The sequence below is a fragment of the Podarcis muralis genome, chromosome 13, assembly GCF_964188315.1.
Source record: "Podarcis muralis chromosome 13, rPodMur119.hap1.1, whole genome shotgun sequence".
Classification (NCBI taxonomy): Eukaryota; Metazoa; Chordata; class Lepidosauria; order Squamata; family Lacertidae; genus Podarcis; species Podarcis muralis.
In genome coordinates, this window is record NC_135667.1 from 38583494 (window position 1) to 38822771 (window position 239278).

Genomic DNA, 239278 nt, shown 5'->3' on the forward strand with positions numbered 1-239278 from the left:
GGTTACTGGGCCCTGGGGAAGGCTCACCTGTAGCCACTGAGTCTTCCAGCACCTCTGGGGCCAGAATGGTTTCACCTGGTGCCTGCTCTTGAGTTTCCTCAGCATCTAGGCCTTGCCCCAGTTCAGCCGGCCCTGGAGGCGGGGACTCCTGTGCCGGCTGGGATTCCTCCGGATCGCTCTCAGACTCGGAATCCCAGGCCATCACACCGATGAAAATAGGGATGCCCTATCCTATTATTGTAGGGACACGAGTGGCACTGTGGGTTAAACCACAGAGCCTAGGACTTGTCGATCAGAAGGTTGGTGGTTCAAATCCCCGCGACAGGGTGAGCTCCCGTTGCTTGGTCCCTGCTCCTGCCCACCTATCAGTTCAAAAGCACGTCAAAGCGCAAGTAGATAAATAGGTACTGCTCCGGCGGGAAGGTAAACGGCGCTTCCATGTGCTGCTCTGGTTCGCCAGAAGCAGCTTAGTCATGCTGGCCACATGACCCGGAAGCTGTACACCGGCTCCCTCAGCCAATAAAGCGAGATGAGCGTGGCAACCCCAGAGTCGGGTCCCTTTACCTTTATCCTATTATTATTATTATTATTATTATTATTATTATTATTCCCTGCCCATTTGACTGGGTTGCCCCAGCCATTCTGGGTGGTTTTCAACATATATAAAAACATAAAAACTAAAACATAAAAACCTCACCTATACAGGACTGCCTTCAGATGTCTTCTAAAGGTTGTGTAGTTACTTATCTCCTTGGCTCGGGGGGGGGGGGGTCACATAACTCTGTACCTGCCAACATTTCTCTGGTGAAAATAGGGACATCCTAAGGAAATGTGGGACATTCCGGGATCAAATCAGAACAACTTCCGTAAATCCTTGGAAAATAGGGGCACTTGGAGGGTTTAGGGTTGCAGGAGGAGAGGCGGAGCAATGCCACTCAACGTCAGATGTCCAAAAATCAAAGGGGACCAGCCTTTTGATGCTTGACTGACAGCCGCTCTCTAGGGTTTCAGACCAGGGACCGACTCAGTCCTACCCAGAGACACCGAGGACTGAACCTGGGACCTTCTGCGTGCAAAGGAATTGCTTCCCCGTTCCTCTTCTGCTGTATTTGTGGGGGAAATCCTGTGCTCCGAAGCCGGCATGCGTATTAGACAGAAAAGCCCAATTGACACCAACAGGGGATTCCACCCCTCCTTCCCATCCCATTGCAAATAACTGAACAGAATTTTCCCAGGAGTGCAGCAGATGAGGAAAAGGTTAATCCCCCCCCATCTGTGATCTCAATTATTATTAGCCCACCTCTGATTATTCTAGGAAGAAAAATAACACCAGCTGTGGTTGGGTCCTCCGTTTCAAATGGCATAGACTTCCCCATGTCCCTTGTAGCTGGAGGAGAAGAGAACAGCAACGATTTCATGCCAGCATCGCAAACCTTTGGCATCACCCTGTGTTCAGGTGCCACCATTACACCTATGAAATGTAAGCCCTTTGCAAGCATTATTTATTAGTGTTTCTAGCCCGCCTTTCTCCCAGCGACCCCAAGGTGGCAAACATGGTTCTCTCCTGCCTCTCTCTACTTCATCCTGCCCAGAAAGGTAGGCTAGGCTGAGAGACAGGAACTGGCCCAAGATCACCCAGTGAGCATCATGACCTAGAATCATAGAATCATAGAGTTGGAATAGACCACAAGGGCCATCGAGTCCAACCCCCTGCCAAGCAGGAAACACCATCAGAGCACTCCTGACATATGGTTGTCAAGCCTCTGCTTAAAGACCTCCAAAGAAGGAGACTCCACCACACTCCTTGGCAGCAAATTCCACTGTCGAACAGCTCTTACTGTCAGGAAGTTCTTCCTAATGTTTAGGTGGAATCTTCTTTCTTGTAGTTTGGATCCATTGCTCCGTGTCTGCTTCTCTGGAGCAGCAGAAAACAACCTTTCTCCCTCCTCTAGATGACATCCTTTTATATATTTGAACATGGCTATCATATCACCCCTTAACCTCCTCTTCTCCAGGCTAAACATGCCCAGCTCCCTTAGCCTTTCCTCATAAGGCCTCATTGGGATTTGAACTCTGCTCTTCCAGGCCTTAGTCCAACACTGCAACCACTACTCCACACTGCCTGGTGCCACGTACAAAGGAGAAGGCCACACTTGCTAGCCCTGCCCCCAGTGTCCCCATGGGTACCACCTGCATTTCTGAGCTTCCCACATGGAGCAGGAACGTCTCTGGAGACTACAGTTCAAGAAGGATGTTGACAAGCTGGAACGTGTGCAGAGGAGGGCAACCAAGATGATCAAGGGTCTGGAAACCATGCCCTATGAGGAGCGGTTGAGGGATTTTGGTATGCTTAGCCTGGAAAAGAGGAGACTGAGAGGAGATCCGATAGCCACCTTCAAATACCTTAAAGGCTGTAACATGGAAGAGGGAACCAGCTTGTTTTCTCCTGCTCTAGAGGGTAGGACTCGAACCCATGGCTTCACGTTACAAGAAAGCAGATTACAACTAAATATCAGGAAGAACCTTCTGATGGTAAGATCTGTTCAACAGTGGAACGGTCTCCCTAGGGAGGTTGCGGACTCTCCTTCTTTGTGTGGGATGTGAAACACAAGAGCAGTCAAGTACAACATTCCTAGAGTGAACATGTTTACACATGGGGAGGAATGTTTGTCCAGTCAGCAGGTAAACTTCCTGTTTCCTTCTGGGCTGGGACACACTTTCTCCTCATGTGACTAGAGGTGGGTGTGGCCTCACCTGTGCAGGTAATGACAAAAGCACAGGGCAAGGCAGCCATCTCCCTCTCTCTATGACTACTTTCCTTGAAGAAGCAACACCTGCTTAGCCAAAGATGCTCTCTTGGCCTCCAGCCATGAGAGGACAAAGGGACTGTCTCTTTATGGGATAGTTTCCAGGTGTATGTAACTTTTCTAAGCTAAGTCTGCCTTCTGGGATCTGATGGTGAACAGAATGTGAGTAAACTCTTTTTATACTTTTATAGAAGACTGTGCCTGTTATCTTTTATGAGGGAATAAGGGGGAAATACCAGAACAGTTATTATAGAGGTTTTAGCGAACCTGAACAAACACATCCGCTGTGTGTTTAAAAAGGGGAATGTTACTCTGCTAAATTGTGAACTTGTTAACACAAGTTGGAAAGGCTATAATCAAACAATATATCCTCTCCTGCATCCCTGAACATTCCCACACCTTGGAGGTTTTTCAGCAGAGGTTGTGTGGCCATCTGTCATGGATGCTTTAGCTGAGATTCCTGCATTGCAGGGGGTTGGACTAGATGACCATTGACGTCTCATCCAACTCTACAATTCTGTGATTCTACGGACACAGGAATAAGCTTCCCTGCGCTTGGGAACCTTGATATTGCATGGAGGCTCCTAAATGTATTCAGCTGAACAGGTAAATACATTCCTGCTCAATGTGGCAATGGTGGAATAGGAGCTGGCATGCATAGTGGAGTTGAAGGGAGAGCTGGCATGTGCTTTTCTCTACGCAGGTTTGGGCAAGGACACCTGAATAGGGACCTGGATTCCCTGTTAATTCGTCCACTCATTCCTTTTCTCAGAAAGTTCAGTCTGCTTGATCCCATCCCACTTTCGGAGCAAACTTTTTCCGTGTGCTGCAGCCAATTTATCGGTTGTCTGTGAGTTCACCGGGGCAAATGTGCAAATTCAGCATTTGTCGAGCGTTTGGGCGGGGGATGAAGAAGCAAAAACGCAAGTTTGCAAGTGTAGGAGGAAGAGGGATAAATGAAGGGGAAACAGGCCAAGGCTTATACCAGGACAGAGAGGGACAATAGTCAACAGAAACATTATTCATCTGAACTAGCAGTCATTTCAAGCACGGCCCAAAACACAACGGGAACCTCAAACGACACAATCAACATCACATCTGGTTTGTCCCTTAGCTGAAACTGGAAGAGTGTTTGTGGATGTGAGCGAATGCTAGGGTTGGATAGACCTGTCAATTTCAGTTCCACTGTTTCTTATTTTTTTCAGTCTTCAGTTCAGCTTGCCCCATGTCCACATCACTTTGCAGAAAATAAAAATCCTCATGAGAATTCACCAGTGCTTTGGCGCATGTTTTTTCCAAATAAACAGCTTAGCAAGCAATTTATCTTAATATAAAGCATTTTTATATGCTATGCTCACTATTTTTTTTAAATGCAAACTTTCCCCCTGATATTCATTTGTGTACATGTTGTCAGGTCCAAGAAGTGCAGATTTTGAAGAATAGCTATGTTTTGGTTCATGTATTTTTTTTTGCGGAACTGCCAATTGAATAGGTAAAGGGACCCCTGACCATTAGGTCCAGTCGCGGCCGACTCTGGGGTTGCGGCGCTCATCTCGCTTTATTGGCCGAGGGAGCCGGCGTACAGCTTCCGGGTCATGTGGCCAGCATGACTAAGCCGCTTCTGGCGAACCAGAGCAGCGCACGGAAACACCATTTACCTTCCTGCTGGAGCGGTACCTATTTATCTACTTGCACTTTGACGTGCTTCCGAACTGCTAGGTTGGCAGGAGCAGGGACCGAGCAACGGGAGCTCACCCCGTTGCAGGGATTTGAACCGCTGACTTTCTGATCAGCAAGTCCTAGGCTCTGTGGTTTAACCCACAGCGCCACCCGCATCCCTTTGCTAATTGAATAGGTTCTCATTAAAATGTGAAATGAGCGATACTTCTCCCCCTGTCTTTAGTGAATACACAAGAAGCTGCTCCTCTTTTACAAATATAATTTTTATAAAGCCCCTAACAAAACACAAAGCTGAAATCCTACACACGCGTAGCTGGGAGCAAGTCCGACTGATCTCAGTGGGACTTCTTCCGAGCAGACATGAATAAGATTGCACTGCCAGCCCTAAAGTGATGCCCCTGGAACATTGCAGTACTTGGAAGTGCAAGGAGCGTGTAATGACAACATAAAAATGCTACCTGTGGCAATTAATCTGTGACGACGCATTCACATATCCAAGTCATTATTTGATGCTATATAGCCAAGAAGCAGCTCGGCAGAGTTTATGAGGGAATTTCACTAGCTGTCTTCTAACTAATGCCTGCCTGCCTGCCAACAACCCATTCTCTGGGGAATTGCAGGCCCCAGGCTAATAATTAACATCCTCCAGGGATTAATTGACCAAAGGGCACCAATACAAATAAGTCCTCTGTTTTGTGCTGGTATCCTGCAGCTGCCTGAGTGCCAGAGAATCAGTGCAACCGACTCAGGTGAGTCAGTTCAAAAAGTGGAGGGGTTTGGGGGCCTATAGGTATGGGGCTGGTGGAAGGTGAGATATAAAGTCTATTTCGGATGGTGAGTTATTAACTAACTGGAAGGATAAGACAAAGAAATAAAGAGAGATGAGTGGTAGCTAATACAGACATTCCTAGACTACAACACCCATCATCTCTGACAACATATGGATGGCAAATGGGTAAGGATGGAAGGATTAGTCAATTTCGCTCACATTTCCAATCTTAAACTCAGTTTTTCACATTTCTGCAGCAAGTGGTGGATTTTAGTACGGATTTTAGTACGGATTTCTTCTGATGAACACAAGTTTGCATGCAGTTTTGACTAATTTTTGCGAGCAATTTCCTGTAATATAATGAATTTCTGTATGTTGTTTTAATGAATGCATTCATTTTAAACACACTTGCCCCCTTAATATATACATTGTTGTAAACCTTGGGTGGTTAGAGAAATGTATCGCAACATTCAGATAAATGCAAATTTCGAAAGATGGGGGCGTTTCGGTTCTCATATTGTTTTGGAAAGTGTGATAGATTCAGTTTTAAATGCAAAGGCAATGTTTTAATGGAAAGAAGGAGAAGTCCCAATGAAAGAAGAATGGATACAAAAACAAAAATGGCAAAACTTACTGGAAAAATAAGAACTCAAGATAACAAACTTCTTATAAAAGAATGGAAATGGTTTATTGGATATTTACAAACAAACTGTGAACAGATAAGAACAGTGGCAGGCTTAATGTAATAACCTGCAGTTTTATAAGAGTATACATTTAAAGTAGATGAATAAATGTTTAAGTTAATTTGGAATATGCAGGAAATATAAAAAATAAATTTTAGGAACCACAGGAAGAGGGGGAAGGAAGTCGAGTTTAGAAATGTTAAAATTATTGTAAAATTATTGAAATGTATAAAATAGAATATATATATATATATATATATATATATATATATATATATATATATAATGAAAACTGAATAAAAAATCTGCTCTACGCCAAACCATAGGTTCCTCACCCTTGATATAGAGGCAGGCGGTGTCAATGGTGGCAGAAGTGGAACAAAATGTAAAAGAGAAGAAACAGGGATGCACTATTCAAAGGATGAACAGGGAAGGAAAGACAGGCATATTTTCTCAGGGCTCCTTCACACGCATGCCAATCACGTGACGAAGCAACATCCACTGATGTCTTGCAGGCGCTATCATACCATCTCAAAACATAAATGCTTTTCAGCGGAATCCATTCACACAGATCCAGCTGCGGCTGATCAATTAAATGAGTAATGAGAAATCTAGGGGGTGTGAAGGTGAAGAATTGGCTCTTAAATTCAAATAGCTGCTCACTCTGAAGTGTCAAACGGCACAGGAGCTCTTTCTCTCTTTGTACATCTTTTTATATGTGCGCACACAGAGAGCGCTGCAGGCGGATGCTTAACCTGTACAAACATGCAATCCACTTTAAAATTTACAATGGGTTTTCATATTTGCTTTATGCAAATATTATTGCTACAATTAATATTTTTCGCCTTGGGAATCAAAATGAAGATGGAGCAGTGAGTGTTTTGCCCAGTGGTGAATTTGGGGTGCAATCCTGCATATCAACGATGGCCCTCAAATATTACTGGACTACAACTCCCATCGTCCCTGACCATTGGGCATGGTGACGGGGCCTGATGGGTGTTGGGATCCAGCAATGACTGGAGGGCCAGAAGTTGCTCTGCTGTGTACACTTATGTACCTTCAAGTAAATACCACTAAACTCTAGGGGCCTCAAGTTTCTAGAAGACACGTATAGGATTTCACTGTTAGATCTGTGGCATAAATATGGGTAGGCAGTCAAACCCTTTCAGTCCCTGATCCATGCTTCTCTGCAGTGAACAATATCACATATCTGTTGTTTTCTTAAACCAGGACAGGCAGAATGTCTGGGGACCTAAGGAGAAGACGGGTTGGAATTGTGGGCTATGGGCATCTAGGTAGGTGGTGTTTCTTGACAATTTCCTTCCTCTGTCCATCTGATTCTTAAGATGGCTTTCCTAGGCAATGTGTTTTCTCCCTTTGTTGAGTACCTTTTCTCACTGTCCAGTCCTCTATTATGTCTTTTATTTCAAAATAAAATTTAAAACACACACACACAATGTGTTTCATAAAACAATTTATCCTGTCTTGGTTTGGAAAAGACCTGATGATTCTCAGAATACTTGTTATATTGCCATGTCCATGTAACATTTGGAGGTGTGGCCCACAAACTTGATGATAAGAGTCTTCTGTACCAGTGAGTTTGTGGGCCAGAGTGGCTGAGAAACTGAGAGACCTGATGGATCCTTCCACCCATGCCTCACCATTGACTACCCTGGCTGGGGCTGATGGCAGTCCGACAACATTGGGAAGGGTGCAAGTTCCTCATTCCTGCTAAATTATTTGTTTCTCTGTGTGGCCCTGCCATTGATTTGTGCTGGAGGTGAAAGCTATTGGGGAAGTTTTCTACTTCTAAATGTACAGATACGCGGGTGGCGCTGTGGTCTAAACCACTGAGCCTCTTGGGCTTGTCAATCAGAAGGTTGGCGGTTCGAATCCCTGCAATGGGGTGAGCTCCTGTTGCTCTGTCCCAGCTCCTGCCAACCTAGCAGACACCAGTACAAGTAGATAAACAGGTACTGCTGTGGCGAGAAGGTAAACGGAGTTTCTGTGTGCTCTGGTTTCCATCATGGTGTTCCGTTGTGCCAGAAGCGGTTTAGTCATGCTGGCCACATGATCTGGAAAGCTGTCTATGGGCAAACGCCGGCTCCCTTTGCCTGAAAGCGAGATGGGCGCTGCAACCCTATTGTCGCCTTTGACTAGACTTAACCATCCAGGGGTCCTTTACCTTTACAGTCATACCTTGGGTTGAATGTGCTTCAGGTTGAGTGCTTTCGGGTTGCTCTCCGCGGCAACCCAGAAGTAACGGAGCACGTTACTTCCGGGTTTCACCACACACCCATGCGCAGACGCTCAAAATGATGTCATGCACGGAAGTGGCAAAACACGACCCGCGCAGATGCGCTGTCGCATCTTACGTTCTATTCAGGATGTGAATGTGACTCCGGAACGGATCCCGTTCGCATCCTGAGGTACCACTGTACTTCTGAATGTATTACTTCTTTAAGAAGAAAATAATTGCTTTGCAGGATCAGAATAATATCTTCCTGTTTTCCCACTGTGTCCAGACAGATCCTTCTTGGCGCTCACAAAACAGGGCATGGAAACTGATTCCTTCTCTGGGAACTCGAAAAGATGCCACCCAAAGGACAAAAATGAGCTCTGCATCCTAAGAGAACACCATTTCTCTCTCTCTCTCTCTGTCTTTGTTGTGATGTTAGTCTGTGTCAGAGTTTGAGAAATCCTGGGAAATAATGCCAGGATTTAGTAGATGGGCATTCGTGCCCCAGCAAGAAACAGATTTGATGGGGCAGCAGGTGTTTGAAACACAGAGCCAAGTTCCTGGATCTGTGATACTTTTCTGTTCCACTTTCTGTCTCCAGGCCAGTACCTGGTAAAACGGCTGCAAGATGACGGACTCCGACATGGGCTGGAGCTGGCCTTTGTTTGGAACCGGGACGCCAGGAAGCTGGTGGGGACAGTGCCAGAGGAGCTGCAGCTGGGGAAGCTGACGGACTTCTTGGAGCGGTGAGCAAGCAAGCCCAGCCAGGACCTGGCTGCTTTCACACATGTGTGTAATGGTGGAGGATAAAGAAAATGAACCACCATGAACCATGGGTGTAGCCAAGGAGGAGGAAGGGAGGGGCAGCTGCCCCCCCAATAGATAAAAATACATAGCCGAGGTTCTGCTCCCCTAACAAAAGGCCTGCCCCCCCATACAAAAATCTTGGCTATTCCCATGCCACAATACTTTGAGATAAACACTCAGCCTGCAATCCCCTGTACACCTACCTGGGAGTAAGTCTCATCAATCTCACTGGCACTTGCATCCAAGTAAGGGGGAATTTATCTGTCCATTTCACTTTTTGCAATCTTAAATTTTGGTTCCCCCACCTTTCTGCATCAGCCTGTGATATATATACAGTTGTACCTTGGTTGTCAAACGCTTTGGAACTTGGACGTTTTGGCTCCCAAATGATCGAAACCCGGAAGTGACTGCTTTCGAACGTTCTTTTGGAAGCCGAACATCTGGCTGGGCTTCTGATCAGCTGCAGGAGCTTCCTGCAGCCAATCAGAAGCCACAATATGGAAGTCAAATGCTTTGGAAGTCCAACAGACTTCCAGAACGGATTCCATTTGACTTCCAAGATATGACTGTATATGTTTTAAGTCCTCATGAAAATTCACCAGCATTTTAGTACAATTTCTTCTAACAGACAATATAATTTTTTGTATGATATATACATTTTTGCAACAAAGCATCCCCTAATATATTTTTATATGTTATTTTCATATTTTCATACACATCACTTACCTGGAGAACTGCGTCGCAAAATTCAGAGGAGTGTGAATTTCAAAGGATGCGTTTCAGTTCATATATCATTTTGGAAAGTGTGAATTATGTAGGTTTACCTTAAAATGTGAATTGAGTCTCATTTCTCCCCCATCTCTGCATCCACGTAAGCAGTCCTAGGATTGCACTGACCATTCACAATGTTGCCATAGATCATTGACAGAGCAGATACTTTGCATGCCAAAGGTTTTGTTGTTGCTGTTGTTGGTACCCCACCCATCTGACTAGGTTGCCCCAGCCACTCTGGGTGGTTTCCAACATTATATATATATACATACATACACACATACACACACACACACACATTTAACATTAAAAAAAAACTTCCCTATACAGGGCTGCCTTCAGATATCTTCTAAAGGTTATCTCCCTGATATCTGATGGGAGGGTGTTCCACGGGGTGGGTGCCACTACCGAGAAGGCCCTCTGCCTGGTTCCCTGTAACGTCACTTTTTGCAGTGAGGGAACTGCCAGAACGCCCTCGGAGCTGGACCTCAGTGTGCGGGCTGAGTGATGGGGTGGAGACACTCCTTCAGGTTTACAGGCCCGAGGCCTTTTAGGGCTTAAAAGGTCAGCACCAACACTTTGAATTGTGCTTGGAAACGTGCTGGAAGCCAATGTAGGTCTTTCAGGACCAGTGTTATATGGTCTCGGAAGCCGCTACCAGTCACCAGTCTCGCTGCCGCATTCTGGATTAGTTATAGTTTCCAAGTCTCCGGGTTTCAAAGGAAGCAGCTCCTCTCCCTCCCTCCCTCCCTGCCGGTCAGGGAGGAGGGAGGCTCCAACTGTGTTGCTTGGCTGCATTGCTCACCCAATAAGGAGTCTAAGAAGGACTGGGGGGGTGGAGCTTGCATGCTTTGTGCCGATCAAATTGGCCGCATTGCCTGGGGACTCGCCTTTGCTCAGCGCTTCCCAGCGGAGAGGTGAAAGTGGTTTTCCTTGCTGCATCCCCTTTGCCGGGTTGCTGCGCTGTGGGAACCACTGCCTGAGGCTTTGTTTGGCTGCTGGCTGGGCTTTCTGCCTTTGGCTCGGAGGTTGAACATACCTGTGTTCTGAAAATCCCTTATTTTGGCTGCTGATCCCTTATTTTCGAGTCTGCTGGTCCCTTATTTTCAAATCTGTAAGTTGACAGCTATGGTGGGGGACCAGATTGCCATTCCCCACACTTGCCACTAAGGTTTGGCTTGGACCCTCATCCAGAGTGTCCTTGGCACAATTACAAATCCAGCCATCTTACCATGCCTCTCTCCTCTCTCCAAAGGCGGGCTGACGTCATCATTGAAGTGGCCCATCCCTGCATTGTCCAAGATCACGGGGAGTCCTTTCTGAAAGCTGCAGATTTCATGGTAAGGGCTGCAGGTGCCTTCAGAAAGAGGCATCTGGCACCAGGACACCCCCTTCAAGGTGTGGTTAGTTAGATCGCCTTTCTGACCTTGGCTTGGTTCAATGAGAATCATTGTTCTCCCCCCCACACACACACACTTCTACCCTGCCCCAAACACATTTTTATTCTTCCCATCAACACAATCCCCTGGGTGATATACAAAACGTGTCCCCCCCACAAGGTAGAATAGAAAATAGAATCCAAATAAAGCAAACGCCAGTATTAAACAAATATCTCCTCCGTCAACAAAATCAGCATAAAATCCACATGACATAGCCTAAAACCCAGCATCAAAAGATCTAAATTGCATGATACAGGTAGTATTGAAAGAGCTAGGAGAATAAAAAGGGTCTTCGCTTGACACAGAAAAGGTGTTATTGCAGTTGCCAGGTGAGTCAGTCTGGGGGGAGTGTTCCATAACTTTCCCCCGCCCCAGGGGCCACCTGCATCCAGAGAAGTGCTTCTTGCCTCAATCATAGAACCACAGAATTGTACAGCTGGAAGGGACCTCTAAGGGCCATCTAGTCCAACCCTCTGCAATGGAGGAATCACAGCTAAAGAATCTCTAACGCAGGCTTCCTCAAACTTGGCCCTCCCGATGTTTTTGGCCTACAACTCCCATGATCCCTAGCTAGCAGGACCAGTAGTCAGGGATGATGGGAATTGTAGTCTCAAAACATCTGGAGGGCTGAGGTTGAGGAAGCCTGCTATAACAAATGCCCACCTAACCTGTCTCAAAACTTCCAAAGGAGGAGAGTCCGCCATCTTCCGAGGTGGCCTGTTCAGAATGCTCTCCCTAAAGTTTTCTCGGGTTGCGTGGCAAGTCCCCTCCCCCATGTGAAATGAAGACACTGGACACATTATTTTAAGGTTAATGGGCATGAAAAGGCCACAACTTTATTGATTACAGAATTGAAAGGTATTGGCCTTAGGCATTGGCTCCTATCGACTACCCGGCATGGAGACCGGGAAGGGTTATCCACAAGCCGTGGGAGACCTGTTGAAGTACGCCAACTAGGATCCCACGGGTGTCACCGCTCGGGGGCGTGCCGGCGGCCCTTACCTCCCTAGGTTTTGGACAAGGCAACGCCCCCCCGGAGTCCTCTACCGGACTACCCTTTACCTTGGGGGAAGGTGATGGCGCTTCCTTCCCCCCATCCATTTGCATAACAATTAACCCCTGCCAATGCCTAACCGCCAATCCCGTGGAAGTTGTGACGTTTGCTACGAGGTAGGCGAAAAAACCAAAAGGCTGGAAGTGCGCCAAATTGGAAAAATTCCTACCAGGCCCCTTGTGGCGACCAACCGGAGTCCATAGCAAGGTCATAGCTAGCTAGGCCTAAGGGTGGGTGGGCTGGGAAAACCGCTCAGCTGGAAAAGGGGAAAGAGGGCGGTCCCCGGGCGTGCCTGGCCTTAAGTAGGCAAAGCCACACCTCCCCAGCCCGCCGATTGGCGGGCCGGGCCGAAGGCTCGCCCAGGGATTCCCTGGGTCTCGCGGGGGCAAAAGGCCAGCCCCCGCGCGTGTGGGAGGGGTTAGCCCGCAACCCCCTCCCCTCCCAAGCTCGGAAATGGCTTTCTCCTTTCTTCTCATTTTCATGCATTGGTTTGAGTCCTCCCTTCTGGAGTAGCAGAAAACAAGCTTCCTCCATCTTCCATGTAATAGCCCTTCAGATATTGGAAGGTGGCTACCATGTCACTTCTCAATCTTCTCTTCTTCAGGCTGAACATACCCAACTCCCTCAACCGTTCCTCATCAGGCTTCCAGACCCTTTATCATGTTGGCCACCTTCCCCTGCACACTTTCCAGCTTGTCAATATCCAAGTCACCTGGAAGCAAATGAACCTAGCCATGTGTTGGCAGCTGGCTTCATTTTCGTTTATTTTTTAATGTTCTGGGCTGGCAGATTGTAAGTGAGGCTGTTCTGATGCTGTTTGTATAACAAAAACTGTCCTGCAGATTTTGCCCTTTCTTTACATTTGTCAATGGTTCTGCACTGTGCAATAGTGTCGTTGTGAACCAGTTTTACTGTGACCAGCCATTGGCAGTGTGTGTGTGTGTGTGTGTGTGTGTGTGTGTGTGTGAGAGAGAGAGAGAGAGAGAGAGAGAGAGAGAGAGAGAGATTTCTCTCACCTATTTATTTTGTAAAGCTTTGTTTTGTTCTGCTAACAGCCTAGTTCTGGTCTAGAGCTCAGAAATTTATAAAAATAACCACAGGAGCATTTAAACATCACACAGTTTTATTTATAGGGACCAGACAAAACACAAGAACCTCCGAACACTCCAGACGATTTCTGGTGTCCAGACAGAAGGCCTGCAATAAACAGAGACAATTTGGGCTTGTCCTATTAAGGAAACATGCGTGTTCCTTTTCATTCAGCCTCCCTCCACCCCTCGCCCACGATTCAAACCTCACAAATCTAGCATCTGTCTTTCTCCGCTTCTGCCGGCAAAGTTTCTCATCTCAGCATTGACCGTGTTGTGCAAATAGATTTTTCTTTTGTCTTCCTATATGCTCTTGTGGTTAAAGCCTGCACAATAAAAAATAAAAAAAACCCAAACAGTTCTGCAGCTGCTCCAAATCACTTAAAAATAAACAACCCCCCAAATTAACTTTTGGCTCAATAGATGATGTTGATGGTTCTGTTGCCTTTGGGAGATGCCTGTGAAATGGGAGGCAGGAATCGAACCACACAACAGTCGCAGGTGGTGCTTCCTTGCCTCTTCAAAAGAGAGGGTGGAGAGTGATTTCGACTAGTACGCTTTGCATGGTTGTCCATCGCTTGGATGCTGAATCTCAACAGGTGGCAAATGGACCAGATCCGAGGTCCTGAGGGCTCCCCTTCCTGCTTTGCATTTTCTTTCCACACCTAGGAAGCTGCCTGATGTTTAATCAGGGCACTCACTGATTCCCCCTTGCGCAGTACTAACTAGACTGGGGGTGGCTGACGTGGTGTCTTCCAGACTTTGGTTATGCCACAGAAATATCTCTGTTCCCGCCTCTCTCCTCCTAAGACCTCCCCTTCTTAAATCCCTTGCCCCTGTCAGGAGGTCCTACACACGAGTAGGAGTCCGGCAGAGACACATGCCCGACTGGCATGTTCTCTCCCTCCTGGTCGTTCATTTGGGAGATTCAAAAGCTTTCTCCAGCCCAAACATCACAGCGACTGATACCTAAGGGACATCAGCACACTTTAGGATCAGCAGAGTATAGTTAGTCAGCGTTCAGATTCAGTAGCGCAGCAATTTAGCTGAACTATGTTTATTTACATATATACACTTGGAGCATCATAACCCAGCTACTTCCTCTTCGGCATCAGACAGCAAAGAGAAAGGACAAAGGACAAACGTCCTACATCACGGAAACACAGTAATACAAACATCCTGTCTCCGTCACTTCCCACAACGTGGAATGAAAACATACACTGTCATGTGGTATAAACAATCCCATGACTGCAACACGGGAAAAGAATCCTAACAGGCCCACCCCCCCACCCCCCCGCTTATCCCACTGAAAATGAACTTCCAACCCCACTGCTCTGGTCAGATGCTAATCTCTCCCACATCCTGTCTGTATCCAACAAAATAAATTATTTGCCATTAAATACAGTGGTGCCTCGCAAGACGAAAAGAATCCGTTCCGCGAGTCTCTTCGTCTTGTGGTTTTTTTGTCTTGCGAAGCAAGCCCATTAGCGGCTTAGCGCTATTAGCGGCTTAGCGGGCTTAGCGGATCAGCTGATAAGCGGCTTAGCGGCTTAGCGGATCAGCTGTTAAGCGGCTTAGCGGATCAGCTGATAAGCGGCTTAGTGATCAGCTCTTAAGCGGCTTAGCGGCTTAGCAGATCAGCTGTTAAGCGGCTTAGCGGATCAGCTGATAAGCGGCTTAGCGGCTTAGCAGATCAGCTGTTAAGCGGCTTAGCGGATCAGCTGATAAGCGGCTTAGCGGATCAGCTGATAAGCGGCTTAGCGATCAGCTGTTAAGCGGCTTAGCGGCTTAGCTGTTAAGCGGCTTAGCGGATCAGCTGATAAGCGGCTTAGCGGCTTGGGAAAAAGGGGGGGGAGGGAAAAAACCCTGCAGGAACTCGCAAGACATTTTCGTCTTGTGAAGCAAGCCCATAGGAAATTCGTTTTGTGAAGCACCTCCAAAACGGAAAACCCTTTCGTCTAGCGGGTTTTCCGTGTTGCGAGGCATTCGTCTTGCGGGGCACCACTGTAAATGGGGAGGAGTAGCCAGTCTCCACCCAAATCAGCATTCTTCCTCTAGCTTCCCAACACCAGCAGCTGCAAAATAAATGTTTCTATATTCTCCTAGGTGGGATCGCCAACGGCCTTGGCAGATTTAGACACCGAGCTTAAATTACGCAAAGCTTCAAGAGAGGCCGGGCACACCCTCTATATCCCCAGTGGGGCTCTATGGGGTGGACAAGACATCCAGAGGTTGGATGACGGAGGGTTACTTCAGGTAAGATCCTATAGGGGGGCATCACATTGGCAGTGCGGGTAGGTAAATGGGAAGACTGGAAAGAGGAAGGAGTGTGTGGCAGTATATTGACTACCAGAATTGATTTGCCTGATTGCAGATTTATAAACCACTTCATCAAAAAAGGTCTTCAAGCAGTGTAAAAACATACGTTTTTTGTTTACATTGTAATCCTGGCTTTATTCCATGACAGAACTAGGTGGTGATGCCCAACTGCATCACATACTCTTAAATCATGCCCTATTATGAAATATTGCTAATCCAGAATTTAGCAAATAAATAAGCAACGATTTGACTTTTAGAAGACCTCTGAAGGCAGCCCTGTTCAGGGAAGTTTTTAATGGGTGATACTGTAGATAGCCGTGTTGGTCTGCCGTCGTTGAAACAAAATAAAAAAAATCCTTCCAGGTATCTGAAGAAGTGTGCATGCACACGAAAGCTCATACCAATAACAAACTTAGTTGGTCTGTAAGGTGTTACTGGAAGGAATTTTTTTTTATTTAATGGGTGATGTTTTATTGTGCTTTTAATATTTTGTTGGAAGCTGCCCAGAGTGGCTTGGGCAACCATGTCAGATGGGCTGCATATTATTATTATTATTATTATTATTATTATTATTATTATTACTACTACTACTACTACTACCACCACCACAGTGGTACCTCAGGTTGAATATGCTTCAGGTTACATACGCTTCAGGTTACAGACTCCGCTAACCCAGAAATAGTACCTCGGGTTAAGAACTTTGCTTTAGGATGAGAACAGAAATTGTGCTCCGGCGGCACGGCGGCAGTGGGAGGCCCCATTAGCTAAAGTGGTGCTTCAGGTTAAGAACAGCTTCAGGTTAAGAACGGACCTCTGGAACTAATTAAGTACTTAACCCGAGGTATCAATTTATTATTATTATTATCTACACTGAAATGTTTTAACTGTTTCTGTGAAGGTTCCTTAAATCTTCCTGTCACACTTGCCATCCTCTTCTGTCACACCACACCCCTTGAAAACCTCTGTTATAAGTGGCTGGAAGGCAAATTCTCTGACTCTTATCCTTCCATCTTCTAGGCACTGACTGTTACAATGGTGAAACACCCCAGCAGCTTCCGACTGGGTGGGCACCTGGGGGAGCTTGCGAAAGGTGCCCAGCAGGAACGCGTGGTCCTCTATGACGGCCCTGTGCGGAGATTGTGTCCCTTGGCTCCCAACAACGTCAACACCATGGCAGCAGCCTGCATGGCCGCACCCAGCCTGGGCTTTGACGGCGTGAAAGGCTGTCTTATAGCTGACCCCAAGTGAGTCCCTGGTCTCTGCCTGCCGGGTGGGTGGGTGGGAATGTTGGCAAACTGATGGCGACTGCCACCATCCTACTTTAAAGCTCCAGTCTAACTGACCGCTCTTCCCCAACACAGCCTCCCCGATTACCACGTGGTGGAGATCGAGGCCACTGGACAAGGCGGCTTCTCCGTCAGCACAAAGCGCAAGAACCCAGCTGCCTGTGGGGCCGTCACAGGGGCAGCCACTTTTGCCGCTTTCTGGAGCAGCCTGTTAGGTGAGGATGAAACCCCCTAGTCCAGCATCCTCTTCTCAGGGAGGGGAGTCAAGCGTCAACGGGAAGCTTGCAAGCGAGATCTGAGTGCGACAGCAACCTCCCCACTTCCTAATTCTCCAATATGATGGCGCCACATTTTGCTCTGATCATGACTCTTAATGCTAACTGCATCCTTCTACCCTCCAACACTTCTCCGATGAAAATAGGGATGTCTTAATCAATAATAAAAGGGACGCAGGTGGCGCTGTGGGTTGAACCACAGAGCCTAGGACTTACCGATTAGAAGGTCGGCGGTTCGAATCCCCGCAACGGGGTGAGCTCCTGTTGCTCGGTCCCTGCTCCTGCCAACCTAGCAGTTCAAAAGCACGTCAAAGTGCAAGTAGATAAATAGGTACCACTCCGGCGGGAAGGTAAACGGCGTTTCCGTGCACTGCTCTGGTTCGCCGGAAGCTGTATGCCGGCTCCCTTGGCCAATAAAGCGAGATGAGCGCCGCAACCCGAGAGTTGGCCACGATTGGACCTAATGGTCAGGGGTCCCTTTTCCTTTACTTTAATCAATAATAATAATAATAATTTTACTATTTACTATTTACACTATTGCATAAAGGTAAAGGTACCCCTGCCCGTACGCGCCAGTCTTGACAGACTCTGGGGTTGTGCGCCCATCTCACTTAAGAGGCCGGGGGCCAGCGCTGTCCGCAGACACTTCCAGGTCACGTGGCCAGCGTGACAAGCTGCATCTGGCGAGCCAGCGCAGCACACGGAAACGCCGTTTACCTTCCCGCTGGTAAGCGGTCCCTATTTATCTACTTGCACCCGGGGGTGCTTTCGAGCTGCTAGGTTGGCAGGCGCTGGGACCGAGCAACGGGAGCGCACCCCGCCGCGGGGATTCGAACCGCCAACCTTTAGATCGGCAAGCCCTAGGCGCTGAGGCTTTTACCCACAGCGCCACCCGCGTCCCTACACTATTGCATACCTTCCAACATTTCTCCAATGAAAATAGGGAAGTCATATTCAAGAATAAGAATAATACCCCACCCATCTGACTGTGTTGCCCCAGCCATGCTGGGTGGTTTCCAACATACATAAAAACCTAATAAAACACTAAACATTTAAAACAACTTCTCTTTGGGTGGCTCGGGCGTTGCATACCCTCCAACATTTCTCTGGTGCAAATAGGAAAGTCCTAAGGAAAAGCAGGACATTGTGGGATCAAATCAGAAACCGGGATGGCATCTGTAAATCCAGGACTGTCCCTGGAAAATAGGGACACTTGGAGCGTCTGCTCTTAATGCCAACTGCATCCTCAATCCATTGCTGTAGCATCGTACAGAGCCAGTTTCCGGCTCTTTCCGTTGCAGAGATCTAAGGGAAAGTATGCAGGTGGTATTCTGTCCCGGGGTGGGGATCCTGGGACCTTGGAGGCCAAATGCTTGTCTGCACACCTCACTTGATGCTCTCCCAGCCCACACCTCCTCCCCTGGCCACAGCTTGCATTGTCCCTGCTCCACAACCTCTAGAACAGCGGTTCTCAACCTGTGGGTCCCCAGAAGATGTTGGACTACAAATCCCATCATCCCTGAGCTCTGGCCTTGCTAGGTAGGGGTGATGGGAGTTGTAGTTCAGCAACATCTGGGGACACACAGGTTGAGAAAGGCTGCTCTAGAATGTCTTCTTCAACTGTGATGACACCCCTTCCTTGCCTGGATTGGAGGGCTTTGTGTTTAGAAACAGATGACTTCTGCATGGCTGGAAAACGTTCCCCACCCCTGTTATATATGAATAGCAAACTCATTCTCCATGTTGTGAAGCTTATGTAGCCAAAGCAGAACCCTCCGTGCACAAAAAAGGGAGGTATATGCAGGCTTGGGGGAACCCCAAGATTTGCAGCACCCATCATCATCATTTTTAGTGGGGGAAAGCCCTAAGGGGGGGGGGATTCACCCTCAAAAGCAGCCCATAGAAGACTGAGCATGGGAACAGCAAACTCCATTCACTCACCTGGAAGCAAACTCCATTGAACACAATAGGACTTACTTCTGGGTAGAAGTGTATAGAATTGCCCGGTTCATCTTGTGTTGTCTATCGTGATGTCTTGAGTGGCCCTGTTGGGCGATGGGGTTTGGCAGTTCTTTGGGCTCTGACTTTTCTTTTCCTTTCCACAGTGTGCCAGGGCCACGGAGGCCGAGTCTATCTCTGCTGAGCTTTATTGCATCTGTTCTCTAGAGGATTCACAGACGAGCTCCGTGGGTGCCAGAGGTTCGGCTGCAGGGAGCTGAGAAGGCCAGGAAAGAAAAGAGAAATACCAGCTTCAAACCCAGCTGAATGCCTTTAATCCATCAACTCTATAAACATCCATCTGTCTCTGCCTTCTTCCATTTCCAGCAGCCTTCTTGTCTCGCACCCGCCGTCCACAAGCAATCTGAATTCTGCAGTCCTGTGTACACTTACTTAGGAGCAAGTCCCATTTGGCCTATTAGAGAGATGCCCTCAAGAGTCTTTCATATGATTCAAGGGTGTTTTAGAGGAACAGGGAAGGGCTCTTCCAAGTGCCACTCACGGCAATATTGCTGCAACACTGGCGAGTTAAAATATCCCCTGGTGATTGAGGAGCAGACGGAACACATATTATTGTCAATTAGAGAAAATGGAAGAGATGTGGGGAAAGACCAGGGGAGATAATCTGACTGGCCTTCCTCAACCGTTATACTAAATATCTAATTATAAGAATATATGAGTAAAGAAGCCTCTTAACCTGGCTCGTTTCCCCCCTCTTTCCCCTTCCCTTAAAAAAAAAAAAATACTCATTAATACTTCAATTTCTCTCTTTTTTTTACTTGGCACTGTTTATTATTGATTAGAGGCTACCACCCAACTGAGGAAGACTTGCATTACAATTCTAAACAGGCTTACAGAGGAATAAGGCCCACTGAATTCAATGGCACTTACTCCCAGAATAAAATATGCTTAGGCTCACGCTGTTAGTTTATTGGCAGGGTCCAGGGTATCGTCTGAAGGCACATGAGACCATCTTGTTGAAGATAAGTGGTCTGGGTTTGATCAATGGCTGGATGGGTCACTAGCAGGGAACCAAATAAATAATATTATTATTAAAAATATGGGATGTAACCTGATTCATCAGTTAAGACTGCCTCACATTTGTACAGTCATACCTTGGGTTGAAGTAGCTTCGGGATAAGTATTTTCGGGTTGTGCACTGCGGCGACCCGGAAGTAACGGAGCGTGTTACTTCTGGGTTTCACCGCATGCGCAGATGGTCAAAATGACGTCACATGCATAGAAGTGGTGAATCGCAACCCACACACGCGCAGACATGGGTAGCGTTCGCTTCTAGATGCGAACGGGGCTCCGGAATGGATCCCGTTCGCATTCAGAGGTACCACTGAATGACATCTGAAGAGAAGACACTAAAACGAATGACTGAAAATGGCCATTGAAATATATTGGCTGCCCCTGAACAGCCACATCGGGGTACACTAAATTTCAGAATGGGCCTTGTTAAGAGTGCAGTTTGAAGAGCGCTTGGCTGAATACACAGCGGGTGGTGGGGCTCTGTGTCTACAAATGGCCGAGGAAAAATGGGATGGTCATCTTGAGTGGTCATTAGAACACACACCTGGAGAACTGTCACAAAGACAAAAGCAGAACTAGATCAAATGGACTTAAATTACAGGAGGATAGGTTTTGTAGGAATGTAGGAATCTGCCTTGTACCAAGCTAGAGAGCTCTGTCCCATCTATCTGAATCTTGAGACTGAACCTGCTCAGAGTGGTGGAGATGCTGGAGATCTTCAAACATTGTTTGGGGGGTACGCTAGCTCTGCGACAGTGGAGTAGCCAAAATGGGGTATTTTAGATGTTGTGGGATCCAGCTTGGCAGGGTTAGCCAAAATAGGGTATTTTAGATGTTGTGGAATCCAGCTCTTATCAGCCACAGACAACATGGTGAATAGTTAGGAATGATGGGAGTTGTAGTCCAAAAATCCGGAGACACCGTGTTGGCTGCCCCTGCTGTAAGACATATTATTATTCTGATAATACGTATGTATGTTACATGCTATGCTAATGTGTTAAAAATTAAACAAATTGCAGTTGAATAGAATGAAGAATTGGATTAACAGAGAAGATGCTGGAGGAAAAAAATCAATGTAAGGACCCACAAAGGAGAGAAGTCCATGGGAATTTATGGAATTCCCTTTATGTTTTGTTGGCGATTGTTTGCAAATTTATGTCGGACACTGCAATGCACAGCCAGGAAGCAATGACTGAGGAAAGTAAGAAGCGTGCCTGCTAGTTCCTTCTTGCTAAATCCACACCATATAGCTGGCAGTAATCTCAGATGTTAGGAAGACGTGCCTCAATTTTGGCCTTTCAGAGCTCTATGAAAGTTTTAAGTGTTGCCGCCTTTCCAGACAGGTGCCCACCAACAGTCAGCTTCTGCTAACAAAGGTGCAGCGGTAACATGAGCTGCACCTGTGGAACTTCTGTCTGTCAGAGCTCTTGAAAAGCATGAGATTTCTGCTAAAGGTAAAGGGACCCCTGACCATTAGGTCCAGTTGTGACCGACTCTGGGGTTGCGGCGCTCATCTCGCTTTATTGGCCGATGGAACCGGCCTACAGCTTCCGGGTCATGTGGCCAGCATGACTAAGCCGCTTCTGGCGAACCAGAGCAGCGCACGAAAACGCCGTTTAGCTTCCCACCAGAGTGGTACCTATTTATCTACTTGCACTTTGACGTGCTTTCGAACTGCTAGGTTGGCAGGAGCAGGGACTGAACAATGGGAGCTCACCCCATCACGGGGATTCGAACCACCAACCTGATCGGTAAGTCCTAGGCTCTGTGGTTTAACCCACAGCACCACCCGCGCCCTGAGATTTCTGCTAGTGGGCTGGAAATTGCACAAAGGAAGATTCCGTTCCAGGAACGTGTTATTAGGATGGGCAGATGGGCAGAAGGAGGACAAGGGCTCCTAATATACAAACAGCTGCATAGAAAAGGGAATTTAAGTAGGAGAGGCTCCAAAACTGCTACTGACAATCACCTTTATCTTGGAGACCAGTGTCAGCAGATGAAAACACTAGCGGGATTGCAATAACACTTGTAATGTAGCTAGTACTGTGGAGATAATGGAGTTCTATCAAATATGGTCTATTAAAAAAATATGCAGTAGAAAAGGTTAATAATAGGACCCACAGTGGGGAAGGTGGGAAGTCCAGAGGTTCGAAGGAATCTTTATTTTTTATTAAGTTCTGTTTTGCATACATCCATATACATTTTCCATCCTTAATTTGAGCTACGCCTAGGAATAAACAGTTACATAAGAAAAGAGATAAAGAAAAAATTGCATAGCCACTAAATATCTTTCCCACCACCCGTTCCCCATACTTATTATATTTAATTATCAAACCTTAAATATTCTAATCTTTTGGGTTCGCTTCCACCACCTCAATTTGAGTCAATTTTTCCTTTTCCTTAACTGCCTTCTTTAGATGTTTTCCGTTTCTTGGTATTAGCTTGTTTGGTTATAACGAGTGTTTTTGTCTTTTGCAGAAATTAATCAAAGCATAATAAAGGTTTTATTTGAGAACAATGTTTTTCTAGATAAGTTTTTATAGCACTCCCATTCCTTAGTGAACTTTTGGCTTGTTCTGTTCCTAATTGTTACTGTCAGAGGCAGGGCCAGATTTAGGTTTGATGAGGCCCTAAGCTACTGAAGGTAATGGGGCCCTTTATATGTCCAGCTGTCCTTTGTCAACAACAAATTGCCACTGTTTTCTGTGTTGAATATATGCTATAGGTATCTAAAGCCATTTGCACATAACAAAATATGTATTTTATCAAAGTAATTGTTGAACTGAAATACAACTACAGTGGTACCTCTGGTTAAGAACTTAATTCGTTCTGGAGGTCTGTTCTTAACCTGAAACTGTTCTTAACCTGAGGTACCACTTTAGTTAATGGGGCTTCTCACTGCCGCCGCGCTGCCAGAGCACGATTTCTGTTCTCATCCTGAAGCAAAGTTCTTAACCTGAGGTACTATTTCTGGGTTAGCAGAGTCTGTAACCTGAAGCGTCTGTAACCCAAGGTACCACTGTAAGAAGTATATTAGTAGTGAAATAATTATTAAGCTCTAACTTAAAATGATATTTTATTCATAACAAACTTAATAATGCAAACACACTGGCATTTGGCAATAACAAAAGTTCCTTTAGAAACACAATTTACAAAGACTCATAATTTTTTGGGGGGGCCCCAAGAGAGTGCGGCCCTAAGCTATAGCTTGTTTATCTTATACGTAAATCCGGCACTGACTGAGGAATCTTTAAATGTGGATGTATATGGTCGTATTAAATCAAATAAAAATTATTTCAACCCGCGCCCCCCCCCGTTTTATTGGTTTTTAAACAAACACAATAACCATTAAGCACTGATCCAGCACATAGCTGTCGACGTTTTCCTTTTTTAAAGGGAAATTCCCTTATTCCGAATAGGATTCCTTGCAAGAAAAGGGAAAAGTTGACAGCTATGATCCAACAGCGCACCTGACGGTTTGCATTAACCACTGTCTCTACGGACATGCACCTGCGCAAGCTATTTCCAAATGAGGAATTTGCAAGGTAAATTCAAAGTTGCTCGTAGCGGACGACGCAGGAGCCCTGCCCTTCTGCCCCTGACCGCCCTGCCCGGGCTTTGACTCTCTTCACTCTCCTAGACTATATTAGTATTATTATTAATTTTATTTTCATTTTCACATTTGCTTGGCCTTACTGGCCATTCAACTGCATTGCCACCCCGTTGCCATAGCGCGCTTTGTGGCTTCTGCGCGTACCGCGCCTGCAGTTCGTCTCCGCCCACACGACGCTACGTCACCGGCGCAGATCTGGGGGGGGGGGGGGGAGGGCGGTTTCGCCGCGTTCCTTCCGGCCGGCGCCGCGAGGCATGCCGGGAGTTGAAGTCCCGCCGCCCTCGCCCGGTGCTCGCTGGGAATGGTAGTTCTCCGCCCACGCCCTTTGCACTGTCAGCCTGGCCTTGAAAGGAAGCGGCTCCCGGGGATGGGCACGGCGCGGAGTTTTAGTTGCTGGAGTCCCAGCTTCGCGAGGGTAAGATGCTTTTATTGTTATTATTATTGTTATTTTTCTCCTCCTGGGAAGTCTGGGTATTGTTGGCCAGGCTATTAAGCTGGCTGGGGAAGGGGATTTAACAACAACAACACAACAACAACAACATCAACAACAACAGGGGAGGGCTTCTTTTAAGACTGGGGGCTCTACCATTAACTAAAACAACTGCGCTTTAGAGCATGTACAGAGTGCTGCCAGCCTGCTAGGGAAGGATCAGCAGCTCCCCCCAGTGCAGCAGCCTATTAAATTGCGATTAGGGAAAGTTTTCTAGCGAAAAGGAAAGGACTGTGAGCTGTAAGCTCTCTCTCTGGTTTTTTTAAAAATATATACAAAAGTAATATGGTTGTATCTATGATTGGGATTAGGAAAAATTTCCTGGTGAAATAGAAGACTATGAGCTGCCAGCTGGCCTGTAGGCCTCTAGACTTTTTAATAATATGTTTATAATTGCTTTTGGAAACACACTCTGGGCATGGGGAATTACCGGTAACTCTCCTGTCCAGGCGGTTCGATGTTGTTTGTTTGTTTTATTCGTTTAGTTAGCTAAAAATCTATACGCTGCTTGCTTTCAAAGAAAAACAGCAGCCCTCAAAGTGCTTTGCAAGAAGATCAGGCGATAAAATCCAGGCGCTTTGAAACGTAACGAAAGTTAAAATGCTAAAACAGGTTCGGATTATCTCAGCTTCCTATTTATTTACTACATTTGGATGCCGTCCTTCGTTTGTAGATTTCAGGGCGGTTTACAACATAAAAATACAAGGTGGAAACACAAAATACACAACGAAATGAACCAATATACCTCCCTGCCCCATGCTAGTCTTCACTCAGAGTAGGACCACTGGAATTAAAAGGCAGGAGTAACTTGGGGGTTCCTTGGTTTCTGTGGATCTGCTTTCTCAGTTTGAATGCAGCAGCGCTGTGTCTTTCTTCTTAGTATGTACACTGGTAGCTACTATATTTTAGGGGACCTTTTTAAAAAGCCAGTACAGTTGCGACATAAATTGGCACTGCTTTGCGGACATTACCTTGCTTGCCTGGGGAACTTAGTTAGTGAGGACTGGTTTGGACAATTATAGTTATAGCAAATTGCAGTAGAGCTCTTCTGTTCCTGTTAAAACAAAATAAAGCAGGGTGGAAGGGGGAAAACGGTTTTGATCTTTAAACGTTAAGTGCCTTTAGTCTGCAATCCTAACACTACTTACCCAGGATTATTGAATTCAATAAGACTTGCATCAGAATAGACAGGGTTCTGCAGTACAGTATATTGTGGAGGAATGACTGTTTTTAGACCTAATGGTTCAAAACGCTTTCGGTGAAGTCAGTTTTAATGCTGCAGCTACATTAATTGCGTGAATTTTATGTGAATTTTGATCGTAACGATTGTATCACGTATTATATTTTGTTGTTTGTAAATTAGTTGTACGCTGTCCTGTGACTGCGTTGAAGGGCGGTATAAAAATACATCAATAAATAATAAATTTCACCAATAAATAGATCTTGGTGGTGATTTCTTTAAGCACTCTTTCTTTTTTACTACTCTAGTGGCTAAAATATTTGATTTCTGTGTGGTTTAGTATTATGCGTTTTGATTCTTTCTCTTCCATCTCTTAGACTTTAGGAATATTTATTTATGTGGGATCATGTTATTTGTTGCATTCAGATACTGCCTTTGTGCCATGGAAATTTACATTTGTCATTATGCACTTGTGGCTTCTGTGGTGCTGTTGATGATGGTCGAAGTCTCAGCAGTGATTGGTTGGGACTTCCCTGATGCTGAGGTCAGGTGGGAGCAGGCAGGAGAGTCTCTGGCTGCCATTGGCTGAGCTGCTGTGATGCAAGAGAGGGGACGTGGCAGGTAGGAATGCCTTGGAGATGAGTAGAAGAGAAGGCAGGTGACTTGAGAAGGTGTTAGGCCTAGGGCAACTTAAAAGAGGTTAAGAGTAAGCAAAGGGGTAGCCGAGAAGACTAAAGGAAGCCGCTTGAGAGGGTAAGGGAAATGATGAGACAGAATGGGCAAAGAGGAAAGGGGCCAATGTGAGAAAGGCCAAGGAACACATAGTTGATGTGAAACTACCAGCCAGGCAGTAGCTCACTAATGCAATTGCATTGATTTCCCTGCCTTCTCTGTCTTCTGTGATTTCATCATTGGACTTTCTTTCCAGGGCTGATCTCTTGCAGGAAGAACCTCTTGGACCTGCGTAGATGTGATGTCCGGGTCCGGACGAAACGAAGCTCCTGGGGTGTACCATGAGCGGCAGCGGCTGGAGCTGTGTGCCGTCCATGCCCTCAACAACGTCCTGCAGGAACGAATTTTCACGCAAGAGGCGGCGGATGAGATCTGCAAGAAGTGAGTGGCTGGAACGTCTTGTGCTTTCGCCTCTCGCTAATACCTCTGTATCTGCTTTCAAGATTCCCAGAGGAGACTTTTCTCTGCATGCAGGATCCTTTTATCAATGCCCTAACAGCCTTTCAGCTCTGTAAATCGCTTATTACAGTCGCCTTTTAAAATTCCCCGACAGTCAATTGTTTTTTCAAGGAGGGGGGAGGGAGAGGAAAGCGAAGGCTGTATCTCCTTCATATTTCCTGCTGTGCCCCCCAAATCTGGCAGCCTTGAGGACTAAAACCTCCAGGCTGACTGCTGGAGAACCCCCATAGACAGCCCCCACAGTACCATGAAATGCATATGAGCAGTGTAGGAAACTCAGATATACAGTGGTACCTCGGGCTATAGACGCTTCAAGTTACAGACGCTTCAGGTTACAGATGCTTCAAGTTACAGACTCCACAAACCCAGAAATAGTACCTTGGGTTAAGAACTTTGCTTCAGGATGAGAACAGAAATCGTGTGGCGGCAGTGCAGCGGCAGCAGGAGGCCCCATTAGCTAAAGTGGGACCTCAGGTTAAGAACAGACCTCTGGAACGAATTAAGTTCTTAACCCGAAGTACCACTGTATAAGCTAGGCGCCAAACAGCTCTTTAAACCAAAGTTACAGTTGCCATAATGAAATGTCTCATTGCCATTTTGGGGCAGGACGTCTCTAAAGTCTTATTTTTCAAATGATGGACTGACTGTGATTGATTCTCAGTTATAGATCTGCTAGATCAGATGACAACCTTGAGCTAGGTTAAGAGCTTTGAGAACTTAAAGAAGAAAAGTACCTTGATGCAGGGACAGTCCACACACACACACACACACACACACACACACACACACATAAGGTAAAGAGACCCCTGACCATTAGGTCCAGTCGTGACCGACTCTAGGGTTGCGGCGCTCATCTCGCTTTATTGGCTGAGGGAGCCGGCGTACAGCTTCCAGGTCATGTGGCCAGCATGACTAAGCCGCTTCTGGCGAACCAGAGCAGCACACGGAAACGCCGTTTACCTTCCCGCCTATTTATCTACTTGCACTTTGACGTGCTTTCGAACTGCTAGGTTGGCAGGAGCAGGGACCGAGAAATGGGCGCTCACCCTGTCATGGGGATTCAAACCGCTGACCTTCTGATCAGCAAGTCCTAGGCTCTGTGGTTTAACCCACAGCGCCACCCGTGACCCTATATATATATATATATATATATATATATATATATAGGCTGATTCCAACCTCTTTCTTGATGGTAACTGCTCCTGCCCAGGCTACCCAGAAAAAGCATTTTGGTTCCAGAAATTCATTCTGATTGTGCGGATAAAATACAACTAATGGAATTCTACGGGATGGGGCATTAGTGGGTGAAAGAAACAGTCCAGCTCCAATGATCCCCAGGCATGCGCCTCCAGATGGTGGAAATGTCAGGCATCATCCTGGCTCCCAGGCATCTTCTCCGAGTCAAAAGTGGTCGAAAGCCATGGCTAATTTTGAACACTGCGTGTGAGGTTTGGCATAACTTGTGCTTAACTGGCTTTCAGTGAATCATCTTTAAAACACAGTTCTGCATCGGCACATGGTGGCACATCACCCCTTCCGCTTGGCGTGGACCTGCCCGTCTCTTCTCGTGCGCCTTTAAATTCAGGAGCGCTGCACTAGGGTAGGGCACTAATTCTGCATGCCTGTCACCGAAGGGATGGTCCTCCCGTGTCTTTGACAGTTGATGGATGGACTGGGCAACTCCCAAGGTGTTTTCCTTTAGTCACTTAAATCCACTGGTCATCGTGGTACTTTAATTAGCACAGTGCAGATATATATCTTGCACTCAGCAGCCACTCCAGCGGATGGAACAGGTGTGAAGTCAGCATCTGAAATACTGCTTCTTTTGCCGTATAGATCTGTTGATTGATTGTTCATTTTTATACAGCGTTGTTCGGGGCAAGCACGCCTCCCTGGGGTATAATATTTCTCCGGAAAAGCAGAGGAGGCAGTTGAATAGAAAGATGTACACATCCTTTATTCTCGATATATTTTGAGGGTGACTCTCTCCGGGGACAAGTTTCTACAAACTTGAAACGGGCAGAAACAGAACAGGATGTGTGAAACGCACATATTTTATTCGGCACAAACTTAGGAGAAGCAAAAATCTGCAGGTTGATAATAAATGAGTAAATTTGCAGGATGATAAAAAAGAAATAACAACAGCTACATAGTAACATCATTGGGTTGGTGCTTTTACAGAATAGAAGAAAGAAAGGACTATCTCTTGGAGAATACAATATAGCATTTGACAGAGGAAGATGGAAATGGGGCTGGGGGAGTTTGCAATGCAATTCAGTAATGATGTACAGTGGTACCTCGGATTAAGTACTTAATTCGTTCCGGAGGTCCGTACTTAACCTGAAACTGTTCTTAACCTGAAGCACCACTTTAGCTAATGGGGCCTCCTGCTGCTGCCGCACTGCCGGAGTACGATTTCTGTTCTCATCCTGAAGCAAAGTTCTTAACCTGAAGCACTATTTCTGAGTTAGCGGAGTCTGTAACCTGAAGCGTATGTAACCTGAAGCGTATGTAACCCGAGGTACCACTGTACTTAGGTTAAATCATACATACGGACTAAGGGGTTGTGCTGACCACAGAAGGTGGGTATTGAGGAGAGACAACATGATGTGGTTAAAGCCCTAAATGCCCTCAGCCCTGTATACCTGAAGGAGCATCTCCACCCCCATCGCTCAACCCAGACACTAAGGTTCAGCTTCAAAGGCCTTCTGGCGGTTCCCTCATTGCGATAAGTGAAGTTACAGGGAACCAGGCAGAGGGCCTTTGTGGTAGTGGCATCTGTCCTGTTCTGCCATCAGACGTTAAGGAGTTGAGTAATTACAGTGGTACCTCGGGTTACATACGCTTCAGGTTACAGACTCTGCTAACCCAGAAATAGTGCTTCAGGTTAAGAACTTTGCTTCAGGATGAGAACAGAAATCGTGCAGCGGCGGCAGCGGGAGGCCCCATTAGCTAAAGTGGTGCTTCAGGTTAAGAACAGTTTCAGGTTAAGCACGGACCTCTGGAACGAATTAAGCACATAACCAGAGGTACCACTGTGTAGTGGTACCTCAGGATGCGAACGGGATCCGTTTGCATCCTGAATGGAAAATAAGACGTGTGTGTGCGGGTCGCGTTTGCCGCTTCTGCGCATGTACATGACATCATTTTGACTGACTGCACATGCGAGAGCAGTGAAACCCGGAAGTAACACACTCCGTTACTTCCGGGTCGCTGCAGAGCGCAACCCGAAAGCGCTCAACCCAAAGCGTATTTATCCCGAGGTATGACTGTATATAACATTTTGGAAATATCTGAAGGCAACCCTGTGTAGGGAAGCTTTTAATGTTTTACTATGTTTTTATATATGATGGAAGCCGGCCCAGTCAGATGGGTGGGGTACACAATAATAATTCGAAACAGTAATTCTCGGATTGGGGTCCTACGCTGATCCCAAGAATTTCCCTGTGCCTTATTCTTTCACTGGTGTCCAGCCCTCTGATTCTTACAGTGAGTCCTTCCTTCCTTCCTTCCAACAGGCTGGCCCCAGATGCCAGGTGGAACCCGCACCGCAGCTTTCTGGGAACCGGGAACTATGATGTCAACGTCATCATGGCAGCTCTTCAGAGTGTGGGTCTAGAAGCCATCTGGTGGGACAAACGGAGGTGAGGAGAGCAGCAACCTTTGCCTGGTGTTGTGCATCACCCTGGCGCAGGCGACTTTGCAGGCTCCCCATCATCTCCCGGCTTGCCATTGCTACGGTGGCCCTCCCATTGGCAGATCCTCTTCTACCTTCCTCTTTTAGCTTCTTTCTTTATTATGTTTATGGGATGCCTTTCTGCCGAATTGCTGGGGGCCACGGCTGACAATCTAAGGTGCAATTCTATTATACGAAAGGAAAACAGAATGAGAAGTGAAGGGAGAGGCGGGGGGAAGGGAACTAAGCAGAGTTGCATAGCATCTTCAGATCTAATAACCGGATGGAGTGGCCACTGCAGTGAGAGCGTCTGGAGAGAAAGAGGGCAGCCAATTGGCGTCTAGTCCCAGCTGAGTTCATGGAGGGGTCTTGCTGGCTCAAGGCGGCAGGAAGTGTCCCCGTTTCACCTCTCCATGTTACGCTGTGCACATGGAGATGAATTGCGAGCATCCGAGGTGAATTGGTCTGCACTGCAATGTTGAGTAAGGCAGGCCAAAGTCTCATGGAACTAGAGGCAGCGCTGAAATCTCCCACCATTTGTCCTTTTGATATGATTGCAGTCCCCATAGGGTAGGCATCTCCAACAGGTCAACCACAATCTACCGGTCGATCGTGGGGCGTCCCTGGTCATCTTCTCCCCAAAAAATCTCAGCGACTTTGGTCAATCCAATGAGTAGATCACTGCCAGTTTTATTATAGTGGGAGTAGATCGCAGTCTCTTGGGAGTTGGACATGCCTGCCATAGGGTGTTTTTGTTGTTGTCCTCTACCGTGAATTGGACCTGGAATTCTGGAGAATGTGGAAGTGACATTTTGCTCCCAGATAATCTCCTCCTTTCCCAAGGACTGACTGTGTTGAGACCAGGGTGGGTTAAAAAAAGAGAAAAAATCAGATTTTTGAAATAAAATGCTTTTGGAGGAAAAATCTTTCTAAAGATAGTTTTCTATTTAAGTTACATTATAGTCCAAAGGCTATTCATCAGGAAATAAGGATACGTTTTAAGTTTTTCATATGTGCTAAAACTCAGTCTAAGTTTTTTTTTTAAATTGTTTAACCACATCAGTTAACAAACATGGATACATGTGCTATAATGTTATTGTTTTAGTGAAATAAATCGTTTACATTGTTATTAAGGAAATGATTATTTTTCTTCTTCCAATAAAGTACGGCAGAAAAGTTGTCCAGATATAAACAGTTAACTTATTAAACCTCACAATAATTTTGTAATTATCGGTCTATGTAGTTCTAATCAGTAATTTTTGATATAACTGCAAAAACTACTCTGAAAAATTATTTTTTCCAAAAACGAAACCTCCATTTGGTTGTAAATATTAAGATTATAATAGCAAGAATGAGTCTTTCTGTAAAAAAATAAAATAAAAAAAGATTTAAATCAAGTCTTACTGACTAGTGATTTAAATCAAATCCACCCTGGTTGAGACCTGCTTTAGCTTCTTAACAGCTCAACACCGTTGAGTTTCTACGAGTCACTTCAGAAATCTGTGTCTCTCTCTAGAATCCTCTTTGACCAGTCTCATCTCCCTTTGTGCCTTAGGCCCCTAGAGCAGCTCTCCCTGGAGGAGGTTCTTGGCTTCATCATCAACGTCCCGTCCAACGTGTGTCTGGGCTTCCTGTCCCTCCCAGTGAGGCGCCGCCACTGGATCGCCGTGCGCCAGCTTGACGGCACCTACTACAACCTTGACTCCAAGCTGAAGGGTCCGGCTCCAATCGGTGGTGAATCTGACCTCAGGTACTGCTCCTGTGGCTGGTTTGGGGACGACTACTGTGTAGTCCCAGGGACGCAGGTGGCGCTGTGGGTTAAACCACAGAGCCTAGGACTTGCCGATCAGAAGGTCGGCGGTTCGAATCCCCGCAACAGGGTGAGCTCCCGTTGCTCGGTCCCTGCTCCTGCCCACCTAGCAGTTTGAAAGCACGTCAAAGTGCAAGTAGATAAATAGGTACCACTCCGGTGGGAAGGTAAACAGCGTTTCCGTGCGCTGCTCTGGTTCGCCAGAAGCGGCTTAGTCATGCTGGCCACATGACCTGGAAGCTGTACACCGGCTCCCTCGGCCAATAAGGCGAGATAAGCGCCGCAACCCCAGAGTCAGTCATGACTGGACCTAATGGTCAGGGGTCCCTTTACCTTTATTGTGTAGTCCCAGTGATTTATTTTTAAATACTTTATATCCTGCCTCCTTTATCCTCCTCGCGCCCCAAAGCGAATTAGAGTTGGCTTACACCAAAGCAGATTGTGCAGTGGAATAGAATTTATAGTGTGAGAAAGAAGACCTCAAAGCTCATTTTGCTGATTTAAAGGAATCCACTGTGATAGCATTCCTGCTAGATGGCTATTCGGCAATGAATAAGAAACACATTATAACCTTACTGGAAAACCAAACACCATCAGTTTTGGAGGTTAACGTTGCTTAAATAACAAGCGCATCAGAAAACTCGGTTAAAAGACTTCTGGGATAGTCTTGCCTTCTCTTTGCCAGGCCTCTAGAAGAGTATGAAGTGTTGGGTCCTGACAAGCTTCCCTTGGAAGATTATTCATAGAATCACAAAATTGTAGAGTTGGAAAGGGACCCCAAGGGTCATGTAGTCGAACCCCTTGCAATGCAGGGAACTTGGCTAAAGCCTTCATGGCAGATGCCCAAACAATCTATGCTTAAAAACCACCAGCGAAGGAGAGTCCATAGGTAGGTGCTGTTATCAAAAAAGCCTGGCTTCTAGTAGCTGTTCATGGTATGTCATTCGGCAATGGGAGAGAGCAAAGGTGGAGATGGAGAAGGAATATAAAGGAGGAGCCTGAAGATACACGGGTCCCAAGAATACTCGAGGTGGTAAAAAGAAGTTTGTGTAGTTTTAATCTCGCCACTGCCAACATGTAAAGGAGCGTCTCCACCCCCGTTCTGCCAGGACACTGAGGTCCAGCTCCAAGGGCCTTGTGGCGGTTCCTTCACTGCGAGAAGTGAGGTTAACAGGGAACCAGGCAGAGGGCCTTCTTAGTAGCGGCGCCCGCCCTGTGGAACGCCCTCCCATCAGATGTCAAGGAAATAAACAACTACAGCGGACGCTCGGGTTGCGAACGTGATCCATGCGGGATGCACGTTCGCAACCCACAGCATTCGCAACCCGCGTCTGCTTTTGTGCGGGTTGCGATTTTGTGCTTCTGTGCATGCGCAAAGTGTGATTTAGCGCTTCTGCGCATGCACGATCGCTAAAACCCAGAAGTAACCCGTTCCGGTAATTCCGGGTTTCGGCGGTCCGCAACCTAAAAAAACGCAACCTGAAGCGGCTGTAACCCGAGGTATGACTGTATCTGACTTTTAGAAGACATCTGAAGGCAGCCCTGTTTAGGGAAGTTTTTAATGTTTGATGTTTTATCGTGCTTTTAATCTTCTGTTGGGAGCCGCCCAGAGTGGCTGGGGAAACCCAGCCAGATGGGCGAGGTAGAAATAATACATTATATAATAAATTTATCATTACTATTATGGTTTTGTTACTCTGAGCTGACAGCATGAGAGACGTATTTGAGAGAGATACATTTGGGAGATGTTACTGCCACCACCTCTGTAGCCCCCCCCCCCATTCCTGAGCTCAGAGGAAACTGACGTTGTTCTCTGGACATCTTTGGGATTCACAAAGACACGAGCCAAACAGCCCACTCGCTGCCTTTTGAGTTACACAAGGGAACTCGGCAGCGTGTGACAAAGCAGGCGGGTATGGGATTCAGAACCAAGTTCACTTTTTGCAGCTGTGCAAGGATAAACGCAATGCTTTATTCAGAAGGTTGCAGGTGTTCCCCCTCCCCCACACACTTATGCGGGATTTATGTTCTGGGCTTATGCGGGATTTATGTTCAGGATTTAAGTGAAATTGCATAAAGTGGGGAACCACCCCACTTCAAAAGGGGAGGAGAGAGAGAAGGAGACTCATATACACCGCTGCAGCTGTTGCCTGGAAGTTGCTCGGGGTCGCTGCCCAGCCTGTCCCGAGTCTTCCCATATTGAAGGCCGCTGCCCGGCACACCTTTCCCCGCTCATTTCTGAGCAGCAGCCCTGAGCAAGAGAGGACCAATTAATTTATTAATTACGCGGCGACCCATGTAAGCATGGTTGCATGCAAGTGGAGTGTATAACATAAGCGTAAGAACCCTTTGCCGATAAAATACAGGCTTAACAGTATATGGTGTATTTGGGAACTGGGAGTACAGAACAGAAAATGGCAAAGCCAGCTTGCCTCATGCTAATACCAACCATTAGAGTCACACACCTCACTAGCAGATTTCATCCAGGCATGTATGGTTTTTGCAGTTTACGATGCTTCAGCCAAATTGGAGCTGTTAGACCCAGGCCAAAAACCAGTTTAAATAAATAAATAAATTTTATTTATTAAATAAATAAATAACTGCCCGGATACAGAAGGGTAGATTTTCCGTCAGCCGGTCGGGTCCCGGGAACATATCCCCCCCCCCAGTTCTGGAGGGTTATGTGCTGGAATATGTGCTCAGTGGATTTCTGCACAGTCACTGTGACCTTGACGTAGTCTTGCATCAGACACGCAGTGTCAGGGAACTGCCATCGGAAGGACAGGAGGTGCAAAGGCTCCCTCAGGTTGAAAGAGACGGAGCAGCTGAAGAGGGAACCAGTAGGGGGCGAGCAGGAACTTCCAGGGAAAGTGAGTCGGAGGGGTGGCTCAGAGACGTTTCCAGCGAAAACAGTGGAGAGGTCTCAGGACCTCCTATAGGGACACCCACGCCTCGCCGGAAACTGTCACGCAGAGAGTCCAGAAGACGTGTTTCCGTGAAAGAGCTTTTATGTTGGAAACGTTTCCGAAAGCAACCACTTTCGGATTCTACTAGCGATTGACGCAGCCATGCCGGAGGGGCTCCGTCACAGGCAGAGGTTTGAAAACCTGATCAAACTCTGAGGGACTTGCATTTTACGCACAAGCAGCTCATCATCCCACCACAGCAATCCGAAAGTCCCTGAAAGCCAGCTTGTGCAAGCAGCGGCATCATGAGCGACCCAGCCGGAACCGGAGGAGCAGGAGCAGCTGGAGGAGGTCCAAGCCTGGAAGAAAGGTACAGGGCGTTGGAGATCCAGCTGGCCATGCAAACGGCGAGGCTTGAGGAGAGGAGGGCTCAGGATGCAGAAAAGGGAAAGGAGAAAACCACCCCGATAGCCAGAAAGGTGCCAGGATTGGTGCAGAAATTCGGGGGAGATCCCAGAAACTATCATGCCTTTAGAACTGAGATGCAATACGCTCTCAACCTGCAGTATGATGACTTCCCCGACGAGGAATCGCGAGTGGCTTTTGTAATTGGCCATCTCGAAGGGGGGGCGAAGGATTGGGTTCGACCCCTGATGGCAGTGAATAATGAGATACTAAAGGACACGAGGAAGTTTTTTCGTGCCATGGACCTGATGTTTTCCAGTGACATTGAGCAGGGGGTGGTACGAAGGCAGTTAATGGCTTGCAAACAGGGGAGCAGATCTGTCCGTGAGTACTGGACTGAGTTTACTATGCTGATTCATAAATTGGGGTGGGACCTATCGGCGGAACCCATCCAAATGCTTTTTGAAGAGGGGCTTTCTTCGGCCGTTAAAGATGAACTTTCCCGGGGGCCAAGGGCGGAGTCTATGGATCAGCTGACCAAATCCGCGCTGGCCATAGGAGCGCGCCAGGAAGCGAGAGCTTTGGAAAGGCGGGAAGGGAAAGGAGAACGTTGGAGGGAACTGCGCATTCCGGACATTCCAGAGCCACCTTTCCCGCCGGCAGAGCCGATGGAAGTTGGAACAGCGCGGGCGCGCGCAGTTTCAAATCCCAGTGAAGGGCGGAAGAAGGAGGGAAAGAGCGCCAAGAAATGTTATCTCTGCCAACAGCCAGGGCACTTTGCCAGAGTCTGCCCACAAAGAAAGGAATGGCAAGGGATGGCAGGAGCTGTGGGGGAAAGGGAGGAGGAAAACAAGGAGCAAGTAAAAGCCAACGCCTGGCTGCCACCGTCGGGGCACAGCAGCCAGGCCAAAGAGCAGTGAAAGTGCCCACGCCAGAACCACCCAGACCTGCTTTAGTGATAGAAGTGTCACTAGAGCTGCCAAATGGACACCCCCTACAGGTCAAGGCGCTTTTGGATTCAGGCAGCTCCTGTAATTTTATGAGTAAGGAGTTTGCAGCTGAGCACCAGATACAGACCATCCCTTTAAGTAATCCCTTGCAGGTGACCACGATTGATGGCAGAGAGCTGTTGGGAGGAGAAGTTAGCCAACAGACTGTCCCGATGATAATGAGGGTGGCAAGGCACACTGAACGGATAGCGTTTAATGTGGCCACCTTGGGAGGAGCTCCCATCATTTTGGGGATGAGCTGGCTGGCGCTACACGATCCGCTAGTGGGCTGGCATCAGAGGGTGGTCTCCTTTGGGTCAGCGCATTGCCTAGAACACTGCAAGCAGGGGAAGGTTCAGGGCGGAGACAGAGTCACCCTAGCCGGGATGGAAGTAATGGGCAGAGGGAAGGTGCCCCCGCAATACGCAGATCTGAGCAACGTATTCAGCGAAAGGGAAGCAGACAAACTGCCGCCGCATAGACCCTTTGACTGTCAAATCAACCTACTCCCTGGGGCCCAACTCCCAGTGGGCAAGCTGTACGCCATGTCCGACAGGGAGATGCAGGAGCTGAGGGAGTTCATTGACAAAAACCTGAAGCGAGGTTTCATCAGAGAGTCCCGAGCGGTGGGGGGCAGCCCAGTGTTTTTTGTGGACAAAAAAAACACAGATAAGCCGAGACTTGTGTGTGACTTCAGGGCCTTGAATGCAGTGTCGGAACCCCTGGCTTTCCCTATGCCCCGAATTGATGACATTTTGACCAGGGTAAGGAAGGGAAAGATTTTTACAAAGCTGGACCTGCGGGGGGCGTACAATCTGATACGCATAAGGAAGGGAGATGAATGGAAGACCACCATGTTCACCCCTTTGGGAGCCTTTGAATACCTCGTTATGCCCTTCGGTCTACAAGGAGGCTCCGCGTGCTTTCAAGCGTTTATTAACCACGTTCTGGGGCCTTTGCTCTACAAGAACTGTGTGGCCTTTTTAGACGACGTGTTGGTGTATTCGGAGGATGAGGAGCAGCATGTGAGGGACGTTCGAGAAGTGTTGGGCAGGCTGCAAGCCAACCAGCTGTGGGTGAAACTGGAGAAGTGCCAGTTTCATACCAAGGAGGTGGAATTCCTGGGGTACCGCTTGTCAGACAAGGGATTGGCCATGGATCCAGGCAAGGTCCAAGCGGTACTGGAATGGAAGACACCGAAGACCAAGAAGGATGTGCAAAGATTCTTGGGGTTTGGGAACTTTTATCGGAAGTTCATCAAGAACTTTGCCCACTTGACGGCGCCCATCACCGACTGCCTCAGCAGCAAGAAGAAATTTGTTTGGACGGCGGAGGCGGAGCGAGCATTTGAAGAACTGAAAAGGGCTTTCGCCTCGGAAGAACAACTTCTGCATGTGGATTTACGAAAACCCATGAGAGTGGAAACCGATGCGTCCGACCGGGCGGTAGGGGCGGTACTTCTTCAACCGGGGAGGAGTATGTCAGAGTGGAGACCGTGTGCCTTCTTCTCGCGGAAGCTGAATAAATCCGAGAGGAACTACACGGTGTATGACAGGGAACTACTTGCCATTCACGAAGCGTTCCGGAGGTGGAGACATTTATTAATTGGGGCACAACACAAGGTGCAAGTGTGCACCGACCACAAGAATTTAGAGTATTGGAGAACAGCTCGAGTGCTCAACCAACGACAAGTGAGATGGGCACAGGAATTCTCTAAATTCAACTTTGAAATTTGTTATGTGCCAGGTCCAGAAAACGTCAGGGCGGACGCTCTCTCCCGCAAACCAGAGTATTGGGAGGGGGAGGGGGCGATTGAAGAGAGACATGTCATCCCTGAGGACCGCTGGGTGTGTGGGGCGGCGCTGGTGGGGCAACGAGAACTGGTAGAGGAAACGGAAAATGATGAATATGCCCAGGATAAGCTCAGAGGACTCAGGGGGGAGGGCGAGAGCCCCGAAGGTTTTGAGGAAAGAAATGGGGCATTGTATTACAAAGGGGCACTGTATATACCCGAAGGTGAATTGAGGGGGAGAGTACTCAAGCAGTTGCACGATAGCCCCACGGCGGGACATTTTGGGCAACACAAGACCATGTGGTTGGTTACCAGGGAATTCTGGTGGCCCAAGGTGAGGGAAGATGTAAGGGAGTATGTAAGAGGGTGTGACCAATGTCAGCGAGCCAAAGGGGAAAGACGGGCGCCGGCAGGGTTATTAGAACCATTACCCACACCAGAACGGCCTTGGGAAGCGGTATCAATAGATTTTATGACGGATCTGCCGAAGTCCAAGGGGAAAACAGCCATCATGGTAGTAGTAGACCTGTTAACAAAGATGTGCCACTTTGTAGCATGCTCACATGCAGTCACAGCGGAAGAAACAGCGAAGTTGTTTGTAGAACACATCTTTAGGTTGCACGGGGCTCCCTTGAGGGTGATCTCAGACCGCGGCAAACAATTTACTTCCAGGTTCTGGAGGAAGCTCATGAGCTTGTTGCACGTGGAAGTCAATTTTTCAACGGCCCGGCACCCTGAAACCAACGGGCAGGCGGAAAGAGCAAATGGCATTCTTCAACAATATCTGAGGTGTTATGTCAATGACAGAGAGAACGATTGGGTCGAAAAGTTGGCGCTGGCAGAATTTGCCTACAATAATGCGGAGAATGTGTCCACAGGGATGAGCCCCTTTTTGGCTAATTACGGGTGTCACCCCAGGGCATTTCCAGGGGAGGGAGGGGAGAGATGGAGCGTTCCAGCGGCTGAACATTTTGTAGAAGAGATGGAAGCGATCCATCATCAGCTCCAGCTCAACTTAGAAAGGGCCAAGGCACAATATAAGAAGCAGGCAGACAAGAACAGAAGGGAAGGTGAAACCATAAGGGTGGGGGATCAAGTGTGGCTGTCAACCCAAGGGTTGCCGTTCAAAGGGGGTTGTAAGAAATTGAGGCCCAGAAGATTGGGACCCTTTGAGGTCATTCAGCAGGTCAACCCGGTGGCTTTCAAACTCCGGTTACCCAACCACATGAAATTGCACCCAGTGTTCCACAGGTCGTTACTGTCACCATACAGGGGGGGACGTGAAGGGGAGCACGTCAGGGGACCAGCCTTGGAAGAGAGGGAACGCAGCAACCATGTAGCGGAAATCCTCGATTCCAGGTGGAAGGGAAATCAGGTAGAGTATTTGGTGGCGTGGGAAGGGGAACCGGAGTCAGAAAACACCTGGGTGACTGCAGGGGAGGTCAATGACGAGGTTTTAACAGAAACGTTCCACCAAAGATTCCCTAGGAAACCACAGCCGGTAGAAAGGTTTAGGAGGGAGTACTTCGGCACCACCGACGAGGAACAGGAAATGGAAGGATTCACGGAGTCGGAGTTGGAAGAGGGAATAGACTCCGAAGACGAGGAGTATCGAGAGACGAGGGACAGTAGCAGGTGGAGGGAAGTGTTCGAAACTTCGGACGATGAGGAAGGTTCTTTCAGGGGTTTTACTTCCTCCCAGCCCGGAGGGGAGGAGACGGGAGGGGGTGAAGGGGGCCCTGGAGGGGAGGTGGATGTCAGGGAACTGCCATCGGAAGGACAGGAGGTGCAAAGGCTCCCTCAGGTTGAAAGAGACGGAGCAGCTGAAGAGGGAACCAGTAGGGGGCGAGCAGGAACTTCCAGGGAAAGTGAGTCGGAGGGGTGGCTCAGAGACGTTTCCAGCGAAAACAGTGGAGAGGTCTCAGGACCTCCTATAGGGACACCCACGCCTCGCCGGAAACTGTCACGCAGAGAGTCCAGAAGACGTGTTTCCGTGAAAGAGCTTTTATGTTGGAAACGTTTCCGAAAGCAACCACTTTCGGATTCTACTAGCGATTGACGCAGCCATGCCGGAGGGGCTCCGTCACAGGCAGAGGTTTGAAAACCTGATCAAACTCTGAGGGACTTGCATTTTACGCACAAGCAGCTCATCATCCCACCACACGCAGGTGGCAAGATGAACTGATTTAATGAAATGTCTTCCTCCGTGAAGACTGCGCCCAGAATCCTGAGCAAAAAGCCATTTTAAAATGAGGCTGAAAAGTAGGGTTCCTTTGCAGGAGGGGCAGGCAGAAGCCAGCCCCGAGGTACTTTGCAAAGTCTTGCTCTGGAAAGCAGTCGGGTCTCTTCCAGTCCCCATTTGCGTATCTGTCTGATTATATCCTTTGCATGATGGGTTAAGCTAGAGTTATACTGGGGAAATGGACCAGAGGGACCGTAATGTTGCCCCCTTTTTCTATTTGCAACTACTGATGCTGCAGAAGAGGTGCTTCTGTTTCTGCCACTGATGAGAGGCAAAGCCTGAAACCAGCTCAGAATAGTATCTGAAGAATGCTCCGCCCCCATTGTTCAGCCAGGACACTGAGGTCCAGCTCTGAGGACCTTCTGGTGGTTCTCTCATTGCGAGATGTGAAGCTACAGGGAACCTGGCAGAGGGCCTTCTTGGTAGTGGCACCTGCCCTGTGGAATGCCCAACTGACTGAACTTTGGAAGACATCTGAAGGCAGATCTAGTCCTGTTCAGGGAAGTTTATAATGGCTTTTTGGAAGTTTTAATGAAGTTTTTTTGTTGGGTGCCACCCCGAGTGGCTGGGGCAACCCTGTCAGATGGGCAGGGTTGTTGTTACTGTATTATTATTATTATTACAGTAGTACCTCGGGTTACAGACGCTTCAGGTTACAGACTCCGCAAACCAGAAATAGTACCTCAGGTTAAGAACTTTGCTTCAGGATGAGAACCGAAATTGCGCAGTGGCAGCAGGAGACCCCATTAGCTAAAGTGGTACCTCAGGTTAAGAACTGTTTCAGGTTAAGAACGGACCTCCAGAACAAATTAAGTTCTTAACCCGTGATACCACATTATTATTATTATTATTATTATTATTATTATTAGGAACCACCTTCTCCTGTAGGAACTTGCCCTTTCCCTGAGGTCCTCACTGAGGCTGTTTTCCAGGTTCCTCTTCCTTTGGGGAGGATATATGGGTGGTCACTGGAGATAAATTGTCTTCATGCTACTGCCCCAGCTTAGGGGATATTCTTTCCAGCGAGTCTTTTGGCAACCATCCTCCCAGTTTGCAGACACCGTGTTAAAACTCAGGCTGCTAAAGAGTTCTGAGGGTGCAGTCCTTTTGTGTCCTTACTTGTGAGCAGCACCAGCTGAGCACAGTGTTACTCGCTTCCGAGTTAGGGGCAGGCTAGCATATGGATTCCAGTTGCTCATGAGGAAATAGCAGCAGCCCTGCAGTGCTTCGTTTTACAAGGTGATGCATGGATGTGTCACAGAGCAGGCATTTGCTCTTCTCGGACAGCAGGTAATTGCTTTAAAGGTGGCATTTGCCACCCACGATTTTTATACGTATTAAAAATGGTAAAGAAAAGAAATCTGACAGAGTGGAAGCCCTTGGCTTTTCAAGAGGATAAGATGTCAGTCCAGCAGCGACTTAAAAACAATTTCGTTCTGCTGAACTTTTGACAGCTTATAATAATGTGATAAGTCATTTGTTTCCTGCCTGTTACAATCACAGGCAGTTGCCTTGCACCAAGTAAGAGCTTTGGTCCATGTAACTAAGTACACTTTTGCACTGGATCTGTTCCAGAGCTCCGGTCGGATCCCGAGGAATTCACAACCGGAGGTGCCTGTTCTGAGCATGCACATGCGCAGTAGAGCGCTTCTGCGCATGCGCACCTGGCGAAACCCGGGTTTGCCACGTGCATAACCCGAAGAATACGCAACCAGAGGTGTGCGTATCCAGAGGTACCACTGTATCGTCTACACCAGGAATGGGGACACCGTGACCCTCCAGAATGTTGGACTTCAACTCCCATCAACCCAGTCGTCTGGGATCATGGGAGTTGTAGTCCAGCAACAATCTGGAGGGCCACAGGTTCCCCCTTCCCAGCCTTCACTGACCACCAGAAGCTCTCCAGGATTTCAGAGAAAGATATCTTCCACTACAGTGGTACCCTGGGTTAAGACCTTAATTCGTTCCGGAGGTCTGTTCTTAACCTGAAACTGTTCTTAACCTGAAGCACCACTTTAGCTAATGGGGCCTCCCGCTGCTGCTGTGCCGCCAGAGCACAATTTCTGTTCTCATCCTGAAGCAAAGTTCTTAACCTGAGGTACTATTTCTAGGTTAGCAGAGTCTGTAACCTGAAGCGTATGTAACCCGAGGTACCACTGTACTTACCTGGATATTCTGGGAATTGAACCTAAAGGCCCTTCTGCAAGCAGTGCATGTGTTCTGTCACTAGGCTGTGGCGCTGCTGGTTCCGTTGCTGTGTGTCCCACTTTCAGAATGTATGTGCCTGACTTTGGGTTGTAAGTTGCGTTGAAAACGTGATGGTGCAAAGGCAAGTCATTAAAGAGGAACAAAATTGAGAAAACCAGACCGACTTCTTGTAGCCAGAGATCGTGCAGGCAATATTTTGTTTTCATTCTTTCATCGGATTCATGAAATAGAGTGTTAAAATTGAGGTGTGCACTGGGCAAAAGGGTCATTGCAGGATCAACCAAGCAAACCACGTGAGGAGGCACAAGATGGTAGGAACGTGGAGAACACAGCCTGGTCATCTGGGGGCGTGAGACATGAATGTCATCCATAATCTAAACAGCTGCTACAGCATCAAAGCATATAACCTCTTGTCCTCAAAAGCCATGGTAAGGCAGCTACTCCCCAGAGACGCTGCAGTGCCTTTTTGCCTTTGATAAAGACCAGCCCAGTAACTCTCCTGGAATTTTGTTCCTCCTCTTGAAACGCTACACCCCACTTGGAAGTCCTACTAGTGCCAGGCAAAATGAGCAATTTCCTTCTGGTGTGAGCTGGCAGCAGGGCAAGGGTGAAGTTTGGTAAACAGCCACGGCTATTTTGTGCTGCGACGGTTCTGCAACTGGATTTCTGTCAATGGGTGTTTGGAGCTCGCTTTGGGAGACCCTGCGAGATCCTGTTTGGGGAAGAACCTTTGACCACATGCCTTCTGTGCAGAATATCCCAGAATATTCAATTGCTGGTGTCTCCAGCAATCGCCCCCTGCACAAAACCCCCAAATTGCTACTGCTAGTCAAGAGTAATAATAATAATAATAATAATAATAATAATAATAATAATAATAATAATAATTTATTTATACCCCACCCATCTGGCTGGGTTTCTTCAGCTACTCTGGGCGGCTCCCAACAGAATATTAAAAACACGATAAAACAAACATTAAAAACTTTCCTAAACAGGGCTGTCTTCAGATGTCTTAGAAGTCGTGTGCCTTTTAGAAATCAAATACAGTGGTACCTCTAGATGTGAACGGGATCCGTTCTGGAGCCCCGTTCGCATCTAGAAGCAAACGTAACCCATGTCCGTGCATCTGCACGTGTGCGGGTCACGTTTCGGTGCTTCTACGCATGTGCATGACGTCATTTTGAGCGTCTGCGCAAGCGGCGAAACCCGAAAGTAACACGCTCTGTTACTTCCGGGTTGCTGCGGAGCGCAATTCGAACGCGCTCATCTCAAAGCACGTTCAACCGGAGGTATGACTGTACAGTCAAGCCTCTTCTTACGTCCGCCTCCGCTTGCGTCCATTTCGCCCAACATCCGTGGCAAACTCGGAAGTAACCGGCGGGTTTGCCGCCGTTCACACATGCGCTGGAGTGTCGGTCGCCATTCACACATGCGCAGAAGCGGCAATTGCTGTTCGCACATGTGCAAGAGCATCGATTGCTGTTTGCACATGCGCAGAAGCGGACAGTCGTCGCCTGCGCACAACAGCGCCTCTCCCAGCAACCCGTTTCGACTTCCAGACGGGCCTCCAGAACGGATTGTGGTCATAAGTAGAGGTTCCATCATAGTTGTTTATTTCCTTGACATCTGATGGGAGGGCGTTCCACAAGGCGGGTGCCACTACTGAGAAGGCCCTCGGCCTGGTTCCCTGCAACCTCACTTCTCACAGTGAGGGAACCACCAGAAGGCCCTTGGAGCTGGACCTCAGTATCCGGGCTGAACGATGGGGGTGGAGACACTCCTTCAGGTATAGACAATACTGAGCTAGATGGACCAATGGCAGCTTTCTACCTTCCTGTCCGTGACCTCTTCTTCCTTCCCTCTTCTTCACCACAGGGTGTTCCTGCAGGAAATACTGTCCCAGGGCCCTTGCGAGCTGCTGCTGGTTGTGCCCCATGAGTCGAGCGAAGCTGGGAACTGGCTGAGCACAGTCAGGTGACCCCTGGCGCCTGTGGATCCACGTTGGGGCCTGCCCTGAAGCACTCTGCCCCACCCTGTTGTGCTGGCTGCTGCATGCGTTGTGGGGGAGGAAGAAGCTGCACGTCCTCCCGTTTCTACACTGCCAGTCTGGGAGTGACAGTACGAGATCCGTCCTCCTCCCCTCTCCAGGAAATAGGAGCCCCCAGCTTCCCCCTTGCTTTTTAAAGACTTGGTCTGTCCTGGGACAGTGTGGAATAAAGGATGCAGTGCCCAAATGGTGGCAGGTCTCCTGGCGCGACCAGTTAAGACCTTTGAGATGAGTCATGCTATGTCTTCCAACAGCGACCAACCAGATCTTTGAAGGGTGTGTGTGTGTGTATATGTGTCTAGCTCTACAGGCAGGCTATGATGGTTCTGTCCAACCCTTGTGCGTTTCCTGGCATGTGGCAGTCGGTGATATAAATGTGTCTGACTACCCGGTTCTGCTTCCAGCCACTGTGGCATAGCAGACCTCTCTTCTCTGCTTATACGTGATCCCTTTCGTGGAAAGCCATTTCTGCTAGTGTATCACAGCGAGTTCCTTGGGCTAAGTGAGGACTTCCTTTGCCTTTTGCCTTAAATCTGCTGCCTCTTCATTTTGGGGCGATCGCTTCTCGGCCTTTTGGCTAAGATCAAGTGTAGTTTCATTTTGGGGCGAGGTGTTGGGTGCCTCCAAAAGGGTCCACTCTGGAGGATATTGGAAGGGGCAGTTTGCAGGACATCTCATTTTCTTTTTTTTTTTCCCTGCAGAAGGCCGTAGGAATGATATCTGGGGTTAAGAACTCTCGAGTTGGCTGTCTTGACGAGCGAAGTTGGGAAAGAGGGAGAAAAGGAGTGTGAAAGTGCAATTTTGCTAGCACGTCCGGGGAACCGGGGTGAAGTTGGCTAGAGGAATTATTGGGCTGGAGTCACAGATTGGCTTGCACACAGATGCAAGGCTGCAAGCACTTAACTCCTGGGCCCGTAATTGCTGGCTAACATAAATTCAACCAGGAAGCTTCTCCCAACAATGTTAGGTGTTGGGGAAAATCTGTCTGTCTGTTGGATTTCTATCTGTTCCAAAACACAGGTTGGATTGGGGTAGGGGGATAAGGTAGGTTTTTGTTTTTATTTTTGTGGGTGGAGGGAGTCTTCTTAAAGGAAAAGGTGTGTTTCTCATCCTCCAGGAGGAAAATTGCAAAGGGGTACATGACATTCCTTGCAGTAGGTCAGAAATGAGTGGGAGCTGCGCAGCTTTTCCGCAGCGGTCAGGAAGTGAGGCTAGTACCTTGCCCAGCTCTCTCTCGCCTCCCCCCCCACCCCGGTAATAATCCTTCCAGTCTTTATGCTTTGTGTGCTGTCCTTTTCCTGACAAGGAAAATACCCCCCCCCCCTCTTCCAAAACACAAGAACCCTTTTAAGTTCTCGGAAAACCGAAAAAGAAGGAAGAAAATAAACGATGCAAAACCAATAAAATGTGTGCTGGAGTTTGTGATTGTTCGGCGTGGAATTTATTTTTCTTCTTCCCTGGAATGGGCGGAGGGAGTCACACCTTCTTGCATAGGGAGAGTCAGCCTCTTGTTTTGGAAGAGTCACTGTGACTGTGTCGGGGAATGCATGAGTGGAGTGGGAAAGGTTGCCTATTGCAGGTAAGAAACCAGTTCTGTGTCGCTAATTACATTAGTGAGTGAGTGTTTCTGTGTCCTCACCGCTTCACAGATGAAAACAGAGACACTCTTTTCGTCTGCTGGTGCTAGCCCTCTTTTTTCATCAAAGTATATTTATTCATGTACTTTTGGGCTGCCATATTTCAAACAGTGAAAATCCGGACAGAAAAGTTGTTGAGCTTTTTCTTTTTTTTGGGGGGGGGGGCGCAAAATCACTTTTTAAAAATGCCGCTTTTGAGCTATTTTTATGGATAAATGGCAAAACCCTCACTGCAGACATGGGCTGCCAAAATCCAGACGTATGGCAACCCTATGTATCTTTATTAAAATATCTATATCACTCTTCCTCTAAGGACGTCAGGTCAGTTTTCAATACAAAAACGCTTAAATATAAAAAAAACCCCACACCCCCATTTTAAAAGACCATTGATTGTTCAATTAGCCAAATGTCTAGAAGAAGAAGAATGTTTTTGCTTGGTGCCTAAATATCTGTAATGAAGGCGCCGGGCGAGCCTCCCTGAGGAGACCATTTCACAAGCAGGGAGCCACCACAGAAAAGGCCCGTTCTCCAGACCTGTTGCGGAAGAGGCACATGAGGAAGGGCCTCAGGTGATGATCGTGGGGGTCCTGGTTGCTACCATTGGCTTAGCCCATTCCTGCCCTCCCTTATCTATTGCATTTGTTTATTAAACTGAAGAGCTACTATACAGAAGAGGTCAAAGGCTGGCTCTCTGCTTTTCCAGAAGGCAAAGCTAGGGTCACATTCATGCCATGCATTTAAGGCACTGTGATATCACTTTATAAACAGGCATGGCTTCTCCTGAAGGATTGTGGGAGCTGTAGTTTGTTAAGGATGCTGAGAGTTGTTGGGTGGCCCCTATTCCTCTTCTAGAGCTTTGATTCTCAGAGAAGAGGAATTGATTGTTACACCACCCTGGAATTTGGAGCTCTGCCAGGGAATAAGGGTCACCCAACAACTCTTAAAGGGTAAAGGTAAAGGGACCCCTGACCATTAGGTCCAGTCGCAGATGACTCTGGGGTTGCGGCGCTCATCTTGTTTTACTGGCCAAGGGAGCCGGCGTACAGCTTCTGGGTCATGTGGCCAGCATGACTAAACCGCTTCTGGCGAACCAAAGCAGCGCATGGAAATGCCGTTTACCTTCCCACCAGAGCGGTACCTATTTATCTACTTGCACATTGTGCTTTTGAACTGCTAGGTTGGCAGGAGCAGGGACCGAGCAACGGGAGCTCACCCCGTCATGGGGATTCGAACCGCCGACCTTCCGACCGGCAAGCCCTAGCCTCTGTGGTTTAGACCACAGCGCCACCCGCGTCCTAACAACTCTTAAGCACCTTGAACAAACTACATCTCACAAATGTAGGGCCATATCTTCCAACATTCCTCAGGTGAAAATAGGGACATTTCTCAGTCTTCTCCTCGCCTGCTCTCCAGCAGCTGTTACAACCTTCCCAAGGGAGGAGGCTGGCAGCAGAGGCTGTGCAATTACGAGATTGTCCCCGGAAAATCGTGATGCTTGGAGGGTATCCTGGCATGAATGTGGCCTAGATCTTATGGGCTTAAGTTACAGCAGTGCAGATTTTGAATGACCATTGGGAGAAATGCTCTTAACTGGGAAGAGCAGTTTTACAGTGAAACAAGAGGGGTGTCTGGAGGTGTTTTGGCAAAGTCTGGGCAGCTATATGTCCAGGAGGAGGTTCAACTGGATGGCCCCCAATAAGGATGGGGACCTTTTTGGGGTCACAGGCCAGATATTTATGAGGCTCCCCCCTTCCACTGCCTATCAATCGCCTGGTGGCATCAGGGGATTTGGTGCTTTGAAGTCCCAAAGAGGTTTTGCCTTGAAACAGCTGCGAAAGCGAAGACACTTTTTATTTTGCTGCCTCTGAGCTGCTTTGAAGTCCAAACTCACTTTAATCCCTCGGTTTTGGTAGGATTTAGTGCAAGCCCCTTGCCGGTGGAGGAAGGGGTTTTGTGCTGAAACTGCTTCTGAAATGGAAAGGCGGCGGGGAGGGAACTTTGCTCTAACGGGGGTTTCCATTCCGCTTAGACCCGGGTTTGGGTTTGTGAGAGTTCCACGCTTTATGTTGAGTGCCTGGTGAGAGGGCCTGCCTTGCCTGGGACAGCCTCACTGGCCAAATTTGGTGTGAGGGGCCAGAGTTTCCCCACTTTTTAAAAAAAATGTTTTAATTTTTTTTTTTTTTTTAGGTAAAGGTAAAGGTACCCCTGCCCGTACGGGCCAGTCTTGACAGACTCTAGGGTTGTGCGCCCATCTCACTCAAGAGGCCGGGGGCCAGCGCTGTCCGGAGACACTTCCGGGTCACGTGGCCAGCGTGACATCGCTGCTCTGGCGAGCCAGAGCCACACACGGAAACGCCGTTTACCTTCCCGCCAGTAAGCGGTCCCTATTTATCTACTTGCACCCGGGGGTGCTTTCGAACTGCTAGGTTGGCAGGCGCTGGGACCGAGCAGCGGGAGCGCACCCCACCGCGGGGATTCGAACCGCCGACCTTTCGATCGGCAAGCCCTAAGCACTGAGGCTTTTACCCACAGCGCCACCCGCGTCCCATGCGTCACCCGCGTCCCATTATTTTTTTTTACCAACACCCAAAACACAAACTGTGAAAACCCCCCATGCGGCTGGTACATTGGGCATACATCATCAATAATAACATCTTCAAATCAACCATATGTACAATTTTATATACGTTAACACTACTCCATCCACAAGGTTTATTTAACTTTTAACATTTTAATTGCCCCAAATTGTTCAAACCTACCCAAATAATTCAATATCTTCTCAAACCAAACTTCCTCTTTCTCACTGACCTTAAACCCTTTCATTCTGTGTATCTTTGCAGTTAGATATTCTAAAATTATAATAATATTCAGTTTTTCCTCCATTGGTTCACCCCTAACTCTTCTGCATTTTTCCAATTACTCGCTATCACCTATCTGGCTGCAGTTACCATCAATTTTACCCATTTACATTCCTCTTTTGTTTTTAACTCGGTACTACTCAGACTAATAAGAACCATTAATTTAGATATTCCCACCTTCCTACTCACAATTCCCGATATTTGTATACCAATCTGCTTCCAAAATTCATTAACTAATGGACAATCCCACCACATATGACTGTATGTTCCCATCTCGCCACTTAAGGCTCTATGAGGGCGCTTCCAACTCTGTTGTGGTGCAGTGGGTCAGTGGATCTGGTTGTTAAGCAGAAGGTTGGTGGTTTGAGCTCACCCAGGGACGGCTGTGGGCTGCATTGCCGGGGGTTGGACTAATGACCCTCAGAGTCCCTTTCCAACTCAACGATTCCATGATTCTGCGGTAGCCTCTTCTGCCCTTCCTCCTCCTGTGTTGTGTAGGAGCAAGGTGACCATAAAAGGTAAAGGTAAAGGTACCCCTGCCCGTACGGGCCAGTCTTGACAGACTCTGGGGTTGTGCGCTCATCTCACTCTATAGGCCGGGAGCCAGCGCTGTCCACAGACACTTCCGGGTCACGTGGCCAGCGTGACATCGCTGCTCTGGCGAGCCAGAGCCGCACACGGAAACGCCGTTTACCTTCCCGCTAGTAAGCGGTCCCTATTTATCTACTTGCACCCAGGGGTGCTTTCGAACTGCTAGGTTGGCAGGCGCTGGGACTGAACAACGGGAGCGCACTCCGCCGCAGGGATTCGAACCGCCGACCATGCGATCGGCAAGTCCTAGGCGCTGAGGTTTAACCCACAGCGCCACCCGCGTCCCTAATGCAGTTAAGGTGACCATAACTGCATCCTAATATAGGAACACTTTAATCACTCGCTGAATCTGTTTATACACGTAATTGCAAAACGCTACAGTTCTAACATCCAGCAATATGTTAGAATTGGGGACAGATGGCTATGGCTGGCGAGGGGGCAGGGTAATTTCATTCCGTTCTCATTTAAAGGCGAACCCACCTCATTCACCGTTTTCAAAACAAGATGTAATTTGAAACATGACCGTCCTTCACAATGTGTGGTTTTCCAAAGTTTGCAATGCGGTTCCCCAGCCAAGTAATGTGCACACAAATACACAGAATCAGGTCACATGAAAATGCATCTGTTCGTGAAAGTAACATCTAAAAAGCATTATTGCCCCAAGCTGTGCGGCAAATTAAAAAAATTGTATATTAGTCAAAATTGCATGCAGTGGTATAAAGAGAAATTCGTATGAAACTGCTTCTGAAGTTTCATGAAGGTTTTTCTTTTTTAAAAAAGGCAAATTGATGTGGAGAACTGAATTTAAGATGGGAAAAATGGGAAACACAGAACCCGCAAATTTACATGTTCCTCTATCATGGTGGAAGGGAGCAGATCTGTGTCCCTATGCACCAATTTACATGTGGCGAATGTTGAGAGGCCAAGGTATGTCTGCCCTCTTCCATCAGCTGCTTAACTTTTTGAAAACACAGAAGGTTGGATTCTTGACTAACTTGAATGAATGCTCGTTGTTATGTACTGATGTTCTCACCCTGGGCCAGCAGGGGGATACTGTAGATAGTTATGCAAATGAAGGATCGAAAAGTGACGTTCAGTGATTGGATAGTTTTAGAAAATGGCAACAGTTACATTGTTCTGGAGCTCTATATAAGCAGGCTGACTGAGCCCCTCAGTTTAGTTCTGTTCTGGCATCTGAATAAAGAAGAGCTGTTTGAAGAATTGCTGTGTTGTCTGATATGTTTGCCCACAACTTAACACTCGTGGTCGTCGTTTTTGAAAAAGGAAATGATCTCTTTTAGCTTCTGCCTTCTGGAAGAAGGTATAGGGTTATAAAGGCCAGGACTAGCCGCCTGAGAAACAATTTCTATGCAAATGCAATTCTGGTTCTAAACGCAGCATAAGGGGGTTCTATAGTATAGTGTATTTTAAAATGTGGTTTTAGAGTTTTTAGGGGGTTTTGAATGTTTTATGTAGTTTTTATGTAGTTTTATGTAGTTTTTCAATTTCATTGTCCTGCATGGGACAGTGACAATAAAGATATATCGTATATCGTATCTTCCCCAGAAGGCAAAATGAACAAAACTGAGAGGGATTTTTCCAGCCACAAGTATCAAGAAACAGAAATTTCCCCTATTTATGAAAGGGTCACTTGGAGTACCTGGGTGTTTTGATTGGTGTGGTGATGCTGGTGGGGTCAGCAGCAGGTGGGTAGCAAGTTGCACACATTCAGTGTTTCTTACCAGGTCAAAAGAAAGGCGAATAACGCTGTTAGTGTCTTAACCTCTTCGCAGAACCGGGCCCCCAGGCTGGTAACAAGAAGGACCAAACAAACTGGAGTTTCTTTAGGTCCTCAAGGCTCTTTGGTCTTCTCCGGAGACCTGTGTTGCTAGTTTGTCTTGCTCTGCACCTCGCAAAAGTGGGCCTTGGGTACTGGCAAATGTGGGCCATGGGGTATTGGGGGAAGGAGGGACTTTGCATGCGCAGCCACTCTTGTCAGGGTCGCCTGCAGCCGGTAAAACAAAACACAAAAAGACAAAAAACAAAACCTTTCACCGATGAAGCAGTAAAGCTGCCTTCTCCTGCAAGCAAGTAAGAGAAACAGGTAGGCCTCATACCCTCCAACATTTCTCCGATGAAAACAGGGACATCCTAAGGGAAAGCGGGACATTCTGGGGTCAATTAGAAACTGGGATGGCTTCTGTGCATCTGGGACTGCCTCCTGGAAAATAGGGACACTTGGAGGGTCTGCTAGCTGTAGAGATCTTCAGTCTTCGGACTAGAAGGGGCAGAGAAGGACAGAGACATCTGGTTGACGTCAGCCATGAACTCTGCATTTTTAGTCTCCATTATTAAGACTGTGCAGAAGGGACACGGGTGGTGCTGTGGGTTAAACCACAGAGGCTAGGATCAGAAGGTCGGCGGTTTGAATGCCCGTGACGGGGTGAGCTCCCATTGCTTGGTCCCTGCTCCTGCCCACCTAGCAGTTCGAAAGCACGTCAAAGTGCAAGTAGATAAATAGGTACCGCTCCGGTGGGAAGGTAAACAGCGTTTCCGTGCACTGCTCTGGTTCGCCAGAAGCAGCTTAGTCATGCTGGCCACATGACCCGGAAGCTGTACGCTCCCTCGGCCAATAAAGTGAGATGAGCGCCGCAACCCCAGAGTCGGCCACGACTGGACCTAATGGTCAGGGGTCCCTTTACCTTTACCTTTATTAAGACTGTGACGACTCTGTGGCAGGCATAGGCAAACTCTGCCCTCTGGGTTTTTTTGGGGACTACAATTCCCATCATCCCTGACCACTGGTCCTCTTAGCTAGGGATCATGGGAGTTGTAGTCCCAAAACAGCTGGAGGGCGGAGTTTGCCTATGCCTGCCTGTGACTTCAACATCACCATATTTTTCTCTCTCCTTGCCCTGCTTAGCACCCAGCATGAGGAAGAACCCGAAGCCTTGCTCATTATTTTTTGACATTTTGCTTGACCCTCCAAAAAGAGAGGACAGCTTCCTTTGCTTTCTTATGAACTTATTAGTATCCGTGTTAGACTTGAGGTGGCAGCAGAGAGTCGTGCTGATTGATTTCCTGGCCACACATTTCACCACCACCTGGAGAGTGGAACAAAGGGTTAGATACAAAGATCTCTTAAAAGAAAAAGTGGAAACCCTTGTACAGCTATTACGGTGTTAGCTGTCCTGAATGGCTTGTTTGTTTTAGGCAATTTTTAGCCTGCTTTTTCACTCCAACAGCTTCCCAAACGGGGTGCAATTAACAATACAGATAAAATCAGGCAGTGATAAAACAGCAAATAAAACAACAGTAACAAACCCCAGACCTGGCATTAAAGCAGCAGCGATAAAGCAGATAAGAATAATGGAAAGCTTGTGGAGAGGGAGGGGAAAGCCTTAACTGTTCTCTTTCAAAAGAAGCAAACAAGCCCCCAGATCTCCCAGGAGTGCAAAGAAGCATATTCAGCAGTGGCTGCCAGCATGCCAGATGGAAGATTTTCGTCACCAGATTTTAGAGTGGGAAGGTATATATATAATGAGGAGATGGACTAAAAATAAATAAAAGGGTGGGGTAGAATCAATGAGTTGGAAAGGACTTTAGACGTCATCTTGTCCAACGCTGCCCCCACTTTATGTGGGGAATCTGCTCCTAAAGGACCCATGAGAGGTGACTTTTCCAGCCTCTGCTTAGAAGCCACCAACAAAGGGGAATCCGTCATCTTCTGCAAGAGCCTATTCCACTTGCATGGCGCCCTCCATTTCTTGGATAATAAAACACACGGACACCAGTATTTTGGGTTTATGGGATAAAGGTGCCAAGGTCAGTTCACTCAGCTTCTCATTTTCTTTTTTTTAAAATTAATAATATTTATTACTTTTACAACAATTTAAACACTACAAAAAAAAAACACAAAGAAAAAACAGTACATTACAATACAAAACACTACATAACACTAAAACATTAAACTAACAAGACAAAACAAAAACAATTAAAAACACAAGGGTGATATGATAGCCATGTTCGGGTGATATGATAGCCATGTTCAAATATATAAAAGGATGTCACATAGAGGAGGGAGAAAGGTTCTTTTCTGCTGCTCCAGAGAAGCGAACACGGAGCAATGGATCCAAACTACAAGAAAGAAGATTCCACCTAAACATTAGGAAGAACTTCCTGACAGTAAGAGCTGTTCGACAGTGGAATTTGCTGCCAAGGAGTGTGGTGGAGTCTCCGTCTTTGGAGGTCTTTAAGCAGAGGCTTGACAACCATATGTCAGGAGTGCTCTGATGGTGTTTCCTGCTTGGCAGGGGGTTGGACTCGATGGCCCTTGTGGTCTCTTCCAACTCTATGATTTTATGATTCTATGATTCTACATCAAAAAAAGAAGAAAAATTCAATATCTTATCTTTCTTTCACATATTTCAACGACCTCCTCACACCTCCCTTTTTGTATTCCACTTCTGTTTATTATTTCAGCAATTCCTTTCCATCTTCCCCTGTTTTCTAACCTATAATTATCTTAACACAAACTAACCTTATTTTTTCCTTTAATGTTCTATTAATCTATTTATACTTATAAATACTTATACTTATACTTATAACCTTTCTACTAAAGCCATATAACTTCATTCCAACATTCTTCTAACATTCATTAATTTTACAATATTTCTGTAAATAGTCTTTAAACTTTTTCCAGTCTTCTTCCACCAACTCTTCTCCCTGGTCTCGGATTCTGCCAGTCATTTCCGCCAGTTCCATATAGTCCATCAACTTCATCTGCCATTCTTCCCTGGTGGGTAAATCTTGTGTCTTCCAATATTTCGCGATGAGTATTTTTGCTGCTGTTGTTGCATACATAAAAAAAGTTCTATCCTTCTTTAATACCAATTGGCTGACCATGCCCAGGAGAAAGGCCTCTGGTTTCTTCAAGAAGGTATATTTAAATTTCCGCCCCAATCTTAAAACTGGTTCTCCACAGTTATTTATTTTTTATTTATTTGTATTTATTAAATTTGTAGACCGCCCTTCATCCAAAGATCGCAGGGCATATAAAAATACAAAAAGATACCATACAATGCATAACAGAAGAACAGAAATACAAACCTATAACCTGCCTCCCACAAACACACTTTTAAAGGCCATAGATTGTTTAGTCATCCAAAGGCCTGGTTTAGAGAAACGTTCTCGCTTCTCACCTAAATATATGTAATGAAGGCGCCAGGTATGCTTCTCTAAGGAAATCATTCCACACATGGGGAGCCACTGAAGAAACATTCTGCAGCAATTTGTTGATATATATTTTTTGTAGATACTCATGAAAATTTGCTAGCATTTTAGTGTGGATTTCCCTTAAAACGCATTTTTTTACATGCAGTTTTGACTAATGTACATGTCTTTGCAAGAAATTTCCCCTAATATAATATATTTCAGTGACTAATCTATTCATTTTTTTAACGCACATTCTCCCCTAATGTATGATTTTTTGTCAACTTTGGTTACTTGGAGAAGTGCATCACAAAATTGGCATTAGTATTTTCAATTTTTAAGGAGGGCTGTGTTTCAGTTCTCATGATGTTTTGGAAAGTGCAGATTTGATAGATTCGGTTTTAAATGCTAACTGAATCAAATTCCCACTCAGAGGTATAGTAAGCCCTACTGAGCACAGCGGTCTTCCGAATAGAGGTTCATTTGTAGAATCATTCTGTATTATTTTCTATTTTATGCTTTTTGAACTTCAGTTTTGTTGTACAGCACCATGATACTTTGTATGAAGGGTGGTCTATAAATAATTCTATAAATAAATAAAACAAAAAGAATTGAGCTGTGTGTCCCAGTGATTTCAAAGGCTGACATTTATGCAAGAGTCTGAGGCTTACGTTGGAATTGGAGGCCCTTAAGCATTTTCAAGTGTCCCTATTTTCATCGGAGAAACGTTGGAGGGTATGGACTTATGTAGGGCTGCCATATTTCAAGCTTTTTTGGCAAAGATGTTAAGCTTTTTTGGGAAAATTACAAAAAAGGCAATTTTTTACCTATTTTTATGGAAAAGCGGCAAAAGTGGCTCTGCCAACATAGGCTGCTATATGTCGAGACATTTTTGCAGATTTACACCAGAATAGGTTTGGGAAATTACAGATGTATTGCAACCCTAATTTCATGTGACTCCTGAGCCAAGGAGATAAGTAACTAGACAACCTTTAGAAGACAACTGAAGGCAGCCCTGTATAGGGAAGTTTTTAAATGTTTAATGTTCTATTATGTTTTTATACATGTTGGAAGCCGCCCAGAGTGGCTGGGACAACCCAGTCAGATGGGAGGGGTATAAATAATAAAATTATCACCACCACCACCATGGAATAGGACCCTATTTTCATTGGAGAAATGTTGGAGGGTATGTTGTCTGAATCATGCCTTGTGGAACACCCTCCCAGCAGATGTAAAGGCAATAAACTATTTTACTTTTAAAAAACAACTGTTTAGAGAAGTTTTTAATGTCCGATGCTGTACTGTTTTAAATATTCAGTGGAAGCCATCCAGAATGGCTGGGGAAACCCAGCCAGATGGGCGGGGTATAAATAAATTACTACTACTACTACTACTACTACTACAAACTGCAAATGAATCCCAATCCTTCCTCCCTTCCTTCCTTTCTTCCTCCAAGCCTTTAATAGGCATTACAGATAAAGACAATCTTAAAACATCCAAATACAGTGGTACCTCGGGTTACATATGCTTCAGGTTACATACGCTTCAGGTTACAGACTCTGCTTACCCAGAAATAGTGCTTCAGGTTAAGAACTTTGCTTCAGGATGAGCACAGAAATCACACGGTTGCAGCAGGAGGCCCCATTAGCTAAAGTGGTGCTTCAGGTTAAGAACAGTTTCAGGTTAAGAATGGACCTCTGGAACGAATTAAGTACTTAACCTGAGGTACCACTGTATGGTGAAACCTCGTATCCTGAACGCCTCTGTTTTGAAACGTTTCAGCTCCCAAATGATGAAATGCTCCATTTTTCAAACATTTTTTGGAAGCCCAACGTCCGATGCGGCTTCCGCTTGAGTGCAGGAAGCTCCTGCAGCCAATCGGAAGCCACACCTCAGTTGTCAAACGTTTCGGAAGCTGAACGGGCTTCCGGAACGGATTAAGTTTGACAACCAAGGTTTGACTGTACAATTTCTAAAAACATATATACAAAGAAACAGCCGTATAAGCTATATAGTAACAGGAGTTTTCATTGGAGTGTCTTCCTGCTAAACAGTGCCACTCTAAGAGATACTATTGACAGAAACTCAGCCACCCTTGCAATTACCTCCAGGTTAACATCACACAGGTAGAATCTGATATTATCATTGTGCCATGGTGTTAAACTACCCAAAGTGGGAAGGGTAACATGTGTTTACGTAGCTGGTTATACAGTGGACAGTCGAAAAGAATAGGTTCTACAGCATGGGTAGGCAAACTAAGGCCCGGGGGGCGGAACTGGCCCAATCGCCTTCTCAATCCGGCCCGCGGACGGTCCGGGAATCAGCGTGTTTTTACATGAGTAGAATATGTCCTTTAATTTAAAATGCATCTCTGGGTTATTTGTGGGGAATAGGAATTCGTTCATTATTTCCCCCCAAAAAATATAGTCCTGCCCCCCACAAGGTCTGAGGGACATTGGACTGGCTCCCTGCTGAAAAAGTTTGCCGACCCCTGGCCTAAGGCATGGGTAAGCAAACTAAGGCCTGGGGTCCGGGTCCGGTCCAATAGCCTTCTAAATCCGGCCTGCTAACGGTCTGGGATTCAGCATGTTTTTACATGAGTAGAATGTGTCCTTTTATTTAAAAATGCATCTCTGGGTTATTTGTGGGGCATGGGAATTTGTTCATTTTTTCCCCTTCAAAATATATTACTGCCCCCCACAAGGTCTGAGGGACAGTGCTGCTGAAAACGTTTGCTGACCCCTGTTCTACAGTGTCCAGCATATCCCAAAACATCCCAATACAGTGGTACCTCAGGTTACATACGCTCCAGGTTACATACGCTTCAGGTTATAGACTCCGCTAACCCAGAAATAGTGCTTCAGGTTAAGAACTTTGCTTCAGGAGGAGAACAGAAATTGCGCTGCGGTGGCACGGCAGCAGCAGGAGGCCCCATTAGCTAAAGTGGTGCTTCAGGTTAAGAGCAGTTTCAGGTTAAGGACGGACCTCCCGAACGAATTAAGTACTTAACCTGGGGTACCGCTGTACAAATGACCCATAAGCAACCCCTCCAAAACTTGACAAATCAAGTGGCACTTGCAGCATCGGCGTGGCTGAGCGACACATAAATGGAAAGGCCATGTTTGCCTCCGTACCTCGTGTTGACTTTGTGCCTCGTAAAATTGCACGTCCCTGGCGAGACCGTATCCCAGGGCAGATCCTTTTTGCCCAGGCAGTTTGTGACGGGAGCTTGTGTTCTCAACAGCTGTTGGCGTCTCTCAATGGCACCGTCCCATCTGCCACTCAGCACTCCCTCAGCTGGTGCCAAAGCCGTTTGGACAGAGGTGCTTTTGACTCCTTTTGGGACTGGGTGGTTGGGCCCTGACTTTATTATGTGCCATGCTCTCCCCTCCAGCTGTGGTTTTGCACCCCTACAGCCTGCCTGTCTACCCGCCGGCACCCCAGTGTTACTCCGGGCTGGTTCAGGTACGAATGTTTGCCTTCCTATCTATGCATGCAAGTGTGTTTGTGTGTGAGAGAGAAAGGGAGCAAGATTTGTGTCATTGACAGGGCCCAGCTGCGGCTGGCTGGTGGTCTTGAGGGGGGACAGCTGATAAAGTCTCCCGCAACGATAAATCCCTTCGTTCCCGGCGAGTTATTTTTACAGAATTGCTCAGAGAAAGAGAGAGAAAGTCCTTTCCTTGTAAGGGGAGAGAGATTCATGGCTCCGGTGGGAAACGCGGAGATCAGTCCATTTTGTACCTGATTCCGTGGGTTCTGTAGAGCAGATGGACTCTGTCAGCGGGAAGGCCCTGCAAACCTAATGGGAGAAGTCTCCGCGGATTTAAATTATGTGCCGGTTTAAAATGGTGGTGTCATAAAACAGCCTCTGACTTTGGTGGACGCAGCCAGATAAATCCGAAAGGAGAGGAAGACCTTACATGTGAATAAAGAGAAGGGACAAACTCTGGCAACTGGCTCTCTCTTGGGGGCTCACTGCCTTCTGGTTATGTCCACAAGCCTTTAAGCCCCCTAAGCTGACGGTGGCTTCCAGGTTCTTTATAATGTCATGCCATATCTGAGTCCTTCTGAGTGAAGGGTCATTTCTGGTACAGTGGTGCCTCAGTTTAAGAACAGCCCTGTTTACAAACGATTCTGTTTACGAACTCCGCAAAACTGGAAGTAGTGTCCTGGTTTGTGAACTTTACCTCGGTCTAAGAACAGAATCCGAATGGTGGAAGGGCACCGGCAGCGGGAGGCGAGGCCCCATTAGGGAAAGCGCACCTCGGTTTAAGAATGGTTTTGGTTTAAGAACAGACTTCTGGAACGGATTAAGTTCGTAAACCGAGGTACCACTGTATTCTTGTAGGAAACAATACACAGGTTAACATGAATGCTCTAATCTCCCTCATAGGCTGGGTACAGAGCATACATTTAAAGCTCCCCCCCCCCACACTAATCCTGGGAACTGTAGTTTACAGAGCTACAATTCCCAGAACCCTGGATTCTTTGGGGGGCAAATGTGCTTTAAATGTGTGGTGTGTAGTAAGCAGCCAGAGACTTTATACCTGCTCAGGCTGAATATATTGGAAGAAAGGTGGGACACGTGTGAATAATAATAATAATAATAATAATAATAATAATAATAATAATAATAATTTTACGGAGCAAATGAAGTGGCATTTGCAGGCCTAGTAAAAGATATTTTGACACCTGGTTGGTTTCACCACATGGGTGGTGCTCCTTAAGATTCCACATGGTTATGCTGAGGTGCAACCACATGAACTTTGAGCTACTTCACTGGTGCCCTTAACAACATGGCTGCCCTCAGCAACTACATGAACTGCTGGGCAGGCCCTCTGTATTTTGCACACTGAGAGGAATGACACAGCTTCCATATTTTCGCTACTTCTTTCCCCTCTGTGTTTTTGATTTTTGTGTGCATTATGAACGTTGGTGCACAAGGGACAAAGGATTTAAAGGTGCGTGGCCAAAATGACAAAGCTGAGGTTCCTGCAGAATGATTTGTGGCTGACAGTTTCTCTCTGTGACCCTCATCTGCTGAACAGTGCAGCCGAACTCCCAGTTTATTTTCTTAGATAATTTTTATTGAGGTTTTCAGGTTTTACATTTCCACATGAACATCTTTCATGATACACATACATTCCCTCCTTCTCCTTCCAAGGTTCTTTTAATTTACCCATAATTCCTGCATATTCTTGTATATCCATCTAAATCATTACCCCATTTTACATCCCTTTTAAATATGTTAAGTTGCTGAATTTACCTTTTATTTATTTATTTATTTATTTACGGCTATTAGCCCATAAAGCTGAATTTACCTTAATACTGCCAGCGTTTTCAACTGTGTACTTACTAAAAATAAAATAAAATTCCACCCCTCTTTAAATACCTGTTCTTCTTGCTCTCTTATTCTGCTAACTCTACATATTCTATCATATTAAGTTGCCAATCCTCCTTACTAGGGACCTCATTCACCCTCCATTTTTGGGCTAACAATATCCGAGCCGCTGTTGTCGTTCCTAGCAGGAATGCCTGTTTTTTGGGGGGCACATTGTTTTAAACAATTTTTTCATCTCATTATATATCATCTCCCAATATTCTTTAACTTTTTCTGCATGTCCACCACATGTGAAAGAAGTTTAAACTCCCAAGTTTATTTTCTTTTATTTTTGTAACCAGGGGCACCAACTATAGGGGGGGGGGAGGGACTCTGGCCCCCTCAATATTTTTGGGCAGGGGGCTGAGCCTCCCCCGCCACCGACAGGCGGGGGCTCGTGCGCTTGAGGGGGTGGGATTCTGGGCTGCCTCAATGTGGCGTGCAAGTCGGTGCCCCTTTTTGTAACTATGTTTTTTTAGCCCACCTTTTCCACCGCAACTGTAATAAGTGCTCAAAGTCACACACAGAAGTGACTTGTTTCGCGAGCAACCTTGAACACTAGACGGTAGTAGATTCAAACCCATGAAAAGACACAACTTAAAAAATGAGACAACAAAACTACGAGTCACGAGTCAACAAAAGCAGAATATGAATGTCTCTTTGGAACAGCAGCAATGATAAACTGTGGCGCAACGGAGGCATTTTGGTGTCTGAGGCAAAACAACAACACCACCAAAATGGCTGATGGCAATCAATGCCACAATTGATAATTGATCAATAATTGACTACAGTAAAACCTTGGTTCCTGAACTTAATCTGTTCTGGGAGTCTATTCAACTTCTGCAATGGTTTGGGGACCAAGGCGCGGCTTCCGATTGGCTGCAGGAGCTTCCTGCAGCCAATCGGAACCCACGCCAGATGTTTGGCTTCCAAAGAATGTTCAAAAATCAGAACAATCACTTCTGGTTTTCGATTGTTCGGGAGTTGGAACGTTTGCCTCCCAAGGTGTTCAGGAGCCGAGGTTCCACTGTATTTGCTGCCAGTAACCCCCCTCCCCAAAAGACCTGACCTGTGCCATTAAAAGTTTACAAATGATCAGTTGTTGCTTTAGTATAGGCAGAGGGACAGGACACCCGCTTTGTGATTTTCTGCCTCATGCATTCATAAAATCTCAGACGGCCCTAATTGCCAACCGAAAAGCTGGCAGAACAGAGAATCTTGACAAGCTTTCTAAATATTTGCATCTGTCATTTCACACATATTGTGAGAGGTGCGAAAATATTCAGGGGAAAAATTGCAGGGGAAATCCTACTGAAGTATATTTGGCAAGGGATAAGCTGATACAAACATCAGTGCTCATCCGTGGCTGGAATAAAAAGTGTTCCAGATGATATGCAGGCTGGGGCTTTGTCAAAAAGAAGGAAATCTAACAGCTTGGTGGAACCTCTGCACATATGGATCTGGCATGAACAAGGCATGATCACAAGCTGTAGAAATCAAAGTGGGACTGCTGTATTTATTTCTTTATTATCTTTGAAACTGCTTAACATTTCAAAAAACTTGGATTAATACACACACACACACACACACACACATATACACACACTGAAAACCAACGACTATATCGTCAAAAGTATTAAAACACAACCTAAAACAAATTAAGACAACAATTTACAAATACATACATATATGCTGTAAGCTGCCCAGAATGGCTGGGGAAACCCAGCCAGATGGGCGGGGTATGATGATGATGGTGATGATGATGATGATGATGATTTCACATGAGATCATCTGCAGGAGTATCTTTGCTCATTCCCTGAATTGGTGAAGCTCCTTTGACAACAATGAGAAACTGAGCCTTTAGTGTCATTGGCCCAGTCCTGTGGAACACACTGCCACTTGAAATTCAGTGGGTGCCCCCTGTGCCAACTTGTAAACACCTGCTGAAAACTTTCCTATTCTGCCAGGCCTATGCAGGCAATTAAGAGTACATCCCCCCACAGATGTCGATTGCTGTTTGCGTTTAATTTCTTTCTGCTTTTAATTTGTTCTTTTTCACTTCCTATGATTTTATTGTCTGGTTTCATGTTTTTATAGTGTTGCAAACTGCTGTGATATATATATATATATATATATATATATATATATATATATATATATGAGATACAGTGGAATAGAAGTATTTCTTATAGATAAATAAAATAAATGCAAATAAAAAGGAAACCAGAGGGTTCTAACATGTAGATCCGGGGCCAAGCCTGCCTGAGCAAAAGGGCAAGCCTTCACAAGACTTCTCAAGGAAGCAACTAATGATTGCTGCTTCATGTATAGCAAATAAAGGACTTTATGCGAACAAGACTGGTGGCTTCCCTTTAGCAGGGGTGCCCAAACTTTTTTCAAAGAGGGCCAGATTTGATTAAGTGAACGTGCGTGAGGGCTGACCGAAGTTGTTGAGCGCTTTTTAGGATTTGACCCCAATAAAGAAACTGCCACAGGGGCCGGATAAAACCTGCCAGGGGGCCGAATTAGCCCCCCAAAACGGACTTTGGACATGCCTGCTTTAAGGTCTTCCATATTCCCCTGGTGTGGCTGTGAGGAACAGCTCAGAAAATTCCCCTTCTGGTTTGATTCACTGCATATTAATTCCAGAGCCTTTTTGCTGGTCAAGTGAGTAGTCTGAAGACAAACGTTGAGTTAGTATCAGTTGGCTGAGCCCTTACTTTGTAGGCTAGCAGCCACACCAAAAGCAAGGCTACCTCTTCTCCTTCCTTTCTTAGGGCACAGAAAACATACTAAAGCCCTGAACCTCAATAGTTTGGGACCAGGTCTCTTGTAAGCTGAATAACTGAAACTGGGACAAATACTACCCTCCCCGCCACCAAATCCTGCAACTTACCATATTTGTCCATGACAGGAGTCTAAGTGGGGTTACTATATTTTCCCCAGGTGATTTAAGTACTGGATGGTGTGGCAAAAAATTTTTATCTCGACGTTATTTCTATGTCAGCCCCAATGTATTGGCTGGATTACTGAAATGTGCACCAGTTGTGACAGGCTCTAGTTGCAGCTAACATGTCAAGAGGCGAGGAGTCACCACCCAGGTGTGCCCAGTTCTATGTCTGCAGATCCACTGCAAAAGTCATATTAAAATAACAGTAATTTTCATGTGAACATAACCTGCTGCTCCTTTTTAAAGCTGTTGACAGTTCGTGGGAGACCCTGTTCACTTTTTAGCATCACGGTACATAGGAAGTTGCCTTTAGCTCAACAAATATTGTCCACTCTGACTGGCAACAGCAGCTGTCCAGGGTTTCAGAGAGAAGGATATTTCCCATTGCCTGCTATCTGAGTCTTTTAATCAGTGGTGTTGAACCTGGGAAATTCTGCATGCAAAGTATATGCTCTGTCGCAGAGCTGTGGCCCTTTTCATAGGCCCCAAACCCATAAACCTTCTGCCATGGGGGAAAATCTTACGTTTTAAGTTCCCCCTCTGGACACTGAGATCCAGCTCCAAGGGCCTTCTGGCGGTTCCCTTATTGCAATAAGTGAAGCTACAGGAAACCAGGCAGAGGGCCTTCTCGGTGGTGGCCCCTGCCCTGTGGAACGCCCTCCGATCAGATGTCAAGGAAATAAAAAAACTATCTGATTTTTAGAAGACATCTGAAGGCAGCCCTGCATAGGGAAGTCTTTTAACGTGTAATGTTTTATTATGTTTTCACAGTGGTACCTCAGGTTAAGAACTTAATTCGTTCTGGAGGTCCGTTCTTAACCTGAAACTGTTCTTAACCTGAGGTACCACTTTAGCTAATGGGGTCTCCTGCTGCCGCCATGCAATTTCTGTTCTCATCCTGAAGCAAAGTTATTTACCCGAGGTACTATTTCTGGGTTAGCGGAGTCTGTAACCTGAAGCGTCTGTAACCCAAGGTACCACTGTATATATGTTGGAAGCTGCCCAGAGTGGCTGGGGCAACCCAGTCAGATGGGTTGGGTACAAATAATAGCATTATCCTCCTTCTCCTCCTCCTCATTATTATTACTCTTATTTTTTATTAACTTCAGAGAAACTCAAAAGTGGCTTGCATTGTATTTGGTTCCCCGTCATTGGGATGGGGGCTAGAGGAGAAACTATCTACAGAAGTTTTTATTTTGTTTTGTTTTTAAAATACAAGGCTAACCTGGCTTCCTGCCAAAGGCACCTCAGCAATTCCTGGGCCTCAGAAAGATCCCTTGGGACTGGAGAGTAAATCTATTTATGATCCACCCCCCAATTCGGGCCCCTCTTGGGCTGTGACTGACAAGAAGGTGCTGTTTATGAAGTGGAGCTATTTATAAGACCTGGAAGTGGAGCCAGCATTGATAAGCAATGGCCTCCCGGGTGCTGCTTAAACCACCCAGTGGTGGTGACGAGTGTCTGTGATTTGCGCAGTGACGGGACAGGACGGTAGCACATAAACCCAGGGAACAGGCTGGAAGGCTGGAAAATTTCAGCTGGTTATTTACTCCCTTTGTTTCCTAAATGAGGAAAAGAACTTCATAGGAGACAGGTGGCTTTTTAAAGCGCCTGACTCTCTCTCTCTCTCACACACACACACACATGAGTAATCTGTTCCTCAGATTAGAAGCACTCTCTCTGACATGTCTTCTCATGCCTTTAGCTCCGAAGGGAAGAAAAAAATATTTTGCACTCAGGTTTTTAGTGAAGGGCACCCAGTCTTGGAAACTTTCACAAAACTGTCAGAGGTGTCCTAATTATTGCAATGCTAGATGGCATAGGATGCCCTAAGCTCCTTCAGCTGTGAGGAGGGGAATTCATGGCGAGGGGAGATTTATCTCTTGATGCTACCGAACTCTATGCTGTTCAAGGGAGCTGGACATATGCCCTCCCATTCAGTGTGTTTAAGGCAATTTTAAAGCAGGGGTTGATAACTTGTCCTTCCAAGGCTGTTGGGCTCCAACTCCATCAGCCCCAACTAGCATAGCCCTACAGGTTAACCACTCCTGTTTCAAAGCATCAGCCTGGGTGGGAAAGCCTAAAACAATATGTGAAAAGTGGCCCGTGATTTTAGAATATTAATGAAGGATGGAAAGCGAAAGAACAAAGGGAAAGTGCACTCCAAGTAATGTAAAAACTGCAGAGTTGTGGGTGTGAGAGGAGGCAAGGATTAACACACAGCCTCCCCTGGCTGCTATTTACCCTACAGGAGGAAAAACATAAGATACAGGCAAGTGTAGTTTGGCCCGATAGTGATACAGCTGAGGCACCAGTTAGTTTCTCACACAAATGGAAATTCTGGAGTCCCATCTATCTTGCAAGTTATTCCCTCTTCAGAAGAACAGCAGAATGCTCATTTTCACCTATATTTACAGTGGTACCTCGGGTTAAGTACTTAATTCGTTCCGGAGGTCCGTTCTTAACCTGAAACTGTTCTTAACCTGAAGCACCACTTTAGCTAATGGGGCCTCCTGCTGCCACCGCGCCGCCGCTGCACAATTTCTGTTCTCATCCTGAAGCAAAGTTCTTAACCTGAAGTACTATTTCTGGGTTGGTGGAGTCTGTAACCTGAAGCGTATATAACCTGAAGCGTATGTAACCTGAGGTACCACTGTATAAGGTAAAGGTACCCCTGCCCGTACGGGCCAGTCTTGACAGACTCTAGGGTTGTGCGCCCATCTCACTCAAGAGGCCGGGGGCCAGCGCTGTCCAGAGACACTTCCGGGTCACGTGGCCAGCGTGACATCGCTGCTCTGGCGAGCCAGAGCCGCACACGGAAACGCCGTTTACCTTCCCACTAGTAAGCGGTCCCTATTTATCTACTTGCACCCGGGAGTGCTTTCGAACTGCTAGGTTGGCAGGTGCTGGGACCGAACAACGGGAGCGCACCCCGCCGCGGGGATTCGAACCGCCGACCTTTCGATCGGCAAGCCCTAGGCGCTGAGGCTTTTACCCACCACTGTATATGGTTCTTTAATTTAGCACTTCTCCTGAACTCTTGGGCCTGACATCTCTTTCTGAAGCTGTAACCAAAGTCCCACAAAATGCATGGGCTGGAACTTTTGTTTTCTTTTCATCTGGAGAGTATATTGCTTCGGTCAATGGGCAAAGAGCCCCCCTTTTAAAAATGCCTCCCCTTCTGCTTTCTATATAACTTGTTTTATTATTACAAGATCTCTCTGATACCGAACACGCCCTCCAACATTTCTCCGATGAAGATAGGGATGTCCCGTTCCTTAACGATAATTTCACTATGTATACCCCACACATTTTACTGGGTTGCCGCAGCCATTCTGGGCAGCTTCCAACTTATATAAAAACATAGGTAAAGGTAAAGGTACCCCTGCCCGTACAGGCCAGTCTTGACAGACTCTAGGGTTGTGCGCCCATCTCACTTAAGAGGCCGGGGGCTAGCGCTGTCCGGAGACACTTCCGGGTCACGTGGCCAGTGTGACGAAGCTGCATCTGGCGAGGCAGTGCAGCACACGGAAACGCCGTTTACCTTCCCACCAGTAAGCGGTCCCTATTTATCTACTTGCACCCGGGGGTGCTTTCGAACTGCTAGGTTGGCAGGCGCTGGGACCGAGCAATGGGAGCGCACCCTGCCGCGGGGATTCGAACCGCCGACCTTTCGATCGGCAAGTCCTAGGCGCTGAGGCTTTTACCCACAGCGCCACCCGCGTCCCTACCATATAAAAACATAATAAAACATTAAACATTTTTTTAAAAAACCTTCCCTATACAGGATTGTCTTCAGACAGCTCATTGAGGGGCAGGAGCTTGGATGACTCCATACCCTCCAACATTTCCCCAAAGAAAATAGGGACATCCTAAGGAAAATTGGGACATTCCGGGATCAAATCAGAAACTGGGATGGCTTCTCTAAATCAGGGATGTCCCTGGAAAATAGCGACACTCGGAGGGTCTGATCTAAGAACATAAAAAGAATCTGTTGGAATTTTCCATGTTACGAGTTAGGTGTATGTGTGTGATATGGAGGGGTGATCAGTTATTGAGTCCCCAAATGTTGTCTGCAGTGCCGCAGCACAGACCCAGATTTCCCACTCCAGTGACAACTCTTCATTTATTTGCTATATTTATGTAAGGCTGGCTAGTAACCCTGTTCTACAGATAGCTCACTAACATACAACGATAAAACGCTATCAAAATGCAATGGAATAAAATAGCAAAATCATAAAAGGATAACTTGCAGCCTAAACATTTTCAGCAGAGAGAATAAAGCCAGATGACTAAATAAATAAATAAATTTACACGGCACATAAACCGAGGCTCAGTGCATGAAAATCACAGTTTGTTTTTAAGGCTTGGGAGAATAAAAATAGTCGTCACCTGGCAATAAGCAGCCATTCTGATTTGTTTATGAGGCGATTATGTGACAATGAGCTTTCATCCTCCATTCATCCTGATTTGCTTGTGCGGTTGTTTATACGTTTTCTACTTAAGTCATTCATTCATTCCACACTTTTCAGTGCATTTGCCCATCTTTTTCTGAACATCTTAAAAAGTGGATTTGCTGTGCAAGAGGAACAGAGCGCTTTAATCCACTTCAATTGTGCAAACTTAAATCACTCGGCATGCACCTCAACCCCTCCCACATGGCACCTAGAATGACCACAAAGAAGGCGAGAGCCTCTTTAAATATCTCAAGTTAAGGGTAGGTATAAGTGAGCCAAAGCAATCTTTCAGACATCCTGGCTCCAAATCAATAAGGGCTTTAAAAGCTAAGATCATCACTTTGAATTGGGCCGGAGCCATGGAAGCTGATAAAATGTTGGTGTCATCACGTGATGTAGATGCGAGCAAAGTCACTTAAATAACACAGACGGAGTCCAGCAAGCAAAGTTCAGAGGAACTGAAAAGCTGGGAGGGGGAAAAAAACCAGTGTATGTTTCAAAGAGAAAGAGAGATTTTGTCTTTCTTAGTTCAGGCCTTATACATAGCATGAAGACACTCAACTAAACATACAGAAGAAAACCCTCCCAGAACTACATAGCCAGTCAGAGTGTGTGCTAGCTCGGTTAATAATAATAATAATAATAATAATTTAATTTACTGTATTTTTCTGTGCGTAAGACTATATTTTTTCCTAAATTTTTGAAGTTTAAAATAAGGGGTCGTCTTATACATGGATAGTGCATAGTGCATTTTCTTAATTTTGAGTCCCCACAAATAGTCTTTTTCAGTCTTATACACTGAAAAATACAGTATATACCGCCCTATATACCCGGAGGCCTCAGGGCGGTTCACAGAACAAAATCAAAATATAAAACCACAAAATATATAATCAAAATAAAAACAACAACCCAATAACCCCCTCCCCCCCCAAAACCCCACATTTTAAAAGGGCATATGATGTCAATCAAATCAACCAAAGGCCTGGTTAAAAAGGAACATTTTTGCCTGGCACCTAAAGGTGTATAATGAAGGCGCCAGGCAAATTTCCCTGGGGAGAGCATTCCACAGACAGGGAGCCACTACAGAGAAGGCCCTGTTCTCGTGTTGCTACCCTCTGCACCTCTCGAGGAGGAGGCACACGAAGAAGGGCCTCAGAAGATGATCTCCGGGTCCGGGTAGGTTTCATATGGAAAGAGGCGATCCTTGAGGTATTGCGTTCCTGAGCCCAGTAAAGTTCATGTCACTCTGCCTGGTTGCTAAGCAATACTTCCACCCCTCTTGGTTAGCTGTCTTTAACACTAACATAATTAGCACTTACCGTATGTAAGAAGCTGAGTGATGCCTGCTGATGCACTTCCAACAGGAACTGGCCAGTCCAAGCAAACCATCTTGCAGCCCTATTTTGAACCACCTGAGACGTTTCCACACCTTTTTCGAACAGCGCATTGCAAGAAACTAAATGGGGAGTAGCAAAAGCATGGGTAATTGTGGCTAGGATCCAGTTATGGCCGTGGCTGGGCAGATCAGCAAAGGTCTCGGTTTCTTCTACACTGTCTGATAGGGCCAGCCCAAGCATGAGGCAAGGTAAGGTGACTGCCTCAGGCATCAGGCTCCACAGGGGTAGCAGATCACAATGTAGATCTTTATTCCGATGTAGATCTTTATTCCCTGCACCCCCTTCCTGATGCAGATCTTCACTCACCTCTTTTTCCCTGGGAGGAAAGTGGGTGCCTTAGGTGCCAAAATGCTTTGGGCCGGCCCTACTGTCTGGTAGGACAGTGGCATGTTCACATAAAACCTTCCCATCCCATCTGTTGCAAGCTCTAGCAAAGGAGATGTGTGGGAATTGAAGCTCTTGAAGATAAAGTCTGATCTGATGCAAGGATTTTGTGCTTCAGCCCTCCTCAAGCATCGTTCTTCACAGGAGAGGTAGAAAATCACGTTGGCAGACAAATCCCACCATTCACAGCATATTTAAAATATCATTTAGGAGAAAAAAAAACAGAAGCTTTTTCCTTCTGGGTTTAGTAATGGAAGATATCCCCAGAAGTATGAAAAATATATTCCTATACGCAACAGCAGCTGCCAGGACCTTGATCGCAAAAAATTGGAAAGGGGAACAAGCCCAACAATAAGGGATTGGCAGAGCAAATTTTGTGAATTTATAAATATGGCAAAATTGACAGCAATTATAAGAGGAAAATCAAATCAAAATAAAGAATGGAGTTGCGTAAAGGAATACATGTAAAAACATTGTTTTGGTATTAAAATATTGATATGAAGTCTAAGATATCGCAAGGAGAAGTGACAGAGTAATAGGCATAACAGAAACGGTGGTATAAGATAGTACAAGAACACGACTAGTGAAGTAAAATTTAAAAGGAAAAATCACATATAGGTGGAGGGAAGTCATTTTTACTCTTTTTATGTCATCTTAGTTTGTATTGATTATTCTATCTGATATGTTGATATTTGAAAAAAATAAATTCACAGCACATTTGTGTGTGCATTATTGCAAATTGTGCCAACAGTTGTACGACTTCCAGGGACTGTATGAGGGCATCAGGGACCCATAGTTAAAACAGAGCCACCCACCAAGGATTTTGTCAATGAATCATCTTTTTAACCAATTGAATACGTGTAAATACATTTGCGGGACGCGGGTGGCGCTGTAGGTAAAAGCCTCAGCGCCTAGGGCTTGCCGATCGAAAGGTCGGCGGTTCGAATCCCCGCGGCGGGGTGCGCTCCCGTTGTTCGGTCCCAGCGCCTGCCAACCTAGCAGTTCGAAAGCACCCCGGGTGCAAGTAGATAAATAGGGACCGCTTACCAGCGGGAAGGTAAACGGCGTTTCCGTGTGCGGCTCTGGCTCGCCAGATGCAGCTTGTCATGCTGGCCACGTGACCCGGAAGTGTCTTCGGACAGCGCTGGCCCCCGGCCTCTTGAGTGAGATGGGCGCACAACCCCAGAGTCTGTCAAGACTGGCCTGTACGGGCAGGGGTACCTTTACCTTTAAATACATTTGCATCTCACCAGAACCTCACTACAAAAGATTTCTGCATTGCAGGGGGTTGAACTAGGTGATGCTAGTGGTCCCGTCCAAATCTTCCGTTCTGTGATTCTATGCCTTTTTGAGATGTTGAAAGAAATGTGAGATAACATACAAAAGTTATCTCATAACGCGTGAAGGAAATTCCACCTTCAATAGTTCCTTTTCGAATCCCGGTTGACACAGTGGTGCACCAGAACCCAAACAGCACCATTGTGTATGTGTGTGTAGTGGCTGCTGTTTGGGACCAGAACAGGGAAGTTCTGGGTTCAAATCGACACAGCTCTGAAATCCCACTCACTCTCACCCTATCATAATGGGGACAGGGAGAAATATACACAAGCCCTTTGGAGAAAGGGTGGGACAAGATTAGAATGTAATGCATGCGACCTCAACTCTCAACCCTGCCAGTTAATCAACTCAAGCTTTTGTTGATTAATCCTCCTAATTAAGCAAGCTGAAACATGTAGCCAGAATTAAAGCCCCTTGTGCTAACAGGAGCACTGTTTGCTTTCTTCAGTCTGAGATGCCAATACACACCCTCAGATTCCTAATATCTTCATACTACCGATGCATAAACAACCTGGTCCCTTCTAGGACTAAGCCCTTGGGCTCAGATTAATCCTTGCCCCTGCCGATGGGACAGGTGGGGCAGGTGCGTGGGCCACAGGGCTGAGCTTGCCTGGCAAATTGCAGATTCCAGCGAAATCTTGCAGCTGTCTTTCTTCTTTATCTGCAGCCGGGGGGTTGTTTTTTTTTTCAAAAGCCCCCAAACAGCTGAAAGACAAAGAGAGACAGTCCAGCAACTCCAAATAAGGGCTGAGGAGGTGTTGATAAGAGGCTGGCCAATGGGAGAGCCTGCGCCTGTCGCAATTTCTCCCCATTGGCGGAGGGGGAAGCACAAGGGATGCCTTTATAGTCCTGGGCCAGGGGGAGAGAAAGGGTGTGCGCGTTTTTCCTGAGCATCTTATCCCGGCAGAGACTCTGGAAGGTGCCAAGGGATGGGGCCTGTTGGCGTAGGTGGGTGAAATCTTGCAGGCTGCCTCGTTGTCCTTATTATGATAAACTGGGGTGGGGTTTGCCTTGAGAGCCTGAGCTCCCATATGGGGGGGGGGGAGTGTAATTGGTTCAGGCAAGCACAGCTGTGAGATGAGACTCCAGGGTCCTCTGGGAGGAAGGAGTGGGCTGCTTATCAGGTTAAAGGTAAAGGGACCCCTGACCATTAGGTCCAATCGCAGACGACTCTGGGGTTGCGGCGCTCATCTTGCTTTATTGGCCGAGGGAGCCGGCGTACAGCTTCCGGGTCATGTGGCCAGCATGACTAAGCCGCTTCTGGCGAACCAGAGCAGCGCACGGAAACGCCGTTTACCTTCCTGCTGGAGCGGTACCTATTTATCTACTTGCACTTTGTGCTTTCGAACTGCTAGGTTGGCAGGAGCTGGGACAGAGCAACGGGAGCTCACCCCCTGTCGCAGGGATTTGAACCACTGACCTTCTGATCGGCAAGCCCTAGTGCCCACAGTGCCACCCGCGTCCCTGCTTATCAGGTTAGGGGTGGGTTAAAAGTGTGTCTTTATTCCTGTATTGGAAAGACAACTAGTCAGGATAATTGGAGGCCTGGGTTCCCTGTGAACAAGAATTGTGGAGAAAAGGATTTACCTAGTGCTGGATTTTAGGGTATTGGGGATGAATGATCGGGACCTCCCTGATCCAGCTCTCTCCTCCACCTATATCATTGGATAACCTTAGGCATTTTTCTTTTTTCTCTTTCCATTCCCTGCATGCTTTGGATTATAATAGTGTCCTACCTCACAGGGGTGTTGTAAGAGTTACTGAGACAATGTCTATAGGTCCCTGAGGAGGAGAGCTACATACTATTCTCATACGTTGTCTTTGGGACAAAGGATACTGAAAAGGTCTGGAAAGGAGAGCAGCGTATTAGGAAGGTGGGTGGACGTGTTGTGAGAGAGGAATTGGTGTTTAGCAGTTGCGGGGATGGAGATTGGTGACTGAGCCAGCTCTATCCCCAGCCCTGCTTGATTCTGGAAAATGGCTGCGATCGCTCCCCTCTTGTTCGCTGCCCGCAGCTCCTAACTTTGTTGTCTTTCTGCTCTTCCTGCCTTTAGGGTAGTCCAGATGCAGCGGTACCGCCAGCGGATGCCATGACACAGACGTTCCCAGCTCAGTACCCGCCGCCGCCACCCCAGGCCCGGCTGCCTCCGCAGTACCATCTCCACAGCACCCCTTCAGAGTACCCATCCCAAACAGCGCCGGATCACAGCCTTCGTATCTTCCCCGAACAGGGAACAGCTGCGCCAGAACCCCTGCCTCTGCCCCCACCGCCTGCGGTAAGTGATGGCTGAAGGTCTGGCTGGCTTCACTTGGGCAAATGGATGGGGAATTGTGGGTGGTTTGGGGGTACGGTATTTTTTTATTTCGAGGGGTGTGTTATGGGTACCATGCATCGTAATGGCCCTGATTCCATTTGCAGCATTCCTCCGAAATTGTTCAGGAGCTGGTTCAAGGATCTGGACCCCCCTATTTGTTATAGAAAAAAACCTGAATGCAGGAAAGAGTTGCATTTTACTTCCATCTCTTCCTTCCTGGTCTCCACATCTTGCACCCCAAAAGAAGCTGTGTAGGGCAGGCTTGATTTTTTTCTCCAGGAGCCTCAGTTCCAGGGTTCTCTGGGAAAAGAGTGACATCTCTTGGGGGTTTGGTGTTTGGCAGGTGGATTTTCTGAAAGGAGAGGGGGATCTTGGGATTTTAGAAGGAGAGTAGATTTAAGACGGGTGTGTGCTGGGCTTGCAGGACTTTGCGTGGTCACGGTTCACCACAGGGGCTGCTTTTAGCCCTTTGGGTTCTCAGGATTGAGCCCTGACACCTGTGAAGCATCTCTTAACCATGTGCAGAGAGTGGCGTCTTATTCCACCCTCACGCCATGAAGCAAACCATTACCAACTCCTACGTCTGAAAAGTTGGGGGGGGGGGAATGGACTCCCAAAGCAAAGGATAAATCTTATGGGACAGGCTCAGACACCGAGGCTGTTCATTTTAGAAAATTAAACACAGGAAGTTTTGTGTGTTTTTGTTTCTGTGCTCGTCAGTTTGGACTTTCCTTGGCCACAGCCCCCAAATCTTGGAACAAACAAGGAAAAGAAGTGCCTCTGAGCATATGTAGAATGTGCTTTTGGTCAACAACTGAACAACTGCTGCTTGTTGACAGCAGAGAGAGAGAGAGAGAGAGAGAGAGAGAGAGAGAGAGAGAGAGAGAGAGAGAGAGAGAGATTCAGATTCATGGGACCTAATAGTTATCCCCCACCCCCACCCCAAAATAACCACTGCCCTTTCCTCCTTTACCTACACCAGACACCCCCAAACTCAGCCCTCCAGATGTTTTGGGACTACAACTCCCACCATCCCTAGCTAACAGGACCAGTGGTCAGGGATGATGGGAATTGTAGTCCCAAAAACATCTGGAGGGCCGAGTTTGTGTCTTATCAAGACTCTACCTATGGTCCTTTCCAAACCCATTTTAGTAGCTCCTTATAGATCTGCTTTCCCTGGTTTTCTCTTGCAGCGATGCCCTTCGCCATCTTGTAAGTGCTCACTTTTTACTCCTCCCTTATGGCTGCACTGGGCCTGAGCGCAGGACTGGAATTTACCTCAGTACCAGTAAAAGGTTGGCTGAGGTTTGAGGTGGGCCTAGGCACAATGTCTTCTGCTGAGCCCCCTCTTATGTTGGTTGGCCCTGATGGTCTTATCTGATATTGGCAGCTGCCGCCAGGTGGTTTGGGGCTGCCATTTTACATTTCCCATGATGCCCCTGATGTAGCATCATTCCAGGACATTGAGGGAAATTAAAAATGGCAGCTCCAAGCCGTCTGGGGTGGCCCTGGGCAGGTATTAGTTCAGCTAATTGTTGTCCATGTCCTGATGTTGGGCCTAAATGCCAGGGAGCCTCTCTTCCCCTCCAGATACAGAGGAGCTTCTTCCTGAAATAACAACATGTCTTTTAGGGACATCATGTGATGTAACATAGCTCTCCCACTGGAATTTCCCAAAGTTAGACTTCTGAGGAAGGACAAGATTAGCGTGAGGAAGAGAGACCAATGGATATTCTTCTTTTTTTTTTTTGGTGGACCAGAGGCTTTAATAAATAAATAAATAAATAAGCACTTGCACACAGAGATGCTGACACAGTCATCTCTTCATCTAGATAATAATTGAGAGCAATGGAGGCTTCCCTCTGCCCCACTTTCTCTCTGATGCTACTTAGGCAAATGTGTAGGAGTTGTGAGGTGATCATAGGGGCTAGAGACATGGACTCTCTACTGATGACTTCCATTTCTTTTCATGGCAATCTGTGCTGCAGACCAAAGTCATCATTTTCTTTCTCTGCCCCCAGTTGCGAAATCACGACCATGCCTCATTGGTTTCTTACTTCTGCATACATTTAGGATGAAAGTAATCAAATTCCAAATGTAGGGAGTTTCTTCACGGAGAGGTGTGTCACGGAGTAAGATCTTTCTGATATGGCAGAAACTCCCGAGTTTACGTTTTCAATTGCACCGTGTTGAACCTTCCTGAGATGTTTCACTAGTCTTGCCTAAACTCTCTCTTGCTTCTCTCGAAATCACCCAGATGCCTTAGCCAAGCAGGAAACACCATATTCACAGCAAGCTGAGGTCAAATATGGTAGCAATTTTTACTGTGGTAGGAGAAACAGGAGTACAGTGGTACCTCGGGTTAAGTACTTAATTCGACCCGGAGGTCCGTTCTTAACCTGAAACTGTTCTTAACTTGAAACACCACTTTAGCTAATGGGGCATCCTGCTGCTGCCGCGCCGCCGGAGCACGATTTCTGTTCTCATCCTGAAGCAAAGTTCTTAACCTGAGGTATTATTTCTGGGTTAGCGGAGTCTGTAACCTGAAGCGTATGTAACCTGAAGCGTATGTAACCCGAGGTACCACTGTATTATTCACCTGGGTACACACCAAACATTCAAAGCACCTGCCGAAAGATTCCTGGGAACAGTAGCTTACCCATCACAGAGCTACACTCACAGAACCATTAGTGAACTACAGTTCCCAGGATTCTTTGCTTTGCGGAGAGGGGAATGTTGTGTATGGTGTGTGAGAGGAGATCACGGCTGCTTTGCTCCTCCTCATTTAATCTGCTGCTATGCCACACAGAACCAAGCCAATGATTGACACAGCGTGCCTCTGAACCTGAACTCGTGGTTTGGCTCTCTCCAGACTAACCACAAAATGTAACCAGGTTTGTAGAGAAAAGAACAGCTCCATTATAAATCGCATCCACACCATACCTTCAAATCACTCTTATACCACTTTAACGGTCATGATGCCCGCCCCCCCGAATAATGGGTATAGTAGTTTGTCAAGGGAGCTGAGCGTTAACAAACTACAGTTCCCATTATTCTTTGTGGGGGAGCCATGACTGAGAGCACAACAGGGCCTGAGGGTAGTTGGGCGCTGTAGTTGGCACAACTGTTTCATATTATTTGAGCTCTAATGCTTGGTGCCCAGAATGATGGACTGACAGTCATTCTGAGGCAATAGAAAGGACTGCACCACATAAGTTTATGGGGAAGTTGGGCAGAGGGGAGAGGAAAACCTACCTTTAAAAAACAAAATGCCTTCCTGCAAGTAGGATATTAGCACTGTTAAAATTTTTCAGGTTAGAACCTCTCTTTTCTTCTTTTTGGTGTGCTAGGTTTCATATTTGCATGGATTCCTTTTTAATAAAAGAGAGCACTCCAAAATGACACCCACACCCCGCAATCTGAATTAGTATGGTCCACTTTGGCACCTCAGGATTATGCCACCTTCTTCTTCTGCATGTGTAGACCCGGTCCTACCTGCTCATGCAGAAAGCGAGTCACTTGGGCAGGATTTTGTTATGGAAGGTTTCAGATTAGAACAACTCCTGGCTCTTGCTCCAAAGGAGACCCACTTCTCCCGTTCATACACATTAGATGGATCTGCCCCTCTTTCCCCCACCCTTCAGGGCAACGGCTTCCTCCCTCCTCTCGCCTGAGCCAGTGACCCTCGAAGAGATGGCCTCTCTGCCCATATTGGGTAACACGTTTTTTCGCCGGCCAGGACAGCTGCGCCGCACCCCCTATCAGATTCCCTGTTCTCTCTCTCCCCTCCCCCCCTCCCTCAACTTTCACCATCTTTGCTGGCAGCTGTTTATCTCCACATGGGAGACAAGTGGTGTGTTGCTGATAGCCTCATCTCAAGGACACTGTGCCCTCCGAGAGTCTGTAAACAGAGAGGGCTCAAGACAATTTGGTGCCCGAGGCAAAAAAATAAATCCTGACGGATTCCCTTTCCATTCCCTGGTGGTGGCAGTAGTAGTAGCTCTTATTGACCACCACCACCACCAATCGTCTAAAGTTTAGCTTCCAAACTGACAGTTGGCTGCTTTTCAATGGCACCCCAAAATCTACCACGTGAGGTAAGCCTTAGAGTAGGGCTGGACTAACAAATGCCCTCCCTCACGGAGTCCTGTGCCATCGCCCCCTGCCTCCACCCCCAATAAAGTTGCCATCTGTCCAGAATTTCTTTTTTTAAAAACTGGCCTCTAAACAACTGCATAAGCTGCAGAAGTCAACAGGTGAAGTTTTTCCAGGGCCAAAAACCCCACCATCACCTGCTGATTCCTGCAAACCAAACTGTTGTTTAGGACGCAGCTGCTGGGGTCGATAAATTGGCATCCCTGCTTGTCAATCCAGTGTCTTGGTTGTTTCACGTCCAGGCAAACCCTGATCTTTGGTTCTCTCATGCAACCTAGGTTACAAATCATCCCACAAGCTCTAATCCTGCTTGGCTATCTGCCTCCAGCTTCCCTCCTCGGCCACAGCTATAGGGTCCCCCCTATAGCCCTGTTCCTCTGCCTTTAACGCCAGCTGGGCATGCAGCAGCCAGCAAGTGAAGCCTGCATGTTCTTTGTCACCTCCTAACGCCTGCATATCAAATCAGAGCACAACATAGAAGCCGGTAATAATAATAATCAGTGCTTTTTTTCTGGGGGTACACAGGGATATGCATACCCCTAAACATATTGTGAATCTAAGTTCGGCCTCTTGAGGGGCAGTATTTCAATAGAGTAGGAAAATGAGAGTACCCCTAAACATTTGTTTTTGGAAAAAAACACTGATAATAATAAGAATTAATGGCTGCTTTGGTCTTTAGCCTGACAATACCTGCCTTTCGGAGGAGCCCTTAGAACAGGCATCCCCAACCGGCAGCCCTCCAGATGTTTTGGGACTACAACTCCCATGATCCCTAGCTAAGAGGACCAGTGGTCAGGGATGATGGGAACTGTAGTCCAAAACATCTGGAGGGCCGAAGGTTGGGGATGGCTGCCTTAGAACATATTTCATTATCTGATGTTGAATTATAATGTTCAATTTCACATTGCTTACTGTGTACAGCTCTGGGTTGTTACCATGTATATGTTTTGTAGCTCACCTTACTTCAATTGCAGGTGCTTCCACTCTTCTGCTTCCAAGGTGGGCAACACAGAGGCTAAATTGGAGGAGTGGGGAGGTGTTTTTTTTTAGCTCATTCCCTAGTGGAGAGCCTTCTGGAGTGGGAGGCACAAGAGGGAGATGGGTGGAGCCAAGGCTGTGGGTCTTACCTTTGGCGCTGTGCGATTCATTCCTTCTATGCTCATATTTCCCAAAGTGGGTAATAATGCGGCAGCTAGACTGGTGACTGGAAGTGGCTGCCGAGACCATATAACACCTGAAAGACCGACATTGGCTCCCAATACGTTTCCGAGCACAATTCAAACTGTTGGTGCTGACCTTTAAAGCCCTAAATGGTCTCTGCCCAGTATACCTGAAGGAGCGTCTCCACCCCCATCGTTCAGCCCAGACACTGAGGTCGGGTGTCATTGCTGGACAGTGACAGCATCTCCCCTGGATCCGATGGTTGTGCTGGAGTCAAGGGGTTTTCGATTTGAAGCTCCAAGGTGTCTTACTTACAAAACATTTTCTTTACTGTGTTGTAGGACGTAGGTAGAAATATAGAACGCAAATATGTCACCGCGACTTTGTTTGCTTGCTTAAAGAAGTTGGATTTTAAGAGGGGGTGTCGAGTAGTGGGTTTTCCCCCTCCCCTGAAAGGAGGGTGTTAGGCGAAATAAGTGTGGCCTGCCAGTCAAAGCAGTGTCTCTCCAGCCCTCACCCTGCCAAGCAAGAGGCAGCCTCGCCGTTCCAGGACAGCCCAAAAGTACCTGTGGAGAATGTGGAGCAGGGCAGGTGAACCATGTGGTCTGGGGAGGGAAAGTGTAGTTTGGGAGGGGTGCAGCCTGGGGAGATCCCCATGGGTCAAACAGAGGCTGCCACCACTACCCTATGGGCATGAGATTCCCCAGCCCTGCTTTAATGTCTGTATGTGTCTCTCTTCTCTCCCCCCCTCCCCTCCCTTGTCTCTCTCCCTCTGCTGGAAAGCCTTTGCTAAGTGCCAACTGCCAAAGGAACTCCTGGTCTGTAGCAATTCCTACCCCCCCACTCAATGACTGTGTCTTTCCCGGACTAGGGCCTTTTCCTGGGGGTGTTAACAGCGACGGTTCGTGGACCTCTCCCATCAAGCTCAGGTTTTTGTCCCAGGCATCTTGGACATCCATCACGTTTCTCTTGTTCTACTCTCATTAATACATATGAATAGTTAACCTCTTACTCACTGTGCAACTGCACCTGCCTGTCTTCTCAGCCTGACACCTCCCCGCCCCTACCACTCCTTTGCATTCGACCCTTCCAGCCAAAATTGGGGAGGTTTTAATCGCTGTTGAACTTGTCTTTATGAGCAAAGAGTCTGCGTAGCATTTGATGGATGCATCCAGCTTTTTTTTGGGGGGGGGGAGTTGTGGAGCGTATTGCCAGGGTGGGGGGTGGGACGACAGAGGGTTGTGGGTGGGGAAGAAGCGGCGGAAGATGGAGGACTGGCTACTGCCTGGTGGATTGTTTGCATTTGTGAGTGGCCGGAATCGCGTGTCTTGTTTTTTTACTAGCAATATGAGGGTGCTCCTTTCTGCGGGCGTGGCATGCTCAAAGGCCTGCACACTCCCGGCACAGCCTGTAAGCATGCCCACACAGAGCGGGCGTATTGTAGAGCTCTCCACAGGTCCCACAGATACCACTGTTTATTTTGGAAGGGCTGTTGTAGCTCAGCGGTAGAGCATCTGCCTCGCGTGCAGGTGGTCTCGGGTTCGGTTCCCGACATCTCCAAGCAGCACAGAGAGAGACTCCTGCCTGAAACCCTGGAGAGCTGCTGCCGATCAGGGTAGACATCACTGATCTAGAAGCACCCATGGGTCACACTCGGTTTAAGGCTTCTTGTCCCTAAAATGGAATGTCTGCATGTGGACAGACTGAGGGCGCGGATCATTACCAGCAGAGACTCCTAACTTTCGTTCGGGCGGAGAGCAGTGGGTCAAAGCGAGACACGCACGTTAGCAGGAATTGTCCCTGAGCAACGTTGTACATGCATGCTTCTTCCCCATGGCTTCTGAAGATTGCTCTCCTCTAGCATCTTGTCTCAGAGACCAGTTGCTTTGAAAGCAAAGGGAGGGTTCAGCCACAGAAGTGTGTGTCCAGGAGAAAGGAATCTCTCAGAGGAGTCTTTATCGGAGCCCAGTTCCCTCACCACCATTGATTCCCAGGGACTGTGCTCGAATGAAGCACCACCAAGCTGGAAAGGCAGCTTGTGAGAAGCATTTCCTTAGCAGAGAGAAATGGAGGGAAGGGGAAAGTAGCCTCTCCTCAGCACTTTCTCCACTCAAAATGCACAGCCTCCCAGGGCTACTTTTCATTTTTTTATTTTTTAAAGGGGCTCTATTGGTATAGGTAATGGCTGGACGCAGTCTAAGTTGTGTGCCCCACATGTTCTTCCAATGCATTGGGGGTGTCGCCTGTACCCCTTTCCTGTGTCTGGACTGTACCATTGTAGATGGCAGCGAGGAGCTCACATGATGGAATGCTTATGAAAACCCAACAAATCGCCACACATGGGAAGTTCGATGTTGCGAAGAAGGATCCTAGCCTTCCTTCCCCGCTGGATAGGCTAGTTTTCTTTGAGCACGAATGCATTGCTCTTAATGTGCAAGAGTGTATGCGGGAGCTTCCCATCATGTGCCGTTGACATGGCAGGGTCCAGACACAGTTTACGGCCTTATCTGCCGTTTCTAAGAACAAAGCCACAGAGCCCAGGCTTCTTTGGCGATTAGCAGGTCAACAGTGAGACTTTGTGCTCCACCAAGCCTGTTTGGACATTCCTGCCTTCCTTGTCATAGAATCATAGAGTTGGAATAGACCACAAGGGCCATCGAGTCCACCCCCCTGCCAAGCAGGAAACAAGGAGGTGCTAGGTGGTAGCACATGCCCCAAACAGGGTCTTCCCCCTCTTTGCCAGGCTGTAGCAGGAATTTCAAAGACAAGTTCAACTCTGTCCCCCTGCCGGATTAATTGCTTCTCTCAGGCTCTTCTCTCTCTTCCCCCACCCTTTGGCACTTAAAAGACATTGCAAGAGAGGCTGCCCACACCTCGGCCGTGGCCTTGGAATGTTGCATCGTGGTGATTGCATCGTGAGTCGATGGGGACCATCTGCATGGAGAAGAGGGGTGGTGGTGTCCGGTTTGGGGTCCCCCAATCTTCTCCACAAGGTTTCTGTGAATCGTGCCCTCTCTCACTTGGCCCTGCTTCTTCTCTCCACTAATGTCCTTCTGTGTGTTGGTTTGTGTCCGTCCTCTCCATTAACCCAAGCCAGAATGTTTTGCTGATGCATTGGGACATCTGTTTTTTCCCTTCTGGTTGACCAGGAAAAGTTTGGGAAGAAGAAGATTGGCCCCAACTTCCTTGCAAAGAGAGTGGATCTGATTTTGGGGGGTGGGATTGGGTAGGAAACAAGGAGGGGATCTGGCCCTCTCTCTCCTGAACTTTCATGCCAACGGACAAGATAAACAAAAATGACCAAATGAATTAGCAATTGTGTGAATTGTTTAAGAGTAAATATAGCAGATGGGGGAGCCCAGTCCTGAGCAGAATTCTGGCAGGGGAGCTTCAGAAATGAATTCTGCCCTTTCTCACTTGCTATTCACACAATTGCAAAATGTGTGACAGGTGTCACATTGAGTTGGCCTCCCAGTTTCACATGAATCCTTCTGCAGATAAATATACCAGCTCTTGCTGGACAGCACCACTTTAGGTTTCAAGGGCAAAGGAGTTCATGACTGACTTCCCCCCTCCACTTAAGAAAATTTATCTGCATATGCAGTGCTGAAAAGAAAAGCAGGCCAAAAAAAAAAGCTTCTCTTTGATCTGCTTTCCCCTCCAAGGGGAGTGAGTCCAGTTCTTGATTTTAAACTACCTGAGAGAACACCCATACATCTAAGGAGCTTCCACTTGAAACCTGAAATGCTGCTGTCCCAGGAAGACTGCACCATTATTATGGTTATGTATTCATCTACTATACTGCCTTTCTGCTAAAGCACTCAAGGTGGTTCCTGTTTTGAAATACTGGTATACAAGGTAATAGACAAACAGTACAAAAGGAAAAGAGGAACAGGGAAGGAAGCAGTAAATAACTCAATTTGGGGATTTCATAGTCTCTCACGATTTCTCTTTCATGAGCAGATTGGCCCCCTTGCTTTGTCTAAAGCAACCTTTCCCAAGCTGGTGCCCTCCTGATGCTCTGAACTACAACTCCCACCAGCTTCAGCCAGCATGGCCAATGGTCCAGGATGATAGGACTCTGAACCCATTACACATCTCCTTGGCCACTGTGAGAGCAGAATGCTGGACCAGATGGGCATTTGGTCTGATCCAGAAATGGTCCTTCTTATGATCTGGCTGGTCAGAAGAATGGATAGTACTAAGGCTAGACAGAGCAATAGTCTGATTCAATGTGAGACAGCTTCAGATGCTCCACGTTGGGATGATGCTGGTTGCTGGCATCTGGACACCACTTTCACTACACACATATACACAGGCCACACCTGCTTGCTTTCTCCTGTACGAAGATCAGAGCAACAGAGTAAACGTGCTACGAAGATGCTGCTGAATATCCCCCCACCCCATGGTACCCAATTTCCTCCCACCCCATCTTGGCAACAGTTAGACTCCATAGACTGACGTTGCCACGCTGCGAGTCTCTGCACATCCTCAAGACCGCTTGCACATGAACTGGAGAATGCCCATTGCTGGAACTTGCCCAGCTCTGACCACCTTGTTCTGCCCATGGCACGACTTGGGAGTGTTATGCTCCATGCCCTCTGTGCAGGTGTTGCAAGGGGAGGGTTGCCTCAGTGGTGTTTGTGATCCTGCTTTTTTTCCTCCTTGCCCCTCCCCTCCCCACAGCAGCCGGAAGAAGCCCCTGCGCCTGAGCTGTCCCCCGAGGCAGAGGAGGCAGAAAGCAGCGAGAACAAGGCCCAGCCCAAACGCCTGCATGTGTCGAACATCCCCTTCCGCTTCCGTGACCCGGACCTGCGGCAGATGTTTGGGGTGAGTCCTCTTCCCTGCTTCCCTCCAACCTGAGTCATGTTGTGTGATGCTTTTGTATGCATTGATCTTTTAATTCATCCTCCTCACGGGTCTCTAGAGTAGGGAAAGTTCAGGGCTTGGTCTGGAGTGGGTGTGTAAGGGCCCTTCAGCATCAATGGGCCCTGGGCTGCTGCCCAACATTGCTGGATGTTGACGCTGTGGTGCCAATCCCAGCACTTTGCTGGATTTGGAGGTCTGGGGTGGCATGGTCATATTGCAGGGGTGGCTGAATCCAGTGGCATAGCGTGGGGGAGGTTTCCCCAGGGGCGGTTTCCCCAGGTGCAAAATTGTTAGGGGCACAGAATTTCAACACCCGGTGCTGTGCTCTTCTGTTGCTGGGTTCCGTCAAAAATGGCTTCTCCATGCGAACCAGGAAGTGACCTCTTCAGACAACAGAACAGCTTTTCTTTTCTTATCTCTGCAGCTGCGATCTCCTGGGTGACGTGGAGGTTGTTAGGCAGTTGAATGTGAATGCGTAGTCTGCTTCCTCCCCTCTACTGTGTGGCTTTGGGCACTGGCAACCCATGCTATGTCACTGGCTCAATATGTAGCTCTCTAGATACTGTTAGGCCCCGACTTCCACAAGTCCAAGCTGCATGGCCAATGGCCATGTGAGTTGTAGTCCAACAAAATAGGGAAGGTCACAGGTTCTCCACTGTTGCCACATGGAATGCATAAGGAGATGCAGGTGCCATATTTCTGCTCAGGGATAAGTTGTGTATCCAGCCATGCTGGAGGATGGCTGAGTTGTAGGGGAAGCACTAAGTTTTGTATTAGACACTGTCATAAATTCGTTACACATGGTTTCCAGGGCAACAGGCTGTGTATTGTCTGTGTCAAAGACTGACTTTTCCCCTTTCCCCCCTAGCAATTTGGAAAGATCCTGGACGTGGAGATCATCTTTAATGAGCGTGGCTCCAAGGTATGGAAATGCTAGCTGCCAAGAAGGGGTGGAGAGGTGTGTGGACAAGAAAGTCAGGGTCTGCCGGGCAAAGCTGAGCAATTTCTATGCCAGGGGTGGGAAACCTCTGCCCCTCCAGACATTGCTGGCCCATAAATCCCATTGTTCCTGGCCTTGCTGATGGGAGTCGAAGTCCAACAGCATCTTGAGGGCCACAGCTTCCCCATCCCTAGTCGATGGTCTCACAACCACACTGTACAAGTGCAGGATTTGATGTTGATCCAAGTGGCCAACTTGGTGCCTATGGGAAGCCCACAAGCAAAGCTAGAATGTGATAGCACACTGTGTTGCCCTCTTCCCATTAGCAACTGGTATCTAGTAGCACACTGCCTCTGAACATGGAGGCTCCATATACCCCCTATGGCAGAGGAGCCACTGATAGCTGCCAACTCCACATCCCCCCCCCCCCCCGGTAAAGGTAAAGGGACCCCTGACCATTAGGTCCAGTCGTGACCGACTCTGGGGTTGCGGTGCTCATCTTGCTTTATTGGCTGAGGTAGCCGGCGTACAGCTTCCGGGTCATGTGGCCAGCATGACTAAGCCGCTTCTGGCGAACCAGAGCAGCGCACGGAAACGCCATTTACCTTCCCACTGGAGCGGTACCTATTTATCTGTCCCCCATCTGGACGAGCAAGAGGCGTTAACAGAATCCAAGAACACATTCCAGCCAGGCAAAAACACTCAAGGGGAAAGGACAAAGCGGGGTGGGTAAGGGTTGTGTGGCCTGGAATCTCAAGGGCCAGGTAGATTATGAGAATCTTCTCCTTTTTTCCAAATTAATTTTTATTTGGCATTACGAATTAAAATTGACATTCAAAATCACAAATAAAAACAAATACACAAGATTCTCCCGAATCTTTGGACTTCCCTCCACCCCTCCGTCGGTTCCATACTTATCCTTTTCTACTGCATATTTTAAGTCACTCCAATTATTTGATTGTCCATTACAGGCATAGGCAAACGCCGCCCCCCCTCCGATGTTTGGGATAACAATTCCCATCATCCCTAGCTAACAGGACCAGTGGTCAGGGATGATGGGAATTGTAGTCCCAAACATCTGGAGGTCCGGAGTTTGCCTATGCCTGGTCCATTATATCCAAAGTCCTTGTTACATTACAAGTGTTGTTATTAGAGTCCTGCTAATGAATTCGGCTGTTTACAGGGGTCTTCCAAATACGAAATAAATCTCCCCCCATTCTTTGTTAAAATTTTGATCTTCCTGGTTTCTGATTTCCCCGGTCATTTTTGCCATCTCTGCATAGTCCATCAACTTGGTCTGCCATTTCACTCTGGTAGGGACTTTGCCGTCTTTCCATTGCTGGGCTAAAAGCATCCTGGCGGCATATTTACCTGGCAGGGGAGACACCATGATCATGAAGAATCTTCTCTCTTAGGGCTTTGGCTTTGTCACCTTTGAAAACAGTCAGGATGCCGACCGGGCGCGGGAGAAGCTGAACAGCAGCATTGTGGAAGGGCGGAAGATTGAAGTAAGAATTTACCGTGTCCTCAGCATAAATGCCTGTGTGCATTTCAGTACCCACGTGCTATGAGCTCTTGCCTGGGAGCTTAAGTTGTTGGGAGGGGAAGATGCTCAGTCCCTAAAAAAAAAAAAAAAAGGAGGTCCCTTGATCAGTGAATACCATATATGCTAATACTGAACTAAATTTTCCGAGTGCTGGTCCTTGTACCATCCACATACAAAAGGGAAATATCAGTGGGGTTTTATTGCAGAGGTATATATATTTATATAAACTTCTGGAGAATCCCTCACAGCCTTAGTTTTAAAAACAATTTTAAAAAACCACCCTATCTTTAGTAGTTGTTGTTTGGTTGTGTAGTGTTTATAAGGTTATTTTAGTCGAGTTTATGTAAACTGCCTTGGGACTCAGGCACAGTGCCAGATTTACATATAAGGTAAACAAGCTATAGCTTAGGGCTCCACTTTCTTGGGGGCCCCCCAAAAGTGTAAAGAAAAAACAACTGGATGTCAATTTCCAAAATAAAAGATAAAAAACAAATAAAACAAAACCTGCACACAGCAACAGTGTTTTGTGTTGTGTAGGCTCCTATGATGTAAATAATGGGCCCCACCTGCTAGCCTGCTCCCTAAAATATCACTGGTTTGTCCTTTCTCTATATAGGGTGCCTATATTCTTCATGTGCAAATGGCTTTAGATACGTATTAGGTCCATAAATTACCATATAGCATATATTCAACATAAAAAACAGTGACAATTTGTTGTTGACAAAGGATAGCTGGATATATAAAGGGCCCCATTACCTGTAGTTGCTTAGGGCCTCATCAAACCTAAATCCGGCCCTGCTCATGCGGAAGGCAACTCCTTAAATAAATAAGGACTGAGCATGCTCAGTGCGCGAGGAGGGACCAGATAAAATCCAAGTGAGGAGTAGAATGGAGTGGTTGGAACAGAAGCACCCCAAGCGGCAGCAGTTTGCATGTTCAGACCCAGAGACCTCCCCCCTAAATAACTTCATACATGACTAAAATTTTAGTTTTGGTTTTTGGCAGAATTTAGGCCACAACTTTATTGAGTGGTTGCATAGGCTCTGGTTCGACGAGTTCCCTGCACTCTTGCAGGCAGCGCTGACCCAGGGCACCAGCATAAGGTCAGCCAAGGGTGAACACCTGGGAAGGTGAAAAGCTGGGTACAGACTCTGTTCGCCACCCTGATGCCCCCCCCTGGACTCAGGCACGGGCACAACCCCCTCTCAGGGGTTGACCAAACCGTCGAGTCCCTGGATTCCTTTAATGGAATACCCTTCACATAGGGATGGCGAGAGCATTCCCCCATCCCTATAACCTGAACCAGAGCCTATCCGCAACCTTACAAGTTGTGACGATTTGCTACTCAGCAGGAGAAACCCAAATGACAACAGCCAATCAGCCAAGTGGGGGAAATTCCTACCGTGCCCCTGTCCCGATGACAGACGACACACGATGGCATAGCAAGGTCAAGCGCAAAGCCCTAAAATTAGGGAGAGGTGGGCGGGTGTTCCGAATGCATGAGCCGAAAGAGGAAGCTCTGGGTCATGTGCATGGGTATAAATAGGTCCCTTGATCTGTTTGGACTGTGCCCCATTGGTCAGATTGAACCCAACATTGAGGGAACTACCAATCGGGTGTTGTGGCTGACCAATCTAGCCCACCCACAACACAGGAGGTCAGTCTCCAGGTCTCACCGTAACATGTGCCCTCTTTTAGGGTGGACACAATTTGTCATGGGGCCTGCTCTTCTTGTTTGCCCACCAGGCAGGATCCTGTATAACTACGTGTGAATGTGCATATGTGCACATGTGAGGAATAGCTGGGGTGCTCAGATATTGGACAAGCCTTACCTGCCTGAATCCCCTCTTCTGCACAGTGATCAAAGGTGCAGAATCCCTGTTCTCACTTGCCTTTGGGCGTGCCAGGAACACCACACAGGCACAAATAGGCCCTGTTTAGGGAAGCTTTTAATGTTTGATGTATTACAGTATTTTAATATTTTTTTGGAAGCCGCCCAGAGTGGCTGGGGAAGCCCAGCCAGATAGGTGGGGTAGAAATAATAATTTATTAGTATTAGTATTAGTATTACTGTACTGTGTATGTGTGTGTGTGTGTGTGTGTGTGTGTGTGTGTGTATATATATGAATCCACCTTAATTCAAACCCCTTAAGAGCCTTGTCAAAATCATCACTGTGTGGCTATCTATTTACTTGTCCCACTTCTTTGGAGGAAAAGAAGAAGCTAACAACAAGACCATACAACACCAGTCTTGAAAGACCTACACTGGCTCCCAGTATGTTTCCGAGCACAATTCAAACTGTTGGTGCTGACCTTTAAAGCCCTAAACGGCCTCGGCCAGTATACCTGAAGGAGCGTCTCCACCTCCATCGTTCTGCCCACACACTGAGGTCCAGCGCCAAGGGCCTTCTGGCAGTTCCCTCGCTGCGAGAAGCCAAGTTACAGGGAACCAGGCAGAGGGCCTTCTCGGTAGTGGCGCCCGTCCTGTGGAACACCCTCCTACCAGATGTCAACTACCAGACTTGTAGAATACATCTGAAGGCAGCCCTGTTTAGGGAAGCTTTTAATGTTTAATAGGTTATTGTATTTTAGTGTTTTATTGGAAGCCGCCCAGAGTGGCTGCGGGGACCCAGCCAGATGGGCGGGGTATAAATAATAAATAATAATTATAATTATAACAACTTGTTATGCATGTGGCCTCACTTCCTTCTTCCTTCTCCGATCCAGGTCAACAATGCCACAGCCCGTTTGGTCACCAAGAAACCACCGGCAGCACCAGTGGTGAATGGTATGTAGCAGCTGGAATAAAAATAGCAACAATAAATTTGGTTTATGATTCACTTGCCACGTAGTAATTGTCCAAGCAGCTCACATATTTATAAGAACATTTTAAAAACAAAAAACCCACCAATACATAGCGGTAAGTACTAAACAATAATCAGAGCCACCTTTCCTATTGGGCTTACTGGCACGTTGCGCCAGGGCGCTGGCCTCTCAAGGGCACCCCAGCGAGTGGGGGAGCTGCGCGACTTTGCCAGCGGTCTCCCCTTTCCCTGCACACCCGCCAGCTGTGCCCCATCAACCATATGGCTGTGGCTGGCGGGCATGCAGCTTGCCTTCCAAGCCTCCACGGGAAGACAGCAACTCAGGGAAACTGGGGAGGGGGGGGCGCTGGAGGGGTCTTTGAACCACGGCGCCAGATATGCTTAAGGCGGCCCTGACAATAATCAAAATGTGGGATGCGGGTGGTGCTGTGGTCTAAACCTCTTGGGCTTGCCGAACAGAAGGTTGGCGGTTTGAATCTGCACAACGGGGTAAGCTCCCGTTGCTCTTTAGCAGTTCAAAAGCATGCCAGTGCAAGTAGATAAATAGGTACCATAAATAGGGAAGGTAAACGGCTTCTGTTGTTCTGTTGCACCCGAAGCAGTTTAGTCATTCTGGCCACATGACCCAGAAAGCTGTCTGTAGACAAACGCCAGCTCCCTTGGCCTGAAAGTGAGATGAGCTCCACAACCCCCATAGATGCCTTTGACTAGACTTAACCGTCGAGGGGTCCTTTACCTTTTACCTTTGTAATAATCAAACAACAGACACAATAAAACAGCAGCAAAAACATATACAGTGGTACCTCAGGTTAAGAACTGAATTTGTTCTGGAGATCTGTTCTTAACCTGAAACTGTTCTTAACCTGAAGCACCACTTTCGCTCATGGGGCCTCCTGCTGCCGCAGCCCAATTTCTGTTCTCATCCTGAGGCAAAGTTCTTAACCCGAGGTACTATTTCTGGGTTAGTGGAGTCTGTAACCTGAAGCGTCTGTAACCCGAGGTACCACTGTAACTTGTAAACAGCAAAATCATCAGAATTGGTTCGTTAAGGTTAGGGTCAAGACTAACTGGAGATAGACCGGGAAATAGTAATGAAGATAGGACAAGTTTCTCCTCTGAGTCTCTCCTTGTTTGTTTGTGTCCATTTAGGATGGAAGATCAATCCTATGGTTGGCGCTGTCTATGCCCCTGACCTGTACACAGGTAAATCCCCACCTCTTTACGATAACTTTCCCCTCCTAAACTTCCACCCAGTTCCACATTTCTGCCTTCCTTTCTCACTCACCACCTACCGAAGACCCCAATTCCTGTATGCATTTATTTAGGGCATTTGCTTGGAATCAAGTAAGTTCTATTTTATGATCCCAATTACTAAGAATCCCACACTGGACTGGCCCTTCCATGACTTAGAATGAGATTTTTGTGATCATTAGAAAGCATTACTAAAGTCATATTATTATTATTATTATTATTATTATTATTATTATTATTATTATTATTATTATTATTATTTAGTGTCCGATGTATGCACCATTTGCCTCAGACTCCAAATTTTGTGGGTTGGCTCTGTGCCTGTTCAGTGGACTTATCTAGCACCAAACCAGAATACAAGGTTTAGCATTTCTACCCCTGGAATTTTCTCGTTCGTTTGGGGTTCAAGGGGCTGAAGAGCAGAGAGTTGTTTGGCTCTGCCATCCTGATTTGTGCACAGTGCTTCGCTGCTGTTTATTGTACCTCTGGGGAGGCTTCCCAGCTGAGTTGAAGCAGTCTGTGTTGTCAGGCTGACAGAGATCCAGCTGGAGCATGCTGGGTTTGGTCTTTTTCTTTTTGAACGTGTCTGTGTATAATTTCCTAAGGCCTCAGGAGTATCAAGACTAGCATTCCTGAGGCGTCTCTCAGCTAGGGATGTGGGGAAATCTCATCAAAAACAGGAGCATCAATTGCTGCAGTTTGCTTGTTTGTGCAAGGTGAGGTGCTAAAATCATGCAAGAAGAATCATGCAACAATTCTTGGCTATCTTTTTTTCTTTTTAGTCTGCAAACGTCAGTGTTTTTGACGTTCTCCTTTCATTGAAATCAGCTGCTTAATTCATTGTGCTAGTTACAGCCTCAGTGGAGAACGAGGGAATTGTTGGAAGAAGCTGAACTGTAGAGGAAGAGGAACAGCCCCAATTGTGGCGAAAATAGGATGGGACAGAAATGGTTGCCTCCTTATATCCTTAGATCCAATGCTGGCTGAAAATCTCAGTTGTAGCTGAAATTCTTCGGTGGCTTCTCAGAATCCTGTTCTAGGGCTTCCTCTCTCTCTCTCTCTCTCTCCTTATTTGAAAAATGCTTTGGGCCACCCACTCCTTCTTTAAGTCACCCAATTCCTTTGAGCTCATGCTCAAGTTTGCCTCCACCATTTCTGCCCCTAGTGGAATACAGTGGTGCCCCGCAAGACGAATGCCTCGCAAGACGAAAAACTCGCTAGACGAAAGAGTTTTCCGTTTTTTGAGGTGCTTCGCAAGACGAATTTCCCCATGGGCTTGCTTCACAAGACGAAACGTCTTGCGAGTTCTTACGAGTTTGTTTCCTTTTTCTTAAAGCCGCTAAGCCGTTAATAGCTGCTAAGCCGCTAATAGCCGTGCTTCGCAAGACGAAAAAACCGCAAGACAAAGAGACTCGCGGAACGGATTAATTTCGTCTTGCGAGGCACCACTGTATGCAAACCCCATTTCCTTCCATTATGGACTGAGCAAGCTCCAGCTGCTTAGACACTCTCCCTGGCCTTCGGGGACATCTGTGGAAAAAGCTCTTTCTTATTAGGCAAAGTCCATAGAAGGCCAAAGGACGTGGGTGGTGCTGTGGGTTAAACCACAGAGCCTAGGGCTTGCCGATCAGAAGGTCGGCAGTTTGAAACCCTGCGACTGGGTGAGCTCCCGTTGCTCGGTCCCTGCTCCTGCCAACCTAGCAGTTTGAAAGCACAAAGGGCAAGTAAATAAATAGGTACCGCTCCAGCGGGAAGGTAAACAATGTTTCTGTGCGCTGCTCTGGCTCGCCAGAAGCGACTTAGTCATGCTGGCCACATGATCCAGAAGCTGTACGCCGGCTCCCTCGGCCAGTAAAGCGAGACGAGCGCTGCAACCCCAGAGTTGTCTGTGACTGGACCTAATGGTCAGGGGTCCCTTTACCTTTACCATAGAAGGCCAAGAATGAGGGCAGGAAGTGCCACCTGAATAATCCTGGCACCACGTCATTTCCATTCCTGCTGCCCGACTTGAATGTGACTTTTATTGTGGAGGATATTTAGCAAGCTGCTTTGAGAGCCTCCTGGGGCTATAAAGTGGGATATAAGTATTGGAAATAAATGCATTAATATCCTTCTCCCTCCCATCTAGTGGCGAGCATCCCTTACCCCATGATGGCACCTGCTGCCCTGGCATATCGTGGGGCTCTGCGAGGGCGTGGCCGAGCTGCCATCTATAACCCCATTCGAGCAGCTCCTGCCCCATCTCCAGTTCCAGCCTATGGCAGGTGAGAGGCGGAGACTGTTCTGTTTGTTTTCATGGGGACAACTTCTATAGCCCTAAAAATAGGTCCTGAAGTCTGGAGGTTTTGCTAAAAGGCCCCCTAAAAATCTTTGCAACAAGCAAATATGTTTTTATTAAATAGGCACAAAGAAAGAGAGAAATGAGCCCAAGTCACTTGGGGAGCAGGCCATTGCTGGTATTCGGCCCCTAGCAGATTACACCCGAGAGAATGTGGCCCTTAACAAGGAAAAAAGCTTTGTTATTTCTTTCCTCTGTTCATTTGGAATATTTTAAACTGCTCTTTATCATAATCAGTCTCATAGTGGAATATAAGACCTCAATCAAGTAAAACAGATGCAAATATAACAATCCACTGAATGCAGGCATGGCCAAACTTGGCCCTCCAGCTGTTTTGGGACTACAACTCCCATCATCCCTAGCTAACAGAACCAGTAGTCAGGGATGATGGGAATTGTAGTCCCAAAACAGCTGGAGGGCCAAGTTTGGCCATGCCTGACTTAATGGCAAGAATGGGTAAAATGGACTTCTTGCAGTTAGGAAAGTAACTGGGAAATGCATTGAAAAGTGTGGAATGAATGGCTTAACAGGAAGACATATAAATATCCCGTGAAGAAATCTGAATGAATGCAGGCCGAATGCTCGTTGCCATTTAACCTTCTCCTAAAAAAATTGGAAAGCACTTCTCCAAATTTCCTAATCCAGTTTGTCAATGAATCAATCAGTAAAAATTGAGGGAAATTTTATTAAGTTAATTATTAAGGGGAAGTTTGCACACAAATGTGTATGTTACTGAAAATAACATCCAAAAAATGCCTTATATTAGCAGAAACGGCTTGGAAAAATGCATACCATATATTAGGCACAAATGTGTGTGCTAGGAGAAATGTGCTTGAAAACACTTTTTTGGTTAGGGGGAAATAGATATTTTTTAATGCATGAGAATATGCAGAAATGGGGCAAACTGAATTTAAGAATAGAACAATAAGAAACTAAGAAAGACCCAGATTGACAGATTTATCATCCCCTGTTGATAAGATGGGCAAGGTAGAGGACCATCTGTGCTGATTTCCTTTTTCTTTTCCCACCTAGTGTGCTCTATCCAGACAGTCTGTACGGCTCTGACCTCTACGTAAGTCTTTACCTGGGTTTCTCTGGGTTTTAGGGTTCAAAGGTCCTGGGCATGTGCTGGCACCAGTTACCTGCGAGTAGAGAAAACAGAGTGGGTTGGGGACTGGCTTCATGGGTTTTGCAAGGCAAAGGTTGTTCTTTGGGGGTGCATCTCTCAGGGCAGGTGAGCGAGCAAAATAGCGCTGTAAAACTGGCAGGACCCACAAAACTGGGTAGAATGAAGGATTGCCCTGGAAACAAGATGGCACGAGAAATGAGGAACATGAGAATCTTCCTTTTAGAGGCAAGAGCTTTGGTCCATCTACTGTCTACACTGACTGGCAGTGGTTACAGTGACTGGCAGAGTTATGGGTGGGATTTTGGCCTGAAGGAAAAGGGCATTGAGCCACTTGCAAGTCTGGGTGATCCAGCATGAGAATTGCTCCTGATTTGGGGGTTTCATGTGGGCCTGAAAGAGTGGGACTCCATCCTTTAAGACTGTATTTTATCTGTTGAAGAGCCGTCCAGAGACTGCATTTTGTTGGGTGGCCATGCACGTGTAGTTAATAAATTAACAGTAATAACAAATAGAGTGTCATGTAGTGTAGAGGTTTTGTTAACTAACATCATGCATAATACTGTGTGCACAGCGTAGACCTCGTGCAAACATCTGGTAGCTAGGCAGGTCTCCAAAATGCAAAATCGGTGCACTAGTGGATGGCCGAGGGGCAAAATTCTTGCGTAAGAAGAAGCAGAAAAGAGGCATGGGTTCTCTGTGGGTCAAACTGCGAGGTGAGTTCCAGTGGTCGTTCTTGATCACGATTCAGAAAGGGGGGGAGAAGGTGCATGGAGGAAGTTTTTTGTTTTCCTTTGAAGAACTGGAGACAGAGAGGCCTTCAAGAATCATGCAAGATGGGCTATTGAATTGAATTGAATCTTTGAATTGCAGGGTTATCCTGCAGCTTACAGAGTGGCCCAGACGCCTGCAGCTGCAGCAACAGCAACGGCTTATAGCGATGGGTAAGTTGGAGACAGATCGTGTGCCGTGTCCAATGACCCTAGAGCATGGGTAGGCAAACTAAGGCCTGGGGGCCGGAGCCAGCCCAATTGCCTTCTCAATCTGGCCTGCGGACGGTCCGGGAATCAACATGTTTTTACATGAGTAGTTATCTCCCGCTTGGACTACTGCAATGCGCTCTACGTGGGGCTACGTGGGGTGACCCAGAAACTACAACTAATCCAGAATGTGGCAGCTAGACTGGTGACTGGGGGGCGGCCGCCGAGACCACATAACACCGGTCTTGAAAGACCTACATTGGCTCCCAGTACGTTTCCGAGCACAATTCAAAATGTTGGTGTTGACCTTTAAAGCCCTAAACGGCTTTGGCCCAGTATACCTGGAGTGTCTCCACCTCCATCGTTCTGCCTGGACGCTGAGGTCCAGCTCCGAGGGCCTTCTGGCGGTTCCCTAATTGCCAGAAGCAAAGCTACAGGGAACCAGGCAGAGAGCCTTCTCGGTAGTGGCGTCCGCCCTGTGGAATGCCCTCCCATCAGATATCAAAGAGAAAAACAACTACCTGACATTTAGAAGACATCTGAAGGCAGCCCTGTTCAGGGAAGCTTTTAATGTGTGACATTTTAATGCATTTTTAATCCTTGTTGGAAGCCACCCAGAGTGGCTGGGGAAACCCAGCCAGATGGGTGGGGTACAAATAATAAATTATTAATATTATTATCATCATCATCATCATCTCTGGGTTATTTGTGGGGCATAGGAATTCGTTCATTTCCCCCCCCAGAAAATATAGTCCAGCCCCCCACAAGGTCTGAGGGACAGTGGACTGACCCCCTGCTGAAAAGATTTGCTGATCCCTGCCCTAGAGGCATATCTGATTATCTCCTCTTGGGTCTTTTGGTCCACAGGTATGGACGGGTCTACACTACCGCCGACCCCTATCACCACACCGTGACCCCCGCCTATGGAGTCGGTGCTATGGTGAGTCACTGTGTTAATGGCCAGGCGTATTGCGTCTCCATCACAGAATCACAAAGCTGGGTGGGTATGGAAGACCATGCGTGCGCAATCACCTGCTGAAAGGCAGCTCAGGCGATCTAGTTCCCAGCAATGTAAGCATTGAGCAGGCAGAATGGAGGAAGTTGCTTCTAGAGCAGCAGTTTAGCTCCATAAGATAAATGCAAGTGAGGCAAACCCCTCACCCCCAAGGAAGCATTTATCCCCTAGGACTGAGCTGGCTTTTTGGTGGCTCCTTCATAAAAAGGTTGGGAAATGTCTGCCTGTTTGGATTGAGGGCTGTGCTTTCTGAATTGGCTTTATTTGCCCTTGATGATGTCAGCCTGCAGCCAAACTGGTTATGCAGAATTGCAGTATTGTTCCATTTACTGCCTGTACTGTGATTCAGTCGTTGCCCATGTGACTAATAGAGGACAAGGAGGAAGACGTAGTGATTAGAAGAATGTGTCTAGCTGCAACAGAGGGTAAATAATGAGCTGGATCCTTGTTTGCTGCAGGTGGTTCCTGATGAAATCTGTGGGACTTTTAAGTCATGACTAACTTGTCCCACTGATGTCACTGGGGCCAAGCTTAAGCAACAGGAGTTAAAGTTCTGTGTTCACTTACTTGGGAGTAAATCCCACTGAACTGTATGGGATATATTTCTGAATACACACATATAGGATTGCCCTGTCAGGCTAGATTCAACCCAATGTCTGCAAACATGAGCACGAGCAGTAATTTCAGCTTTAAAATCATAGTGGGGGACGATTTGGCTTGGCTCTTTTTATATATATAAAAAAGAGAGGAGGAAGGAATAAACAAACAAACAAACAAACAAACAAACAAACAAACAAACAGCTGCTTAATGAACTACTATAATGTAATCATAGATCAAAAGAATACAGCTGTTCGTACAAGGGACTAGGACAGCAGTAGGTTTTCCATGAAGGATCAGAAACAGAAAAGCTAAAGTCATTAAAACCAAACTCTGGTGTGCTTTTTAAAGTGAGGACCATCAGAGATATGTGAAAATTCTCATCCCAATACTGGGTGTAGCTTGACTGCGTCCCTGAAAAATGCCCAGCAGATGGCAGTGTTTACCTGTCTATTAAGGGTCTTCTACTTTTTCAAATAACAAGCATGTACAATCCCTCTTCCTTTTGCTCCTATGTGGGATTCCAGTTTCGGTGCTTTGTTTGGCAGCTTAAAAAGTTCTCACGGAAATGAAAGAGTTTGTTAAGCTTGTGCATAACGTTATAAATTAGAAATGTCACCGTGTCTGATTTAGCCCAAACTTCTGACCTGAGGACAGCCATGCAATTCCCCAAAATAGGGTGGTTGGTGGGGGTTCTATATTGCATGTGAAGGGGAAGCCTAGACAGACAGGAAGCACGGGTCTCTCGGGCTTGCTGTCCTCTGTATCTTCCTTTCAAATAATCTAGAGCTGCAGGGACCTTATTCGTTGGGGAAGAGAGCCCCCAAGAGGAATTCTGGGGAATGGAAAGGAAGAGGGTAGGACAGTTCTTCCTATCTGGCTCAACTTTCTGTTACCCACCCAAGGTTTTTTTAAAAAACCCAACAACTTGAGGGTGCCATGGTGCTCACATAAGGTGTATTCTCGATTTATGTGGATTTATGAGGGATGAATTGTGTGAATGTTCCTATTTTTAGGCAGAGAGCTAAAACAGATTATGATGGTGATCCTATACCAGTAGGGAATGCTTTCAATAAAGATCCATCTTTAGTTTAAAAAGTGCCATCCATGCAGAAGAGGGAAGGTATTGAATGGTTTAAAGAGGAACCCCAAAGTTTGTAAAAATGCAACACACACACACACACACACACACACACACACACACACGGAGAAAGGAGACAATTAGGACTTAGCAGACTCACTGGCCATGGAAAACTGGCTGGGGGAGAGTGTAGAAAACTGTTGGTGGTGGTGGTGGAAGAAGAATGGAATACCCTGGGGAAAGGGGCATGGCTGGAATACTGAACAGGAGTGCTACACTGCAACATTTTGTTGCGGATCCTACTTTGTTTCTTCTTCTTCTTCTTCTACTACTACTACTACTACTACTACTACTACTACTACTACTACTATATTATTTATACCCTGCCCATCTGGCCAGGCCTCCCCAGCCACTCTGGGCAGCTCCCCACAGAATATTAAAAACACGATAAAACATCAAACATTAAAAACTTCCCTAAACGGGGCTGCCTTCAGATGTCTTCTAAAAGTCAGATAGCTGCCTATCTCCTTGACATCTGATTGGGAGGCCATTCCACAGGGCGGGCGCCACTATTGAGAAGTCCCTCTGCCTGGTTCTCTGTAACCCCATATCTCACAGTGAGGGAACCGCCAAAAGGCCCTTGGAGCTGGACCTGAGTGTCCAGGCTGAACGATGGGGGTGGAGATGCTCCTTCAGATATACTGGGCCATTTAGGACTTTAAAGGTCAACACCAACACTTTGAATTGTGCTCAGAAATGTAATGCATGTAAATAGACAAGTCCCCGCAGAGTTCCCAGTTTAAGTAGGTCTTGAAAGACCTACACTGGCTCCCAGTACATTTCCGAGCACAATTCAAAGTGTTGGTCTTGACCTTTAAAGCCCTAAACGGCCTCGGTCCTGTAAACCTGAAGGAGCATCTCCACCCCCATCATTCAGCCTGGACGTTGAGGTCCAGCACCGAGGGCCTTCTGGCGGTTCCCTCGCTGCAAGAAGCCAGGTTACAAGGAACCAAGCAGAGGGCCTTCTCAGTAGTGGCACCCGTCCTGTGGAATGCCCTCCCACCAGATGTCAAAGAGAAGAACAACTACCAGACTTTTAGAAGACATCTGAAGGCAGCCCTGTTTAGGGAAGCTTTTAATGTTTAATAGACTGTTGTATTTTAGTATTCTGTTGGAAGCCGCCCAGAGTGGCTGGGGAAGCCCAGCCAGATGGGTGGGGTATAAAGAATGTTGTTGTTTAGTCGTTTAGTTGTGTCCGACTCTTCGTGACCCCATGGTATAAATAATAAATTATTATTATTATTAAATTATTATAATAAAACTGTAGGATATACCAGAGGAAGAGAAGAAGATAGCAAGGGGGTTACATGACATATAGGCTTTGCTACGGGAGGTGATGAGGATTATGAAGTCAACGTAGCTTTGTTTTGTTAACTCCTTCCTGTCCTATTATTTTGACTTTTCCTCTCGTACAACTTTCCCTTCACACGCCTGCTCCCTCTCTTTCCGGCAGGCCAGCTTGTACCGAGGAGGATGCAACCGTTTCACTCCGTACTGAGGGACCAAGCGCTGGAGCTGAGCATCTCGGAGGCACCTGTGAGCTGATGGCACAGGTGGTGGGACCTAGCGCTGAGAACCTTGCGTGTGTTTGTGTGTGTGGTGTATATGTGTGCGAGAGGAAGGCAGGCAGGTGATCGGTGAAGATACCTCTCAACCAGCAGGACGCGAATTCTGGGTGACAGTCAAATGAAGACAGCTCAGGTGTTTCCTCCAGTCTCTTCAAAGCCTTCGTCGTTCCTCACAAATTCTGGCCTCCCCTGTGTTTTGCTGTTGGGCAGAGGCCAGCGGTTAGATGGTTGACACAATTCAGATGCAGGGCAAACTGAAAACGGGCTACCACAGCTAGGTTACAGGATTGGCAAGGTGCACAGGATGAAATCCAGTTCACTTTGCGGCAGTGGGGCAAGCTAAGGCCTTGGCAAAAGCCATTCCCTGGAGTTCTCTGTGATAGAGTAGATCTCCTTTGTGTCCTTCCACCACAACCATAAAACAGTTTCAAAGCAGTTTAAATAGTTATGGTGCCTGATTATGGAACCTTGAGAAGGATTGGAGATTCAAGGATAGAATCTTCAACCAAGGATATTCAGGCCCTTCGATTTTGGCAGATGGACTGGGGAACTGTGAGAACAAAAACGGATTCCAGACTAGTTTTGGATTTCAGTTCGCCTTCACTACAACACGTGCATCAGTTATGGCTTCCCTAAGAATCCTGGGAAGTGTAGTTTTGAAAATGCTGAGAATTCTCTGCTTGCAGTTCCTAAGCCTGTCCCAGGCAAGGTGCACAGGATGAAATCCAGTTCACTTTGCGGCAGTGGGGCAAGCTAGGGCCTTCACAATTCCCAGGGTTCCCTGGGGTATAGTCCCCCCCCCCCCCCATGTTATAGATCTGCCATATGGTTTAGCGAGCGGAGGTTCAGAATCATCGGTGCAAGAGGTGGACTTTGGTAATCTTTCGTAATATGGCATCCTGTGCAAGGCCAAAAAAAATGGCACCCCCAAATTGATCTTCTCAGTTCTGGATCTTGTCAGTTTTGCACCCCCTTGGCTTGGTGCCCTGTGCAGGGGATCTGCCCATACCACCCTAAATCTGGCGCTGATCTGTCTCTATCTGTCTCTAGAGTTCTCCCCTTCCTTCTCTCATGCCCTGTCCTTTCCCTCCTCTTTGGTTGCTCTTTTATAAATATATATTTTCTTCATTCTGCACTCATACTGTATTCTTTTGTGCTCTCCTGTACTTCTGATCTGCTTTGGGTATCAGCTCATGATAGGTAGCGGCTCAAGCCAGCTTCTTACTTTTCTGTGAAAACTTTGAGACTATTTTTTTATCAAAGTCAGGGGTAAATCACAGTATATTTTTATAAATATTACTTCCCTATTTTTTATTCTTTTGTGAATCTGTCTACAGTGGACCCTCCAGATATGAACTTAATTCGTTCTGGGGGTCTGTATGTACCCCGGAAAGTCTGCATCTAGAGGTGCTGCCTCTGCGCATGCACGCAGAGTGCTTCTGTGCATGCGCAAAGCACACAGAGTATACACTTCCGGGTTTGCCACATTCACAACCCGAAAGTTAAGTTACCTGAAGGTAACATAACCCGAGGGTCCACTGTCTATCTAATGGCCATGATGCAGCAAAATGGCTTTGTGTGCAGGGCTTAGTAGCAGAGGTTTTCCTTGCACAGAAAAAGCAAATGAACTCAAGCAGGGCTTCTATGCCATGTGTTGAACCTGTTCAACAATCAGGCGCTGTTTTGCAGGACCCTCCTGTGCACATCATATTGTGCAAGAGTTTTGCATATCTGTGCATAGAGAAGGATGCGCGCGCACACACATGTATGTATATATTCACACATTCTTCTGGATCTCAGCCAATGCTGCATCAAATATCAAACTTAGGTTAGACATAATTCCAAGTCCCATTGATCTGAATGTGCAGAACAGTTTCCCATTCAGATCCAAAGGACTTTATAAAAGTACCTATTTTTGCCTAGATTTCCCCCTTAAAAAATAAATAAAAAGTTCTGATATTATTTTAAAAACACAAAAGAGACAATCCAAAAAGAAGTCCTAGAAACTGATAACACAAGGAGTTTCCGATGAAGCAAAAGGGCATTAAAGAACTCAGTGCAGAGTGGAAGCCTAAGGAATGTTAAAGCTAAAGGTAAAGGTCCAGTCGTGGCCGACTCTGGGGTTGCGGCGCTCATCTCGCTTTATTGGCCGAGGGAGCCGGCATACAGCTTCCGGGTCATGTGGCCAGCATGACTAACCTGCTTCTGACAAACCAGAGAAGCACATCAAAATGCCATTTACCTTCCCGCCAGAGTGGTACCTATTTATCTACTTGCACTTTAATGTGCTTTCGAACTACTAGGTTGGCAGGCGCAGGGAGCTCACCCCGTCGCGGGGATTCGAACCGCCAACATTCTGATCGGCAAGTCCTAGGCGCTGTGGTTTAAACCACAGCGCCACCCGCGTCCCAAGGAATGTTATGAGGCAGTTTATAAACAGAACAAAGACAACTGGAGTGCATCTCAGCAGCTAATTCATTTTCCTCTGAAGGATGCTGAACCCAAAGCAGAAGCCATTTCTGTTTCTAGCAATTTGCTTTCCACGTATTTCTGGGCTTAGGTGTCTGGCAGTGCCTGCTCACAGTGCAATATCTCAGGGAAACCTTTCTATATAGATGCTTGTTCTTTTTTTCACTGTTTCCTTGTTACTGTAATAAAATCCTGATTCTGGCTAATTTCTTTTTCTCTGCCTCTTTTACTTCCTTCTCCTTCTCCTTCTCCTCTTCCTCCTCCTCCTCTTCCTCTGTTGCTGTTGCTGCCTACTTCCTCTTGTCTGGAATGAAGGCCACATCCAAACCAAACATTTAAACCTTTTTAAGAGTCGCAACTTCCCCCAAAGGATCCTAATAACTGTAGCTTATTAAGGAGAGTTGTTCGAAGCCCCCCCAAAAAACTATAGTTCCCAAGATTCTTTGGGGGTGGGGGAAGCATGACTCTTATACGACTTTAAAAGTGCTTTAAATGTATGTTAAGGATGTGACTAAAGACTTGCTTGCTTTCAGCTCCTAACTGGCAAGGGTGTTTAGTGAAGGACAGGAGCGAAGCAAGGCTGGAGTTAACTGAAAAGCACTGCTGTTGGTGTCTTCATCCTACCCTTTGCCTCTGGTTAAATAGGCCTGGTAGGTTTTTTAAAAAACCCTGCCAAACCTGTTTGTTCACAGGTGACAGTGGAACAAAAGAAACTTGCATACACCACAGTAAGTGATTCCTCTCTCAAAACTACAGTGGTGCCTCGCAAGACGAAATTAATCCGTTCTGCGAGTTTTTTCATCTTGCGAATTTTTCGTCTTGCGAAGCACGGTTTTGGAAAAGCTTCAAAAATCACCAAAGTCTTCAAAAACCTCAAAAAAGGCTACCACACCGCGTGCTATGAGTTGCTCCTCGAAGTCAAGTCGCAACTGCACCCTGGATATTAACGGTTTTAAGAAAAAGGAAACAAACTTGCAAGACGTTTTCATCTTGCGAAGCAAGCCCATAGGGGAAATCGTCTTGCGAAGCAACTAAAAAAACGCAAAACTCTTTCGTCTTGCGAGGCATTCGTCTTGAGAGGCATTCGTCTTGCGAGGTACCACTGTACTTTGACTTGTTTTAAGTGTGTTTTGCCTGCCTTGCGCCTAAGAATAGTTGATTACAGGGGTCGAGCATGGAACACAGGATCGTGAACTTCCCTGCTGGTCTTTGGAGAGGGATAATCTGGGTCATCCAACCCCAATGGTGAAACGGAACGAGGCTGGTTGCATTTTTGTAACTTGCAGTACCGTGGAGCCTGGATTTCCCTCTAGCCAGAGTGGATTGTATGTTGCCCTGGGCAAGTGCTGAGGCTCAGCATTCAGCACCCTAAACTTTCGCTTCTTAAGAACCAAGTTCCACGCCCTTCTGACTGTGACGCTTGAATGCATGTTAGCAGTGCCTGTGGAAATTGCAGAAAGCAGAGACAGGATCTGAGAAAAGTACAGCCGTACGTTGGATCTCAAACAACTTGGCTCCCGAACAAATTGGCTCCCGAAAGATCGAAACCCGGAAGTGAGTGTTCCGGTTTTCGAACAATTTTCGGAAGCCAAACGTCCGACGTGGCTTCCGCAGCTTCCAATTGGCTGCAGGAACTTTCTGCAGCCAATCAGAAGACGCGCTTTGGTTTCCGAACGTTTTGGAAGTCGAACGGACTTCCAGAAAAGATTCCATTCGACTTCCATGGTACGACTGTAGGCCTAGGGTGGGATTCTGGTACTCTTCCCCAGTTCCTTGTCCCAAGACTCATTTTTTTAACACACACACGGCACACATCCTCCTTATTATAGCCTTTAATGAGGGCTTAATCTGAGTTTCTTTAGTGGGCAGAACAGGTGGCCTGAAATGATGCGGTTTTAATGGGGATGCTACCCAATGCATAGCTTCTCATAAACTTAACAGTTTGATTTGCCTTTTCAAGGAAGGAAGGAAGAGAAATGGCTCCTTAGTGCTTTGTCAGAATGGGGGCTTCCTCAATGCCTTGCTTCCTGCTGCTTACTCTTTCTCTGCTCATTCACCCCACAATTCCCTCCTCCTGTCACCTTTCAGAATCACTGCCCCAGATCATGCTGGAAAATCAAGCTAAAGGGTCTTGGGCCACATGGTCTGGTTCAACATACGCAGCTGGATGAAGAGGTTGGGTGGTGTGGTAGGGCCCGGACTACAGCTGGGGGATACCGAATGTTGCCCTTTCAAAAATAAAAGCTAAATCCTGCATGTAGAAAACCAAAATACGAGGAAGAAAGATTCTAGCCTAGCCCTTTGCTTACTGTGGCACATCTCTGCATTTGCCTTCCGCTGGGCTTTCCTGCCTCCTTGGCCACTTACTCTGACGCTCCTTTGTTTGTCTGCTCTCCCTTGAACCCCTATCGCTTGCTCGCAAACGCTCCTTTCTCCTTTCCTATCCTGCTCCCTGTTTCTCTCTTGCATTCTGTCCTGCATGCGATCTCCATTTTGCTTCTGTCCTCTTTTTATTGCTTAAGGTAAAGGTAAAGGTACCCCTGACCATTAGGTCCAGTCATGGCCGACTCTGGGGCGCTCATCTCGCTTTACTGGCCGAGGGAGCCGGCGTACAACTTCCGGGTCATGTGGCCAGCATGACTAAGCCGCTTCTGGCGAACCAGAGCAGCGCATGGAAATGCCGTTTACCATCCCACCTGAGCGGTACCTATTTATCTACTTGCACTTGACGTGCTTTCGAACTGCTAGGTGTTAGGCACCCTTTATTTCTGGTTAAAATTAGATGTGATATGTGAGGAAATGGGAGGGAGGGAATGCCTTAACCCTGTTTCATCTGCCTCCCACCCCCTTTTTTTTGCTTGAAATCACTCCCCTCTGTTTGTCCACTCAGTGGGGGATATACTATTTCCCCCCCTGCAGGGAGAAAAGCAATTTGAAGGTGGGTGATTTCTGATCAGAGTAATAGTCTGGAGGGAAACAGATTAAGCAGTCCTTGCACGATGCCATTGCCATCCATTTCTCCACTCACAGCCTCCCAAGGTCACCTTTATATATTTAAAATACTGGGGGGAAGACAAGTGGGGCAGCTAGGGCTTGACCTTAGGGCCAAAGTCCAGGGGGCCTCCAGATGACCACCTGAGAATGGGAGAAGATGGGGAGAGAAGGAAGGAAGACTGGTATCGGCACCTGAGCAAGCATGGACGTGCCAGGGCCCATCAAGGCTGATAGTGGTCTCCCTGGCATCCTTTCTTCTTATTTTTTTAAAAAATATGCTATAGTCAAAGTGGTGGACCGGGCATGTACATGGTCACAGATGCCCATTTTTATTACTACATTTACTTCAAAAATATACCGTATTTATGCAAATCTAATGTGCCATCGGGACGCGGGTGGTGCTGTGGGTAAAAGCCTCAGCACCTAGGGCTTGCCGATCGAAAGGTCGGCGGTTCGAATCCCCGCGGCGGGGTGCGCTCCCATCGTTCGGTCCCAGCGCCTGCCAACCTAGCAGTTCGAAAGCACCCCCGGGTGCAAGTTGATAAATAGGGACCGCTTACAAGCGGGAAGGTAAACGGCATTTCCGTGGCTCGCCAGAGCAGCGATGTCACGCTGGCCACGTGACCTGGAGGTGTCTCCGGACAGCGCTGGCCCCCGGCCTCTTGAGTGAGATGGGCGCACAACCCTAGAGTCTGGCAAGACTGGCCCGTACGGGCAGGGGTACCTTTACCTTTAATGTGCCATCGAATCTAATGCGTGCCTTAATTTTCAAAACCTTGAAACCCCAAAACATATTTGCTGGCAAATGTAAATGCACCATCAAATCTAATGTGCACCCTAATTCAATCAATCAATCAATCAATCAATCAATCAATCAATCAATCAATCACTTATTTATTGTGTTTGGCTAAAAGCCATTACAAATTCAATTACAGATCCGGCAAGTCCATTAAAAGCTGTTAAAAAGAAATCCAGAGGTATACATCCACTTACAATAAGTCAATATGAATGAATCACCTGCACAGTCTACAGCATTGAATTTTATACAGCTAGCACAAATACTTTGGGCAGCTTTAGCAACTAGGGCTGTTTTGTATGCAACAAGCGGATCACAGTCTTTTTTGCGACATTATTTAGCCCAAAAAAGTGTGCATTACATTTGAGTAAATTCGGTATTATCCTTTTCTACAGCAAAATTGTGCCCATTCCCAAATATTTAGCAGTAGAAGCAAACTCCATTTATTTATTTGTTTAGTGATGACGTTGCTATGATTTAAGTCAGTTAAAAATGTGAAACTGCACATTCTCAAGAGTATATTTTTACTTTAAAAAACTAGAGTGGGCAAACTTTTTGTTGTTGTTCTTCTAATTTATCGGGAATGTAGGAGCAGTTGCAAAGGCTGGCAATGGGGGGGGGGGAGGGAAGAGAAATTGAGGCTTCCTCCCTCCCCAACACCTGTAAGACCTGGAAATCCAGCATCTAAAATTAACTATGCATTGCTTTTGATTTGACCATCAGCATCTTGGCATTTCATTTGCTCTTGACTTCCCTTCTCTGCCCCCTGCATTGACACTCTCTCTCTCTCTCTCTCTCTCTCTCTCTCTCTCTCTCTCTCTCTCTCTCTCTCTCTCTCTCTCTTGCTCTCTCTGCTTTGGCTCACATCGCCTTTGCTTTCTTTCCCACTGCTTTTGTGTCTTTGCCTTCCGACCCTTGCTTGGTGACTCTCATTTCTTCTGTCGCTTTATTACAACTCTCTTCGTCTGTTGTATCAGCTGAGGATTTCTCATAGTTTATTGTCACGTGATACCACGCACGCCATCACATGAAAGGGTGAGACCATAGACTGCTCCCCTCCTACAATCAGGCATCCTTGGTTGCTCCTCTTGTCGTCAAGAGCTCTCCTGGTCCTGGCGAATGGCAGGAATGGGCTCTTCTCGTTTCCTGCAATTCAGAAGAAAGGGCCGCCGACTGAAAGTGATGGCGAGAAGTCACCTTGCAGTGAGCGGCTTTGCTGAAACAAAAATGAACGTGGGAATTTAACATTAGCATGAATCTTGCTCTCTCATCTACTTTGCTCTCTAGCCTTCTCCCTTTACCTCCTTCTCTACGGTCTCTACATTTCTGCTGCTTTGCATCCTCTCTCTCTCTCCCAATGACAGCATCCGGTCCCCGCAGAAAAGCTTGTATACATGAGCAGAACCCATCTCATCATAAACCAATCTGGAAGCAACTTTTGAGAGGATCTCCTGATTTGTTTATTAACAAAACAAAAAACCTAAAAGTGCCAACCCTCAGCTCTGATTTTGATCAGAGCAGATGCATTGGGGGAGGGGGAGAGAATGTTTTAACACTCTCTCCCTATCACTCTCATGTAAATAGACTCCCTGAGCTGCATTAAGTCCTTGGGTGGAGGGTAAAGATACTGGTATTGTATGGTGCCATGTTCCCTTTTGCTCCTCACTTTTCTTTATTAGTATTCTACCTCTTTTCATCATAGAATTCAAGACAGGACATGTGGGAGGTCTGCAGTCTAAGAGCTGACCAAACCCACACCTGCTTAGCTTCAGCAAGGGTTCCACAGCATGGGTCTTTGGGTCATGTTGAGAACCAGTTGCCTCATCCTCATCCTACTTCTTTCTTTCTTTCTTTCTTTCTTTCTTTCTTTCTTTCTTTCTTTCTTTCTTTCTTTCTTTCTTTCTTTCTTTCTTTCTCTCTCTCCTCTCTCTCTCTCTCCCCCTCTCTCTCCCTCCCTCCCTCACTTTCCTTCCTTCCTTCCTTCCTTCCTTCCTTCCTTCCTTCCTTCCTTCCTTCTTTCTCTCTCTCTCTCTCTCTCTCTCTCTCTCTCTTTCTTTCTTTCTTTCTCTCTCTCTCTCTCTCTCTCTCTCTCTCTCTCCTTCCTTCCTCCCTCCCTTCCTTCCCTCTCTCTCCCCCCCCTCTCTCCCTCCCCCCCTCTTCTTTCTAGCTTCACCCTTGCCTTGGCTGGTTCCCTGTCTTCTTCTGCCCTCCAGCTCCCTTTGCTTTGCCATCTCCTTGCATCTCATGCACTTGCCATCCCTTTGCCTGTTCCATACCTGCTCTCCATTTCCTTTCTTTACTCTCATGCTTTCTGATTGCTCACTTGGAGCTGAGCCAGGCCTGCACGTCTGTTGCCAAACGCATGCTTAGCAATTTGGCTATAAAGGTGAAGGGGAGGGTTCCCTACTTTTGTCCATAACTAGAGAGTGGGGACAATAACTAGACTTTTCTTCTCTACCCCCTTCCCTCCCTGTGCTTCCCCTACTTTAATTCCACCTCCCCTTGCTTGGCTCCAATACTGAAAGTGTGCCACGGGGGAATGGATGTCTCCAGGTATTTATTTTTCTACCCCTTAGTGTCAAAGTCAGCTTCTGTGCAGTTTACAAAATATAAAATTGAAGTTGCGCATAACATTAAAATATGTCATAATTAAAATACACAATAAGGCAGTACCGTTACAACAATAGAGCAGTTAAAAACAGGGAACGTGGCAAGAAATCAAGCACCAGGGTATAAGGAGGAAATGTGAAGGAAGGGACAGGTTTCAATACCATATCCCCTGCCCTGCGCTCGCATTTCATAGGCCCGGCTCTACCATTAGGCAGAGTGAAGCAGCCCCTTCAGTCCTCCATCAATTTCCCTCTATTGGAGGACTGAACTGTGGGTGCTGCCTAAGCTAGCTCGCTGCTCTCACGAGTGGTGGAGAGCACTGTCCAATTGCCAGTGCTGAAGTAAGATTCAACAAGCTCTATATGTGGAACAGTACATCTTCTCATCAACCAACAACAGGTCTTGGGCCGGCCCTGCTGTTTGGCGAGAAAAGTAGACAGCTCCACTTTATGGCCAAACTGGTGAGTGTGTGTTGAACATTCAGGTGCCTGATTTGGAGCTTGATTGCTTTCTTAGGTTGCCTCTTCTCCTCTCTCTCTCTCTCTCTTGCTTGCATGCTGCTTTCTCACCTCTCACTCTTGACTTTTGCTTTCTCTGCCCCTTCCAGATGATTTGAGGACACCCTGCCACAATGAAAGGGTAGCGAGCAAAGAAATGGGAGGTGAATGGGCAAAGAAAGGAGCCCTTTAGGCACTTAGATTTAGTGTTAAAGGCAGCACACAGACCCACTTTCAAGCAAGCCCAAATGCAGATGTGTCTACAGTCTGTATGCAACCATAAAGCCTTAACCTAGGAACACTTCATGAAATGCATCAGAAAGGCTGGTTCTCTCCCAAAACAGGCTGATGGATGCTTAAATGAGTTGTAGCCAGCGAGAGTTTCAAATCCCTCTATGTAACATATATGCACTATGTTTTTAAGCACTGGACATCCAACAGAGTTAAGTATGTTTGAAAATAATAATAATAATAATAATAATAATAATAATAATAATAATAATAATAATAATTCATACCCCGCCCATCTGGCTGGGTTTCCCCAGCCACTCTGGGTAGTTCCCAACAGAATATTAAAAGCACGATAATACATCAAACATTAAATACTTCCCTAAGCAGGGCTGCTTTCAGATGTCTTCTAAAAGTCAGATAGTTATTTTATTTCCTTGACATTTGACGGGAGGGCGTTTCACAGGGTGGGTGCCACTACTGAGAAGGCCCTCTACTTGGTTCCCTGTAGCTTCACTTCTCGCAGTGAGGGAACCACCAGAAGGCCCTCAGAGCTGGACCTCAGTGTCTGGGCTGAACGATGGGGGTGGAGATGCTATTTCAGGTATATTGGGCCAAGACCGTTTAGGGCTTTAAAGGGCAGCACCAACACTGAAGCCAGTATATTTTTCGCATGCTTTGGCTAAGTGAAGTGACCCCTCTTCTACATCCCTTTCCAGACAATAACACAGGTTGTACAAAACTGCTTGTTTCTTGTAGGGCCTCCTGTATGGGGTTTTCCTTGCTGGTGCATTGAATGTTTGGAGTTGCATTCTTCTGGCACCCAAAGCAGAGTGATGAGTTGCTGGGGAAATACGAATTTCACCTCAGCAAATACCTGTATTACAGTAGTAAGTGTAGTGGCAGCTGGAAGGGGCACAAGCACCTATTGGCTGGTGCCTGCGACGTCATGATAGCAAGTGTTTTTTGTCATCTTCTTGAAACCTGGTTTGGAGGTCTTTTTGTAAAAAGATTCCTAGAAGCTGAGTGACCTCTCGCTGTGCTGCAAAAGCAAGGAGTGCACATCTAATCCTTTGAAGCAGAAGAGAGCAGAAAGAATCCTTTGAAGCAGAAAGAAAAAGCCTTCAAATAAGCAAGATTGCAAAGGGCCACAAAAATGCTATCAAATAGTCCCACCATAGCAAGACTACGTTATATGGGGAAAGTAAAATATAGTGGATTCTGTGAAGTCCCACTTGGGTATTAAGATCCTCCTTTAAATCAGTGACTGAAGGCCTTACATCTCACTCAGTTCATTCTTACTGTGTCTATTCGCATGGTTTATAACTGGGCACTTCCAGACTGTCCCTATTTTGGGGTGGGATTCAAACCCCAGCGAATTCAGGATGCACAATTAAAATGGATTTGGAGCCCTTGTGTGATAAACTGGCTTCTCCAAAAATATTGTGCTATATTACAGTAAAAAAGGGGACCAGATGCACAGTCACCTAACCTCCATGCAAACCAAACAGGATGAGTGCTCAGGAAACAGGTCATCTGGAAGCAACCATGATATCCTCTAATCCTTTGTCTCCTTTGCTCTCCCACAATCTTTCTTTTGCCCAAATCTTCTGCTCTGCCACTGATCTTTATCTTACTTTTGGCCGCCTGATCTTCCTTCTGCTGCTTATATGGCCTACTGTTGCTTCACACTTTCCTTTGTGTCCCTTTCCCATCACATTTCATGTTTCGCTCACTCTTTCCCTCTTGAACGAGTTACCTCCTACTTGTACAGTGGTACCTTGGTTCTTGAACTTAATCCGTTCCGGGAATCTGTTTGACTCCCGAAACCATTCAAAAACCAAGGTGTGGCTTCCGATTGGCTGCAGGAGCTTCCTGCAGAAGCCATGTCGGATGTTTGACTTCCGAAAAACGTTCACAAACCGGAACACTTCTGGGTTTGCGGCGTTTGGGAGCCAATTTGTTCGGGAGCCAAGTTGTTTGAATACCAAGGTACCACTGTATATGCAATTACTTACATTTGCAATTTTTCATACTCACTTTGTTTCTTTGCACAGTATCTTCTTGCTTACTCACTACTTCCTTCCTTCCTTCTTTCCTTCCTCTCCTCCTGTCTCTCTCTTTATCTTTCTTTTTCAAGTTGCTCGCCTCTATTTCAATCACTTGCTTTTTAAATGCTTAACTAGGGATGAAATTAGTTGAGAAAATAACCTGTTCAGGCTCTTTCTAGCTCCTATAGCACTTGCTATTGCTGGCTGTCCATGGTTTGAGCAGTTATCAATTGCCTGGTACTGAATCAGGACTCATGCCAGGGTAGCAGTAAAGGGAACGTTGCTACTATTGTTCTGCAGAATGATCCTCTCTATGCAGCACCTCTTTCTCTCCTTTGCCTGCCTTCTCTTCACCTTCACTTTGCTTCCAGATCTTGCTTGCTCAGCAACTGATCCAAGATGTCTTCACACATCTATTTATTTATTATTTTATTTATTAAATTTCTATACCACCCTTCACCCAAGAATCACAGGGCGGTTAACAACATAAGAACACAAAAATACATGGCAACAAACGAAAACAATGCCCCCCCACACTTTTAGAGACCGTAGATTGTTTAATTAAAGGTAAAGGTAAAGGTACCCCTGCCCGTACGGGACAGTCTTGCCAGACTCTAGGGTTGTGCGCTCATCTCACTCTAGAGGCCGGGAGCCAGCGCTGTCCGCAGAAACTTCTGGGTCACGTGGCCAGCGTGACAAGCTGCATCTGGCAAGCCAGCGCAGCACACGGAACGCCGTTTACCTTCCCGCTGGTAAGCGGTCCCTATTTATCTACTTGCACCCGGGGGTGCTTTCAAACTGCTAGGTTGGCAGGCGCTGGGACCGAGCAGTGGGAGTGCACCCTGTCGTGGGGATTCGAACCGCCGACCATGCGATCGGCAAGTCCTAGGTGCTGAGGTTTTACCCACAGCGCCACCCGCGTCCCTAGATTGTTTAATTAGCCAAAGGCTAATTATGAGAAGAGGAATAGTTTTGTTTGGTGCCTAAAGGAAGGTGCCCAGCAAGCCTCCCTGGGGTGAGCATTCCACACATGATGCTAAAAATCACTTTCAGCTTTAAACCTGTTGCATTCACCACTGTAAAACTAGCACTGACCGATATGTCTCTTTTATTTCTTCTGAATTCTTCTCCCACGTTAACAGCATTCACACCTGATGCCAAAATATGAGAGGGGCTGACATGTACCTTGCTGTTTTCTGCTTAACTTGCCGAGGCTGTTGGTGCTTTTACTTGTGACTCCTCTGCTCATCCTCTGTTTCAACCAACTTTTCCAGAGTGGGTATTTGGCCTTGAGCTACAACATGGGACCCACTTTCACATTTCTTACTGCCGATCTTGCCGTCTTTTCCCTTCTCTCCTCTTGTTCACCCCTTTATTTTTTGCTGTCTCCTTCTGCTTTTCTCAACCTCTCACTCCCCTCTTAAAAGACAACAACCCCTTTTAAACAAAGCAAAAATTGTGAGTGTGCCACTGGTAGAACCCATCGTTAGACTGAGGTGGTACCCAGCTGTGAATCCTAACCCACCAGTTGAAGACCAGCACATAGTTTTCTTTGCTCAACTGTTCCCCCTTCACCCTGCCTCTAATTCCTGCATCCCATCCTGTTTTCTATCCTTTGCCATTTCTCCTTGCTTACCTTCTTGCTGCTTTTAACTGCTCTGTTTTATTTGCTTGCTTTTTGCTCGACTGTCTCCTCTTTGGCTGCTTTCATTGTTGCCTGCTGCCTGTTTCCCTTGGTTTCTGCTGAGCTTCTCTTCCTTCCTTCCTCTACTATAGGGCTGTACAACCACACATCCAATTTGTTTCCATCCCTCCTTTTCATCCAGCTTGACTTGTGATGCTTCCTCAAGCCGTTAGCAAAGGCGCAGTACAGTGTAGGAACATGAGGAAAACGTGCCTATTTCTGTGAGCGAGTATCCATGTTGGTCTGTTTAACAGGACCAACAAAAAGGGAATCTAATAGCATCCCATGGACTGGCAGCTTTATAATGTCGCCTGGGTGGATTTGGGAGCAAAGGCAGCAAGTGAGTTTGTGGCAGGGCCTAGATTTATGCGTTTGGCAAATATCCTGTTGCTGAATAGTCACGTTAGATTGGGAGGCTATCCGTGAGCAAGGACAAACTCGTGTGTCTTCATGCATCTGATGAAGATCTAGCTGTTGCCAAATCTGTTAATCTTTTAAGGTTCTGTAAAGCTGTTTTATTTTTTGTGAATACTTTTGTGGTTATTTTATATTCTGGAGTAAGGACCAGTTCACTGAAATGAGAAACTTTGGTTCACTCCATTTCTTGCTCTCCCACACTTTTTACTTTGCTGCTGACTTCCTTTCTCTCATGCACTCCTTTCTTCTCCCTTTATGCATGCTTGTCAACTCTCACTTCAACCGCACATGCTTATTTCTGTTCTTTTATTTCTTGCTGACTCTTCCTTCCTGGCCATTCTTTTCAGTTGCTCACTTGTCTCTTTGTGGAGTCCATATATTTCTCTTCTTTTTAACCCCTGTGTCAGGATTGCATATTGTCTGTTTCTTCAACTTCTTAGTCCTGGCATGTGCACAACCTCACACACTCTTTTCTTTCTTTCTTTCTTTCTTTCTTTCTTTCTTTCTTTCTTTCTTTCTTTCTTTCTTTCTTTCTTCTTTCTTTCTCGCTCTCCCATTCTCTGGGCCAATGGACTCAGGTGTGTGTCAGCTACTGGAAACCTGCTTGAAAACACTGCACAGACCGCAAAGACTATGGGGTTTTGTTTTCAGTGCCTTAGCCCAGCAATGTCAATGTGGTTGCTGGGTTTAGTTTATGGACTGTGCGTGAACTACTTACTCCCCACAAGCAGGGAGATACTGAGCACAACACACTTCAAGCAGCCATCCCAGGAATGTGTGAATTGGCTTTACAATCTCACTATTTCACGTCTTGTTTTTACTCTTCTGTTTTCTTCCTGTTGATCTAGCTTCCCTTCCCTTTGCTTACATGCTTTTGTGATCTGTCTCATCCACCCCCCTTTAATTTGCCTGTTCTACCTCTATGTGATTATTAAACAATGTCACAAATACTTAATGCAACAATAAAGAAAATTACAGTGGTGCCTCACAAGACAAAATTAATCCGTTCCTTCGTCTCTTTGTCTTGCGTTTTTTTTCATCTTGCGAAGCACAGCTATTAGCGGCTTAGCGGCTTAGCAGCTATTAGCGGCTTAGCGGCTATTAACGGCTTAGCGGCTTTAAGAAAAAGGAAACAAACTCGCAAGAACTCGCAAGACGTTTCGTCTTGCGAAACAAGCCCATAGGGAAATTTGTCTTGCGGAACGACTCAAAAAACGGAAAACCCTTTCGTCTAGCGAGTTTTTCGTCTTGCGAGGCATTCGTCTTGCGGGGCACCACTGTACCCCACAGTAGCTCTTTCATATGAGCAGTGGCAGACTCGTTCATATGAAAAAGGCCAAGTGATCGAGCGACCCTTCTCCTGCTCTAATCAGATCTGCATTGCTTCATTCCCTACAATGAGCTCATAGTGACATTCCTGGATCTATCCCATTTTATCCTCCCTCTCCTGAGAATTCTGTGAGCCAAGCTTCAGCGAGAATGAAGGTGTGTACAGACCATAATTTAAAAGTAAACTCCAATATGGAAATATGCATACTACAATTTGAGCACCTCTGCTGTACTCCCCATCCCCACCCGCCACCAGATAGATATTCTGGTTTTCAGCAGAAACTGGATTACACAGTGCAGATTGTGTCTGTCACAAAAGCAGCTCTTGCCACCACCCACACCTTTTGGAACAATTTTTCGACAGTAAAAAACAAAAGCAAGTACAAAAATGTTGAACTTTGGAAAAAAATCAAAGCACCAAAGATAGATTTAAATCTGGGAATGGTTGTGTGTGCCCTGTGAGGAGTGAAGGCAAGGGGAAGCAAAGCTTGAACCACCATATCAGAAAGGTTTCACTCATTTGTGCTCAGTGACCTGCCTAAAACCATCCTTTAAGCTTCATGACTGAGCAAAGGTTCTGGAAATAGAAGAAACAGCTGTGAGCTTCACTTGGAGACACAGCCCTCTTGCCAAATGATGGCTGAAAGATCAAAATATCCAAGCAATATATGCCACCTATTTCATGATATTGGTTGTGGCCTTCTTTGTTTTCCCTCTGCATTCTTTTTTTTAAAGCAATGATTTTAACACAGAACTCCCTCATCCAAATCCAATAGTGTGTCCATTACACCATACTGGCACATAACTAAACTGCAGTGTTCATCCTATGGTTCGTATGAGAATATCCAGGTATTTCCCCCCACCCACCCCAAAACATTTTTCTGGTTTTTCCTGCCAAAATGAAGGATCGTGTTGCAAATTGCACTATTCATGTTTCTGATAGAACCTCAGATATGTAGGCTGCCTGGAGGACTGTATCTATGTAAATCATACAGAGAACTCGTTGGGGAGGCAATATATAAATGTAATAAATAAAAATTAAATAGCAAATAGCCAGACATCCTTGAGGTATCAAGATGAAACTTTACAATTGCCCAGGTGTATTCAGTATCCAAAGCAGGTCATGGAATATAATTCTAATTTTTATTTACCAATCTTATTGTTTGACATTTTTTCAAATAAAGTGTGGTGGTATTGTATTTCTTAATAAAATGGAGCTGAATTTCACTCATGTTCAAAATGTTCTTTCTTCAAACTGCTCATTCAGACACATCCCGTCCCATCTTATAAAAACAAGCCTGGTAAAAAGACCAATATTGTTACCCACTGAATTTTAGGTAAACACACATACCAGAAATCAATAAGACTGGCTATTAATAAAAGCAGCAGCTCAGCTGAAAACTTACTTACTCAAAAGTTCTTTCAGTGCAACTTACTGCCAAGAAAGCAGTCTCAGAATCGTAGCTCGGGTCATACTCCATAACTTTAAATGAGCTTTAGCCAAGACTAACTCTTCCTAGATTATGTCCATGGCTCATTAACCGTTACAAATAGTGAACAATTTCACTGCATAAAATGTACACAATTCACTGTTTACTTGATCTTTTTGTTAACAGTACAAAAGAATGAGAATCCAGCAGCCCAATATTGCTTTGAGGGCATCTCCAGACAGTCTATTTGAATATTCACTCAAATTGGTTTCTACAAAGTTTGTGGGGTGGTTAGACAATGCCAGCTGTTCATTCAGTATTCATTCTGATTCATTTGTCAGGTGGTTAGAGGGTGTTGCACACATTATCCCACACTTTCCAAGTCACCTTTAACTGCAGAACCTGAATTTGCTGATATGTGATTGTATTCAGCTCAAAAATACCGACAGTCCAGGAGAATCCTGAGATTTACAGAGGTCACCTTGATTCTAGAACAAGCACTTGATGAATGATGCTTTCTTTTCCCCTCCCACTACAGCTGCTGCCTCCTCCAGCTACTGCTGGGAATGAAAGCATTCTGTAGATAAATGCCTCAGAAACAGGGGAAGATTGCCTGTTCCAGGAAAGGAAGGGTTAACAAACTCATTATTTTTCCCCCAACAAGAAAGTATGTCTGAGCTGGATGTTCCAAGCTTCTAAACTTGGGCCTTATAGCTTGAGCAAGCAATCCTTGTGATTCTATACAAACAAGCTAGAAATTCTTATTGTCTGGTGTTCATTTTGTTATTCTAAGTTCATGGAGGATAACTGCTCCTTCTACCCCTTCTCAAAGTGAGCAGGCATTTTCTTCTGTTGGCGATTTTTGAAGACAATTTATTATTTTGGGCGTTTTTCTTCCATCATTATATATAAATATATTGATGTTCTTCTCTTTATACAATGTGATGTAAGGAGAATCCAGTGACTCAAGCTATATGTCCCACTCAAAGTCCAAAACAAAAACTATATCCAAAAGAGTTTCTTGATTCAGATGTAACAAAGGATACATAGCCAATTTTTTAAATATAGATTTCCAAAGGATACCTGCCATAAAATGCAAGGTAATTATATGATGTAGGTGCCCATATTTTCATAGAAGAAAAAACAGAGAGGATATGCTCATTTGCTATTTCCTCTTTATTAAGCACTCCTTGCTGTTCAGATCAGGCCTCAACACAATGATGTAGCATTTGGGGGAAAAGATGGAGCCCAGTAAGCCAGCACTGGAGGCCAAGATGGAGAAGATCTCCACAGCCACCATGTATTTCCCCTTGGTGCTCAGGTACACTGGAACAAAGGAGATCCAAACACTACAAAACAAGAACATGCTGAAGGTGATGAATTTGGCCTCATTGAAGCTCTCAGGCAGTTTCCTGGCAAAAAAGGCCACAACAAAGCTGATAATGGCCAACAAGCCCATGTAGCCCAGGACACAGTAAAATAGGGCAACTGACCCTTCGTTGCAGCCTAGAATGATTTCCCTCACCACAGAGTGCATGTCAGAATCAGGGAATGGGGGAGAGGTTCCTAACCACACAGTGCAAATGCCTGCTTGGATAAGAGAACAAGAAAACACAATGGAGCATGCCAGTCTTTTCCCCACCCACTTCCTCATTCTGGATCCTGGTTTGGTGGCCACAAAGGCCAGAACCACCGTGATCGTTTTGGCCAGAACACAAGAAACGGTCACTGTGAAAACAAGGCCGAAAGCCATTTGTCGGAGCAGGCAGCTCTTTCTGGAGGGCTGAGGAAGATCAATGGGCAGAGGAAGCAGAGCAGGAGGAAAGTGAGGAGAGTGTAGGTGAGGTCCCGATTGTTTGCTCTGACAATGGGTGTGTCCCGATGTTTAATGAAGATGACTAGGACCACCACTGTGAGGAGAGAGAGAGAAAGAGCCAACAATGCTAAGCTCATCCCCAGAGGCTCTTTAAAAGACAGGAAGCTGATGGTCTTTGGAATGCATTGTGATTGGTCCCTATTTGGATAGTGGTCCTTTGGGCATGCAACACAGTCAACCATGTCTGGAAAGAAAGTAATGTATTATTATTTCAGATGTGTTGGAGAGTGACTACTAAGCTGCTAGTATGGTACTCTTAAGGTTAAATTAGAAATATCACAGATATCTCCTTTTTTCACATTACAAGAAATGAGATTCTGACTAAACACCGGAAAGAACCTTTCGACGGGAAGAACTTAAGTAATGCGTAACAAACATTTTTCTTTTAGGACAGTGTCCATTATGGGGGCTGTCTATAAAGAGGGATGGAGGAGAAATTTGATTTTGTTGCTATTTGAATGGGAAAGTTATCTAAATTGCACTTCTTGAACCAACACATGAACCAAAAGTACAGTACAGTGGTACCTCGGGTTACATACACTTCAGGTTACATACGCTTCAGGTTACAGTCTCTGCTAACCCCAAAATAGTACCTTGGGTTAAGAACTTTGCTTCAGGATGAGAACAGAAATCGTGCTCCGGCGGCAGCAGGAGGCCCCATTAGCTAAAGTGGTGCTTCAGGTTCAGAACAGTTTCAGGTTAAGTATGGACCTCCGGAACGAATTAAGTACTTAACCCGAGGTACCACTGTATAGTTACCCTGCAAAATGTGTAATTCTCTAAAAATTTGTCATATATTCTCCAAACAAACAATAAATACAAAAATGTACCTAATACTAATTATTTAATTAATTTTCTCCACAACTTCTAATATAACTTATGTTTGAAAAGTATTTATCTTGTGTCTCTTACCCTTCTGAGATGAAATCTTGCCTTGAGGACAAGGAACACAATCATAGCAGCAGAATGGCTCCCCCTCCTTCTTTTTCTTGCTGGAACCAGGAGGGCAATTTGGGTTACACACAGAAAGGGGTGGAAACTGCCCATTTAAAGAAACACATAAACAGTTTAGCACACAGAAATTAGCAGTACTTTTGGCTTCCTATTCCTTCCAGCTAGAAGCAGGAAGACACTAAGTTACTTATTCTGCTCTTCATGATTTTAAAAAATAATGCCAAAACTGACTCTCTATGAGCCCCCTTTCGGCATTCAGAAGGAATGCATGAGGGCTCAAGGTGGGAAGTGGATTGGGGGCTCATCCTCACCAGCTCTGCCCCCATTGTTTCCATACATAATGTAACACATACTCCACCCCCAATTCTCCAGTCATAGGACATGTAAAAACTCATGGTTCTTGGAGAGGACTGAGGTGCATTGCCAAGGATGATCTACAAGTGTAAGAGTGGTCTTGTGTTCATTCATGTTCAGCTTGTGGGTTACCAGCAGGCATCTGGTTGGCCATACATAGATAAAGGGACCCCTGACCATTAGGTCCAGTCGTGACTGACTCTGGGGTTGTGGTGCTCATCTCGCTTTATTGGCCGAGGGAGCCGGCGTACAGCTTCCGGGTCATGTGGCTGGCATGACTAAGCCACTTCTGGCGAACCAGAGCAGCCCATGGAAACGCCGGAGCGGTACCTATTTATCTACTTGTACTTTGGCGTGCTTTCAAACTGCTAGATTGGCAGGAGCAGGGACCGAGCAACAGGAGCTCACCCCGTCGCGGGAATTCGAACCGCCGACCTTCTGATCGGCAAGTCCTAGGCTCTGTGGTTTAACCCACAGCGCCACCCGAGTCCCCTGGCCATACATAGTTCAATACAATAACCACCTGAGAGAATAGGGATGATTTTACATGGTACCTAAAGATATGTAGAGAAGGTGCCAAGCGAGTCTTCTTGGGGGACAGCTGATTTTATTTATTCCTTTGCCCTTATTTATTGTTTTGAGTTTTCCACAATCTAAGAAGCCCCTTTCCTCATTCTATGGTTGGTGACACAGGGCAGCTCCCCACAAACCTACATGGCCCCTGCTTCCTTCCCACCTGAGCAACAAACACCTTATTCTTGACAAAAGGCTCATGTAAAAACCCTGGGATAGAGAAAGCCCCAGCCAAACAGCCATGTTTATACCATATGCAGATGCTGGACAAGATGGGCCATTGGCCTGACTCCCCAAGTTCATCTTACTTTCTTAGGTATTGCAAAGGGAAATGTTTTGAATCAGGCTGAAAGCCAGGGATGAGCTGAACAGATGATCTCTAAATGCAACAACGCTCTGTTTTCCTGTATCTCATGGATGTAGGAGTTATGCCCCACCTGGTGAAAGCTTCGATGCCACACCATTCTGTTGTCATCAATGGAAATTTGCTGGCCTGGGGCAGATTCCACACCCACCCTTCCAACCTTGACCCTCACGAAGGAGTTATTTGGAAAAGTGACCATGTTGGTAATATCAAAGCCAGCTTCTACTTCCCTGCTCTCACTGAAAGATACCATTTCTCCAGCAGAGTTGTTGAAGGAGACAGTCCTAAGGAAGGGATGGAGCTACATTGGAAGAAAAAATAGTAACTATGAAGTCATGTAAATGTCTTTCCTTGCTGGCACTCAGGATGTCTCCAGACTGTCAGTACACATAGATACTGCTATGCGAAAGTAAGCCATCCCTGATAAATGGTTAGTAAGCTGAGAATTTGCCTAGTGAGCTGATGATTTCTATTGTTTCCTATGGAGAAAATCTCAATGCTTTCCAGAAACAAAAAGAAATGAGGGAAAATCCATGGCTTTTAGGACACACTGCTTGGATATCTGCCGCTGTTGCAAGAGGGCAACCAGCCTCATATACTCAGCATGAAAGGGTTAATACCATGGAGTAAGCTGTCCTGCCAGGCTCCCTCACTTTGGGAAGAAATGGGCAACAAATCCTGTTTTCTACTCAGCCTACGTGTGAATTCTCTGCTCCCTCCAGTCACATGGATTTAATCTGCCTCTCTTGTTCCAGACAAGAATGGAATATGAAACTAGTGTTTTCTATACCAATTGTTTAGAAACTATTACCATTTTGTAATCAAGTTATGTTTTACTGCCTGTGCAGATTTTTTTCTGACTGCTATATGGAAAAGCACATGAATGTTATCTTTGAAGAATTTTGTAAGTAAACTATATTATAACATTCAGTGGGATTCACTGGAAAGAGCACATCTGAAAGTTTTGCAGCCTATATTTCTGTGATTTGATTGGTGCATGTATTCCCATGTTAAATCTCTGCTACCGTTTCCTTACCCAAAACTTGGGTCTTGGCTTCCCGGGATTTCCAACAAGAATGACATTCCTTAACTTGTATTCAGAGAGGCTGCTTGTGAAGGAGCAGAACAGTGCGAGAGCGGATCATCCTGCACTAACAATTTCTCTGCAAAGACAATATTAATGGCCCAAAAATGGAAACAAGAGGAGCTACCGACCCTTGAAGAATGGAGAATGAAACTTATGGACTATGCAGAACTGGATAAACTGACTGGGAAGTTAGATACCAATGGGATCACAGGTTCATCGAGGACTGGGGAAAGTTTACAGATTATCTGAAAAGCATATGTGATGAACAGACAACGCTAGTGGGATTTAAAGAGGCTTTGTGAAAGTTAAAGATGTATTGTAAAAAAGAAGTAGATCTGAACGGATAATATTAAATGGCAACATAATATTAGAGAATGCATAAAAATAGAAAATATGGATGATTGGTGGAAAAGCTGGTGGAAGTCCAAAAAAGTTGAAATTTTTGAATACTGTTTGGGATGGCGAATTTGTAAAAGGAAAATCTAATAAAAATTATTTAAAAAAACAAAACAATTTCTCTGCAAAGACAGCTGCTCACAAAAACGCAGCGCCCTGTAGGATTGGATCCTCCTGCTTAACAGCTGTAAGTGGGATGGTCTGATCCTACACTGTGCTACTCCTTCATGAGCAACTTCTCTGCAAACAGGGGGAGAATCTGATCCTCCACAAAGTGCTCAAACATTTTTAGTGTGCTGATTTACACATCACTGCCCATGTCAAATAAAATGTATCTCATGAAAGGAATTACCTGCCAAGGCTGGAATTTCTGAAGCTCCTGCATCCCTCCTTCCACCGCTGCCCTGTATTTGGTCCTGGACAAGAACATGGCATGTAGAGCATGTGCTGTTGCATAGACAGCATTATAGAGACTATAGCTGTGGCCCGTTATACTCATCTCAAAGCCAGAGGAAGGGAGATCTTCCAGCTTCTCCTCTCCAGTGCAGGTTCTACTGGCCTGCTCTTCTGTATTGGAGTTTGGAAATAAACAGAGAAATGCTTGTTCCCAAAACTGCTTGACAAAGCCATTTCCATTTGCCTCAAAAGGATTTTGGACGTCAAGAAAGGCTTTGAATCCTTGCACCACATTTGAATGAACTGCAAAGGAGAGGGAACCATGGAAGACTTGCATATCCCAGCTCATTTGATAGGTCAATGCTGTGAAATCCACCTGTGCTGTCAGAATCCACACCTTGCCCTCAGAGGTCTTGGTTACATTTTCCAATTCACCAAGTGTTACCATTTCTTTCAAGTCAGTCGTAGAGATTGTTTCTCCATAGAAAACAACAACTTTGGCTTTACTTTCCATCATAGCTTGATAAATTTGGATTGAGTAGGACTGCAGATCATAATACTCTGCCAGATATGTGATTTTTGGGGTTTTCTTTGAGAAGGCCAAGCAAATGCCTTTCTGGGAGAGCAGAGGTTTCAGGGTCTCAATAAATCTCTCTCCACTGTCATTATCCACAGCGAGCAGCCCAACCCACGTCCAACCAAAGTGCAGCAGTAACTCAACGATCCCAGTGTACTGATGGGCTTCATTGGGCACCATCTTGTAGAAGGAGGTAGATTGGCTTTGACCAGCATCCTCTGGGGCAAAAGAGCCATAAGTGAGCTAAAAGGAAATAAAGGAGCATAATCCATAAATTGAGTGGGCATGCGTTTCCTGACTAATTATAAGGTGAGTTGCGACAGTTGCCCCAGGAAAGAAGGCGCTAGAAAACTTGGAGGGTGGCAGATCTTTTCTGCATGGAGTGCTTGTCAGCCTCTGCTTCCTTGCATACCCTCTTTCCCTCTCCTCTCCCCACCCCATTTTTCCTTCTCCAGTTCCTTCTCTTTGTTTCCGTGCAGTCCTGCTTTCCTCTCGCACCTACTCCCTTTCCCTTTCCAGTTTGTTCTCCTTGTTTTCCTGTACTGCTACTTCCCTGCACCCTAGCTTCACCACTATGGGACGCGGGTGGCGCTGTGGGTAAAAGCCTCAGCGCCTAGGACTTGCCGATCGAAAGATCGGCAGTTCGAATCCCCGCGGCGGGGTGCGCTCCCGTCGTTCGGTCCCAGCGCCTGCCAACCTAGCAGTTCGAAAGCACCCCTGGGTGCAAGTAGATAAATAGGGACCGCTTATCAGCGGGAAGGTAAACGGCGTTCCGTGTGTGCTGCGCTGGCTCACCAGATGCAGCTTGTCACGCTGGCCACGTGACCCGGAAGTGTCTCCAGACAGCGCTGGCTCCCAGCCTATAGAGTGAGATGAGCGCACAACCCTAGAGTCTGGCAAGACTGGCCCGTACGGGCAGGGGTACCTTTACCTTTACCTTAGCTTCACCACAGTATTTCACCTTCTCATTTCATGGTGTCTTAATTTCCCTTCCCTACCTTTGTCAAACCCCTAACCCACAGAGTCCCGCTCAAGGGCCACAATGTGTGGGGCAGTTTCAAAGAATCCTAGAATTGTAGAGTTGGAAGGGAACACAAGGGTCATCTAGTTGAACCCACAGAAATGCAGGAGGTGGTTGAACAACGTGGCATCAAGCAAATGTTATGCCACACTATAGGGGCCAATGCCTTGGGCCTGAGGTCCCTTGGACTCCCCAATAAAACATTTGAGGAGGCTGCCCTCCCCTCCCACAGGTGATGGGCATTACCATTCAAATGGTGTGTGCGCACTGTGTCATTTTGCAGGAGGGGTCTTGCCTGCCCCCCCATATTTTTTCAAGTTGGCATCACTTGGGGGGGGGGGTTTGCTCACAAAACCTCCAGATCACCTTTAACTGCATAACCTGAATTTGCTGGTATGTGACTGAATCTTATTCAAACATAGTAACAGCCTGGAAGCATCCTGAGATGAATTCTAGCTCAGGCACTTAGTGCATAGTGCTGTCTCTCCCTCCCACCCACCCTACTATGACTGCTACCCCCTCCTGCTACTGCTACTGCTGTGAATTAAAGCATTGCACAGCTAAATGCCTCAGATGAACACAGGTAGTTGCCTACTGCTGTGTCAGACCATTGATCCATCTAGCTCACCACTGATTATGTGGAGTGGTAGGAGACCTAATCAAAGATGCCACGGACTGAGCCTAGGACCTTCTACATTCACTGCGGGTGCTCTACTAATCCTTCCAGTAGTATGATGACTTGCCAGAATAAACAGGAGCAGAAGCTCACCACAAGATTCTGGATTGCAATCTGGGTTTCCTTCTAATATTTTCAGGTATGCACCCCAATTCGCAGTGGGTTGCAGAAAGGTTCCACCAGACATTCCTGCTGCCACTGAATCTTCCTTCAATGCAACAAATAGGATCACATCATCCACTGCGCTTGAGACACCAGACTAACTAGAGGAGTCAGGGGAGGCATGTAGCATACACTGCTCAGACACCCAGCAGAGAGAAAAGGCTTAAGAAAGGGGATGAGGAATGCCTACCTACAGCAAACATGTTTAAATGTTGCTGAAGGGTCAATACTATATGACAGGTGAAGACACGTTTTATCACATGTGGTAGAACTGTAAAATAATCAAAAGTTATTGGGAAATGATTTATAATGAAAAGAAAAAAATGTTTAAGACAACCTTTGTTAAAAGACCAGAAGCGTTTTTGTTAGGCATTACAGGCCAAGACTTGCCAAAAGAGTGGAAGAAATTATTTATGTATGCTACAGCAGTGGCTAGGATGCTACTAGCCCAAAGATGGAAAGATGACAAGATACCAACGGAAGAAGAATGGCAACAAAAACTGATGGAATATGCTGAAATGGTGAAGCTAACTGGGAAACTAAGAGACAAGGAGAATAGACACTTTAAAAAGGACTGGGAACCATTTATGTTGTATTTACAGAAACATTGTAAAGAAGTGGACTCACTAGCAGGGTTTGAGTAAACACTTACAACTAGGAAAACAAGCATAAAAATGAAGACGTAATAATGGGAAAATAGCAAAGTGTAAGAGGTACCGTATTTTTCGCCCTATAGGATGCACCGGCCCATAGGACGCACCTAATTTTTTTTGGGGGGGGGAAATAAAGGGGAACAAAATTATCCCCCCCCAGGCATGGGGCTGGGGCGGGGGAAGCCCGAGCTTCCCCCAACCCCAACCCCCAGAACATGCAGCTCTCCACAAGCATGGGAGCCCAGTGCCGGGCTCCCACGGCTTGCCGAGAGCTGCGCAAAGCTAAGCCTGGGCGCGCTGCGCCTCCCCGCTGTCCCCCGAGCTTGCGGGGCTGGGGGTGGGGCTCTCCTGAAGCCTGGAGAGCGAGAGGGGTCGGTGCGAAAGCCTGCATTCGCCCCATAGGACGCACACACATTTCCCCTTCGTTTTTGGAGGGGGAGAAGTGCGTTCTATAGGGCGAAAAATATGGTAACTGGAAAAAGCATGGTACAAAACGATAAGAAAATAACAATATTTAATTAAAAGATTACAAAATCAAGGTAGAAGAAGACAGGCAGGATAAGGACATATTTAAAGAACCAGAAGAAGAAATTGAGGGAAGTCATGGGAGAAGGGTGAGGGAGATGGGAATCCATATGTTCCTTTTTGTAGCATTGATTATTGTGTTGAATATAAAATTGTAAAACTTATTAAAAATTATATATGAGGGGGGGAAATACTATCTGACAGCTTTATGCTAAACATATTATTTAATTCTGTGAGGCACACTGGAAACACTTTTTGTGGAGGGTAGGATCACTCTTCTTTGTCAGTCACAACTATTTTTTACTATACAAAACCTTTCTGGATAGAAAAGATCATGGTGAATGAGTGAGAAGTCTCCAGTGGGAGATCTTACCTGGGGGATCTTGTAGATGCTCAAGATGTTTGCCATTAGGAGGGAGGTTTCAAAGTCAAGTCCTCCAATAACTGCCATCTGAAGTTTCTGAGTGTCACACTTGTAGTTGGGTACAAGTGTGGATGGGAGGTTCAGAGTAGCCGCGTAGGTCATCCTTTCATTGAAGTAACTGTCATAGATGTGGAATCCCAATGTAATATTAGGTAAGATCTTGGGGTTCTCATTGATCTCCTTGACAGCAAACACCAAGGCCAGGATATGCTGGTAGTTCTTTGGCAACACACTGCACAGAGAATTTTATGCTGTATCATTGTATGCAATTGTATCAAATGTGTGCTATACATTTTTTAAGGGCCACATGATGATTCTTCAGCATGTCAGTGCAAATTGTGCCCTAATATACAAATATATGTAAAACAAGTTCTGTTAAAAGAATGCATTGTATTCCACTTGTATAACACTTTCACTAATACATGCATTTTGGGGTCATTTCACCCCAGGATACGCATTTTTGTATTGTTTGGCTGGAGAAGTACACTAAAATTTGGAGAAGGGTGAATTTCAAATGATGGTTCTCTTTTGATTTCAACATCTTTTTAGAGCATGAGAAATCTGGTAGGTTCACATTTAAATGTGAACTGATTTGAATCCCCCCCCCTTCTCTAATAAGGAAATACAGTGGTACCTCGGGTTATATATGCTTCAGGTTACATACGCTTCAGGTTACAGACTCTGCTAACCCAGAAATAGTACCTCAGGTTAAGAACTTTGCTTCAGGATGAGAACAGAAATCGGGCCCCGGCGACACAGCAGCAGCAGGAGGCCCCATTAGCTAAAGTGGTGCTTCAGGTTAAGAACAGTTTCAGGTTAAGGATGGACCTCCCTAACGAATTGAGTACTTAACCTGAGGTACCACTGTACATATATTTACTTAGGGGTCCTACATGTACCTGAACGAGATTCAAGTGATGCTGTTGCTGACACCATCCTCTGACCAGACTCCCTAAACCTCCACTCCTGCCCAATTCACTCACAGATTGGTTAAACAACTGCTAGATACAAATTGCCACTTAAGCCTCCAGTTGTATTTCTGGCTGGTTGGACAGTTGAATTGGTTTAAGAAATCTGCTTCCTAACCTGAAATTTCCACCAACTCATTTGTTCTGATGCTCACCTCAAAATATTATCAGCACACTGAGGATAAATAGCCTTATCTGTTTACTTTCACCTCAGCTTTCTCTGGTCTTTGCCACATGTTCCTTCTCACAACTGACAGTTAACTGCCATTTCTTCACAGAACCTCCATTTGTTGCCCGGGCCAATTGGAGTGAATGTAACTGAACCAGGCCCTGTCTACAAATATTAGATGCAATTGTCTCTTTTCCCCCCTTCTTCTCTTCCCCTCTCACCATGAAGCCATCACCAAATAGCCCTACACCACATTAAGAGCACAAAGTTAAGGTGCAGAAAATTTCTTGTCACCACCCTCCCACACATTGATTTTTTTTTTTTTTGGCCTGAAAAAATAGTTTTACGTTATTTCATATTTTCTTACAAAGGAATGTGGATTATGGGCCTCTGATAACAAGGAGGCGACTGTGGACAGATACTTAAATCTACAGGATGGATTGTGTTTTGGCTCCACTGAATTGAAATTTCAGCCTTCACGACATATGAAAATGGCCAAGGAAACAGTTATTTACGTGTAGGAGGGTCAAGATATTAACTGATATGCATGAAATTTCAGATATAGCTATATAATTCCTAGTGTAGTAAGATAAGACCTTTGGAGCAGGCACCTTTTTTTAAAAAAAGTTTTTTATGAACCATCCTAGTAGGGCAGTTATTCTTCCTTTTTGACACCTTCCTCCGTGATGGAACCTGGGGCAACCCACCCCCCTGCCCCCCTTCCTACACCCCTGCTTAGGGTTGCTGCCTAACAAAGCATAGATTTAGGGTCTCCACCTTCCGCTTTCCAAGCCAACTCTTCAGCTTTGCAACAATTTCCCCATCCACCCCCACCTTTGCCTGGAAGTAAATCCAGTGAAATCAGTGGAACTTGTTTCTGAGTAAGCCTGGTCAGAGCTGGGGGATGTTTTTGTGGCATCTGATTACGTGTCATATAAAGTCTTTACAAGGTATTAAGAAGTTGACTGGTCGTTAGCCTTTCCTTGAAGTCTTCTTTGTCAGAAGCAGTAAGGAGGTGAGAAGCAAGTCCGCCAAGAATAAGATCACCAGGTTGGTAGTATTCATGTGGAATTCTGGACCAATCATGGATGGTGCAACGTGTATGTTTGCACACCATATGTGGCAGATGAAAGAGAAGGGGCACAATAAACAGCAGCATACTGAGGCAAATATTCTTCCTGATCACACACCCTCAGTTCTATCTAGAAAATAAACCTTAGCTTCAGAACCACGCTCAGTACAATATTCTGCCTGACCAATTCACAGATTAAAATCCTTTGTTGCAACCTGACAAAGAGAAAAGCAGAAATCCTTCCTCTTCCTCTGCCCTCTCCCTTACCTAGATTGGCAGGAAGGGGTTTTTTATACCTATATTTAGACTTTGGCTGGCATTCTCTGGAAATCTATTGAGACATTATCCAAGGGATAATGACAAGAGTGGTAATTACAGATGAGATAATAACTAGGGCTCTTCACATCAGGTACATCAAACAGATGGCACGAAAACCTGCTTGTAATGTTCCATTCTGTCCATCTTTGGGCCAACAAAAGTACATGTTGTATTAACCAATGAGAAAGAACATAAGAGTGGGTCTGTTATTAATGCTGACCAGTGGGATAATTTATCAGACCTCCTAAAATTTCCCACTCAAACATCTGGTCATTAATTTACTGAGAATCCTACCAAGACAGGCAAAAGAATGTTGAAAGGGACTGAGTTTTGCAGGTGGTTTGTGTTGGTGACAAAGAAGAATAGGTATTAAATGAGAATTCTCTAGATGCCAGGATCCAGGTTTGGGGCAAGTAAATACTCTTTGATGAGAGAATCCCAGCAGAGATTTTAAATCACAAAATATCAATTAAAGTAAACATGGAAGTATAGGCTTTTAAATCTTTAAAACAAGACCTTCTTCCTTTGCTGGGACTTCTCCTTCTTTCCATTTTTGGGCGAGTAACATTCTTGCCGCTGTAATCCCATACATGAATAAGTTCTGTCCCTATAATTCCCAAAAGAAAAGCTTCTGTTTTTGTTTTTGTTTTTTTACAAATGTTATTTTAAACATCCTTTTCAATTCTTTATATATCATTTCCCAGTAAGACCCCCCCCACATATGTTAAAAGGTACCTTCCTTCTCTTTACATTTCCATTTCCAACACTTATTTGATTTAGAATTATACATTTTTGCCAATTTACTCAATCTTAGATACCATAAATCTATCACTTTCATATAATTTTCACTTACACCGTAACATGCTGTAAATTTTATATCCATATTCCACAATTGTTCCCATGCTTCCATATCTATATTATGACCAATATCTATTGCCCAATGTATCACTGAAGATTTTACTTGTTCATACTTTGTTTTGAAGTCTAATAATATCTTATACATTTCAGACAGCACATTGCCGGGGTGTCAAAGTTACTTAAAGGCCCTCTGGGTCACTATAATGACTCCCACTGCTTTAAATAGGTAGTGAGAATAAACGAAAGATGCACGAACTCTTGAGGAAGCCTCAAACATTCGCAATTGATTAAGCATGGGTCTGAATGCCTGCAACTTCCTTAGCTAGCAAAAAACAGTTGAAATATCTCTGCCAGCTTCTTAGTTTTTCAAATGCACCATAAGGTCAAAAAAGCATTGGGAATCCCTGTGTCAGAGAGACCCCAGAGGATTTTTAAGGGAATTGCACATAGGAATTATAACAGATAAGATACAACATAGTTATACAATGTAGAAAAAAGAGAGATTAATTTGACCATATTCTGATAGAACAAATAAACAGAGATGGTAGGTTAATTTGTTATTTCTTCTTTATTAACTTTTCCTTGCAGTTCAAATCAGGCCTCAACACAATGATGTAGCATTTGGGGGCAAAGATGGAACCAAGTAAACCAGCACTGGAGGCCAAGATGGAGAAGATCTCCACAGCCACCATGTATTTCCCCTTGGTGCTCAGGTACACTGGAACAAAGGAGATCCAAACACTACAAAAGAGCAACATGCTGAAGGTGATGAATTTGGCCTCATTAAAGCTGTCAGGCAGTTTCCTGGCAAAAAAGGCCACAACAAAGCTTATAATGGCCAAAAAGCCCATGTAGCCCAGGACACAGTAAAACAGGGCAGCTGACCCTTCGTTACATCCTAGAATGATTTCCCTCATCGCAGAGTGCATGTCAGAATCAGGAAATGGGGGAGAGGTTCCCAACCACACACTGCAAATGCCCACTTGGATAAGGGAACAAGAAATCACAATGGAGCTTGCCAGTCTTTTCCCCACCCACTTCCTCATTCTGGATCCTGGTTTGGTGGCCACAAAGGCCAGAACCACCGTGATCGTTTTGGCCAGAACACAAGAAACGGTCACTGTGAAAACAAGGCCAAAAGCCATTTGTCGGAGCAGGCAGCTCAGTCTTTCTGGAGGGCTGAGGAAGATCAATGGGCAGAGGAAGCAGAGCAGGAGGAAAGTGAGGAGAGCGTAGGTGAGGTCCCGATTGTTTGCTCTGACAAGTGGTGTGTGCTGATGTTTAATGAAGATGGCTAGGACCACCACTGTGAGGAGAGAGAGAGAAAGAGCCAACAATGCTAAGCTCATCCCCAGAGGCTCTTTAACAGACAGGAAGCTGATGGTCTTTGGAATGCATTGCGATTGGTCTCTGTGTGGATAGTGATCTTCGGGGCACCCAACACAGTCAACCATGTCTGGAAAGAAAATAAAACATTCAGATTTCAGATTTTCTGGATAGCTTACAAATGTTAACAGTGTGAAACTCTTGAGGTTAAAATAGAAATATCACAGATATACATTTATATCTTTATAAATGTATACCTTTATACATTTGAAAAGCACCATGTATATATTGTGTCTCCTACCTTTCTGGGATGAAATCTTGCCTTGTGGACATGGGGCACAATCATAGCAGCAGAATGGCTCCCCCTCCTTCTTTTCCTTCCTGGAACCAGGAGGGCAATTTGAGTTACATAGCGAAAGGGGTGAAACCTGTCCATTTAAATAAACACATAAAGATTTTACCACACAGAAATTAGTAGTATTTCCCCCCAACCCCAACTAGAAATAGGAAGACACTAAAATACTTATTCTACTCATTTTTCTATTCATTCTTTTTAAAAAAGTGTGCTCAACCTGACCATCTGGGGAACAAATATCTCAAATGGAGCGCAATCTGTTGAAATGTAATGTTAAAGATATTCTCTTTTCCTATCTTTCATGGATGTAGGAATTATGCCTCACCTGGTGAAAGCTTTGGTGCCACACCATTCTGTTGTCATCAATGGAAATCAGCTGGCCTGGGACAGCCTCCCCACCCAGTCTTCCAATCTTGACTCTCATGAAGGAGTTATTTGGAAAAGTGACTATGTTGGCAATATCAAAGCCAGCTTCTACTTCCCTGCTCTCACTGAAAGTTACTGTTTCCCCAGCAGAGTTGTTAAAGGAGACACTCATAAGGAAGGGATGGAGCTGCATTGGAAGAAAAATAGGAACTATGAAGTAATGCATATGTCTCTCCTTACTGACACTCAGGATGCCTCCAACGTTCAGTACTGGCAGGGACTGCTATGCAAACAGAATCCATTCATTGGAATTGGTTCGTAAGCCGAGCATTCACTGAGACTGCCAATGATTTCCTTTCTCTCCTATAGGGAAAATCCTAATGCATTCCCGATCAAGACGAAATGAGAAAAAAATCCATGGCTTTCACTTCCCACTGCTTGGATATGTCACACTCCACGGAAGAGAATCATAGGGTAACCGGCCTCATATAACCATTATGCAGACATCTAATCAACGAATGAAGGGGGTTAATATCATGGAGTAAGCAGTCCTACCAGGCTTCGTCCATGTCACTTTCGTTCACTTTTGGAGGAAATGGGCAACAAAGCCTTTTGGCTCTGGGGAAACTCAGCCTGCAAGTGAATTCTATGCTTACGTTAAGTGGAGCATCCTAGTCTACACTCAGTACTTGAATATTTTCAGTGTACTCTTCAACATTTCACTGCCCATGTCAAATAACTTGTATGTTATAATAGGCATTACCTGCCAAGGCTGCAGTTTCTGAAGCTTCTGCATCCCTCCTTCCACCGCTGCCCTGTATTTGGTCCTGGACAAGAACATGGCATGTAGAGCATGTGCTGTGGCATAAACAGCATTATAGATGCTATAGCTGTGGCTTGTTATGCTCATCTCAAAGCCAGATGAAGGGAGATTTTCCAGCTTCTCCTCTCCAGTGCAGGTTCCACTGGGCTGCTCCTCTGTATTGGAGTTTGGAAATAAACAGAGAAATACCTGTGCCCAGAACTGCTTGACAAAGCCATTTCCATTTGCCTCAAAAGGATTCTGTACCTGAAGAAAGGCTTTAAATCCTTTTACCACATTTGAATGAACTGCAAAGGAGAGGGAACCATGGAAGACATGCATATCCCAACTCATTTGGTAGGTCAATGTTGTGAAATCCACCTGTGCTGTCAGAATCCACACCTTGCCCACAGATGTTTTGTGGATATTTTCCATTTCACCTAGTGTTAGCATTGTTCGCAAGCGAACCATGGACGTTGTTCCTCCATAGAAAACAACAACCTTGGCTTCACTTTCCATAATAACATGATAGATTTGGATCAAGTGGGAATACAAGACATAATACTCAGTCAAATGTGTCATTTTCAGGGTTGTCTCTGAGAAGGCCAAGCAAATGCCTTTCTGGGAGAGCAGAGTTTTCAGTGTCTGAATAAATCTCTCTCCACTATCATTAACTCCAGCGAGCAGCCCAACCCACGTCCAACCAAAGTGTAGAAGTAACTCAACAATCCCAGTGTACTGATGGGCTTCATTGGGCACCATCCTGTAGAAGGAAGTAGATTGGCTTTGAGCAGCATCTTCTGGAGCAAAGGAACCATAAGTGAGCTAAAGGGAATAAAGAGGCAGAAATCATAAATGCAGAAGAAGGATTGTATGTGTATTCAAGGCCTACCCACCATACAGATGAGATGAGCCAGTTGCCTCAGGAAGGAGACTCCAGAAAGTTGGGAGGGTGGCCGATTTGGCCTCCATGGAGTGCTGCCCTGCTTTGCTCTCCTTTCTTCTCATCTTCTGTCTCCAGTTCATTCTCCTTGCTTTCCTGTGCTGCTGCTGTCCTCCTCCCTAATTTTCCTTCTCCATTTCATCCCCTTTGTTTCATCACAACATTTCACCTCTTTATTTTATGAAGTCCTACCTTCCCTTCCTTTCCAGACCTCTACTGTACCACAGACGCACAGAATCACACACAAATGCCAGAATGTGTGCACAGCTGCCTCCTGTGTCAGCCAGTGTGGTGTAGTGGTTAAGAGCAGAAGAGTCGTAATCTGGTGAACCAGGTTCACGTCTCCGTTCCTCCACATGCAGCTGCTGGGTGACCTTGGGCTTGTCACACTTCTCTGAAGTCTCTCAGCCCCACTCACCTCACAGAGTGTTTGTCGTGGGGAGGAAGGGAAAGGAGAATGTTAGCCACTTTGAGTCTCCTTCGGGTAGTGATAACGCGGGATATCAAATCCAAACTCTTCTTCTTGTTCTTTCTGACAGGCAGGCTTTCAGATTTGCAAAAGACCACCTTAAGTCTCCAGTCAGTAAGCCATAGCCAAGTTGGAAGAAATGTCAATTTGCAGAATGGAATGTGGAGGTGTTGTTTTTTTTGAGGAGCTGGAGTAATGAAGCGAGGTGAGATGAGCTGTCTCCCACAAACACAGTACCTTCTCAGTCAGGAGGGTGGAAAACAGGACTGGGGTGGGGGTGGTGTTTCCCGAGCCCCAATAAGTTACAGCCTTATATAACTAGAATGTTTAGCTCTAGTTAATGCTTGAGGGTGTAAAGGCCATAGAGTGGTAAGCTGCTGTTGCCAATCTTGTGTAGGTCATGCCTCCTTCACCTCCGGTGAAAGAGGGGACCTTTCTGCCAACACATGAGCCAAAGTGCAATGTTTGTTGGCCAATCCAGACCATTCTCTGCATGCCTCAGTAGAAGCTCTGTACAGGACCATTTCCAAACATAAAGAGAAAGTCACCTATTGAAGATCCTATTACTGACTTTTTTAAGCTCTAAATTGTCTGAACCTCATATATCTAGAGGGTCACACTTCTTGGTTTATTGGGTGAGGCCAGGTCACACCTAATACATTCTGTTGCCTGAGATAGAAACCAACTGGTCCTGCCATTGAATCCTCCTTCAATATACCAATAGGACCACATCAGTCCCACTGTACTGGGACACCAGACTAGGTAGAGGAGTCAGGGGAGGCAGTGCTCAGACCTAGAGCAGAGAGAAAAGGCAAGTGTGCTTAAGAAGGGGAAATAGGACTGCCCACCTAGAGCAGACATCTTTAATTGCAAAGCCCACAGGAAACACATTTTGTGAAGAGCGGGACCACCCTCCTTTTTTAGCCACAACTCTACAAAACGTTTTTGGATAGAAAAGATCATGGTGATTGTGTGTGAAGAGTCCAAGGCAGTATCTTACCTGGGGAATCTTGTAGATGCTCAATATGTCTGCCATGTAGAGGGAGGTATCAAAGTCCAGTCCCCCAATAACTGCCACTAGGTGTTTCTGGGTGTCGCACTTGCAGTTGGGTATAAATGTGGAGGGAAGGTTCAAAGCAGCCCGATAGGTCAACCTTTCATTGAAGTAACTGTCATAGATGTGGAATCCTAAGGTGATATTTGGAAAGATCTTGGGGTTCTCATTGATCTCCTTGACAGCAAATATCAAGGCCAGAATATGCTGGTAGTTCTTTGGCACAACACTGCAATGAGAATTTCATGCTATATTTTTGAAATATATGCTATGCAATTTAAAGGGGGGGGAAGGTTTGACAATTCTTCAGCATTTTAGTTGAAATTGTGTCCTATTATATATGCAAAGGAGTTTCCCTGAAGGAATACATTGTATCCCACTTTTATACTTGTAGCTCACTTTTATTAATACAGTGGTACCTCAGGTTACAGACGCTTAACTGCCATTTCTTGGCTGATCAGAACCTTCAGCCAATTAGTATGTTGTTGCCCAGGCCAATTGGAATGAATGGACCTGATCCAGTCCCTGTCTATAAATGAAATTCCCTCTCTTCCCCTGTCACCAGTCCTCTGTCATCGAACAAGCCTGCACCATAGTGACAGTACAAGGCTACAGACATTGACAGTCACACAGAGACATCAACAGAAGCCATAGAATATTTTGAAATATTTTGAAACCACGAAGCTGATTAATAAAAATAATATATCTCACAAGATAAAAATAAAGTGTACAGGCTGCCCTTTGGGCTTAGACATATACAAATCAGTTATTTACAGGTACTGATCTGATCCTACAAAAAAGCTGTATTGAAATGCAGAGAAGCAGGTAGCCAGGCTTAATGGAGTTATTCTCATCATATTCAAACCTGTGACACATTTTAAACTGGGAGGGTCATATAAGACTAGCCTGACTTGGATGAGAACATCTGAATGAGAATTTCACCTCAAAGGAGAGGTGAGCTTTTAAGACCCTTCACCCCAAACTTTCAGAGATGAAGTTCAATATTCAGAACAGAGAAGGGCTTTCCATCTTAAAGTAGGTAAGTTTAAGTTGTGGCTCCTCTTGTGAAACTCTTCTTGGAAGAAATTTGGTGGGGTGTGGGGAGGAGAGAACACATGAATGAAAGAAAGACTCTCTCATCTCACTGACGACACATTCAGATCTCCATTTCCCTCCTCCCAATCCAACTCTTCAGCTTTGAAATGGGTTCCCCACCCACCTAACACCTCTGCCTGGAAGGAAATAAGTGGAAGAGGCTTCTCTGTAAGCCTGGTTAGAGCTGGGGAATGTTTCTGTACCACCTGATTACTTGATACATGAAGTATTTACAAGGTATTAAGAAGTTGATGGGTGGTTAGCCTTTCTTTGAAGTCTGCTTTGTCAAAAGAGGTAAAGAGGTGAGAAGCAAGTCCGCCAAGAATAAGATCACCAGGTTGGTAGTATTCATGTGGAATTCTGGACAGATCATGGATGGTGCAACATGTATGTTTGCACACGATATGTGGCAGATGAAAGAGAAGGGGCACAACAAACAGCAACATACTGAGGCAAATATTCTTTCTCATCTGACACACTCATTTCCATCTGGAAAATGAACCTTAGGCTCAGAACCACACTCAGTACAATAGCACTTACCTACCAATTCACAGATTAAATCCTATTTTACACCTCAAAAAAGAGAAAAGCAGAAATCCTCCCTCTTACTCTTCCCTCTCCCCTGCTTAGAATGACAGGAAGGGGTTTTATGTCCATGTTGAGACTCTGGCTGGTTTTTTCTGGAAATCTATTGAGACATTATTCAAGAGAGACTTAGTCATGGCGAGATTGATAATTACAGCTGTGATGATAACTAGGTCTCTCTACATCAAAAACAACAAAATGACCAGAAAAAACACCAGCACATGCTTCTGTTATTTCATCAAAAGTGGTTTCTGTCTGTTTATGGGACAACAAAAGAGCATGCAAAAATAACTACAAGGAGGAAGAAAAAAACAGAACAATGGTCCAATCTGCTATCAGTGCTGTAAAGCTTCATCTGTTCATTAATTTACTGACAATCATAATAAGATTGAAAAATTGTGAAAGGGATTGAGTTATGACAGATGATTTGTGTTGGTAGCAAGGAAAATTAAGTATAAAAAAGGAGAATCCCCTGGATGCCAAGATCCAGGTATGGGGCAAGTACTCTTTGGTGAGAGAACCCCAACAGATATTTTCAATCACAAAATATTCAGCAAAGTAAAGCGTGGAAATACAGGTTGTTAGATCTTAAAAATATACCCCCCATGAGTTCCAAAACTTCCCTCTCACCTTACTGTTGAACAGGACCACACATCTGGTAAGTGAAAAACTGGCTTACTTACAAACGCTTCAAAGGTCAGGTTCATGTGTTTCTCTATACATCAGTCAGAAAACACAGGCAGTAACACTTGGCTTAGTTACACTGGTGAAAGCTCCAAATTATTGGTATAGGAGTCCAAGAGAGGCTTCTTAGAGCCATGAGGTCTGAGCTTGTAGCAACCAGCTAAGACCTTAAATGTTGTGCTTCTTGGGTAGACTGATAGAGAGCAATAGGCCATGTATGTCTGGATAAAGCCTGCTGGCTGGGCCTATGATTCTAAAGATTGGTAATTAGGGTGAGGTAAGCTAGCTTTTGCTATTTTGGGGCTCTGCTCAAATTCCAAGAGTGTCTTGGTATCTTCCTTAAATGTAATTCTAAGTTAAAATGGTTCTGTTTGGTGCTGCAATCTCTCAATAACGTATTTGCTTCTATTTGCTTCTTTCACTTCTTATTGTAGGATTTCATCTGAATGTGGTATGTAGGGCTGCTGTCAGGGTTGGTTTTCTGAAAGGGCCCAGCTAATCTTCCCAGACAACATAACCCTCAACATTGTTGTTGTTGCTTAGTCATTTAGTTGTGTCCGATTCTTCGTGACGCCATGGACCAGAGCACGCCAGGCACTTCTGTCTTCCACTGCCTCCCGCAGTTTGGTCAAACTCATGCTAGTAGCTTCGAGAACACTATCCAACCATCTCGTCCTCTGTCGTCCCCTTCTCCTTGTGCCCTCCATCTTTCCCAACATCAGGGTTTTTTCCAGGGAATCTTCTCTTCTCATGAGGTGGCCAAAGTACTGGAGCCTCAGCTTCAGGATCTGTCCTTCCAGTGAGCACTCAGGGCTGATTTCCTTAAGAATGGATAGGTTTGATCTTCTTGCATTCCATGGGACTCTCAAGAGTCTCCTCCAGCACCATAATTCAAAAGCATCAATTCTTCGGCGATCAGCTTTCTTTATGGTCCAGCTCTCACTTCCATACATCACAACTGGGAAAACTATAGCTTTTAATATATGGACCTTTGTTGGCAAGGTGATGTCTCTACTTTTTAAGATGCTGTCTAGGTTTGTCATTGCTTTTCTCCCAAGAAGCAGGCGTCTTTTAATTTCGTAGCTGTTGTCACCCTGAAAGGTATAACCCATCTCTTTTACTTGTTTGCCCATGTAGGACCATAGGCTAGGCCCCCATGGTCAAACTAGAACTAGAAAATCCCACTCCTTCCTGATATGCTAGTATCTCTCTCGTCTCCTTTACATGTCCTGCAGCATTGGGAAATTAACTCTGGGAAGGTGTTCAGAAACCACACATTCTTTGCAAGTGCTGTGTGAGTGTCTGGAGGTGGTTGTAGGATGGATTGCAGCTAACAGATTGAGGTTGAATCCTGACAAGACAGAAGTACTGTCTCTGGGGGACAGGAGGCGGGTGGGTGTGGAACACTCCCTGGTCCAGAATGAGGTAACTTTGCCCTGAAGGACCAGGTGCGCAGCTTGGGAGTCATTTTGGACTCACAGCTGTCCATGGAAGCACAGGTCAATTCTGTGTCCTGGGCAGCTGTCTACCAGCTCCATCTGGTACACAGGCTGAGACCCAATCTGCCCGTGGACTGTCTTGCCAGAGTGGTGCATGCTCTGGTTATCTCCTGCTTGGACTAGTGCAATGTGCTCTGTGTGGGGCTACCTTTGAAAGTGACCCGGAAACTACAACTAATCCAGAATGCGGTGGCTAGACTGGTGACTGGGAGTGGCCACCGAGACCGCATAACACCCATCCTGAAAGACCTACATTGGCTCCCAGTATGTTTCCGGGCATAATTCAAAGTGTTGGTGCTGACCTTTAAAGCCTTAAATGGCGTAGGCCCAATATACCTGAAGGAGCATCTCCACCCCTATCATTCAGCCCAGACACTGAGGTCCAGCACTAAGGGCCTTCTGGCGGTTCCTTCACTGCGAGAAGTCAAGTTACAGGGAACCAGGCAGAGGGCCTTCTTGGTAGTGGCGCCCGCCCTGTAGAATCTCCTCCCATCAGATGTGAAATAAATAAACAACTATCAGATTTTAGAAGACATCTGAAGGCAGCCCTGTTTAGAGACGCTTTTAATATTTGATGAATCATTATATTTTAATATTGTGCTGGAAGCTGCCCAGAATGGCTGGGGAAAAACAGCAAGATGAGTGGGATATAAATAATAAATTATTATTATTATATTATTATTATAAGCAGAAGCAGCTATTTGTGCTCCTAAGAAAAAAAACACCTCAGATATGGAAACATATAGAAATGCCCAAACAAATGTGAGTATGTGAAACAAAGGACTATTTGGATGGGTGGTATATAGATGTAATAAAGAAAAAACGATTAGCAAATACAAAAAGAATGGTTAATTAACGTATTTGAGATATCAAGATGTAAGAGAGAATTAACTTTACAGTTGCCCAGATGTATTCAGTATTCATAGTGGGTCATGGAATGAAACGGACTTTTTATTTACCAATCTTCTTGTACCACCATTTTTCAAAGAATGTCTGATAATATTGTATTTTCTAATTAAAAGGACTTTTATTGTAATCATGTTCAAAATGCTTTTTCTCCAAAATATTCATTCAGTACCAACCAGTCCCATCTTCTCAACCAAAGCCCATTATCAATATCACCATTGTTATAAGTAAGAACAATGAGGCCGGAGGATCATCACCCAGCTATTGTTTTATTGTTTTATTTGTTTTGATATGTTGTACACCACTTTGATATTTTTATTAAAAATATAAAGCGGTATAGAAATGGAAAAGCAAATAAATAAATAAATAAATAAATAAATAAATAAATAAATAAAATAAAAACAAGAAATTGTGTAGCAAATATTGCCTGTAACTACTGAAATCAATGGTACTGATTAATCATGACAGTAGCAGTTCCACTGAAACCCTACTTACTGGAGAATCACATAGAAAAGAATAAGGAGAAGCTTTTTAAGCCTCCCAATATATTGTTTTCTCTTTTTCAGTGTATAATTATCCACCATCTGGTGTTCTAGTCAGGCCTTCATACTTTGCAGTACCCATGACAGTTTCTTAGTTTCCCAAACGTTGAAAAAGGCTGTGGACCCCTATTTCTGATAGAACAAAAAACAGAGATGTTAGGTTAATTTGTTATTTCTTCTTTATTAACTTCTCCTTGCAGTTCAGATCAGGCCTCAACACAATGATGTAGCATTTGGGAGCAAAGATGGAGCCCAGTAAGCCAGCACTGGAGGCCAAGATGGAGAAGATCTCCACAGCCACCATGTATTTCCCCTTGGTGCTCAGGTACACTGGAACAAAGGAGATCCAAACACTACAAAAGAGCAACATGCTGAAGGTGATGAATTTGGCCTCATTAAAGCTGTCAGGCAGTTTCCTGGCAAAAAAGGCCACAACAAAGCTGAGAATGGCCAAAAAGCCCATGTAGCCCAGGACACAGTAAAACAGGGCGACTGACCCTTCGTTGCAGCCTAGAATGATTTCCCTCATCGCAGAGTGCATGTCAGAATCAGGGAATGGGGGAGAGGTTCCTAACCACACAGCACAAATGCCCACTTGGATAAGGGAACAAGTAAACACAATGGAGCTTGCCAGTCTTTTCCCCACCCACTTCCTCATTCGGGATCCTGGTTTGGTGGCCACAAAGGCCAGAACCACCGTGATAGTTTTGGCCAGAACACAAGAAACAGTCACTGTGAAAACAAGGCCAAAAGCCATTTGTCGGAGCAGGCAGCTCACTCTTTCTGGAGGGCTGAGGAAGATGAATGGGCAGAGGAAGCAGAGCAGGAGGAAAGTGAGGAGAGTGTAGGTGAGGTCCCGATTGTTTGCTCTGACAATGGGTGTGTCCTGATGTTTAATGAAGATGGCTAGGACCACCAGTGTGAGGAGAGAGAGAAAAAGAGCAAACAATGCTAAGCTCATCCCCAGAGGCTCTTTAACAGACAGGAAGCTGATGGTCTTTGGAATGCATTGCGATTGGTCTCTGTGTGGATACTGGTCTTCGGGGCACCCAACACAATCAACCATGTCTGAAGAGAAAATAATATATTCAGATTTCAGATGTTCTGGATAGCAACTACGAATAGAAACATCACAGATGTGTCCTTTATACATTCCAAAAGTACCATGTACATATATTGTCTCACCTACCTTTCTGTGATGCAATCTTGCCTTGAGGACATGGAGCACAATCATAGCAGCAGAATGGCTCCCCCTCCTTCTTTTCCTTCCTGGAACCAGGAGGGCAATTTGAGTTACATAGTGAAATGGGTGGAACCTGCCCATTTAAATAAATATATAAACATTTTAGCATACAGAAATTAGTAGTATTCCCCCCCCCCAACCCACCCCCAACTAAAAATAGGAATACACTAAATTACTTATTCCAAACTCGGAGCCAAACTACTCATTTTTCTATTCATGCTTTAAAAAAAGTGTACTCAACCTAACCATCTGGGGAACAAATATCTCAAATGGAGCGTGATCTATTGGAATGTAATGTTAAAGATATTCTCTTTTCCTATGTCTCAATGTTAAAAATATTCTCTTTTCCCATCTCTCATGGATGTAGGAATTATGCCTCACCTGGTGAAAGCTCTGGTGCCACACCATTCTGTTGTCATCAATGGAAATCAGCTGGCCTGGGACAGCCTCCCCACCCAGTCTTCCAACCTTGACTCTCATGAAGGAGTTATTTGGAAAAGTGACTATGTTGGCAATATCAAAGCCAGCTTCTACTTCCTTGTTCTCACCAAAAGATACTGTTTCCCCAGCAGAGTTGTTAAAGGAGACAGTCCTAAGGAAGGGATGGAGCTGCATTGGAAGAAAAATAGGAACTATGAAGTAATGCACATGTCTCTCCTTACTGAAACACAGGATGCCTCCAAAGTTCAGTACTGGCAGTAATGGGTCATAAGGTGATCATTCCCATAGATAGCCAATGATTTCCTTTCTCTCCTATAGGAAGAATCCTAATGCATTCCTGACCAAGAAGAAATGAGGAAAAATCCATGGCTTTCAGTTCCCACTGCTTGGATATCTCTCACCCCACAGAAGAGAATCATAGGGTAACCAGCCTCAAATAATCCTCATGCAGACATATAATAAATGCATGAAGGGGGCTAATGCCATGGAGTGAGCTGTCCTACCAGGCTTCATCCATGTCACTTCCCTTCACTTTGGGAGCAAACGGGCAACAAAGCCTTTTGGTTTTGGGGAAACTCAGCCTACATGTGAATTCTCTGAACTGATCTCACCTTCTCCTCTCATTGTAGACTTGGATCCTCCCCTCAACTTGTGTGCAGAGAAACTGCTTGTAAAGGAGCAGGACAGAGCAAAATCAGATCCTCCTTCACTTACAGTTTCTCTATAAACATAGGTACCTATTAACAAAGAAGCAGCACAGTGCAGGATTCGCAGCTACTGCTTAACAACTGGAGGAGCAGCTTATCTGCGTATGTTAAATGGAGGATCCTAGTTTACAGTGAGTACTTGAAAATTTTCTGTGTAGTCTTCTACATTTAGATACGATATGATAATCTTTATTGTCATTGTCCCATACAGAACAACGAAACTGAAAATCTACACCAGACATTCAGAAACCATCAAGCCTGCTATCCCTGCTATTCCTGCCTGATTAGCTCCCTAAAAACTCTGATACCCCATAATTTAATACAATATACTCCCATGGGGACTACCTTACACTGTGTTTAAAACAAAAATTGCTTAGGAATAGAAACTTTTTCTCAGGCGGCTAGTCCTAGTCTTTATAACCCTGCACCTTCTTCCAGAAGGCAAAAGCTGAAAGAGATCATTTCACTGCCCATGTCAAATTTGTATGTTATGATAGGTATTACCTGCCAAGGCTGCAGTTTCTGAAGCTTCTGCATCCCTCCTTCCACCGCTGCCCTGTATTTGGTCCCGGGCAAGAACATGGCATGTAGAGCATGTGCTGTGGCATAGACAGCATTATAGATGCTATAGCTGTGGCTTGTTATGCTCATCTCAAAGCCAGACGAAGGGAGATCTTCCAGCTTCTCCTCTCCAGTGCAGGTTTCACTGGCCTGCTCCTCTGTATTGGAGTTTGGAAATAAGCAGAGAAATACTTGTGCCCAGAACTGCTTGACAAAGCCATTTCCATTTTCCTCAAAAGGATTCTGTGCCTCAAGAAAGGCTTTGAATCCTTGTACCACATTTGAATGAACTGCAAAGGAGAGGGAACCATGGAAGGCTTGCATATCCCAACTCATTTGGTAGGTCAATGTTGTGAAATCCACCTGTGCTGTCAGAATCCACACCTTGCCCACAGATGTTTTATTAATATTTTCCATTTCACCTAGCACTAGCATTGTTCGCAAGCGAATCATGGGCGTTGTTCCTCCATAGAAAACAACAACCTTAGCTTCACTTTCCATAATAACATGATAGATTTGGATGAAGTCAGACTGCACATCATAAAAGTCTGCCAAATATGTGGTTTTCCGGGTTGTCTCTGAGAAGGCCAAGCAAATGCCTTTCTGGGAGAGCAGAGGTCTCAGCGTCTGAATAAATCTCTCTCCACTGTCATTATCCACTGCGAGCAGCCCAACCCATGTCCAACCAAAGTGCAGAAGTAACTCAACAATCCCAGTGTACTGATGGGCTTCATTGGGCACCATCCTATAGAAGGAAGTAGATTGGCTTTGACCACAATCTTCTGGAGCAAAGGAACCATAAGTGAGCTAAAAGGAATAAAGAGGCAGAAATCATAAATGCAGAAGAAGGACTGTATGTGTCTTCAGGGCCTACCCACCATAGAGACCAGATGAGCCAGTTGCCCCAGGAAGGAGACTCCAGAAAGTTGGGAGGGTGGCCGATTTGGCCTCCATGGCGTGCTGCCCTGCTTTGCTCCCCTTTCTCCTCATCTTCTGTCTCCAGTTCATCCTCCTTGCTTTCCTGCACTGCTGCTGTCCGCGTCTCTAGTTAATGCATGAGGGTGTAAAGGCCATAGAGAAGTAAGCTGCTGTTGCCAATCTTGTGTAGGTCATGCCTCCTTCACCTCCGGTGAAAAGAGGCCACCTTTCTGCCAACACATGAGCCAAAGTGCATAGTTTGTTGGCCAATCCAGACCATCCTAGTATTGACCTAGTATTGACCTTTGAAAGCTCTAATTTGTCTGAACCTCATATATCTAGAGGGCCACCTTCTCCCACACCACCCACACTTCTTGGTTTATTGGGTGAGGCCAGGTCACACCTAATACATTCTGCTGCCTGAGATAGAAACCAACTGGTCCTGCCATTGAATCCTCCTTCAATATACCAATAGGACCACATCATCCACTCCACTTGGGACACCAGATTAGTTAGAGGAATCAGGGGAGGCACTGCTCAGACCTGGAGCAGAGAGAAAAGGCAAGTGTGCTTAAGAAGTGGAAATAGGACTGCCCACCTAGAACAGACATCTTTAATTAGAAAGCCCACAGGAAACACATTTTGTGAAGAGCAGGACCACCCTCCTTTTTCAGCCACAACTCTACAAAACATTTTTTGATAGAAAGATCATGGTGATTGAGTGTGAAGAGTGCAAAGAGTCCAAGGCAGTATCTTACCTGGGGAATCTTGTAGATGCTCAATATGTCTGCCATGTAGAAGGAGGTATCAAAGTCCAGTCCCCCAATAACTGCCACCAGGTGTTTCTGGGTGTCGCACTTGTAGTTGGGTATAAATGTGGAGGGAAGGTTCAGAGTAGCCCGATAGGTCATCCTTTCATTGAAGTAACTGTCATAGATGTGGAATCCTAAGGTGAGATTTGGTAAGATCTTGGGGTTCTCATTGATCTCCTTGACAGCAAATATAAAGGCCAGAATATGCTGGTAGTTCTTTGGCACAACACTGCAATGAGAATTTCATGCTATATATTTGATATATATGCTATGCAATTTAAAAGGGGGGGGGGCTTGACAATTCTTCAGCATTTTAGTTGAAATTGTGTCCTATTATATATGCCAAGGAGTTTCCCCTGAAGGAATACATTGTATCCCACTTTTATACTTGTAGCTCACTTTTATTAAAACAGTGGTACCTCAGGTTACAGACGCTTTAGGTTACAGACGCTTCAGTTTACAGACTCCGCTAACCCAGAAATAGTACCTTGGGTTAAGTACTTGGCTTCAGGATGAGACCAGAAATCGTGCTCCAGGGTTAAGGTGGCAGCGGAAGGCCCCATTAGCTAAAGTGATACCTCAGGTTAAGAACAGTTTCAGGTTAAGAATGGATCTCCAGGATGAATTACGCTCTTAACCCGAGGTACCACTGTTTATGCATTTTGATGGAAACTGTACATTCGTATTTGCATTTTTGTATACATGACTTGGCTAGAAGATTGCACTGCTCTGTTTTGGTTTAGATAACTTTTTAGAGCAAGCAAATTTTGGTAGGTTCATGTTTAAATGTGAACTGATTTGTAAGAACTGGGCAGCTTCCTACCTTAAAATAGACACCAGCTCACCTGTTCTGATCTTCAACACAAAATATGGTTAACACACTGGGGATAAATAGCTTAATATTTAAACCTCAGCTGTCCACTTTCACCTCAGCTTTCTTTGGTTTTTCCCTCACACCTCCCTTCTTACTTCTCCCAACTGACAGTTATCTGCCATTTCTTGGCTGATTAGAACCTTCAGCCAATTAGTCTGTTGTTGCCCAGGCCAGTTGGAAGGAATGGACCTGATCCATCCCCTGTCTATAAATGAAATTCCCTCTCCTCCCCTGTCACCAGTCCTTTTGTCATCGAACAAGCCTGCACCATAGTGACAGTACAAGGCTACAGACATTGACAGTCACACAGAGACATCAACAGAAGCCATAAAATATTTTGAAACCATGAAGCTTTCCATCTTAAACTAGGTAAGTTTAAGTTGTGGCTCCTCTTGTGAAACTCTTCTTGGAAGAAATTTGGTGGAAAAACAGCTCTGAAATTGTCCCCCCTCCCCAACACCTCTGCCTGCAAGGAAATCCCTCTAAAATCAGTGGAACATGCTTCTCAGTAAGCCTGGTTAGAGCTGGGGAATATTTCTGTATCACCTGATTACTTGATACATGAAGTATTTACAAGGTATTAAGAAGTTGATGGGTGGTTAGCCTTTCTGTGAAGTCTACTTTGTCAAAATTGGTAAAGAGGTGAGAAGCAAGTCCGCCAACAATAAGATCACCAGGTTGGTAGTATTCATGTGGAATTCTGAACAGATCATGGATGGTGCAACATGTATGTTTGCACACCATATGAGGCAGATGAAAAAGAATGGGCACAACAAACAGCAACATGCTGAGGCAAATATTCTTTCTCATCCGACACCCTCATTTCCATCTGGAAAATGAACCTTAGCTTCAGAACCACACTCAGTACAATATTCTGCCTTGACAGGAACAGCACTTCCCTACCAATTCACATATTAAAATCCTATTTTACACCTCAACAAAGAGAAAAGCAGAAATCCTCCCTCTTCCTCTTACCTCTCCATTGCTTAGAATGGCAGGAAGGGGTTTTATGGCCAGACTCTGGCTGGTATTGTCTGGAAATCTATTGAGACATTATTCAAGAGAGACTTAGTCATGATGAGATTGATAATTACAGCTGTGATGATAACTAGGTCTCTCTACATCAAAAACAACAAAATGACCACAAAAAACACCAGCACATGCTTCTGTTATTTCATCAAAAGTGGTTTCTGTCTGTTTATGGGACAACAAAAGAGCATGCAAAAAGAACTACAAGGAGGAAGAAAAGAACAGTGGTTCAATCTGCTATCAGTCCTGAAAAGCTTCATCTGAACAGTGGAAATGATAAGTCTGACCTCCAAAAATTCCCCCTGAACATCTGTTCATTAATTTACTGACAACTATACTAAAACTGAAAAATTGTGAAAGGGATTGAGTTATGACAGATGATTTGTGTAGGTAGCGAGGTAAATTAAGTATAAAAAAGGAGAATTCCCTGGATGCCAAGATCCAGGTTTGGGGCAAGTGCTCTTTGTTGAGAGATCCCCAGCAAATATTTTCAATCACAAAATATTCAGCAAAGTAAAGCATGGAAATATAGGTTGTTAGATCTTAAAAATATACCCTCACGAGTTCCAAAACTTTCCTCTCCCCTTACCGTTGAAAAGGACCACACATCTGGTCAGTGAAAACTGGCTTACTTACAAACTCTTCAAAGGTCAGGTTCATGTGTTTCTCCATATATTAGTCAGAAAACACAGGCAGTAGCACTTGGCTTAGTTACAGTGGTGAAAGCTCCAAATTATTGGTATCTGAGTCCAAGAGAGGTTTCTTAGAGCCATGAGTTCTGAGCTTGTAGCAACCAGTTAAGACCTTAAATGTTGCGCTTCTTGGGTAGACTGATAGAGAGCAATAGGCCATGTATGTCTGGATAAAGCCTGCTGGCTGGGCCTATGATTCTAAAGGTTGGTAATTAGAGTGAGGTAAGCTAGCTTTTGCTATTTTGGAGCTCCGCTCAAATTCCAAGAGTGTCTTGGTATCTTCCTTAAATGTAATTCTAAGGTAAAATGGTTCTGTTTGGTGCTGCACTCTCTCAATAACGTATTTGCTTCTATTTGCTGCGTTCACTTCTTATTGTAGGAATTCATCTGAATCTGGTATGTAGCTGCTTGGTTATGGCTATAACTTGTGGGCTTGTGGCTCAGCAGGCAAGCTTTTTGTCTTGGTGAATCCCAAGAATATCCAGCATCCAACCTGAGTTCCATGACTCAGAATTTTGGGTGACTTTGCTGTGGTGCTGTCAGGGTTGGTTTTCCCTGGTTATCCTTTGGTTAAAGGGTGTTGTCAGGAGTGAGGTGCAACAACACATCCCAATGCTTTTACCAGCTAGCAAGAATAAAGGAACAAGGTATTAACTACCCAGGGAAGCTAGGATATCCACATTAGCACAAAGCAGAACAAATGTCCCCAAAGCTTGCTCCATGACCAGAAGTAACATAGAACTTCCTCCTCAAGAACCCATACCAATCATTTGAAGCAAAAGGGATCCAAAGGTCCAATATAAGTTGACAAATAAATCAACAGTTCAAAAGTATTCGGTGTACATAAAAAAGTACACTTACAGATTTTTAAAGACTCTTGCTTAGTCCTAAGAAATACCTGCTCACATGCCATGCCACACCCCCTGGTTTATGCTGGTTTATACATGTTCATTATAAGGCAGGTGAAAACAAGAAGGAAAACTGAAAGCCAAGTTGTGAGTGAAACATGAAGTAGATGGCGGTTTATACCCTTTTTCTGGAACCTGATATAGTATCCCCTAATGAGACTGATTTAATCATGACAGTAGCAGTTCCACTGTAACCTTATTTACCAGATAATCACATAGAAAGGAATAAGCAGAAGCTTTTTAAGCATCCCAATATGCTGCTTTCTCTCATTCAGCTTCTAATTAACCTTTATCTGGTGTTCTAGTCAGGTCTTAATACTTTCCAGTACCCATGACAGTTTCTTAGTTTTCCAAATGCACCCGAACGTTGAAAAAGGTTGAGGACCCCTATTTCAGAGAGCCCACAGAGGATTTTTAAAGGAATTGCACATAGGAATTGTAACAGATAAAACACAGCATGGTTATACGATGTAGAAAAAGAGAGATGAATTTGCCCATATTCTGATAGAACAAAAAACAGAGATGTTAGGCTAATTTGTTACTTCTTCTTTATTAACTTCTCCTTGCAGTTCAGATCAGGCCTCAACACAATGATGTAGCATTTGGGAGCAAAGATGGAGCCCAGTAAGCCAGCACTGGAGGCCAAGATGGAGAAGATCTCCACAGCCACCATGTATTTCCCCTTGGTGCTCAGGTACACTGGAACAAAGGAGACCCAAACACTACAAAACAACAACATGCTGAAGGTGATGAATTTGGCCTCATTAAAGCTGTCAGGCAGTTTTCTGGCAAAAAAGGCCACAACAAAGCTGAGAATGGCCAAAAAGCCCATGGAGCCCAGGGCACAGTAAAACAGGGCAACTGACCCTTCGTTGCAGCCTAGAATGATTTCTCTCACCACAGAGTGCATGTCAGAATCAGGGAATGGGGGAGAGGTTCCTAACCACACAGCACAAATGCCTGCTTGGATAAGGGAACAAGAAATCACAATGGAGCTTGCCAGTCTTTTCCCCACCCACTTCCTCATTCTGGATCCTGGTTTGGTGGCCACAAAGGCCAGAACCACCGTGATCGTTTTGGCCAGAACACAAGAAACAGTCACTGTGAAAACAAGGCCAAAAGCCATTTGTCGGAGCAGGCAGCTCACTCTTTCTGGAGGGCTGAGGAAGATCAATGGGCAGAGGAAGCAGAGCAGGAGGAAAGTGAGGAGAGTGTAGGTGAGGTCCCGATTGTTTGCTCTGACAATGGGTGTGTCCCAATGTTTAATGAAGATGGCTAGGACCACCACTGTGAGGAGAGAGAGAGAAAGAGCCAACAATGCTAAGCTCATCCCCAGAGGCTCTTTAAAAGACAAGAAGCTGATGGTCTTTGGAATGCATTGCGATTGGTCTCTGTGTGGATAGTGGTCTTCGGGGCACCCAACACAGTCATCCATATCTGGAGAGAAAATAATATATTCAGATTTGAGATGTTCTGGATAGCAACTACAAATGCTACCATTGTGAAACTTTTAAGGTTAAAATAGAAATATCACAGATGTCTCCTTTATACATTTGAAAAGTACCATGTATATATTGTGTCTCCTACCTTTCTGGGATGAAATCTTGCCTTGAGGACATGGAGCACAATTATAGCAGCAGAATGGCTCCCCCTCCTTCTTTTCCTTGCTGGAACCAGGTGGGCAATTTGGGTTACATACAGAAAGGGGTGGAACCTACCCATTTAAATAAATACATAAACATTTTAGCAGAGAGAAATTATTAGCATTCATCCCCACCACACCCCAATTAGACATAAGAAGACATTAAACTACTTATTCCAAACTCAGAGTCAAGTTATTCATTTTACTGTTCATGCTTTTTTAACAAAAGTGTGCTCAACCTGACTATCTTTGTGCTCCCTTCAGGCCCCCAAAAAGAACGCATGAGGGCTCAAGTTGGGAAGCGAATTGGGAGTTTATCTTCACCAGCCCTGCATCCATTGTACCCATGCATAATGGGAATAACTGGTCCACACCCGACTTTCTAATCATAGCACATGTTTAAAATTTTGCTTTGAGAGAACAGCCGCATAGTGTCAAGAATGATCTACAAATATTGATAGATTTTTCTTTGAGAGAACAGCCGCATAGTGTCAAGAATGATCTACAAATATTGATAGATGCAAAAGAAAGAAGAGGTTTCTCTCTGCCATATATAACATTATATTATGAAGCATATTGTTTTTGTTGCTTGAAGGAATGGATGACACTGCAGATTCCACATATCTTAGATTTAGATTTAGAGAATATCTATACATTGATTGATTGATTGATTGATTGGTTATGATAATATTTTATGTAGTGCAGAGAAAATATTTCGAATCAGGCTGGAAAGCCAGGGATGGGCTCCACCGATGATCTATAAGTGCAAAAACGTTCTCTTTTTTCTGTCTTTCATGGATGTAGGAATTATGCCTCACCTGGTGAAAGCTCTGGTGCCACACCATTCTGTTGTCATCAATGGAAATCAGCTGGCCTGGGACAGCCTCCCCACCCAGTCTTCCGACCTTGACTCTCATGAAGGAGTTATTTGGAAAAGTGACTATGTTGGCAATATCAAAGCCAGCTTCTACTTCCTTGTTCTCACCAAAAGATACTGTTTCCCCAGCAGAGTTGTTAAAGGAGACAGTCCTAAGGAAGGGATGGAGCTGCATTGGAAGAAAAATAGGAACTGTGAAGTAATGCACATGTCTCTCCTTACTGAAACTCAGGATGCCTCCAACATTCAGTACTGGCAGGGACTGCTATGCAAGCAGAATCCACTCATTGGAAATGGTTCGTAAGGCGAGCATTCACAGAGAGAGCCAATGATTTCCTTTCTCTCCTATAGGGAAAATCCTAATGCATTCCTGACCAAGAAGAAATGACAGGAAAATGCATGGTTTTCAGTTCCCACTGCTTGGATATCTCCCACCCCACGGAAGAGAATCGTAGGGCAAATGGCCTCAAAAAACCGTCATGCAGACATCTAATCAATGCATGAAGGGGGCTAATGTCATGGAGTAAGAGGTCCTACCAGGCTTCCTCTATGTCACTTCCCTTCACTTTGGAAGCAAATGGGCAACAAACCAAATTCAAATTGTAACTTGCTAAACAGGTGAACTATCTTTCCGAATGGGAAGTAGAATAATTTGGCGTTCACTGGAAAGAGCACATGTTAGGGTTTTGCACTCTTATCTCCATGCCTTTATTTGCCTTTCTGTCAAATAAATTGTATGTTATGATAGGTATTACCTGCCAAGGCTGCAGTTTCTGAAGCTCCTGCATCCCTCCTTCCACCGCTGCCCTGTATTTGGTCCTCGACAAGAACATGGCATGTAGAGCATGTGCTGTGGCATAGACAGCATTATAGATGCTATAGCTGTGGCTTGTTATGCTCATCTCAAAGCCAGACGAAGGGAGATTTTCCAGCTTCTCCTCGCCAGTGCAGGTTCCACTGGCCTGCTCCTCTGTATTGGAGTTTGGAAATAAACAGAGAAATACCTGTGCCCAGAACTGCTTGACAAAGCCATTTCCATTTTCCTCAAAAGGATTTTGTGCCTGAAGAAAGGCTTTGAATCCTTGTACCACATTTGAATGAACTGTAAAGCAGAGGGAACCCTGGAAGACTTGCATGCCCATGCTCATTTGAAAGGTCAGTGCTGGGAAATCCACCAGTGCTGTCAGAATCCACACCTTGCCCACAGATGTCTTGGTCACATTTTCCAATTCACCAAGAGCTACTATGTCTCTCAAGGCAAGCATAGACTTTGTTTCTCCATAGAAAACCACCACCTTGGCTTTACTTTCCATAATAACTTGATAAATTTGAATCCAGTGCGGATAAAGGTCATAATACTCAGCCAAATATGTCGTTTTCTGGGTTGTCTCTGAGAAGGCCAAGCAAATGCCTTTCTGGGAGAGCAGAGGTTTCAGGGCCTGAATAAATCTCTCTCCACCTTCACTTTCTCTAGCAAGCAATCCAACCCACGTCCAACCAAAGTGCAGAAGTAACTCAACAATCCCAGTGTACTGATGGGATTCATTGGGCACCATTTTGTAGAAGGAAGTGGATTGGCTTTGACCAGCATCCTCTGGAGAAAAGGAGCCATAAGTGAGCTAAAAGGAAATAAAGGAGCATCATCTACAATTGCAGAAGGTCTGGGTATGTGCATCCAGGAGGCAAAATGAACCAGTTGCCTAAAGAAGGCAGGTTCCAGAAAGCTGGGAGGAGTGGCAGGTTGCACCCTGTGTTTCTCAGCTTCCCGCTCCTTCTCTGCCACCCCTGCATGCCCAGATTCCTGCTCTCCTGCTTTCCTCTCCAACCTCCGCCTTTTCTTTCTCCACTTTCTCCTCTATGCCTTCCCAAGCTGCTGCTTTCCTCTCCCCTGTTTTTTCACTTTGTTTCACCACAGCATTTCAGCTCCTGATTTCATGGCATCTTCCCGTCCTCTCTCAAGCCACTAACACACAGAATCCCCATGAAGTGCCACAATGTGTGGGCAGCTGACTCCTGATAGGCAGGCTTCCAGCTTTGCAAGAGAGCAGCTTTTGTCTCCAACCAGTAGCCCATGGAGATAACAGTGTTTTTAGGTGTGTGTGGTCAAGGAAGTGGGGTGAGAGGAGAACTCTTCTGCCACCACATTACATTGTGAAGGGCAGAATGACTCTCCTTTGTCTCTCACAACTATTTCTATATTAAAGAAATCCTTTCTGAATAGAAGATATGATGGTGAATGTTTGAAATCCCCAAGGCAGCATCTTACCTGAGGGATCTTGTAGATGCCCAAGATGTTTGCCAGGTAGACGGAGGTATCCAAGTCCAGTCCCGCAATAACTGCCATCAGGTGTTTCTGGATTTTGCACTTGTAGTTGGGACTAAGTGTGGAGGGAAGGTTCAGAGCAGCCCAGTAGGTCATCCTTTCATCGAAGTAACTGTCACAGATGTGGAATCCCAATGTGATATTAGGCAAAATCTTAGGGTTCTCATTGATCTCCTTGACAGCAAATACCAAGGCCAGAATATGCTGGTAGTTCTTTGGCACAATACTGCAAAGAGAATTTTATGCTGTATCATAGAGAGATATACTATGCATATTGTTCAGGGGGCTCTTGATAATTCTTCAGAATTTTAGAGTAAATTTTGCCCTAATACACACATATCTGCAGAACAATTTCAACTAAAAGAGCAGAATTTCAGCTTAATGTAGGACTCATTCAGACTTCCCGATTCCTGCCATTTTTCTCCAGGAAAATCTGATCTTTACCACTGAAGTGGAACTCACACCTCCCTCATTACGTCTCCCAACTGACAATTAACTGACTTTTATTCACAGATCACTACCTTCAGCTGAATATAGTCAGAATGTATCTAATCCAGGCCCTGTCTATAACAATTAAAGACAATTGTCTAGCCTGACTTGGATGAGAACATCAGAGGTTATTAAGCATCACCTCAAAGGAGAGGCGAGCCTTTAAGAAACTTCACACGAAAGTTTATGAGGTGAATATTAAGAACAGAGAAGGGCTTTCCATCTTAAACTAGGGAGGTTCAATCTTTGAGTCCTCCTCTTGTTAAACTCTCCTTGGAAGAGATTTGCTGGGATGTGGGGAGGAGAGAACACATCAACAAGACCAGGCTCTCTTATCTCACTGACACATTCAGATCTGCATTTTCCTTCAGTGGGAAGTAAATCCCACTGAAATCAGGGGAACTAGCTTCTGAGGAGGCCTGGTTAGAGCTGGGGGATATTTCAGTATCATCTGATTATTTGACATTGGATGGCTTTACTGGGTATTAAGGCACTGATGGATAGTTAGCCTTTCTTTGAATTCTTCTTTGTCAAAAACAGCAAAGAGATGAGAAGCAAGTCCGCCAACAATAAGATGACCAGGTTGGTAGTATTCATGTGGAAGGCTGGACAGATCATGGATGGTGCAACTCGTGGTATGTTTGACCAGCAAATGTGGCAGATGAAAGAGAAGGGGCACAATAAACAGCAGTATATTGAAGCACATATTCTTATCAAACGGCATTATTTCCATCCAGCACATTAACCTTGCTTCACAACCAACCTTAGTATAATATTCTGTTTTATCATGAATATCACTTCTCTAACAATTCACAGATTAAAAACCTATTTTATAACTTGATTAAGAGAAAGGTAAAGATCCTTCCTCTTTCTCTGTCCTCTCCCTTCCTGACAATGGCAAGAAGATATTATAATACCCATGTTTTGACATTGGTTAGTATTCTCTGGAAATCTACTGAGACATTATCCAAGGGATACTTAGCCATGCTGAGAGTGATAATTATAAGTGAGATAATAACAAGCTCCCTTTACATCAGGAACATCAGAAAATGCCCAAACATAATAATAATAACCCTGTTTCTGATGTTTCATTCAAAGTTCTTTCTGACTGTTTATGGGACGACAAAAGGGCACGCAGAATTAACAGCAATGAGGAAGAAAAAAACAGTGGGCCAGTCTCTTATCATTGTTGACCAGTGGAAATGATTAATCTGACCTCCTAAAATTTCCCAGCTGAACACCAGTTCATTAGTTTTCTGACAATTATACTGGGATGAAGGAATGGTGAAAAGGACAACTATTTGTGTTCCTGACAGAAAAGCACCACACAACTAGTCAGTGGGACACTATATAAATTAATAAATAAAAAGTAGTGAATGGTGGTATTATATTTTCTAATAAAATGGAGCTTAATTTTACTCATGTTCAAAATACTTTTACTCCAAAATATTCATTCAGAAGCATTCTGCCCATCGTATAACAATAAACCCATTAAAAATACCAAAATCATTATTCATTGAATTTTAAGTTTAAAACCCCCACACCAGGAATGGTCTAGCATATATTGCCCATAACCACAGGCACCCCCCACTGCACACAATAAATAAACAAATAATTTAATTAATACCCAGAAATGGAGGGAGAGAGCTGGAGAGTTCTCATGGCTTGTGAGGGCAGAGACTGGAGGTGCAGCAGGGGGTTGTTTACGCTACTCAGCCCCCCCCCCCACCGGACAGTTAATGTGCATAGAAGAGCAGCAGAAGCGGCAACTTTCCCCACACATCCTCCAGTCAGCCCCCAAAATTCCAGATGTGTGTATTTTAGGTGCAGTATTTTTGATCTGGAATGGAGGGAGAGCAGCAGAGAAGACATTCAAAGAGTTTTAGAGAGTACTCCCCACTTATCCAATTTTTTATTTATGTATGTGAGCCACTTGAACATAACCCCCAAGTAAGTGGGACTCGGTGTACTGAAATCTCTGAGACTGGTTCATCATGACAGTAGCAACTCTACAGAAACCTGTACGGATGGTTTCCAAAATAATGCTTAGGGTTAAAACAAGATAAGGGGCTCCTGTTTCAGAGAGACCATATTTTGGTTTTAAAAGAAATTGCACATAACAATTGCAACATGTAAAATATAACAGAATTTAATGGTGTGGATACGGAGAGATTACATTGCTCATAGTTTGGTGGAAAAAAACCAAAGGATGAAAGGATAATTTATTATTTCCTCTTTATTAAGCACACCTTGCTGTTCAGATCAGGCCTCAACACAATGATGTAGCATTTGGGAGCAAAGATGGAGCCCAGTAAGCCAGCACTGGAGGCCAAGATGGAGAAGATCTCCACAGCCACCATGTATTTCCCCTTGGTGCTCAGGTACACTGGAACAAAGGAGATCCAAACACTACAAAACAAGAACATGCTGAAGGTGATGAATTTGGCCTCATTGAAGCTCTCAGGCAGTTTTCGGGCTAAAAATGCTACAACAAAGCTGATAATGGCCAAAAAGCCCATGTAGCCCAGGACGCAGTAAAACAGGGCAACTGACCCTTCGTTGCAGCCTAGAATGATTTCCCTCATCATTGAGTGCATGTCAGAATTAGGGGATGGAGGAGAGGTTCCTAACCACACAGCGCAAATGCCTGCTTGGATAAGGGAACAAGAAAACACAATGGCGCTTCCAAGTCTTTTCCCCACCCACTTCCTCATTCGGGATCCTGGTTTGGTGGCCACAAAGGCCAGAACCACCATGATAGTCTTGGCCAGAACACAAGAAACAGTCACTGTGAAAACAAGGCCAAAAGCCATTTGTCGGAGCAGGCAGCTCACTCTTTCTGGGGGGCTGAGGAAGATCAATGGGCAGAGGAAGCAGAGCAGGAGGAAAGTGAGGAGAGTGTAGGTGAGGTCCCGATTGTTTGCTCTGACAATGGGTGTGTCCTGATGTTTAATGAAGATGACTAGGACCACCACTGTGAGGAGAGAGAGAGAAAGAGCCAACAATGCTAAGCTCATCCCCAGAGGCTCCTTAACGGACAGGAAGCTGATGGTCTTTGGAATGCATTGCGATTGTTTCATGTTGGTATAATGATCTTCTGGGCACGCAACACAGTCAACCATGTCTGGAAAGAAAATAATACATTCAGATTTTGGATGTATTGCAGAGCAACTGCTAACGGTGCGAGTATGGAATGGATAATGTTAAATTAGAGGTATCACACATATTTCCAGAATAACCAGAATGAACAGGATGCATGAGAACTCCACCTCAGCACTTTGTGTTGGGTTATGTGGAGTGTCCTGTGATGGCTTGCTAACTCCACATAAACCACATTGTTATTGTTCAGAATAGGTACAGTCCGTGAACATTTTGCACAGGGGTTCCATTCCCAGCCCTCTTCCACCCCCACGCCCTATGCTGACCCCATTCCACCCCGCCCGGGTATGTGATCGCACATCAATCAGACGCATGTTTGTTTGTTATTGCGTGAACTAAGACAGGTGTCTCCTACCACGTCATATCACTGGTGCATTGGATTCAAAATTGCCTGTGTCTTTATATCTACTGTATTTTAACCTGTGACAAAGATTAGATCATGGGTGACAAACAGATTCTTTTTAGGTCCATAATCCTTTATGGGGGCTGTCTGCCAATAGGTACGGAGGAGAAATTTGGTTTTTATGCCACTTGAATGGGAAAGTTATCTAAATTGAACTCCTTGTAACAACACGTTAATCAAAGTACAGATGCCCTTAAAAATGTTTACTTCTTTAAACATTTGTGATGTAGTTCTCCATTCAAACAATACATACAAAAACGCACACGTTACCACAGATTTATTTATCTTTTTCCTCAACTTCTAACATGACTTATTTCTGAAAAACATATATCCTGATTCTCTTACCCTTCTGGGTCGAAATCTTGCCTTGAGGACATGGAGCACAATTATAGCAGCAGAATGGCTCCCCCTCCTTCTTTTCCTTCCTGGAACCAGGGGGACAACTTGGGTTGCACACAGAAAGGGGTGGTGTCTCCCCATTGAAATAAACACATAAACATTTTAGCACCCAGAAATTATTAGCACTTTTTGTTTCCTTTTTCTTCCAACCAACAGTAGGAAGACACTAAACTACTGTACTTATTCCCGACTCAGTGCCAGCTACTGATTTCTTTTTCATTGGTTTTAAAAAAAATAAATGCTGAAACTTACCATGTTGGAGCCCCTTTCAGGCATTCAGGAAGAATGCATGAGGACGCAAAGGGGAAGAGGATTGGGGATTCTCCTTCACCAGCACTGCCCCTATTGTCCCCATACAAAATATAATACCTGTTCCACCCCCTATTTTCCAATCATAGCATGTATAAAACAATTGTGCTTCTTGGAGAGGACAGAAACATGCTGTATTTTTCGCACCATAGGGCGCACCTAGTTTTTAGACGGGAAATCAATAAAAAAAATATTTCCCCCCCCCCCAGCCCCAAAGAGCAGCTTACAGGCTGCGCACAACCTCTCCCTGCCGGAGGGGTTGCGCGCGTCTATGGCACAAGCCAAGGCAGCGAGCGGGATGGATCGCACTGGCTGTTTTGGCTTCCTCTTTAGCCCCGCACAATCTCTCCCTGCTGGGAGAGGCTGTGTGGAGCTAAAGAAACCATAGCCCCGTGCAGCCTCTCCCTGCCGTAGGGGTTGCGCGCGGCTATGGCACAAGCCTGCATTTGCTCCATAGGATGCACACACATTTCCCCTCAATTATTGGAGGGGGAAAACTGCGTCCATTGGAGTGAAAAATACGGTACTCCAAAGAATGAGCTACAAACTTGGAGACTGTGTGGAGAGTGATCTTGTGCTCAGGTCTAACTTGTAGGTTTCCCACAGAGTCATTTTCTGTATAAAACCACATATATCTACCTTATACAGTAACAACCAAAACAATATCACCACCAGTTCAAAAGGCCAGAGATACTTTAATCTGACAAAAAACTGGGGGAAGAGGAATGTTTTCACCTGGCACCTAAAGAGATTTAGGTTTGAGTCTTCCTCAATCTAAGAAATCAATTTCCTCATTGCACTGTTGGTGAGAAAAACAGCTGCCCACAAACTCCATAGTCCCTGCTTCCTTCCCATCAGAGCAACCAACACCTCATTCTTGACAAGAGACTCATGAAATACCCTGGGATAGAGAGACCCACAAGGTAACAGTCACTTGTACACCATATCCAGATGCAGGACAAGACTGGCCATGGGTGTTATCCTGGAGAAGATGGGCCATTGGCCTGATCCAGCAAGCTCATCTTAGGTTCTTATGTATTGCAGAGGAAAATCTAAAAGTGCAATACCATTGTTTTCCTATATCTCATGGATGTAGGAAGTATGCCCCACCTGGTGTAAGTTTCAGGTTCAGAACGGATCTCCAGAACGAATTAAGTACTTAACCTGAGGTACCACTGTATTCTTACACAGTGCAGAGAAAAAAATGTTTAGAATCTGGCTGGAAAGGCAGGTATGTGCTGGACTGATGATCTGTAAGTAAAATAACATTCTCTTTTCCTATATCTCATGGATGTAGGAATAATGCCCCACCTGGTGAAAGCTTCTGTGCCAAACCATTCTGTTGTCATCAATGGAAATTTGCTGGCCTGGGATGGCTTCCACATCCACCCTTCCAACCTTGACCCTCACAAAGGAGTTATTTGGAAAAGTGACCAGGTTGGTAATATCAAAGCCAGCTTCTACTTCCCTGTTCTCACTGAAAGATACCATTTCTCCAGCAGAGTTGTTGAAGGAGACACTCCTAAGGAAGGGGTGGAGCTGCATTGGAAGAAAAATAGTAACTGTGAAGTGATGCATATTTCTCTCCTTATTGGCACTCACGATGCCTCCAGTCTGTCTGTACATGCAGGAATTGCTATACAAACCTAATCTGCTCCTGAGAAATCATTCGTAAGGCGAGCATTTGCCTACTGAGCTAACGAATTCTATTGTTTCCTGTGGGGAAAATCCCAATGCATTCCTGACCAAGAAGAAATGAGGGGGGGGGGATTCCATCCTTTCTGTTCCCACTGCTTGGATATCTCCTGCTTCTAAGGAAATGGTAGGGTAATTAGCACGCTTGAGCCTAATTAATGCACAAGGTGCTTGATGCCATAGAGGAAGTTGTCCTGCCAGGCTTGGCCAATGTCACTTCCCCTCACCTTGGGAGGAAATGGTCAACGAAACCTTTGGTTCCACTCAGTCTACATTTGAATGATGTTCCTGTGGAGCTCTGAGCTGCTCCCTCAAACCAGTTTCCTATGTTTCAAACAAGAATGGAGTCTGAAACCAATATTTTCTATACCAATATTTTTGGACCTTTAACCATTTTGTAACCGAGCTATGTTTGACTGCCTGCAAAACTGACAGCCGTATGAAAAAGCACATGAATCTGGCCTTTGAAGAGTTTTGTATGTAAACAATGTATAACTTACTAATTGTGTGGTCTATCCTTGTGCTAAGTAAGTGGGATGGTTTGGGATTGACTTAAAGGGCACATTATAAGATTTTAACACCTAAATTTCATGCCTTTATTTGCTGCATGAGTTGCCATATTAAATCTCTTCTGGGTTCTCTCACCAAAGAGTCCAACAAGAATGATATTGTTTAGCAAGCTCAGCACAAACTAAAAAACAGGTTTAAAGTCCTTTTCCTTGCTGCTCTCCATCCCATTTCCCAGCCACAGCTACTTTTTTCTCCAGCTCCAGCTGCCTCTCTCTACCAGCTCTCTACTTCACCTCTCGGTCTAGGCTGGGATCCTCCCTGTAACTTGTGTGCAGTGAAGCTGCTTTGGCAGAAGCAGCACAGCGCAGGATTGGATCCGCCTTCACTGACAGTTTCTCTGCACACAAAGGAAGTTGCTCACAAAAAAGTGGGACAGTTCTGGTACTTCACTGTCTTACTCCATGAGTAGCTTTTCTGCACACAAGGGATAATGTGCTCTTACACTGGAGCTTCAAAATTTTTCAGGGTACTGTTATGCATATCACAGCCTATGTCAAATAAATTATATCTTATGATAGGCATTACCTGCCAAGGCCAAAGCTCCCGCATCTCTCCTTCCACCGCTAATTTGTTTTTGGTCCTGGACAAGAACATGGCATGTAAAGCATGTGCTGTTGCATAGACAGCATTATAGAGACTGTAGCTGTGGCCAGTCATGCTCATCTCAAAAGCAGACGAAGGGAGATTCTCCAGCTTCTCCTCACCAGTGCAGGTTTCACTGGCCTGCTCCTCTGTATTGGAGTTTGGAAATAAACAGAGAAATGCTTGTTCCCAGAGCTCCTTGACAAAGCCATTTCCATTTTCCTCAAAAGGATTTTGTACCTCAATAAATGCTTTGAATCCTTTCACCACATTTGAATGAACTGTAAAGCAGAGGGAACCCTGGAAGACTTGCATATCCAGGTTCATTTGATAGGTCCGTGCTGTGAAATCCTGCTGTGCTGTCAGAATCCACACCTTGCCCACAGATGTCTTGGTCACATTTTCCAATTCACCAATTGCTACGATTTCTCTCAAGGTAAGCATGGACTTTATTCCCCCATAGAAAACCACCACCTTGGCTTTACTTTCCATAATAGCTTGATAAATTTGGATCAAGTCTGGAAACATGTCATAATACTCAGCCAAATGTATCATTTTCAGGATTGTCTCTGAGAAGGCCAAGCAAATGCCTTTCTGGGAGAGCAGAGGTTTCAGGGCCTGAATAAATCTCTCTCCACCTTCACTTTCTCTAGCAAGCAACCCAACCCACGTCCAGCCAAAGTGCAGAAGTAACTCAACAATCCCAGTGTACTGATGGGCTTCATTGGGCACCATCTTGTAGAAAGAAGTGGATTGGCTTTGACCAGCATCCTCTGGAGAAAAGGACCCATAAGTGAGCTAAAAGGAAATAAAGGAGCATCATCTACAATTGCAGAAGGACTGGGTATGTGCACCTAGGACCTGCCCACCCAGGAGGGAAAATGAGCCAGTTGCCTTAAGAAGGCAGGTTCCAGAAAGCTGGGAAGGGTGGCAGGTTGCACCCTGTGTTTCTCAGCCTCCACCTCCTTCTTTGCCATACCTTCATTCCCAGTTCCCTGAACTCCTGCTTTCCTCTCCTCTGCCCTCCTTTTCTTTATCCACTGTGATCTCTAGGTTTTTTCTGTACTGCTGCTTTTCTCTCCCCTGTTTCTTTCATGTTGCTTCACCACAAAATATCAACTCCTGATTTCATGGCGTCTTTCCTTCCTCTCTCAAGCCACTAACACACAGAATTTGCATCAAGTCTCACAATGCGTCAGCAGCTGACTCCTGATAGGCAGGCTTCCAGCTTTACAAGAGAGCAGCTTCCGTCTCCGACCAGTAGGCCATGGAGCAAAGGTGAGAGGGTGTCAGCTGGTAGCATGGAATTTGGATACAAGTTTTTAGGTGTGTTTGGTCAAGGAACTGGGGTGAGATGAGAACTCTTCTACCATCACATTACCTTTTGAAGGGCAGAATCACTCTCTTTCGTCTCTCACAACTGTTTCTATATTACACAAATCCTTTCTGGATAGAAGAAATCATGGTGAATGTGTGAAATCCCCTAGGCAGCATCTTACCTGCGGAATCTTGTAGATGCCCAAGATGTTTGCCAGGTAGACGGAGATATCCAAGTCCAGTCCTCCAATAACTGCCGCCAGGTGTTTCTGGTTGTTGCACTTGTAGTTGGGGACAAGTGTGGAGGGAAGGTTCAGAGCAGCCCAGTAGGTCATCCTTTCATCGAAGTAACTGTCATAGATGTGGAATCCCAGTGTAACATTAGGCAAGATCTTGGGGTTCTCATTGATCTCCTTGACAGCAAATACCAAGGCCAGAATATGCTGGTAGTTCTTTGGCACAATATTGCAACAAGAATTTTATGCTGTATCATTGAGAGATGTGCTATGCATGTTTTTCAGTGGGCTCTTTATGATTCTTGAGTATTTTAGTGTAAATTTTGCCCTAATATACACATATCTGCAGAACAATTTCCCCTAAAAGAGCAGAATTTTAGCTTAATGTAGGGCTCATTCAGACTTTCCCAATCCTGCCATTTTCCTCCACGAAAATCTGATCTTTACCGCTGAACTGGAACTCACACCTCCCTCATAACCTCTCCCAACTAACAGTTAACTGACATTTCTTCACTGATCACTACCTTCAGCTGAACATGGTCAGAATGTATTTAATCCAGGCACTGTCTATAAAGATTAAAGACAATCATCTAGCCTGACTTGGATGAGAACATCAGGAGTTATTCGAGAATCACCTCAAAGGAGAGGTGAGCCTTTAATACCCCTCACACAAGAGTTTCTGAGGTGAAGATTAAGAACAGAGAAGGGCTTTCCATCTTAAACTAGGGAGGTTTAATCTTTGAGTCCTCCTCTTGTTAAACTCTCCTTGGAAGAGATTTGGTGGAATGTGGGGAGGAGAGAACACATCAACAAGACGAGGCTCTCTCATCTCACTGACACATTCAGATCTGCATCAGTGGAAGTAAATCCAACTGAAATCAGGGGAACTAGCTTCTGATTAGGCCTGATTAGAGCTGGGGGATATTTCAGTATCATTTGACATTTGATGTCTTTACTGGGTATTAAGGCGCTGGTGGATAGTTAGCCTTTCTTTGAAGTCTTCTTTGTCAAAAGCAGCAAAGAGATGAGAAGCAAGTCCGCCAACAATAAGATGACCAGGTTGGTAGTATTCATGTGGAATTCTGGACAGATCATGGACGGTACAATTCGTGGTATGTTTGCACACCAGATGTGGCAGATGAAAGAGAAGGGGCACAATAAAGAGCAGCATATTGAAGCAAATGTTCTTTCTCATCAAACAATCTTATTTCCATCCAGCACATGAACCTTCCTTCACAACCAACCTCAGTACAATATTCTGCCTTATGATGAACAGCGCTTCTCTAACAATTCACAGATTAAAACCCTATTTTATAACTTGATTAAGAAAATAGTTAAACTCCTTCCTCTTCCTCTGTCCTCTCCCTTGCAAAGAATGGCAGGAAGAGGTTATAATACCCATGTTTTGACATAGGTTAGTATTCTCTGGAAATCTACTGAGACATTATCCAAGGGATACTTAGCCATGTTGAGAGTGATAATTATAGGTGAGGTAATAACAAGCTCTCTTTACATCAGGAAAATCAGAAAATGTCCCCCAAAAATAATAATAACCCTGTTTCTGATGTTTCATTCAAAGTGGTTTCTGACTGTTTATGGGACAACAAAAGGGCATGCAGAATTAACAGCAACAAGGAAAAGAAAAATACTGGGCCAGTCTCTTATCAGTGCTGACCAGTGGAAATGGTTACTCTGACCTCCTAAAATTTCCCACCTGAAAACCAGTTGATTAGTTTTCTGACAATTATACTGAGACGAAGGAATGGTGAAAAGGACAACTATTTGTTTTCCTGATAGAAAAGCACCTCACGACTATTTGGTGGGACTAATATATAGAAGTAATAAGTAGTGAATGGTGATATTACATTTTCTAATAAAATGGTACTTAATTTCACTTACGCTCAAAATGCTTTTACTCCAAAATATTCATTCAGAAGCATTCTGCCCATTGTATAACAATAAACCCATTAAAAATACAAAAATCGTTATTCATTGAATTTTAAGTTTAAATCCCCCACACCAGGAATGGTCTAGCATATATTGCCCATGACCACAGGCATCCCACACTGCACACGATAAATAACCAAATAATTTAATTAATATCCAGAAACGGAGGGAGAGAGCTGGAGAGTTCTCATGGCATATGAGGGCAGAGACTGGAGGTGCAGCAGGGGGTTGTTTTCGCTACTCAGCCCCCCCCCAACTGACAGCTAATGTGCATAGAAGAGCAGCAGAAGCAGCAACATTTCCACACATCCCCCAGTCAGCCCCCAAAATTCCAGATGTGGGTATTTTAGGTGTAGTATTTTTGATCTGGAATGGACAGAGAGCAGCAGAGAAGACATTCAAAGAGTTTTAGAGGGTGCTCCCGACTTATTCAATCTTCATTTGTGTATGTGGGCCACTTGAGCACAACCTCAAAGTAAGTGGGACTGGCTGTTCTGAAATCTCTGAGACTGGTTCATCATGACAGTAGCATAGCCACTTCCAACCTCTGGAGGAGGTGTTGTTGCGGGCATCACACCCCCAACACACACGCAGAGGCTGGCTTCCAGCCCCATGCGATCTGGGAAATCCTCGGCCGCGTCATCCCCGGGCCAGCCAATCAGCTGGCCCAGGGGGTGTGCCTTGCCTCATTTAAGGCAAGCGCGGCCAGGAATCTCCCTCTTTGGCTGCTCAGCTGCGTTGGACCTTGGTTGGTCGCCATTAAGGGGCCTGGTAGGATTTTTTTCCACTTGGCAAATTGGCACCAGCCATTTGGTTTTTCGCCTACCTCGTAACAAATCATCACAACTTTCTAGGCTTTGGCGGTTAGGAATTGGTATGGGTATTGTTATATAGATATATGGGGGGGGGGAGCGCCATCACCTCCCCCGGATATTGAAGGGTAGTCTGGTAAAGGATTGCAGGGGGCATGGCCCCGTCCAAAGCCTATGGAGGCCAGCGCCAAAGGCACGACCCCGAGCAGTGACCCCGTGGGGGTGCCTAGTTGATGTGCATCAGCAGGGCTCCCCTGCTGGTGTTAACCCTTCCCGGTCTTCAAGCAAGCAGGCTGAAGCTGGATAGTCAATAGGACCAATGCCTAAGCCAATACCACTCATCACCTGTAGCCAATAAAGTTGTGGCCTAATTATAGCCTATTAACCTAAATTACTGTGTCCTGTGTCTTTATTTCTACTGGTGGGAGGCGGGATCTCACCACGCAACTCTACTGAAACCTTAGTGAGAGGGAAAAACCTAGAAAGGAACAAGCCTTTTAAAAAAATGCCTCTCAGTATATTGTTTTTTCTTGTTCAGTCTCTAAGCAATTACCCTCTGAATTTTTAGTCAGTCTCAATATTTTATGGTACTCATGACAGTTTTTTGGCTTCCAAATAAGCCTTAGGGTTAAAACAAGATGAGGGGCTCCTGTCTCAGAGAGACCACAGGGGAGTTTAAAATAAATTGCACATAACAGTTGCAACATGTAAAATACAACATAATCAAATGGTGTGGATAAAGAGAGATTAAATTGCTCATAGTTTGGTGGAAAAAAACCACAGGATGAAAGGATAATTAATTATTTCCTCTTTAATAACCGCTCCTTGCTGTTCAGATCAGGTCTCAACACGATGATGTAGCATTTGGGGGCAAAGATGGAGCCCAGTATCCCAGCACTGGAGGCCAAGATGGAGAAGATCTCCACAGCCACCATGTATTTCCCCTTGGTGCTCAGGTAGACCGGAACAAAGGAAATCCAGACACTACAAAACAAGAACATGCTGAAGGTGATGAATTTGGCCTCATTGAAGCTCTCAGGCAGTTTTCGGGCTAAAAATGCTACAACAAAGCTGATAATGGCCAAAAAGCCCATGTAGCCCAGGACACAGTAAAACAGGGCAACTGACCCTTCGTTGCAGCCTAGAATGATTTCCCTCATCACAGAGTGCATGTCAGAATCAGGAAATGGGGGACAGGTTCCTAACCACACAGTGCAAATGCCCACTTGGATAAGGGAACAAGAAATCACAATGGCGCTTGCCAGTCTTTTCCCCACCCATTTTCTCATTTGGGATCCTGGTTTGGTGGCCACAAAGGCCAGAACCACCGTGATCGTTTTGGCCAGAACACAAGAAACGGTCACTGTGAAAACAAGGCCAAAAGCCATTTGTCGGAGCAGGCAGCTCACTCTTTCTGGAGGGCTGAGGAAGATCAATGGGCAGAGGAAGCAGAGCAGGAGGAAAGTGAGGAGAGTGTAGGTGAGGTCCCGATTGTTTGCTCTGACAATGGGTGTGTCCTGATGTTTAATGAAGATGGCCAGGACCACCACTGTGAGGAGAGAGAGAGAAAGAGCAAACAATGCTAAGCTCATCCCCAGAGGCTCTTTAACGGACAGGAAGCTGGTGGTCTTTGAAACGCATTGTGATTGGTTTCTGTGTGGATAGTGGTCCTTTGGGCATGCAACACAGTCAACCATGTCTGGAAAGAAAATAATACATTCACATTTTGGATGTGTTGGAGAGCAACTAATAGTACTGCGAGTATGGAACTCATAATGTTAAATGAGAGTTATTACAGTTATTTCCAGAGTAACCAGATTGAAAGTGATGCATCAGAATCCCACCTCAGAACATAGCTGTCAACGTTTCCCTTTTTTAAAGGGAAATTCCCTTATTCCAAATAGGATTCCTCGCAAGAAAAGGGAAAAATTGACAGCTATGCCTAAGAACTTTTGTTGGGTTATGTGGGCTGTCCTGTGATGGCTTGCTAACTCCACATAAACCACTTTTTTATTGTTCAGAACAGGTACAGTCCATGACCATTTTGCACAGGGGTTCCATTTTCAGCCCCATTCCACCCCCACACCCTCTGCCGACCCCATTCCTCCCCACCCTGGTGTGCCATCGCACATCAATCATTTGCATGATTATTTGCTACAGCCTGAACTAAGACAGGTGTCTCCTACCAAGTCATATCACTGGTGCATTGAATTCAAAATTGCCTCCTGTATTTTAACCTGTGACAAAGATTACATGATGATGACAAACCAATTCTTTTTAGGAGTGGGTCCCTAATCCTTTATGGGGTCTATCTGCCAACAGGTATGGAGGAGAAATTTGGTTTTTATTCCACTTGAATGAGAAAGATATCTACCGTATTTTTCTCTCTATTACACGCAGATTTTTTCTCCTAAAAAGGAAGGGGAAATGTCTGTGCGTGTTATTGAGCGAATGTGGGGGGGGGGGGTCCCTGGAGCCGATTAGGGGAGCGCAGGAACAAAAATCAGCAAAAATCAAATCGTGCGTTGCGTCGGAGAGGGAAACCTGAAAAGAGGAAGTTGCTGCTTTCCTGCATTCTGCCTCAGGGTCTTACTGCCCACTCGCTTGTGTTTCATTGCTGTGTTTGCTCAAACGGAACAAAGAGCAGGCAAATCCCCTCCCCTCCAGGCAAGCAGAGGGGAAAGCAGAGGTCTTTCCTTCTAATTCCTCTCCGTGCTCCTCGCAGGCAGCCAGAAAACATGCAGGAGAGAGAGAGCTGGCTTCGGTTTGGGGAAACTTTTGCCTTTCTTTCCTCCCTCCCGTTAAATCCCTCTCCTGCATTCTTAGCCAGCTGCTTCTCTGCACACCCCTCTCATGCTCCTTTTCCCTTCTGTGTTTTTCCTTCCCTCCCCACTTAAAATGTAGTTACAAAGCATGGATCCACATGGATCCTCAGGATCTTTGGATTGGGCCACCCCAAATTCACCATCAGATCACATAGCAGCCTGCCCCCCAAAAATCACACACCCACTGTTGCCTGGGGCTGCAATGGTGCAAAAATGTGGTTAAAAAGCATGGATCCACATGGATCCTCAGGATCTTTGCATTGAGCTACCCCAAATTCACCATCAGATCACATGTCTGTGGCCACAGCATGAAGCACAAAAATGATACACCCACTGTTTCATTCAGAATGTTTTTTCCCTTGTTTTCCTCCTCTAAAAACGATGTGCGTGTTATGGTCAGGTGCGTGTTATAGAGCGAAAAATACGGTAAATCTCACTCCTTGAATCATTACACTGGTCAACAACAAATTTGTTGTCTGCATTTTTTCAGTTGATTTAGGATGAATGTGATGCGCTGAATCCAAAAATCACATTGGTTTTGGTCAATCAGGTCAAATTTTTGAGCTATGGCCACATGTCATTTTTTTATGTTTTTGTTCACATGTACGCTTGTGTGGAGCATTTTAGAAGAAGTTGGTAGGGGTAAAATGCCATGTCGAATAATTGTTTTGATTGGAAATGATTGTTTTAATGACAAGAAGTATTCCGGTCCGATAGTTCTGGGTGATTATGTTGAAAAGGGATCAGTTTGAAGTCATAAAACCTCGAAATCTTCCATAAATTGGTACGGCTCCATAAATTGGTGGGATCAACAGAAAGAACCGGAGCAGCCTCAAGTATCCTGATCTTCAACCAGCACGTCGTCCTGTAGCTCATTGTGATGAAATTCCATTGCCTATCTTCGGAGAACTTCCTGACATTGGTGACGAAGATGCCTCCAGTGTTGAAGGACATGAAGAAGAAGTGGTTCTTGAAGATGATGCTCCACATCCATTTTCCCAAAAGGAGTTGAATGATCTAGTTCGCAACCTCAGCTTGTCAAAGGACTCTTCCGAACTGTTGGCATCCAGATTGAAGGGAAAAAACCTCCTCTCTGACAGTGCTCGCATCAGCTTCCTCCGCAACAGGCATCAAGAGTACCTCCATTTTTTCTCGGAAGAGAAGGACTTGGTGTACTGTGCAGATACTGCACAGCTTCTGCTCAAGCTTGGAGTGCCACAGTATGAACCCAAAGATTGGAGACTGTTCATTGACAGCAGCAAGCAATCACTGAAATGTGTTCTGCTACACAACGGCATCCAGTTTGCCTCTATACCCCTGGCTCACTCGAGTCCACTGAAGGAGAACTATGAAGCGGTGAAGTATGTGCTGGAGAAAATTGGTTATGATCAGCATAAGTGGTTTATTTGTGTTGACCTGAAGATGGTGAACTTTTTGTTGGGACGACAGTCTGGCTTCACAAAGTACCCATGTTTTCTGTGCATGTGGGATAGTAGGGACCGTGCTCAGCATTACACGAAGAAGGACTGGCCTGTGCAGGAGGAATTGGTGCCTTGCAAAGAAAGGAATGTCATCAACGACCCTCTGGTGGACAGAGACAGAATACTCTTCCCACCGCTGCACATCAAGCTCGGCTTAATCAAGCAGTTCACCAAGGCTATGGACAAGGATGGTGACTGCTTCACTTACTTGTGCCAGGCTTTTCCAGGATTGACCATGGAGAAGTTGAAAGCTGGCATCTTTGACTGTCCTCAGATCCGTCAACTCATCAGAGATCCAGAGTTCGGAAAGTCAATGAATGAAGTGGAACTGGAAGCATGGAAGGCATTTGTTCTGGTAGTGAAGAACTTTCTTGGCAACAATAAGGCCAGAAACTATGCAGAACTTGTCAACAACATGCTGACTGCTTTCAGAAACCTGGGCTGCAACATGAGTGTCAAGACGCACTACCTATTTTCACATATGGACCGGTTTCCTGAGAACCTGGGTTCAATGAATGATGAGCAGGGGGAGAGATTCCATCAGGACATGAAAGAGATGGAGACCAGGTATCAGGGTCACTGGGACGCAGTCATGATGGCTGACTACTGTTGGACTCTGAAGAGAGACCTCCCTGCCGCTGAGCATTCCAGGAGTTCCAAGAAATGGAAGTTCAAGCCCTGAAGTTTGAGAAATGGTGAAGCAATATGCAATTTACGTGTACTTACCTTTATCAATGCCCACCATTCAGTTTACAGTAAACCTGACCTGATGGAGAGAAACAGATGCCATTTCCTGATTCAGCAGTGCAAAAATACCCTAAATCAGTTGTAGAAATCTAGACAACATTCAAAAAGTAAAAAATTGTTACCCAGTGTTATATATCCTGTGTGTCTTACCCTTTTCGGATGAAATCTTGCCTTGAGGACATGGAGCACAACCATAGCAGCAGAATGGCTCCCCCTCCTTCTTCTCCTTCCTGGAACCAGGAGGACAACTTGGGTTACACACAGAAAGGGGTGGCACCTGCCCATTTAAATAAACAGATTAACCGTTTAGCACACAGAAGTAAGTAGCGCTTTTGGTTTCTTTTTTCTTCCAGCTGGCAGTAGGAAGACACCAAACTACTTATTTGAAACACAGTGCCAGGCTACTCATTTGGCTCTTCATGGTGTTTTTTTTAAAAAAAATAAACATAAATAATGTGGAAACTGACCATGTTTTAGCCCCTTTCTGGCATTCAGAAAGAATGCATGACAGCTGAAATAGGGAAGGGGATTGGGGCTTTGCCAGCCCTGCCCCCTTTTCTCCCCATATATAAAGTAATAGCTTTTACACCTCCAATTTTCCAATTGCAGCAATCATGCTTTGTGAAGATGACAGAAGCGTAGTGCTGAAAATGATCTACAAATGTGGAGACCTTGTGGAGTGTGGTCTCACCAGCTCTGCCCATATTGTTTCCATAGCTGTTCCACCAATTGTCTTTGCATACTAAGCAGAAAGCTCTGACAGGCTGAACACACTGAGAAGCCTCCCTGTGATTTCGAATTTTCTGCTCTTATCTCGGTCCCCAAATATGAGTCTTCAGAAAGGGGTTCAACCAAATGTTCTTAGAAGCCCCCGTCACACTCCCTGCCATGCATTTTATCTTAACAGATGCAATTTCAAGTGTATTTTATCCTACCAGGTGTATTTTTCAAACCATTTTGGTCCTTTTTGGAGGTGAGACTATACCACAAGATCAACAGAAATGTGAAACCTGAAAGATAAGCAATGTTGTTCCTCTATATGTACTAGTCTGAGAGGTATAAATTTAGCCAGTTTCCATAAAATTGTAGACAATATGAAATTCTCCTCCACCCTTGCCTACAGTTCCTTTTTCCTTAGGATGCAAGTGACTAGCATAAGCACGCTTATTATTATGATTATTATGATTATTATTTTAAAAGAACATGAATAATGGTCTTAGGTGTCTCAGTAAAATTAGGGCTACCATGTGTCCGGGATTTCAAAGGCAGAAGCGGCGTCCTGGGAAAAGTTCTGGAGAGTGGAGGTTTGTTCTGGATCTTTGGCAACTAAAACAAAAAATTGTGGGATTTTACTTCCTTCTCAAAAACCAGTGGTGTAGCGTGGGGGGTGCAGGGGGGGGCCGGCTGCACCGGGTGCAACATCTGGGGTTAGGGCAAATCCACGGGTTAGGGGGCACAAATCCATGGGTTAGGGGGCGCAAATTACTTGCCTTGCCCCGGGTGCTGACAACCCACGCTACGCCACTGTCAAAAACACCAGCATTTCAACTGCAAGCAGCAAACCCCTTCTTCTTCCCAAGAGACTCATGAAATACACTGGGATGAAAAGAGCCCCAAGCCAAAAGCCACACGCCATATCCAGATGCTGGACAAGACTGGCAAATGGTGAGATCCTACACTGGTTGGGTGTTGATCTGAGCCAGCAAGATCTTATGTTGTGATTCCTGCATCGCGGACCACATGACTTCCAACTCTAAGATTCTATTACAGTGGTACCTCGGGTTACATACGTTTCAGGTTACATACGCTTCAGGTTACAGACTCCACTAACCCAGAAATAGTGCTTCAGGTTAAGAACGTTGCTTCAGGATGAGAGCAGAAATCATGCTCTCGCGGCATGGCGGCAGCAGGAGGCCCCATTGACTAAAGTGGTGCTTCAGGTTAAGAACAGTTTCAGGTTCAGAACGGACCTCCAGAACAAATTAAGTACTTAACCCGAGGTACCACTGTATTCTTAAACAGTGCAGAGAAAAAAATGTTTTGAATCTGGCTGGAAAGGCTGTATGTGCTGGACTGATGATCTGTAAGTAGAATAACATTCTCTTTTCCTATCTCTCATGGATGTAGGAATTATGCCTCACCTGGTGAAAGCTTCTGTGCCACACCATTCTGTTGTCATCAACGGTGAATGGCTGGTCAGGTGTAGCCTCCACACCAATCCTTCCAACCTTGACTTTCGTGAAGGAGTTATTTGGAAAAGTGACCAGGTTGGTGATATCAAAGCCAGCTTCTACTTCCCTGTTCTCACTGAAAGTTACTGTTTCCCCAGCAGAGTTGTTAAAGGAGACACTCCTAAGGAAGGGATGGAGCTGCATTGGAAGAAAAAGAAAAAGAGTAACTTTGAAGTAATGCAAATGTCTCTCCTTTCTCACATTCAGGATACCTCCAGACTGTCAAAACAGGGAGGTAGTGCCATGCAAATATAATCCGTTTTCTGAGAAATGGTTTGTAGGGCGAGCATTCACACATTGAGCCAATGATCTCCATTGTTTCCTATGGGGAAAATTCCAATGCATGTCTGATCATGTTTGGATATCTACACACACACACACACACACACACACACACACACACACACACACTGCCCAACTAGCCTCATATAACCAGCAAAAAAGGAACAAACTCCTATGCTCCACAAATAACCCAGAGATGCATTTTCAATAAAAGCATACATTCTACTCATGTAAAAACACGCTGATTCCTGGACAGTCTGCGGGACAGATTTAGAAGGCAATTGGGTCAAATCCAGCCCCCGGGCCTTAGTTTGCCTACCCATGGTTTAATGTCATAGAATAAGGTATTCTGACAGACTTGGCCAATGTCCCTTCCCCTTACCTTGGGAAGAAATGGGCAACTCTATATGCTCACTCTATATGTGAATTTTGTTTGTGGGGAGTTCTGAACTGCTCCCTGCAGCCTGTTTTTCATATAAGAATGTAATCTGAAACTACCACTTTCTATACCAAGAAAAAGTTTAGGAACGTTTACCATTTTGTCTTCTACTTCTGCAACATTTTTATGAGTGTTGTGTTCCAAAAAACTTTTGAAATTTAAAGAGTTTTGTAAGTAAACCACATTACGACCTGCTAAGCATGTGATCTATTTTTGTGCTAGGAAAGTGGGCTTTTCTGGAATTCACTGGAAAGGGCATATTTTAAGGTTTTACATCCTGTATTTCCATGCTTCTGTTTGCTGCATGTTTCCCATGCACACAAAGGAAGTTGCCCACAAAAAACTGGAGAGTGCAGGATTGGGTCCTCCTGCTTAACGCTGTAAGCAGAACAGTCTGATTCTTCACTGAGCTAGTCCTCAATGAGCAGCTTCTCTGCACACAAACGGAGAATGTGGAGCTTAAAATGTTTCAGGGTACTGTTTTACAGATCCCTGCCTACGTCTAATCAATGATATCTCATGACACGCATTACCTGCCAAGGCTGAAACTCCTGCATCTCTCCTTCCACCGTTCTCCTATATTTGGCTCCAGGCAGGAACATGGCATGTAGAGCATGTGCTGTTGCAAAGACAGCATTGTAAAGACTGTAGCTGTGGCCAGACATGGTCATCTCAAAACCAGACGAAGGGAGATTCTCCAGCTTCTCCTCTCCAGTGCAGGTTCCACTGGCCTGCTCCTCTGTATTGGAGTTTGGAAATAAACAGAGAAATACTTCTGCCCAGAACTGCTTGACAAAGCCATTTCCATTTGCCTCAAAAGGATTTTGTGCCTGAAGAAAGGCTTTGAATCCTTGTACCACATTTGAATGAACTGAAAAGGAGAGGGAACCCTGGGAGGTTTGCATATCCAGGCTCATTCGCAAGGGCGGTGCTGTGAAATCCAGTTGTGCCGTCAAAATCCACACCTTGCCATCAGATGTCTTCGTCACATTTTCCATTTCACCTAGTACTATCATTGTCTGCAAGGCAAGTATGGACTTTGTTCCTCCATAGACAACCACCACTTTGGCTTTACTTTCCATAATAGCTTGATAAATTTGGATCCAGTGGGGAAACATGTCATAATACTCAGCCAAATATGCCATGTTCAGGGTTGTCTCTGAGAAGGCCAAGCAAATGCCTTTCTGGGAGAGCAGAGGTTTCAGGGCCTGAATAAATCTCTCTCCACCTTCACTTTCTCTAGCAAGCAATCCAACCCACGTCCAGCCAAAGTGCAGAAGTAATTCAACAATCCCAGTGTACTGATGGGCTTCATTGGGCACCATCTTGTAGAAGGAAGTGGATTGGCTTTGACCAGCATCCTCTGGAGAAAAGGACCCATAAGTGAGCTAAAAGGAAATAAAGGAGCATCATCTACAATTGCAGAAGGACTGGGTATGTGCATCCAGGGCCTTCCCACCCAGGAGGCAAAATGAGCCAGTTGCCTTAAGAAGGCAGGTTCCAGAAAGCTGGGAAGGGTGGCAGGTTGCACCCTGTGTTTCTCAGCCTCCACCTCCTTCTTTGCCATACCTCCATTCCCAGTTCCCTGAACTCCTGCTTTCCTCTCCTCTGCCCTCCTTTTCTTTATCCACTGTGATCTCTAGGTTTTTTCTGTACTGCTGCTTTTCTCTCCCCTGTTTCTTTCATGTTGCTTCACCACAAAATTTCAACTCCTGATTTCATGGCGTCTTTCCTTCCTCTCTCAAGCCACTAACACACAGAATCCCCATCAAGTGCCACAATGTGTGGGCAGCTGACTCCTGATAGGCAGGCTTCCAGCTTTGCAAGAGAGCAGCTTTTGACTCCAACCCGTAGGCCTTGTAGCAAAGGTGAGAGGGTGTCAGTTGGCAGAATGGAATTGGGATACATGTTTTTAGGTGTGTATGGACAAGGAAGTGGGGTGAGATGAGAACTTTTCTATCATCACCTTACCTTGTGAAGGGGAGGATCACTCTTCTTCGTCTCTCACAACTATTTCTATATTATACAAATCCTTTCTTGATAGGAGACATCATGGTGGATGTGTGAAATCCCCTACGCAGCATCTTACCTGGGGAATCTTGTAGATGCCCAAGATGTTTGCCAGGTAGACGGAGATATCCAAGTCCAGTCCCCCAATAACTGCCGCCAGGTGTTTCTGGTTGTTGCACTTGTAGTTGGGGACAAGTGTGGAGGGAAGGTTCAGAGCAGCCCAGTAGGTCATCCTTTCATCGAAGTAACTGTCATAGATGTGGAATCCCAGTGTAATATTAGGCAAGATCTTGGGGTTCTCATTGATCTCCTTGACAGCAAATACCAAGGCCAGAATATGCTGGTAGTTCTTTGGCACAATACTGCAAAGAGAATTTTATGCTGTATCATAGAGAGATATACTATGCATATTGTTCAGGGGCTCTTGATAATTTTGCCCTAATACACACATATCTGCAGAACAATTTCCCTTAAAAGAGCAGAATTTTAACTTAATGTAGGGCTCATTCAGACTTTCCCACTCTTGACATTTTCCTCCACGAAAATCTGACCTTTACCGCTGAACTGGAACTCACACCTCCCTCATTACGTCTCCCAACTGACAATTAACTGACATTTCTTCACTGATCACTACCTTCAGCTGAATATAGTCAGAATGTATCTAATCCAGGCACTGTCTATAAAGATTAAAGACAATCATCTAGCCTGACTTGGATGAGAACATCAGAGGTTATTCAAGCATCACCTCAAAGGAGAGGTGAGCCTTTAAGACACTTCACACAAAAGTTTATGAGGTGAATATTAAGAACAGAGAAGGGCTTTCCATCTTAAACTAGGGAGGTTCAATCTTTGAGTCCTCCTCTTGTTAAACTCCTTGGAATATATTTGGTGGAATGTGGGGAGGAGAGAACACATCAACAAGACCAGGCTCTCTCATCTCAATGACACATTCAGATCTGCATTTTCCTTCAGTGGGAAGTAAATCCCACTGAAATCAGGGGAACTAGCTTCTGAGGAGGCCTGGTTAGAGCTGGGGGATATTTCAGCATCATCTGATTATTTGACATTTGATGTCTTTACTTAGTATTAAGACGCTGATGGATAGTTAGCCTTTCTTTGAAGTCTTCTTTGTCAAAAACAGCAAAGAGGTGAGAAGCAAGTCCGCCAACAATAAGATGACCAGGTTGGTAGTATTCATGTGGAATTCTGGACAGATCATTGATGGTGCAACTCGTGGTCTGATTGCACACCAAATGTGGCCGATGAAAGAGAAGGGGCAGAATAAACAGCAGCATATTGAAGCACATATTCTTTCCCACCAAACAGCCTTATTTCCATCCAGCACACGAACTTTGCTTCACAACCAATCTCAATACAATATTCTGCCTTGTCACCAAAGACACTTCTCTAAATATTCACAGATTAAAATCCTATTTTATAACTTGATTAAGAGAAAGGTGAAAATCCTTCCTCTTTCTCTGTCCTCTCCCTTGCTTAGAATGGCAGGAAGAGGTTATAATGCCCATGTTTTGACATTGGGTAGTATTCTCTGGTAATCTACTGAGACATTATCCAAGGGTGACACAAACATGCTGAGAGTGATAATTATAGGTGAGATAATAACAAGCTCCCTTTACATCAGGAACATCAGAAAATGCCCAATAATAATAACACTGTTTCTGATGGTTCATTCAAAATTCTTTCTGACTGTTTATGGGACAACAAAAGGGCATGCAGAATTAACAGCCACGATGAAGAGAAGAACAGTGGGCCAGTCCGTTATCAGTGCTGTCCAGTGGAAATGATTCATCTGACCTAAAGTTTCCCACCTGAGCACCAGTTCATTAGTTTGCTGACCATTATACCGAGACGAAAGAATGGTGAAAAGGACAACTATTTGTGTGCCTGATAGAAATAACAACAACAACAACAATAACAACAATAATAATAATTTATTATTTATATACCCTGCCCATCTGGCTGGGTTTCCCCAGCCACTCTGGGTGGCTTCCAACAGAATATTAAAATATAATAATCTATTAAACATTAAAAGCTTCCCTAAACAGGGCTGCCTTCAGATGTCTTCTAAAAGTCTGGTAGTTGTTTTTCTCTTTGACATCTGATGGGAGGGCATCCCACAGGGCGGGTACCATTACAAAGAAGGCCCTCTGCCTGGTTCCCTGTAGCTTTGCTTCTCACACTGAGGGAACCGCCAGAAGGCCCTCAGAGCTGGACCTCAGTGTCCGGGCAGAACGATGGGAGTGGAGACGCTTCTTCAGGTATATTGGACGGGTGCCATTTAAGATTTTAAGGTCAACACCAACACTTAGAATTGTGGTCGGAAACGTACTGAGAGCCAGTTTAGGTCTTTCAAGAACGGTGTTATGTGGTCTCGGCGGCCGCTCCCAGTCACCAGTCTAGCTGCTGCATTCTGGATTAGTTGTAGTTTCCAGGTCACCATAAATTCATGGGGAAGAGGACAGAACCCTGAGGCACCCCACAAGTGTGAGCCCAGGGGTCCAGAGGGGTGTTATGGTTGATGGTGTCAAAAGCCGCTGAGAGATCCAGCAGAACTAGGAAACAGTTCTCACCTTTGTCCCTAGCGCACTGAAGATCATCGACCAGTGCGCCCAAGGCAGTTTCAGTCCCATGATGAGGCCTGAATCCCAACTGGAAGGGATCCAAATGGTCCGCTTCTTCCAGGCGTGCCTGGAGTTGTTCAGCAACCACTCGCTCAATCACCTTGCCCAAGAATGGAAGATTTGAGACTGGGCGATAGTTGACCATATTGGCCAGGTCTAAATATGGTTTTTTTTTAAGAAGCGGTTTAATGACAGCCTTTTTCAGCGGGTCTGGGAAGGCTCCCTCACAGAGAGAAGCATTCACCACCCTGCAAAGCCCATCACCCAGCCCTTCCCGCCTAGCTTTTATAAGCCAAGATGGGCAAGGATCAAGGAGAAAGGTGGTCGGTTTCACTCGTCCAAACAGCCTGTCCACATCCTTGGAGGAAAAGCACCTCACAACTGGTTGGTAGGAGGGTATATAGAAGTAATAAATAAAAAGTAGTGTGTGGTGGTATTATATTTACTAATAAAATGGAGCTTAATTTCACTCATGTTCAAAATGCTTTTACTCCAAAATATTCATTCAGAAGCATGCTGCCCCATTTTTTAACAATAAACCCATTAAAAAAAAACAAAAATTGTTATTCATTGAATTTTAAGTTTAAAAATCCCCATAATGAATGGTCTAGTGCATATTGCCCATGACCACAGGAATCCCACACTGCACACAAATAATAGCTAAATAATTTAATTAATACCCAGAAATGCATCGAGAGAGCTGGAGAGTATTCATGGCATATGAGGGTAGAGAAGAGACTGGAGGTGCAGCAGGGGGTTGTTTACGCTACTCAGCCCCCCCCCCACCTGACAGCTAATGTGCATAGAAGAGCAGCAGAAGTAGCAACTTTCCCCACACATCCTCCAGCCTCCAGTCAGCCCCCAAAATTCCAGATGTGGGTATTTTAGGTGCAGTATTCTTGATCTGGAATGGAAAGAAAGCAGCAGAGAAGACATTCAAAGGGTTTTAGAGGGTGCTCCCCACTTATCCAATCTTCATTTATGTGGGGGGGGGCACTTGAACATAACCCCCAAGTAAGTGGGACTCGCTGTACTGAAATCTCTGAGACTGGATAATCATGACAGTAGCAACTCTACAGAAACTTTAATGAGAGGGAAAAACCTAGAAAGGAATAAGACTTTTAAATAATAATAATAATAATAATAATAATAATAATAATGCCTCTCAATGTATTATTTTTTCTGTTCAGTTTCTAATCAATTACCCTCTGAGGTTCTAGTCAGGTCTCAATATTTTATGGTACTGATGGCAGTTTTTTGGTTTCCAAATAATGCTTAAGGTTAAAACAAGATAAGGGGCTCCTGTTTCAGAGAGACCATATTTTGGTTTTAAAAGAAATTGCACATAACAATTGTAACATGTAAAATATAACACAATTTAATGGTGCGAATAAAGAGAGATTACATTGCTCATATTTTAGTAGGAAAACCCCCACAAAGATGAAAAGATAATTCATTATTTTCTCTTTATTAAGCACTCCTTGCTGTTCAGTTCAGGCCGAAACACAATGATGTAGCATTTGGGAGCAAAGATGGAGCCCAGTAAGCCAGCACTGGAGGCCAAGATGGAGAAGATCTCCACAGCCACCATGTATTTCCCCTTGGTGCTCGGGTACACTGGAACAAAGGAGATCCAAACACTACAAAACAAGAACATGCTGAAGGTGATGAATTTGGCCTCATTGAAGCTCTCAGGCAATTTCCTGGCAAAAAAGGCCACAACAAAGCTGATAATGGCCAAAAAGCCCATGTAGCCCAGGACACAGTAAAACAGGGCAACTGACCCTTCGTTGCAGCCTAGAATGATTTCCCTCATCACAGACTGCATGTCAGAATCAGGGAATGGGGGAGAGGTTCCTAACCACACAGCACAAATGCCCACTTGGATAAGGGAACAAGAAATCACAATGGCGCTTGCCAGTCTTTTCCCCACCCATTTTCTCATTCGGGATCCTGGTTTGGTGGCCACAAAGGCCAGAACCACCGTGATCGTTTTGGCCAGCACACAAGAAACGGTCACTGTGAAAACAAGGCCAAAAGCCATTTGTCGGAGCAGGCAGCTCACTCTTTCTGGAGGGCTGAGGAAGATCAATGGGCAGAGGAAGCAGAGCAGGAGGAAAGTGAGGAGAGTGTAGGTGAGGTCCCGATTGTTTGCTCTGACAATGGGTGTGTCCTGATGTTTAATGAAGATGGCTAGGATCACCACAGTGAGGAGAGAGAGAGAAAGAGCCAACAATGCTAAGCTCATCCCCAGAGGCTCTTTAACGGACAGGAAGCTGATGGTCTTTGGAATGCATTGTGATTGTTCCATGTTGGGATAATGATCTTCGGGGCATGCAACACAGTCATTCCTATCTGGAGAGAACATAATACTTTCAGATTTCAGAAGTGTTGCAAAGCAACTACTAATGGTGTCAGTATGAACTCATAAGCTTAAATTATCACAGATATTTCCAGAATAACCAGATTGAGAGTGATGCCTGAGAACCCCACCTCAGCACTTTGTGTTGGGTCAAGTGCAGAAGCGGAGCTACTTGCTCTGACACCCAGAGCGGCATGTGGGCGGGACTAGCCAGCCCAAAGGGGCAGGCGTGGGGGCGCTGCAAGCTGCCCATGCAGCAAGCGTCCAAGGGCACTGCCACCGCGGTGAGCGTTGGGGGGAGGGTGACGTGGCGATGTCAGCTCCCTCAGGGATTACACCCAGGACGGTCCACACACCCGTTGTTTAGATGGACAAAGTTGGTAAGTACAAATACAAATCAGCCCCGCATTTATAATTGTTCAGAACAGGAACTTAGGAATGTGTCATCCCAACTCAAATAATTGGTCCATTCAGCTCAGTATTGCCTGCTCTATTTTAACATTCATCATGGGTGACATATCCTTTTTTTGGGTGGGGGGCAGGGACAACGTCCATATTCCTTTATGGGGGCTGTGTGCCAATAGGAATGGAGGAGAAATTTGATTTTATTGCCATTTGGATGGGAAAGTTATTTAAATTGTAATTCTTGAACCAACACAAAGCATAATAGAGTTTGCCCAAAAAATGGTACAGTTCTCCAATCAAACAAAATGTACAAAATGCATATTTCTATAACTTTTCCATAATTTCTAACATTACTTATGTTTGAAAACTATATCCCATTTGTTTCTTACCTTTCTCAGATGAAATCTTTCCTTGAGGACATGGAGCACAATCATAGCAGCAGAATGGCTCCCCCTCCTTCTTTTCCTTGCTGGAACCAGGAGGACAACTTGGGTTACACACAGAAAGGGGTGGAATCTGTCCATTGAAATAAACACTTAAACATTTTAGCACACAGAAATCATTAGTACTTTAGTGTCCTTTTTCATCTAACCAGCAGTAGGAAGACACTAAACCACTTACCGTATTTTTCGTTCTATAAGACGCACCAGACCATAAGATGCACCTAGTTTTTGGAGGAGGAAAACAAGAAAAAAAATATTCTGAATCTCAGAAGGCAGAACAACAAGAGGGATCGCTGCGCAGCGAAAGCAGCAATCCCTCTTGCTGTTCTGGCTTCTGGGATAGCTGCGCAGCCTGCATTCGCTCCATAAGACGCACACACATTTCCCCATACTTTTTAGGAGGGAAAAAGTGAGTCTTATAGAGCAAAAAAATACGGTATTCAAAACTCAGTGCCAAGCTGCTCATTTTGTCTTTGAAAAAATTAAACTTCATTATATCACTGTGGAAAAGAGGACTGCAAGAAAATGGAATCTTATTTGAGTGATTGTTACATACCCCGAGTACCCAAAGAAAATTGGCCAGGTTTGAATGCACCTGTATTGATATTTGAATTACAAATGGCAATTGTCAGGGGACTGCCTTCGGAAAGGGGGAGGGAGGCAGGGGGATACAGAGAGCCTCCAGTGATTCTGAGAAGCAGCTCCTCCTCTGGCAGCGAAGAAAACCACAACTCCAGTGGAGCCGAGGGGGAGGGGAGTAGCCAGGTGAAGGGAGGGCTCAAAGATGCTACAGAGAGCCCAAGCGCCTCACCTAGCCCGGCCGGCCAGGAGGCACACACGCCGCTTCCGTCGCCCTGCTTGCGCAGAGGGGTGAAACAAAAGGAGGGGAGGTAGAGATTTGGGGTCTCTAAGTTCTTATGCTGGGGAAGAAACCGGAATGGGTCACTCCCGGAATCTGCAAGTGACTAAGACGGACATGAACTTTGGAGTTGTGCACTGTAAATAGTTTGCACCAGTAAAACCTGAAAAAGACAGGTGGGAGTCTTGCCTGGTTACTCATGAGCAACCACCTGCACATCTGACAGCAATAAATAGAATGAAGATGGGGAAAACACCCGGGCCAGATGGACTTACGGCACTTTATTATAAAAAGTTTCAGGACGCACTTACTGAACCACTTAAGGACACCATGAATAAAATTTGGGTGACTGGAGTAATTCCTGCTTCAAGGAAGGATGGATTTATTACCCTGATCCCTAAAAAGGATAGTGACTTCGCAAAGAAAAAATTACAGACCTCTTTCTTTATTGAACGGTGACTATTAACTATTTGCTACAATTATAGCTAACAGACTAAAAAAGACATTGACTGGGTTAGTCCACGGAGACCAAGCCGGGTTCCTACCAGGCCAATAAATGAAGGACAATGTAACAAATGCAATTAAGTTAATAGAGTACAGTGGTACCTCGCAAGACGAATGCCTCGCAAGACGGAAAACTCGCAAGACGAAAGGGTTTTTGGTTTTTTGAGTTGCTTTGCAATACGATTTTCCCTATGGGCTTGCTTCGCAAGGCGGAAACGTCTTGCAAGTTTGTTTCCTTTTTCTTAAAACCGTTAATACAGTTGCGACTTGACTTCGAGGAGCAACTCAGCAAGCGTTGTGGTAGCCTTTTTTGAGGTTTTTGAAGACTTTGGTGATTTTTGAAGCTTTTCCAAAACTTTCCTGACACCGTGCTTCACAAGACGAAAAAAATCGCAAGACGACAAAACTCGCGGAACGAATTAATTTCATCTTGCGAGGCACCACTGTATTTGGAAGTGAGAAATGAATAACAGGCCACATTAATATTTTTAGATGCAGAGAAAGCCTTTGATTATATTTAATGGTCATTTTTTATTAAGGTATTAGAGAAAATGGAAATAGGTAATTCTTGCCTGGCTGCAATTAAAGTGATCTATACCGACGCGGGTGGCGCTGTGGGTTAAAGCCTCAGCGCCTAGGACTTGCCGATCGAAAGGTCGGCGGTTCGAATCCTCGCTGCGCTGGCTCACCAGATGCAGCTTGTCACGCTGGCCACGTGACCCGGAAGTGTCTGTGGACAGCGCTGGCCCCCGCCCTATAGAGTGAGATGGGCGCACAACCCTAGAGTCTGTCAAGACTGGCCCGTATGGGCAGGGGTACCTTTACCTATACCAATCAATCTGCAAATATTTTAATAAATAATATTCCTTCATACAAATGCAAAATAGACAAAGGAACAAGACAAGGGTGTCCCCTATCTCCATTGCTGTTTATTTTGACATTAGAGATATTGCTTCAGAATATAAGGACAAATAGGGAAATTAAAAGTATTGAGGTGGGGTGCAGAGTCTATAAATTAATAAATATAAAATATGCAGGGATTTATGATATGTAAAAGAAACCATGGAAAGAGAAGAAGGGAAGTCATTGATATTATAAGGATGTTAAAATGAGTATTTTAAATTGCTAAACAAAATTTAATTAAGAAAAATATATGAAAAAATAATAATGCTGAAAGTTACCATGTCTGAGCCCCTTTCAGGCATTCAGGAAGAATGCATGAGGGTGCAAATGGCAAAGAGGATTAAGGATTCATCTTCACCAGCACAGCCCTTATTGTCCCCATGTTGTTGTTTGGTCGTTTAGTCATGTCTGACTCTTCGTGACCCCATGGACCAGAGCACGCCAGGCACTCCTGTCTTCCACTGCCTCCTGCAGTTTGGTCAAACTCATGTTTATAGCTTCGAGAACACTGTCCAACCATCTCGTCCTCTGTCGTCCCCTTCTTCTTGTGCCCTCAATCTTTCCCAACATCAGGGTCTTTTCCAGGGAGTCTTCTCTTCTCATGAGGTGGCCAAAGTATTGGAGCCTCAGCTTCAGGATCTGCCCTTCCAGTGAGCACTCAGGGCTGAAGACTGGATAGGTTTGATCTTCTTGCAGTCCACGGGACTCTCAAGATTCTCCTCCAGCACCATAATTCAAAGGCATCAATTCTTCAGCGATCAGCCTTCTTTATGGTCCAGCTCTCACTTCCATACATCACTACTGGGAAAACCATAGCTTTAACAATACAGACCTTTGTTGGCAAGGTGATGTCTCTGCTTTTTAAGATGTCTAGGTTTGTGATTGCTTTTCTCCCAAGAAGCAGACGTCTTATAATTTCATGAATTCTGTCACCATTTGCAGTGATCATGGAACCCAAGAAAGTAAAATCTCTTAGTGCCTCCATTTCTTCCCCTTCTATTTGCCAGGAGGTGATGGGCCCAGTGGCCACGATCTTCGTTTTTTTGATGTTGAGCTTCAGACCATATTTTGCGCTCTCCTCTTTCACACTCATTAAAAGGTTCTTTAATTCCTCCTTACTTTCTGCCATCAAGGTTGTGTCATCTGCATATCTGCGGTTGTTGATATTTCTTCCGGCAATCTTAATTCATCCAGCCCAGCCTTTCGCATGATGAATTATGCATATAAATTAAATAAGCAGGGAGACAATATACAGCCTTGTACTCCTTTCCCAATTTTGAACCAATCAGTGGTTCCATATCCAGTTCTAACTGCAGCTTCTTGTCCCACATAGAGATGTCTCAGGAGACAGATGAGGTGATTAGGCACTCCCTTTTCTTTAAGAACTTGCCATAGTTTGCTATGCTCAACACAGTCAAATGCTTTTGCGTAGTCAATGAAACAGAAGTAGATGTTTTTCTGGAACTCTCTAGCTTACTCCATAATCCAGTGCATATTTGCAATTTGGTCTCTGGTTCCTCTGCCCCTTCGAAATCCAGCTTGCACTTCTGAGAGTTCTCGGTCCACATACTGATTAAGCCTGCCTTGTAGAATTTTAAGCTTGCTTAACCTTGCTAGCGTGTGAAATGAGCGCAATTGTGGGGTAGTTGGAGCATTCTTTGGCACTGCCCTTCTTTGGGTTTGGGATGTAGACTGATCTTCTCCAATCCTCTGGCCACTGCTGAGTTTTCCAAACTTGCTGGCATATTGAGTGTAGCACCTTAACAACATCATCTTTTAAATTTTTAAATAGTTCAGCTGGAATACCATCACTTCCACTGGCCTTGTTATTAGCAGTGCTTTCTAAGGCCCATTTGACTTCACTCTCCAGGATGTCTGGCTCAAGGTCAGCAACCACACTCCAATTTTCTTGAACAGATCCCTGGTTTTTCCCATTCTTTTGTTTTCCTCTATTTCTTTACATCGCTCGTTTAATTTTGATGCTGCCCATCTGGTGATGTCCATGTGTAGAGTTGTCTCTTGTGTTGTTGGAAAAGAGTGTTTGTGATGACCAGCTTCTTCTCTTGACAGAACTCTATTAGCCGTTGCCCTGCTTCGTTTTGAACTCCAAGGTCAAAATTGCCAGTTGTTCCTTTTATCTCTTGACTTCCTACTTTAGCATTCCAATCCCCTATAATGAGAAGAACATCCTTCTTTCGTGTCATTTCTAGAAGGTGTTGTAAGTCTTCATAGAATTGGTCAATTTCAGTTTCTTCAGTACCGATAGTTGGTGCATAAAGAAGAAGAAGAAGAAGAAGAGTTTGGATTTGATATCCTGCCTTTCACTCCCCTTCAGGAGTCTCAAAGCGGCTAACAATCTCCTTTCCCTTCCTCCCCCACAACAAACACTCTGTGAGGTGAGTGGGGCTGAGAGACTTCAAAGAAGTGTGACTGGCCCAAGGTCACCCAGCAGCTGCATGTGGAGGAGCGCAGACGCGAAACCGGTTCCCCAGATTACGGGACTACCGCTCTTAACCACTACACCACACTGGCTCTCAATAACTTGGATTACTGTGATGTTAAACGGTCTGCCTTGGTTTTGTATCGAGATCATTCTATCATTTTTTAGATTGCATCCCAGTACAGCTTTCGCCACTCTTTTGTTGACTATGAGGGCCACTCCATTTCTTCTACAGGATTCTTGCCCACAGTAGTAGATACGATGGTCAGCTGAACTGAATTTGCCCATTCCTGTCCATTTTAGTTCACTGATGCCCAGGATGTCAATATTTATTCTTGCCATCTCATTTTTGACCACATCCAGCTTACCAAGGTTCATGGTTCTTACATTCCAGGTTCCTATGCAATATTTTTCTTTACAGCATTGGACTTTCCTTTCACTTCCAGGCATATCTGCAATTGAGTGACCTTTCAGCTTTGGCCCAGCCGCTTCATCAGCTCTGCATCTACTTGTACTTGTCCTCTGCTCTTCCTCAGTAGCATGTTGGACGCCTTCCGACCTGAGGGGCTCATCTTCCAGCGTCAGAACTTTTATATGCTGGTTGTTTTTGTCCATGGAATTTTCTAGGTTGTGGGACATTGAACGCCAGGAACTAACAGCAGCAGCAAAGAAAACATGCTCCCCTCTTAACTTTCAGCTTTCTTGGCCACATGAAATTAACCACAATTATCTTGAATTTTTGCTCAATACTCAAGAAAGAAATCCTTCAAACCTCCTATGGGGAAGCTTCTCGAGAATGGTGGAAGGAGAAAGAATTTGCCCATGTGAAGACCATCAGGTGGAAACTCTTAAAAATATGGTTCTTAAATGTAAACTATATGTTGATCTCCGCTAGCAGTTCCTAGGTATCTGAAGAAGTGTGCATGTACACAAAACCTCATACCAATAAAAAACTTAGTTGGTCTCTAAGGTGCTACTGGAAGAATTTTTTTAATTTCTTTTTTTTACTGTAGCTGACCAACACAGCTACCTACCTGTACCTTACATGGTAACAACCCAAACAAGTTCAACCCCAGATCAAAAGGCGAGAGATACTTTAATCTGACAACAAACTGGGAGAAGAGGTATGTTTTCACCTGGCACCTAAAGATATGTAGGGAAGAGAGCCTCCTTGGAGGGGGACAGACTGATTTTTAAAAAATTCTTTGGCCCCCATTGTTTGAGTCTTCCTAAATCTAAGAAGTCTATTTCCTCATTCCACTGTTGGTGAGAAAAACAGCTACCCAAAAACTCCATAGTCCCTGCTTCCTTCCCATTGGAGCAACAAACACCTTATTCTTGTCAAGAGACTCATGAAATACCCTGGGATAGAGAGATACACAAGGTAACAGTCACATGCACACCATATCCAGATACAGGACAAGACTGGCCATTGGTGTTATCCTGGACAAGATGGGCCATTGGACTGATCCAGCAAGCTTTTCTTATGTTCTTATGTAGTGCAGAGGAAAATCTAAAAATGCAATAATATTGTTTTCCTATATTTCATGGAAGTAGGAATTATGCCCCACCTGGTGAAAGCTTCTGTGCCAAACCATTCTGTTGTCATCAATGGAAATTTGCTGGCCTGGGGTGGCTTGCACATCCACCCTTCCAACCTTAAGCCTCACGAAGGAATTATTTGGAAAAGTGACTATGTTGGTAATATCAAAGCCAGCTTCTACTTCCCTGCTCTCACTGAAAGATACCATTTCTCCAGCAGAGTTGTTGAAGGAGACACTCCTAAGGAAGGGATGGAGCTGCATTGGAAGAAAAATAGTAACCATGAAGTGATGCATATGTCTCTCCTTTTTGGCACTCATGATGCCTCCAGTCTGTCTGCACTCTGTTTCTATACCAATATTTTAGGAACTGTAGCCATTATTGTAACCGAGCTATGTTTGACTCCCTGCACAACTGACTGCTGTATGGAAAAGCACATGAATCTGACCTTTGAAGAGCTTTGCAAGTAAACAATGTATAACTTATTAATTATGTGACCTGTCTTTGTGGTAAGGAAGTGGGATATTTTGGGATCAACTAGAAGGGGTACATTCTAAGGTTTCAACGCCTACATTTCATGCCTTTATTTGCTGCATGAGTTGCCATATTAAATCTCTTCTAGGGTTCTCTCACCAAAGAGTCCAACAAGAATGATATTGTTTAGCAAGCTCAGCAAAAACTAAAAAAACAGGTTTTAAATCCTCTCCCTTACTGTTCCCCATCCCACTTCCCCAGCCACAGCTACTTTTTTCTCCAGGTCCACCGGCCTCTCCCTGCCAGCTCTCTCCGACTCATCTCAGTATAGGCACGGATCCTCCATGTAACTTGTATGTAGAGGGTCCGCCTTCACTAACAGGTTCTCTGCATGCAAAGGCAGTTGCTCACACAAAATGGGACCGGTCTGGTACTTCACTGTCTTACTCCATGAGTAGCTTTTCTGCCCACAAGGGGAGAATGTGGTCTTACACTGGAGCTTGAAATTTTTCAGGGTACGGTTTTACATATCACTGCCTATGTCAAATAAATTATATCTTATGAGAGGCATTACCTGCCAAGGCCAAAGCTCCTGCATCTCTCCTTCCACCGCTGATTTGTATTTGGTCCTGGACAAGAACATGGCATGTAAAGCATGTGCCGTTGCAAAGACAGCATTGTAAAGACTGTAGCTGTGGCCAGACATGGTCATCTCAAAAGCAGACGAAGGGAGATTCTCCAGCTTCTCCTCTCCAGTGCAGGTTCTACTGGCCTGCTCCTCTGCACTGGAGTTTGGAAATAAACATAGAAAGACTTCTGCCCAGAACTGCTTGACAAAGCCATTTCCATTTGCCTCAAAAGGATTTTGTGCCTCAAGAAAGGATTTGAATCCTTGTACCACATTTGAATGAACTGTAAAGCAGAGGGAACCATGGAAGACTTGCATATCCAGGTTCATTTGATAGGTCGTAGCCGTGAAATCTAGCTGTGCCGTCAAAATCCACACCTTGCCCACAGATGTCTTGGCCACATGTTCCAATTCACCAAGAGCTACTATGTTTCTCAAGGGAAGCATGGACTTTGTTCCTCCATAGACAACCACCACTTTGGCTTTACTTTCCATAATAGCTTGATAAATTTGGATCCAGTGGGGGAACATGTCATAATACTCAGCCAAAGAGGTCGTTTTCAGGGTTGTCTCTGAGAAGGCCAAGCAAATGCCTTTCTGGGAGAACAGAGGTTTCAGGGTCTGAATAAATCTTTCTCCACTTTCTGCAGCAAGCAATCCAACCCACATCCAACCAAAGTGCAGAAGTAACTCAACAATCCCTGTGTACTGATGGGCTTCATTGGGCACCATCCGGTAGAAGGGAGTGGATTGGCTTTGACCAGCATCTTCTGGGGCAAAGGACCCATAAGTGAGCTAAAGGGAAATAAAGTAGCATCATCTACAATAGCAGAAGGACTGGCTATGTGCATCCAGGGCCTTCCCACCCAGGAGGCAAAATGAGCCAGTTGCCTTAAGAAGGCAGGTTCCAGAAAGCTGGGAAGCGTGGCAGATTGCACCCTATGTTTCTCAGCCTCCACCGCCTTCTCTGCCACCCCTGCATGCCCAGTTTCCTGCTCTCCTGCTCTCCTCTCCTTCCCTCTCCCTTTTTCTTTATCAACTGTGATCTCTAGGCTTTTATAAGCTGCTGCTTTTTTCTCCTGTTTCTTTCATGTTGCTTCACCGCAACATTTCAACTACTAATTTCATAGCATCTTCCCTTCCTCTATCAAACCACTAACACACAGAATTTGCATCAAGTGCCACAATGTGTGGGCAGCTGACTCCTGATAGGCAGGCTTCCAGCTTTGCAAGAGAGCAGCTTCAGTCTCCAACCAGTAGGCCATGGAGCAAAGGTGAGAGGGTCTCAGTCAGCAGAATGGAATTTTGAATACGTGTTTTTAGGTGTGTGTGGATAAGGAACTGGGGTGAGATGAGCAATCCTCTACCATCACATTACCTTGTGAATGGCAGGATCACTCTCCTTTGTCTGTCACTACTATTTCTATATTATACAAATCCTTTTTGGATAGAAAATATCATGGTGAATGTGTATGAAACCCCTAGGGCAGCATCTTACCTGGGGAATCTTGTAGATGCCCAAGATGTTTGCCAGATAGACGCAGGTATCCAAGTCCAGTCCCCCAATAACTGCCATCAGGTGTTTCTGAATGTTGCACTTGTAGTTGGGTCTAAGTGCGGAGGGAAGGTTCAGAGCAGCCCGGTAGGTCATCCTTTCATCGAAGTAACTGTCATAGATGTGGAATCCCAAGGTGATATTAGGTAAGAGCTTGGGGTTCTCATTGATCTCCTGGACAGCTAATACCAAGGCCAGAATATGCTGGTAGTTCTTTGGCACAATACTGCAAAGAGAATTTTATGCTGTATCATTGAGAGATATGCTATGCATGTTGTTCAGGGGCCTCTTTATGATTTTTGAGTATTTTAGTGTAAATTTTGCCGTAAATTACACATATCTGCAGAACAATTTCCCTTAAAAGAGCAGAATTTCAGCTTAATGTAGGACTCATTCAGACTTCCCCACTCCTGTCATTTTTCTGCAGGAAAATCTGATCTTTACCACTCAATTGGAACTCAAACCTCCCTCATAACGTCTCCCAACTGACAGTTGACATTTCTTCACTGACCACTACCTTCAACTGAATACAGTTGGAATGTATCTATTCAAGGTCCTGTCTATAGCTATTAAAGACAATCGTCTAGCCTGACTTGGATGAGAACCTGGGTTATTTGAGCATCACCTCAAAGGAGAGGCGAGCCTTCACTTCACAAGAGAGTTTCTGAGAGGAAGATTAAGAACAGAGAAGGGCTTTCCATCTTAAACTAGTGAAGGTTAAACTTTGAGTCCTCCTCTTGTTAAACTCTCCTTGGAAGAGATTTGGTGGAATGTGGGGAGGAGAGAACACATCAACAAGACCAGGCTCTCTCATCTCACTGACACATTCAGATCTGCATTCCCCTTCAGTGGAAGTAAATCCAACTGAACTCGGGGGAACTAGCTTCTGAGGAGGCCTGGTTAGAGCTGGGGGATATTTCAGTACCATCTGATTATTTGACATTTGATGTCCTTACTGGGTATTAAGGTGCTGGTGGATAGTTAGCCTTTCTTTGAAGTCTTCTTTGTCAAAAGCAGCAAAGAGATGAGAAGCAAGTCCGCCAACAATAAGATGACCAGGTTGGTAGTATTCATGTGGAATTCTGGACAGATCATGGACGGTGCAACTCGTGGTATGTTTGCACAACAGATGTGGCAGATGAAATAGAAGGGGCAGAATAAACAGCAGCATATTGAAGCACATATTCTTTCTCATCAAACAGCAATATTTCCATCCAGCACATAAAGCTCGCTTCACAACCAACCTTAGTACAATATTCTGCCTTATCATGAATATCACTTCTCTAACAATTCACAGATTAAAATTCTATTTTATAACTTGATTAAGAGAAAGGTAAAGATCCTTCCTCTTCCTCTGTCCTCTCCCTTGCAAAGAATGGCAGGAAGAGGTTATAATACCCATGTTTCGACATTGGTTAGTATTCTCTGGAAATCTACTGAGACATTATCAAAGTGATACTTAGCCATTCTGAGAGTGATAATTATAGTTGAGATAATTACAAGCATAAGAAAATGCCCAAACGTAATAATAATAACCCTGTTTCTGATGTTTCATTCAAAGTTCTTTCTGACTGTTTATGGGACTTCAAAAGGGCACGCAGAATTAACAGCAAAGAGGAAGAGAAAAACAGTGTGCCAATCTCTTATCAGTGCTGACCAGTGGAAATGGTTACTCTGACCTCCTAACATTTCCCACCTGAACACAAGTTCATTAGTTTTCTGACAATTATACCGAGACGAAGGAATGGTGAAAAGGACAACTATTTGTTTTCCTGATAGAAAAGCACCTCACAACTAATTGGAGGGAGTAATACAGTGGTGCCTCGCAAGACGAAATTAATTCGTTCCGCGAGTTTTTTCGTCTAGCGAATTTTTCGTCTTGCAAAGCACGAAATCCCATAGGAATGCATTGAAAATCAATTAATGCGTTCCTATGGTCAAAAAAGTCGAAACAAAGCCAAATTTGGTACAACAACAGTTTATTAACTGCTCTTTAAAGTCACACATACTGTAAAGAGCAGTTCAAAAATTGAAGGAAAAATAAATTAAGTTTCTAAACATGACAGAAAAACATTTAAAAATCAACAAAGTGTACAGTACATTTTCTAAGACTCTGTGGGACCACTCGAAGAAGGCTCCTCTTCCACTCTTTGCTTCTTGCTCAAGAACCTGTCCATAGTCTGCTGCTTCATCCGCCTTTTCAGCACCTCCCTGAAAGGCGACATGACCCTCGTATCAAAAGTGTTCCCAAGGTCATGTGCCACGTGCTTGTCAGGGTGGTGCTGCTCTGCAAAAGCCTGCACCTCCTTCCACTTCTGGCAAATGTCCCTCAGTTTTTCGGAGGACAGCCGTTCCTCAGTTGCTTCCTCCTCTTCCAGCGAGGCCCGCTCCTGCGCAGCCTCTGCCTGCAGTTCGACCAGCTCCTGGGTAGTCAGCTCGTGGTCGTGCTCCTCCACCAGCTCGCAGACATCCTCCTTTGTGACCTCCAGGCCCATGGTCCTCCCCAAGGCAACAATGCCCTGCACCACTGTTGACTCTGGTGCATCAGAGTCACTTGGTGCCACACAGTCCGGCCACAGGCTGCGCCAAGCGCAATTCAAATTTCTCTGGCTGATCCCGTTCCAGGCCGTGGTGATCATCTTCAAGCAGGTGACGATGTCAAAGTGGTCCTTCCAGAATTCCCGCAGGGTGATGGTGGTGCAGTCAGTCACCTTGAAGCATTGCCTGAAAAGCTCCTTGGTGTAGAGTTTTTTGAAATTGGCGATGACCTGCTGATCCATCGGCTGCAGCAGTGGCATGGTGTTAGGCGGCAGGAACATGATGTTGATGAAGCTGAACTCCTCCAACAAGTCCACCTCAAGGCCTTTAGGATGAGCAGGAGCATTGTCCATCAGATGCAAAGCCTTCAGCGGCAGGTCGTTGTCCAGCAGGTACTGCTTGACAGCAGGGCCAAAAGCAAGATTGACCCAGTCCACAAACAGCACACGTGTGACCCAAGCCTTGCTGTTGGATCGCCACATGACACTCAGCTGCTCCTTGTCGATCTTGTGTCTCTTGAAGGCCCGTGGGTTCTCCGAGTGGTACACCAGCAGGGGCTTGATCTTCAGGTCGCCGCTTGCATTGGCACAGAAGAGCAGGGTCAGACGGTCCTTCATGGGCTTGCGGCCAGGCAACTTCGACTCCTCCTGAGTGATGAAAGTCCTTTTGGGCATCCTCTTCCAAAACAGCCCGGTCTCATCACAGTTGAAGACCTGCTGTGGAACGTAGCCCTCCGTCTTCACAAACTCCAGGAACTCCGCTGCAAAGTCTTCAGCTGCAGGAACATCAGAACTGGCAGCCTCTCCATGCCTGACCACGCTGTGGATGCCAGATCTTGTCTTGAACCGATCAAACCAACCTCTGCTTGCCTTGAAGACTTCTGGCTCGTCTGAGGTTCCTGGCTGTTCCCGGATGAGGTCAGCGTGCAAGGCCTTGGCCTTCTCACAAATGACGGCCTCAGTCACTGTGTCCCCTGCACGCTGCTTCTCTTCTATCCAGATGAGCAGCAACTTCTCGACCTCCTCCAGAACAGCTGGGCAGTTCTTCACAATCCTGGCTGCATCAGTCGCCAGGATCTTCTCCCTCATCTTCAGGATGGTCCCGATGATTGATGGATTCCTCCCGTACTCCCTGGTGAGGTCCGTCACACGCATTCCGCCGTCGTGCTTCCGGATGATCTCCTTCTTCATTTCCAGCGTCACCTTCTCCTTCTTCCTCTCGCCGGCCTCCGCAGCAGCAGTCTTCTTGGGTCCCATGGCAGCACAGCTCCTACCTTCGTAAACTCAGAAAAAGAAAAAATCAGTGATGTGCTTCAAATCCAAAAAATTCAAAAGCACCCAGCCACCCACCACACAGAAATTAAAACCCAGAACCAAGTCCTTGAATCCCAAACACCCCAACCCCAAATCCAAAAACCCCCAAAAAAGTTTTAAAAGTTTAACTTACGAAATGGATGCAAAAGCAGTTCTGGAAAAGCTTCAACAATCAATCACCGAAGTCTTCAGAAACCTCAAATGGCTGCAAAATAAGTTTTGGAAAAGCTTCAAAAATCACCAAAGTCTTCAAAAACCTCAACTGCTCCCCCAGCCCCTCCCCAACTGCTGCAAACCCCTCCCCAACTGTTCCCCCACCCAGACAAAAAAAAATTCAAAAAATAACAACATGGCCCAATGGTCCCAGATTCCTGCAAACCCCTCCCCAACTGTTCCCCCACCCAGACAAAAAAAATTTCAAAAAATAACAACATGGCCCAATGGTCCCAGATTCCTGCAGAAACCTCTCCAACTGTTCCCCCAGCCAGCCAGCACACAGAAATTTTAAAACCCCAATATTTTTTTTGAAAAAAAACAACCTGGCCCAATGGTCACAGAAAATCATAAAAATTCAAAAAAAACCCCCACAAGCTCCCAGATTCCTGCAGAAACCTCCCCAACTGTTCCCCCAGCCAGCCAGCACACAGAAATTTTAAAACCCAAATTTTTTTTTGGAAAAAAAACAACATGGCCCAATGGTCACAGAAAATCATAAAAATTAAAAAAAAACAACAAAACCCACAAGCTCCCAGATTCTCGCAAAACCCCCCCCCCAACATCAAGTCCTTGAATCCCAAACACCACAACCCAAAATCCAAAAACCCCAAAAAAAGTTTTACTTACCAAATGGATGCAAGAGAAGTTCTGGAAAAGTTTTGGAAAAGCTTCAAAAGTGAGCAAAGTCTGAAAAAAGGCTACCAAACCGCGTGCTAACAGTTGCTCCTCGAAGTCAAGTAGCAACTGCAGCTCTCCAAGCAAAGCACCCTTGGTTTTAACGGTTTTTAGACAAAGGAAACAAAGTCGCAATGACCACAGGCATCCCCCACTGCACACGATAAATAACCAAATAATTTAATTAATATCCAGTTATGGAGGGAGAGTGCTGGAGAGTTCCCATGGCTTGTGAGGGCAGAGACTGGAGGTGCAGCAGGGGGTTGTTTACGCTACTCAGCCCCCCCCCCACCTGACAGCTAATGTGCATAGAAGAGCAGCAGAAGCAGCAACATTCCCACACATCCTCCAGTCAGCCCCCAGAATTCCAGATGTGGGTATTTTAGGTGCAGTATTTTTTATCCGGAATGGAGGGAGAGCAGCAGAGAAGACATTCAAAGGGTTTTAGATCGTGCTCCCCACTTCTCCAATCTTCATTTATGAATATGGGCCACTTGAACATAACCCCCAAGTAAGTGGGACTCGGTGTACTGAAATCTCTGAGACTGGATAATCATGACAGTAGCAACTCTACTGAAACCTTACTGAGACGAAAAAAACCTAGAAAGGAATGAGAATTTTTTTAAAAAATGCCGCTCAGTGTATTGTTTTTTCTTGTTCAGTTTCTAATCAATTACCCTCTGAATTTCTAGTCAGGTCTCAATATTTTATGGTACTGATGGTTTCCAAAATAATGCTTAGGGTTAAAACAAGATAAGGGGCTCCTGTTTCAGAGAGACCATATTTTGGTTTTAAGAGAAATTGCACATAACAATTGCAACATGTAAAATATAACAGAATTTAATGGTGCGAATAAAGAGAGATTACATTGCTCATAGTTTGGTGGGAAAAAACCAAAGAATGAAAGGGTAATTTATTATTTCCTCTTTATTAAGCACTCCTTGCTGTTCAGATCAGGCCTCAACACAATGATGTAGCATTTGGGAGCAAAGATGGAGCCCAGTAAGCCAGCACTGGAGGCCAAGATGGAGAAGATCTCCACAGCCACCATGTATTTCCCCTTGGTGCTCAGGTACACTGGAACAAAGGAGATCCAAACACTACAAAACAAGAACATGCTGAAGGTGATGAATTTGGCCTCATTGAAGCTCTCAGGCAGTTTTCGGGCTAAAAATGCTACAACAAAGCTGAAAATGGCCAAAAAGCCCATGTAGCCCAGGACACAGTAAAACAGGGCAACTGACCCTTCGTTGCAGCCTAGAATGATTTCCCTCATCACAGAGTGCATGTCAGAATCAGGGAATGGGGGAGAGGTTCCTAACCACACGGCGCAAATGCCCGCTTGGATAAGGGAACAAGAAATCACAATGGAGCTTGCCAGGCCTTTCCCCACCCACTTCCTCATTCTAGATCCTGGTTTGGTGGCCACAAAGGCCAGAACCACTGTGATAGTCTTGGCCAGAACACAAGAAACGGTCACTGTGAAAACAAGGCCGAAAGCCATTTGTCGGAGCAGGCAGCTCACTCTTTCTGGAGGGCTGAGGAAGATCAATGGGCAGAGGAAGCAGAGCAGGAGGAAAGTGAGGAGAGTGTAGGTGAGGTCCCGATTGTTTGCTCTGACAAGTGGTGTGTCCTGATGTTTAATGAAGATGACTAGGACCACCAGTGTGAGGAGAGAGAGAGAAAGAGCAATCAATGCTAAGCTCATCCCCAGAGGCTCTTTAACCGACAGGAAGCTGATGGTCTTTGGAACGCATTGTGATTGGTTTCTGTGTGGATAGTGATCTTCGGGGCATGCAACACAGTCAACCATGTCTGGAAAGAAAATAATCGTTCAGATTTTGGATGTGTTGCAAAGCAACTGCTAACGCTGCCAGTATGGAACTGATAATGTTAAATTAGAGGTATCACACATACAGTGGTGCCTCGCAAGACGAAATTAATCCGTTCCGCGAGTCTCTTCGTCTTGCGAAGCACGGCTATTAGCGGCCTAGCGGCTATTAGCGGCTTAGTGGCTTACCAGCTATTAACGGCTTAGCAGCTTAGCGGCTTTAAGAAAAAGGAAACAAACTCGCAAGAACTCGCAAGATGTTTCGTCTTGCGAAGCAAGCCCATAGGGAAATTCGTCTTGCGGAACGACTCAAAAAACGGAAAACCCTTTCGTCTAGCGAGTTTTTCGTCTTGCAAGGCATTCGTCTTGCGGGGCACCACTGTATTTCCAGAGTAACCTGATTGAAAGTCATGCATGAGAACCCCACCTCAGAACATAGCTGTCAACGTTTCCCTTTTTTAAAGGGAAATTCCCTTATTCCGAATAGGATTCCTCGCAAGAAAAGGGGCAAGTTGACAGCTATGCCTCAGAACTTTGTGTTGGGTTATGTACATGGCTGTCAACCTTCCCTTTTTTTGCGGTAAATTCCCTTATTCCAGCACCGCTTCCCGCTGCTTCCCCGGATTGTCAGATATCCCGTAGACTGTTCCCGGGACAGGTGAGGCTGCTGATCCATTATTTTCGAGGCTGCTGATCCCTTATTTTCAAATGTGAAAGTTGACAGCTATGGTTATGTGGGGTGTCCTGTAATGGCTTGCTAACTCCACATAAATACAGTGTTATTGATCAAAACAGGTACACTCCGTGACCATTTTCCACAGGGGTTCCATTCTCAGCCCCTTCCACCAGCACCCCCAATGCTGAACCCATTGCAACTTCCTCGGGTGCACAATTGTGCATCAATCAGATGCATGTTTATTTGTGAATTAAGGAAGTCCTGAATTAAGGAAGGTGTCTCATACTAAGTCATATCACTGGTGCATTTAAGTCAGAATTGCCTGCTGTATTTTAACCTGTGACAAAGATTACATCATGGGTGACAAACCGATTCTTTTTAGGAGTGGGTCCCTAATCCTTTATGGGGGCTACCTGTCAATAGGTATGGAGGAGAAATTTGGTTTTTATTCCACTTGAATGAGAAAGATATCTAAATTGCACTCCTTGAATCATTATATATCCTGTGTCTCTTACCCTTTTCAGATGAAATCTTGCCTTGAGGACATGGAGCACAACCATAGCAGCAGAATGGCTCACCCTCCTTCTTCTCCTTCCTGGAACCAGGAGGGCAATTTGGGTTACATACCGAAAGGGGTGGACCCTGCTCATTGAAAGAAACAGATAAACCGTTTAGCACAGAGAAGTAAGTAGCGCTTTTGGTTTCTTTTTTCTTCCAGCTGGCAGTAGGAAGACACCAAACTACTTATTCAAAACACAGTGCCAGGCTACTCACTTGGCTCTTCATGGTTCAACAACGTTCAGGGTGTAGCCTTATTAGACTTTACCGATTGGTTGGGTGAGCGTTGCTCCCGGAGAGGGAGGAAAGTGTCAAAAGACACCGAGGTTGCTTCAGAGGAAGAGTTCTTTATTTCTGCTCTCCGGAGCAGCAGAAAGGCACTTGCGTGGTCAGTTCACAGCAAGAGCACTTAAAGAGCGGTTACACACAGCTTATATACCCTTTCTGGTCTCCTTGCCCCCTCCCCAGGAATCCAGCCACGTCAGCTTATACACGTAAGTTGAAATCCATGATCACAAACAGATGTTCCTGTACTCTTGACCATAAAAGGATGTTCCTGTATTCCTTATCTTGGGGTAAGAAGGTCACTAACTCTAAGAGCACTCCTGGCGCCATCCCCGAGTGCGGGGGTGTCTTGCAAGGTCTGTGTGTCAGCGTGTCAGGATATTTACAACCCACAAGATAGGATAAGCCCCAGCTCTGCCATCCTGTTTCCACTTTGGAACTGACAAGGCCATCCATTAAAACGTCACGTACTGATAAAGGAGAGGGCTTTGTTTATAAAGCTGGGTTTGTGCTAAACAGCTCAGGCTAATGGATTTTAGCTAATGGATCTTGGAAGAATAAATTTGGGAGGCTTGGGGCCCGTTTCAGACTGACTGCACAGTCAGGTTTTAGATTTGAGAAACCCATTCCTTCAAGGGGGTCCTGAAATATGTCAACCCTAGTATAATTGAAAAGTGTGGTAGCTTGGGTGTGATTCACCCCCCCCCCATTAAGTCTAAGAAACGCATTAGAGGAATGTTTTCGGCTGGTGCCTAAAGATACAAAGGGAGGTGCCTCGCAAGCCATCTTGGGGAGGGCTGATTCTTCTCCTATCTAAGAAGCCCCTTTCCTCATTCTACACTTGGTGACAAAGAACAGCTACCCGCAAACTTCCACAGCCCCTACTTCCTTCTCAACCAACAGCATTTCAACTGCAAACAGCAAATCCCTTCTTCTTCCCAAGAGACTCATGAAATACACTGTGATGGCCAATTCTGCACTAGTTGGGTATTGATCTGAGCCAGCAAGATCTTATGTTGTGATTCCTGCATCGCAGACCACATGACTTCCAACTCCAAGATTCTATGATTCTTACACAGTGTAGAGAAAAAGTGTTTAGAATCTGGCTGGAAAGGCATGTATGTGCTGGACTGATGATCTGTAAGTAGAATAACATTCTCTTTTCCTATCTCTCATAACTGTAGGAATTAAGCCTCACCTGGTGAAAGCTTCTGTGCCACACCATTCTGTTGTCATCAAGGGTGAATGGCTGGTCAGGTGTAGCCTCCCCACCTACCCTTCCAACCTTGACTCTCATGAAGGAGTTATTTGGAAAAGTGACCAGGTTGGTGATATCAAAGCCAGCTTCTACTTCCCTGTTCAAACTAAAAGATACTGTTTCCCCAGCAGAGTTGTTAAAGGAGACACTCCTAAGAAAGGGGTGGAGCTGCATGGAAAGAAAAAGAGTAACTTTGAAGCAATGCAAATGCCTCTCCTTTCTCACATTCAGGATGCCTCCAGACTGTCAACACAGAGAGGTGGTGACATGCAAATATAATCTGTTTTCTGAGAAATGGTTTGTAGGATTAGAATTCACATATTGAGCCAATGATCTCCATTGCTTCCTATGGGGAAAATTCCAATGCATGTCTGATCATGTTTGGATATCTACACACACACACACACACACACACACACACACACACTGCCTAACTAGCCTCATATAACCTTCATTCTTGTGTCTAACAAATACATAAAGGGTTTAATGTCGTAGAATAAGGTGTTCTGACAGGCTTGGCCAATGTCCCTTCCCCTTACCTTGGGAAGAAATGGGCAACAAAGCCTATTGTTGTGTTCACTCTATATGTGAATTTTGTTTGTGGGGAGTTCTGAACTGCTCCCTGCAGCCGCATGGAATTAAGAAGTCTGTTTTTCATATAAGAATGTAATCTGAAACTACCATTTTCTATACCAATAAAAAGTTTAGGAACTTTTATCATTTTGTCTTCTACTTCTGCAACATTTTTATGAGTGTTGTGTTCCAAAAAACTGTTGAACTTTAAAGAGTTTTGTAAGCAAGCCATGTTACGACCTGCTAAGCTTGTGATCTATTTTTGTGCTAGGAAAGTGGGATCTTCTGGAATTCACTGGAAAGGGCATATTTTAAGGTTTTACATACTGTATTTCCATGCTTCTGTTTGCTGCATGTTTTCCCATACACACAAAGGAAGTTGCTCACAAAAAACCTGGAGAGTGCAGGATTGGGTCCCCTGCTAAACAGCTGTAAGCAGAACAGTCTGATTCTTCACTGAGCTGGTCCTCAATGAACAGCCTCTCTGCACACAAACGGGGAATGTGGAGCTTACAATTTTTCAGGGTACTGTTTTACATATCACTGCCTATGTCAAATAAATGATATCTCATGACAGGCATTACCTGCCAAGGCCGAAACTCCTGCATCCCTCCTTCCACCATTCTCCTATATTTGGCTCCAGGCAGGAACATGGCATGTAGAGCATGTGCTATGGCATAGACAGCAGTATAGAGACTGTAGCTGTGGCCAGACATGGTCATCTCAAATGCAGACGAAGGGAGATTTTCCAGCTTCTCCTCTCCAGTGCAGGTTCCACTGGCCTGCTCCTCTGTAGTGGAATTTGGAAATAAACAGAGAAATACTTCTGCCCAGAACTGCTTCACAAAGTAATTTCCATTTGCCTCAAAAGGATTTTGTGCTTGAAGAAAGGCTTTGAATCCTTGTAGCACATTTGAATGAACTGCAAAGGAAAGGGAACCCTGAAAGATTTGCATATCCAGGCTCATTTGCAAGGGCGGTGCTGTGAACTCCAGCTGTGCCGTCAGAATCCACACCTTGCCCACAGATGTCTTGGTCACATTTTCCATTTCACCTAGTGCTACCATTGTTTGCAAGGCAAGCATGGACTTTGTTCCTCCATAGACAACCACCACCTTGGCTTTACTTTCCATAATAGCTTGATAAATTTGGACCAACTGGAAATGCATGCTTATTATATCAGCCAAGTATGTCATTTTCTTGTTTGTCTCTGCGAAGGCCAAGCAAATACCTTTCTGGGAAAGCAGAGGTTTCAGCGTCTGAATAAATTTCTCTCCACTTTCTGCTGCAAGCAACCCAACCCACGTCCAACCAAAGTGCAGAAGTAATTCAACAATCCCTGTGTACTGATGGGCTTCATTGGGCACCATCCGGTAGAAGGGAGTGGATTGGCTTTGACCAGCGTCCTCTGGGGCAAAGGAGCCATAAGTGAGCTAAAGGGAAATAAAGGAGCATCATCTATAATTGCAGAAGGACTGGGCATGTGCATACAGGGCCTGCCCACTCAGGAGGAAATATGAGCAAGTTGCCTCAAAAAAGCAGTTTCCAGAAAGCAGGGAGGGGTGTGTGGAATAATAATAATAAATAAATAAGAGCAGTTATGACCATGCCTGCCATGAGACACTGAGGTTCTGTTTTTGAACTCTTTGCTCACAAGAGATTCGCAAAGGGCCCCCTCTGAAGAACTTCTTATCTGTGCAAAATAATTTATTACAACCTGATTTTAATTGCTGGAGACACTAAAAAGGAGACATAGCAGCTGTGAGGAGTAAATGGGCTAGCTGAATTGGATAATCCCCCCAAAGAGGCTCCTTTCCTTGTTAAAGTTGCCACTAGATGGCTAGGAACAGCGTTATCTATGAAAGAATGTTTTTGAAGCCCACACTGACCCTGGAGAGTTGATAGATGTATAGGTCTGGGTGACTCGGAATGGCAGAGAATAGCTCAGAGAGCATTGTGCATGCTTAAAAGCTTCATGAATATTAGTAAACACGCCCCAGGCGGAGATACAGCTTAATCGTGTCCTCCCTTAAAGAGGGCATGTGTTGCAGTGAGTCCTGGAATCCGATCCCGTGTTGTGGGTGGGTTAGATTGGTCAGCCACAACACCCAATTGGTGTTGGTGGGTCCCTTGATGCTGGGTTCAATCTGGCCAATGGGGCACAGTCCAAATGGATCAAGGGACCTATATATGCCTATGAACATGACCCAGAGCTTCCTCTTTTGGTGCATGCATTCGGAACACCCGCCCACCTCTTCCTACTTTAGGGCTTGTTGCACTTGACCTTGGTATGCTGTGTGTCGTCTGTCATTGGGACAGGGGCACGGCAGGAATTTCCCCCACTTGGCTGATTGGCTGTTGTCATTTGGGTTTCGCCTGCCACATAGCAAATTGTCACAACTTGTAAGATTGTGGATAGGCTCTGGTTCGGGTGATGGGGTGGAGGAACGCTCTCGCCATTCCTATGTGAAGGGTATTCTGTTAAAGGAATCCAGGGACTCAAATGGTTTGGTCAACCCCTGTGAGGGGGTTGTGCCCATGCCTGAGTCCAGAAGGACAGCTTGATGGCGGACATAGTCCATTCCTGACTTTTTGCCTATCCAGGTTGCACCCTTGGCTGACCTATGCTGGAACCCTGGGTCAACACCACCTGAATGGCAGGGAGCTAGTCCAACCAGAGCCTATGCAACCACTCACTTTCTGTAATCTATAAAGTTGAGACCTAAATTCTGCCCAAAACCAAAATCAAAATTTGAGTCAAGTGTGAATTTATTTAGGGAGGTGGTTTCTGGGTATGAACACTCAATTTACACGAACATGGGGTGTATGTAAATGGACATGGGATGTATGTAACAGTTGGGGGCACATATCAAGAAGAAAACATGAAGAAGGCATATCAGAAAAGTATGTAACTACAGTTTCCTGACCAATAGGATACTGCAGGAAGGAATTTTGGACTGGTTAGGAGTGGGGTAGGCAACCTAAGGCCTGGGGGTCAGATGTGGCCCAATCGCCTTCTAAATCAGGCCCACGGACGGTCCGGGAATCAGCGTGTTTTTACATGAGTAGAATGTGTCCTTTTATTTAAAATGCATCTCTGGGTTATTTGTGGAGCATAGGAGTTCGTTCATTTCCCCCCCTTCAAAATATAGTCCGGCCCACCACATGGTCTGAGGGACAGTGGACCAGCCCCCTGCTGAAAAAGTTTGCTGACCCCTGGGTTAGGATATAAATTATCTATGTGTACACAACAGTCATGCACTCCCTCTTTATAGCATGAGCTGGGGTTTTTTGTCCATACAGCGCTGTTTGACAATAATTCTGGTTAGCCCTGATCCTTGGTGTAAGACTCCTTTTCTCACAGAGAAATCTGAATATCTCCGGGGAAGATCCCTGGGGCATTTTTGTACCACAGGGTGGCAGATTACACCCTGTATTTCTCAGCCTCCAGCTCCTTCTCTGCCACCCCTGCATGCCCAGTTTCCCGCACTCCTGCTTTCCTCTCCTCCCTCCTCCTTTTCTTTCTCCACTTTTTCCTCTATGCTTTCCTCTGTTGCTGCTTTCTTCTCCCCTGTTTCTTTCACTTTGTTTCACTTCAGCATTTCAGCTCCTGATTTCATGGTGTCTTCCCTTCCCTTCCTCTCTCAAACCACTAAGACACAGAATCCCCATCAAGTGCCACAATGTGTGGGCAGCTGACTCCTGATAGGCAGGCTTCCAGCTTTGCAAGAGAGCAGCTTCCGTCTCCATCCGTCTCCAGCCATGAAGCAAAGGTGAGAGGGTGTCAGTCGGCAGCATGGAATTTTGATACAAGTTCTTAGGTGTGTGTGGATAAGGAAGTGAGGTGAGATGAGAACTCTTCCTTCATCACATTACCTTCTCTCCATCGAAAGACACTTTTCAGTTAGTAAAAAACCAAACTACCAAACTCACTCAAGGGGTCGGGAGAGCAGGACTGGAGAGTGTTTCGAGGGCTGCATTTTGTCCCTGAATCGGATATTCCTAATCCATGCTCTAACTCAGCAGCGTTAGCAAACTACAGTTCCAATGGGGTATCATTTTCTGGTTTACCTCAGGCAGCAAAGGGTCTTGGGCTGGCCCTTGTGCATTTCTAATGACTGTGGTGGTAAAAATAAATATGTGGGCAGGGTGGGTGGGAGGGAGATATCTTCACTTCACTCTCCCCTTCTCCATGGCATTTGGTGTGCTGCTACAGCACTCTCTTGTGGAAAAAGCACTTGAGAAAAACCACATTCCTGCATCTCTCTGGCATGCAATACAGTGGCAGACCTTCCTAGTGTCCCTATTTTCCAAGGACAGTCCCAGATTTACAGAAGCAGTCCCAGTTTCTGATTTGATCCCACAATGCCCCATTTTTCCTTAGGATGTCCTTCTTTTCATCAGAGAAATGTTGGAGGGTATGGCGTTATCCAATCCCCGAGCCATCTGAAGACAGTCCCATATAGGGAAGTTTTTAAAATGTTTAATATTTTATTATGTTTTTACATACGATGAAAGCCGCTCAATATGGTTGGGACAACCCAGTAAAATGGGTGGGGTATAAACAGTAACATTATTATTATGGAATAGGATATCCCTATGAAGGGGCTGCATCATCAGCTGAACCTGAGACACCAAGCTAGATAGAAGATTCACTTCTCAGACCTCCAGCAGAGAGAAATGGCCAGTGTGCCTAAGAATGGGGGAAAGGAATGGCCACCTACAGCAGACATGTTTTTATTATGCTGATAGCTTAATGTCACCTGACAGCTTGATGCTACGCATTCTATTTAATTGTGCAAAGCACACTGGGAACACTTTTTGTGAAGGGCAGAATCACTCTCCTTTGTCTCTCACAACTATTTCTCTATTATACAAATCCTTTCTAGATAGAAAAGATTGTGATGAATGAGTGTGGAAACCCCCAAGGGTATCTTACCTGGGGAATCTTGTAGATGCCCAAGATGTTTGCCAGGTAGACGGAGGTATCTAAGTCCAGTCCCCCAATAACTGCCACCAGGTGTTTCTGGATGTTGCACTTGTAGTTGGGTATAAGGGTAGAGGGAAGGTTCAGAGCTGCCCAGTACGTCATCCTTTCATCAAAATAATTGTCGTAGATGTGGAATCCCAGTGTAATATTAGGCAAGATCTTGGGGTTCTCATTGATCTCCTTGACAGCAAATACCAAGGCCAGAATATGCTGGTAGTTCTTTGGCACAATACTGCAATGAGAATTTTATGCTGTATCATTGGGGGATATCCTATGCATTCCCCCCCCCCAAGGGATCTCTTTATGAGTCTTCAAGTTGGAGAGGTTTGAATTTCAAATGTGTTTTGGTTTTGATATATTTTTAAGAGTATTTGCAGTAAATATGAACTAAATTGAATTCCCCCCTTCCCAATGACAGAATATTGATATTTACTTTGGGGTTCATTATATACTTGACAGCACTTTTTGAACATCCAAGAGATGCTCTTGCTGACACCAGCCTCTAACGCCTTTTCTCTCATATCAACTTCCCTAAGCCTCCACTCCTGTCCAGTTCACACACAGATAAGTTTAGCAGCTAGGTACAATCTGCCACTGACTGTCAAACTCCTCAGATTAAATTATTGGCTGCTTGGGCAGATGAGCTCATTTAAGAAATGTGCTTTTATAATGTTCTTCTAATAAGAAGTGAGCAGAATTTTAGCTTCATCTAGGGCTCATTCAGACTTCCCCTAGTCCTGCCATTTTCCTCCAGGAAAACCTGATCTTTACCGCTGTATTGGAACTTACACCTCCCTCAGAACTTCTCCCAACTGACAGTTAACTGACATTTCTTCACTGATCACTACCTTCAGCTGAATGCAGACAGAATGTATCAAACCCAGGCCCTCTCTAGAAATATTAAATGCAGTCGACTAGCCCAACTTAGATGAGAACATCAGATGAGAGCACCACCTCAATGGAAAGGTGAACCATTAAAACCACTCACAGGAGAGTTTCTGAGGTGAAGATTAAGAACAGAGAAGGGCTTTCCATTTTAAACTACAGAGGTTTGATCTGTGAGTCCTCCCCTAGTTCAACTATCCTTGGAAGAGATTTGGGAGTGATTCTGCCCTTCACAAAAAGTGTTCCCAGTGTGCTTTGCACAGTTAAATGGAGTGCATAGCATCAAACTGCCAGTGTCTATGTATGAAGAGAAGGTAATGGGATGGTGGAAGAGTGCTCATCTCACCCCACTTCCTTATCCAAACACACCTAAAAACATGTATCCAAATTCCATTCTGCCAACTGACACCCTCTCACCTTTGCTCCATGGCCTACTGGTTGGAGACTGAAGCTGCTCTCTTGCAAAGCTGGAAGCCTGCCTATCAGGAGTCAGCTGCCCACACATTGTGGCACTTGATGGGAATTCTGTGTGTTTGTAGTTTGAGAGAGGAAGGGAAGACACCATGAAATCAGGAGCTGAAATGCTGTGGTGAAGCAAAAGAGGAGGGGAAAGCAGGAGTGCAGGAAACTGGGCATGCAGGGGTGGTAGAAAAGGAGCTGGAGGCAGAGAAACACAGTGTGCAATCTGCCACCCCTCCCAGCTTTCTGGAAACGACCTTCTTCAGGCAACTGGCTCATTCTGCCTCCTATGTGGATATATCTTTGATGCACATACCCAGCCCTTCTGCAATAATACATGATGCTACTGTATTTCCTTTTAGCTCACTTATGGCTCCTTTGCCCCAGAGGATGCTGGTCAAAGCCAATCCACTTCCTTCTATAGGATGGTGCCCAATGAAGCCCATCAGCACTTTGGTATTGTTGAGCTACTTCTGCACTTTGGTTGGACCTGGGTTGGATTCCTTGCTAGGGAAAGTGACAGTGGAGAGAGATTTATTCACACCCTGAAACCTCTGCTCTCCCAGAAAGGCATTTGCTTGGCCTTCACAGAGACAAATCTGAAAACGACATATTTGGCTGAGTATTATGACATGTTTCCCCACTGGATCCAAATTTATCACGCTATTATGGAAAGTAAAGCCAAAGTGGTGGTTGTCTATGGAGGAACAAAGTCCATGCTTTGCTTGAGAGAAATAGTAGCTCTTGGTGAATTGGAAAATGTGACCAAGACCTCTGTGGGCAAGGTGTGGATTCTGACGGCACAACTGGATTTCACGGCATTGACCTATCAAATGAACTGGGATATGCAAGTCTTCCATGGTTCCCTCTGCTTTACAGTTCATTCAAATGTGGTACAAGGATTCAAAGCCTTTCTTCAGGCACAAAATCCTTTTGAGGGAAATGGAACTGGCTTTGTCAAGCAGTTCTGGGCACAGGTATTTCTCTGTTTATTTCCAAACTCCAGTACAGAGGAGCAGGCCAGTGGAACCTGCACTGGCGAGGAGAAGCTGGAGAATCTCCCTTCATCTGGTTTTGAGATGAGCATGACTGGCCACAGCTACAGTCTCTATAATGCTGTCTATGCCACTGCACATGCTCTAAATGCCATGTTCCTGCCTGGACCCAAATATAGGGTGGTGGTGGAAGGAGAGATGCAGGAGCTTTGGCCTTGGCAGGTAATGCCTCTCATAAGATATAATTTATTTGACATAGGGAGTGATATGCAAAACAGTACCCTGAAAAATTTCAAGCTCCAGTGTAAGACCACATTCTCCCCTTGTGGGCAGAAAAGCTACTCATGGAGTAAGACAGTGAAGTACCAGACCGGTCCCATTTTTTGTATGAGAAACTTCCTTTGCATGCAGAGAACCTGTTAGTCAAGGCGGATCCAATCCTGCACTGTGCTGCTTCTTCCAAAGCAGCTTCACTGCACAGAAGTTACAGGGAGTATCCGAGCCTAGACTGAGAGGAGAAGGAGAGACCTGGCAAGGAAAGGCAGGTGGTGCTGGAGAAAAATGTAGCTTTGGCTGGGGAAATGAGATGGAGAACAGCAAGGAAGAGGACTTTAAACCTTTTTTTTAATAATTTTTGCTGAGCTTGCTAAACAATATGTTTCTTGTTGGACTCGTTGGACTCTTTGGGGAGAGAACCCCAGAAGAGATTTAATATGGCTACTCATGCAGCAAATAATGGCATGAAATGCAGGAGTTGAAACCTTAGAATGTACCCCTTCTAGTTGATCCCAAAACATCCCACTTCCTTAGCACAAAGACAGGTCACATAATTAATAAGTTATACATTGTTTACTTGCAAAGCTCTTCAAAGGTCAGATTCATGTGCTTTTCCATACAGCAGTCAGTTGTGCAGGTAGTCAAACATAGCGTGGCTACAGAAATGGCTACAGTTACTAAAATATTGGTATGGAAACAGAGTGCATTGTGAGTGCCAAAAAGAAGAAACATATGCATTACCTCACAGTTACTATTTTTATTTCAATGCAGCTCCATCCCTTCCTTATGACTCTCTCATTCAACAACTCTGCTGGAGAAACAGTATCTTTTGGTGAGAACAGGGAAGTAGAAGCTGGCTTTGATATTACCAACCTGGTCACTTTCCCAAATAACTCCTTTGTAAGGGTCAAGGTTGGAAGGGTAGGTGGGGAGGCTACACCTGACCAGCCATTCACCCTTGATGACAACAGAATGGTGTGGCACAGAAGCTTTCACCAGGTGGGCCACAATTTCTACTTCCATGAAATATAGGAAAACAATGTTATTGCACTTTTATATTTTCCTCTGTGCTACATAAGAACATAACATGAGCTTGCTGGATCAGTCCAATGGCCCATCTTGTCCAGGATAACACCCATGGCCAGTCTTGTCCTGCATCTGGATATGGTGTGCATGTGACTGTTACCTTGTGTGTCTCTCTATCCCAGGGTATTTCATGAGTCTCTTGTGAAGAATGAGGTGTTTGTTGTTCTGATTAGAAGGAAGCAGGGACTATGGAGTTTGTGGGCAGCTGGTTTTCTCACCAACAGTGGAATGAGGAAATAGACTTCTTAGATTGAGGAAGACTCAAACAATGGGGGCCAAATAATTTTAAAAAAATAAGTCCCCCCCTCCAAGGAGGCTCTCTTCCCTATATATCTTTAGGCACTAGGTGAAAACATTCCTCTTCTCCCAGTTTGTTGTCTGATTAAAGTATCTGGGGTTGATATTGTTTTGGTTGTTACCATGTAAGGTACAGGTAGGTAGCCGTGTTGGTCTGCAGTAGTAAATAAAATAATAATAATAAATCCTTCCAGTAGCACCTTAGAGACCAACTTAAGTTTTTTATTGGTATGAGCTTTGGTGTGCATGCACACTTCTTCAGATATATAGGAACTGCTGGCGGAGATCAAAACGAAGCAGGGCAAAGGCTAATAGAGTTCTGTCAAGAGAACAAGCTGGTCATCACAAACACTCTTTTCCAACAACACAAGAGATTACACATGGACATCACCAGATGGGCAGCATCGAAATTAAACAAGCAATGCAAAGAAATAGAGGAAAACAATAGAATGGGGAAAACCAGAGATCTGTTCAAGAAAATTAAAGGTATGAAAGGAACCTTTCATACAAAGATTACTATAATAAAGGACAAAAGTGGTAAGGACCTAACAGAAACAGAAGACATCAAGAAGAGGTGGCAAGATTACACAGAGGAAATATACCAGAAAGATATGGATGTCTCGTACACCCCAGGTAGTGTGGTTGTTGACCTTGAGCCAGACATCCTGGAGAGTGAAGTCAAATGGGCCTTAGAAAGCACTGCTAATAACAAGGCCAGTGAAAGTGATGATATTCCAGCTGAACTATTTAAAATTTTAAAAAATGATGCTGTTACACTCAATATGCCAGCAAGTTTGGAAAACTCAGCAGTGGCCAGAGGATTGGAGAAGATCAGTCTACATAACAATCCCAAAGAAGGGCAGTGCCAAAGAATGCTCCAACTACCACACAATTGCACTCATTTCACACGCTAGCAAGGTTATGCTTAAAATTCTACAAGGCAGGTTTAAACAGTATGTGGACCAAGAACTCCCAGAAGTGCAAGCTGGATTTCAAAGGGGCAGAGGAACCAGAGACCAAATTGCAAACATGTGCTGGATTATGGAGAAAGCTAAAGAGTTCCAGAAAAACATAAACATCTGTTTCATTGACTACGCAAAAGCATTTGACTGTGTTGACCACAGCAAACTATGGCAAGTTCTTGAAGAAATGGGAGTGCCTGATCACCTCATCTGTCTCCTGAGAAATCTCTATGTGGGACAAGAAGCTGCAGTTAGACTGGATATGGAACAAGTGATTGGTTCAAAATTGGGAAAGGAGTACGGCAAGGCTGTATATTGTCTCCCTGCTTATTTAACTTATATGCAGAATTCATCATGCGAAAGGCTGGGCTGGATGAATCCCAAACTGGAATTGAGATTGCCAGAAGAAATATCAACAACCTCAGAGATGCAGATAACACAACCTTGATGGAGAAAGTGAGGAGGAATTAAAGAACCTTTTAATGAAGGTGAAAGAGGAGAATGCAAAATATGGTCTGAAGCTCAACATCAAAAAAACGAAGATCATGGCCACTGGTCCCATCACCTCCTGGCAAATAGAAGGGGAAGAAATGGAGGCAGTGAGAGATTTTACTTTCTTGTGTTCCATGATCACTGCAAATGGTGACAGCAGTCACGAAACTTAAAGATTCCTGCTTCTTGGGAGAAAAGCAATGACAAACCTGGACAGCATCTTAAAAAGCAGAGACATCACCTTGCCGACAAAGGTCTGTATAGTTAAAGCTATGGTTTTCCCAGAAGTGATGTATGGAAGTGAGAGCTGGACCATAAAGAAGGCTGATCGCCAAAGAATTGATGCTTTTGAATTATGGTGCTGGAGGAGACTCTTGAGAGTCCCATGGACTGCAAGAAGATCAAACCGATCCATTCTGAAGGAAATCAGCCCTGAGTGCTCACTGGAAGGGCAGATCATGAAGCTGAGGCTCCAATACTTTGGCCACCTCATGAGAAGAGAAGACTCCCTGGAAAAGACCCTGATGTTGGGAAAGATTGAGGGCACAAGGAGAAGGGGACAACAGAGGATGAGATGTTTGGAAAGTGTTCTCGAAGCTACCAGCATGAGTTTGACCAAACTGCAGGAGGCAGTGGAAGACAGGAGTGCCTGGCGTGCTCTGGTCCATGGGGTCATGAAGAGTCGGACATGACTAAATCACTAAACAACAACATGGGGACAATAGGGGCTGTGCTGGTAAAGATGAATCCTTAATCCTCTTCCCATTTGCACCCTCATGCATTCTTCCTGAATGCCTGAAAGGGGCTCAAACATGGTAAGTTTCAGCATTATTATTTTTTCGTGTATTTTTCTTAATTAAATTTTGTTTAGCAATTTAAAATACTCATTTTAACACCCTTATAATATCAATGACTTCCCTTCTTCTCTTTCCATGGTTTCTTTTACATATCATAAATCCCTGCATATTTTATATTTATTAATTTATGGACTCTGCATTCCACCTCAATACTTTTAATTTCCCTATTTGTCCTTATATTCTGAAGCAATATTTCTAATGTCAAAATAAACAGCAATGGAGATAGGGGACACCCTTGTCTTGTTCCTTTTTCTATTTTGCATTTGTATGAAGGAATATTATTTATTAAAATATTTGCGGATTGATCGGTATAGATTGCTTTAATTGCAGCCAGGCAAGAATTACCTACTTCCATTTACTCTAAGACCTTAATCAAAAATGACATTAAATATAACCAAAGGCTTTCTCTGCATCTAAAAATATTAATGTGACCTGTTGTTCAGTTCTCACTTCCAAATACATCCTTCCTTTAAGCAGGAATTACTACAGTCACCCAAATTGTATTCATGGTGTCCTTAAGTGGTTCAATAAGTTCATCCAGAAACTTTTTATAATAAAGTGCCGTAAGTCCATCTGGCCCGGGTGTTTTTCCCATCTTCATTCTATTTATTGCTGTCAGATGTGCAGGTGGTTGCTCATGAGTAACCAGGCAAGACTCCGACCTGTCTTTTTCAGGTTTTATTGGTGCAAACTATTTACAGTGCACAACTCAAAAGTTCATGTCTGTCTTAGTCACTTGCAGATTCCAGGAGTGACCCTTTCCGGTTTCTCCCCCAGCATAAGAACTTAGACACCCCAAATCTCTACCTCCCCTCCTTACGTTTCACCCCTCTGCGCAAGCAGGGCGACGGAAGCTTGGGCTCTCTGTAGCATCTTTGAGCCCTCCCTTCACCCGGCTACTCCCCTCCCCCTTGGCTCCACTGGAGTTGTGATTTTCTCTGCTGCCAGAGGAGGAGCTGCTTCTCAGAATCATTGGAGGATCTCTGTATCCCCCTGCCTCCCTCCCCCTTTCCGATGGCAGTCCCATGACAATTGCCATTTGTAATTCAAATATCAATACAGGTGCATTCAAACCTGGCCAATTTTCTTTGGGTACTCGGTGTATGTAACAATCACTCAAATAAGATTCCATTTTCTCACAGTCCTCTTTTCCACAGTGATATAATGAAGTATAATTTTTTTCAAAAACAAAATGAGTAGTTTCGCACTAAGTTTTGAATAAGTAGTTTAGTGTCTTCCTACTGCTGGCTGGAAGAAAAGGGACACAAAAAGTGCTAATGATTTCTGTGTGCAAAAATGTTTAAGTGTTCATTTAAATGGGCAGGTTCCACCCCTTTCTGTGTGTAACCCAAGTTGTCCTCCTGGTTCCAGCAAGGAAAAGAAGGAGGGGGAGCCATTCTGCTGCTATGATTGTGCTCCATGTCCTCAAGGAAACATTTCATCTGAGAAAGGTGAGAAACAGAAGAGATATACTTTTCAAACAGATATACTTTTTGCAGATCCAAAAGATCCTGTTGCTGACACCAGCATCTAAATACTTTTATCTCATACCAACTTCCCTAAGCCTCGCTCCTGTCCAGTTCACACACAGATTGGTTTAGCAACTAGAAACAATCTGCCTCTGACTGGCAAACTCATCAGATTATGTTCCTTCCTGCTTGGACAGCTGAGCTCCTTTAAGAAATCTGCTTTTATAATATTCTTCTGGTAAGAACTGAACAGAATTTTAGCTAATGTAGGGCTCATTCAGACTTCCCCTAGTCCTGCCATTTTCCTCCTGGAAAACCTGATCTTTACCACTCAATTGGAACTCACACCTCCCTCAGAACTTCTCCCAGCTGACAGTTAACTGACATTTCTTCAGTGATCACTACCTTCAGCTGAATAAAGTCAGAATGTATTTGATACAGGCCCTGTCTACAAATATTACATTCATCTAGCCTGACTTGGATCTTCGAGCACAACCCCAAAGTGGAGATAAGCCTTTAAGACCCCTCACAAGAGAGTTTTTGAGGTGAAGATTAGGAATAGAGAATGGCTTTCCATCTTAAATTAGGGAGGTTTAATCTGTGAGTCCTTGGAAGAAATTGGGTGGGATGTGGGGAGGAGAGAACACATCAGCAAGACCAGGCTCTCTCATCTCACTGACACATTCAGATCTGCACCTTCCTTCTTCCAAGGCAACTTTTCAGCTTTGTAAATGCCCCCCACCATCTGCCAGGATGTAAATCCCCCTGAAATCAGTGGAACTAACTTCTGAATAGACCAGGTTAGAGCTGCGAGATATTTCAGTATCATTTGATTATTTGACATCTCAATTATTTACAAGGTATTAAGAAGTTGATAGGTAGTTAGCCTTTCTGTGAAGTCTTCTTCATCAAAAGCATTAAGGAGATGGGAAGCAAGTCCGCCAACAATAAGATGACCAGGTTGGTAGTATTCATGTGGAATTCTGGACAGATCATGGACGGTGCAACTTGTGGTATGTTTGCACACCAAATGTGGCAGATGGAAGAGAAGAGGCACAATAAACAGCAGCATATTGAAGCAAATATTCTTTCTCATCAAACAATCGTATTTCCATCCAGCACATGAACCTTGCTTCACAACCAACCTCAGTACAATATTCTGCCTTATCGCAAACAGCACTTCTCTAACAATTCACAGATTAAAATCCTATTTTATAACTTGATTAAGAAAATAGTTAAACTCCTTCCTTTTCCTCTGTCCTCTCCCTTGCTGAGAATGGCAAGAAGAGGTTATAATACCCATGTTTTGACATTGGTTAGTATTCTCTGGAAATCTACTGAGACATTATCCAAGGGTGACACAAACATGCTGAGAGTGATAATTATAGGTGAGATAATAACAAGCTCTCTTTACATCAGAAACATCAGAAAATACCCAAACATAATAATAATAACAACTCTGTTTCTGATGTTTCATTCAAGGTGGTTTCTGACTGTTTATGGGACAACAAAAGGGCATGCAGAATTAAGAGCAACAAGGAAGAGAAGAACAGTGGGCCAGTCTCTTATCAATGCTGACCAGTGCAAATGATTAACCTGACCTCCTAAAAATACCACCTGAACACCAGTTCATTAGTTTTTGGATCATTATACCAGGACCGAAGAATGGTGGAAAGGACTGAGTTCCGTAGGTGGCTTGCAATGGTAGCAAGGAAAAATAGGAATCAAAAAAAAAGAATGCTCTGGATGCCAAGATCCAGGTTGGGGACACAAACTCTTTGTTGAGAGATTCTCACAAACAACTCTTTATGTTCCTTATAGAAAAGCACCTCACAACTAGTTGGAGAGAGAAATATATAGAAGTAATAAATAAAATGTAGTGAATGGTGGTATTATATTTTCTAATAAAATGAAGCTTAATTTCACTCAGGTTCAAAATGCTTTAACTTCAAAATATTCATTCAGATGCATTCTGCTCCATCTTATAACGTTAAAAATAACGTTATTCGTTTAATTTTAAGTTTAAAACCCCCCACCCCACCAGGAATGGTCTAGCATATATTGCCCATAACCACGGGCATCCCCCACTGCACACGAATAATAACTACCGTATGTTGTGGCGTACAAGATGAATTTTTATCCCTGGAAAATCACCCCAAATGTCGGGGGTCGTCTTATACGCCAGGTATACGCGTTGGGAAGGAAGAGAGGGAGACGGTGAGCAGAGGCGCCCCTTCTGCCGTCGCTCCTCCTCCCGCCCCACAGAGGGGGGCACAGGTAGTTCTTCTGAGCGAGGCGCACGCCTGCCTGCCAAACGCCTCACCTCAGGCTGCTGCTGCTGCGATGGGAGAGGCAGTGGAGGGGTGCACGCTCTGCCCCTGATGGCGCTCAAACTCGATAACTCTTAAATTCTAAAATTTAACAGCAAAAGTTGGGGGTCGCCTTATACACCCAGTCCCCTAATACGCCGGAATCTACACTAAATAGTTATGGAGGAAGAGCGCTGCAGAGTTCTCATGGCTTGTGAGGGCAGAGACTGGAGGTGCAGCAGGGGGTTGTTTACGCCAGTGTACCCCAACCTTGGGCCTCCAGCTGTTTTTGGACTATAATTCCCATCATCCTTGATCACTGGTCTTGCTAGCGAGGGATGATGGGAGTTGTAGTCCAAAAACAGCTGGAGGCCCAAGGTTGGGGAACACTGGTTTACGCTACTCAGCCCCCCCACCTGACAGCTCATGTGCATAGAAGAGCAGCAGAAGCAGCAACATTCCCCACACATCCCCCAGTCAGCCCCCAAAATTCCAGATGTGGGTATTTTAGGTGCAGTATTCTTGATCTGGGATGGAGAGAGAGCAGTAGAGAAGACATTCAATGGGTTTTAGAGGGTGCTCCTCACTAATCCAATCTTTATTTATGTGTGGGGGCACTTGAACATAACCCCCAAGTAAGTGGGGACTCACTGTACTGAAATCTCTGAGACTGGTTCATCATGACAGTAGCAACTCTACTGAAACCTTACTGAGAGGAAAATAACCTAGAAAGGAATGAGACTTTTTTTAAAAAAAAAAGAAATTGCCTCTCAATGTATTATTTTTTCGTGTTCAGTTTCTAATCAATTACCCTTTGTGGTTGTAGTCAGGTCTCAATCTTTTATGGTACTCATCACAGTTTTTTGCTTTCCAAATAAGCCTTAGGGTTAAAACAAGATGAGGGGCTCCTGTCTCCGAGAGACCACAGGGGATTTTAGAAGAAAGTGCACATAGGAATCGCAACATGTAAAATACAACCTAATTGAATGGTATGGATAAAGAGAGATTAAATTGTTCATAGTTTGGTGGGGAAAAACCAAAGGATGAAAGGATAATTTATTATTTCCTCTTTATTAACTGCTCCTTGCTGTTCAGATCAGGCCTCAACACAATGATGTAGCATTTGGGAGCAAAGATGGAGCCCAGTATCCCAGCACTGGAGGCCAAGATGGAGAAGATCTCCACAGCCACCATATATTTCCCCTTGGTGCTCAGGTAGACCGGAACAAAGGAGATCCAAACACTACAAAACAAGAACATGCTGAAGGTGATGAATTTGGCCTCATTGAAGCTCTCAGGCAGTTTCCTGGCAAAAAAGGCCACAACAAAGCTGACAATGGCCAAAAAGCCCATGTAGCCCAGGAGACAGTAAAACAGGGTGAATGACCCTTCGTTGCAGCCTAGAATGATTTCCCTCATCACAGAGTGCATGTCAGAATCAGGGAATGGGGGAGAGGTTCCTAACCACACAGTGCAAATGCCCACTTGGATAAGGGAACAAGAAAACACAATGGAGATTGCCAGTCTTTTCCCCACCCACTTCCTCATTCGGGATCCTGGTTTGGTGGCCACAAAGGCCAGAACCACCGTGATCGTTTTGGCCAGAACACAAGAAACGGTCACTGTGAAAACAAGGCCAAAAGCCATTTGTCGGAGCAGGCAGCTCACTCTTTCTGGAGGGCTGAGGAAGATCAATGGGCAGAGGAAGCAGAGCAGGAGGAAAGTGAGGAGAGTGTAGGTGAGGTCCCGATTGTTTGCTCTGACAATGGGTGTGTCCTGATGTTTAATGAAGATAACTAGGACCACCAGTGTGAGGAGAGAGAGAAAAAGAGCAAACAATGCTAAGCTCATCCCCAGAGGCTCTTTAAAGGACAGGAAGCTGATGGTCTTTGGAATGCATTGCGATTGGTCTCTGTGTGGATAGTGGTCCTTTGGGCATGCAGCACAGTCAACCATGTCTGGAAAGAAAGTAATACATTCAGATTTTACATTTTAGATACTTTATAGATTTTAGATTAGAGCAACTGCTAATGCTGCAAGTATGGAACTCATAATTTTAAATTAGAGGTATCACAGATATTTCCAGAATAACCAGATTGAAAGCGATGCATGAGAATCCCACCTCAGCCTTTGTGTTCGGTTATGTGGGGTGTCCTGTGATGGCTTGCTAACTTCTCATAAACCACATTTTTATTGTCCAGAACAGGCACAGTCCATGACCACTTTGCTCAGAGGTTCCATTCCCAGCCCTGTTCCACACCCTTTGCTGACCCCATTCCACCCTGCCCAGGTGTGCGATCGCGAATCAATCAGACACATGTTTGTTTGTTATTGCCTTAATTAAGATAGGTGTCTCAAACCAAGTGATATCACTGGTGCATTTAATTCAAAATTGTCTGCTGTATTTTCACCTGTGACAAAGATTACATCATGGGTGACAAACCTATTCTTTTTAGGAGTGGGTCCCTAATCCTTTATGGGGGCTATCTACCAATTGGTATGGAGACAATTTGGTTTTTATGCCACTTGAATGAGAAAGATATCTAAATTGCACTCCTTGAATCAACACGTAAACCAAAGTAAATTTTTCCTTAAAATTTGTACTTCTCTAAACATTTGCGATGCAGTTCTCCAATCAAACAATATGTACAAAAATGCAAAGGTTACCAATTCTTTATTTATCCTTTTCCGCAACTTCTAACATGCCTTATTTTTGAAAATTGTATATCCTGTGTCTCTTACCCTTCTGGGACGAAATCTTGCCTTGAGGACATGGAGCACAACCATAGCAGCAGAATGGCTCCCCCTCCTTCTTCTCCTTCCTGGAACCAGGAGGGCAATTTGGGTTACATACAGAAATAGGTGGAACCTGCTCATTTAAATAAACAGATAAACCATTTAGCACAGAGAAGTAAGTAGCACTTTTGGTTTCTTTTTTCTTCCAGCTGGCAGTAGGAAGACACCAAACTACTTATTCGAAACACAGTGCCAAGCTACTCATTTGGTTCTTCATGGTGTTTTTTTTAAAAAAAAAAAATATACCAAAATAATGCTGAAACTGACCATGTTTGAGCCCCTTTCTGGCATTCAGAAAGAATGCATGATAGCTGAAATAGGGAAGGGGATTGGGGGTTCATCTTTGCCAGCCCTGCCCCCTTTTGTCCCCATATATAAAGTAATACCTTTTACACCTCCAATTTTCCAATCGCAGCAAGTGTAAAAAATAATAATCATGCTTTGTGAAGATGACAGAAGCGTAGTGCCAAAAATGATCTACTAATGTGGAGACCTTGTGGATTTTGGTCTCACCAGCTCTGCCCAAATTGTTCCCATAGCTGTTCCACCAATCATCTCTGCATACTAAGCAGAAAGCTCTGACAGGCTGAACACACTGAGAAGCCTCCCTGTGATTTCGAATTTTCTGTTCTTCTCTCAGTCCCCAAATATGAGGAGTCATCTAAACAAGTTCAGCCAAATGTTCTTAGAAGCCCCCTTCACAGCCATGCATTTTATCTTAACAGATGCATTTTCAGGTGTATTTAATCCTACCAGATGTATTGTTCAAACAATATTGGTACTTTTTTGAGGTGAGACTATACCACAAGATCCACAGAAATTTGAAACCTGTTCCAATATGTGTACTAGTCTGAGAGGTATAAAATTGTAGACAATATGAAATTCTCCTCCACCCATGCCTACAGTTCCTTTTTCCTTAGGACACAAGTGGCTAGCATAAGCACACTTCTTGTTGTTTTTTAAAAAGGAACATGAATAATGGAATGTGTGGTTTGTCTTAAAGGTAAAGGGACCCCTGACCTTTAGGTCCAGTCGTGACCGACTCTCGGGTTGTGGCGCTCATCTCACTTTATTGGCCAAGCGAGCTGGCGTACAGCTTCCGGGTCATGTGGCCAGCATGACTAAGCCGCTTCTGGCGAACCAGAGCAGCGCACGGAAACAGCGTTTACCTTCCTGCCGAAGCGGTACCTATTTGCACTTTGATGTGCTTTTCAACTGCTAGGTTGGCAGGAGCAGGGACCAAGCAACGGGAGCTCACCCCGTCACGGGGATTCGAACCGCCGACCTTCTGATCAGCAAGTCCTAGGCTCTGTGGTTTAACCCACAGCGCCACCCACGTCCTGTGGTTTGTTTTAGGTGTCTCAATAAAATTAGGGCTGCCATATGTCCGGGATTTCAAAGGCGGAAGCGGTGTCCTGGGGAAAGTTCTGGATGGTGGAGGTTTGTCCTGGATCTTTGGCAAGTAAAACAAAAATCGTGGGATTTTGGCATGTTTGTCGAGGGAGATTCAGTGGGTCCTGAAATAGGTCAACCCTAGTATAATTGAAAGGTGTGGTAGCTTGGGTGTGATTCACAAACACACACACATACCCATTGTGTCTAAGAAATTCATTAGAGGTTTTCGGCTGGTGCCTCTTCTTCTTCCCAAGAGACTCATGAAATTCACTGGGATAAAAAGAGCCCCAAGTCAAAAGCCACATGCCATATCCAGATGCTGGACAAGATTGGCCAATGGCAATATTCTGCACTAGTTGGGCATTGATCTGAGCCAGCAAGGTCATCTTATGTTGTGATTCCTGCATCGCGGACCACATGACTTCCAACTCTAAGATTCTATTATTCTTACACAGTGCGGAGAAAAAATGTTTAGAATCTGGCTAGAAAGGCAGGTATGTGCTGGACTGATGATCTGTAAGTAAAATAACATTATCTTTTCCTATCTCTCATAGATGTAGGAACTATGCCTCACCTGGTGAAAGCTTCTGTGCCACACCATTCTGTTGTCATCAAGGGTGAATGGCTGGTCAGGTGTAGCCTCCACATCCACCCTTCCAACCTTGACCCTCACGAAGGAGTTATTTGGGAAAGTGACCAGGTTGGTAATATCAAAGCCAGCTTCTACTTCCCAGCTCTCACCAAAAGATACAGTTTCTCCGGCAGAGTTGTTGAAGGAGACAGTCCTAAGGAAGGGATGCAGCTGCATTGAAATAAAAAATAGTAACTGTGAGGTAATGGATATGTCTCCCCTTTTTGGCACTCACGATGCCTCCATTCTGTCTGTACAGTGTTTTCTATACCAATATTTTAGGAACTGTAGCCATTATTGTAACCAAGCTATGTTTGACTGCCTGCACAACTGACTGCTGTATGGAAAAGCACATGAATCTGACCTTTGAAGAGCTTTGCAAGCAAACAATGTATAACCTATTAATTATGTGACCTGTCTTTGTGGTAAGGAAGTGGGATATTTTGGGATCAGCTAGAAGGGGTACATTTTAAGGTTTAAACGCCTACATTTCATGCCTTTATTTGCTGCATGAGTTGCCATTTTAATGCTCTTCTGGGGTTCTCTCACCAAAGAGTCCAACAAGAATAATATTGCTTAGCAAGCTCAGCTAAAACTACAAAATAAAAAGGTTGAAAGTCCTCTTCCTTGCTGTTCCCCATCTCATTTCCCCAGCCACAGCTACATTTTTCTCCAGCTCCACCTGCCTCTCCCTGCCAGCTCTCTCCTACTCGTCTCAGTCTAGGCTGGGATCCTCCCTGTAACTTGTGTGCAGTGAAGCTGCTTTGGAAGAAGCAGCACAGTGCAGGATTGGATCCGCCTTCACTAACAGGTTCTCTGCACGCAAAGGAAGTTGCTCACAAAAAAGCAGGGCAGTGCAGAATAGGATCCTCCTGCTTAAGAGCTGTAAGCAGAACGGCCTGATACTTCCCTGTGCTAGTCCTTAATGAGCAGCTCCTCTGCACACAAGGGGAGAATGTGGTCTAGTAGTGAGAGCTTGCAATTTTTCAGGGTACTGTTTTGCATATCATTGCCTATGTCAAATTATAACTCATGAGGCATTACCTGCCAAGGCCAAACCTCCTGCATCCCTCCTTCCACCGCTGCCCTGTATTTGGTTCTGGACAAGAACATGGCATGTAAAGCATGTGCCATTGCATAGACAGCATTATAAAGACTGTAGCTGTGGCCAGCCATGCTCATCACAAATGCAGATGAAGGGAGATCTTCCAGCTTCTCCTCTCCAGTACAGGTTCCACTGGCCTGCTCCTCTGTATTGGAGTTTGGAAATAAACAGAGAAATACCTGTGCCCAGAATTGCTTGACAAAGCCATTTCCATTTGCCTTAAAAGGATTTTGTGCCTGAAGAAAGGCTTTGAATCCTTGTACCACATTTGAATGAACTTTAAAGGAGAGGGAACCCTGGAAGACTTGCATATCCACGTTCATTTGATAGGTCAACGCTTTGAAATCCAGCTGTGCCGTCAGAATCCACACCTTGCCTACAGACGTCTTGGTCACATTTTCCAATTCACCAAGAGCTACTATGTCTCTCATGGCAAGCATGTACTTTGTTTCTCCATAGAAAACCACCACCTTGGCTTTACTTTCCATAATAACTTGATAAATTTGAATCCAGTGGGGATACATGTCATAATACTCAGCCATATATGTGGTTTTCAGGGTTGTCTCTGAGAAGGCCAAGCAAATGCCTTTCTGGGAGAGCAGAGGTTTCAGGGTCTGAATAAACTTCTCTCCACTGTCTCCACTAGCAAGCAACCCAACCCATGTCCAGCCAAAGTGCAAAAGTAACTCAACAATCCCAGTGTACTGATGGGCTTCATTGGGCACCATCTTGTAGAAGGAAGTGGATTGGCTTTCACCAGCATGCTCTGGGGCAAAGGAGCCATAAGTGAGCTAAAAGGAAATAAAGGAGCATTATTTATAAATGCAGAAGGACTGGGTATTTGAACCCAGGGGGCAAAATGAGCCAGTTGCCTTAAGAAGGCAGGTTCCACAAAGCTCCTCTGCCCTCCTTTTCTTTATCCACTGTGATCTCTAGGCTTTTTCTCTACTGCTGCTTTTCTCTGCCCTGTTTCTTTCATGTTGCTTCACCACAACATTTCAGCTCCTGATTTCATGGCGTCTTCCCTTCCCTTCCCTTCCCTTCCCTTCCCTTCCCTTCCCTTCCCTTCCCTTCCTCTCTCAAGTCACTAACACACAAAATCCCCATCAAGTCCCAGAATGTGTGGGCAGCTGATTTCTGATTGGCAGGCTTCCAGCTTTGCAAGCGAGCAGCTTCAGTCTCCAACCAGTAGGCCATGGAGCAAAGGTGAGAGGGTGTCAGTTGGAAGAATGGAATTTGGATACATGTTTTTAGGTGTGTGTGGACAAGGAAGTGGGGTGAGAGGAGCACTCTTCCACCATCCCATTACCTTCTCTTCAGCCATAGACACTGACAGTCTGATGCTTGGTGGAGAGGAATGGCTACCTAGAGCAGACATGTTTTTATTATGCTGATAGCTTAATGTCACCTGACAGCTTGATGCTACGCATTCTATTTAATTGTGCAAAGCACACTGGGATCACTTTTTGTGAAAGACAGAATCACTCTCCTTTGTCTCTCACAACTATTTCTATATTAAACAAATCCTTTCTGAATAGAAAACATCATGGTGAATGAGTGTGGAAACCCCAAGACTGTATCTTACCTGGGGAATCTTGTAGATGCCCAAGATGTTTGCTAGGTAGACAGAGGTGTCCAAGTCCAGTCCCCCAATAACTGCCATCAGGTGTTTCTGGATATTGCACTTGTAGTTTGGTAGAAGGGTGGAGAGAAGGTTCAGAGCAGCCCAGTAGGTCATCCTTTCATCGAAGTAACTGTCATAGATGTGGAATCCTAAGGTGATATTAGGTAAGATCTTGGGGTTCTCATTAATCTCCTTGACAGCAAATACCAAGGCCAGAATATGCTGGTAGTTCTTTGGCACAATACTGCAACAAGAATTTTATGCTGTATCAGTGGGAAATATCCTATGTTGTTGTTTTTTAATTTGCTTCTTAATGATTCTTTAATATTTTAGTGCAAATTGTGCGCAAATATACTCATATCTACAGAACATTTCCCACTGAAATAATGCATTGTATTCCAATTCTATTCCAGTTACACTAATATATGAATTTTTATGCACATTTTGCCTACATATATTCATTTTTGTTTACATTGTTTGGCTGGAGAACTGTTTTGAACAATTTGGAGAAATGTGAATTTCAAATGATGGCTGTGTTTTGGTTTTTATAACTATTTAGAGCAAAGAAAGTTTGGTAGGTTCACCTTCAAATATGAACTGATTTGAATTGCCTCCTTCCCAAGAATGGAATACTGATGTTTACTTTGGGGTCCATCATATACTTGACAACACTTTTTGATGACCCAAGAGATGCTGCGGCTGACAGAAGCATCTAAAGCCTTTTATCTCATACCAACTTCCCTAAGCCTCCACTCCTGTTCAGTTCACTCACAGATTAGTTGAGCAGCTAGGTACAGTCTGCCTCTGACTGGCAAACTCCTCAGGTTATATTCTTGGCTGCTTGGACATCCAAGCTCCTTTAAGAAATCTGTGTTTCTAATGTTCTTCTGGTATGAACTGAGCAGAATTTTGGCTTAATGTAGGGCTCATTCAAACTTCCCCTAGTCCTGCCATTTCCCTCAGGGAATACCTGGTCTTTACTGCTCAATTGGAACTCACACCTCCCTCAGAACTTCTCCTAACTGGCAGTTAACTGACATTTATTCACTGCTCACTACCTTCAGCTGAATACAGCCTGAATGTATCTGATCCAGGCCCTGCCTATAAATATTAAACGCAATTGTCTAGCCTGAAGTGGACGAGAACATCAGGCGTTATTCGAGCATCAGGGGTTATTCAAAGGAGAGGTGAGACTTTAAGACACTTCACAAAAGAGTTTCTGAGGTGAAGATTGAGAACAGAGAAGGGCTTTCCGTCTTAAACTAGGGAGGTTTAATCTTTGAGTCCTCCTCTTGTTAAACTCTCCATGAAAGAGATTTGGTGGAATGTGGGGAGGAGAGAACACATCAACAAGACCAGGTTCTCTCATGTCACTGACACATTCAGATCTGCATTTCCCTTCAGTGGAAGTAAACCCCACTGAAATCAAGGGAACTAGCTTCAGAGTGGGCCTGGTTAGAGCTGGGGGATATTTCAGTATCATTTGACATTTGATGTCTTTACTGGGTATTAAGAAGTTGATGAATAGTTAGCCTTTCTGTGAAGTCTTCTTTGTCAAAAGCAGCAAAGAGATGAGAAGCAAGTCCGCCAACAATAAGATGACCACGTTGGTAATATTCATGTGGAATTCTGGACAGATCATGGACGGTACAATTCGTGGTATGTTTGCACACCATAAGTGGCAGATGAAAGAGAAGGGGCACAATAAACAGCAGCATACTGAAGCAAATATTCTTCTCATCAAACAATCTTATTTCCATCCAGCACATGAACCTTCCTTCACAACCAACCTCAGTACAATATTCTGCCTTATCACGAACGGCACTTCTCTAACAATTCACAGATTTAAATCCTATTTTACAACTTGATTAAGAAAATAGTTAAAATCCTTCCTCTCCTCTGTCCTCTCCCTTGTAAAGAATGGCAAGAAGAGGTTATAATACCCATGTTTTGAGATTGGTTAGTATTCTCTGGAAATCTACTGAGACATTATCCAAGGGAGACATAGACATGCTGAGAGTGATAATTATAGGTGAGATAATAACAAGGTCTCTTTACATCAGGAACATCTGAAAATGCCCAATAATAATAATAATAACCCTGTTTCTGATGTTTCATTCAAAGTTCTTTCTGACTTTTATGGCTCAACAATAGGGCATGCAGAATTAACAGCAATGAAAAGAGAAGAACAGTGGGCCAGGCTCTTATCAGTGTCAACCAGTGGAAAAGGTTAATCTGACCTCCTAAAATTTCCCACCTGAACACCACTTCATTAGTTTTCTAACAATTATACTGAGATGAAATAATGGTGAAAAGGACAGAGTTTTGTAGGTGGTTTCGTTGGAAGCACGAAAAAATAGGAATCGAAAAAGGAGAATGCTCTGGATGCCAAGATCCAGGTTGGGGGCACAAATTCCCACAAACAACTATTTATGTTCCTGATAGAAAAGCCCCTCACTACTAGTTGGAGGGAGTAATATATAGAAGTAATAACTAAAAAGTAGTGAATGGTGGTATTATATTTTCTAATAAAATGGAGCTTAATTTCACTCATGTTCAAAATGCTTTTACTTCAAAATATTCATTCAGAAGCATTCTGCCCTATCTTATAACTATAAACCCATTAAAAATACCAAAATTGTTATTCATTGAATTCTAAGTTTAAAAACCCCTCCAGGAATGGTCTAGCATATATTGCCCATAACCATGGGCATCCCCCACTGCACACGAATAATAACTAAATACTTAATACCCAGATAAGGAGGGAGAGAGCTGGAGAGTTCTCATGGCTTGTGAGGGCAGAGACTGGAGGTGCAGCAGGGGGTTGTTTACACTACTCACCCCCCCCCGACAGGTAATGTGCATAGAAGAGCAGCAGAAGCAGCAACTTTTCCACACATCTTCCAGTCAGCCCCCAAAATTCCAGATGTGGGTATTTTAGGTGCAGTATTCCTGATCTGGGATGGAGAGAGAGCAGCAGAAAAGACATTCAAAGGATTTAGATGGTGCTCCCCACTTATCAAATCTTCATTTATGGGTGGGCACTTGAACATAACCCCAAGTAAGTGGACACTCGCTGTTCTGAAATCTCTGAGATAGTAGCAACTTTACTGAAACCTTACTGAGAGGAAAATAACCTAGAAAGGATCAAGCTTAAAAAAAAAATGCCTCTCAGTGTATTGGTTTTTTTGTTCAGTTTCTAATCAATTACCCTTTGAGGTTCTAGTCAGGCCCCAATATTTTGTGGTACTCATAACAGTTTCTTGGTTTTCCAGATAAGCCTTAGGTTTAAAACAAGATCAGGGGCTCCTATCTCAGAGGGACCACAGTGAATTTTGTTAAAGAAACTGCACATAGCAATTGCAACACATAAAATACAAGATAATTTAATGATGTCGATAAAGAGAATTATATTGCTCATATTTTGGTAGAAAAAACCCACGAAAATGATAGGATTTTTTATTGCCTCTTTATTAATTGCTCCTTGCTGTTCAGATCAGGCCTCAACACAATGATGTAGCATTTTGGGAAAAAGATAGAACCCAATATGCCAGCACTGGAGGCCAAGATGGAGAAGATCTCCACAGCTACCATGTATTTCCCCTTGGTGCTCAGGTACACTGGAACAAAGGAGATCCAAACACTACAAAACAAGAACATGCTGAAGGTGATGAATTTGGCCTCATTGAAGCTCTCAGGAAGTTTCCTAGCAAAAAAGGCCACAACAAAGCTGACAATGGCCAAAAAGCCCATGTAGCCCAGGACACAGTAAAACAGGGCGGCTGACCCTTCGTTGCAGCCTAAAATGATTTCCCTCATCACAGAGTGCATGTCAGAATCAGGGAATGGGGGAGAGGTTCCTAACCACACAGTGCAAATGGCAGCTTGGATAAGCGAACAAGAAAACACAATGGCGCTTCCAAGTCTTTTCCCCACCCACTTCCTCATTCGGGATCCTGGTTTGGTGGCCACAAAGGCCAGAACCACCGTGATTGTTTTGGCCAGAACACAAGAAACGGTTACTGTGAAAACAAGGCCAAAAGCCATTTGTCGGAGCAGGCAGCTCACTCTTTCTGGAGGGCTGAGGAAGATCAATGGGCAGAGGAAGCAGAGCAGGAGTGAAATGAGGAGAGTGTAGGTGAGGTCCCAATTGTTTGCTCTGACAAGTGGTGTGTCCCGATGTTTAATGAAGATGGCTAGGACCACCACTGTGAGGAGAGAGAGGGAAAGAGCAAACAATGCTAAGCTCATCCCCAGAGGCTCTTTAAAAGACAGGAAGCTGATGGTCTTTGGAATACATTGTGTTTGGTCTCTGTTTGGATAGTGGTCTTCAGGGCACCCAACACAATCTTCCATGTCTGGAAAGAAAACAATGCTTTCAGATTTCAGATGTGTTGGAGAGCAACTACTAATGGTGTCAGTATGGAACTCATAAGGTTAAATTACAATTTTTGCAGGTATTTCCAGACAAACCTGAGTGTAAGTGTGAATGAATGAGAATCCCAGCTTAGCACTCTGTTCTGTGCCATTCAGCATACCCTGTGATGTCACACTAACCCCCCAGTTTAGATGGATAAGGGTAAGGTAAAGGTAAAGGTACCCCTGCCCGTACGGGCCAGTCTTGACAGACTCTAGGGTTGTGCGCCCATCTCACTCAAGAGGCCAGGGGCCAGCGCTGTCCGGAGACACTTCTGGGTCACGTGGCCAGCGTGACAAGCTGCATCTGGCGAGCCAGAGCCGCACACGGAAACACCGTTTACCTTCCCGCTAGTAAGCGGTCCCTATTTATCTACTTGCACCCGGGGGTGCTTTCGAACTGCTAGGTTGGCAGGCGCTGGGACTGAACAACAGGAGCGCACCCCGCCGCGGGGATTCGAACCGCCGACCTTTCGATCAGCAAGCCCTAGGCGCTGAGGCTTTTACCCACAGCGCCACCCGCGTCCCTTTTATGGATAAGGGTGGTAACTACAAATAAATATCATGCTTGTCTTAATTACTCAAGTGTGGTACATTATTGGAATCAATCCATCAAATCATGTTTTGCTAGACAGGTACACGAAGTGGCTAAGGTCACAGAACTTTCCTGTAAATTTTGCTGCAGAGGACTCTGTGAGATCACTTCCTTTGTTTGCCTTGGCAGGCAGCTATAACACTACTCCTTCCTGCCTGGGCATCTCCCTCTTTTTCTTCGTCATGCCTCAGATTTTGTACTTTTGTAATTTATCAGTTAGAAACCTGCCTTCATTTTGCTACTGTAACTGCTGCTTCGAAAACTAGATTATGTAAATACTACTTTTATTTCTTTACAAAACAAAGTGTACCTGATTGTTCTTTTTAAGGAGGAGAAAAGGGGTAATATGAGGGAAAATCCAGTTTGCCACCAAGCATCCTGGATTATTTCTAGAAGGTTAAATCAATGTTATTTTAGCTTCCAAGTTTAAAGTTGCAAAGGGTGATACCCTCCTGATCTCACTCCTGTGAGCAAGGGATTATATGACTAAATTATATATCCTCTCCTTGTAGCTAATTCTAGTCCTACGTTCAGAACAGGAACTAAGGAAGGTGTCTTATGGCAAGTCGGATCACTGGCCCAGCTAGTTCAGTATCGCCTGCCGTACTTTAGCCTCTGACAAAGATTAGATCATGGGTAACTAACCTTATTAGGGATGCGGGTGGCCCTGTGGGTAAAAGCCTCAGCGCCTAGGGCTTGCCAATTGAAAGGTCGGCGGTTCGAATCCCCGCGGCGGGGTGCGCTCCCATTGTTCAGTCCCAGCGCCTGCCAACCTAGCAGTTCGAAAGCACCCCCGGGTGCAAGTAGATAAATAGGGACCGCTTACTAGCGGGAAGGTAAACGGTGTTCCGTGTGCAGCTCTGGCTCGCCAGAGCAGCGATGTCACGCTGGCCACGTGACCCGGAAGTGTCTCCGGACAGCACTGGCCCCCGGCCTCTTGAGTGAGATGGGCGCACAACCCTAGAGTCTGTCAAGACTGGCCCGTACGGGCAGGGGTGCCTTTACCTTTACCTTTAACTAACCTTTCCTTTTTAAGACAAGGTTCATTCCTTGGGGGGGGGGGGCTCTCTGCCAATATGGATCAAGGTGAAAATTACTTTTGTTGATATTTCAGTGGGAAAGTTACCAAAATGGCACTCTTTGAACCAACACATGAACCAAAGTATTGTTACCCTGCAAAATGTGTACATCTCCAAAATTTGTGATGCAGTTTTCTAATCAAGTGATATGTACAGAAATGCAACATATTCCCATTTATTTATTTATTTATTTATTTACTTACTTACTTACTTACTTACTTATCTTCTTCCACGGTTTCTAACATGATATTTTATTTATTCATCCGTCTATTTATTAAATTTGCATACCACCTTTCACCCAAAAGTAACATCACTGGCCCACTTAGCTCAGTATTGCCTGCTGTATTATAAACTCTGACAAATAATAGAACATAGCTGACAAAACATTTCTTTTTAGGACAAAGTCCATATTTTTTTTTAATGGGGCTGTCTTCCAATAAGGATGGAGGAGAAATTTGGTTTTGTTGCCATTTGAATGGGAAAGATCTAAATTGCACTCCTTGAACTAACACATGAACCAAAAGATAGTTGTCCCGAAAGATATGTGCTTATCTTCAAGCTTGCAATACAGTTTTCTGAACAAACAATATGTACAAAAATGCACATATTACTAATTAAAGTGGAACCTGGGTTTTAAAATTTCTCAATTGACAAAGGTTTTGGAACTCGAATGCCGAAAACGCGAAAGTAAATGGCTTCTGTTGAGATACCACTGTATTTTTCTCAATTTTCTCTGTAAATTTGCAGACCGCCCTTTGTGCCACAGTTTTTGAACATTTTGGAAGTCAAATGGTCTTCTGGAATGGATTACAGTCGAAAACTAAGGTTCCATTGTATTTACTTAACTTTCCCCACAACTGCTAATATGACTTAAGTTTGAAAGGTATATATCCTGGGTCAGTCTAGAATGAAATCTTGCATTGAGGAAATGGAACACCTGACATTTTTAACATGACATTTCATTTCATTTCCCTTATTTTTCTTATTTACTAAGTTTGTATACTACCCTTCATCCGAAGATCTCAGGGTGATTCACAGCATAACAAATGTTATAAAATAATATAGCATGATATATGTTTGAAAAGCACTATATATATATATATATATATATATATATATATATATATATATATATTGTGTCTCCTACCTTTCTGGGATGAAATCTTGCCTTGAGGACATGGGGCACAATCATAGCAGCAGAATGGCTCCCCCTCCTTCTTCTCCTTACTGGAACCAGGAGGGCAACTTGGGTTACATACAGAAAGGGGTGGAACCTGCCCATTTAAATAAACACATAAACAGTTTAGCACACAGAAATTAGCTAGAACTAGCAAGCACTGAACAACATATTCCAAAATCAGGGTCAAATTACCCTTTCTGCTTTCCATGGTTTTAAAACAGAATGCTGAAACTGACCATCTTTGAGCCCCGTTCTGCACAGAATGCATGAGGACTCAATTTGGGAAGAGGATTGGGGGCTTATCTTCATAAGCTCTGCCCCCATTATCCCCATATACAAAAGGAATACCTGTTCCACCCCCAATTTTTCATTCTTAGCACATGTAAAAGTTTATGCCTTCAGGAGAGGACAGTAGTGTAGTTCCAATTGTTGTTTAGTCATTTAGTCGTGTCCAACTCTTCGTGACCGCATGGACCAGAGCACGCCAGGCACTCCTGTCTTCCACTGCCTCCCTCAGCTTGGTCAAACTCATGTTGGTAGCTTCAAGAACACTGTCCACCCATCTCATCCTCTGTTGTCCCCTTCTCCTTGTGCCCTCAATCTTTTCCAACATCAACGTCTTTTCCAGGGAGTCTTCTCTTCTCATGAGGTGGCCAAAGTATTGGAGTCTCAGCTTCACGATCTGTCCTTCCAGTGAGCACTCAGGGCTGATTTCCTTAAGAATGGGTAGGTTTGATCTTCTTGCAGTCCATGGGACTTTAGTGCCAATAATGATCTAAAAATGTGGAGAATGTGTGGAATGTGGTCTTGTGGTCAGATCCTGCTTGCAGGTTTCCTACAGACATTTGGTTGACCAGTTTGAGAACCAGGTTTATTATTTATTTGTTTTCTATACCTCCTTTCATCGGAAGATTGCAGGACAGTTTACAGTACAGTCGTACCTCGGAAGTCAAACGGATTCAGTTCAGGAAGTCCGTTTGACTTCCAAAACATTCGGAAACCAAGGAGAGGCTTCTGATTGGCCGCAGCCAATCAGAAGCTGCGTAAACTGCGTTGGCTGTTCAGGATCCAAAGAACATTCGCAAACCGGAACACTCACTTCCAGGTTTGCGGCGTTCAGGAGTCAAAACGTTCGACTTGCAAGACGTTCGTCAACCAAGGGACGACTGTATAAAATATACGAAAATGCAGAACACAGTAACAAACAAAGCAATACCTGCCTCCGCCTCCACCCCTGGTTTAAAAGGCCATAGACAGTTTAATCTGCAAATGGCCTAGGTGAAGAAGAATATTTTCATCTCACACCTAAAGATATGTAGGGAAGGGGCCAAACAAGCCTTCTTTGGGAGAGCTGATTTTCTATACCTTTGCCCTCATTTATTGTTTGATTCTTCCCCAATCTAAGAAGCCCCTTTCCTCATTCCACAGTTGGGGACAAAGAACAGTTGTGCACAAATTTCTGTGGCCCCTGCTTCCTACTCAATCATTTGCATTTGATCTCCAAGGAACCTTCTTCTTGCCAACAAAGTCATGAAGTACATTGATACAGAAAGAGCCCCAAGCTCCATGCATGCCATATCCAGATGCTGGACAAGACTGGCCATCAGTGTTACCCTGGACTAGATGGGTCGTGGGTGTGACCCAGCAAGCTCATCTTATGTTCCCATGTAGTGTAGAAGAAAATGTTTTGAATACGGCTGGAGAGCCACATATGTGCTGGACTGATGATCTATAAGTGCAAGAACATTCCTATCACTCGTAGGTATAGGAATTATGCCCCACCTGGTAAAAGCTGCTGTGCCACACCATTCTGTTGTCATCAATGGATGTTTTCTTTCCTGGGGCAGCTTCCACATCCACTCTTCCAACCTTGACCCTCACAAAGGAGTTATTTGGAAAAGTGACCAGGTTGGTAATATCAAAGCCAGCTACTACTTCCCCATTCTCACTAAAAGATAAAGTTTCTCCAGCAGAGCTGTTAAACGAGACACTTCTAAGGAAGGGATGGAGCTGCATTGAAATAAAAATAGTAATTATGAATAATGCAAATCTCTCTCCGTACTGGCACCCAGGATGCAGGTCGTGCAATGCAAACAGAATGCATTCCTTAGAAATAATTCACAAGGTGAGCATTTTCATAGGGAGGCATTTTTTTCCATTATTTCCTGGGGGAAAATCTCAATGCATTCCCAACCAAGAAACAATGAGAACAAAATCCAAGGCTTTCAGGTCTCATTGCCTGGATATCTCCCCCCTTTCAAGAGAATGGTAGGGTAACCAGCCTCATATAAACAGCATAGGTAAAGGTAAAGGGACCCCTGACCATTAGGTCCAGTCATGGCTGACTCTGGGGTTGCGGCGCTCATCTCGCTTTATTGGCCAAGGGAGCCAGCGTACAGCTCCCAGGTCATGAGGCCAGCTCTGGCAAATCAGAGCAGCGCACGGAAACACCGTTTACCTTCCCACCCGAGCGGTACCTATTTATCTACTTGTACTTTGACGTGCTTTCAAACTGCTAGGTTGGCAGGAGCAGGGACTGAGCAACGGGAGCTCACCATGCTTGAGTCTAATTAATTCACACAGAGGTTAATGCCATAGAGTAAGCTACCTTGCCAGGCTCACTTCCCCTCACCTTGGGAGAAAATGGCAGCAAAGCCTTTTGTTCTACTCAGTCCACATCTTAATTTGGTGCATGCGGAGCTCTGAGCTGTTCCCTCCAGCCATATGGATTTACCCAGTCTCTTTTGTTACAGACAAGAGTATGAAACAACCTATATTTCCATGCTTTTGTTTGCTGCATGCTTTGCTGCGTTAAACCTCTGGTGGGGTTCTTGCACCAAAGAGTACTTCCCTAGCTCTGCTCACTGTTCCCAATCCCCGTTCCTCAGCCTCAGCTACATTCTTCTCCAGCTCTGGCTGCCTCTCCCTGCCAGCTCTCCCTTTCTCCTCTTAGTGTAGGCTCAGATCCTTCTTTTAGCTTGAGTGCAGAGAAGCTGCTTGTGAAGGACCAGCACAGTGCAGGATTGGATCATTCTGCTTAACAGCTGTAAGCAAGGCGGTCTGAACCTGCACTGTGCAACTCCTCCACAAGCAACTTCTCTACACAGCAAGAGAGAATCTGATCATACTGTCCTACATATCACTGCCCAGGTGTGTGTGTGTGTGTGTGTGTGTGTGTGTGTGTGTGTAGGCATTACCTGCCAAGGCTGTAGCATTAGAAGCTCCTGCATCCCTCCTTGCACCACTGCTCCGTATTTGGTCCTGGACAAAAACATGGCATGTAAAGCATGTGCCGTTGCATAGACGGCATTATAGAGACTGTAGCTGTGGCCAGTTATGCTCATCTCAAAACCAGACGAAGGGAGATCTTCCAGCTTTTCATCTCCGGTGCAGGTTCCACTGGCCTGTTTCTCTGTATTGGAGTTTGTAAATAAACAGAGAAAGGCTTGTGCCCAGAACTGCTTGAGAAAGCCATTTCCATTCACTTCAAAGGGATTTTGTGCCTGAAGAAAGGCTTTGAATCCTTGCACCACATTTGAATGAACTGTAAAGGAGAGGGAACCATGAAAGACTTGCATATCCATGCTCATTTGATAGGTCATTGCTGTGAAATCCAGCTGTGCTGTCAGAATCCACACTTTGCCCACAGTTGTCTTGGTCACATTTTCCAATTCACCTAGTGCTACCATTGATCGCAAGATAAGCATGGACTTTGTTCCTCCATAGACAACAACAACATTGGCTTTACTTTCCGTAATAACTTGATAGATTTGGATCCAGTCAGAATACATGATATAATACTCAGTCAAATATGTCGTTTTCAGGTTTGTGTCTGAGAAGGCCAAGCATATGCCTTTCTGGGAGAGCAGAGGTTTCAGGGCCTGAATAAATCTCTCTCCACTGTCATTATCTCCAGCAAGCAACCCAACCCACGTCCAACCAAAGTGAAGAAGTAACTCAACAATCCCAGTGTACTGATGGGCTTCATTGGGCACCATCCTATAGAAGGAAGTAGATTGCTTTTGACTAGCATCCTCTGGGGCAAAGGAGCCATAAGTGAGCTAAAAGGAAATAAAGGAGCATATTCAGTAAGAGTAGACAAGCTGTATATGTCCTTTGAGGGCCTGCCAACACAGAAGGCCAGATGAGCCAGTTGCCTCGGGAAGGCAGACTACAGAAAGCTGGGAGGCGTGGCAGATCTGACCTCCATTAAGTCCACCCCATGCTTGTTGACTACCTTCTCTGCCATCCCTGCATGCCCAGTTTCCTGCGCTGAAACCCCTGAATGCCTTCTTTTCCCCCTCCTTATATTTCTTAAGCTTGAACGCCTTGCTTTCCTACTCTGCTGCTTTCCTCTCCTGCATCAACCTTGCTTCACCACAGCAATTCAGCTCCTCATTGCATGGTGTCTTAACTTCCCTTCCTTCCCACATCTCTATCAAACCACTATTGCACAGAATCTCGCTCAAGTGCCACAATGCATGGGCAGCTACCAGCTTTGCAGGCTCCCAGCTTTGCAGGCGAGCAGCTTCAGTCTCCAGTCATTAAGGTATGGGTCAAAGTTAAGAGAGACACTAGTTAGCAGAATATAAAGTGGAAGTGTGTTTTGGAGTGGTGAGGAAGCAGGGGTGAGTTAGTGCTCTCTCATTACCACTGTACCTTCTGTCCATCCCAATATTCTCTATCTTTATTTCACTCTCCCCTTCTTTCTCCATTGCATTTCACTGGAAACACTTTTTGTGGAGGGAAGGACTACTCTCTGTCAATCACAACTATTTTTCTACTATACAAAACCTTTCTGGATACAAAATATGATGGTAAATGAGTCTGAAGTCCCCAAGGTGGTATCTTACCTGGGGGATCTTGTAGATGTCCAAGATGTCTGCCATTTGGAGGGAGGTATCAAAGTCCAGTCCCCCAACAGCTGTCATCAGATGTTTCTGGGTGTCACACTTGTAGTTAGGTAGAAGTGTGGAGGGAAGGTTCAGAGTGACCCGGTAGGTCATCCTTTCATTGAAGTAACTGTCATAGATGTGGAATCCCAGTGTGTTATTAGGCAAGATCTTGGGGTTCTCATTGATCTCCTTGACAGCAAAGGCCAAGGCCAGAATATGCTGGTAATTCTTTGGCACAACACTGCAATGAGAATTTTATGCTGTATACTAGGGAAATGCATTATGCAATGTTCTTTTTTAAAAATTAGGACCTCATGAGAATTCTTCAACGTTTTATTGCAAATTGTGCTTTAAGATACAGGTATCTGTAAATCAATTTCCTCTTAAAGGATGCCTTTTTCTACTTGTATACTTCTATACCACTTTCACTAATACTTACATTACTCAATAATACTGTATTTCAGGCTGCTTGGATAATTCATGTCATTTAAGAAATCTGCTTTTATGACACTCTTCTGATAAAAACTGGGCAGATTCTTAGCCTAAAAAAGACACCAGCCCACTGGTTCTGATATTCAGCACAAAATTCAGCATTAAGTTTGTAAGGTTTAATGTTTTATTATGTTTTTGTATATGCTGGAAACCACCCAGAATGGGCGTGGTACTATTACTACTATTACTACCATTACTACTAGTATATTGTTAACAAATAGCTTAACCTTAGCTGTCCACTTTCTCTGGACTTTACCACCCACCGCCCTATTTACTTCTCCCAAGTGACTGTTAACTGCAATTTCTTCACTGATCAGAACCTTCCACTGATCACAATCTGTTCTTGCCCAGTCTAATAAAAATGAATATGCATTATCCAGGGCTGTCTATAAATATTAAACACAATTCTCTCTTCCCCCCATCACCAAGCAGCTTTCACCAAAGAGGCATGCACCGCATTAACAGCACAGGGTTTCAAACTTTGACAGTAACACACAAATATCAACAGAGACGATGAAAATATTTTGAAAGCACAAGACATAGACATACATTTATCTACTGGTACTGATCTGATGCAACAAAAAACCTGCATCAGAATACAGAGAAGTAGGTAGCCTAGCTGAATGGATAACTTCTCATCATTTTCAGACCTGTGACAGGTCTCATCGTTTTCAGACCTGTTAACTAGGAGTGTTATTTGAGTCAAGCCTGACATGGATGCGAACACCTGGGGCTCTTAGAACTCCACATTCTAAGAGGTGAGCTTTTAAGACCCCTCACCCCAAACTTTCAGAGGTGAACTTCAATATCCAGAACAGAAAGACCTTTGCCTCTTAAACTTGCCTAGTTTAAGATGTGTCTTCTTTTTAAGCTATTCTTGAAAGAAATATGGGGGGGGGGGGGCAGAGAGCGCATCAGCAAAACAAGGCTCTCTCATCTCAGTGACACATTCAGATCCCCATCTCTCTCTTCCCAAGCCAACTCGAGCTTGCCCCTCCACCTCTGCCTGGAAGTAAATAAGTGGAACTGGCTTCTAAGTAAGCATGTTTAGCACTTGACGATGTTTTGGTATCATCTGATTACAGAGAGGCTGGGGAGACTCAGCCAGATGGGTGGGGTATAAATAAATTATTATTATTATTATTATTATTATTATTATTATTATTATTATTGTTATTATTATTATTATTATTATTATTATTATTATTATTATTACTTGACAAATGAAGTCTTTACAAGATATTAAGAAGTTGATGGGTAGTTAGTCTTTCTTTGAAGTCCTCTTTGTCAAAAGCAGAATGAAGGTGAGAAGCAAGTCCTCCAACAATAAGATCACCAGGTTGGTAGTATTCATGTGGAATTCTGGACAGATCATGGACGGTGCAACTCGTGGTATGTTTGCACACCAAATGTGGCAAATGAAAGAGAAGGGGCACAATAAACAGCAGCATACTGAAGCAAATATTCTTCCCTATCAGACACCCTCATTTCTATCTAGAAAATGAACCTTAGCTTCAGAACCATCCTCCATTCTATATTCTGTTTTGACATGAACAAAACTTCCCTACCAACTCACAGATTAAGATCCTATCCTACAACTCAACAGCAGAAATCATTCCTCTACCTCTGTGCTTTCCTATGCTTAGAATGGCACGAAGGGTTTTTTTATACCCATGTTTAGACTTTGGATTGTATTCTCTGGAAATCTATTGAGACATTACCCAAGGGACACTTAGTAATTACAAGAATGATTATTACAGATGAGATTGTAACTAGCTCTCTTTACACCAGGAACATCAGAAAATGACAAAACAAAAACTTTCTCTTTATGAGAGAACAGAAGGACATTCAGGACGAGGAAGAAAACAACAGTGAGCCAATCTGTTATCCTGAAATGCTTCATCTGATTAATCTAACCTCCTAAAATTTCATACCTGAACACTGGTTCATTAGTTTACTGACAATTATACCAAGACAGATTAAAGAATGATGAAAGGTGGCTTGTGTTTGTTTTAAGCTTTTAGAAGTTTAAAATATATCCTCTTGAGTCCAAAACATCCCTCTTCCCCTAGCATAGAAAAAGGACACACATCATCCAGAAAACACAGGCAGTAAAACTTGGCTTAGTTACAGTGGAGGAAGTTCCATATTATTGGTACAGGAATATATGAGAGACTTGTTAGAGTCATGCAGTCTGTGCTTGGAGGAAGCAGCACAGATCTCACATGTTCTGCTTCTTAGGTAGAGCGACTGCCTAGTCACTCCTAAGGCGAGCTAAGCCTGGCACAACAGCTTACTCTGTGGTCTTAACCCCATCATGCATTAACTCAGACTGAAGCATGTTGGTTAGATGAGACTGGTTCCATGAGACTAGTTGGAAGAGCAGGCTTAAATGTGGGAGGTGGCCTTGGAGATATTCCAGTAAATGGTGGAGACCATGTTTTCGTATTGACTGGTTTCAATTGACTTGGAATCAGCTGAGCTATGTCCTGCTTTTGTAGGAGAAAATGGAAATTGCTTGGCTTTTTCTGAGCCAATGGAGACTGAGAGTGGGGGGATTTTCTCCACAAGATGGATCACAGGTCTGCTTGTGTATGTTAGGGACTCCCTTTTTGAAGCCTGCTGAAGGTATCATATAAGGGGGGGGGGATAAAGATTTGATGGACTGCTAGGGATGGGGGAGACATTCAATTCAGTTTCTGTTTAAAACGGAAACAATCATGTTTGTTCTTTCTGAATATCAGAAGCAAACAAATAGTGCATAGTGAAAACAACATTACCACACAGCTTGCAAAAATGCCGACCCTGCATAGAAAAATGTGTTTATTGAAGAACTACCGACAAAAGAGGAATGGCAGATGAAATTGATGGACTACGCAGAATTGGATAAGATGACAGGGAGAATTCGAAACCAGCGGGACCAGAAATATATAAGTTATTTGAAAGCCAATTGTAACCAACTGACTATGCTTGTAGGACTACAAGAAGTTTTGCAAGGAGAACTATATGAAATATTGCAGAAAAGATTTATGAGAATGGATTTTAAGTTATGGATTATTAAAAGTAATAGGATAATAAATGTAAGATTAAGAGATGAGGTTGGAAAATCATTAGACGCGGTTGATGGGAGTCTCAGGCTAAAATAGCCAAAATGTTGTATAAGATGAGATGAGATATGTACTGTTTGGAAAATATATGTAAAAACTAATAAAAATGTATATTAAAAAAGTAAAGAAAAATGTGCTTATTGGTAGAAATTGACACAACAATGCTTAAGAATTTTCATGAGGATATTTTTAAATAAAAAAACATGAATTACTGCAGAAATATGGAGAACTGAATTTAACATGAACAAAATGAGAATCTGGTAAAATCAAAATTGGCAAGATCTTCCATCCCTATTGACTACTAATTCAGATAGTACCTCTACTTACGAGCACCTCTGGTTATGTATCCTTCGGAATACACACGCAGCAAACCCGGAAATATTTTTCCAGGTTTCGCCATGCATGCATGCACAAAAGCGCTCTACTGCACCACACGCATGTGCGGAAAAGGCACCTCCGGTTGTGAAAACCTCGGGATCCGACCGGAGCTCCGGAATGGATCCCGTCCGCAACCGGAGGTACCACTGTACTTTTAATTTACCTCGTTAATTACATACACAAATGACATGTATATGTAACACCCAATGAGTTCTGATTTCCAAGATTTTGGGCCTAGAGCCTATGGGGTGGCGCAGGTTACACACCCGTTACAGAATTGAAGGTAAACCTGAACAGAACAAAAACAAAAATGGTACAAGTAAAATATTATAATATACACATTAAGGAAATATACATAACGATGTATACATAAAGGATATACATATCTGGAATATCTAAAACATTCGTAAACTAAGTTATACAACATGATGTCTTAGAATGTGGAAGTTAAGAATGAATTGCCACACGGAGTGGAGGTTGTACCAGAACCAGAATAAAAATACTGATTCTAGCACTCTTCTCAGTTGGAAGTCATTATAATCATGTAATTCAAGATAGAGGATTATTAGTGGTGTTACTGACTGCAGTGTGGATGGAACTAGCTAGTATATGGAAGCAGGGGTTCTGTAACCACAAAGGAGGGATGGTACAATTTTGTTGGGGACATTGGATTATCTGACCCAACAAAGGAGAGACATTGAGGGTATAAACGGCATAATTTTTATGTTGCATAGTTTCCATTCGTTAGTGATATTAATAAATCTTGTAATCCTCCTAGCAACCTGCATCCCATAGAGCAATATGGTGGGCCTACTTTCGGTACGCCCACGATCAGCCCACGTCTTCAGCGGCTGCATGGGCTGGGCGACCAGAGCACCTTCTCTGACCTTCCAATCACAGGAACACCAACGCAGCATTCCCGAGATGCAGGTCCTGGTGCTGTGGACTCACATCTGCTCATGTGAGCACCCAAACTCAGCAGAGTAAACAGAAGCAAAGCTGTGGAGGTTTTGCAGCATGCCTAATTTATTTCTACCAATTAATCAAATAAAAGAACATAACGATTATGTATGAGAGGAGCAGCACTCATACAGACATCCTGTCTCTTCGCAAGACAGATCAAAGAAAAAGAACGACAGTACCAGAGATGGAAGTCTCGAAGAGTAGCTTCTGCCCCCCTCCTTTCTCACAGTATGAAAGTAAAACAATAGGATCAGGTATCCTTGCAATGGGAGGGATGAAAATACTGATATCTTATAACAATATGCCCATTATAAATACCACAATTGTTACACATTGAGTTTTAAGTAAACACTAATCCCTAAAATAGCAAATATTGCCCACAACTATTGACATGACAGAAGCAAGTGTTATTTTTCTAGAAAAAGATGTGCCAGAACACATCATGAATACCTTCCCCATTCTATTATAATGGCAATAGTGCCGATGTGAAAGATGCCAGAACTCAGTTCTCGTGAATTCTG

General features: G+C 45.0%; 11 protein-coding genes, 1 long non-coding RNA gene and 2 pseudogenes across 17 annotated transcripts; 3 read left to right on the forward strand and 11 right to left on the reverse strand.

Moving 5' to 3' along the window:
- The first annotated feature begins 2940 nt into the window (after positions 1–2940).
- ASPDH (aspartate dehydrogenase domain containing) lies at positions 2941–19535 on the forward strand. Of its 3 annotated transcripts, none has more exons than XM_028703690.2 (8): positions 2941–2969; positions 7170–7234; positions 8780–8924; positions 11012–11096; positions 15444–15593; positions 16674–16900; positions 17018–17157; positions 19323–19535. In XM_028703690.2, exons 1-8 carry the CDS (start codon positions 2956–2958, stop codon positions 19358–19360), a joined length of 864 nt encoding a protein of 287 aa, XP_028559523.2. In that variant the 5' UTR covers positions 2941–2955; the 3' UTR covers positions 19361–19535. The 3 variants fall into 3 exon arrangements, with proteins under 3 accessions (XP_028559523.2, XP_028559525.2, XP_028559524.2); XM_028703692.2 differs by lacking the exon at positions 2941–2969 and adding an exon at positions 5153–5236; XM_028703691.2 differs by lacking the exon at positions 2941–2969 and adding an exon at positions 5417–5442.
- A 4606-nt stretch (positions 19536–24141) lies between these two features.
- JOSD2 (Josephin domain containing 2) lies at positions 24142–46224 on the forward strand. Its single transcript, XM_028702850.2, has 5 exons — positions 24142–24278; positions 26462–26646; positions 30243–30368; positions 31956–32150; positions 44628–46224. Exons 2-5 carry the CDS (start codon positions 26507–26509, stop codon positions 44728–44730), a joined length of 564 nt encoding a protein of 187 aa, XP_028558683.2. The 5' UTR covers positions 24142–24278; positions 26462–26506; the 3' UTR covers positions 44731–46224.
- A 12178-nt stretch (positions 46225–58402) lies between these two features.
- Positions 58403–101505, forward strand: LOC114581722 (RNA binding protein fox-1 homolog 1-like). Of its 3 annotated transcripts, none has more exons than XM_028702198.2 (12): positions 58403–58561; positions 73057–73278; positions 83323–83463; positions 84371–84424; positions 85858–85950; positions 88716–88776; positions 89963–90016; positions 92193–92328; positions 93435–93474; positions 94402–94472; positions 95376–95448; positions 98716–101505. In XM_028702198.2, exons 1-12 carry the CDS (start codon positions 58475–58477, stop codon positions 98758–98760), a joined length of 1077 nt encoding a protein of 358 aa, XP_028558031.2. In that variant the 5' UTR covers positions 58403–58474; the 3' UTR covers positions 98761–101505. The 3 variants fall into 3 exon arrangements, with proteins under 3 accessions (XP_028558031.2, XP_028558030.2, XP_028558032.2); XM_028702197.2 differs by having other exon boundaries at positions 58404–58561; positions 83320–83463; XM_028702199.2 differs by lacking the exon at positions 58403–58561 and adding an exon at positions 71794–71950 and having other exon boundaries at positions 83320–83463.
- LOC144325142 (uncharacterized) lies at positions 99977–102340 on the reverse strand. Its single transcript, XR_013390454.1, has 2 exons — positions 101232–102340; positions 99977–100526 (listed from the first exon to the last, which is right to left on the reverse strand). It is a non-coding gene; the product is annotated as an uncharacterized LOC144325142 (long non-coding RNA).
- Positions 102341–116500: 14160 nt separating this feature from the next.
- Positions 116501–140725, reverse strand: LOC114596798 (vomeronasal type-2 receptor 26-like; annotated as a pseudogene). The gene is made up of 6 exons (XR_013390453.1): positions 140574–140725; positions 125323–125605; positions 121292–122155; positions 119530–119757; positions 118124–118250; positions 116501–117395 (listed from the first exon to the last, which is right to left on the reverse strand). The product of XR_013390453.1 is annotated as a vomeronasal type-2 receptor 26-like (transcript).
- Positions 128662–134649, reverse strand: LOC114582671 (vomeronasal type-2 receptor 26-like; annotated as a pseudogene).
- Positions 140726–142158: 1433 nt separating the features above from the next.
- LOC144325371 (vomeronasal type-2 receptor 26-like) lies at positions 142159–145923 on the reverse strand. The gene is made up of 3 exons (XM_077918299.1): positions 145916–145923; positions 144013–144295; positions 142159–143143 (listed from the first exon to the last, which is right to left on the reverse strand). Exons 1-3 carry the CDS (start codon positions 145921–145923, stop codon positions 142190–142192), a joined length of 1245 nt encoding a protein of 414 aa, XP_077774425.1. The 3' UTR covers positions 142159–142189.
- An 882-nt stretch (positions 145924–146805) lies between these two features.
- LOC144325372 (vomeronasal type-2 receptor 26-like) lies at positions 146806–152645 on the reverse strand (the record flags this gene model as incomplete). The annotated part of the gene is made up of 5 exons (XM_077918300.1): positions 146806–149006; positions 149157–149283; positions 150030–150257; positions 150844–151707; positions 152355–152645. Coding segments are annotated over 5 exons (2409 nt in total), but the record flags the coding sequence as incomplete, so codon positions are not given.
- Positions 152646–155086: 2441 nt separating this feature from the next.
- LOC114582059 (vomeronasal type-2 receptor 26-like) lies at positions 155087–161798 on the reverse strand (the record flags this gene model as incomplete). Its single annotated transcript, XM_028702835.2, has 5 exons — positions 155087–156024; positions 156808–156934; positions 158482–158709; positions 159961–160815; positions 161517–161798. Coding segments are annotated over 5 exons (2391 nt in total), but the record flags the coding sequence as incomplete, so codon positions are not given.
- Positions 161799–165129: 3331 nt separating this feature from the next.
- On the reverse strand, positions 165130–174930 carry LOC114582676 (vomeronasal type-2 receptor 26-like). The gene is made up of 6 exons (XM_077918301.1): positions 174920–174930; positions 174424–174706; positions 172868–173722; positions 171524–171751; positions 169533–169659; positions 165130–166028 (listed from the first exon to the last, which is right to left on the reverse strand). The coding sequence occupies exons 1-6, from the start codon at positions 174928–174930 to the stop codon at positions 165130–165132; spliced, it is 2403 nt and encodes an 800-aa protein (XP_077774427.1).
- A 3484-nt stretch (positions 174931–178414) lies between these two features.
- Positions 178415–189335, reverse strand: LOC144324867 (vomeronasal type-2 receptor 26-like; the record flags this gene model as incomplete). The annotated part of the gene is made up of 5 exons (XM_028703884.2): positions 178415–179341; positions 180143–180269; positions 186474–186701; positions 187493–188341; positions 189045–189335. Coding segments are annotated over 5 exons (2394 nt in total), but the record flags the coding sequence as incomplete, so codon positions are not given.
- Positions 189336–193704: 4369 nt separating this feature from the next.
- On the reverse strand, positions 193705–205404 carry LOC114582670 (vomeronasal type-2 receptor 26-like). Its single transcript, XM_077918303.1, has 6 exons — positions 205317–205404; positions 203964–204259; positions 199609–200457; positions 198392–198619; positions 196866–196992; positions 193705–195658 (listed from the first exon to the last, which is right to left on the reverse strand). Exons 1-6 carry the CDS (start codon positions 205402–205404, stop codon positions 194760–194762), a joined length of 2487 nt encoding a protein of 828 aa, XP_077774429.1. The 3' UTR covers positions 193705–194759.
- A 9756-nt stretch (positions 205405–215160) lies between these two features.
- LOC144324913 (vomeronasal type-2 receptor 26-like) lies at positions 215161–223294 on the reverse strand. The gene is made up of 6 exons (XM_077918304.1): positions 223245–223294; positions 221614–221896; positions 219968–220819; positions 218867–219094; positions 216844–216970; positions 215161–216059 (listed from the first exon to the last, which is right to left on the reverse strand). The coding sequence occupies exons 1-6, from the start codon at positions 223292–223294 to the stop codon at positions 215161–215163; spliced, it is 2439 nt and encodes an 812-aa protein (XP_077774430.1).
- Positions 223295–225084: 1790 nt separating this feature from the next.
- On the reverse strand, positions 225085–234063 carry LOC114582672 (vomeronasal type-2 receptor 26-like; the record flags this gene model as incomplete). The annotated part of the gene is made up of 5 exons (XM_077916694.1): positions 225085–226010; positions 228890–229016; positions 230705–230932; positions 232120–232983; positions 233776–234063. Coding segments are annotated over 5 exons (2406 nt in total), but the record flags the coding sequence as incomplete, so codon positions are not given.
- Between the last annotated feature and the right edge of the window lie 5215 nt (positions 234064–239278).

Bases quoted from the DNA above. Each gene is read 5' to 3' on its own strand.
- ASPDH (XM_028703690.2), top strand. The intron at 11,097-15,443 runs GTAAGGGCTGCA...ATATTCTCCTAG, and splicing joins TGAAAGCTGCAGATTTCATG to GTGGGATCGCCAACGGCCTT. The intron at 16,901-17,017 runs GTGAGTCCCTGG...TCCCCAACACAG, and splicing joins TGTCTTATAGCTGACCCCAA to CCTCCCCGATTACCACGTGG.
- JOSD2 (XM_028702850.2), top strand. From the start codon at position 26,507: ATGTCCGGGTCCGGACGAAACGAAGCTCCTGGGGTGTACCATGAGCGG. The intron at 26,647-30,242 runs GTGAGTGGCTGG...TCCTTCCAACAG, and splicing joins GCGGATGAGATCTGCAAGAA to GCTGGCCCCAGATGCCAGGT. The intron at 30,369-31,955 runs GTGAGGAGAGCA...TTTGTGCCTTAG, and splicing joins ATCTGGTGGGACAAACGGAG to GCCCCTAGAGCAGCTCTCCC.
- LOC114581722 (XM_028702197.2), top strand. From the start codon at position 58,475: ATGCTCTCCCCTCCAGCTGTGGTTTTGCACCCCTACAGCCTGCCTGTC. The intron at 84,425-85,857 runs GTATGGAAATGC...CTTCTCTCTTAG, and splicing joins TTAATGAGCGTGGCTCCAAG to GGCTTTGGCTTTGTCACCTT. The intron at 93,475-94,401 runs GTAAGTCTTTAC...TTTGAATTGCAG, and splicing joins TGTACGGCTCTGACCTCTAC to GGTTATCCTGCAGCTTACAG.
- LOC144325371 (XM_077918299.1), bottom strand. The intron at 143,144-144,012 runs GTAAGATACTGC...TATTCCTTTTAG, and splicing joins GCATCTACAAGATTCCCCAG to CTCACTTATGGTTCCTTTGC.
- LOC114582676 (XM_077918301.1), bottom strand. The intron at 171,752-172,867 runs GTAATGCGTGTC...CTTCCAATGCAG, and splicing joins AGGAGTTTCAGCCTTGGCAG to CTCCATCCCTTCCTTAGGAG. The intron at 169,660-171,523 runs GTGAGGCATAAT...TTAAATGGGCAG, and splicing joins GGCACAGAAGCTTTCACCAG to GTGCCACCCCTTTCTGTGTG.
- LOC114582670 (XM_077918303.1), bottom strand. From the start codon at position 205,404: ATGTGTGGGCAGCTGACTCCTGATAGGCAGGCTTCCAGCTTTGCAAGA. The intron at 198,620-199,608 runs GTAATGCCTGTC...CTTTCCATGCAG, and splicing joins AGGAGTTTCGGCCTTGGCAG to CTCCACCCCTTTCTTAGGAG. The intron at 196,993-198,391 runs GTGAGGCTTAAT...TTCAATGAGCAG, and splicing joins GGCACAGAAGCTTTCACCAG to GGTCCACCCCTTTCGGTATG.
- LOC144324913 (XM_077918304.1), bottom strand. From the start codon at position 223,294: ATGATCTGTCCAGAATTCCACATGAATATTACCAACGTGGTCATCTTA. The intron at 221,897-223,244 runs GTTGGCGGACTT...TTCTTGTTGCAG, and splicing joins ACCAACGTGGTCATCTTATT to TATTGTGCCAAAGAACTACC. The intron at 220,820-221,613 runs GTAAGATACAGT...ATTTCCTTTTAG, and splicing joins GCATCTACAAGATTCCCCAG to CTCACTTATGGCTCCTTTGC.